The 213,904-nt window shown below is 50.7% G+C and overlaps 2 protein-coding genes and 1 non-coding gene across 20 annotated transcripts; 1 reads left to right on the top strand and 2 right to left on the bottom strand.

Moving 5' to 3' along the window:
* Positions 1–11,540: 11,540 nt before the first annotated feature.
* Positions 11,541–144,062, top strand: ADGRB1 (adhesion G protein-coupled receptor B1). 12 transcript variants are annotated; one of them, XM_038759999.1, is made up of 33 exons: positions 11,541–12,095; positions 39,034–39,930; positions 59,713–59,871; positions 60,486–60,593; positions 61,289–61,441; positions 62,063–62,227; positions 64,227–64,400; positions 64,821–64,985; positions 65,159–65,260; positions 66,151–66,257; positions 66,576–66,770; positions 66,887–66,955; positions 67,968–68,076; positions 68,350–68,493; positions 69,189–69,264; positions 70,248–70,350; positions 72,463–72,506; positions 93,430–93,571; positions 108,951–109,054; positions 109,741–109,845; positions 111,402–111,504; positions 114,213–114,363; positions 116,730–116,799; positions 118,579–118,645; positions 121,709–121,794; positions 124,800–124,898; positions 129,774–129,945; positions 131,418–131,546; positions 135,299–135,353; positions 136,927–137,642; positions 138,286–138,321; positions 139,255–139,359; positions 141,658–144,062. In XM_038759999.1, exons 2-33 carry the CDS (start codon positions 39,207–39,209, stop codon positions 141,853–141,855), a joined length of 4,935 nt encoding a protein of 1,644 aa, XP_038615927.1. In that variant the 5' UTR covers positions 11,541–12,095; positions 39,034–39,206; the 3' UTR covers positions 141,856–144,062. The 12 variants fall into 12 exon arrangements, with proteins under 12 accessions (XP_038615927.1, XP_038615926.1, XP_038615930.1 ...); XM_038759998.1 differs by having other exon boundaries at positions 61,277–61,441; positions 64,236–64,400; XM_038760002.1 differs by having other exon boundaries at positions 61,277–61,441; positions 131,451–131,546; positions 135,299–135,338.
* Positions 99,247–99,384, bottom strand: LOC119940530. Its single transcript, XR_005455003.1, has one exon. It is a non-coding gene; the product is annotated as a small nucleolar RNA SNORA7 (small nucleolar RNA).
* Positions 144,063–164,358: 20,296 nt separating the features above from the next.
* Positions 164,359–180,854, bottom strand: LOC119940299 (maestro heat-like repeat family member 5). Of its 7 annotated transcripts, none has more exons than XM_038760487.1 (20): positions 180,732–180,854; positions 178,836–178,915; positions 177,958–178,075; positions 177,603–177,698; positions 176,082–176,186; positions 174,136–174,274; positions 173,620–173,720; positions 173,166–173,315; positions 172,117–172,271; positions 171,003–171,153; positions 170,235–170,422; positions 169,231–169,368; positions 169,005–169,116; positions 168,012–168,155; positions 167,589–167,765; positions 167,301–167,456; positions 166,755–166,877; positions 165,289–165,391; positions 164,828–164,902; positions 164,359–164,534 (listed from the first exon to the last, which is right to left on the bottom strand). In XM_038760487.1, the coding sequence occupies exons 1-20, from the start codon at positions 180,816–180,818 to the stop codon at positions 164,437–164,439; spliced, it is 2,496 nt and encodes an 831-aa protein (XP_038616415.1). In that variant the 5' UTR covers positions 180,819–180,854; the 3' UTR covers positions 164,359–164,436. The 7 variants fall into 7 exon arrangements, with proteins under 7 accessions (XP_038616415.1, XP_038616416.1, XP_038616420.1 ...); XM_038760488.1 differs by having other exon boundaries at positions 177,603–177,683; XM_038760492.1 differs by having other exon boundaries at positions 177,958–177,995; positions 180,732–180,814.
* Between the last annotated feature and the right edge of the window lie 33,050 nt (positions 180,855–213,904).

Here is a 213,904-nt window from a genome sequence, read left to right as displayed (position 1 = left end):
CCAGAATTGAGTTGTTGGAGAGGAGGAAGGCAGAGGAGAGGGTGGGAGGGGCTTGTGAGTAGAGAGCTGCTCTGGGCTCTGACAGAAACTGAGGGAAGCCCCAGCTCTCCCCTCCCCAGCAACGCTCCCCGCCCCCAACCCCAGGGAAGTGAGGGCCCAGAATGGCCCGAGGGGATGGCGTGGGAGCCCAGAGGAGCCGGGCACTGCTCATTCTTCTCTGCTGCCTCCTACCAGACATGACTTTACCCAGGGAGCTGTTGGGGCTGGAGAGAAGAGAGAAGGCAACAAATCCAGAAACAACAACCAAGAAGAAGAACAGACAGGGTGGGGGCTGGAACAGAGAGTGGATCCTAAACTCTGGGGATTCCCAGACCCCACAGACGGCCCTCTTTACTACCTCAGTCAGATCCTACTCGAGAAGAAGCAAGTTAATCCTGTAAACTTCCTGGGCCAGGAAGTGGGGTTTGGAGGGCAGGGGGGGAGGGGGTGTCAGGGGATTGTGGGGAGAGACTAGCCAAGGGGAGAGGATCCTGGGGACACTCCCAGCCTGGTGGGGGGGAGGTGGGGAGAGGGGATCATTTGGGTGTGGCGCCACTTAGCAAGTTTAATAAATAAGTGGATCAGATCTGGTTCTGTGTGGCTGAGGAATTACTTGAGGGCAGTCATGCACTTAACGCCCCTAACAGGTTGGCTGGGCTTTTTATGGGAATCAATAAAACTTAAAAGGTAGAACAACTGGATTTGCCGGGTCCTTTTTCAGGAGGTTTAATCTGCCACTCCTGAGTTTTATCCCTCAGGGCCTCCCTGCCCTGCTGTGAGGATGGGTTTGGGGTGAGACCACCTGGCCCAGCTCAAGACCCACAGGGCTCTGACCTCGGGGATAACGACTGAAGCGCCATAGAGGCAGTATGGCCAAGAACATAGGACTGGGATGCAGGAAACCTGGGTTCTAGTCCCAGTTCTGCCACTGCCCCGCTGTGTGGGCTGGGACAACTCCCTGCACCTAAGTTTCTCCTTCTGTAAAATGGGGATAAAACACAAGGTGCCCTCCCCTTACTTAGGCTGTAAGCACCACGTGGGTAAGGGACTGTGTCTGATCTGATTGTCTAGTACCTTCCCCAGTGAATACTTAATCAGTGTTATTATTATTAATGAACTCTGACAGTGCAGTCAGGAAGAACCACCTAAATCCTAGCCTATGGTTCCTGGGCTTCCCCTGAACACAGTAAGCCTCTCTGGCTCTAACCATTGAGCATCAGTGGATGCAATACTGGTCTGACTGGCAGGAAAAGCAGTCAGCATGGCCTAGTAGATAGAGCACCTGCCTGGGAGTCAGGAGACCTGGGTTTAATCCCTCCTCTGTTATTTGTCTGCTGTGTGACCTTGGGCTAGTCACTTCTCTGTGTCTCAGTTACGTCATCTGTAAAATAGGGATTACGACTGTCAGCCCCATGTGGTACCCAGCCTGTGTCCAACCTGATTAGCTTGTAGCTACCCTGGCACTTAGTACAGTACTTAGTACAGCACATAGTAGACGCTTAACAGATACTGTAAAAAGACTCCCAAAAAACAAAAAAACAAGTCAATCAGTGACTCAGGCAGTGCAGAGCGCAGTGGGGCTGGGGCAGAGTCATAGGCTGGTTCCCCACATCAGTGGTCACAGCTGCCGCCCAAGTGGAAGCCAGGACTAAGGGCCCTTAGTCATGTCCTGGTGGCCAGAGAGAAGGTAGATATTTGGCCTCTTTTTTCAGGGGACTGACCGCTGAGTCTCGGGCTTGTTCCGAACTTCATCCCCTAGTGGTGTCACACCGGGTGCCTCCAACCCCCAGAAATTTAGCCCCTGGAACTTCCATCCAGGGCTGGCAGTGCCGGAAGTTGTCCAGGGTGGGGCAGAGGAAATCTCACCCTGGTGGTGTGCTCTTGGTTTGGGGGGAGGTCATTTTCCATTCCCCTCCCCACCCCCTACCTTCGCATTCCCATTCCCCAGCAACTACTGCTACCGCTGTGGTCCTGGGCTCAGAGCTCCAGGAGTTCAAGTTGAGGCTCTCTGGCAGTGATTGTGCCTACACACGCAAATTAACCAGGTCACACATCTCCCCAACACAATTTGGCCTCAAGTCTGCAGGTAAATTGCAGATGTAGACACCTGCTCAGGGTCTGGAGAGGCTGACCTCGGGTTTCTAGGTCCATGGACTTCCCCCCGCCGCCCCCGTCCGTGGCCCTTGCAGGCCCCTCCCTCCCCCAGCTTCTCAGAGTTGGGACTCCAAGCCGCTAGGGTTGTAATTCCTTGCTATTTTGAGCGCACCAATTTCTCAGTATTCCGAGTCAGAAAACAGTGCCATCCATGGGTTTTCCTAAGTCCCAGTAGAGCTCAGGGCAAAGAGTCTGTACAGGGCAGGGAGGGGACAGATGTTTTAATGGCCCCTGCTCCAGAACTGCCCTATAGTTCTGGTCCTCCACCCTTCTGTTCTCCTTCCTGCTGAGGGGCTGGCCTACAAGGCACGGTTCCTCTTCGCACCCCTTCCTACCTTTCTCATCCTCCTCTTCCCCTCGCCATCCCCTATTTCACCTCCCCCCTCCTTTTTCTCCTCCTCCTCTCTCTCTTCCTCCTCCTGCCCCCTCTTTCTCTTTGTCCTTCTTCTCACTCTTCCTTTCTCCACTTCCTTCCTTCATGAAAAATGAGAAATCAATTAATCATTCATTCATTCAATCACATTTTTGAGCACTTACTGTGTGCAGAGCACTGTACTAAACACTTGGAAGAGTACAATAGTAAACAGACACATTCCCTGCCCCAACGAGCCTACAGTCTAGAGCTGGGGAGACAGACGTTAATATTTACAAAATTACAGATGTAGGCAGAAAGTGGACAAGGGCTGAATGAAGCTGGGTCCATTCAGGCGGAGGATTCTAATTCCCATAGGAGCAACAGGTTGTTTGAGGAACAGTGATGGTTGTCCTTTGGGAATCCAACCTAATAGCTACAGCTGTACATATCTAACTTTCACCCTGGATCCATCCATCAGTTGAATTTACTGAGCACCTATTGTGTGCAGAGCACTGCATTACATACTTGGGAGAGTATCCATCAATCGATCAATAGTATGTACTGAGTGTCTATTGTGTGCATAGCTCTGTGCACTTGGGAGAATCCAGTAGTTAGTAGATATGATCCCTACGCTCAAGGGGCTTGTTGTCAACCATGTGCAAACTGTATTAAGTGTTTGGGAGAATATAGTAGAGGAAGTAAAAATGATCCCTGTTCTTAAAGAGCATACAGCCCATTGTGTACAGAGAGCAACTGGGGGAGAACAAAACTGACACAGTGCCTGTCCTCAAGGATTTTACAGTCTGTGGTGTGCAAAGCATTGAACCGATCACTTGGGAGAGTGTAACAGGATCAATAGGGAGAGGAAGAGGGACAGAGGGAGAGGGAGAGAGACAGAAACAGAAAGACAGAGAATGAATGGGGAATAGAAGGGTTGGGAGAGGGGAGAAGGGGAGGAGGAAGGGAGATGACCCTGGAGAATGCAGGTCTTTTCCAGCCACCCCAGCTGGGCTCTTTTTGATAGGTCTGTTTAGAGTTCATCCCTGATCCTTTGCTCTATGTACTGGCTGAGAAACTAATTACCCCATGTTGCATACACAATTAATTAACATGCATGTGAATCAGCTAATTACTCACTTGCTTCTTCCCCTTTTCTGGGAGCAGTTCATGGCCTGCCCGAGGAGGGGCCAGGGCACTAGGGAGAGAGAGAGAGAGAGAGAGAGAGAGAGAGAGAGAGAGAGAGAGAGAGAGAGAGAGAGAGAGAGAAAGACTTCCCTGCACTCCTCACCACCACCTCCCAGCCCTGTGGCCAGCTCCTGGCAGGGAGGGAGAGGGACAAGGGCAGACAGGTTGCCTCTCCTTGTGAACCCAGGGAATCCCAAACTCCACCACTGCTGAGTGGGCCCTCCCGTATCTGCCCATGAGGAATAATAATAATGATAATAATAATTATGGAATTTGTTAAGCACTTATTATATGCCAGGCACTGAGCACTAGGGTGGATACAAGCCAATCAGGTTGGGCACAGTACCTGCCCATGAGGGGCTCAAAATCTCAATCCCTATTTTACAAATGAGGTAACTGAGGCACAGAGAAATGAAATGATTTGCCCAAGATCACAGAGCAGACAAGTGGAGGAGCCAAGATTAGAACTCATGACCTTCTGATTCCCTAATAATAATGATAATGGTATTTGTCAAGCACTGACTGTATATCAAGTAGTATACTAAGTGTTGGGGTAAATACAAGTTAATCAGGTTGGACACAGTCCCTATCCCATAGGGGGCTCATGGTTGAAGTAGAAGGGAGAACAGTCATTTAATCCCATTTTACAGGTGAGGAAATTGGAGCACAGATGAGTTAAGTGACTTGCCCTAGGTCACACAGCAGATGAGTGGTGGAGCCAGGATTAGAACCAAGGTCCTCTGTGCAAGCACTGGGGTACATACAAGCTAATCAAGCTGAACACAGTTCATGACCCCCTTGGGGCTCACAGTATTAATCCTCATTTTACAGATAAGGTAGCTGAGGCCCAGAGAAGTTGAGGGACTTGCCCGAATATCACACAGTATAAAAAGTGGCAGAGTTGGGATTAGAACCCAGGTCCTCTGACTCCAAGGCCCAGATTCTTCCTCCTAGGCCACGCTGCTTGAAGATCCAGGGAAGAACTTGGATCTTGGGGGCTGTGGGAAGAGGCAGTAGGCCATTCAGGCACTTCCAGGGGTAATGAGGAAGTGGGTGAATTTTCCCAGAGTGAGAGAACCTTGTCCCTGTCCCTGTCACTGGGAGCCAGGAGAGCGGGTGGGAAAGAGGCAGCAGATCCTGGATCTGGAGTTCCGGGCCTGGTTCTAGCTCTGTCTCTGACCAGCCGGCTGTCTGTGCAGGTCATCCAATCTCTCCGGGCTCAGCGGTCCCAGGAGGACATGGGAGGCTTTCTGCTTGTCCCCCCACCCTCCCACCCTGGGAATGAGGACAGACGGTTGGAGCAATTGGGAAGAAAGAAGTGCTCCGGATCCCAGGGGCTGACACTGTTCCACCCTCCTGGGAGTGGAGGTTCCGGAGGGGAGAGGCAGGCCCTGTAGGCACCCCCAGGATCTGACACCGTATGAGCTGTGAGACCCCAGGCCAGGCTAACCCTCTCTGGGCCTCTGGCTTGCCAGCCATAAAAGAAGTTGACAGCTCCGGATGCCCCCCTCCCTCAGCCACCAAACTGGGTAGGGCAGCTATATGTAAGCATTCAAGGAGGATTGAGAAGCAGCATGGCTCAGTGGAAAGAGTCAGAGGTCATAAATTCTAATCCCGGCTCCGCCACATGTCTGCTGTGTGACCTTGGGCAAGTCACTTAACTTCTCTGAGCCTCAGTTCCCTCATCTGTAAAATGGGGATTAAGACTCTGAGCCCCATGTGGGACAAGCTGATTACCTTGTATTCCCCCCAGTGCTTAGAACAGTGCTTGGCTCATAGTAAGCACTTAACAAATGCCATCGTTATTCATTCAATCGTTTTTATTGAGCGCTTCCTGTGTGCAGAGCACTGTACTAAGCGCTTGAGAAGTACAATGTGGCAACGTATAGAAACATATAATAATAAGATATGACATGACATATAAATATAAAAATATATAATATAATATAAAAGTATATGTTACAATAAAATATAATATAATATAATATAATAATATAAAATAAAATAATATAATACAGCATAGCATAATATAAAATATAATAGAATAGAATAGAATAGAATAGAATATATAATATAATATAATAATATAAAATATATTATGGCATAATATGATATTATATGATATAATGTAATATAATAGAATATAATATAATGTAATATAATGTAATATAAAGTAATATAATACAATATAATATAATACAATATAATATAATATAATGATATAAAATAATATGATATAATATGATGATATAAAATAATATGATATAATATGATGATATAAAATAATATGATATAATATAATATAAATATAAATATAATATAATATAACGTAATGTAATGTAATATAATTATTATTATTACTATTATTATTGAGGGGCAGGAGGGATTTAGGGGGACTTTTGGAAGAACGTCTTGATGGTCAGGAGAGGGAGACTCCGGAATACATTTCCAAGGGGTGGGGGGCTCTTTCCCTGATCATTTTTGAGACCAGAGCAGACAGCTGTCCCCTGGGTTGTGTTGGGAACAGTTAGGCCCAGAGGCAGTGGATGGGACCAATTGACCCCCGGATCTCCCTCAGGAGCTTGGATGCGTCGGCTCCAGGGGGACTTGGAAGCAGATCCTACTCACCAAGAGTGGTGTGGGCTGGATTTAGGGAGACGGGAGAGGTTGGAGCAGGTGATAAAGGAGCCTGGAAATATCTGCCAGTACGGGGGACTGCCGCGCCGGCCGCCGAGCGCGATGTGTACGGCCCCCTGGTGGCCGCTGCCAGCTAGCGCAGCCTGCCCACGGGGGCCCGGCTCCAGCCTTCCTCTTCCTCCTTTTCCCCTTCCTTCCCCCGCTATCTCCTCCCCGATCCCACGCCCATTTTTCCCGGAGGAAACTGGGAATAATAACAATTATCATCATCATCAATCGTATTTATTGAGCGCTTACTGTGTGCGGAGCACTGTACTAAGCGCTTGGGAAGTACAAGTTGGCAACATATAGAGACGGTCCCTATGGTTTTTGGTAAGCGCTTACTATGGGCCAGGCGCTGTTCTAAACACTGGGGTGGATACGTTCATTCATTCAAGCGTATTTATTGAGCGCTTGCTGTGTGCAGGGCACTGTACTAAGCGCTTGGGAAGTCCAAGTCGGCCACATAGAGAGACGGTCCCTACAAGCAAATTGGGTTGGACGCAGTGCCTTTCCCAGGTGGGGCTACCAGTCTCAAATCCCCATGAGAAGCGGCGTGGCTCAGTGGAAAGAACACGGGCTTTGGAGTCAGAGGTCATGGGTTCGAATCCTGGCTCCGCCACACGTCTGCTGTGTGACCTTGGGCAAGTCACTTAACTTCTCTGAGCCTCAGTTACCTCATCTGTAAAATGGGGATTAACACTGTGAGCCCCACGTGGGACAACCTGATCACCTTGTATCCCCCCAGCGCTTAGAACAGGGCTTTGCACATAGTAAGCGCTTAACAAATGCCATTATTCTTATTCTTATTCTTATTATTGTACAGGCCCAGATAAGTGAAGTGACTTACCCAAGTCACACAGCAGACAAGTGGTGGAGTCGGGATTAGAATCCATGACCTTCTTACTCCCAGGCCCGTGCTCCATCCACTAAAGGGGGAAACTAAGGGAGGGAGGGCGGGGGCAGGGAGTGAAGGAGGGACACCCCTGGTATCTGTCAGGACAGTGGGATTAAGGGGAAGGGAAGGACAGAGAGACTTCTATACTGGATACCTCGAGTCCCTTTCTAGAAGATCCAATCCTGAGACCCCCTCCATTGCCCCCTCTGACCAGCAAACAAATACTAGACTCTAGACCGTAAGCCCATTGTGGGCAGGGAATGTGTCTTTTGTATTGTACTCTCCCAACCATTTGATACAATGCTCTGCACACAGGAATTACTCAATAAATATGACTGATTAACTGATTAATAATAACAATAATAATGGTATTTGTTAAGAGCTTGCTATGTGCCAAGCACTGTTCTAAGAGCTGGGGTGGATACAAGGTAATCAGGTTGTCCCACCTGGGGCTCACAGTCTTAATCCCCATTTTACAGATGAAGTCACTGAGGCACAGAGAAGTTAAATGACTTGCCCAAAGTTGTTCTCAGCTAGCACCTGTGCTAGGATAGTATGGGCAGAGGCTAACTGCTCCCTGACCTCCCCCCCCAAAAAAAAAATAAAAACTTAATAAGGCATTGTACCTGCTGTGAGGTACAAAATGGTGGGGCAACTAGCTCCATTTTACAGATGGGTAAACTGAGGCCCAGAGGAGGGAAGCATCTTGCCAAGATCACCCAACAAGTGGAGGGTGAGGTCAGGAGCCCAGGGGTCCTGTTTCTCAGACCGACCCTCGGCTGAGGTCTCTCTAGCCTCACACCCATTTTCCTGGGAGGAATCCAGGTCTCCTTTTGGGGAGGGGGGTGGAGCAGCAGAAGGAGCAACAGTTGGCTGGCCCAACTGTGTGCACAGCCCCATACTAGAACATGGAGAGCACACAGTAGAGATGGAACACATGATCCCTACCCTTGAGGAGCTTGCAATCCAATGGTGGAGATGAGCATCATGTGGTGAGCAAAAGCAATAGCAAACACAAATATGCAATAATAATAATGGCATCTATTAAGCGCTTACTATGTGCAAAGCACTGTTCTAAGCACTGGGGAGGTTACAAGGTGATCAGGTTGTCCCACGGAGGGCTCACAGTCTTAATCCCCATTTTACAGATGAAGTAACTGAGGTCCAGAGAAGTTAAGTGACATGCCCAAAGTCACACAGCTGACAATTGTTGGAGCCGGAATTTGAACCCAGGACCTCTGACTCCAGAGCCCGTGCTCTTTGCACTGAGCCACGCTGCTTCTGGGACGTTAAGGTCACCTAATGGGATGACATGTCCAGCAGGGAGTGAAGATGGAAAAGACATCTCTCCGGAAGGTCTTGGAAGGTCGGTGGATTGGATTGTCAGCTCTTTGAGGAGAGGGACTGTGATTATTCTGCTCTGTTATATTGTACTCTCCTAAGCGCTGGGCACTCTGCTCTGCACACAGTAAGCATTCAATAAATACCATTGATTGATTCATTTTGTGTGGGGGGTGGGGGTGAGGGGAGGTCCAGGGAAAGCCAGGGACAATGGTTCAGCTGGGGAGGGAGATGTGGGTCTCCAAATCTCTGAAGGACCTTGAGGTACTAGGGAGGACAGAACAAGAGGAAATTGGCTAAGCTGCAGCAAGAGGGATTTAGGGTAGACTAAAGAACTTTGCAAAAGGCGGGTGGTTGGAGTGAATCTCCAGCCAAAGAACCACTGTACACAGGAGAAATTCTCATCTTTCTGGGATCACCTGCCACTGTATGGGTCACAATCGAGCCATCAACCAATAGAATGTATTGAGCACCTACTACATGCAGAGGAGCACTGTAATAAATTCTTGGAAGAGCACACTAGAGTCTGAAGATATGTGGAGAAGCCTCAACTTCAGCATCTAGAAACTGGTTACTATTGGCTCAGTTCCAGCCTGGGCATGGTCTTATCCATGACCACCCCTCCACCCCACCTGGCCACTGCCCATGTCTCTGTTTGGCAGTCCCATCTTAGCTCCCCTGTCCAGTCTGTCTGTTACTTGCATTTCCCTCTTTTATCTCTTGGCCCCCTCCCACGACCACTCCCCAGCTGGTGCAGCCCAGGGAAGGAGAATGGAAAGATAAAGGTCAGCGAGACATCCCTCCTCCATAACTTCCTTGGGCTCATGGGCATCTTTTAATTAAGAAGAAAAAATCTCTCTGGACTGAGAAGGCCAGGCGAGGGGAGGGGTGAGGGGTTGCTAGGAAACAGGGGGTGGGGGGTGGGTAATGAATGTAGTGGGGACCGCCACCCCCATTCTCCCTTTCCTCATCATCTCCATCCCAGGTAGTGTCACCAATGGGGGCCAGGGAAAGGGAAGGGATTGGGAGAGGAGGGAAACTGAGCCACCCAGAGATGGGCCAGAGGGGAGCAAGGGGGAGGCAGATGGGTGGAGTGAGGTCGGGTGGCAGAATGATCGGGGTACAGAGGAAGCTTGAAGGAGGCGGGGAGGCAGGGTGCTGCCTCCGGAGATACCGATAATGAACAGTTGGCAAAGTCTGCTGGATTCCAGATTAAGTGGGCTGAGTCTCTGGGAGCAGGCCGTCCCTCCTCCCCGGCCCCCAACCTGGTGCCCCCACTTCCTCTGGCAGGCAGGCTCAGCTGAGGGGGCTGAGCCCTTTTGGGGCAGGGGCTGAACGGTCCCGGTGGTCAGGGCCTGGGACAGAATAGCCTTCATAGAAAAGAGGGGAGGACAGGGCTCAGCTCTGACTGCAAATGGCTTCAAGAAACAGGAGAGAAGTGGGTTGGGTGTCGGGAGGGGCGGGTGGATTGGAGTGTGCTGGAAGCTCTCTTCCCCAAACCTGCCCCCTTCTTCTTCACCCCCTGACCCCTTCCAGATGTCTTCTGAGCCGGCACCAGATCCGTTCCGCCCTCTCCCCCTCTGGGCTCCCCTCCTCACCTCCACATCGCTCTCCACTCCCCAAATCCCCTCATTTCCTTCCTTTCCGCCCCCAACCCCCAGCAGCCTGGGCCCGGGGAAGCTGCAGAGTGGCAGACGGGCAATGGGTATTTCTAGGTGGGTGGGAGAACAAGGAGGAGGCAAAGAGGGAAGGTTCCAGGGGGGAAGCAAGGAGGGGAGGGGGGTCGGGAGCTGTGGGCACCACGGCAGTCCCACAGCCAACAACTGTGGGCATCGAGGACCCGGCAGAGATCCGGGGGTCCCAGGCACCCGGTCTGTCTGCCCGGCACTGGGCCGCAGCCTCCAACTCTTGGGCCTGGGGCGAGGCGGGAGAAGGGGGAAGGAGGGATAAGGGAGGAGAGCTGAGAAGGAGGAAGGGAGGGGGAGCAGGAGCAGGAGCAGGGGGAAGGAGAATAGAGACGGTCAAGGATCTTCTGGAGGGCTGCCACCCGTCCATCATCCTCTGTGCCCCCCCAGACCCATCCAGACACCCCCCTCCCCCAAAACGGGCCGGCTATCGCCAGGCAGGCCCTCAAGCCAGGCCCAGGTCCTTGGGGAGGCACTCCAGCTCCGGGGGGGGGGGGTCGGCTCCCGGGAGAAAAGCCCCCCTTCCGCCAGGTCGGGAGGGATGCGACCCCCCGGCGGGGGGAGATGGGTATCCTGGAGCATTATACCTCTCTCCAGTCCTGCCCCTTACCCTCCCCAAGAACCAACTTCTCCAGGGCTGAAACCAGACTCAGCCTCCTCTTCCTCCTCTCTCCCTCCGACTCAGGGGCTCCTGGAGGATGGCGGGGGGGGCGGGGGGGGGGGGGCGGAGAGAGAAAGAGACAGAAAGAGAGAGAGAAAGAGCGAAAGAGAGAGAGAGAGAGAGAGAGAGGGAGGATGCGCGCGCGAGTGTTTGTGCGTGTGTATGTGTATTGTGAATGTGCGTGCGGATGTGCGTTCTCTCCCCCTCTATTTCTGTGTGTCGTACTCGCTCTGTCTCTGTGTCTCTCCGCCTCCGTCTCTCTCTCCATCTCTGTGTCTCTGTGTCCCCCCCCCCACCCCCCACCCCCCGTCTAATGTGTGATCTGGAAGACTTGGGGAAAAGAAGCCTGATGTAATCCTTAATGCAGCTTCTGGCTAGGAGCGCTGGATCCCTTTTCTGGGGAGCGAGATCTGGGAGCGACAGGAGGGAGCGCGAAGGCGAAACCCTCCTCCCCCTCCGCAGCCCCCCCTTCCCCCACCGCCCCCTCCGAGAGAGAGAGAGAGAGAGAGAGAGAGAGAGAGGGAGGGAGGGAGCCCGGATCAGGATCCTGCTGGAGGAGCCGCCACCGCCGCCGGAGCGGGAGGATTGTCCAGGGGAGGACGGCCCGTCCAGGGGAGGATCGTCCTGGGGAGGACCGTCTGAGAGAGCGGTGAAAGCCGGACTCCGCGGACCCGGGCCGAAGAGAGCGAGCATCTTCCCGCCGGGGATCTCCCCCTGGATCTACCCGCCGGCCGGCCGGCTTTCCCGGGATTGCTAGTGCCGTCCTTCCTCACCCTGTGTTTGGGAATCTCTTCTTGGAAGAAGGGGTGCACACATCCCCCACCCCAACCCGGAGACACACACACACACACACACACAGACACACACACACGTAGGGGTTGGCCTCCCCCCGCCCTCTGCGGGGGTGCTGGGCGCCCCCTCCCCCCGAATCTCTCCGCTGGGTCCGCCGGGGCGGAGGGGAGCGGGGGAGAGGGGAGGAGCGGGCGAGCAGAGCCCGGGCGGGCGGCTGGACGCCTGCACGGTGGGATCCCACTGGATTGGGGGATGGTTCCGGCGAGCCAACGCTAAACCTCCCGGCGGAGCGGGCGAGGCCGGCGGCAGGTAGGATATGCTGGGCTTCCTCGGGGAGCGGGCGGGGGGCGGCGGGGACGGGAGGAGGGGGACCAGGGGGCTCTCTCTGACTCTCAACTTAGCCGGCTGCCCCTCACCGAGCGTCTCCCTCGTTCTCTGCGAATGCCGAGGAGACGCCGAGCCCCCTCCCACCCCTTTTACAACGCGGTTTCTCTCCCCCGCTCTCCTGCGCCCTAGATCTTCCAGACTGCGAGCCCGTTGCTGGGTAGGGATTATCTCCATCTGTTGCCGGATTGTACTTTCCAAGCGCTTAGCCCAGTGCCCTGCACACAGTAAGCGCTCAATAAATACGATTGAATGAATGAATGAATAGATCCCCCCCCCACACACACACACACACCTCTCCTTCTACCCCAAGGCAAGGTTTCAGTCCCCCAGATTTCAGGTTGCAACTTCTGGCTGTTCTCTCTCCTTCCCGAGCCGAGCCGGGCTGGGAAGGAGGGGACGCCTGGCTCCCCAAGCCCCGGTGACAGGGAAGGGAAAGAGCTCCGGTCCTTCTATCCTGCGAGGGGGCGGAGAGGGGGCGCAGAGGGGGCGCCAGCCAGGAGGTGTTGCGGGAGGGAGGGAAAGGGTGGGGGGTAGTGGGTGGGGGGTGCTGTCGGGGGTCGCCGCAGGGAGTTGCTGAGGACCCCGGCCCGGCTGGGGGTTACGGAGACGGTGGCAGGAGAGGAGGGAACAGAGATGGAATCACAGCCCCCGGTCGCGCCCCCTCCTCTATCTACCTGCCCCCCTCTCCCTTCCCACCGAGCCCCGGTCGGGTGGGGATGAGAAGGGACCCCCACGCTAGGCCTCGCAAGTTTCTCCTCCTGACTTCGCCCTCCCCGGCAGGTGCTCCCTGTCACCTCCAGGCTGGGCCGAGCCAGCCCTGGTCACGCACTAGGGAGGAGGAGGAGGAGGAAGAGGAGGAGGAGCGAGAGAGCGTATAAGAAAAAAAAAAAAGGACCAGGAATTGTGGCATGGCCAACGGGGAAGGGAAATGGGGAGAGGTCCGGATCCCCCTCGGATTCCTGCTCTTCCCCCGGGGGCCTGGAGTAAAAACTTTATCCTCCCCTTTCCCCAGCTCCCCAGTAGCTCCCAGCCTTAGAGGAGAGGTGGAGGGTGGGGGTGAGAAAAGGGAGAGCTTGACCCTTGCAGTCCAGCCTAGAGGCCCAGCGAGAAGCGGTGCTGAACCTGTCTGCAGAGGCCGGGGTCCAGTGACTAGCGGGGGGGGGGAGAAGGGGGGAGGGGAGGTGTGTGGGAGGGAATGGCTTTAAACTCCCGCCCCCACCCCCTACCCAGAACCAGGCTTTAGGGCTAGTGCGCAAGCTGGGCGAGGGGGCAGTGGGGCCGGGCGGAGAGGATGGGGAAGGGAGAGAGGTCTGTGCCGGTGTCCATCCCTGCCCCCTTGCCCGCGGGGACCGCACCGGCTGGGAATATCGGCCCTGAATACCAGGACAAGGTCAAGAACGCTTGCGGGGCGGGCAGGCCTGGGCCTGGGCCGGGACCAGAGCTGGGACGGGCGGGAGCGATGCCCGCCCGGTTAGAGAGGATGCGGGAGAGACGCGCAGCATCCCTGCTGCCAGTCGGCGCCGGCGGCTCCACACCACCTGAACCGCGGGCGGATCATTTTGGAGGGGGTCGTCATCAGCAAGATGGGGGGGTGGGTGGGAGTGGGAGTGGGGTACATCTCCGAGCCCCTGGAACAAAACCCCCTCTGTACGGCTGATGCCCGCCTCCCCTCGCCCGGCTCCCGCTCTCTCTCGTTTCAGTGGAAAACCTGTTGACTCCTGATTTTTGCGGTGTTTCAACCGAGTCCCGCCGGGGAGAAGGCCTCTCCCGCACGGGGGGTGGAGGGGTGCTAGGTGGTTTGGGAGAGCCCCCCCTCCCTCTTCCTTCCCTGGGGGTGGGGGTGGGGGGTGGGGGGGAGAGATGTTCTCTCTGGCTCTCGGATGACGGCGGGGAAGCTGGCGGCGGCGAATGGTGCCAATTCCTCAGCCCGCCTTGTGTCCGTGGGAGCGTTCCTACTGCCCGCTGGGCCCACGCTCCCCTCGGGCCGCCTGTTGGGACGAAACCCTTCAGGGGAGGGGCGGGTCCTCCGGGGTCACCGCTCCGTCGCCCCTTCCCTGTCCCCTTGGGCGCCTCCGGCCCCCGTGCCCCCGATTTTCCCGGAGGCGGTCCCGCCTCCCGCTCGCCTGGGCCCAGAGAGGGACAGGGCCCCGCGCAAGGTCACCCAGCCAGCGGGTCCCGAGGGAAAGGGGAGTGGAGGGCCCGGCCGGAGCGGAACAGGCCGGGGACAGGCGACCGACCTCTGCAGGGGGCGGGCGGCGGAGAGCGGGGGATGCGGCCCTGCCCTGGCCCCGGCACCGGGGCACCAAATCCTTGGCACCTGCTTCTGCTTGGGCTGGTCCTCCCCCCGGGGGACAGTTCCCCGACTGTCCCCCGCCCCGCTCCCGCGTCTGGGCCCTCCGGCCCCCCAGCAGGGCTGTCCGGCCGTTTCGGTGCGGGGTTTTCCCTCTCCATCCCTCCCTCCCTCCATCCCTCCCTCCATCCCTCCATCCCTCCATCCCTCCATCCCTCCATGCATCCATGCATCCATGCATCCATGCATCCACCCATCCCCTTGGCCTCTCCCGAGCTGCAGTGCCCCGGCCCTCTCCGCACCAGACTGCAGAGAGATGGCGCCCGCCGCCCAATTTCGGCTCCAAGCCGCCCCCTCCCCAGCGCCCTCCTCTCGCCCCCCTCCCCAGCGCCCTCCTCCCGCTCCCCCTCCCCGGCCCGTCCTCCCGCTCCCCCGGACCTCCGCGCTTCCCAATTAACGCCTCCACCTCGGGTGGCCCCGAAAACCAGCCCCTCGCCCCTCCCTGCCTCAGTTTCCCCCGGCCTCGCCCCCTCCCCTAGCCAGGACCGGAAGGCCAGGTGTGTGTGTGTGTCTGTGTGTTTGTGCGCAAAGTTGGGGGTGGTGGTGGGGGGATGCGCGGGGCTGATAAATAATAATAATGATGACATTTTTTTCATTCATTCATTCAATCGTATTTATTGAGCGCTTACTGGGTGCAGAGCACCGTACCAAGCGCTTGGGAAGTACAAGTCGGCAACATATAGAGACGGTCCCTACCCAACAGCGGGAAGCGCATACTATGTGCGAAGCACTGTTCTAAGCGCTCGGGCGGCGGGGGATACATGGTGATCAGGTTGTCGTCCCACGTGGGGCTCACAGTCTTAATCCCCATTTTCCTGATGAGGGAACTGAGGCTCAGAGAAGTGAGGTGACCTGCCGAAAGTCACACAGATAGTGGCGGAGCCAGGATTAGAACCCACAACCTCTGACTCCCAAGCCCGGGCTCTTTCCACTATGCCATGCTGCTTACACGTGAACAGCATGAGAAGCAGCGTGGCTCAGCAGCAAGAGCGCGGGCTTGGGAGTCGGAGGTCGTGGGTTCTAATCCCGGCTCCGCCACATGTCTGCTGTGTGACCTTGGACAAGTCACTTCACTTCTCTGAGCCTCAGTTACCTCATCTGGAAAATGGGGATTAAGACTGTGAGCCCCCCGGGGGACAACCTGATCACCCTGTAACCCACCCAGCGCTTAGAACAGTGCTTTGCACATAGTAAGCGCTTAATAAATGCCATCATCATTATTGTTATCATTATTTTATTATTGTTTTTCCCTCCACCACCAGGGAGCTCAGGAGCCTCTCTGGGAAGGAAGGGCAGCTCGGAGCGGGAGACTGTAAACTCCTTGTGGGCAGCTGACCTGCCTATCAACTCTGTTATATAGTTGTATTGCACTCTCCCGAGCGCTTAGTACAGTGCTCTGCGCACAGTAAGCACTCAATAAATCCCATTAATTGACTGACGGCTTAGACCGGGCTGGGCAGGGCATGTCCCCATTGTGACCCAGGGCTGGCAAGGGGCTGGGGGATCCTAAGGAGGGGCGGGGTGGGGACCTGGAGTCCCCCCACTCCCTGCCTGTTGCTGAAAGTGTCACCCAGGATTGTGCCACCAAAATGTAAACTCCTCGCAGGCAGGGGTTATGCTATGTCCACTCGCTCTAGCGTCCTCACACAAGTGCTCAGTTCAGGGTCCTGCACCCAGTAAGTACTCCATAAGTACCACTGATTGATTGATTGATTGACTAATTGATAGATCAACTGACTTCCTGCCCCCCTTCCCAGTCCCTGTGTTTGGTTTCCCTGGGGAATCTGGCATCCAGAGCTGAAGACCCACAGTCCCTGGGCCACACAAAAAGGGAGACAGAGGAGAGAGGGCAGAAAAGCCTTAGGGCTGAGAGCAAGAACGAGGACTGCAAAGCATGGGAAGGAGAGAGGCCAGAGGTCCTTGTTCTTGGCTTCTCCTCAAGAGATTCCAGAATCCCCCCCCGCTGGATGGCTATCCTATCCAATCACCTGCTTCCCATCAGGGACATACCCAAACCATCTTCGGTCACCTGTTTCCATGTTTTGTTCTCTCTGAGAGCCAGAAAGTTCTTCCTTATGTCCAACTGAAATCCCTCCTGCTGCAGCTGGAGCTCTGGCCAGGGAAACCCTTCCTAGACTTGCAAACGGTGATTCAGTCTCCCCACCCTGCTGCCTCTTAGCCCTCTCTTCTTCAAACTGAACACCCCCACTTTTCTACTCCTTCCTTCATTTTTGTGACCGCTTTAGTTGAGCTGGGTGACACTCAGAGATGCTGTAGCCCTTTCTCCTGGCCCAGGGCACGCTTCTTGGGTAGACCTCACAGCAAGGCAGGAGGAAGGAGGAAGCCAGAGTTTTGAGCTTCTCCCTGGAAGGCTGGAGTTGGATTTGCTCAGCATCCCCACAGGATAGGGGCGGGGTGAGGAGGGGTGGCAGCGGCGTGGCAGAGGGCTAGCTCAGGGTCCTCCTGTTGCCTAAACCCCATGGGAGGAAGTTGAAGGGCATCTAAGTGCGAGCAGGGAATGTGTCCACTAATTCTGTGGTATTGTACTGTCCCAAGCATTCAGTACAGTGCTCTGCACATAGTAAATGCTCAGTAAATACCACTGATCGATTGATTAATTGATTAATGAATCTAAGTGAGCTGCTCTTTGCTTCATGGCAGAGGTCTGAGTTCCTGGCTCTGCTCTGAGGCAGCCTGCTCTCTCCGGAGGCCCTCTCCCAAAGGCTACCATTTTCCTGGGAAGAGACCAGGTGAAAGAAGGAACTGGTGGAAAGACAGTTGTTTGGTTATCCTTCAGCTCACAATAATCAATCAGTAATATTTACCAAGCACTTCCTGGGGACAGACACTATACTAGGCACCTTCCCCTCTAGATCTTAACCTCGCTGGGGTCAGAGAATGTGTCCATCAATTTTGCTGTCCTCTCTCTAGTGTTTACTATAGTGTTCTGCACACAGTAAGCACTCAATAAATACGATTGACTGTTTGATCGGGGGAGTACAATACAATAAAGTTAGCAAACACGATCCCTGCCCTTAAGGAGCATACAGTCTGAGGGGCGGTGGGGGGGAGTCCAACACTTATGTGAATTACCGTTGGGGAAGCAGCCAAGTATAGAGACGCGAAATTGAGGGCTACCCTGCCCAAGTGCTCAAGCGATGTGGAAGTGCCGAATGGGGGGTAGTGAGGAAATCGGGTGGGGAGATGGGAGGTTTTCTTATAGTATCTAAGTGCTTCCTATGTGCCAACCACTGTACTAAGCATTGGGAAAGATACAAAGCTTCTAGGTTAGACACAGTCCTTGTCCTGCATAGGGCTCACGTTATTAATCCCCATTTTACAGGTGAAGTAACTGAGGCACAGAGCAGTTAAGTGACCAACCAAGGTCACACAGCAGACAATTGATCAGGGAAGACCTCCTGGTTAAGAGGAGAGAGAAAGACGTCTCCTAGAGGGTTGTTCTACTCAGGGGGATGGGTGGCTGGCCGGGGGTTAACACCTCCATCCGAAGACTGGTTCGAAGGGAGAGAAAGGGTGGATTCCTGGACTCCCCAGGATTGCCTGGTGGCACGAGCTGGTCTCTGTGGGAGATCTGAAACCAGAGATGATGCTTATAACAGGAAATAATTCCGGGACTTCTTAGAAAGGCAGAGGGAGCCAGTCCCTGCTGCTCTTGGTTTGAACCGCTTCCTGTCCAGGAGCAGACTCAGTGAGTGAATCAGTCATCTTGCCTTTCCACAGTGCTTTGCACATAGTAAGCGCTTAATAAATGCCATAATTGTTATTATTATTTCCATCCCCAATCCACCCTGAGCTGCTGCTGCTGCCCAGCCAACATGATCTAGTGGATAGAGCACAGGCCAGGGAGCCAGAAGGACCTGGGTTCTAATGCCGACTCTGCCACTTGTCTGCTGTGTGACCTTGGGCAAGTCAATTCACTTCTCCGTGCCTCAGTTCCCTCACCTGTAAAATGGGGATTTAGACTGTCAGCCCCATGTGGCTGACATTATCTCTGCACAGAGTAGTCGCTCAGTAAATATGATTGGACAAATGAATGAATGAATATGGTACTTGGACTGGGTCTAACCTGATTAGCTTGAATCTACCCCAGGGCTTAGAATTGCCTCTGGTAATAACAATAATTTTGGTATTTGTTAAGTGCTTACTATGTGCCAAGCACTGTTCTAAGCGCTGGGGGAGATACCAGGTAATCAGGTTGTCCCACATGGGGCTCACAGTCTTAATCCCCTTTTTCCAGATGAGGTAACTGAGGCACAGAGAAGTTAAGTGACTTGCCCAAAGCCACCCAGCTGATAAGTGGTGGAGCTGGGATTGGAACCCATGACCTCTGACTTCCAAGCCTGTGCTCTTTCCACTGAGCCATGCTGCTTCTCTGGTACATATTAAGTGCTTAACAAATACCATTAAAAAAGACAGATGCTGAGGGGAGAGGCAGAGGAAGGAGTAGACACAGCCTGATGAGGGAATCAGGGTAGATGCAGATGCATGGATAGACCCTGCTCTGGACACGGGGGGAGTTGGCAAAGAGAAGAAGTCCTGGTCAATCAATCAATCAATCAATGGTATTTACTGAACACATTTTGGGTGCAGAGCACTGTACTGAACACTTGAGAAATACAATGGAGCTGATAGACATGTTCCCTGTCCTCAGCAAGCTTACAGTCTCCCTGTTACCAAGGAGAAGACAGTTTAATGAGCGAGTCAGCACAGACAGACTTCTATAGTGGTATTAAGCTCTGCTGGAGAAGCAGTGTGGCCTGCAGGAAAGACCACGGGCCTGGACTGTGAGCCCACTGTTGGGTAGGGACCGTCTCTATATGTTGCCAACTTGTACTTCCCAAGTGCTTAGTACAGTGCTCTGCACACAGTAAGCACTCAATAAATACGATTGATTGATTGATTGATTGATTGATTGGAAGGCAGAAGCCCTGGGTTCTATATTCTGGCTTCACTACTTGCCTGCTGTGGAACTTTGAGCAAGTCTCCTAACTTCTTGCTGCCTCAGTTTCCTCATCAGCAAAATGGGGAGGCAACACCTATTCTCCCACCTACTTAGACTGTGAGCTCCATGTGAGACAGGAACTGGGTCTGGCCTGATTATCCTGCATCTATCCCATTGCTTAGTATACTGCTTAGCACTTAGTAAGCCCTCAATACCATAGGATCACAGCTCTGTGGAAATATATATAAATATAAACGGTGGAGGGGCGGGTGGGGGGGCTACCTCTTGGGGTCCCCCGTGACCTCCAATACCCAGATAGTATGAAGGTGGAGTACTGAGAAGGGATTGTGCCAGGGCTGTGGAACTATTTGTCCTTTAAGGACAGATGAGGCTGACTCATGAAGATGAAGCCCCCCCCCCTCCTCTCATCCCCCACCATAACTCCTCGGTGCTGGCCTTTTCCAGGGGAACTGGCCTGCATTTCTCCTGCCTGTTATATCAGGACTGCTGGACTCCCTAGCACTCTTTCATCACATCCACTGTCCTCTCTTCCAGTCCCCTCAATAATAGTGGTGGTCAGATATTTGTCAAGTGCTTACTATGTGTCAAGCACTGTGCTAAGCACTGCAGTAGATAAAGATAATCAGGCCAGACACAGTCCCTGTCCCACTTGGGGTTCATAATCTATGTAGGAGGGAGAACAGATGGCTCAGTAGAGAGAGCACAGGCTTTGGAGTCAGAGGTCATGGGTTCGAATCCCAACTCCACCACATGTCTGCTGTGTGACCTTGGGCAAGTCACTTAACTTCTCTGAGCCTGTTACCTCATCTGTAAAATGGGGATTTAGACTGTGAGCCCCACATGGGACAACCTGATCACCTTGTATCCCCGCCAGCACTTAGAACAGTGCTCTGCACATAGTAAGCGCTTAACAAATGCCATCATCATTATTATTATTAATAACAGATATTGAATCCTCATTCTTGCAGTTGAAGAAACTGAGGCAAAGAAGTGAAGTGACTTGTCCAAGGTCTCACAGCAGCCAACTGCCCAAGTTAGAATTAGAACCCAGGGCTTTTGACTCCCAAGCCTGTGCTCTTTCCCCTAGGCCCCACTGCCTCTCCTGCAGTGCTTTCATACCCCTATAGCTTCTCCAGCCCATCCAAGTGTCCATCCGTCTGGGGTTTACCCAATCCCTTATCAATCCGGCTCTGTTTCCTTCCCATCCACCTCATCGTGGTCTTTGCAAGATCTGTCCTGAGCCAACTGAATCACTCTCTGTCTGCCTAATTACTGATCTGTTCATCTGATTAATCTATGCTTCCTTCCCCCTCTTTCTGTTTTCTCTCTCACTGTTCACCCCCGTTTCCTATCTTTCTGTTCTCTCCCCCCTTCTCTTCCTCTCCAGTCCTCCCTCTCTCCCCCTTCCTTTCACGCTCTCTCTCTCTCTCTGTATGAGATAATCACCCCCACGGAGCAAGTCCAAGGCACATGAGAGAGGAGATTTTTTTTTTTACCAAGGTTCCCTTCCTACTTCTACCACTCAGGGCTATAACCAGCGGCCCATAGGTCATCAGATGAGAGACACATTTTCATCCAAGGCGAAGGCCACCTTGGCATCGGGAGTCATGGCTCATGATGGCACAGGATGGATTTATGAGGCTCTTGGACTTGATCAAAAAGGAATCATGCTGTGATGTGAGGCCTTGGAGCTTGGGACCGAGATTGATTTTACTTCCGATCTGCTGAGTCAGGGAGATGCCACAGAGCCATCTCATCTGCTTGAGATAAGTTAGCTGCAGTCCGGTCCGGAGACAGGGGTTCGGTTGTTATGACCCTTCTGGATCAAGAAGTCAGTCAATCATATTTATTGAGCACTTAATCTGTGCAGAGCACTGTACTAAGCCCTTGGGAGAGGACAGTATAACAATATATATGACACATTCCCTTCCCACAGCAAGCTTATAGCCTAGAGGGGAAGACAGGCATTAATGTAAAAAAAAATAAGTTACAGATATTTACCTACATTCATTCACTCAATCATATTTATTGAACGCTTACTGCGTGCAGAACACTGTACTAAGCGCTTGTGAAGTACAAGTCGGCAACATATAGAGATGGTCCCTACCCAACAACGGGCTCACAGTCTAGACCCTAAATGCTGTGAGGGAGGATGAAGTTCATTGTCCTCTTTTCACAGACACAAACAGACATGCGTGGGGCAGGGAGAGGTGATAAAATGAGAAAGAAATGAAGGGTGATGTCTCTATCAGTACCAATAGTATTGACTCTGTGTCTTCTAAGCACAGGGCACTGAAAACTGTAGGACAATGTACTATTTTTAACCTGCAGAAGTAAAGGCGTGATCCCTGCCCTTGACGGGAGACTGTAAACATACAGCCATGAATATGTAGTAGTTCAAAGAGTGAGCAAATCAATAAGAATAATAATAGATTACAGTGAGGTGCTGTGGTGGTGAGGGGAAAATTCATTCATTCACTTGTATTTATTGAGCGCTTACTGTGTGCAGAGCACTGTACTAAGCTCTTGGGAAGTACAAGTCGGCTACATATAGAGGCGGTCCCTACCCAACAACGGGCTCACAGTCTAGAAGGGGGAGACATACAGCAAAACAAAACCTATAGACAGGTGGGAAGGGGGACGTGGGAAGGGAACGGGTCTGTCAAGTCCGTTGTCGTTTACTCTCTCAAGCACTTAGTACAGTGCTGTGCACACAGTAACACTCAGATACTACTGTTTGATTGATAGATTGATTGGACTGAGGAGGGAAGTGGATTGGGAGGCTAGGGAAGATGGCAAAGGCTGATTATTAAGTGGACTGGAAAAGAAGGAAGGAGGGCGGGAGAGAGGGAGAGAGGGGAGAGTGGAGGCTGATATTCATGGCTGCCCAGTCAGTACAATAAAAATCATTCCAAGACCAGGTCAGTCTGGGCTCTTGGGAAGTACAAGTCGGCAACATATAGAGACGGTCCCTACCCAACAATGGGCTCACAGTCTAGAAGGGGGAGACAGACAGCAAAACAAAGCATATAGACAGGTGGGAAGGGGTACGTGGGAAAGGAACGGGTCTGTCAAGTCCGTTGTCGTTTACTCTCCCAAGCACTTAGTACAGTGCTGTGCACACAGTAACACTCAATAGATACTACTGTTTGATTGATAGATTGATTGGACTGAGGAGGGAAGTGGATCGGGAGGCTAGGGAAGATGGCAAAGGCTGATTATTAAGTGGACTGGAAAAGAAGGAAGGAGGGCGGGAGAGAGGGAGAGAGGGGAGAGTGGAGGCTGATATTCATGGCTGCCCAGTCAGTACAATAAAAATCATTCCAAGACCAGGTCAGTCTGGGCTCTTGGGAAGTACAAGTCGGCAACATATAGAGACGGTCCCTACCCAACAATGGGCTCACAGTCTAGAAGGGGGAGACAGACAGCAAAACAAAGCATATAGACAGGTGGGAAGGGGTACGTGGGAAAGGAACGGGTCTGTCAAGTCCGTTGTCGTTTACTCTCCCAAGCACTTAGTACAGTGCTGTGCACACAGTAACACTCAATAGATACTACTGTTTGATTGATAGATTGATTGGACTGAGGAGGGAAGTGGATCGGGAGGCTAGGGAAGATGGCAAAGGCTGATTATTAAGTGGACTGGAAAAGAAGGAAGGAGGGCGGGAGAGAGGGAGAGAGGGGAGAGTGGAGGCTGATATTCATGGCTGCCCAGTCAGTACAATAAAAATCATTCCAAGACCAGGTCAGTCTGGGCTTCCTGGGCAATAGGGATTTTCAATTTTTTTACTGAACTGCCATTGGGGAAGAAAGAGACATTTAAAACAGTGGAAAGTCAGGGTGGTCACTGGACACTGCTCACTTCCTCACTCCTTGCTTGGACGGGGACAAGACGAGCCATGCAGTAGGTTTCTCTGTTTTCTGAAAGTGCCAACACATGTACGGTGTTGAAGAGATCATTTATTATCCGTATTGACAGGCAGCGTAGCCCTAGTGAAAAGAACACAGTGCTGAAAATGGGGGGACCCAGTTTCTAAGGTCGGATCTTCCACTGGCTTGCAGTATGATCTTGTGCAAGCCTCTTACCCTTTCTGTGCCTCAGTTCCCATAACTGTAAAATGATTATAAGATGACTATTCTTCCTGCCTTTTAGACTGGCAGTGCAATGTGCTGTGTCTGACTTAATTTCCTTGTATCCTCCCCAGCACTTAGTTCAGTGCTGGGCACCTCGTGTGGGCTTAATAAATATGATCATAGTGATGATGATGATGATGATGATGATGATGACGATGAGAGGAGGGCAGGCAAGCCCTGCTGTTGTAAAAGTCCGCTAAATATGGAAAGTAAATTGTACTAACAGATAAGCTCAGAGAAACTCTGCTTCTTTAAATTTGGAATGCTATTTCTTTAATTCCTAAGCATTTAAACAACTTAATTTGCGAGAGAAAAGACCAATGGTTCCTTAGCTGAATTGTTGATTTTATTTTCCCAAAGGTAGGGTTGCTAGCTTAACTACTCTCAGTGCATCCACTTTCTCAGTGGAGACTGCTTATATCTTTGTCAAAAACCGTAGGATAATGTAGTATATTTAAATAACTTACTTTATCGTTCCTGGTTAATGCAGCCTCTGTGCCCAGTCTCTAGGAGCTGAGAATGGAACTGTCTTGCATCTATCCATTTAGCCACTCTCTTCTGTCCAGGGGATTTTGCTCCATTCTGTGGATTATCCAGTTCTCTTTGATCCTCTATACCTCCTCCTTCTCCTCTATTCCCTTCTCCTCCTCCTTCATTTCTCCTCCTCCTCCATTCCTCTTCCTCCTCCTCATTTCCTACTCTTAAAACCCTACCCCAGGGAGAGGGCAGAGTCAGAAAAAGAATGTAAGTGGTTTTCCAACCTTCTTGGTCATACCAACACACGAATTTCCTCCACATTTCTCATGTCACCTGGTGCTCTAGGACAGCAGGCACTTAGCAGATGCTTTTGTGATGATATTGGCGGTGGTGACAATTTTGAGCATGATGACCACGATTATGATCATCTGTGTATTGGATATTGATTTATTTATCTCCTCGTCCCTATTATTCCTAGTGATTCTCTCACTCTCAACTCTGAGTTTGTCATCAGTTCATATTCTCCATCTCCACTGTTAGATTGTAAGAACTTTGAGGACAGGCATGGATTTCATCTCTTCAACGCCTTCAACTTGATGGGGTCAATCCAAGTGGACTTCAGAGAGGTGGTGGGGGTTTTGCCAGGTTAGAAAAAGGGAAAGGTTTGGTGAAGAGATAGTGAGAGGGGAACCAGCCTGTCAGTGGGTGCAGTAAGTGAGGTGGGCAGCAGGAAGTTTGTCGAGTTGGAGTGTAAGACCTAGGACCTGGCTTTACTGATCGGGGCATGGGGACAATCAGCCCCTAACATCCAGATCCTCAAGAGAAGATGCCCGGGGCCTGAGGAGGAAGAGTCGCAGAAGGCGAAATGATGGCGATTATTAAATGTCTTGTACAGATCAGCACGGACTGTCACTGAATGATAAAAAATCATATTTGCTCAACAAATAATAAAAAATAAATAGTACAGGAATAAAGCCTGAGGCATGAGGAGTCTTTGCAATTCATAGCCTCAGCAGAGTAACTACAGATGCCATTTCTCTTTCTATAAATACCGCATCCCTTCTTGGTGCATCAGGCTGAGAGATTTACCTCAGTGATCTCCAACAACAAGAAGTGTCTCTGTGGCTGCCATTGTGCCTCAGTAGGAAATGACCTCATGGTCACCATCGTATCTCATCTCTATTTTGCGTCTTGCTCAGAGAAACAGGCAGGGTGGATAGGGCACTCTTGCCTTCACCAAATTGCCACAGAAGTGAGAGGGGGAATCAGCTTATTGAATGTCCAGATTGGAAACTAAGGCACAGGGGAGAAGAGACCTCTTGAGGCCTTGGAAAACTTGCTGCTCCTTCAAGCTGTGAGGATTCACTTCCTTGGAAGTTACAGGGCAATGACATCACCCAGCTGTTCCCCTGCCAGGCAGTCAGATAGGAAGTCATCACCAGCCTGTCCCAGAGGCTAGGTACTCACAACCTCATCTGATGCTTAAGTCCTTCTCTTTATACTCAATTATTCCCTACCTGGAATTTAGTCTAGTGTCTGTCTCCCCAGACAGATTGTAAGTTCCCCAAGGGCAGGGATCATGTCAAACTACTGCAGTCTCCCAAGTAAATAATCATAATGATGGTATTTGCTAAGTGCTTACTATATACCAGGCCCAAGTGCTTAGTGCAGTCCTCTGCACACAGTAGACTCTCAATGAATACAAGAAACAGATGAACTAGAACTCCCAGCTGGGTGATGGAGAAGAAAAATGGAGGGAGGCAAGAGATAGTCCCTGTTCTTGAAGGTCCAACTGTCTGATGGGAAAGACAGGACACTAGGACACATACATACACTTACTTTGTACTGGATGATACCAGGAGGGATAAGGAAAGAGAAGAAGGCACAGTCCTGGCCCTCAAGGGAATAGCAGTTCATCTACTATGCATCCTTACCCCTCACCCTGCTGCTGGGAGGTTTCCCAATCCTTCTCATCCAGGCCTGGATTGGCCTCAGATACAACCAGGTCAGCCCCATCCCCCACCCCCCTCTCTGAAATACCCTTGTAAAGTGATCAACGACCTTACCTGTTTGGCCTCCCACTGAGGACAAGTCTCTAAATTCAGAGTTCCTTTTAAGATGGGTGATTGCAGTGGGGCTCACTGTGGTGAGAGGATTAATGGCTGTTTTCCAGTTGTTTCGAAGGGATACTGGAGGAGGACCCCAGCTCTGCCCCACCTGTGGTCAAGCAGTAAGAACACAGCATTGTGGGAACTGTAGTCCCTATGTCCCTCACAGCATGTCTCCTTGCCTCAAACAGAGCTTCTGGCCTGCCCATAGATGTCTGTTGGGAACTCAGCCCCTGCGCTACCCTCTCCTCCACCCTGGTCTCAGGGAGCAGAGTCAAATGTGGCCCTCCTCCAGTGCTCTGGCAGACCTGGGAGGGAAGCTCCACAGCTGTGGAACAATTTGGTTTGGTGAGGTGTCGGGGCTCCCCTTGGGAAAACCCTTTAGATGTGGCGGGTGGGAGTGAGAGAGGGGGTTCAGATGGACTTCTGCAATACCGTATATGTGATGTTATTGTGTGATGTTGTGAGCCCTCAGTAGCACATGTGATGGCACAGGCTCTGGGTGTCTGACATCTGCAAGGGACATAAGTGGCCCAGAATCCTTTGCCTCTAGCCAGAAGAGCATCCTAGGTAGTTTGATATGAGGTAAAAGTTCAGGGCTGGGAGCCAGGAAATCTCATGCTACATGACTTCTGGGACAAGTCATTCAATCCTTCTGGGTCTCAACTTCCCCGACTCTGTAGACTGGGGAGAACTGCAACATCAGCTTCTGCTCAGCTTGAGGGAGGGTAGATTGAGAACACGTGAGATAACTTATATTAAAAACAAATTGAAAAGTTTGGAGGAAAACCGCTACCCAAATCCCAAGACTCACTGTTCTTCATTCCTTCTCTTTTCCTCCTCTTCCTTTTTTATCCTTCTTTTCCCCTTTCTTCTTCTCCTGATCACTATCTCCTCCATTCAAAGTCCCAGTATCAGATCCATTTTTAGCTCCAAACATTAAAGAGCCACAGAGTGCCAAAACAGCCTTGCTCTTTCTACCTGGGGGCGAGGGGGTGGGTGCCTCTGTTTATCTTGGAGCACCTCTTCTTGCTCTGCTCTAACACTGTGAAGGCCCAGAGGCCACAGAGTTGGGGCTAGGATGTCTCTGTTGCTGGAGGGCCAGCAGAAGTTGGAGACATAGAGGAGAGAGAGGGGGGCTTTAGTGACAGCAGGAGAAAAGGGGGACCAGGAGCCCCCAGTCTGTTCTCTGCTCAGAAAGCCTTCCTCAAGGAGGTGGGGAGAGTGAATAGGGGGCAGAAATGTGCTTTGCCTCAGGGGAACAAGAGAGGAGGCCAGCTGAGGCTGGACAAGCTGGTCAGCCCTGGAAGCAGGGTGTCGGGGTGGGGGTGGGGGTGAGGGGACAGAGCCATGACTGTGAAGGTTAGGAGGTCAGGAGATCAGGAGAAGAGGCCAGCTGGGGCTGGACAGCCGGCCTGTCCTGGCAGCCAGGAAGGAACAGAGCGGTGACTGTGAAGGTCAGGGAAGAGCAGAAGCTGGGTCAGCAGGGGAGGTGGACAACGCGGACACTGAGCTGTCCCTGAGGACAGGTGGGAGCAGGGAGGGAGAAGGAGAAGCAGAACTGTAACAGAGGATGGGGGGCTGTGGGGGAGCAGCTGCTCCAGCCCCTGCCAAAGGACAGGGAAGACAGGGGTCAGTCCAGGGCTTCTAGCCCAGCCTGGGCTGAATGCTGGGACAGAGCCCTCTGCCATAGTGGGTGTCAGTGGTCTTCCTATTCCCTGTCACAATCGGCATTCTGCAGACCAGGAGAGCCCGGTCTCCTGCCACAATAATAATAATAATAATGATACTAATAATAAATAATTATGGTACTTGTTAGACACTTACCACGTTGCCAAGCATTGCTCTAAGTACTGGGGTAGATACAAGTTAATCTGGTTGGACGCAATCCCTGTCCCACAAGGGGATCACAGTCTTAATCCCCATTTTATAGATGAGGTAACTGAGTCACAGAGAAGATAGTTGACTTGCCCAAGGTCACACAACAGACAAGTGGTGGAGCTGGGATTAGAACCTTCGTCCTTCTGACTCCCAGTCCCATGATCTAGCCACTCAGCCACACTACTCCTGCCACGACCCTGGTGACTTGGAAGTGGGCACATCTCAGGAGAGGTGCCATCCCTTTTTTAGGAATCTAGTGACCCCTGGGCAGCACCCCCTCCCCGCCACCACCCAGGACTTTAGTCCAGGGAGAAAGGTGCCACGGGCGATACTTTCTCATTTCCAGAGCTTTGGGGTTCCAACATCCAGCCCGCTCAGGTCATCTCTGCTCTGCGAGCCCTCTCCACTGGGTGAGGGCTGCACTGCACTACGGCAGCAATCTCATAACTGTCTCCTCGGCAGCTTTGGGGGAATCAGAGGAACCCACAAGCAGGCCTGCTGTTAAGTGTGGGTTGGACAGGCCTGCATTAATGGAAATGATAAGGATTTTACACCACCTGGAGGAAACAAAGAGGATTTTTCCCTTTTGATAAGCAACTAAGAAATCTTGCCGAGCAGCATGTGAATTAAGGTAGGAATCATGCCCAGCAGGTTGCTCACATGTCTTACCCTGCATACTCTTTCCCTGTCTCTCCATCTCACTCCCCACTGTCTCCGTGTCCCTCGCCATCTCTCCCACCCAGCTCTCTCTCTTTCTCAGAGGAAGACCGCTGAAGGGTTTCCCTTCCTGATACAGTGAGTCTTCACCCCACTCCTCTATGGGAAGGAACCACTGGAAATTTGGCTTTGGTCCCTGGGGAGAATCTGGCAAAGTCATATCTCTGAGACAAGATTATTGGAACAGGGATGAATTGATCTGGAGAGGAGAAGGCTGGGGGAGAGATCTGAACAATGGCTTCCAAGCATCTGAAGGACTCCTCTTCCTCCTCCTCTCATCATCTTCATGATCATCATCAAGAGCGCTTAATGTGTGCAAAGCTCTGTACTAAACATTTGGGAGAGGACAATCCAACAGAGTTGGTAGACATGTTCCCAGCCCACAGTGAGCCTTGGAAGTCATTTCATCCATCCCCCTGCACCGAGGCAGGGCAGCACCATAGCCATCGTGATCAGATGGTGAATTCTTCCTCCAGGAAACGGACTCCATATCATCCCTCAGGGGCCTGTTCTGGAGTCCTGTCCTTTGAAGTCTAACTTTAGTCCCTCTGGCTGCAGCAGTGGTAGCCCAGTTCCTCCTGTTCCATCCGTGAGGAAACAGAGGATGGCTGCCCAACCCACCTGCCATTCCTCCTCTGAGACCAGAGAACTCCATTGCCCAGAGAGCCTGGGTCCCAAGGGATTCTGGGTCCCAGATGACTCTTGGCATTATAAATAATAATAATAATAATCATAGTATCTGTTGAGCACTTACTATATGCCAGACACTCTTCTAAGTGCTGGGGTAGATACAAGGTAATCAGGTTGTCCCACGTGGGACCCACAGTCTTAATCCCCATTTTCCAGATGAGGTAACTGAGGCCCAGAGAAGTGAAGAGACTTGCCCAGAGCACACAGCTGACAAGTGGCAGCGTTGCAATTAGAAACCGCGACCTCTGACTCCCAAGCTTAGGCTCTTTCCACCAAGCCACGCTGCTTCCATTATGTTGGGAGCCAGTTCAGGTTATCCCTTCTGTTTTCCCACCCATCCCGGTCCACTCTCTATCAGGACTACCCTCTGACCTTGGGTAGTGCCAGGGCAGGAAGAAGGCTCCAGCCCAACTCTGCTCCTCACCAAGAGCGGCACAGCCCAGTTATCTAGTGGAGAGGCTCAGCCGGGAAGGGACGCCTGCTCTCTGCGATCTTGAACCCGTAATGTTTCTTTCCTCCTCATCGGCATCTCTCTCTGTTCCCTGCCCCCTCCTGCCTCCGAGCCCTGCCTTTCAGACTCTACACAAGATGGCTCTGTTTGCCAGCCTCCAATCAACACGGGGCTATTCAGGCCGTCTGGGGCCGGGTGACAGAGCTGCTTTTGTCTCCGTCTGTTGGGATGTGATTGGCGGTCAGGGTGGTCTGGAGAACGGGCTGAGACCCCGAGACTGAGGCCTTGACAGTCGCGGAGAAGAGGAGGTGGAATGTTAGGGTTTTCCCAGAGGGGAAAAGTTGCCGAGACTCTGGGTGGGTGCTTGGGGCTGTGAGTGTTTTGGGGTGAGTCTCCAGGTCAAGGATTTTATGTTTGAGCAAAACTGAGAGCTGCTGGTAGGCCTGTGTGTGTGTGTGTGTGTGTGTGTGTGTGTGTGTGTGTGTGTGTGTGTGTGTGTGCGCGCGCGTGTGTGTGTGTGTGTGTGTGTGTGTGTGTGTGCTCGTGTGTGTGCCTATACATCGGGTTAAAGAGGTGTAGGAGTGAGACCGTGATGTGAGTTGCATGAATCTGAGTGTACCCGTGCTTTTCTTTAATGGTATTTTGTTAAGTGTTTCCTATGTGCTAGGCACTGTATTAAATGCTAGCGTCGGGAACAAGCTTGGACACAGTCCATGTCCTACATGGGGCTCCCAGTCTTAATTCCCATTTTACAGATAACTGAGGCACAGAGAAGTTAAGTGACTTACCCAAAGTCACACAGCAGACAAGTGGCAGAGCCAAGATGAAAACCCAGGTCTTCTGACTCCCAGGCCTGTGCTCTTTCCAACAGGCTACATTTAATAATAATGTTGGTATTTGTTAAGCGCTTACTATGTGCAAAGCACTGTTCTAAGCGCTGGGGTAGATACAAGGTAATCAGGTTGTCCCATAAGGGGCTCACAGTCTTCATCCCCATTTGACAGATGAGGGAACTGAGGCCCAGAGAAGCGAAGTGACTTGCCCAAAGTCACACAGCTGACAGTTGGCGGAGCCAGGTTTCGAACCCACGACCTCTGACTCCAAAGCCCGGGCTCTTTCCACTGAGCCACGCTACTTCCCCATTTGAGTTTGTATGAGGTGTGGGCCTTTGTGTGTTATGTGTGTTTGTTCATACTTGGGTTTGTAAGTGGCAAGCAAAAGTGTATCAGAGATAGGAGTATGGAAGCATTCCTCCCCTAAACAGGTCAGCTTAAACACACACTTGAGGGAAGGTGTGGAGTTTCCGCTCCTAGAAACCTTTAAGGAAAAATCAGACACCCATCTCTCCTGGCTGGGAAAGTCATTCACCAGCCTGGAAGCAGGGGGCTGGGCAAGATGACCTCTTGAAGTCCCTTCCAGCTCTGAAAATCTAGGATCCGGTGAAGATTGGAGCTGAGAAGCTGATAGGAGAACAGAGGGTGAGCCATTAAGGAGAGAGCAGAAGAGTGACAGTGACAGTGGCCTAGTGCTGTAAGGATAATAATAATGATGATGGTATCTGTTAAGTGCTTACTATGTGCCAAGCACTGTTCTAAGCACTGGGGTAGATACAAGGTAATCAGGTTGTCCCACGTGGGGCTCACAGTCTTAATCCCCATTTTACAGATGAGGTAACTGAAGCACAGAGAAGTTAAGTGACTTACCCAAGGTCACATAGCAGACAAGGGGTGGAGCCAGTATTAGAACCCACATCCTCTGACTCCCAAGCCTGGGCTCTCTCCACTAAGCCATGCTACTTCTCCGAGACCCCTCCTGCAGCCCCCTCTTGCCTACCTATCAGTGCTTTCTGTGTCTACAAATGTCCAGAAGGTGAGCCCTGTTGCGAGCAGAGCATTAGTTGGGAATATAATATTCATTCATTCATTCACTCATTCAATCATATTTATTGAATGCTTACTGTGTGCAGAGCACTGTACTAAGCACTTGGGAAGTACAAGTTTGCAACATATAGAGATGGTCCCTACCCAACAGCGGGCTCACAGTCTAGAAGGGGGAGACAGACAACAAAACAAAACGTATAAACAAAATAAAATAAATAGAATAAATATATGCAAGTAAAATAAATAGAGTAAGAAATATGTACAAACATATATACATATATACAGGTGCTGTGGGGAGGGGAAGGAGATAAGGCAGGGGGGATGGGGAGGGGGAGGAGGGGGAGAGGAAGGAGGGGGCTCAGTCTGGGAAGGCCTCCCGGAGGAGGTGAGCTCTCAGTAGGGCTTTGAAGGGAGGAAAAGAGCTAGCTTGGCAGATGTGCGGAGGGAGGGCATTCCAGGCCAGGGGGAGGACGGGGGCCGGGGGTCGACGGCAGGACAGGCGAGAACGAGATACAGGGAGGAGATTAGCGGCAGAGGAGCGGAGGGTGTGGGATTATCAGAGTATCAGAGTATCTCACCCTTGACCCACCTCTGGGCCTGAAGTCTGTGGAGAACAGACCCCCAATTCTTGTTTCAAACTTGAATCATCGCAATTGCCACCAATACCTCTATCATCGTCATCACTGTCAAGACCCTCATCCCCTGCACCATCAACACTGTCATCATTATAGAAGCAGCGTGGCTCAGTGGAAAGAGCCTGGGCTTGGGAGTCAGAGGTCGTGGGTTCTAATCCCCTCTCTGGCGCTTGTCAGCTGTATGACCTTGGGCAAATCACTTAACTTCTCTGTGCCTCAGTTACCTCATCTATAAAATGGGGATTTTTTTTTTAAGACTGTGAGCCCCACGTGGGACAACCTGATTACCTTGTATCCCCCCCAACACTTAGAACAGTGCTTGGAACATAGCAAGCGCTTAACAAATACCAACATTATTATTATTGTTATTATTTTCATTATCATTATCGTCATCACCATCCAGACCACCAGCAGCATCATAATCATCATCTCAACCATCATAATCCTCATCACCGCCATCCCCATCATAACAATAATAATAATAATGGTACTTGTTAAGCACTTACTCTGTGCCAAGCTCTGTTCTAAGTGCTGGGGTAGATACAAGGTAATCGGGTTGCCCCACGTGGGGCTCACGGTCTTCATCCCCGTTTTACAGATGAGGTAACTGAGGCACAGAGAGGTAAAGTGACTTGCCCCATGTCACACAGCTGACAAATGGAGGAGGTCTGATTAGAACCCATGACCTCTGACTCCCAAGTCTGTGCTCTTGCCACTAAGCCATGCTACTTCCCATTATCATCACCACCATCATCAGGACCAACACCACCATCATATTCATCTTTATCATCATCATATTCATCATCATCAATATCACCTTCACCACCACAACTATTCTCATCACAATGATCATCTTAGGCATTCTCACCCCCCCACCTATCTACCATCATTATCCTCATCATCACCGCCACCATCTCCACTATCATCATTACTTCACCCCTTTATCACTATTCCTTGAATTTCTACTACTATCTCTCAAGATCTCAAAAGAGTCACCTCCTTCTGTTTTCCCACCACATTCATCCATCAGGGATGAGAAAATTGAGGTCCAGAAAGGTTAAATGACTTACCCAGAGCCATCCAGCAAGTCAACAGAGGAGCCAGGATGATCTTCCAGGTCTCCTGACTCCCAGCCCAGGATGATACTAAGTTAGAAGGTAGAGCCAGTTGTCCTAGGGTCACTGGAATAATTTCAGCCAGCTGGATGAGGGCTGAGAAAAGCGAGGATCACTGAAACCCTCCGATAATCTAATACCTCAGTTTAGAATTCTGTTTCTTCTTGCCCGCCCCCACAAAAGCTCTGACGGGGACTGTTCACAAGGACCCAGATGGATTCATTTCACTTTCCCCTTTTCTCCCATTTCTCACCCACACGGAGCAGAGCAAGGTGGGTCTGGAGAAGGAGAAGAAGGAAAGGACTTGGATAACCCACTTTTGGAGGATCTGCCCTGGATAATGAAGAGAAGGGTACATTTCATCTTTGAGGAAAGGGAGGGAGCTGCCTGGATAGCCCTGAACCCCCAGATCGCTGCCCAGGCCCTGGCAGGAATTGAGTCGGGTTTCCTTGTTAGCCCAGCTTGGGGACTGTGGTTTTGCCTGGGATTGCGATGGTAATTACTCTTCGTTCCTGAAACCAATTACTCTGCAACCCGCACTGTGGTTAGATGACAGACATGATCACAGAGTTACCCAGTGAAGACGGTAATTGGCGGGTAATTAAATGGTGAAGCTGGGGAAAGAGTAAACAATGGCTCCCCGCCAGCCTTCCCCTCTCCATTTGGCCCTCTAGGCCACTTCTGGGAGAATCCTGTCAAGGTCTCACGATCTCCAAGCACTCTGATCCGATGGTATAGATAAAATTGTCCCAGTGGTGCTCTCTTGCCCCCACACTTCCCCCAAATCACTCTGAGCCCTGGGGCTCCTGTGCTGCTCTGGTTTGCCCATTTTCCCACTCCCCTCCCTGTCCCTTCAGGCTTGGCAATGACCTTATGTGGAATGCCAGGGACAGAGCATCTCCTTCTTGCTTGCTCTGACTCTGACTCCCAAGCCTGGGCTCTCTCCACTAAGCCACGCTACTTCTCCGAGGCCCCTCCTGCAATCCCCTCTTGCCTACTCATCAGTGCTCTCTGGGTCTACAAATGTCCTGAGGGTGAGCCCCATTGGCTAGCCCGGGTGAGACCACCTTACTGGTATTGCCCACACTACGGGCTTGGCTGTGTCCTGAACAGGGACAAAGAAAAGACAAGCTTGGAGCAGGCTGAGGACTTTAGGGATAAAGTTGTCCATCTCTGTCCATTAGCCAAGTAACCACCATCACTGGGTTCATTTGTGTGCTTCCTGTTGTTTCGGTTTGTTTGGTTGGGTGCTTTGGGGTTTTTTTTTAATGGCATTTGTTAAATTCCAGACAATGTTCTAAGCACTGGGGTAGATACTAGGTAATCAAGTTGGACACGGTCCCTGCCCCCATTGTGGCTCACAGTCTTAATCCCCATTTTATGGATGAGGTTACTGAGGCTCAGAGAAGTTAAGTGACTTGCCTAAGATTTCCCGGCAGGCAGGTGGTGGAGCCGGGTTTAGAACCCAGGTCCTTCAGAGTCCCAGGCCCATGCTTTTTCCACTAGGCCACACTGCTGTTGCTGGTTTTGAACCTTACACCTCAAATTCCAATGCGGTCCTTCTAGGTTGTAAACTCACTGTGGACAGGGAACCTCTCTACTAACTCTGTTATACTGCACAATCCCAAGCACTTAGTACAGTGCTCTGCCTGCAGTAAGTACTGAATAAACATGATTCATTGAATGTGTCCATTTTGCTCCCACCCTCCCTGGGCTCTGTATATTTCCACATTGTTGGCCCTCCACCTCCATCTTTCCTTGAGTCCTAATCTTTTCGGTCTCCTCTTCCGGAAGCTACTCCGGATGGTGGCAGCTGAAAGAGAAGCTCATTCCAGACAAGGGAACCTGGGGAGACTTGCTCCTGAAGCCCAGTGTGGTCTGAGATCCCCCACTATGCTTCTAAGCTTCTAAGCATGGGAAGCAGTGTTGCTCAGTGGAAAGAGCAGGGGCTTGGGAGTCAGAGGTCATGGGTTCTAATCCCGGCTTCGCCACATGTCTGCTGTGTGAGCTTGGGCAAGTCACTTAACTTCTCTGAGCCTCAGTTCCCTCATCTGTAAAATGGGGATTAAGACTGTGAGCCCCACGTGGGACAACCTGATCACCTTGCATCCCCCCCCCAGTGCTTAGAAGAGTGCTTTGCACATAGTAAGCGCTTAGCAAATGCCATCATCATTACTATTATTCTAACCGGGGGTCCCTGGGCCCCAGGAAGGAGAGCTGAGTTCAAGACAGGGGACAGGCCGGTTCATCTTAGCCACATCTTGTTCCCCAGGATCCGGAGCAGGGGTGGAGCCTAGAGCCGGGGGAGGGGTCACTCCAGCCAGAGTGCCGTCACTGCCCCCACCCCAGAGGAGGCCACGGGAGGCTGTTTCCGGGGCTGTCCGTGTCCCCAGCTCACACGGCTCCAGCCCAGGGCTCTGGCAGTGCGGGGCGGGCTCTGATGAATGCAGGTCCAGCTGGCGGCACACACAGCCTGCCCTCTCCCCGGCTTTGGCAGGGGGACACAGGCCGGTTGTGTTCCCCACCCCAGCCCTGGGCCCAGGCAGGCCAGGCCCACGGTTGGCACTGGGCGGGGAAGAGTGGATGGGGAAGAGTGGATGGGGTTGTTGGGGGCTGGGAACTGGGAGTGATGGGCATGCAGAAGAGGCAGCGGGAGGGTGGGTGAGGTGATGAGGAGAGGAGTTGGACAAGTCTAGTAGGCATCTCTCACCTCCGCCAGGAGGAGCCTCGCAACTAAATCTGAAAGAGTTACCAAAGGGGCTGTGGGGAGTCATCCAGGCTATCCCCCTGCCTCCACGGAGACTATCGTAAACTACCACAGAGAGTCTTCGGTTCTGGGATGCCTCAGGAGAGGATCCCGGTAGTAGGCGCCTGAAGTTCCTGTTGGAGAACACACTGGACATTGCCCTCAGAGAGCAGCCAGACTGCTAGGGGACACAAAGCCAACAGGCAGAGACAAAACCAGTCGAAACTGGCAAAACTAGAGCTGCAGTGATGACAGGAAGGAATTAAGGGAGCGGGCTGGCAATGAGCTGGGCTGGCAGAGTGGAGAGTGAATCGGGGAAGACTTCTTGGAGGAAGTGGCCCCAAACTGCTGCAGAGAATCGAGGGTGGGAAGAAGGAAGCAGGTTGTAAATTCCATCTCTCCCCCACCCACCCTCTAGAATGTAAACTCTTGAGGGCAGGGACTGTGTCCACTACTTTTATTGCACTCTCCCAAGTGCTTAGTACAGTGCTCTGCACAGAGTAGAACCTCAATAAATGCCATTGATTGATCGATTTAGCAGGGCAACTGTTCTAGGTGGAAGACCTGATAGGAAGGGAAGGGATAAGGGAGAGGGAGGACAGTCCAGACTGCAAGCAAGCCATATGTGCTGGAGTGGAACAGGCAGTGTGAAGTAGAACAGAGCAGAGAGCAGGAGGGACTCCTGGCAGAGAGCCGAAAAGGCTCAGGGAGCAGCATAGGTTGCGCCCCAGTGGGAGGCAGGAAACCACAGGAGGGATGCAAGCAGCAGGGAGGGAACCCAGGTTTTCGAGTTCATCTTCTGAGGAATGTTCACCCTGACCCGCGGCACAGGTTGAATGGCCCATGGTCCCTTCCTCCCAGCAGAAAAGCAACAGGGAGCAGGTGGGTGGCCCAAAATGGAGAATTAAAAGAGCATTTAGAGGGACAAAGCCATTGTGAAAAGTGCATTACCATCTTCTTTGAAAGAAGACACCCCCCGCCCGCCCCCCGGCCCCAAACATGGATCTCCAGCCAAAGGATCACCCTCTAGACTATAAGGTCCTTGTGGGCAAGGATCAGGTCTCCCAACTTTACTTACCCAAGTGCTTAGTTCAGGTCTCTGCATGCTCAATAAATACAATTAATAGGTTGAGTTTCCCTTCTGGCAGCAATCAACCAACGGTATTTATTGAGCACTTAATATGTGCAGAGCAATGTATTAACTTCTTGGGAAAATACAATATAGTTAGTAGGTATGATCATGTCTTTGAGGCACTTATAGTGGGAATCCTGGAGGGGTTCCCCATGGTGGTTTCTGTCTGGCTGCTGGTTGCCCCGGACTCTGCCCATTTTTGAGGTGGGATTTTAGCTAGACATCGGCTCACTGTTCTCAAAGGAACCTGAGGGAAAGGGTTCAGTGTGTGTGGCTGAAAGCTGGTGGAGGCAGAAGGATGAAGGGGTGGAGAGGGACTTCTGAATCGGGAGCAGGGAAGAGAGAAAAATTGTGAAATCCCCTTCTTGGGGATGGAAGAATAATGAAAGTAAGTGTGGGTTTTGTTAAAAGCTTACTTTGAGCCAAGCACTGTGCTAAACCCTGGAGAAGATACAAGACAATCAGATCAGACACAGTTCCTGCCCAGCATGAAGCTCACAGTCTAAGAGGCATGGTAAGCAGAAAGCCTCACTTTACAGAGGAGAAAACTGGGGCCCAGAGAGGCTAAGTGACTTGTCCAAGGTCAAGCAGCAGGCAAGTGGCAATGCATTCCACCTGCTTACCCCCTGCTGGGCAAAGGTCCACCCCTCAAAATCTAAAGAGGGTCCCTCATCCTGATGGAGTGGAAATTGGGGAACAATCAGATTCCGGTGTCTGCCCCTGTTCACCTTCAAGGACTTGGACCAGGAAGGATGATCGGTTCTCCTCAACCACCATCCTTCCACACCAAAGAGCCCTACCTAGGTTTTTCATTGTGTCCTGTGTAGAAAAGCGTTCCCCACCTTGCTCTTCACTCATCCTAGTTGCCTTTGTCCGCTCCAGCTCCTGCTCCATCTTCCAGAGCCACAGCCAGGCCACTTGGCAACCTCCAAGGGAGGCTTCGGTGTCTGCCTGGGCCCCCAATCCTGGCCCCGTCCCTCCTCTGCTCCCCCACCCCCACAGCTGGAAGGAGAGACAGGACAGAGCAGGGCAACCCCAGGCCGTGGTGACCGTGTGGGCGAGCCGCCCACATTGGGCATGTGAGGGAGACGCCCACGTGCTGATGGCCCTGTTGACACTGGATCCCTGCCCTCCGAGTTCTAAGATTGGTTAATTTTGTGAGCCCTATGTGGGACAGGGACTGTGTCCAACCCAATTATCTTGTACCTACTCTAGCGATTAGAATAGTGCCTGGCACGTAGAAAGCACTTAACAAATACCATAACAATTAGGCTTAGTGGAAAGAGCACGGGCTTGGGAATCAGAGAACGTGGGTTCTAATTCCTGCTCCTCCACTTGTCTGCTGCATGACCTTGGGCAAGGCACTTAAATTCTCCGTGCCTCAGTTGCCTCATCTGGAAAATGGAGATTAAGACTGTGAACCCCATGTGGGACAACCTGATTACCTTGTATGTACCCCAGCACTTAGAACAGTGCTTGGCACATTGTAAGCGCTTAAGAAATACCATAAATGTTATTATTATTAACCTCATCTTCTCTCTGTTCTCTGTGCCCTTCCAGGAGCCGTGGTGGTGGCCAAGGGGGCGCCCATCTGCAATGGCTTTGGGGAGGGCTGTGGCTTGAGCCTCCTGCACCCCTGGCCCCAGGCCCGCCCCCTCGCTGGCCCCTGTTATGTCCAGGATCTGCTCGCTGCCTGACGATCTCTTGGAATCCCAGAGGACCAGAGACCTAGGATGAGGAATGTCGCCTTCGCCCTCAGCCTGCTTAGGGTGTCTCCTTTGCTCTCCCTGGCCTGGACAGCGGCGGGCTCCCCGGACCCCGGGCCGGACCCGTGCGCCGCCCTGGTCCAGGGTAAGTTCTTCGGCTACTTCTCCTCATTGGCCGTGTTTCCCCTGAACGCATCTCGCTGCTCCTGGACCCTGCAGAACCCGGACCCGCGGCGCTACACCCTGTACCTGAAGGTGGTGAAGCCGGGCGGCCCGTGTGGGCCTCCTCCCGTGCGCACCTTCCAGTACGACTCGTTCCTGGAGTCCACACGTACCTACCTGGGCATGGAGAGCTTCGATGAGGCGCTGAGGCTGTGCGACCCGTCCACGCGCGTCGCCTTCCTGCAGGCCGGAAAGCAGTTCCTGCAGATGAAGCAGCAAGGCCCGGGGCCTGGGCGTCCCGGAGAACGGGCCAGACCGCAGGGGCGAGACTTCTCGGTGGAGTACCTGGTGGTGGGCAACCGCGGGCCCAGCCGAGCGGCCTGCCAGATGCTGTGCAAGTGGCTGGACTCGTGCCTGGATGGCAGCCACAGCTCGCACCCCTGTGGGATCATGCAGACACCCTGCTCCTGCTCTGGGGCTGATGCGCCTGGGCCCCCCGGCCGGGACGGGGACTGCCCGAAGGATGGAGTGGCCCCCGAGAACTGTCTCACCAGCCTGACCAGGGATCGGGATGGAGACCGCCTGCCTGGTGAGTCCCACCTCCCGGGAGGGGGGCCTGGGTCAGACCAAGGGACTGGGGATGGCCAGGAAGTGCTCCTGGGGGTGACCCCCTTGCTGGTGAGGACAAGGATCCTCACCAGAAACCATCGGGCAGGGTTGGGGTGAAGCCCACAGGGATGACCTGAGCGGAGGGGTGGGGAGGAGGTGGCTGGTTCTGCTCTTGCCCCTCTCATCGCCCCCCACCCCAGGGTACAGGGCAGTAAGGAGCATCCATCCTGGTGGGGCCAGAAGGAGGAGCCCCACTGGGGGTAGGGGAGGGAAAGCCTGGATCCCTGACCTCTGGATTAACTTGGTGGAGATGGGGAGTGATCTTGTGGTGGGGACGGGGGTGGGTGGGAGTACAGGCCTGGATCAGGGAGGGAGGGACCATCTTGGGGCAGGTGGGCAGTAAACACAGAGACCCCAGGTTGCTGAGAGGGTTGAGCCCCAGAGCTCAGGAGGAAGACTGCATGGCAGAATCCCCAGGAGGGCCAGGAATGGGGCAGGAGTGGGGAGATCTTGTAATCAGAGCAATAGGGTGGGGATGGAAGGAAATCCCGGGATCAAGGTGATGGTGGAGGGTAATCAAAGGATCAGAGCAAAGGGCAGGGGGGTTCCTGGGATCAGAGGGACAGTGGTTGGGGGGATCCTGGGATAAGAGCCATGGAGAGAGGGATTCTGAGTGCAGAATAATGAGGGGGGATATTGGGATCAGAGTGATGGTGGAGAGGAATCCTGGGATCAGAGCAATGGTAGAGGTAGGAGGGGTAAATCCTGGGACCAGGGTGATGGTGGAGGGGGATACTGAGATCAGGTTAATGGGGTGGTCGGGGGGCTTCTGGGATCAGAGGGATGCTGGGAGGATCCTGGGATCAGAGAGAATGGAAGGAGAAAAGGAGAGACTGGTGCAGGTGGGGTCGGAGACAAACCCCCTCCCAAACCACAAGGGGTCATAAAGCCTGGCCTTGGCCCTAGAGCAGGGTGGGGGTGGGGGGTCAACTGCCAGAGTGGTGGCGGGGGTGGGGGGGCGGCCGAGTAAGCTCAAACTAACAGCAGATTTGGCCAGACCAGGAAAAGGGGGAGGCAGGGGAGGAGGTTGGCCAGTTCTCTGAGGCTTGTTCCAGCTTCCAGCCGTGTCCTAGAGGCTCAGGGATGAGATGAGCAAGGGAAGCCTGGGATAGATTGACTGACTGGCTTCAACTCCCACCACTGTGCTTACTGGGCTCCACTCAGAGTGACCAAACCTGGTAGCTGCCCATGGGCATCAAGACCATGGGATGGGGCAGGAGACCCCTTGGGGCAGTCATGTTTCCACACTTATTCTCTGTTGAGTGGACCAGGGTTTTGCTTGTTGATCGGGCTGCAGCCAGAAGTGATGGGGAAGGTGCAGATAACTGAATGAATCAAAGCATTTATTGCGTGCTAATTGTGTGCCAAACATTGAAACCCACAGATAATCCAAACCCTCTTTCAGTAGCTGGTCAGTATAACAAAGGGCCTTTGCCTGGGAATGGAGGAGCTGGTGAACCTCCAGAAGGGAGGAGCAGCATGGCCTAGTGGATAGAGCACGGGCCCGGGAGTCAGAAGGAACTGGGTTCTAATTCTGGCTCTGCCACATCTGCTATATGACTTTGGGCAAGTCACTTCATTTCTCTGTTCCTCAGTTACCTCATTGTAAAATGGGGATTAAAAGTGTGAGCCCCATGTGGAACAGGGTCTGTGTCTAACCTAATTAACTTCTGCCTATCCCAGTGCTTAGAACAGTGTTTGGCACATAGTAAGTGCTTAACAAGTGCCATAATTTATAACTATTATTAAGGGGCTTGTAGCGGGCAAGAGGACACACCCCTAGGCTAGGGAAGCTCAGTGGAGGGAAAACCCAAACTCCACCCATGCTGGGACTTTTTTTTTTTTTTGAGAAACAATGTGCTGGATCTAAGTTCTTCCTCCCCAGAGCTTTTCCTGAGTTACCGATGGTAACATAACAGGTTGTTGCCAGCTGCTCCTCCTCCTTCCCTGGCTTCTGATGAGGCTAACAAAGAAGTTCTTCAACAGATGGGCAGCAGAGGGACAGCCCAGGTATTCTAAATAGAGGATCTCTTGCTCTTGGAATATGGGGATTCTGTATCTGGGAGGGAGGAAGGGGAGGCTGAATGCTGGGATAGGGGTTTATCTAGTCTTGTCCAGGGAGTGAAACATTTGGCTCTTTGGCCCAAGAGATTTTATCTGAGCCCAAGAGACATTTCCATGAGTAAAAGATAGTGAAAGACTAAACTGGCAGAGAAACAAGTCTCCATGGTGCCCAGGCACATCTAGAGCGGGAGAGTTAGTGGGGTCTGCAATTGGATTATGTGGGTTTACATCCAAATACCAACAACGAAGATATAAACCTAAGCACACCCCACTGCAACTGCATGGGAACCTTGGGAAGTGCCACGGGGATTGGTGGAAAGACTGGAGTCAGGTGGAAGTAATCTAGAAAGGTTTACTGGAGGCGGGACCTCAGTGGCTTCTGAAGGGAGGGAGGAATGTGATTCAGTGTAGAAGAGAAGTAGGGAGGGCGTTCCAGAAGGTAGGTAATGGGGTGGGGGGGGGGAGGGGGGTCCGGGGTCCGGCATAGGTTGTGTTTTGAGGGAGCAGATAGCCTGGGCCAAGGGAGTGGGGAGAGAAAAGGGGGGTGTTGGGGTCAAGCGGAGGCAGGACCCGATGGCTGAGGAGTTTTTGGGTGGTCCATGCAACCAGGAATTTCAGCTGGAGGCTGAGGGACCCTGAATCCAGGGGGCTCATGGCCAAGACTCTGTATGAAGGGGAAGGATACCTGTCCCAAGTTGGGGACCTTAGGGGTTTGGAACAGGAGGTGAGTGGTCAAAAATGGGGCAGATTTTAGTCTGCAAGGCAGACATGGGCTCCCCTTCATGTGATAAATGTGTGGGGCTTTTCTGGCTATGAGAGCAGGTGGGAAGGGGTGTGTCTAGGTGTGTGTGTGTCATGTGTGCCTGTGGATTTGTGTGTATTGGTGACAGCAAATACATTTCTTCCCTTGGGTCTTGTCCTCTCGCCCTCCCCATCAGAGAAGCCCCTGGTTGTTTTAGCATGCCATAGTGGGGAGATTGGTTCACTGGCTTGGGAAACGAAGGGGGACGAGTGTGAGTGGATGATGAGCACCCTCAGGAGGAAAGTGACAGACTCTCAAGAGCCAACACCCTAACCCAGCCTGAAAAGTGCTTGTCAAACAGCACTACACCTGTCAGCTGCCTCCTGCCCCCAGATTGCCTCGGGCCACCCCATTCTCCTGGAAGTGCAGGGCCTAGGCAATAAAGACAAAAGTGTCTCATGAGCCCTACAGCCTGATTTCTCTGGGGGCCAATGTTTATTCTCACTGCTCCGGTCCACGTGAGCTGATCCCTTTCCCTCATAAAAGCACCAGTGTCCTGCCTGGGGACCCGAATCTCTGACTCCAGGCACAGCTGCTGAGCTTTGCAGCTGGACAATCCCTGATTTTCAGCTTTGTCTCACAACTGGCCATGCTGTAGGTTAGCTTTATTCTCAGGACCAGAGAGGGAAAGCACCTGTCCCAAAGTCACACAGCAAGCCAATGATAGAGGCTAGATTTTGACTCTTAACCTGCAGGGTTGCTGAATTAATCTCCTTTTCTAACTTTCATAATAATAATGATGATGATATTAAGGGCTTACTCTATGCCAAGCACCAGGATTGATAGAAGATAATCCCCAGTCCTGGTCCCATATACACTCAGTCTAAAAGGGAGGAAGAACTGAAATTGAATCCCCATTTTATAGATGAGGAGACAGACCCAGAGAAGTTGTGAGTTGCCCGAGGTCACACAGTTGGCAAATGGAGAGTCTGGATTAGAAGCCAATTCTCTTGACTCCCAAGCCTGGCTCTTTCCACCGGAAATTTTTCCTCCCTTTTACACTGGAGTGGGCATCCAGAAGTCATGGTTCTCCATCCGCGGAGGGGATAAATACTGCTACTCACAATGAGCAAATGGTGGTCCAGAGAGGTTAAGTGCCTCTGCACAGCAAGTTGAAGCTGAGAAGAGAGTAGGAGCCAGAGTCCTTAAAGGGGCTGTCTGCTTCTCAGCTCATTGAGTCCTGGGGCCCATCCTGGAAGAGGGAAAATGCCCTCCTGTGAAGCAATGTGGCCTCGTGGAGAAAGCACAGGCCTGGGAGTCAGAGGATCTGGGTTCTAATCCTGACTCTGCCAATTCCTATGTGACTTGGGTAAGTCACTTAACTTCTCTGTTCCTCAGTTTCCTCATCTGTGAAATGGGGATTCAATCCCTCTCCCCATCCTACTTAGACTGCGAGCCCCATGTGGGACAGGGATGGTGACCAACCTGATGGTAAACTTCTATCTACCCCAGATCTTAGAACAGTGCTCGACACATAGTATGTGCTTAACAAATACCATTAAAAAGAAAAAAAGACCATCCATCCATCCAGGGACATCCGGGCAGACTCTGGGAATCACTTAGCAGTTCTAATAATAATGATGATGATGATAATGGTATTTATTAAGTGCTTACTATGTGCCAAGCACTTTTTTAAGCGCTGGGGTAGATTCGAGGTAATCAGGTTGTCCCACGTGGGGCTCACAGTCTTAATCCCCATTTTCCAGATGAGGTAACTGAGTCACAGAGAAGTTAAGTGGCTTGCCCAAGGTCACACAGCAGGCAAGTGGCGGATCCAGGATTGAAACCCACATCCTCTGATTCCCTAGCCTAGCCTCTTTCCACTGAGCCACGTTTCTTCTCTACTTAAACTTCTGCCTCCTTCCGAGGCTGTTGAGGCCCATTTCCTCCTCCTCCCCGGGAGGCAAACAATATATCTCTGGGGGATGCTCACTCTTTGGGAAGCATAATGGAAAGTTCAAGGCTCTATCAGGCTGGCTTGGGGCAGTATCTGCTGATTAGCGATTTGTGTGAGCCTCCAATAGTGGGGGGTGGGGAGAGAGACCCCAGAGAGTGTTGAGGTGGGAGGGGTTCTCACGTCTCTGTTGGGGGGAAGAACCATTGAGGAAGAGAATCGGGCTAGAGAGGAGGTGGTGTGTGAGCTGTGGAGCTGGGGGAGAAGGAAGCTGGAAGGGAGAAGAAAGCCATATTCTCTTCCCAGCTGTACCACTGATTTGCTGTGTGACCCTGGGAAAGTCACTAAAGTGGTGTGGCCTAGTAGAAAGATTGTGGACCTTGGGTGTTGGGGGTCTAGACCTGGGTTACAATCCTGTCTCTACCCTTGCCTGGTTTGTAACCTTTGGTAATTCACTTCTCGGTGCCTCAGTTTTCTCATTGGTAAATGGGGAAAAAATACCTGTAGTCCTGTCCTCTTCAGCTCCGTAAGCCCCATGTGGGAGAGTGACTATGTCTGACCTGATCATCTTATGTCTACCCTAGCACAGCGCTGGGCAAACAGTAAGCACTTAACAAATACCACCATTAATATCATCACCATCACCACCATCATTATTATTTAATGAAAACATGCACACGCAAGCGGAGACACAAACCCATGGGCATGACTCTGTCTGTAGAGGGACTCATGTTCTAACAGCCACAGCAGACAGCCAGCCCAAATCACTATCCAATTTTAATTAAAGCTTTAATCATCTTTACGTCCCTATCCCCATTTCCCCCATCATCCCCTGCAAGTGGCATCCGATGTCAGCGGGGGAAAAGCCACTCTTTCCACAATTAAATCACTGATGGCTAGTCAGCCCAAACATACCCATTCTGTTGTCTTAAGTTTTGCTGCTTCAAGGGGTTTGGTTCTTGGGTTTCTTATTTATTTTTTTCTTTGTTTCTCTATCTCTCTCTTCCTGCTCTGTTTGCTTCCCTGCATCTGGTGAGAGAGGGTTGCCACTCTTGTGAATCATTTTAAATATTCATGTTTTAATTAAAGAACTTTATTGCATGAACTGTATGTAGGATAATAAGAAAGCCAGCCCTGGGGTGTGGAGTACTGTGTGTGTGTGTGTGTGTGTGTGTGTGTTTGCACTCTTGCACACGCTCATGTTTACTTTTCTAAGGGTTTGTAAAGTTGAACCTGATGAGTTGCTTTTGTGAACCTGGGCTGGAGGGGAGGCCGATATTGGAAAGAGAACTCCAAATGCTCGGAGGGCTGGTTTTGGAGTAGGGGGAGACCCCAGGGCCAGATTATGGTTCATAGATAATGATGGATGGGGGTTGTGTGTATGTGTGTGTGCAGGGAGTGGCACTGTGGGTCACCGAAAGTAGCCAATCTAGTCTTCCTTCATTGCTTGTCTCCCTTCCAACCAGCTGTCTAAGCCCAGATTCTCTGGGGGTTGGTTCAGCCCCTGAGTGGGGTGTCCTGGCACTCTGAGTATCACACATTATTACTACTACTAATAAACATCTCTTGAAGGCCAGGTAATAACACTCCAACTATGTAGGGAGTTGTAATTTTTCCGCTGCACTTTCTCATCAGTTATCCTCTTCTCCCTTCTCAACGCCTCTGTGAGACAGGCAGAGGCTCATTATTCACCCCATTTTACAGAGGGGGAACAGAGAGGTGAAGTGAACCGTTGAAGGTCACCCAGCAAGCTAGGGCCAGAGCTGGCACTCGAACCCAGACCTCTTGATTCCCTGACCTGGGCTTCTTCCATCCCTTCTCCAGCCGGTGACCTCAGAGTCCCCGAGCATCCGGCCAGCAGCACAGGACACGACACAAAATACGTGGTGCAAATCATTGCCTGCTTGGCTTGGTTTGGCTTGGCTTGGCTTGGCTCTGGAGCTGTGGGTACCAAGAAGGTTGCTTGCCTGTGTTCCAACTCTCAGGCTCTCCACTACCTACCATCTCCTTCTTGGTCAAGTAGTTGTAGCAATAGCATTTATGTAGTGGCCACTTAGTGTAGTGTTCAGTGCTAGGTGCTTAGGTAGTATGGAATAATCAAGCAATGGTATTTACCAGCTGCTTATATTGTATTCTCCCAAGCACTTAATAATAATAATAATAATAATAATAATAATAATGGTATCTGTTAAGCGCTTACTATGTGCAAAGCACTGTTCAAAGCGCTGGGGGATACAAGGTGATCACGTTGTCCCACGTGGGGCTCACAGTCTTAATCCCCATTTTACAGATGAGGTAACTGAGGCACAGAGAAGTTAAGTGACTTGCCCAAAGTTACACAGCTAACAATTGACAGAGCCGGGATTTGAACCCATGACCTCTGACTCTAAAGCCCGGGCTCTTTCTGCTGAGCCACGCAGCTTCTCTAAATGCAGAGTAAATAGAGTAAGTATTTTCTAAATACTTAATGCAGAATACACCATCAGTACTCAATAAATACAATTAACTTGATTGCTTTCTGTGTGCAGAGCACTGTACTGTGCGCTTGGGTAAGTACAATTTAGTAAAGATGGATTCAGGGAGGTTACAGTCCAGTGAGGAAGAACGACATAAAAATATTTACTCCTCCTTCTTCTCCTCCTCCTCCCATTTGCAGGCCTCAGGGACAGAAGCTGACTAAACTAAGGGACTCTGGGCTGAGACTCTGGATATTGAGAAGCAGCATAGCCTAGTGGAATGAGCATAGGCCACGGAATCAGAGAACCTGGTTCCTATTCCCGGCTCCACCACTTGTCTGCCGTGTGACCTTGGGCAGGTCACTTCACTTCTTGGTCCCTCAGTTTCCTCATCTGTTTTCCCTCCCACTAAGGCTGCCAGTCCCGTGTGGTGCCGGGACTGTGCCCGACCTGATGACCCTGTATCTACCTCAGCCTTAGTACAGTGCTTGGCTGTACTAAGTGCTTAACAAACACCACAGATGATGATTCTTATTCTTATTATTACTGACCCTGCACTTTCCCATCACTGCCTCTTGCAGCCACATCAGGCAGACAGTGCTTGGCACAGAGTAAGCACAACAAATACTGTAATTGTATCCAGATCCACTTGGAGAGAACTCAGGTGACAGCAAGGGGAGTTTAGGTCAAACCGAAGGAAGAATCCCTCTTGAAAGCCAAAATGGCAGTCCCAGAGATACTGTGGAGGCTCCTTCTCTCCATGCCAGTCCATTTGGGAGAGAGGCGCTGGCCTGGCCCGGAGGATTGAGGGAGGAATCTTGCTGGAGGTGGGCAAATAGACTCCAGTTCAGTGAGCCTCAGGTGTCCTCTGGAGCTCCTTGCTGGTCGCCTTGGGGTTGGCACAGTCCATCTCCTTCCCAGCACTCCTGACTTCCCTCATCCATCCAACTCTTGTAGACACTGTGGGGAAAAGGAACGAAGGAAGAGGGTGGTAGGATTCCCACTCCCCACCCGGAGCCTCCCATCAGCCTCTGCTCTCAAGTTTTTTTGGGGAGGGGCAAGGCAGAAGAATTCTTCCTGCTCTTTCCTTTCGACCTGTGTTGACGGTGGGTCTCGTTAATTGACTCTTTTCATTCCCTTAATTAGATGCAAATGAGGCCAGAGTACAGAGGGGTGATTGAGCGGAGCCGGAAAATGCCAGCTTCATCTCTGAATGCCTCTCGGCCTGGCCGGGTCGGCTGACGGTGGTGAGAGACCCACCGGGCGCAGGCTCATAGTCATTGGGGCCGGGAGGACTGGGTTAGGAAGGAGGAGAGCGGAGCCCCGGGCTGGCCTATACCACTGTGAGAGGACTGGTCCCATTGAGGCTGATCTCCAAGACTCAGCGGCGAGCAACGTTCTCTTCTCTCTGAGTCATGCGGTCTTTCTAACCATGACTGAAGAACAATATCTAGAACACCCCTGTGCTCACAACGATCGTGACAGGCCGGCCAGCTTCCCTGGGGAAAAGAGGCCTGGAGGAAGATGTTTCACACACAGATGATGCAGTCCAACGGGGCAGTTTGAGGCCATCTGGTTCTGCCTCTACAGCTTGGGCAGTCTGTGTTGTTTCTGTATCCAGAACGAACATTGTATCAGTTCATTAGCATTGTGATGTGCAACGGCTTAAAGTTCACTGTTTCCAGTTGGTAACAGTGAGCTTTAGTTCCCACTGCAGTACTAATAAATTGATACAGAGAAGCAGTAAGGGCCAGTAGAAAGAGCCCAGGCTAAGAGTCAGATGTCCTAGGTTCTAAATCCAGCTTCATCAGTTGCCTGTGGTGCGACCTTGGGCAAGTTATTTAAATTTCTCTGTGCCTCAGTTTCCTTAAATGTAAAATGGGGATTTGATATCTGTTCTCCCTTCCAATAAGGCTGTGAGCCTTATGTAGGACAGGAACCGTATCCAACCCAATTATTTTGTATCTACCCCTGTGGTGACTAAGGTGCTTGGCACATAGTAAGTGCTAAACAAATACCCTAATTTATCATATCATGTCTCTGATACTGAAACCCAATGTGAGTTTGCCTGAAGGTGATCCTGCATGGAGCCTTGTCCCATTTAGGCCATTTTGGCACTGGGCTCCCCACATCTTCCCCCACATTCTGTCCTAGCCATGCACTTAGCAGCCTAATTGTGCAAAAAAGGTTGCCCCTTTCTAGCGCCCTCCCCCTCCCCACCCCCGTTTGAGTTTAGGGCAGGGTATGTCTTTTTTTTGATAGCATTTATTAAGCACTTACTATGTGCAAAGCACTGTTCTAAGCGCTGGGGGATTACAAGGTGATCAGGTTGTCCCACGGGGGGCTCACAGTCTTCATCCCCATTTTACAGATGAGGGAACTGAGGACCAGAGAAGTTAAGTGACTTGCCCAAAGTCACACAGCTGACAGTTGGCGGAGCCGGGATTTGAACCCATGACCTCTGACTCCAAAGCCTGGGCTCTTTCCACTGAGCCACGCTGCTTCTCTATTATAGCAAAGCGTTTCCTGCATGTGCTCATTGGGATCTGCTGGCCACAAGGGCAGCTTCTTCTAGACTGTGAGCCCACTGTTGGGTAGGGACCGTCTCTATATGTTGCGAACTTGTACTTCCCAAGCGCTTAGTACAGTGCTCTGCACACAGTAAGCGCTCAATAAATATGATTGATTGATTGATTGATTGAGCTTCCTGTCAGAGGGATCCCAGATCTCACCTCACTGTGGGGGCGAAGGCCCAGAGGTCCTGACACTGCCAGGGCCCCACCTTAGCCAGGAGTGGTTTTTATTGAGAGCTTACTTGATGCAGAACATTGTGCTAGGCACTTGGGAGAGTACAATACAATAGACCAACCACCAGGTCCTGGCTCAGTCCCCACTTTCTGGGTGAGTTTTGTCAAGAGATGGACACTAAAATAAATTACAGAAAGAAGGAAAAGGAAAAATGGATAGATGGCTATATAGATAAGTTCTCCAATGGTAACCTGTCATTCATTCATTCAGTCATATTTATTGAGCGCTTACTGTGTGCAGAGCACTGTGCTAAGCGCTTGGAAAGTACAATTCGGCAACAGATAGAGACAATCCCTACCCAACAACAGGATCACAGTCTAGAAGCCCTCGGGTATTGAGATGGATTGTAAACTTGTATAGAGCAGGAACTGTGGCTTTTTATTCTGTCGCCAGGTGCCTTGTTCATTGCAGAGGGGTCTGCACAGAGTAGACATTCAAATAATGCCATGGCCTGGGACTCAAAAGGGCATGGGTTCTAATCCCAGCTCTGCCACTTGTCTGCTTTGTGACCTTAGGCAAGTCCCTTGACTTCTCTGTGCCTGTTCCTCCATTTGTAAAATGTGGATTAAGACTGTGAGCCCTACATCGAATAGGGACTGTGTCCAACCAATTTGCTTGTACCACTCCAGCACTTAATACAGTTCCTGGCACATAGTAAGCACTTACATACCACAATAATAATAATAATAACAATTATTATTAATATTAATGAGCTTACCCTATAATAGAGGAGGCAGACAGCAAAATGTTTACAGATAGTCATGAGAATAAATAATTGAATAAGTATGTCTACCTAGGTGCCAAAGCAGAGTATAAATAAATGACTAAAGGACATTGGGTGGTTTTCATGCAGAGGCGCTCTAGCACCCAAAGTTTGCTCTGCTCCTTTAAGTGCTGTTTCAGTTTCTCCATCCTCTGCCATTGGACTGCTCCCTAGCCCTGCACCCAATCCCCAAACCTGCCCGTGTCTCTGTGTTTGCCAAGGAGCCTGGCTGGGGACTTGGAGCTCTGAGGAGGAGCTGCTGGCACCCTAGACCTCTCGTTCCCGGGAGTGACATCTGCCCCTGCCCACTCTGTCATCTTCCCAGACACCTGCGTCGTCAAGGTGACCAGCCCCCAAATAGTGTGGCTTTTGACAGCTGGGGCCCAACCTGAGTTTATTCCGAGATGATGCTGTCACCGGAGCCGTTGCCATGGGAACCGGAGAGGTAGCCTATGATTAGGTTTGGCTTTGACATCGTCTCTCTCCCAAGCCCACTCAAAATTGTTTTCTCATCCTAAGCTCAGCAATGATCGGGTCCCTCCAACTGGAGTCCCAGGGACGAGAAGGTGGGGTGAGGAGGACTGGGTTCCAATTCTCTGATGGCTTGTGTCCCCAAGGTTGGCCTCTGTTTCTCTCTGAGCTTCCACCCTCACCACTGTCAGTCAGGACTCAAAGCCCCCTGCCTCCTGGTTCTCCCTGAGATGAGTCCAGGAGAAGTAAATGTTGTGATTTGTGCACTCAAGGTGCTCACAGTCTTTTGAGGGTCTTGAAGAACCAAGGCACTGGGATGGTTCTGGACAGGGGTGTGTGGATGGTGGGGTATAGACGAGATGACCTCTGGAGCATCTTTCCAGCCAGAGGAGTCTGTGATTTCTTTGTCAGAAGTAACCAACAAGGGCTTGGGGTATGGCATGGGTTCCTGAGCCGAGGGCTCACTGAGCCAGCTTAATGCCCCTCATGTTGGTGGTACTAGGCCCTCAGTCTGCCACAGGATGAGCAGAAAAAGCTGTCCTGCCGATCCAGAAGATGACCCATGGTGGGCACAGGCGGTACCGATGGGTTTGGGGGGGTGCTACTTGCAGTCTGTTTTGGGTGCACTGGGCCCATGGGATCAGGGTGGTGTTTATAGGTGGTGCCACAGCTTTGAAATTCTAGGAACTGATTGTTCTGAGGGCCAAACTCAGAGCCGTCAAAAGGGAAAGTTTTGTGCTTATCAGGAATGGAAAAATCAGGGCCATTTGTGTCAACCGTGTATAGGAACGCACTACCAAGAGGACTGGCCTTGCCAGCATGAGCTCTGCATGAGAGGGTTTTACAGAAATAATGATGATGATGATCACAAGAATGATGGTTCTTATTAAGCACTTCCCATGTGCTAAGCGCTGGAATAGGTAGAAGATAATCAGATTGGACAGAATTTCTGTCCCACACAAGTTTGCAGAGCAGGTATTTAATCTCTATTTTACAGTTGAGGAAACTGAGGCGTAGAGAAGTGAAGGGACTTGTCCCAGGTCATGAAGCAGGCATGGCATAGTGGATAGAGCATGGGACTGAAAGTCAGAAGGTCATGGGTTCTAATCCCAGCTCTGCCAATTGTCTGCTATGTGGCCTTGGGCAAGTCACTTAACTTCTCAGTATCTCAGATACCTCATCTGTAAAATGGGGATTCAGAATGTGAGCCCCATGTGGGACAGGGACTACGTACAACCTGATTTGCTTGTATCAACTCTAGTGTTTTGTACAGTGCCTGGCACATAGTAAGGGCTTAACAAATACCATTGTTGTTGTTATTATTATTATTATATGGGGATCTTGGTTTAGAACCCAGGTTGTCTGACTCCTGGGCCCATGTTCTTTCCTCTAAGCCATACTGCCTCCCTCTCCATCATCAGCCCTAGTCCCAGTAGCACTATTCTCTGGTGTTGTGGGCTACGTCGGGGGGTGTCGAGCCTGTATCAATGTAAAGGATGTGTCAATTGGGCTGTTCCCAGTGGGACAGAGGGCCCAGGTGGTTGGGAGGGGCAGAAGTTAAAGTGTGAGTGACATTTGACTCAAATTGACTGGCACTGGGTGGTGATGCACAGTTCCAAGAGAATCCTTCTCTCCAACTTTCTCCTCTGTCCAGAATCCCAGGCCCAGGGGCCACTAGCTCCTGGCTTGGGAACTCCAGAGAACTGTGTCCAAAAGGGTAGGGGAGGTGACTGGCTAATGGCTGCAACCTGCTGCAGACTGCTACGGCCTTTTTTTTTTTGTAATGGAATTATGTATCCAGCGCAGGGATAGATACAAGTTAATCAGGTTGGGCACAATCCCTGTCCCACACAGGGCTCACAGTCTTAATCCCCATTTTGCAGATGAGGTAACTGTGGTAGAGGGAAGTTAAGTGACTTGCCCAAGGTCATGCAGCAGAGATGTGGCAGAGCTGGGAAGAGAACCCAGGTCCTTCTGACTTCCAGATCCACCCTTATCCACTAGGTTATGCTGTGAAGTTGCAACAGATGTGTTGTAAAGCTGAAGCGGGTATGAAATTTAAAAATATTCCAAGGGCCGTTCATCTTGAGTCAGGGCCTGCCTGTTTTTCTTAATATTTGTCATGTATCCCCATTCATCCTAGCTATTTTCCGTATATCCAGTTTCCCTCAAAAGACTGTGAGCTCCTTCAGGTTTTGAATCACGTCCCTTATTTCTTCTACGTATCCTCAAACCCGGAGCTCTGCATCCAACAAAGACTCAAATCAGAACTGCGGCTGCAGGCACACAACCCACGCAGGCCGTGGAAAATGACACAGACCTGCTGGGCTATCCATAGGGAGGGCTCATGAGAGGCTCTGGCGAGTTGGGCCAAGGGCAATAAGGAGAGGGTGGAAGGAGGCAGTGTGGCCTAGTGGATTGTGCCCGGGTCTGGGAGTTGGAGGACCTGGGTTCTAATCCCACTCCACCACTTGTCTGCTGCATGACCTTGGGCAAGTCACTTAACTTCTCTCTGCCTCAGTTACCTCATCTATGAAATGGTGACTGACTTGGCATGACCTTGGGCAAGTCGCTTCATTGGGTGGCTTTTATTCATTCATTCATTCAATCGTATTTATTGAGCGCTTACTGTGTGCAGAGCACTGTACTAAGCGCTTGGGAAATCCAAGTTGGCAACATCTAGAGACGGTACCTACCCAACAGCGGGCTCACAGTCTAGAAGGGGGAGACGGACAGCAAAACAAAACATATTAACAAAATAAAATACATAGAATAGTCAATATGTACGAGTAAAATCAATCTGTACAAACATATATACAGGTGCTGTGGGGAGGGGAAGGAGGTAGGGCGGGGGGGATTCATTCATTCAATCGTATTTATTGAGCGCTTACTGTGTGCAGAGCACTGTACCAAGCGCTTGGGAAGTACAAGCGTTATTATTATTAGCATTATTATTATTATCCCCATTTTGCAGATGAGGGAACTGAGGCCCAGAGAAAGTGAGGTGACTTGCTCAAGGTCACAAATCTTCTAGACTGTGAGCCCGCTGTTGGGTAGGGACCGTCTCTATATGTTGCCAACTTGTACTTCCCAAGCACTTAGTACGGTGCTCTGCAGACAGTAAGTGCTCAATAAATACGATTGATAGTATTATTATCCCCATTTTGCAGATGAGGGAAATGGGGCCCAGAGAAAGTGAAGTGATTTGCCCAGTTGGGAGGGGCGAGGTGTGGTTGGAGGTGGTGAGATACCAGGAGGAAGAAGCATGAGGAAGCTGGGTAACTTGCCACAGGGCAGCTGCGGCCTGCCCAAGAGGCGAGAGGGTTTACCAGTAGCCGTTTCCTCCATCACTGCTGCTGCGCTGACTGGTGAAGCTGTAATGGCATCATTACACAGCACTGCATATGATTTCATCCACACTGAGGGTCAAATGAGGGAGGAGCCCTGTCCAACGGCCCAGCCCTGGGCCCGAGTGTCAATCACTGCAGCCCTGCCTGTCAGTCACCATCCGTCTGGCCATCCTCACTCTTCATCTTACCACAGTCTGCAATGGCCCAAGTGGGGATGCCCAAATAATCGATGTGGGGGCCTAGTGGGTGGCTATCTGAGGCTGACTGCCCCATCCCCTGGGATGGAGAGGAGGAGGAGGAATCCCACCTCCCCTCCCTGTCTCTCTATCCTAGAATGTGTCTATAGACTCTGCTCATGGCACAGGATCTATCTTCTTCTCCATCGCTGTTTGACTAGTTCTTGCCTACTTTCTCCCTTTCTCTCTGCCATTGCCTGGCTTCATCTCCCCCAATTCCCACCCTCACCACCTCTGTCCCCCAGCATGATTCCCAGCTCGGAGTGAGGGCAGTAACAGGTAGGGGGGCTGTCCACTCTCAAAGTCAGCCTCCTGCTCCTGGGCCTCGCCCCAGCCAGAAGGCAGGAATGTGGAAATTTCCTCGTTGGTCCCTCTCCCCTTCCCTGCTGCTCACCATCTCCTGCCCGGCCTCATCTTTCTTTGCCACCTTCCAGGGGCTGGGGGGGTGGGGAAGGTGAGGGGGGGGCGGTTGGTGACCGGGAGCCAGACTGTTCTACCAGCCTCCCCACTTAGGTCTATTTTTTTTTTAAAACTAACTCTGCCTCTGGTGAAGATTCTTTCCTTTCAGAGCCAATGAAAAAGTCAACATTTGCATTTAAATGGAGAATTTTTCTTCCCCAGTTCTGCCTCCCCTTCCAAACAGGAGCATGTTGTGGAATAGCTGCAAGGAGATAGACTCCTTAGCACAAACAACCTCAGTTAAGAAAAGATACACATGCACATACAAACAGCATGCACATGCACCTGCAGATACATGCTCCCACACGTGCATGCGTGCACACACAAGCACACACACACACACACACACACACACACACACACACACACACACTCACTCATGCATGCAGGCAGATGCACCCAGACCTTTGGAGATGCACACAGACACACTGAGGCATGTGTACAGATAACCAAAGACACACACCCACATGCAGAAACATAGCTGAACAAGACACACACCCACACAGACAACCATGTACTCACACTCCAAACACATGCACACAGATCCTTAGACTCACACATGTACATTCCCCCAAAAGTAGTCTTCTGGGCACACACAGGGGTGGTGGAGCCCTGCCTCTCCTATCCCTCAGCTGATCGGGGATGGGCTCAAAAGAAGCGGCATTGCCTAGTGGACAGAGCCCAGGCTTGGGAGTCAGAGGATGTGGGTTCTAACCCCGGCTCTGCCACTTGTCTGCTGTGTGACCTTGGGCAATCCACTTCACTTCTCCGTGCCTCAGTTGCTTCAGCTGTAAAATGAGGATTGACTTTGAGACTCATGTGGTACAGGGACTGTGTCCAATATGGATTATTTTGTATCTACTCCAGCACATAGAACAGTGCCTGACACATAGTAAGCACTTAGCAAATACCATTAAATATAAAAAATGGGGAAGGAAAGTTCCAGGGGCCAGGTCTTTGGGCCCTCAGCCTCCTTGCTCTGCCACAGCTCTGCTTCACCAGGTCATAAGAGAAACAGTGGGGTCTAGTGAATTGGGCATGGGCCTGGGTAATAATCCTATTTCTAGGACTTGCCTAATGTGTGACTTTGAGCAAGTCACTTAACTTCTCTATGTCTCAGTTTTCTCAACTGTAAAGTGGAGATTCAGTTACCTCTTCTCTCTCCCTCTTTGACTGCGAACCGCGTGTGGTAAAGGGTCTGTGTTCAACCTGATTACCTTGTATCTCTCCCAAAGCTTAGAATTTGTAAGCTCTTAACAAATACCGCAAATTATTTGTGATTGTAGTAGTAGCAATAGATTTAGTAAGTGTTTACTCTGGGTTTTTGTTGTTGCTGTTTCTTTCTTTTGTTTCTTAATTGTATTTAAGTGTTTCCTATGTACCAGGCACTATACTAAGCGCTGGAATAGATACAAGATAATTGATTTGGACCAAGTCCCTGTCCCACACAGGGCTCACAGTCTTAGATTCCATTTTACAGATGAGGCAACTGAGGCACAGAGAAGTTTAGTGACTGTGTGCAGAGTACTGCTCTAAGCACCGGGAAAGAGAACACAGGTGAAAGTTAGACATAGACCTAGTACCTCAGGGAGCTTACAACCTAAAAATATATCAGGCACCTGAGGAGAGATGAAACAAAACACTAAGATGACGTAAAGACCTGGACAAATTGGGCTATAGCTGGAGGTGGGAAGGTGGAGGGTCTGGGGACACCAGGGACAGGGTGTGGAAGGAAGGGACACCATCATCCCACCCCTGCTGCAGATGAACAGCATCAACAGCCCCTGCCTCACCCTGGCAGCAGGTCTCTGTTTGCTGGTGTTTTCTGAATGGCCCACGTGAGATGAAAGGATGATGACTATTCAGCAGAGAGATAACGCCCAGCCCTGGCAAAATGTCAACCAATCATTTTTGTTCAGAGCCTTCCCACCCCAAATGCTGGGTGGGTGATTAGCTCTGCCCTCTCCATCCTAGCACGAGGCCAGATTATTGACTGACTCTATGGTGGACAGGCCCAAGGAGATGGGTTCAAGTGACAGCCAGAGGGATCTGAGTTAGATTGTATGGAAAGGGCCACCACCCATAGAAGGGAAGGTGGTTGGCTCTGAATCCCAGGCAGGGACCGGTGGGGAGAGTCCCTGGATCAGCATCCCTGGAGGCGTGGGGCTAGATGTGATGGCGGGCCCCGGGGACTTGGTCTGAGTGGGGACCAGGCCCAGGTCGGTGACTTGGGAAATGAAGGTGAGTCTTGGGGGGCCACAGTATGCTCTGGGGAGATCACTGTGGTCAGGCGGCCCGGCGGCCCAGTAGCCCAAAGAAACAAGCCCGGCTGCCGTGTGAAGGCATCCAGAGGAAGGGGGCTGTCCAGCTGCTGGTTGCCCCAGAATCAGCTGCAGCCCAACTTTGGTCCAGCCCCTGGACATGCCACTCTCTACCCTCCCCTGCTCTGCCTCTACCTGCCCCTCACCCACCCACCCACCCAAGGAGGACAAGCTGGGGGCTCAGGAGAACATGGTTTGGGGCCCAGTTCAGCCCTGTGGGACTTGGACAAGGTACAACCTCTCAGGCCCTCAGCTCTCTCCCTCTCCCCTTATTTTCTTCCCTCCTCCCCTTTCCCTTTTCCGAACCCTCTTCTCCCCTTCCTTTCTCTATGTCCCACTCCATCTCTGCTCTGGGGCCCAGGACAAACATTCCTTTAGTCGGTAGCTGGTCCAAGCTCCTTGAAGGAGGGGGAATTGGGATCATCAGGCCTCAGAGGAGACCCAAGACTTAACGGCCGGCAGTGCCTCTCCTCCCTCCCCCTGACTGAAGACCACTCCCGCTGGCTGCCAAGGCCCCTGACCTGCTGGTAAAGGCCAGTGAATGTGGACCCAGCTCATTGAGATGCCACACCACAGATGCGGAGACATTTGCTTCAGGAAACGTTTTAATTGCCTGCTCCCTCTGCTGGCACAGACTTTTTCCTTTACTCCTTTTTTGATTTTTTTAATGGTATTTGTTAAAGCGCTTATTATATGTCAAGCATTGTTCTAAGTGCGGGGGCAGATATAAGTTAACTAGGTCAGACACAGTAGGAGGGAGAGCAGGTATTTAATCCTCATTTCACAGTGGAGGAAACTGAGGCACAGAGAGGTTAAGTGACTTGTCCAAAGTCAAACAGCCAGAATTAGAACCCGGACCCTCTGACTCCCAGTCCCATGCTCTTTCCACTAGGCCATGCTCCTCTGTGATTACAACTGGAGAATGTCCCTTGCCTCTCTCACCATTCTTCACTTCTTTCTACTTCTTCTACTCCTCCTCCTCTCCCTCTCCTTACTCTTTACCTTAGAATGAAGGGAACTTGAGAGGTCATTTCATCCATTCCCCTGCTTCCATGAACACATGCAAAGCGAACACACACCCACATACACGTGCACACAGGCAGGGAGTCATGTCACAATCTGGCCAGGCCCCCACCTCAGATCACGCCGGAAGGACATCGGTGGTCATCCTGGCAGAATGTCCTGGTCACTGAGTAGGCGGATGGGTAGATGATGCCCTTCCTCTCTGCCAGATGGAGGTAGCAGACCGCCTGTGCCTCTCCCTCCCTCGGGTATCAGGCTGGAGGGGGCGGAGGCCTGTGGAGCCTAAAGTCCAGAGAAGGGGGGGGAGTGACCCAGCTGGCCCTCGGAGTGGCATCTGTGGGGTGATTTTAAACCACTGAGGTCCATGCCCAAGTGTAGGCACCACCATCTCTTCTACATGTCTCTCCCGAGGTCATCTTTTCCATCCCCCTGCCTCAGGGGAGGTGTGCTGTTCACCAACCCATCCAGACAGGGTCTCGCTCTTAAGATACCCCAGGAGAAGGGTCCAGATTTTCTCTCAGCCATCCTCCCCAGGACCTCACCCCTTGTCTCTTGGAGAGTTTCCTTGGTTGTTGCCATGGCTTCTTGCATCGAGGCTCTGGAGCTAACCAGCTGCTCCTGGTAGGGTCACCTCCATCCCATCAGAGTCTCTGTCAGGTGCCAGGTCTGGAGCAGGTTCAGAGTCCCAGGGAAGGGCCGGGGAGGATGGGAGTGGGGTAATCTTCTGGCCCCATCAAGCAGCCTGCCACTAGTCTGGGTCATTGGCAGTATCACAACGTCTGGTGGCCCCTGTTGGCTGAGAGTTGGTTCCCCAGGACCCACAGTCTCACGATCGGAGTGGTGTCCAAGGGGCTTGGGGGAGAAAGTGCCTGCCTGGAAGAAGCCAGGCAGCAGGATGAAGAAATCAGCCAGGAAGGCCCAAAGGAAATGGTGTCGACTCTGCCTCGATCCCCAACTCTTTCATGAGGGCCCTTTCCCTCGCTGGCCTCACCCCTTGCCCTCTACGCCGTCCCCAGCCCTGGATTCTGACTCGTTTTTCTCTGGTTGTCCCCCAGGAGGATGGAACGCCTGGTCCCTGTGGGGCGAGTGTACGAGAGACTGTGGCGGGGGCCTGCAGACACGGGCTCGGACCTGCCGGCCCCTCCCGCACCGGGGCCAGGCCTGCGCGGGCGTGCTGGAGGAGGGCCGGCTCTGCAACAGCAGGGCCTGCAACAGTAAGTCGAGTAGCCATGGGTCTGGGGTGGTGCCCGGGGCCTTTCCCTGGAGCCCCTGAGCCCTGCCGTCCCTGTGGTTGGAGGTGACCCAGAGCCCCACTTCTCTGACACCTCACCCATCCTGCCGCGGTATGGAAGGGTCAGGCCGGGAGGGGTGGGGGGCCTTCCTGGGAGGGGGGCAAGGAGAAAGTTCCCTGAGCCGAGGCCAGACCCCGGTATTCAGACTTGGGGGACCCCAAGGAATCGGAAGACACTGCAGTGGGGTGGCAGGGTGGGGAGCGCGTCAATATCTGAGGGTTCTGGAAGGAGGTGGGGGCACTCGAGGAGGACAGGAGGATCCTATACATTTGGGGGTGTCACTGGCTTTCTGACGGTGGATAAGCAACTAAGCAGACCGGTGGTGGGCTCGGCAGGGCATAAACTGCCAGCGGCATTAGAATGGAGAGCGCAGGGCTTCGAAGTCCAGGGGGCTGAACGGGCAGTTTAGGGCGGAGGCAGGCGGTCCCTGGCTGACCAGGGTGAGCAGTGGTTCTCTCAGGCACCACAGCTGAGGCCTGACTGACATGGGTCCTCCCCACCCCACCCTTTCCCCCCACCCTATTGCCTCACCATAGCCAGTGGACGCTATAATTCCAGAAGTCAGTCCCTGAGGTCCACAGATAATCGCCGGAGGGGTGAGCCTGAGGACCTGCAGCAGTTCGGATACCCATCCTCTCAGACAGGTGAGCAATCTGGGCCTCACCCGGCCCTGGCCTGGGGAGAAAAATAACAGGTGGGGTGATGCCTGGAACAGGAGGTGCAGGGAAGGAGGAAAAAGCAGTGTGGCCTTGTGGAAAGAGCATGGACCTGGCAGAGGATCTGGGTTCTAATCCCAACTCTTTCACTTGACTGCTGGGTGACCTTGGGTTTCATCACTCCTGTGTGCCTACATTTGCTCATTGGTAAAATGGAGATCCAACACCCCTTGTTCCCTCTACCTCTGTCTGTTCTAGGGTGGGTGGGGTGGGGAGGTCCAGACAGTGGTTTCCATGTGTCCATAGGATTGGGTCTGGGGCAGCCCTGGGGTTTGGTCTTCTCTGGACCCCCATGGATCAGTCCAGCATGAACTTACTCTTAGAAGGGCTGTGCCTCACCCTGCTCTCTGAGAGAACTGAGTGACCACTGTGCCCTCTGTTGACCATCCCACCAGGCTGGCATCCAGAGACATGCCCTCTGGTCCATCCCCCCACCTCTGGCTGGACACATCCTCAAATGGCTGAGAGCCCAGGGGATCGAGGATTGCTAACCCCTCTCTCTTGCCCCTCTGGCACCCCATCCCCATCAGCATGCCATTGGTTTCCTCTCTCTCACGTTCACCTGTCACCCGGGATCTGCCCCCCGACCCGGCTCCCCCATCCCTTGGCAGGTGACCCTGCAGCAGAGGAATGGTCCCCATGGAGCGTCTGCTCGGCCACCTGCGGTGAGGGCTGGCAGACCCGCACCCGCTTCTGCGTCTCATCATCCTACAGCACCCAGTGTAGCGGGCCCCTCCGGGAGCAGCGACAGTGCAACAACTCTGCTGTCTGCCCAGGTATGTGGAGGCTGGGCCCGCCTTAGGTTGGGTTAAGTGCCATGGAGGAGGAGGAAGAGGAGGTAGCAGCAGCCATGGCCCCTTACCTCTGGACTCTGTGGCTGGTCCAGGCTGATGGCATGGCTCTGGCTTGCCGCTTCTCCTGGGGCAGGGGCCTATGTCTGGGAGGGAGGGAGGGAGGGAAATGGCTTGGTAGTGGGCATGGTCCCCCAGAGTGCCCAATGACCTGCCCCAGTGATCCTTTGGGCATATCTAGTGGCCAGGAGCCTGCCTCCAGCCACCTAACCCAGGAAGCGTTTGTGAGATGCCACCTGCTTCACCCCCACATCTCACCCCCAGAGCCTTCCTCAGCATCCTCGCTGGATTTGGCCTCCACTAAAGTGGGTCCTCCCTCTGGAATTCCTTGACCCATGCCCCTGGGTTCACCATTCTCTCCAGCCTGGGAAGGGGACAAGCTGCTCTCCCTGCTCTCTAGCTTGGAGTCACCAGCCCCCGCTGCACATCCTAGATCCGAATAACTCCAGGTTCCCCCAGTGACCTCTTTCAGGACTGTGGCCCCTGCATTGCCCCCCCCCCCCCCGGCCTCCTGACCATTCTGACCAGTCTCTCTCATCCTGGCAGTGCACGGGGCCTGGGATGAGTGGTCCCCCTGGAGCCTCTGCTCCTCCACCTGCGGGAGGGGCTTCAGGGACCGGACCCGCACCTGCAAGCCTCCTCAATTTGGGGGTAACCCCTGTGAGGGGCCTGAGAAGCAGACCAAATTCTGTAACATCGCCCTCTGCCCAGGTAAGGCAGAGGAAGAGGGAGCTGGGAGTGGTGGGTGGAGGTGCCAGACTTGGGGGTTGGACAGGAAGGGAGAGCTTCTCCACACTTCCTCTCCTTATTCTCGCGGCCTGAGGGGCCAGCTGGTCCTAAGTCCCTTCTGCCTCCCTCCCTGCCATCTCTTCCAGAAAGCCTCCCCACTTGATCCTGCTTGAATCCAATTTCTTCAGTAACCCCCTCCGCCCTCAGAAATGTTTTTCTCATGTTCTTTATAAACTCAGATTCCGGTCAGATTTCTTTCACATTTTGTGGGAGAGTTAGAGGAAGATAAAGCCATCCAGCCTGTGCTGTGGAGGGATTGACAGTCTGATGGGGGAGGTGGGACCACTCCATCACCTTCACACATGCCAAGATGTGCAAGCGCACACACCCATACCCACCCATCCACCTACTCTCTTTCTCTCTCTCACTCCCTGTACCCTGGGAGAAGGAAGGGATGAAGGTAGGAGGGGACAGAGAAGACATAGTCTCCAAAGAGCTGAGTGTTTGAAGGTGCAAGCAGGCCAGATGTAGACACAGACTGCACTGGGATGTAGGGAGAGGAAGACGGAGAGGGAAAGAGGAAGGGGAGAAGGAAGGGAGAAACACAGAGAGAGTCTCTCTGTGTCTGTGTGTTTATATCTGACTGTCTCTGACATGGGGGATTGGGCTTGGGAGAGGAATGTTAGGGGTGGAAATCATGGCTTTTCTAAATGTATATGGTCATTTTATCTACCTGGATTCTGCTCTCTTCTTCCCTTTCCATCTCGACCCCACCCCCCAACCCCCTGGGCCAATTTTTGGGCTGAGAAGAAACCATGAGAGATGGAGACAGGCAGCTCTTATTGACCCAGAAATCACTTTGATAGTAGCCCGCACTTTGAGGAAGTGTCTGGCTTTGTACAGAAAATTGCTCTTGTATAAATGCTTTCTCCCTCCCGACCTCACCTCCTTCCCCACACTTTGGACTCCATGAACATTGTTTCTTTTCTTTCTCTCTCCTTTGCCTCTCCTTTCTCTCTCTCTTCCTCTCAATTTCTGTCTCTCTCCTCTGTGTGTGTGTGTGTCTTTCTCTCTTTCTCCCCTCATTCTTCTCCTCTTTCTCCCTCCTCTGTGCCCCAGTGGCTGGTGGGTGTGGGTCTCTATCCTTCCCAGGAGGGCTTCCAACCATTGATCTAGGGCAATTTTTAGTCTTTGCCCAGTTGGTATTTACTTCCCAGTGGCTGATACAGTTCATCTGTCTGCCTTCAGCCCCATCTGTCCCAGGGGCAGAGCTGTCTGCTAGGCCTAGCTGATGATGGGTCAGCCCAGCCTCACGCGCTAGGTGGAAAATCATCTTTCCACCCAGGAGAAGGATGCCCTGCCTACCTCAGCTCCCCACAGACTCCAGTCACACTTCTGCCATGTGCAGCTGATGCCTTGGAGACCCCTGGTGAGGGGAGCCCAAGATGGAGACTGTATTTGGGAGCCTCATGACTTAGGGGTCTTTTCCCTAAGGAAACATCTGACTTCCCTGGGAACTACCTCCCCAGCCCAAATGAATACTTCCTTATCCTGTTCACTGGCAGCTCCTCGAGGACAGGGACTGTGTCTTCTCCTGCCTGCTCCCCCCACAGGGGTCAGTAGAGTGTGTGTGTGTGTGTGTGTGTGTGTGTGTGTGTGTGTGTGTGTGTGTGTGTGTGTGCCTGTTCTGTATCTCCCACCAGACGATCATCCCCTCAAGGGCAGGGCAGGGACCATGTCTAATCATCCCTCCTCTCCTCCCTTCAAGTGACCAGCTTTGGACTATGTCAGGATGGGCCTGTCCAGCAGATTGTTGCTGGACTGATGGACTGACCAACCGACTGAATATCGGTGGGGAAGCCCAGAGTGGGCCTGCCCAGATAGGGGTGGGGGTTGGTGTGGAGGGGCTGGGGGCAGCGGGGGGAGGCCTGGGACTGGGCGGCGTGTTCACGCTCTCTGTGTCCGTCTGCTCCCCCCCCGGGCCGGGCAGTGGACGGAAACTGGAACGAGTGGTCGGGCTGGGGCTCGTGCTCCGCCAGCTGCTCCAACGGCACCCAGCAGCGCACACGGGAGTGCAACGGGCCTTCCTACGGTGGGGCCGAATGCCAGGGCCCATGGGCCGAAACCAGAGACTGCTTCCTCCAACAGTGTCCAGGTCAGTGCCACGGGCACAGCCCCTGCTGCCGGAGGGGCAGGAGAGCTCTGAGGCAGGGGGGCAGGGCTTAGGGGGTGCCCAGGATGGGGTAGGGCTGGGAGTGGGACTGGAGGTCTGATGGCATGGGGCTTAGAGTTGGGTCACAGTCAGGTCGGGAGACTGGGGCTGGTGGGACGTTAAGACTGACTGGCGGGGACCTCAGGCCTGGTATATTTAACACAACCCAGACTCCACCCATTGAAACGGGCCCACTGTAGCCACAAGCCCAGAGTGGATTCTCTGTCACGTGAACCAGGATCCCGAGTGCAGCGCCCGGCCCCAGTGCCCACGTTGCCCATGCAGCAGCAGCCAGTCCAGGGGCCGGGAGTTCACTATATTGCGCTCTGCTCTCTTTGTGTCTCTGTGTCTCATCTGCCCCAGTGAACGGGAAGTGGCAGACTTGGGGTGCCTGGGGCAGCTGCACCACCACATGCGGAGGGGGGACCCAGAAGCGTGACCGCCTCTGCTATGGACCTTTTTTCGGGGGTGTGGCCTGCCAGGGCCCCAAGGAGGAGTACAAGCAGTGCAACGAGAGGAGATGCCCAGGTCAGTATCCTGGAGCTGCCGTGAGCAGCAGGCAAGACTTCTGAGGTGAAGACGAGACATTCAGGGAACAAAAACGACACAGAAAGCCAATGTGCTCTTGCTATTAGTAGTTAAAGTAGTGATCGCAGTGGTCATAACCAAGAGCCTCTGGTGCCCTTCTGTGCCCTTCGCAGAGCCCCACGAGATCTGTGACGAAGACCCCTTTGGCTCTGTGGTCTGGAAGGAGACCCCCGCGGGGGAGATAGCAGCTGCCCGGTGTCCCCGCAATGCCACGGGTAAGTGTCTTGCCCCGGGAACCAGCTTCCTTCTGGGTCTGGAGCCAGCTCTGCCCACTTTTCTTAGACTGGGAGCCCTTGTGGGGGCCAGGGATTGGGTCTCATTCTCACCCATAGGGCACAGAGAAGTTAAATGACTTGCCCAAGGTCACACAGCACAAATGTGGGAAATTAGATCTCAGGTTCTTCTGACTCCCAGGTCTGTTTTCTACCCACTAGGCCATGCTGCTTCTCTCGGCACTACCACCACCACCACTGCATCTACAGGGAGATTTCTACCCCTGTACTATGCTGGGTGACATGGGCATGCTACTATCCCCAGTGGGCCTCAGTTTCTCCATCGTTAAAATGGAAAAAAGTCCTGCTTGGCCCTTCCTGCCTCATAAAACCAAAATAAGGACACAGGAATTCCTTAAATGAAAAAATCTCTTTAGGGTAATGAAAGTGCCATGGAAATCTAAAGTGGTGGGGTTGTTATATTATTATTTCCATCATTATCAGTCTAAGTGGACTCTCCTTAATCCCCATTTCACCACAAAAGAACCCACCTATCCTCATAGAGGAACATGTGATGAGTTGGGATTAGCTGATGGACGAGTTGATTTTCAAGGCCACGATGAGTTAGTGTACAGCATGTAATCTCCCAGGTCAAAGAAGGAGGGGGTGGACTCGGGCTGCAGCAAGAGAGATTGAGGTTGGACCCAGAGAAGGACTGCCTCGCCAGGGTACTAGAGTGGGTGGCAGTGGGGGATGGATGGATGGATGGATGGTTGATGGATGGTGAAGCCCACACCCTCCCCTTCCCTGGAGGCTGGGGGAGAGACTTCTGTCAGGGTGGGGTGGGGCTGGGCCGGCCAGGCCAGAGCTCTTCCCGCCCCTCTGTCCCCCAGGCCTCATCCTCAGGAGGTGCGTCTTGGATGAGGAAGGAATTGCATTCTGGGAATCCCCCACGTACATCAAGTGTGTCTCCATCGACTACAGGAATGTCCAGATGATGGTGAGAGGCTCTCCTGACTGCACCGGCCCATCACCACCCTCTCGATGGCTCTGTCCCCCACTCCTTGAATGGGCCCCTGAGTGAGGTCTGCCATAGAGTGGGTCAGTCTGTGGGAGTGTCCATCCCTGGGGCAACAGGCCCAAGGATGCCAGGCAAAGGGTGGGTTCTGGGTGCTACCCCTAACTGCTCCCCCCTACCCCAGGCCACAGAGCTGGGCTCAGTTCAGAAACTCACAGACTCCTGCCTCAAGCTATCCAGGGTCTCCCGTCCCCTTGAGTACAAGACCCCCTCATCGCTCACTCCCCTTCTGGCCATCAGATGCGGGAGCACCTGGCCAAGGCCCAGCGGGGACTGGTGGGCCAGGGTGTCTCGGACGTGATCCTGAACCTGGTGGAGATCACGCAGGATGGGGCCAGCTACAGCGGGGACGTGCTGTCCACCCTGGACGTACTGAGGAACCTGACGGAGATCTTCCGGAGAGCCTACCACAGCCCCGGCCCTGGGGACGTGCAGGTGAGCAGAAGCCCAAAGGGCAGGGAGCAGAACTGTGGGAGGAACTGGTCTGAAGGACTGGGCAGGCAGGATCTCCTCACCTGCTCCTGACCACTCTCTCCCTATCTCCTTTCCAGAACTTCGTCCAGATCCTCAGCAACCTGCTGTCAGAGGAGAGCAGAGAAAAGTGGCAGGAGGCTCAGCTGGTACCGTAGGGGTAGTTGGACTGGCAATGAGCCAGGGGAGGGAGTCAGGGAATTCTCTCCACAGGAGATGGAAGAAGAGTGGGGGCATATTCCCAGGTTCAAGATCACCACCTGACAGTCCAAATCTAAAGTGCTGTCCTGAGGAGATTCAATGTTGGAGCTGCTGACCCTCTTTTTAAAATTTATGGTATTTGTTCAGCATTTACTCTATGTCAAACACTGCTATAACCACTGGGTAGATACAAATTAATTGGGTAGGACACAGTTCCTGTCCTGCATGAGGATAACAGTCTAGGAGGGAGGACAGGAATTTAATTCCCATTATACAGTTGAGGAAATGGAGGCACAGAGAAATTAAGCTACTTGCCCAAGATCACGCAACGAGCATTTGGCAGAGTCAGGATTAGAACCTAGATCTTCTGACTCCGAGGCCAGTGCTCTTTCTACTAGGCCACACTTTTCTCTCCACCCCCCTTCCCTAGCTCAATCTTCAACCCCCCTCCCTAACTCATTCCCCTTTTCCCCTTCCTAACTATTTTAGCTCAGTCTGGATGGGGTGGAGGAGTCCACCTTGGTCCCTCACTGCTCTTCCTGTGGTTGCAGCTGCTCCCGGAAGGCTCCATTTCTCCATGGAAGTAGTTCTTCCTTGGAAACCCATTTCAAGTCCAGTTTCTGGGCGGGGAGCAGATGCAGGAATGGAGGCTTCAGGGTTGGTCTCCATCTTTGGTGGGCCTCCACGTGGCTTGGCATTTGAAAACTTGAGTCACCGAGCAAGTGACCAACTGAACAAGGAGTCCCTGCCCCCAATTTACTTCTCCTCTCTTTCCTTCACCTCCTCCTTCAGGAGGGTCAGAGATGGCCAAAGATGGTGGTAATCGGGAAGGCGTCTGCCCAAGCCCAGAGCTATCCCCACCTCTTCGAAAGCCTACCCTCTCTCACCTGACACCTCCTTGGGCCCCGAGGTCTCTCTTGGCACCCCCTCGGACCCTGAGAGCCTGCTTGCCTATCACAGGTGGGTCCAAACGCCAAGGAACTCTTCCGCCTCGTGGAGGATTTCGTCGACGTCATTGGCTTCCGCATGAAGGGTTTCCGGGATGCCTACCAAGTGACTGACAATCTGGGTGAGTCTCCTCAGTGATCGGTTTGCCCCCTGATCCAGCTGCAGGGTGGGAAGGGTGGGTAAGCTGGGCACCCATCGGGAGGGTTGTCCCGGGCAAGGGGAGATGGGGAAGTGTGACCCGGGCTTTGGTCAGATGGAGTCGGACGGTCCTGTTTCCCATGGTGGGGCTTGGGGTAAGGGTCTTGGGGCACCCTAAGGCCATCTGCTTTAGAAATATGAGCGGCTCTTCTCCTGACTGAGAGAGACGTGGCCTCTCTCTCCTCTCCCCACCAAGTTCTTAGCATCCACAAGCTGCCAGCCAGTGGGGCCCCGGACATAAGCTTCCCCATGAAGGGGCGGCAGGGGCCAGCAGATTGGGCCAGAGTCTCCGAGGACAAGGTCACGGTCTCCAAGAGTGTCTTCTCCACCGGCATAGCAGGTGAGGGAGTCCCCCGTGGACTGACCTGGGGATGCCAGCCAGACATGCCACCCTTCTGGGGTCAGAATCAGTGGTGGTAGTAATAATAGTATGGAGTGCCTACTGTGTGGCCAGGACTGGGGGCCCTGCATTGGTCTTTTGGGCCACACGTGCTCAAAGATGAACTTCACTGACGGTGGGGGTTTTTTCCAACATAGATAATAATAATAATAATAATGGTATTTAAGTGCTTACTATGTGCCAAGCACTGTTCTAAGCACTGGGGTAGATATAAGGTAATCAGCTTGTCCCACGTGGGGCTCACATTCTTAAGCCCCATTTTACAGATGAGATAACTGAGGCAAAGAAGTTAAGCGACTTGCCCAAAGTCTCACGGCCGATTAGTGGCAGAGCTGGGATTAGAACCCACGACCTCTGACTCCCAAGCCCCACTCTTTCCGTTAAGCCACGCTGCTTCTCATGCTGCTGCCACTACTATATGGCTTTGGAAAAGTCACTTCAGTGCTCTGAGCTACAGTTGTGGGCAGTGAATGTTTCTGTTGTATTATTATATTGCACTTGCCCAGTGCTTAGTACAGTACTCTGTACACTGAAAGCACTCAATAAATACGATTGACTGACACTGGGCCATTGGGCATGCCCCGTTGGCTCTCTCCCAGCTCACCGCCCCCGTCTTCTGGTTTGATGTTTTCCAGAGGCTGACGACTCGTCCGTGTTTGTAATCGGCACCGTGCTGTATCGCAATCTGGGCAGCATCCTTGCCCTGCAGAGGTGAGACCTCTTGGCACCGCCCTACCCACCCCCTCCTGCCTCCTGCCACTCGGCATCCCTCCGGTGGGGCCCAGAAGGTCAGAGGGAGCGTCACCCCAGTCCCAGCCTTCCCCCAGCTTCTGGCCAGCTGGGCACTGGCTGGTTCAGATGCCATCTGATCACCTTAGAAGTGGTTTGTCCATCTGTCCATTTGCACGTCTGTCCTGAATGCCCCCAGGTCAGAGAGCCCTGGACCTTCTGGGGTCTCTCTAAAAGAATAGACCCACCCCTGCCCTCAGAGAGCTCCCAGTCTGCTGGAGGTAAGAGGACAGACTCTCAACGCTCCCCACATGTCACATCTATATGTTGCCAACTTGTACTTCCCAAGCTCTTAGTACAGTGCGCTGCACACAGTAAGCGCTCAATAAATACGATTGAATGAATGAACATCCTGAGATTCGGCTTGGAGACAGGGCTCCTGCTCCTATTCCCCCTGTCTGCAGTCTGGAGGTGGAAATTCAGGTTTCTCAAACTGCCCTTGGTTTGCAGAGCACGTCACGATGACTTGCCTTCAGTTGGCACTTTGGAAGTCCCTGCCGAGTTGCTCTCTCCATCTTCTGAGCCCCCCTAGAATCCCACCTCCTCCAGAAATCCTTCCCCGGTGGTTTATTCCAATCTTTAGCATTCATGTACACAGGTATATTATTATTTACTTATGCAGTATCTGTCTGGACAGTCAGTGCTTTATCCAGCTCTCTGTCTGGTACTGATAGGTTCTCCTGCCTCCTGTTTTATCCTCATACTTTCCTCTGGCTCTCATTAGCCATAAATCAAATTTTTTCTTGTCTTCCCGTGAGAGTGCAAGCTCCCAAAAGGTGGGGAACATGAGTCTTGCTTCATTTGAACCGTCTTGGACATTTAATACAGTGCCTAGCATTCAGGAGACACTCATTCATTATCGTCGTATGATTGATGGACTGATTGATGGACTGTCCTCTTTACAGGAACACCACCGTGCTCAACTCCAAGGTCATCTCGGTGATAGTGAAGCCTCCCCCTCGCTCACTCCTTGTTCCTCTGGAGATCGAGTTTTCCCACCTGTACAATGTGAGTCATTTGCCCAACACCATCACATCACTCCTTCCTCCTCCCAGAGCTCCTCCTCTTCCCTGGGCCCTCAGCCTCCCCACCACTGGCCTGAAGACTCCCTTCTGCCCCAACCTTATCACTGCCTGGCAGCCCACATTGATATTGCCCACAGGGTCACAAGGTTGGGTCTGTCCCAGGCACCGCTGCTGCCATGACTGGGGACAGCTAACCTAGGGCGAGCAGGGCTGGGGAGGGAAGAGCTTTGACCCTGTTGATGTAACTCTCTTCCCCTTGAGGGCCAATCGAAATTAGTATTGGATTCAAGGACCGGTCCCTTTTCTCTAACTGTACTCGCCCAATTAATCAGCGTGGCTCAGAGGAAAGAGCACAGTCTTGGGAGTCAGAGGTCATGGGTTCAAATCCTGGCTCCGTGAATTGTCAGCTGTGTGACTTTGGGCAAGCCACTTAACTTCTCTGTGCCTCAGTTACCGCATCTGTAAAATGGGGATTAAGACTGTGAGCCCCACGTGGGACAACTTGATCACCTTGTATCCTCCCCAGTGCTTAGAACAGTGCTTTGCACATAGTAAGCACTTAACAAATGCCATCATCATCATCGGTTTTTGTTGAGTGCTTACTATGTGCAAAACATTGTACTAAGCACTTGGAAGAATACAATAGAATTAGTGGACAAGTTCCCCACCCATAATAATCTTACAGACTAGCGATTACAGTCCCAAATGTTTTAGTACAGTTCTTTGCATACAGTAGGTGCTCAATAGATGCTGATTGGTAAATTGAATATTATTTATTGAACATCTAATGTGGGCAGCCCTGGGTTCTGGGAGCTTGAGAGAGTGCTGTGGAAGTCTTTCTGCTCTCAAGGAGCTTGCCATCTTTTGGATTTCAGTCAGAAATGGGCCAACCTGGAGCCTGTAAACTTCCCTCCCTTCTCCTGAGCCAAGTCACTCTCTCAGTCAGGAAAGGCAGGGTGGTCTAGTGGTACTTTTTATGGTATTTATTAATCCCTCACTATGTGTCATACAGTGTTCTAAGCACCAGCGTAGGTACAAGTTAATTAGGTCAGACACAATCCCTGTCCAGCACAGGGCTCACAGTCTAGGTAGGAGGAAGAATATGTTTTTTAGACTTTTAGACTGTGAGTCCCTTTTAGACTGTGAGCCCACTGTTGGGTAGTGACTGTCTCTATATGTTGCCAACTTGTACTTCCCAAGCGCTTAGTACAGTGCTCTGCACACAGTAAGTGCTCAATAAAGATGATTGATTGATTGATTAATTTTACAGTTAAGGAAACTGAGGCACAGAGAATTTAAGTAACTTGCCCAAGGTGGGACAACCTGATCACCTTGTATCCTCCCCAGTGTTTAGAACAGTGCTTTGCACATAGCAAGCGCTTAACAAATGCTTAACAGCAAGCAATTGGCCGAGCCAGGATTAGAACCCAGGTCCTCGGATACCCAGGCCTGTGCTCTTTCCACTAGACCATGCTGCCTCTCATCCATCAGCTATGCTGGGGGGACTTTGGGAAAGCTGATTGGCCACTCCGGGTTCCCTTTTCCCAGCTGGAATGGATTATTCCTGCCCATCTCTTCTGAGGATGGAGGGAGGAGGCAGGTTCTTCGGAGGCCGGAGATGCTCCCTAGGGAAGCGGCATTCCTTCCTTTAAACCACTAGGGGGCAACCCGGGGCCCTGAAGTGGCAACTTGTCGACTCCAGCCTGTTGTCCATGGCCAGAGGCTGCTCCTCCAGGCTGCGGATTATCCGGGCCCCCAGGCCCTTCTCTTCTCCTTCTCTCCAGCTCCCTGTCTCACCGGATAGCCATTCCTCTCCTCTGGAGCTCCTTCCCTGGGAAAGGGCAGGGGGAGGTTGGCAATTGTTCCACTACTGGTCTGGTGGTCTGATGAGAGGCTGGGTGGGGAGGACAGTGAAGTCCTTGAGCTTTGGACTAGCTGTAGATTTTAATTCCCCAGTCTCCTCGGGTTCCCACAAGCCTAGGGAATGGCCAGTTGGGTGTGGGATCCTACTGCCCCCCCCCCCCCAAATTAGGTGACTGCCCAAGGTCACACGAAGGTCGCTGATTTCCCCTTCCTTTCTGCCTCCATCTTCCAGGGCACGACAAACCAGACCTGCATCCTTTGGGACGAGGCTGACGTGTAAGTTCAACCAGGGGGTCGGGGGTCTTCACCTTCTCGGCAGCTCATCAACCCCCTGCCTCTGGCCCTCTGCCTTCCCGCCGTTCGTGCTGCTCCTGCCCCGGCTGCCAAGGGGCCCCTCCCTGGGGGCTCGTGGGGCCAGTGGTTAAACCTGGTTCTCAGCTAGTGGGGTTGAGGTTTGGCTGTGAATGCCATGCTGACCTCGAGCCGCTGGTGGCGGAGAGAAATGGGAGCGTATCCGACTTCCACCTCTTCCCCACCTGTGGCTCTGAGAGGGAAGGAGTGGTGCCCTGTGTTCCCCACGGCTGGGCTCGAGGTCCGTGACCCTGTACCTCTGGGTGGCAGGCCCATTTTCTGGGGCGTTGTGTCTGCAAGGTCCCGGGCCTGAGCAACAGGCCTTGGCCTTTCTCCAGCCACTATCATGCGTTTGAGCTCTCTGGGCCTATTTTGTAGCACCCGGGCTTCCTGAGCTGCTGGGGACTCTCTACCTTGGGCCTAGTCCCCAAGGAAAATAGGATGGGGGGGGCAGCCGGGGGTGGAGGAGATGAGGGGAGGGCGCCTGAGGTCAGAGGGGCTTTCTTAAGATGAGACTAAAGAAGCTAGAACTCTTCAGCCTGGAAAACTTCGGTCTGAGGGGGGATCCAGGTGACCCAAGTCATGAAGGGGCTGGACAAACGCGGTCTGATCAGGAGGAGTTTTGGAGGCATTCCCGCTAACCCACTTAGGGAAAAATTGCAAAACAGAGGGAATTCTCCTAGCCCAGGCTGTGGGCAAAATTTGTCAGGGAGGAGGGTCAACCTGTGGAAATGGTTCTCACCGGAAGTTGTGCCAGCAGAACATACCCTCCCATCTGGCAGGGAGGCGGCGGTGGTGGAGGTGATGGGGGAGGGAGGGAGGGCGGGTGTGGAAATTCCTGGAGCAGTGGCCCATGCTGGTTCCAGAGAGCATGTTAGGGGGTGGGGGCGAAAGTTGAGGGAGAAGGGGAACATGGTCTGACCCATTATGATGTGGGGGTTTTAATTTACCAGAAAACAGCCAGGGCCAGGATGGACTGGGGTTGGGCTAAGGTGGTAATAATAATAATAATAACAACAGTAATAATAATTCACTCATTCTGTCGTATTTATTAAACTCTTACTGGGTGTAGAGCACTGTACTAAGCACTTGAAAAGTACTATTCAGCAACAGAGACAATCCCTGCCCACACAGGGCTTACAGTCTAGAAGGGGGAGAATAAATAATAACAATAATAAATAGTGAGGTTTGTTAAGTGCTGGGTATGTGCTGAGCACTGTCCTAAGCACTGGAAGAGATTTCCTCATCTGTAAAAATGGGGATTCAATACCTGCCTTCCATCCTATTTACACTGTGAACCACATGTGGCACAGGGGCTCTGTCGAAAGCGACCAACTTGTATCTACCCCAGCGCTTAGATCAGTGCTTGACACATAGTAAGTGCTTAACAAATACCATTATTATTATTATTCAAGATAATCATTCATTCATTCAATTATAGTTATTGAGCACTTACTGTGCGCAAAGCACTGTACTAAGCATGTGGGAGAGCATAGTATAACAATAACCAGACACATTCCCTGTGCACAATGTACTTGTAGTCTAGGGGGGGAGACATAATCCCTGTTCCACATGGGGCTCACAATCTAATGGGGAGGGATTGTCTTACAGATGATGCAACTGAGGCTCAGAGAAGTGAAGTCATTTGCCCAAGGTCACACAGGAGAGAAATGAGAATTAGAACCCAGGTCCCCTGACTCCCAGCCCATGTTCTTTCCCCTGGGCCACACTGCTTCTCACTGTGCTTCATCCCAAATTTCAGGCATCCTTTGACCCCCTGCTGAGAGTTGGGGTCCCAGGGGAGGGGTGCTGAGGAAGATGGCAAGGTCCTGAGCTTTGAGCTGGGCTTTGAGCTCTGGTGGGGACCCTCCTGTTTCTGTCTGTCTCAGCCTCTGCCCTACCCCTCTGACCCCTTACCCCATCTCATTGAAGCAAGCAAGATGGCTTCAGTGTACCCAGAGTGGAGGAGGATTTGACGTACCACTGTTCCATAAACCTTTAAGTCTGGGGGTATTGTCACCATGTCCATCAGCTACCTGACAAGGTACCTGGAGATGGAGTTTCTGCAGCTCCATGCCCACTCCTTCCCTTTTGCTCTGAAGCTCCCTATGGGTGGCAAACAGGTGTGCCTCCTGGGCACTCCATACAGTGCACAGCACTCAGGAGGTGCTCAGGAAATATCATTACCTGAGAGAGGCAGAACTAACCTAACTCTGGAGAGGCCCCCAGAGAAAGAGACAGTGGCTGTACACCAGAAGCAGGGAGAGACAGACACAGAGAAAAAGTCAAAAACAGGCAGATACATTGAGACACAAGGAAAATGTGGAGGAAGAAGAGAGGGCCCCTGGTGGAGTGGGGTTGAGAGGTGCGAGGATGTGATGGGGAAGGGAGTAAAGGAGGTGGAGGGGTAAATGTGGACAGAAGAGAGGGAAAAGGAGGGAGGGGAAGGAGAGAGAAAGAAAGAAGATTGCAGAAGAAAAGGGAAGAGGGCCAAGACGGGAAAGGGGACAGTGGAGGCATTGAGAGGTGAAGGAAGGAGACAGGAAGCAAAGGGTGAGGAAACTAAGGACAGGGAAAGAGGTGGAGAACAGGGGCAGGAGAACAGAAGGGAGAAGTACTTGAGAGGAGGGCAAATGGAGATCTGAGCACGGAGGAGGGAGGGTAAGGCGTGGCTTGGCCCAGGAGGGGCCTGCTAGGGCTGGGATGAGGTGTGGACAAGAATGGACGCCTGAACAGCGTGTTTGCCGGAGGAATCCTGAGCAGTCCAGCAGCCCCTGCCCTGGTTAGACTGAAGAGCATTCTCCTCCTCTCTCTCCCCCTCCCCCCCTCCCTCCTTCTAACGCTCTCTCCTCATCCTTCTCTCCCCCTCCCTCTGCTTTGTGACAGTCTCAGCGGCTTGAATGGGGTTATCTTGGCTTCCACTCAACAGCTCTGGGTCTGAAGGGGATTCACTTTTTTTTTTCTCTTCCCTCCCCGCCCCCCCTTCCTTCTCTTCGTCGTCATCCTCCCCCTCTTGCCTTTCTCCTTCCTCCTTTTTGTCATTCTCCTCATCCTTCCTCCCCTCTCATTTCTCCTTGTAGCCCTCCCTCTCTTCCCTGCCCTCCCCCTTGATGCTCACTTTCTTCCCAGCCTAAGGGGCACAGTGACACCTGCTGAGGAAACCCAGCATTGCTGGAGCCCTGAAGGGTTTGGAGAGGTGGGAGCCACGGCTCGGGGTGCCCAGTGGACCCAGGGTGAATAATTAATAATAATAATAATAATAATAATAATAATAATAATAACAACAACAATAATAATAATAATAGCATTTATTAAGCGCTTACTATGTGCAAAGCACTGTTCCAAGCTCTGGGGAGGTTACAAAGTGATAAGGTTGTCCCAAGGGGCTCACAGTCTTAATCCCCATTTTACAGATGAGATAACTGAGGCCCAGAGAAGTTAAGTGACATGCCCAAAGTCACAATGAGGGCTGGGGACACTACGGTAGCCCCGGAACTGACTGTGAGCCCACTGTTGGGTTGGCACCGTCTCTATATGTTGCCAACTTGTACTTCCCAAGCGCTTAGTACAGTGCCCTGCACACAGTAAGCGCTCAATAAATACTATTGATTGATTGATTGATTGACTTCTGAGGCCCAGGGCAGCCACCCTGCCTCTTGAACATCTCTGCTTCTCTCATTCGTGCATTCATTCATTCAATCGTATTTATTGAGTGCTTACTGTGGGCAGAGCACTGTACCAAGCGCTTGGGAAGTCCAGGTTGGCAACACCCTACCCAACAGTGGGCTCCCAGCCTAGAAGGGGGAGACAGAGAACAAAACAAAACATATTAACAAGATAAAATAAATAGAATAAATATGTACAAATAAAATAAATAGAGTAATAAATACATACAAACATATATACATATATATAGGTGCTGTGGGGAGGGGAAGGAGGTAAGGCAGGGGGAACGGGGAGGGGGAGGAGGGGGAGAGGAAGGAGGGAGCTCAGTCTGGGAAGGCCTCCTAGAGGAGGTGAGCTCTCCGTAGGGCTTTGAAGGGCTTTCTCTCTTCTTTCCCTAGAGGGAAGCAGCCTGGCGTAGTGTCTAGAGCACTGGCCTGAAAGTCAGAAGGTCATGGGTTCTAATCCCGGCTCTACCCCTTGTCTGCTGTGTGGCCTTGAGCAAGTCATTTAACTTCTCTGTGCCTCAGTTCCTTCATCTGTAAAATGGGGAATAAAACTGGGAGCCCTTTGTGGGACGGAACCAACTTGCTTGTATCCACCGCAGTGCTCAATACAGTGCCTGGCACATAGTAAGCGCTTAACAGATACCATAATTATAGAGAAGCCTCATGACTTAATAGAAAGAGCATGGGCTTGGGAGTCAGAGGACGTGGGTTCTAATTCCAGCTCCACCATTTGTCTGCTATTCATTCATTCATTCAATCGTATTTATTGAGCGCTTACTGTGTGCAGAGCACTGTACTAAGCGCTTGGGAAGTACAAGTTGGCAACATATAGAGATGGTCCCTAACCAACAGCAGACTCACAGTCTAGAAGGGGGAGACAGACAACAAAACAAAACATATGAACGAAATAAAATAAATACAATAGTAAATATGCACGAGTAAAATAGAGTAATAAATCTGTACAAACATATATACAGGTGCTGTGGGGAGGGGAAGGAGGTAAGGCGGGGGAGATGGGGAGGAGGAAGAGGGGGAGAGCTATGTGACCTTGGGCAAGCCAATTCTCTTCTCTGTGCCTCAGTTGTAAAATGTGGATTAAGACTGTGAGCCCCATGTGGTTCAACCTGATTACCTTGTATCTACCTCAGCGATTAGAACACGCTTGGCACATAGTAAGCACTTAATAAATACCATCATCATTATTGTTATTATTATTATCCCTCCTCCTCCTCCTCCTCTTTCCCTCCCCTTCCTGCCCAAAACCCTTCACTGTGAACGAATCTTGAATTTGAGTGTGGGGACCCTAGGTTTAGGAGGAGACAGATGGAAGATGTGATTGCAGTCTTGAAGTAAAGAAAGGGAGACTGTGTGGCCTAGTGGAAAGGGCTGGGGTCCAGGAGTAAGGAAACCTGGGTTCTAATCTCATCTTTGCCTCGTCTCTCTTGTGTGACATGGGGAAGTCTCTTACCCTCTCTGGGCCTCAGGTTCCTCATAATATCTGCCCTCCCTCTGCCTTAGACTGTTAGCCCGACAGTGGGGATTATGCTGGATCCGACTGTACAATAATAATAATAATAATGGCATTTATTGAGCGCTTACTATGTGCAAAGCACTATGCTAAGCGCTGGGGAGGTTACAAAGTGATCAGGTTGTCCCACGGGGGGCTCACAGTCTTCATCCCCATTTTTACAGATGAGGTCACTGACGCCCAGAGAAGTTAAGTGACTTGCCCAAAGTCACACAGCTGACAAATGTGTGACTTACCTCCTTCCCCTCCCCACAGCACCTGTACATATGTATATATGTTTGTACTTATTTATTACTCTATTTATTTATTTATTTTGCTTGTACATATTTATTCTACTTATTTTATTTTGTTAATACGTTTGGTTTTGTGCTCTGTCTCCCCCTTCTAGACTGTGAACCCACTGTTGGGTAGGGACCATCTCTATATGTTGCCAACTTGTACTTCCCAAGCGCTTAGTACAGTGCTCTGCACACAGTAAGTGCTCAATAAATACGATTGAAAACGAAAAGTGGGGAGCTCGGATCTGAGCCCATCACCTCTGACTCCAAAGCCCGGGCTCTTTCCACTGAGCCACACTGCTCTATCTACAGCATAGTGGATAGAGCAAGGGCCTTAGAGTCCGAAGGTCATGAGTTCTAATCCCAGTTCTGCCACTTGTCTGCTGAGTGGCCTAGGGCACTTCACTTCTCTCTGCCTCAGGTACCTCATCTGTAAAATGGGGATTGAGACTGTGAGCCCAGTGTGGGACAGGGACTATGTCCAACCCAATTTCTTGTATCCATCCTAGCACTTAGAACAGTGCCTCATACATAGAAAGTGCTTAACAAATACCAGAATTATTATTACCCCTGTGCTGACCACAGTGCTTGGTGCATAATAAGTGCTTAACAAATACGACTAATAATGATGGCTGTGGGCCCAGGGAACCGAAAGCCATCTCTCCTGAGGACAAAATAAAAAGGAACATTTCCAGTAGCAGTTGAGAGAGGGGTGGGTCAGGGGCAGGGAAAACTCACCATGCCTGCAGTGTGACCCAGGTGGTGGGTCTCGGGGGAGGCTGAGACCCCTCAGCAGAGGCTCGGAGCCCCCAGTGCAGGCTCAGGACCCCTGATGACTAATCAATTCCATTCAGGGCTTGCATTTTCCACCCCCCCAACCGATGCTGGAGTTGGAGGGGTGGTCACGGGCTCTGAGGATTATGGGGTGGGCCGGCAGGGGCAAGGGAGGGGGCCAGAGTGGGGCAGACTGTCTAGGTTTCTTTTCCCACCACAAAGAAATCTACTGTCTCCACTGAGCACTCTCTCTTCCCCCACCCCTCCTCCTCACCCCCCTCCTTCCTTCTCCCTCCCATCCCCCTCCATGCATCTCTCTGTCTCTGTCTTTCTCATCTCTTGCCCCCTCTTCTTCAGCCCCCACCCATCCTCGGGTGGAAATGGCTATTTTTACACAGTTCTTGACCATCAGCCAGAATCCGGCACTCCTCTCTCTCCAGACCAGCCAAATGGAGCTAGTAGAGGAGTGTTGTGTGTCTCCTGAGTGGCACAGATCTGGGTGTGTCTGTTGGGGGTCACTGGGGGAGCAGGGAAGGACAGTCAGGGGGACAAGTCAACTCTTCCTCATAATAATAATAATAATGGCATTTGTTAAGCTCTTACTATGTGCCAAGCACTGTTCTAAGCTCTGGGGAGGATACAAGGTAATCAGGTTGGCCCACACGGGGCTCACAGTCTTAATCCCCATTCTACAGATGAGGTAACTGAGGCACAGAGAAGTTAAGTGACTTGCACAAAGTCACACAGCTGACAAGTGATGGAGCCAGGATTTGAACCCATGGCCATGGGTTCGAATCCTCCTGCTCCCTGAAGTCTGGATCCTTTAACTCCATTTCTCTCCTTTCTCCTTCCTGCATCGCCAACACACTTGGACATATGCCCTCTAAGCACTTAATATTCAGCCCCACGGGGCTTATGTTCCTGTCTGTAATTTATTTTCAGGTTTGTTTCCTCCTCTAGACTGTAAGCTCCCTGTGGGCAGAGAATGAGTCTACCAACTCTGTTGCATTGTAGTCTCCCACATGCTTAGTTCAGTGCTCTACACACAACAAGCACTCAATAAATAACATCGATTAATCGATTGGGGGAGTTGGGGGTGAGTGCTGTGTGCCGCTCTATGCGGGGAGGCAATTCCAGTGGAGTTGCACTATGCCGGTGTCCTGCAGCCCTGTCCCTTCCTCGGCCTCTGTCTGGAAGCTTCTCCAACCCCCTGGTCATCCTGGTTTATGTGCCTGTTCCTGAGCCAGTTCTATCCTGCCCTGCCAAAGATGTGGAGAGCAGAGCGACATAGACCTGGGCCAGAAAGACAGCCTGAAGCACTGGCTGGTGGGACTCAGCTCATTTTTGTCACGTGGAGGTCTCCGGGGACATGAAGGACCTAGAACACAGACCCAGACTCAGGCAGGGGCATCCCCAGGGAAACTGAGGCGGCGGCAGAGTCTCTGCCTTCTCGAGATCAGGGATTGGTCCCGGAATCGTAGGTTCCTTGTGGATCTACTGCACTTCTCAGATTGTGACCTCCTTGGGTTCAGGCACCACAAACGATTCTCAGTCAGGCATTGTTCCCGGGTTTGGTCCAATGCTCTGCTCAATCAATCATTTATATTTATTGAGCACATACTGTGTGCAGAGTACTGTACTAAGCGCTTGGGAGTATAACAGAGTTGGTAGTCACGTTCTCTGTCTACGACGAGTTCAAAGTCCAGAGGTGTAATCAGTGCTATTGCTGCAACTACTAAGTGAAGGGGTGTTGGGTCGCAAGGAGTATCCAAAAGGACACCTGTGCAAGGCGGGATGGTGAGCCCCCGAACCTTCTCACAGAGGGGACCCTGCCCCACGTAGCCCCCCTCAGCCAGGGTTCAGGACAAGAAGACAGGCACCTGGTGAGCGGGCTCTGAGGCTGAAAAGTAATGACCAGGGCGTAGGTCAGTCAAGGAGGTTGAGGGGTTAGTCCTGAAGGGACAGCTCCCTGCCACCCAGCCACCCCCAGGACAACAATAATCATCCATTCAATCCTATTTATTAGGCGCTTACTATGTGCAAAGCACTGTATTAAGCGCTTGGGAAAGTACAGAACAACAATAAAGAGTGACAATCCCTGTCCACCACAAGCTCACAGTCTAGAGGACTTGAGCCCGTTGTTGGGTAGGGACCGTCTCTATATGTTGCCGACTTGTACTTCCCAAGCGCTTAGTTCAGTGTTCTGCACACAGTAAGCGCTCAATAAATACGACTGAATGAATGAATGGATAAAGGCCATCAGTGGCTCGAGGACTCCGGGTGGTGCGAACGCAGCGGGGGAGGTTTTCTGGAGGAATCGAGATTTCAGTAGGGCTTGCAGCCTCATGGATTTGAAGGGCAAGGGAGGCCCAGCCAGGGGTTTGCCATGAGCCAGTGATCTAAGGCGAGGGGAGACAGGCAGACAGACAGACTCGTATGCTGTGTCAGGGAGGACCAAAAGGGTCTAGTTAGGGAGTATTGGGTGAAGAGAGGGAGGAAGAGGGCAGAAGGCAAAAGGAAAGAAGCTTCTTCTTGAAGAGGAGTGAAATGGATGGCCATTGGAGGTTGTGAAGGAGTGGAGAGTTAACTTTCTGGGCAGCGGTGTGGAGCGTGGTCTGCCGGGGAAGGATAATGGCATTTATTAAGTGCTTACTGTGTGCAAAGCACTGTTCTAAGCGCTGGAGAGGTTACAAGATGATCAGGTTGTCCCACACGGGGGCTCACAGTCTTCATCCCCATTTTACAGATGAGGTAACTGAGGCCCAGAGAAGTTAAGTGACTTGCCCAAAGTCACACAGCTAATTGGCAGAACCGGCATTTGAACCCATGACCTCTGACTCCAAAGCCCGTGCTCTTTCCCACTGAGCCACGCTGCTTGGGAGACCAGTGAGAGGCTTGTCTCTTTGTCTGATTATGAGATGATGAGAACCTGGGTCAGGGGTTTGGTTGGAGGGTGGGAGCCGATCTGGGAAATGTTGTGGAGGGAAAGCCAGCAGGATGTAGTGATAGACTGATGGGGAGAGCAAGAAAGACAGCGAGCCATTAAACTTGGCACCATTTGCTTTCACTGAAGTCAGGGAGCCATTAAAGATGGCACCAAGTTTGTGGACTTCTGAGTCCGGGAGGGTGGTGGTGTCAGTGTCGGAGGTGGGGAAAGTCGAGGGAGAAGTGGGTTTAGGTGGAAATCAAACCCCAGAGATGCATGGCCATGGACATCGCAAACATTTCCACAGTTAACATGCCAGATCTTCCAGAGCACTGAGAGGGTCTCGGAGCAGTCAGAACGCCTGGAGCTAGGTGGGGCTTAATCTGGAAAGGCTTCCTGGGAGAGGCAGCTTTTCCTTCTCATTTTCCTGTCATCCATTCCCACTCATCCTGGCCCCAAAGACTCCTGGCTTGCCAGCTCTTCCTCTCACCGTGCCCAGCCAATGGTGGTGGCTAATGTTTCCAGGAATGCAGGCTGCCATAGAAACCAGCCCCACAAAAGGCAGGAAAAGTTGCATTGCCACGGTTACATGGGAAAGGCGAATCTGGAGATGGGGGCCCCGGGGCAGTGCAGAAGGGCTCTCACCCTGCTGCTTTCCGTGCCAGAGACACAATGCCCCACAGAAAAGTGGAAGAGAGTGCTGGCCAATTGGAGTCGCGGGTCACGCCTGCTGAGAAAAAATCTGGCTGGTGGGGGGGCCGTGGGAGAGTCGGCCCTCTCCCGCCCTGCCCCCCGCCTCTTCCCATGGAAGGGGGGAACGGAAACAAGAACTGGCAGAGAGTGTGAAGGGCCCTGGCCAATGGTAGCAGCCACCAGCTCTCAGCTGAGACCCAGTTTTCCCACCCCTAGCCCGGGATCAGGCCCCCACCACCCTAACAAGGGTGAGCCAAGCGTGGATAAAGAGTAGGTTGGGTAAACAGCAAAATTCTAGTGCATGGAGCCACAGGTCTTTTCTGCTCTCTGGGAGGCATGGGAGAGGAAAGGCACCTTCTCTCAGAGTGAAGCACAACTCATAGGGGCTCAGTGCTCAGAACACTGCCCAACCCTTAGAACAGCGCCTGGCACATAGTAACCACTTAACAAATATCATGAAAAAGAATTGTGATGGATTAAATATCATCCAGCTAGCTGCCCCAGGACCAAGAGTCATCAGTTCTGTCAGTCATTCAGCAGTATTTATTGAACACTTATACTGGGCAGAGCACTGTACTAAGTGCTTGGAAGAGCACAAAACAACAGAGTTGGAAGATATTCATTCATTCAATCATATGTTGCCAATTGTACTTCCCAAGCGCTTAGTACAGTGCTCTGCACACAGTAAGTGCTCAATAAATATGCTTGATGATGATGATATTTATTGAGCACTTACTGTGTGCAGAGCACTGTACTAAGCACTTGGGAAGTACAAGTCAGCAGCATATAGAGATGGTCACTACCCAACAGTGGGCTCACGGTCTAGAAGGGGGAGACAGACAACAAAACAAAACATGTAGACAGGTGTCAAAATCGTCAGAAAAAAATAGAATTTTAGCTATGTGCACATCATTAACAAAATAAATAGAATAGTAAATATGTGCAAGTAAAATAGAGTAATAAATCTGTACAAATATATGCGAGTGCTGTGGGGAGGGGAAGGGGGTAGGGCGTGGGGGGATGGGGAGGAGGAGAGGAAAAAGGGGGATCAGTCAGGGAAGGCCTCTTGGAGGAGGTAAGCCCTCGGTAGGGCTTTGAAGGGAGGAAGAGAGCTAGCTTGGTGGATATGTGGAGAGAGGGCATTCCAGGCCAGGGGAAGGATGTGGGCCGGGGATCGATGACGGGACAGGCGAGAATGAGGCACAGTGAGGAGGTTAGCGGCAGAGGAGCGGAGGGTGTGGGTTGGGCCGTAGAAGGAGAGAAGGGAGGTGAGGTAGGAGGGGGCGAGGTGACGGAGAGCCTTGAAGCCGAGAGTGAGGAGTTTTTGCTTGACACATGGGTTGACAGGCAACCACTGGAGATTTTTGAGGAAGGGAGTGACATGCCCAGAGCGTTTCTATACAAAGATAATGCACAGAGTGAAGTATAGACTGAAGCGGGGAGAGACAGGAGGATGGGAGATCAGAGAGGAGGCTGATGCAGTAATCCAGTCGGGATAGGATGAGAGATTGAACCAGCAAGGTAGCAGTTTGGATGGAGAGGAAAGGGAGGATCTAGGTGATGTTGCGGAGGTGAGACCGGCAGGTTTTGGTGATGGATTGGATGTGTGGGTGAACGAGAGAGCAGAGTCAAGGATGACACCAAGGTTGCGGACTTGTGAGATGGGAAGGATGGTAGTGCTGTCTATAGTGATGGGAAAGGCAGGGAGAGGACAGGGTTTGGGAGGGAAGATAAGGAGTTCAGTCTTGGAAATATTGAGTTTTAGATGGTGGGCAGACATTCACTTGGAGATGTCTTGAAGGCAGGAGGAGATACGAGCCTGGAGGGAGGGAGAGAGAGCAGGGGCAGAGGTGTAGATTTGGGTGTCATCAGCGTAGAGATGATAGTTGAAGCCGTGGGAGTGAATGAGTTCACCAAGGGAGTGAGTGTAGATAGAGAACAGAAAGGGACCAAGAACTGATCCTTGAGGAACCCCTACAGTAAGGGGATGGGAGGGGGAGGAGGAGCTCGCAAAGGGGACTGAGAATGAATGGCTGGAGAGATGAGGAGAACCAGGAGAGGATGGAGTCTGTGAAGCCAAGGTTGGATAGCATGTTGAGGAGAAAGGGGTGATCCACAGTGTCAAAGGCAGCTGAGAGGTCGAGGAGGATTAGGATAGAGTAGGAGCCATTGGCAGATATATTTCCTGCCCACAACAAGTTCACAGTCTAGAGAGGGAGACATAAATATCAATAAATAAATTACAGATGTGTACATAAGTGTTGTGGGGCTGAGGGTAGTATGAATACCAAGTGGCCAAAAGGCACTAAGTCTGACCTGATTACTTTCAGGGCTTAGTACAGTGCTTGGCACATAGTAAGTGGTAACTGATGCCACTATTGTTATTCTTCTTATTATTATAACTTTCTGGGCCTCAGTCTCCTCATCTGTAAAATGGAGATTAGATTGTGAATCCAGTGTGGGACAAGACTGTGTCCCATCCCCTAGCCTTGTTCCTACTCCAGCACTTAGCACATAGTAAGTCTTTAATAAATGCCCTGGGGATAATGATTTGATTATTATTATTGCTATTATTATCATCATTATTATCCTTTGCAGCCTTTCAAATGGCTCTCTCTCCAGTCAGGGCTCCTCAGGTACCCCATTTCAAGTACTGTTCCTGTACTTCAAACGTTTCCCCTTGTACCTGTCTGGGTATACAGCAGAGCCAGGGAGAAAGGGAGTGGTCCCAATCCACTGTTACCAGGGAGAGAATCCGGATCAAATACCAGGTCTGGAGGCATGTTAGTGGTTGGGGGAATGTGTTTCCTTTGGAGAGCCCCCTCATTGGATCTCCTTAGAGGCAAGAGGTTGGATGCAATGAACTGTCAAACTTCCCTGTTCCCTGTGGATTCTGAGAAATCATTTCCCCGCTCTATGTCTTGATTGCTCCTCTGAAACTGAAGGTGTGAATCGCCAGCCCCTCCTTCTTTCCTTCCTTCCTTTCCTCTCCTCTTTCTCCCCGCTTCTCTCTTTCCCTAGGATGGAGTTGGAATGAGAGGGGCTTTATTTGTATGTGTACAGAGTTTACCGCCCTCTCCTCCAGGGAGATGTGCTCTATAAATACGCGGTCCGAGAACTGTTTGGAAGTTAACGTTTGGTCAGATGATTTTTAAAGGAGCCAAAGTCTTCGAGACTTGTCTCTCACAGCTGGGAACTCTTCAGCTGAAAACTTACACCGACTGCAGGCCACTTTACTGCTTTGTCTGGATTGGTGCTGAGTGGGGAGAGTCTGGGTAGGTTGATGCAGGTGTATTGAGGTTTGTATGTGTGTGACTGGGGGCTTGTGTGGCTGGAAGAGTTCTAGTTGCAAGTATGTGGTTTTGGATGGGTGCTTCTGTGTGCATTTGTTTCTATCCTTGGACTGTATGATCCTCAGGGATGGTGAGTGGGAAATGACTTAGAGCTCTTTGTCAGCAGGGGCCAGAGAACTACTGGCTTTTGCTGTTGTTTCCTCACCTTCCTTCTGGCTGGTATGGGGCAGGCCCTCTGCTCATCCCCACCCATCACTTCACTCCTGACTGGAGCAGATACTCTCCCATGCCTAACAATGTCACCCTCCTGGGCAGATCTGGCTAATAGTGTAGTGGATGACTGAGTGGCCATTTCAGTGAATGTTTTGCAGGCAGGTGATCCAGCAGTGGGGTGAGGGGAATGGAGCAGCGGATAGCTTAAGGGGAGAGGAGTATTTATTGACAGCTTACTGGGTGCAGAGCACTGGAGTAAGCTCGTGGGAGAGTATTGTTCAACAGAGTTAATAGGCATGATCCCTGCCCACAAGGAGATTACAGGAAAAGACAGAGCTTAAAGTAGATGACAGATAAGGAGAACGGCGGAGTGTAGGGCTGTGTACAGTAGCCCCTTGGGAGATAATGGGGCCCAATGGGAAGGGTACGGGCTAGGCGTCACTAGACCCGGCTCATATTCAGCTCTGCCACTGGCCTGCTGTGGGACCTTGGCCAAGTCACTTGACCATGCTGTGCCTCAGTTTTCTCATCTGCAAAACTGGCCTATGATAGCTGCTCTCCCTCCCTCTTAGACTGTGAGCCCCAAGTGAGACAAAGATCAGGGCTGATCTGATTATCTTGTATCTACCATAAACTTGTTGTGGGCAGGAGTTGTGTCTGTTTATTATTGTACTCTCCCAAGCACTTAGTATAGTGCTCTGCACCTAGTAAGCGCTCAATAACTATGATTGACTGACTGATGGACTAAAACCCTTGATACATACCATAACGAATGGGAGAGTCAGTAGACATAAATAAGCCGTTATACCCTAGGTAAGAGTAAGAAAATAGATATGAATAGCAGATTAAAGGAAATAAATAAATGGCAGGTGAAGACCTTGGGTTCTGAGGTGACAGAATGTCCAGAAAGATGGTGGGACTAATCAGAGAAGACTTCCCAGAGGAGGTGGTTTTTAGGAGGGCTTTGGAGGAGGGGGAGGGCCGTGGTTTGACAGGGCTTGCTGAGGGGGTCCCAGAGGGGGTCCCAGGTGTGGGGGCTGAGTGAGAGCAGAGAGTCAGAGAAAGAGAATTCTGATGGAGGTTGGCTTGGGAAGGGCAAGGAGCAGACACCTGTCTGCACTGGGGGGAAGAGAGCCGTCGGCAGGGAACAGAGCGGGAAGGGCAAAGCGCCAGTGGCTGGATAGCCTAGTGGCCAATGGTCAGGAGTTTGTGTTTTATGGGAGGGGAGGTTGGAGGCTCTGGAAGTGGAGAAAGCAGGGAGAGAAATCAACACATTCACCAAGATTAGGAAGTGAGATTTGTTTCCCCTTTTAAAAAATGACACTTAATTGCGGGTCTCCGTGGAGAGAACAATACTTCATCAGAACGTGACTTCCCAGCGGGATACCGAGTTCCCAAGCTTTGGGGGGACTCTGGGTGTGGAAGAGGTGGGGAAACAGCTGTTCCCATCCTTCAGCGAGGGCAGGAGGAGAGGAACAAGCTTTAGCTGCAGGAGGAGGAACAGGAAAGAGATCCTGGCTCTGAAGTGGGCCTTGGAATGGGTGTCTGAGGGAGCTCAGCCCTCTGCCCCCCGGTCTTCTGCTCCCCCCGCCCCCAGCCCTCTGCCTATCCTAGCCCTCTGCCCAAGCCAGTCTTTTCCCAGGCCTCCCAACTGGAGAACAGCCCCGAGGAGGATTGCCAGATTGCTGGGCGAGAGCCAGCTTGCCAGTGCCGCAGCCCCAGCTCCGGGAGTTGTTGCTCGCTAGGGATTCCAGCCCGGAGCAGAGCGGAGAGAGCAAGGGGGGAGTGCTGCAGGGAGGTGGCCCCGGGGGGGAGCCGGGATCCCTGAGATGAGCCAACCTCCTCCCTGCCACTCCTCCCCACCATTCCTCCTGCCCTCTGCATTCCTTCTGCCCTCTGCATTCCTCCTCTGCTCTGCCACTCCCATCCCCCCATCCTCTCCAGAGGTCTTCCAATCCATCCCTCTGCCTTGGAGCAGACCGAGGGACCTCGGATGGGCAGAATCTCTAAGGGAGTCACATAGCCCCAGGCTGACAGGGACTTCTCAGCTGAAGTGTTGGCCTCCTGGCCGTTGCCGAGACTGAGGACATCATTGACCACCCTCTCCCCCGCCCACACACACCCCCAGAACAGGGCCCAGGTCAGAACCTTATTCTCCCCAAGGGCCAAAGAATCTGGTGTCAGCAAGGGGAGGCGATCCTGGACCCTGGGCTCTGAAAAACTTCATGGAGTTGGGGCAGATGGCTCCCAGACTTTTGCCCCAGAGGACTACAGTCCTGGTTGGGGAAGGCCTCGACAGGTGGGGCTTAACATCAGACTTCCTGAGGATTTCCAACTCAGCTAGTATCTCAACTGCCATATGGTTGGCGTGGGGGCAGGGGACTGCTCAAGATGACCTCTGGAGTCCTTCCAAGCCAAGGACTCCGGGATTCTTGGGTGGAATTTCTATGTGTTGGGGATGGTGGTGTGTCCAAATGCATGCCTGTACAATCTTAAACCCATCAAATCATGGAATCAGAATGCTGGAAGCAACTGCAGGAGGTTATCTGGTCCCTCCCCCTGCCTTCAGGTTGGTGCATAATTAAATGGCCTGGGAAAGGTGGATGACCGGGGTTTCTACGATCAGAGATTTCCCCAACCTCCCTCAATAGCTTTTCAGGTGTTTTATCAACCTGATGGGCAGGAAGTTCTTCTTTAAGTCCAACTGAAATCTCTCTTGCTTTAATGAAGGTTGTTTGTTGGTTCTTTGCTAACCCCCCATTAGAGTGGCAGCTTCCTGTGGGCAGGGAATGAGTCTTGTGGTTCTGTGGACTTTCTCAAGTACTTAGTACCATGTGTGGCACCAAGTGAACATTTAATAAATACCATTACTTCTGCAACTCATTGGTAGCCAGGAAGAACACTGATCAGGACCTCTGCCTTCAAAACCTCCAGAGACCTGAAGAAGATGATTCAGGGTCCCCTGTGCTTTCCCTTCTCCGATGGTGAGAAGCAGCATGGCTTAGTGGAAAGAGCACGGTCTTGGTAATCAGAGGACGTGGGTTCTAATCCCGGCTCTGTCACTTGTCAGCTGTGTGACTTGGACAAGTCACTTAACTTCTCTGTGCCTTAGTTACCTCATCTGTAAAATGGGGATCAAGACTGTCAGCCCCAAGTGGGACAACCTAATAACCTTACAGAGTACAGTGCTCTGCACATAGTAAGCGCTCAATAAATACGATTGATGATGATGATGATAACCTTGTACCTATCCCAGTGCTTAGAACAGTGCTTGGCACATAGTAAGTGCTTAACAAATACCAACATTATTAAACAGCTCACAGACTCCTTCCACCTGTCTTACTGTGACAGATTTTGCACCCTTTTAATCATTACTGTGGATCTCCTCCTGACCTTCTCCAGCTTCACCCCATCCAGTTTTTGAAGATAAATGACTAAAGTTGGGTCCAGGGTTCTAATAAGGGGCTGGCCAGAGCCAAGGAGAGCAGAAATATATGTTAGCCCTCAATTCTTCCCTGCTGTTATGTTGATCCATCCCTAGACTAAGTTGCCTTTTTTAATGTTAGCCAGTGTGACTGGAGGAGAGGACCTAGGCTTGGGAGTCTAAAGACATGGTTCCTAATCTTAGCTCAGCCACTGGCCTGCTGTGTGACCTTGGGCAAGTCACTTCTAACTTCTCTGTGACTTGGTTTCCTCTTCTGTAAAATAGAAATATGATACCCTTTCTATGGTATTTGAGTGCTTACTATGTACCAGGAACTCTAGTAGGTGCTGGTATAAAATACAAGCTCATCTAGTTTGGACACAATCCATGTCTTAATCACCATTTTACAGATGAGGCAACTGAGGCACAGAGAAGATAAGTGACTTGCCCAAGGTCACACAGCAGACAAGTGGCAGAGCTGGGATTAGAACTCAGGTTCTCTGACTCCCAGTCCTGTGCTCTTTCCACTAGGCCATGCTGCTTCCTGCTCCCTCTACCTCTTAAACTGGCAACCCCGACTGGAAAAAGACTGTGTCCAATCCGATCATCCTGCATCTGCCGCAGGGCTTAACTCTGTTTAAATATCATTACTAGCTAACATTAAAAATCGACATTTGGCATCTCCAATCCTCTGCTCCTCAGCCATCTGGGGCAGTAAGGCTCAATCAACCTCACTTTAGAAACAACTGATTGGATTACACACCGACTTCTTTAACCAAATACTCATCAGTGAATCCAATTCTGTCTTCAATATATAAATTAATCCATGTCCTTCTCCCTTGCTAGACTGTCAGCTTCTTGAGGGCAGAGATTGTGTCTTCTAACTCTATCATACTCTTCCAAGCACTAAGTCTAATCCTCTGAACTCAGGAGCACTCAATCAATAAATACCACCAAGAACAGTGCTTTGCACATAGTAAGTGCTTAATAAATGCCATTATTATTATTATTATTATTGACTGATTGATGGATCCCAAGAGCTTAGTACAGTGCTCTGCACAGAGGTAGCATTCAATAAATTGTGGTGGGTTGTTTGATGGATCTTTCTCTTCAAGAAGCCTAGTTGGCATGATTCCTCTCAGTCATCAGAAGCTCACTCTCTGGGATGAGTGTCTGGAATTCACATCTTACCTTTCTCCCTCCTGCAACAACTGTTTGCTTCCCCAGGGTGAGCAGGAATCTCACCAAGACAGTCTGAAAGTCTCCTCCCCTCAGATAAAATCTTTCTGTGTCCTCTTGCCAATCAGGCAGGCAGTAGGATGGGATGTTCCACTATTTTATGGTATGTGTTAAGCACTTACTATGTGCTGGGCACTGTACTAAGCACTGGGGTAGATGTAAGTTAAGGCTGGACACTGTCCATGTCCCACGTAGGGCTCACAATCTTAATCTTCATTTTACATATGCGTTAATTGAGGCACAGAGAAGTTAAGTGGCTTGTCCAAGGTCACACAGCAGACAAGTGGTGGAGCCAGGGTTAGAATGCAGGTCTTCTGAGTTCATGACCCATGCTCTATCCACTAGGCCCTGCTGCCTATCAATTGATGTCAGCCCTAATCTTTCTTACTGTAATCCCACCCTTTTCCCTCCTGTTCTGCTTTTGAGCTGTCCTTCATATCAACATTTCAGGGGCTTTTGCCCTATGGAATCAGTCAATCAATCAATAGTATTTGAGTGCCTGCTATGTTCACAGCACTGTACTAAGCACTTGGAGAATACTACAGAATTAGCAGACACGTTCCCTGCCCACAAGGAATTTACAATCTTGAGGAGGAGGTTACAGTCTGTAAGCTTCTTGAGAGCAGGGATCACGATCACGCCTTCCCTAGCGTTTAGTAACATGTCCTGGATCCAGGAGATGCTCCGTCAATACTCTTGCTTGTTTGTCTCCCCAGTTTTGCTCACTCCTCCCCACTGGGTTGCTCCCAGCCTCCAGAGCTGGGGTGATACTTTCTCTGCACAGAGCCCTGGGCTCTGTCCCCACCTGTGTGGTCTCTGGGTAGCGCTTTCCCACTCTGGGACCACTGCATTCATTCATTCACTCAACTGTATTTATTGAGTGCTTATTGTGCGCAGAGCACTGTACTAAGCCCTTGGGAAGTACAAGTCGGCAACATATAGAGACAGTCCCTACCCAACAACGGGCTCACAGTCCCAGAGAGATCAAAACACCTGTCTCCTGGCAGGCACAAAGTGGTTCTCTGCTGTTTGCAAACTTCTGTTTGGGGCCACCTATCTGGGAGTCTGGGAGGGGAAGGGTTTTGTTGTGTTTCGTCTGCTCCACAATTTATAATATCTTTCTCCTCGCCCTCCACCTCCCCTGCGGATCAAGTAATCCACTTCTAGGCTTAGACTCTGAGAGTTCTCTGGCTTCAGTTTGTCAGGGGTTCCTTGCTAATTGCAGTTAGAGGAATGTGTGATTCTAATGATGGCAAATGTTCTCCCACCCCGCAACCCCACTGAAGCCTTTCTTCCCTTCCAATGTGTCCTTGGACCTCTGAGCTCTTCCATCCTGTCAGTTTTCCTTTCCCTTCCTGCTCCTCCAATCCACCCAGAACTCATTTCCACCTGGGTCCTCTTCTTTTGGAGGGGGAAGGCCCCGGGCAGAAGGCTGGGGCAGGGTCAGCCCTCAGCCCAGGACTCCCGGCAAAGGCAGAAGCAGTGAGAACTGCTGAGAGGCTGGAGGTTGCTTCAGGGCTCTGGGTGCAGGAATGGGTGGAAGTGAGGGAAGGTTCCCCCTTTCACAGTCTTGGTGCTGAGGGGAAGGGAAGGCCTGAGTTGGACTAGTTAATCCCACCCTGCTCTGGACTGCCTGCCCCTTCTAACATACCTGCGTAGTCTTGGTGCTGAGGAGAGGAAGGACTGAAGTTGGCTAATTAACCCCTCGCCACCCCCACACCAACACCCACTCTTTATCTCTCTCCCCAGAGCCTTCCCCACCTCCACTGCCAAGGCCCTCTCTCCCAAGACCCACCTCCCTCTCCTTCAATGCGCTCCTGCAACATGACAGCTGCCAAAGTCTCCACCACCACCCAGTCCTCCTCCACCTCTTCCTCCCAGCCCAAAAACTGTACTGCAAAAGACAAAAACAATTAGTCAGCCCCAGTTCCCCAATCCCTCCACCCCACCCCAGAGACCAGCCAGGCTATTCTGATTGACTTCACGCACACACACATATGCGCACACACACACACACACATACACTTTACTCTCCCTTTTCTCAGGCCCCATTGACTGTTCCAGGTCGGGGGTTGGGGGTATCTTTCTGCACCAGTCCCCTCTCCCTGTCCAGGGGAGTGACCCCAACACGTGGCGGTCTGGGGAGGCGGTGTTTGGCTGCGCTGTCTACTTTCTGGCCAGCCCACACATCTCTCAGAGCATCTTTCCTTCTTTTAGCTACCCTGGGTAGGCGATACGCTCTTCTCTCTCTTTTCCTCTCCCTCTCTCACCGCCCCCCCCCCCACCAATTCCATTCCCCTCCATGTCCCCCGCTCCATCTCCTGCTCTCCCTCCTCCTCCCCCCCCTTCCCTTCCCCTCCCATCCCTCCTCCCCCCTCCCTGCTCTCACCACCACCGCCGCCGCGGTGTCTGAGAGCGGCTGCCTGAGCCAGGGGATAGAGATGGGGGACGCGAGATGGGGGAGAGGCAGAGTCGTGTGGTCCTCGGCGGCAGCGGCGGGGTGTGTGTGCAGAGGTGATGGCCTGTGGTGGGGGAAGGATGGAGAGGGATTGGGATTGGGGGGGGTGGGGGGCTGACCCTTGGGAGGGGGGGAGGGACAGGCTGGAGTGGCCACTGTGAATTTTCCCTATATTTTGTCAGTCTGTTGGATATGGGATTTTATTTCCCCTTTTGCCTCTGCTGCTTCTCACGCTGTGTGTTTTCTCTCCTGCGTGTCTTTCTCTTTCTCTCCCCCTCCACCCCCTCTCCCCCTCCCATCCTCTCCCTCCACTCCCACCTCCCCCCCAACCACTACCACCTCCCCTTCCAGACCCTCCTCCTCCTCCTCCTCCCAGCTCGGGCCCTGGTCCTGGCGCAGCTGCCGATCGGTCTCGCTCGATTCTTTCCGAACTAAATGTCTCTGTGACCAGCTCTCCACCTTCGCCATCTTAGCCCAGCTCAGTTCAGACATGGTAAGTCCCAAAGAAACAGAAGAGGAGAGGAAAAAAAAAAAAACCTCAATGACATTGAAACTAATAAAGCCAACATGTCAGCTGACAAAGGAGCAGATCCGCCCCGCACCCCATCCCAGCCCAGGCCTGGAGGTCTGGCCGGCAGGGTTGGGGGCAGGGAGAGGGGTGGGAGTAGGGAAGTGGGGGGATGGGGCAGAGGCACCATCGGTGGTCCTCCGGGACAGCCGGGCCTCTTCTCCACTGGGCTTGGATCTCAGGACCCAAGGGAACAGACCATTCATTGGAAATGGCAGAGCTACAGAAAGCTCAGAGCATTTGTGGGGTGCATTTTGTTTGTGGGCTCCCGACGTATTCCAGTGCTCCATGCCCACCCCCTCGCTGTCTTCGCGTTGTGCCAATTGCAGCTCACAAACCTGCCGTGGCAGGCAAAGGGGTGGGGGAGGGGGAGGGAAGAGAGGGGATGGTGGCCGCGACTGCCGATAATAGTCGAGGTGCGTTAGTTGTTAGTTGTCTCCTGCTCCCACTCACACCCCTTCTCCCCCGTCCCCCTTCCCAAATTTCTCAAGCTGGATTGCAGAAGAGGGTGCATGCCCCTGCCCGCCCCCACCTTGGCTTCTGTTAGCGTCTGCCTGAGCTGCCTGCAGAGGGAATCTTCCCAGAATGTGTTTCCCAGGCCGGGAAGACCCTCTCCCTTCTGGTGGGGAGGGGAGGGGAGGGGAGGTGGTAGTATCTGAAAGGGGATGGTAGCGGGTACCAGGTGGCATCCTGCTTGCCAGGTAAGACCGCTGAGAGCTGGGCAGAGGCTGGGCAGTGGACAGTGGTCACTGGAGGTTGGCTGCTCAGAGATGATATCTGGGGAATTGGGATGGGGAAAGGAGCTGGAGTCTGTCCAGGAAAATTCCCTTTCCATACCACCATCAGTGGGGCTATGGACCCCTTTAGGAAAGGGGAAAAATGAGGAGTTGGAGGTGGAGGAGGAAAGGAGGAATTCCTGGAAAATGTTTCCGCTGTTCTTCCTGAACTTGATTTGTACTTTCTACCAAGACGCTGGGTCGGCATAAGTGAGAGCTACCCCGAAGGTCCTTCACTGGTCGGTCTGGGGCCCAGCTCCCTCAGAGTGGGGAGGCCGAGGCTGCCTAGGGCCTGGAGCCTGGGAAGGCCCTCTTCAGAGGAACTTTACCCCCTCTGCCCCGAACCTGCCTCTCTCCCAGATTCCCACCAACCCTCTGGAGCCAAGGCCAGCCGCGATCCTTGCCGAACGCAGCCCGGCACTGGGAAGGCTGTGGCTTGGGATCCAGGAAAGGGGTTAAATGGGAGAGATGGGAAGAGCATTTCTGGAGACGGAGGTTGGGTTTATTATTAGCAACACTAATGTCATTGGTCCACTGGTTACCATGGGAACAACATCTGCACCCCAGTTCCTGGGAAGATGCAGGCATAGAGGCTGAGGCCTAGGCACGGGCCCCAGTTGGGGGGTTCCAGGGCCACCTGGGCAGCTCCCAAAGTCAAGCTAGAGGGTCCCTTTCCCTCCTACCCCCTCTGAGGCGTTCCTCGATGGGACTGATGGCTGGGTTATCACTGTATCCATCTCCCATGAGAAAGCCAGTCAGAGAGCTGGTCTTGGCTCACCCTTGGAAAGTGCTAAAATGGGGCTCAAGGTTTGGCTAAGGGACCTCTCCTTGTCTGTCCCACAGAGGAGAGAAAGAGAGCCCAGAGATGGGGCCTCCAGGAGAGAAAAAGCCCCGGCACCAAAAACAGGGTTATTCTTGTGGGTTTCGTACCCATCAAGTCAGCCAGCCTTGATAACCCAGGCAGAGAAGAATGTTCTTCTTGGGTCCAGTACCAACTGATGTCACTTTGCCCTTTGGGTACCTCAGTTTACCTCTTTGGACTGTGACTCCCTCCCTGGCAACTTGGAGAAATTGTCCAACCTCTCTCAGAGTCTAGGAGGATCTCGGAGGGCCCGGGAGGGCCCAGCAGGCCACAGTCACAGCTCCTGCCGCTGAAGCAGAGGCTAGAGCAGGCAATGTTGATCAAACACTGCAGGGAGAGGTTATGGCAACTGGATTCATTGCAGTTCGAAATGCATTTATTGCATTGCTGGCTCCTCTGCTGGCTTTGAGTCTAAGGAAGCTGAGGACCAGGCAGCCAGAGATCAACTATTCTCCAGGTTCACGAAAGACAGAACTAGAGGGAAGAAGGCTTCAGTGGCAGCAAGGAAGAGTTAGGATAGACCAAAGGAAGACATCTGGGAGTGTAAGGTGAGGGAAACACTGGAAAATATGATGAGAGGTAAGAAAATCCTATCCTTTCCATGCTTTAAGGATGTCAGTAGAAGGTTTTGGGTGGGGGTTCTCCTGCCTGGAGGCAGGGGGATGGATTAGAAGACCTCTCAGTTTACATCACAGACCTTTTAAAGGGGAGCAGACAAGAAGCTGGGGCAAGCTCTGAGTGGTGTAATTGTGGTTTACATTTCTAAGCTGGCTACTGGATTTCAATTGCAGCAGGAGGGATTCAAGTAACTGATAAGGAGAAATTTGTGGCTGGGAATGGTTGTAAGCTCCTTGTACTCTCCCAAGTGCTTAGTACAGTGCTCTGCTTACTGGAATTGCTTAATAAATACCATTGATAGAATGGGTGTTTTCAAGCACTAGAATAGGACCCTGAGAAAGTTGTCAAGATCAGAAAGTGAGCCATCTCTCTGCAATGGTTTAGGATCATTGCCAGCAAGTTGTGTTGCCAACTTGTACTCCCCAAGCGCTTAGTACAGTGCTCTGCACACAGTAAGTGCTCAATAAATATGATTGATTGATTGACTGATCAGTCATCCTCATAGACCGATTTTTGGGGTTCTGGTTTCTGGCTCTGGAAGACTGCTGTGTGGCTTCAGGCAAGTCACTTGACCTCTCTGGACCTGTTTCCCAGTCTGAGAGTGGGTGTGACCAACATTTCCCCTAGACCTCTTTAGCAGGGTTGTTGCGAGCCCCTGGGACAATATGTGACAAAACTTTGAACTCTGGGAAGTGAAGAGTGACATGTTTTTGTTTCCACGTTTCCCTGCAGAATTACTCCTTTAATTTCCCAGGCACCCCCTTCACCAACCACCACCCCCCTTGCCTCTCCTCTGCCTGGTCTTGGACAAGGGACATAGGAAGCATTGGCCCTCAGTAACTGACCTCAACATCTTTCTGAGGGTCAGGGAGATGAAACTTATGAACAAAGGGTGAGGAGGGCTGTGAAAATAATACAGAATCCCCACTTTCTGGGGTAGTGTAGTCATTCCAGCATCCAGGAGGCAGGGGGTGGGCTGGATGGAGCCTCCCTCTGCTCCCATCCATTTCCGTGAATCCTGTGTCTTGTTCCCTCTGCCAGTTTCTCCCCCTGATTCCATCCAGCTCTGGGAATCTCGTGTCTCATTCCCTCAGCCAGTTTCTTCTCCTGATCCAGTCCAGCTCTGGGAATCCTGTGTCCCGTTCCCTCTGCCGGCTTCTCCCCCTTCTCCCGGAGGGCCCCGGTGGGGCTCTGTCTGGAGAAAGAGAGGGAGGCAGACACCCGTGCTGACCTGCGAAGGCCCCATCAGCCCGAGGTATCTTGGCATTGGCGATCCTGAGATGGCCCGGAGTGGTGACTGTGGGCAGAACTGGGGATCTCCACTGCTCATCTCTCCCTCCCCAAGGGAGTCCCACACAACATCTCTCCCCTCCATCCCCTAGTGTCTCTGTTGGGCCTGGGCAGAGCAGGGATCCTGTCCCCAACCCAGCCTTCCCCAAGGTCACATGCCACTCAGTGCAAGGTCATCTAGCCCCAGCCTGACACCCCGGCTGATGGGGAGAAAGGCCTGAACCAGAGAGCTGCAGAGCATGTGAGAGAGGGGCCACTCAGTGGAGTGGGAAGCAAGTTCTGTCCTTCTTGGACACTGGGGACTGGACAAGATGAACTCTGCTTGTCCCTTCCTTCTCTGGCTCTATAAACCCCAGGGACTGTTCCCGGTGGGATGAGGTGGGTTTAGACAGGTCCCCCATTTCTTACTTGGCTCTGTGGTTTGGCTTCTACATTCCTAGGGCCTGGAGGCTTCTAGACTGTGAGCCCGTTGTTGGGTAGGGACCGTCTCTGTATGTTGCCGACTTGTACTTCCCAAGCGCTTAGTACAGTGCTCTGCACACAGTAAGTGCTCAATAAATATGATTGAATGAATAAATGCAATGGGTGAAGAACACTCAGAGACTTAGCCCCACCTTGACCCCAGCTCCTTTCACCAAGAAGCAAGAGCCTGGGCTCAGCTGATCTGCTGAGCGAGGGGAATTCTGTGAGAGGGAGGGAGAGAGAGAGCCTGAGGCTGCAGCCTCAACGAGGATCCGGCCTTTTCTCCTGAAGGCACACAGCCCTGCTGTGATGGGCAGAGTTGCAGACTTCCAGAGGTCACCAAGTCCAGCCCCCAGGTCCTGGAAAGGTTGCCTCCCAAAACCTACCCTGTCAGCCTCAGCCTGGTGGAGGCGACCAGGACCCAGAAGAGTGTGGATTTGGGCTGGTGTGGGTGGTGCAGTGTGGGCATAGCCTGGGCACAGATGGCCACTCTACCAGCCAGGTCTGGGACTAGAGCCTGCTCCCGGGTGGCTCTGTCTCACACCTCACACTCCAGATGAGACAGGTGCTGTAATCCCAGCTCCCACTGATGACAGCCCCTGCTTTTCCCATCCCTCCCCTGGGTTGGGGGCAAGGGGCAGGGAAGGGCAAGCTGCTCCCCCATCCCTCAGTCCAGGCCTCCCTTTTCCCAGCCATTCCCTATTTCATGTCCCTGCCTATGGTAAATGTAAACAATTGCTGCACCATCTGATTTTCCCAAGTCCTGCAGTCTGATTTGGGGTGGGGTGGGGCATATGGGTCAGTCCTGACTATCCTGAGCCCCAGGACATAATAATAATAACAATAATAATAATAATAATAATAATAATGTCATTTATTAAGCACTTACTATGTGCAAAGCACTGTTCTAAGCACTGTGGAGGTTACAAGGTGATCAGGTTGTCCCACGGGAGGCTCACAGTCTTCGTCCCCATTTTACAGATGAGGTAACTGAGGCCCAGAGAAGTGAAGTGATTTGCCCAAAGTCACACAGCTGACAAGTGGCAGAGCCGGAATTTGAACCCATTAACTCTGACTCCAAAGCTCTTGCTCTTTCCACTGAGCCACATTGCTTCTCAACACAGATTGGGGATGGGAGCCTTTCTTCTGTGGGAGATGGCCAAGTGCCAGAAGTTTGCCCCAAGCAGGAAGCAGAAGGTGGATGGGTGGATGTGGGTTTTCCCCATGGCACCATCCAAGGCCAATCCTCCCAGCTCCCCACCACCATATTTAAAGGAACCCAAGTACTCCGCAGCTGGCCAGTGTCCAGTCTGCCTGGCAAATCAGGATGGACTCAGCCTGCCTGCCCTCAGGTTTAGAATAATAGTCTTGTCTTGTCTTATGCTGTCAAGTCGTTTCCGACCCATAACGGCACCATGGGCACATCTTTCCCAGAACGCCCCACCTCCATCTTCGTTCTTGTAGTGTATCCATAGAGTTTTCTTGGTAAAAATACGGAGGTGGTTTACCATTGCCTCCTTCCAAGCAGACAACTTGAGTCTATGCCCTCGACTCTCTCCCATGCCACTGCTGCCCAGCACTGGGGGGTCTTGAAATGTAGCAGATTGCCTTCCACTCACTAGCCACTGCCCGAGCTAGGGATGGAATGGGAATGCCTCTGCTTGACTCTCCCTCCCTTAGTCAAAACTGGTAGAGTACTGGAAACTCTCCAGCTGAAAATCTGAGAGGGTGAGGAATAATAGTAGTAATAGTAATTAAAATAACAATAATAACAATTAATGATATTAATGGTATCTGTGAAGCATTTACTAAGTGCCAAGAACGGTGATAAGCTCTAGTAAAGGAGATATATAATGACTGGACACTCTCCCTGTCCCATATGGGGCTCACGGTCCAAGAGAGTGTGGCGTCCAAAAAAGATTGCATTAAGAGGCAGCAGCATGGCTTAGTGGATAGAGCACAGGCCTTGGGCAAGTCACCTCATTTCTCTGTGCCTCAGCTCAGTTGTAATATGGGGATAAAATACATGTTCTGTCTCCCTCTTAGACTGTGAGCTCCATGGGACAAGAACTGTTCCTGACCTGATTATCTTGTATCTTCCCCAGTAGTTGGCAGATTGCAAATGCTAAACAGACTGAATTATTGTTGCTATTTTTATTGTTGTTGTTGAGATTTTCATACTCAAGTGGCTGTTTTCATTCTCTCTCCCAAAATGAGGTGGTGACCCAAGGTACAGTGGCCCGGCTGGGCCACTGGAAGGGTGGATGGCCTGGCCCAGTCAGCATGACCTCAGGTGAAGCCGATCAAGAGTCAGCAAACAGTGAGCAGGGGAGGCAAGCAAACAGTGAGCAGGGGAGGCGAGCAAACCGTGAGCAGGGGAGGCAAAAGTCTCCATGTCCCAGGCTGGGCTCTGGGTTTATTGCCAGGAAGACTGAAGGTCTTGAGTCCTGCCACCACAGTCAGTCCCAGCTTCCGCCCATCTGTCCAAGCTGCATGATGCTTAGAGGAACAGTACAGTGGTCCCCTGCTGGACACCCATCCTCGGGAACAGGGAGCAATCAATCAACCAGTGGAATTTCTGGAACACTTACACTGAACACTGTGATGAGTTGTTGGGAGAGTACAATAATTTAATTTAATAATGGCATTTGTTAAGCGCTTACTATGTGCAGAGCACTGTTCTAAGCACTGGGGGGGAATACAAGGTGATCAAGTTGTCCCAGGTGGGGCTCACAGTCTTAGTCCCCATTTTCCAGATGAGGTAACTGAGGCTCAGAGAATCGAAGTGACTTGCCCAAGGTCACACAGCAGACATGTGGTGGAGCTGGGATTCGAACCCATGACCTCTGACTCCAAAGCCTGTGCTCTTTCCACTGAGGCACGCTGCTTCTCTAATAGTGTTAGAGAGTAACAATAGTGTTACATTACACCATCCCTGCCCTCAAGGAGCTGACAGTCTAGCAGGGGAGAATGCACCACTTAGGTGAGGGATGTACCATCAAAAAGTGGGCAGTTTGGGGAAGATTTTTCCATCCTGGATCCACCCTGAGACCCCAAGAAGGTCCTATCTTCCTAGCACTATTTCACCAAGAAAGATACGGGCACAGGTAGAGAAGGGGGAAGTGAAAGAATGATCAATCAAACAATCATATTTACTTTCTGGGCGTGAAGTACTGTACTAAGCGCTTGGGAGAGTATAATATGCCAGAGTTGATAGACGTGTTCCCTGCCCACAAGGAGCTTACAGTGTAGAAGGGAGACAGACATTGCAATAAATTCCAGATAGGTACATAAGTATTGTGGGGCTGGGGGTTGGATAAATAAAGCCTTCAGATCCAAGGGCAAAATGCCGCAGAGGGGAGAGGGTGTAGGAGAAATGAGGACTTGATCAGGGATGGCCTCATGGAGGAGATGTGATTTTTAATAAGACTTGGAAGGACAGGGAGAGTGATCGTCTGTAGAGAGCAAATTTTGCTGTTCATTTCATCCAAGGAAGGCTGCCAGCAGGGAATGGGTGGGAAGTGAGGGGATAGGGGATAGGGACAACAACGGGGGTGTGATGATGAGGTTGTGGGTGGGTGGGTGGGGGCAGCAACTGCCCAGAGCTGTCCAGAGCCTGGCAAATCCCCTCTCCATCTCCACACCCCTCCAGCACCACTTCCATGGTTGGAGAAATATGGATTAGACCTCACTCAGCTACTGGTCTAGGACTCAGCCCCAGCCTTATTGGTGATTTGCTGTGTGCCTTTAGGTGGTCGCTTAACCTCTCTGGGCCCATTCTGGTGAAGCCCACATTATTTGTTGTCAATTCCCTTCGTCCAGGAAATTTCGGGGGAATTCAGTGCAGGACAGCAGTAAAGCCACAGAGCACCTTGAGAAGCAGAGGCTGCTTGAATAATAATAATGGTATTTGTTAAGTGCTTACCATATGTCAGACACTGTTCTAAGTGCTTGGGGAGATACCAGATAATCAGGTAGAACACAGTCTCTGTCCCACATAGGGCTCACAGTCTTTATCCCCATTTAACAGATGAGGGAACTGAGGCACAGAGAATTGAATTGATTTGCCCATGGTCACACAGCAGATAAGTGGTGGAGCTGGGATAGGAGCAAGTCTGTCTCCTCTGTCTCATTTTCTCCGGGGAGTTGAACAGCCCAGCTGTTGCTTGCAAAGTGTTGCTGGACAGTGACCCATTGGAGCAGAGAGAGTGGAAGAGGGCTGTCCACCCCGCTGCCTCACTGCACCTCTCTCTGGTCAGCAGCAGACAGCCGGCCAAGAGCAAAGAGCCTGATTTGCTGCTAATAAATAGCAGTACAATAAGATGTTCCTCGGAGATTTTATTTGCAGCCATTATGGGAAATTACCATTTAGGAAGTGGCTCACTTATGTGACACGTTGTGGAGCAAGCTTGGGTCCCTATGCAGACTTAGCCACTTCCATTTTCCCAGCAGCCTTAGGGGAGGGGGTGGGAAAAAGAGTGGGTGAGCCTCAGACCAGAGAAGGGCAGGGCCTGGATCAGGATCACACAGTACTTACAGAAGAGTCCTCAAGCCTCCTGGCTTTTATCCCAGCCGAGGCTCTTTGCTCCTCCCCTTCCCAATGTCTGGGGTGTAAGGGTCAGAGGTCTAAGGAGGTAAGTTTTTCTACCCACGGTATCTGTGGGTAGCAAAGCTGGCTAGAGAGGACTTGAACAGTGAGCAAGAGCCAATGGAAAGGGTTCTTGAGATTGGTTTGCAAGAGCGATGGGCATGGGGCAGATGGCAGGAAAGGGCAGAACCGACAGCCCAGTTCCCATCCATGTGTCCACTCCCAAACAGATGCTACCAGATCAAGACAGATGGAGTTATAGGTTGTCCTGTAGGGTTGAAGGATGGATGGAGTGAGTCAGGGAAGGTTTCCTGGAAGAGATGGTCTTGAAGGGCAGCAGGTGGGCTGGTAAATGGGAGTGGGCAGGCCAACAAGGCAGCTTAGACAAAGAAATCACTGGTTCAAGACCCGTTTTTCTTTAAGGGGAAGGTGATGGGGGGAGGGAGCGATGATGTCACCTCACTCCTAACCTGGGTCAGTAATAATAATAATGGCATTTATTAAGCGCTTACTATGTGCAAAGCACTGTTCTAAGCACCGGGGAGGTTACAAGGTGATCAGGTTGTCCCACGGGGGGTGCACAGTCTTAATCCCCATTTTACAGATGAGGTAACTGAGTCACAGAGAAGTGAAGTGACTTGTCCAAAGTCACACAGCTGACAAGTGGCGAAGCTGGGATTTGAACCCATGACCTCTGACTCCAAAGCCCGGGCTCTTTCCACTGAGCCACGCTGCTTCTCTAGCCATGCTGCTTCTCTAAGTACTTAGGACAAGAGGCCAGGCAGGGAGGTGGAGGAATGGAAGGAAGCGGAGGGGAAGGAAAATGAAAGAAATATTGCAACTGGGAAGGAAAAATGGGTGAAGGGGAGGTAGAGTGGAAGTCCAAAATGAATGAGTCAATCAGTCAATGCATGCTTAGAGAAGAAAGAGGGGCAGATGGAGAAGGAGAACGACTGGTGCGGGAAGAGAAACAGGAAGGTAGCCAGCAGAAATCAGAGCCTCGGCCCCAATAGCACCGTCCCTCCATCATCCTCATCGCCCCTTCTCTCCTCCCCCTTCTGCCTGGCCTTTTCCTTCCTGTCCCAGGCTCCGTGGGCACCAGGAGGTTTGAAGAGAAGGAGATTGGGCACTGAGGTGGCCTCAGGCCATAGCAGTCATTATTTCCAGCCTAGCTGATCTCTCCGATCAAAAGACTCAATTCCCTCCCTCCCTGCCACCTTCCCCCCTGCCAGTCTACGTATCGGAGACACGGCCAGCTTTTCCACGTCTCATAAGCCCAGACTCTCCCCCCGCACCCTCCCTGTGGTCAATCGGAGGAGGGGAATGGAGGGGAAAGGGGCAGAGCTCAGAAATGCTCGCTCCCCAGGCCCAAGCCAGGATGGCCCCTCAGAGGGCTGGGCATCATACTCTAAAGTGGTTCTGTCTCACATGCTCACTCCAGGACTCCGACCTCCTTCCATCCTTCCCCCCCTCCCCCCCTTGCATTTCTCCTTCCATCCCTCAGTTTCTCCCTCGGTCCCTCAGTGCTCTTCTCCGGAACCATCCCGGCTGTCTTCTGCCCCTTACTTCGAGGACCCCACGAGCTCAATCTCTCGCTTGCCCTTTCCACATCTCCCAGGTGTCTCTTGGGAGTGTCTTTGTGCTCCTTGCCACCAGGCTCTCACTGCATCCTTGGCCATCCACCAGGCACTTTCAACAACAAGAGAAAATGGGGCTCCCCCCCTCCCCCAACATCTCTTGACCTCGGAGGAAGAAGGGCCACTCAGAGCCAGCCCAGGTCCAAACCTAGCAGCTGGTTTCCCGATGCCCAGTTACTTTCCCCGATGCTCCATTCTGGCAGAGGAGCAGGCTCATATCGTGCACAAATCACGAATCACAATGCACAAATCACTAAGAAAAGAGGTCTCACGGAAAGAGTGTGGTCCTAGAAGTCAGAGGACCTAGGTTCTAATCCCTGTTCTGCCAACTGTTTGCTGTGTGACCTTGGGCAAGTCACTTAGCTTCTCTGTGCCTCTGTTACCTCATCTCTAAAATGACAAATCCGCTTCCCTCCAACTTAGTGAGCCCCATGTGGGGCAGGGACTGTGTCCAAGCTAATTAACTTGTATCTACCCTAGTACTTAGAACAGCGCTTGACACATAGCTCACTCCCTATAGCCATTATTGCAGTAGGCTCCCTCACCTTTTATCTAGACTGTGAGCTGGAGAGCTGAGGGAAGTGGGAAGAGGTGTCTTGTTGAGGGGGGTGGGGAGGAATATTTGGGGATGTGGAAGTGGTTTCTACCTCTTATGAAAACACTCCCAAGTGTTTGCTTTAGTGCTCTGCCCACAGTAAGTGCTCAATAAATATGATTGATTGAAAACACAATTGATTAGGATAGTGCTCTGGGAATGCTGACCCATGGCTAAATCCCTGTGGAAGGGCCAATGGATTTAGCCCCTAAGGGAAGAGGCCCCTCCCCAACCCCTCCTTCCCTTACCACACAGCCTAGCACTTTCCACTTCAGGAGGGTCCCACCGATGACCCTCCTGGACCAGGCACAGCTGGAAAGGGAGCTGGGCAGAGCCCATCCTGGCACTGAGATACCTTTGGACCCACTGGGCAATGATCAGCATCAGAGGGTTGGCAAGGGGCCTTAGGTAAGCCTCTCGTGGCTCCCTTGCCCCCTCCCCTCATCTCCCACAGCAGCTCTTAGCTTGGGCACAGGACCCTGCAGCTAGGCTGGCAAAGGGGCACCGAGAGTTATGAAAGGAGCCGATCGGAGAAATGAGATGATGATGATAAACAGGAAACATGCTTGGAAGGAGGGGCGATATTAGCTTTGCTGTTCTGGAGTACTCAAGGGTCATTCAATTAAGGAGACTGCTGAGTGGGATTTCATTTTCCTGCTTTTTAAGCTCCCTTCAATGATGACTGAATATGTGTTTTAACTGTCTAAGTGTTGAAAGTGTATAGTGTGCCTTGAGGCCAGCTGAAAGAGTGCCAGTGTGAATAGGAGAGAGACAGGAAAGCAAAGGAAGGAAGACAGGAAGGAAGAGAAGAGGCTGGGGGAAGGGTATGGTACATTTTCTAGGTCACTGATGGAGTCGGGGGGCTCAGAGAGGGAGGGTCAGGTGACTCTCAGAGAGTTAAGGGATTCAGCCCGACCCCCTCCTCCCCACCGTTGCCCTTCCTGTCGTCCAAATCCATCGGGGCGGAGCTGTACTGGACCGGCAGTGCTGGGCTAAGTCCATCCATCTGGTCAGCTGGGTCTCTGATGCAGTGTGATCCCAAGGGAGAGCTGGGGGGGAAGCTGGGAGGCCAGGTTGGGAAGGGAGAGGAGTGGGAGACTGTGAGCAGGAGGAACTGTATTTATCTTCCAGTCAACGTTGGCTGATGTTGACCATGTCCTTCGCCCCCCAGGGAAGGCTGTTTGGAGACCCCTAGGGTGGAGGAGAGACTGGACCCTCCAGCCCCGTGGGGCCCTGGGCTGCCCTTCCATGGTATATTTCTGCCAGCCCTGCGCTCTGTCCGTGGAGCATAGGCCAGGTATCAGGCCTAGCCCCCTTCAGAACCATCCACTCCCTGTCAGTCAGTCAGTCAATCAATTGTATTTACTGAGCGCTAACTATGTGCACTGCACTATACTGGGGTTTGGGAGGGTACAGTTTCACAATAAAACAGACACATTCCCTCTCCACAACGAGCTTATGGTCTAGAGGGGAGACAGATGTTAATGTAAATAAAATTACTCCCTCACTCTGCATCTTCCCTTCTGCCCAGCAGCAATGCACCTCTCAGCCCTTCTTACTGATCCCCCCACCCACTGCCCCAACCAACTATTCCAGACCTATAACCCCTCCTGAGTCCCCAGGGCTCCCACCTTCTCCATCTTTCCCTAAGACCCCCGCCAGCTACTTTGTTGAACAATGAGGTGTGACTTCCCCAAAGTTTCCCCCTGAGCTCCACAGCTCCCACCCACTCTCCTGTCCTCTTCTCTTTCCCAGCTGTATCTCCAGAAGAGATCTCTCTCCTGTTTTCAAAATCCACCCCCTTCGCAGCGCCTCCATTCTCCATCCATCCTCACCTCCCAAAATCATTTAATCTCACTCTTCCCGCCCTCCCTGACTGCCATCTGCAACTGCTCACTCTCTGATGCCTCTTTCTCCTCTGCCTCCAGATACATTCACGCCTCCTCGTTCTTAAAAAAAAACCCTTCATGGATCTCCCTGCTCCCTTCAGCTACCACTCCATCTCACTCTTCCCCATCCTGTCCGGACTCTATGAATGGGTCATACATACTCTCCGCCTCCACTTCCTCTGCTCCAACTCCCTTTTTGACCCTTCTACAAACCAGTGTGGGCCCCTTCCACTCCTCTCTCCAACAACACCAATGAGCTCCTTATTACCAAATCCAACAGAATGAATTCTATCCTAATCACCTCTGCTCTTTCCTCAGCCTTTTACATCAGACCACTCCCTTCTCCTGGAAACCCTAGGTCACCTTGATTTTTCTAGGCCAGTTCTCTCCTTGCTCTCCTTCCACCTGTCCGGCTGATCTTTCTCCAACTATTTGGCTGGTTCTTCCTCTGCCTCCCATCCCACAGAATCTCCTTCCCTTCTCATTTTACACTTACTCCCTGGAGCTCACCCACTCCCACGGCGTAACTGCCACCACCAAGTGGATGGCTTCCAAATCTACCACAGTAGCCTCTGCCTCTTTCCTTCGCTGCAATTTTGCATCTCCTCCCGCCACCAAGGCGTCTCTACAAGGCTGTCCCACCAACACCTCCAACTCAGCATGTCCAAAACTGAACTCCTCATCTTTCCACCTAAATCCTTCCTCCTCCTAACTTTCCCATGATAGTTAACACCACCACCACCCTTCCCATATCTGAATCCCACAATGTTGGAATTACCCCAGACTTCTTCCTCTCTTTCGACCCCATATTCATCCTGTCACCACATCCCATCTTTTTTTCTTCCACAACATCTCCAGGATCCACCCCTTCCTCCCCATCCTAACAACTACCAAGCTGGTCCAAATACTTCTTATATCTCAACTCAAATACTGCATCAACTTCCTCACTGACCTCTCAGTCTCCAGTCTCTCCTTTCTCCAGTTCATGCTCCACTCTGTCTCCCAGATCATCTTTCTAAAACACCACTCCCCACTCTCCAAAAACCTCCATTGGCTGTCCATTCCTCTCCACATCAAGCAGAAACCCCTGAGGAACAGCTTTAAGGCACTCAATCGGCTCTCTTCCTCCTATTTGTCTTCTCTTTTCACCCACTACACCCCATTTCGCAGTCCTCGTTCTTCTCCAATTCACCTACTCACTGTGCTTTGGTCTCCTCTCTCTCTCTCACCACTGACCTCTTGCTGTTACGCTCTCTCCTAGCTGAAACTCCCTCATCCTTCATATCAAGCCGCCCTCCCTCTCTTCAAAGCTCTTCTGAAATCACATCTCCTCCAGGAGGCCTTCCCCGATCAATTTCTCATCTTCCTGCCTTACATCCTCACACCACTTCAACACTTCCACACCACAAAAGTAATAATAATAATAATAATTGTGGTATTTGTTAAGCACTTACTATGTGCCAGGCACTGTACTAAGTGCTGGGGTGAGTACAAGCAAATTGGGTTGGGCAACTTGGCACTCTTGCTCACAATTTTGTGTACCACTGAGTACAAGTCTTATATACTCTGACACTTCTTTCTCACCATAATTCATTTTAGTGATTGTCCCCCCAATTAGACTATAAACTCACAGCCTACACACTTCTTCCCCACTTACATGCATATTTTTATAATTTACCTATAATTTAGTGCCCATTTCCCCCTCTAGTCTGTAAGCTCCTCGACGGTGGCGATTGTGTCTATGAACTCTCTTGTCCTCTCCTAACCACTCAGTACAGTGCTCTGCAAACAGTGGACTGTAACCTTTTTGAGGGTAAGACTTGTATCTAATAACTCTAATGTCCTCCCCTAAGCTTTAAGTCCACTGCTTTGCACCCAGTAAATACTCAATGAATGCCATTGATTGATTGATTGCTTGAAGATTCCCCAAGCTCTTTGCTATCTGCAGTGCTGTCTTGGGGTCTGTGGTATAGATAATGGGTAAATCTCAGAGAACAAGAAGGTGTCAAGGGATGAGACCTGGGCACCCCCTGTTTCTGACCTGTCACCTCTGACCTTGGGGCTGGGGGAGGGGCAGGGGAGAACCTTTCACTGATGACACCCTCTGCGGCTGAGATGTGACTAGGCTACAAGATCAGCCCCCCGATGTCTTATCTCCCTCCTGCCTGGCAGCCAGCATCTAGGATGATGGTGAGTCTTTTAAAATCTGCCCAGGCTGGGTGCTAGGTGACCTGTGTTCACATTCTGACTCTGCCCCACGGCCTAGTTGCTTTCAGTCCCTCAGCCTCGATTTTGCTGGCTATTTAATGAGAAGACAGTTCCTTGCTTCTTCTTGTATCTCTGGGCAAACCAGAGGTTTGATCTGGAGGTCAAAATTTGAGCTTCTGTGTTGTTATTTGCTGGGAGTGAGAGGTGGGGGTGGGGGGGGTCTCACACTGTTGGGGCTTTTTTCTCTTCCTCTGTTCCCCAAAGGCTAAGATTTGTCGGCCTGGCTGGTGGTAACTTTCAACCATCTCTCGCTCGAGAAGTCAGACTGATCTCCCTCTCTCTCTCTGTCTCTCTTCCCCCCTCCCCGTCTCCCTCTCAGAATATGGAAAAGGTGGCCGTCCCATCAGTCACCCTCATCGTGGGCTGTGGCGTGTCCTCCCTGACCCTGCTTCTCCTCATCATCATCTATGTGTCTGTCTGGAGGTAGGACACCCTCCCCTGCTGAGACCCCTCAGATTTGAGGATTCTGGGTAGAGAAGGGATGAGAACAGGGAGTGGCCCAGGCCCACAGCTGGCTACTGATGGGGCTGGGTCCCACGGCCTCATTGAGCTGACATCTCATTTTCTTCCCAGTCCAGTGGTCCTCTCCAAGATTTAGGTGTATGTGGGTCCCTGGCTGCAGGCTCAGGAGGAATTCTGGGAAAGCACAGTGTAGAGCCAGAGAGGCCCATGAGAGGTCCAGCCTCCCACTACCCAGGTCCAGAACCAATCTGTCTCTATATGTTGCCAACTTGTACTTCCCAAGTGCTTAGTACAGTGCTCTGCATACAGTAAGCGCTAAATAAATACGATTGAATGAATGAATGAATGAACCCCCCTGACCCCCCTGCCCAGATCTCCAGGAATGGAGGCTCAGCAGTCTCCCTGGGCAGTCTGCCACAGTACTGAATCTCCCCTGGCAGTCAGGAAGTTCTTCCTGAGGACTAACCACTCTCTCCTGCTGAAGCCCTTTAAGGAAATATAAAGGGACCCAGTGAACAGAGAGCTTGGTCACAGGCACAAATGAAGCAGTTCATTCCCAGTGGAAAAGCCAAGGGTGGGATCCTAAAAGCAAGAGTCAGGCCATCTGGGAAGAGTCAATCACATAAGCCACAACTCCATCTCCCCAGGGCCTCTCCCCTTCTCCCTGTCTTCTCGCCCGGAAAGAATGTCTGCAGTGCATCCAGGAGGAAGGAGGAGGAGGAAGACACAGACCCCTTCCCAGAGAAGAATGAGTGAGGCTGCCCCCCAGAAGAAGGAAGCAGGACCCTGGGAGAGGCAGATATATATTCACTAGATTGAGCTCAATGAAGAGCTCATTTCTCCATAAAGCTGTGTGGTCTAGTGGAAAGGACACAGGACTGGGAGTCAGGAGGCCTGGATTCTATTCCTGACTCCACCATTTGCGTTCTGTGTGACCTTGGGCAAGCTACTTAACTTGTCTGTTGCCTTAGCTTCCTCATTTTTTTAAATGGAGATGAAATACTTGTTCTCCCTACCCCTTAGATTGTACTCACCCCAATGCTTGGCACAAAAAAGATTCTTGCCAATTCCCACAATTCTTATTACTAATTTGAAAGTGCTCATCATATGCTCTTGATCCAAGCCTGAGCCCATTGTTGGGTAGGGACCGTCTCTATATGTTGCCAACTTGTACTTCCCAAGTACAGTGCTATGCACACAGTAAGTGCTTAATAAATACGATTGAATGAATGAATGAATGACCACTGTCCAGGGCTAAGGCTGTGACAATTCACTGCAGCTCACCAGCAACACACCAGTGGCTCACTAGGGACCCTTCAGGGACCACTGAGGGCTGAGCCTATGGCAGCAGGGTCTACAAGGGGGAGAAGGGGACAAGGGCATTTCTGGAGCAGGGAGGAGGGGGGCAGGGTTTTTAGGAAGGGCCAAGGACATAAGGGCAGAGACACCTCAGAGACATTGTTTCCATAGTCACAGAGCAAAGCAGCCCGGACTCATAACCCTGAACCCCAGATTCCGCCGCTGCCATCGGCCACCCTCTGACCCCGGGTCTTTGGGGCCATCTTTGCCCAACCAGGGTGATTAGCAAATCTCATGGAGTGACACCAGGCAGCCCTCAGAACGAGCCCTGGCCTGGATGGACCAGGCCTCAGAGAGTCAGGCAGTGGGCCTAATGAAAGCCAGGCTGTGAGCTAAAAGAAATTGAATGTACCCTGTCTTGCCTTTCTGTTCCATCTGCACTTGATTTTCAGGGGTCTCTTGGCCATGGTGTGTGTGGTGGTGGTGGCGGGGGGGGGGGGGGGAGCTGGTGGAGTTCCCTGGTTCTGTGAGGTCTGAGCTCAATGGGGTGCAGGAGGCATGAGGGCGGGGAGATAGGAAGGATTAAGAATTTGTGAAAATATGAAGAGGCGTCTGCCTTCTGGCCATATTTCCTGGTGTGGCAGGAGGAGCAGCAGAGACTGTGGCCTTGAATTGCTTCACTGGGCAGGGCTCCTAGCTGCCTGCTCATAGTTCACAGAGATTCAAACCAAGTTCTTATCCTGATGGAACTTCCTGTCTGCAAGCCTGCTGACAGTGAGCCTGGAGAAGGAAAAGTTCTAGTGTCCAGTCAGGATGGGATAGAAGGGGACGCAGCTGGGGCTGGGATGGGCCAGAGGGCCAGAGAGAGATAATGCCATGCTCCCCATCTGGTGAAAGGGGAAGACAGGGCAGACACAGACACCTGGGCAGACAGAAGGGCCTCGTGGGATGGGGGTGGACCCGGCATATGAGATGACCAAGCTGGCGGCTCCTCTGCCTCTCTCCTCAGATACATCCGCTCCGAGCGCTCTGTCATCCTCATCAACTTCTGCCTCTCCATCATCTCTTCAAATGCCCTCATCCTCATCGGGCAGACCCAAACCCGGAACAAGGTAGGAGGTGATCAGGTGCCTGCCCTGTGTCCCCAGATAGATCCCCCTTCCCTCCTCACTGCTCCCTCCCTTGCTTCTGCCACTGCCCCTTCTCTATACTCCTCTCCCAGTCGGCCACCCAGTCTCAGAGCAGGGACACTGAAGTGGGGCAGTATCTCTGGGTGCATTTGGGAGCTGTTCTGCCTTTGTGCAGGGAGCTGGAGAAGATGACTTTTGGAGTCCCTTCTTTCCTGGAAGAGGCTTGGTGGGTGGGAAAGCTGAGGGAGGCCTCCCTTGATCATCAGAGAACCTGGGCATTTTCCCATCTGCCTTCTTTAAAGTAGGAAAAGATCCGAGGGCCATATTTTCCTCTGCTTTCTCCCCCCAGGGCAAAAGGAAGCTTTTTTGATTGTTAACCTGAAACCTAAGGTCCCAGCTGGGATGAGGGGTTGGAGGCCCATGGGAGCCCTCACGGAGCCCCAAGTCTGATAGAAGAGGTTAGGCAGGCACAAGCACAAAGACAGCTCCCCACCCTTGGCTCCTTTGCAGACAGTAACCTGAAAAATTATTTGAAAGGGGAAGAATGGGTCACAGTGATCCTGGCAGTTGGAGAGTAGGCGGGGTGAATCTCGGAAGGCTTCCTGGATGAAGAAGAGTGCGGTCAGCCCAACTCTTTTTGAGGGGGAGGAGGAGAACTGTGGAGTCATCCTCCCAACACCTTTATCACTTTTCTCCAACTCCCCCCTTTTCCGGACAGTGAGACTCTCTGGAAGCCAGGACAGCACCATCAGGAATAAAGCCAGGTGTTCTGACTGCCTCACCACACTGTGGTGTTTGGCAGGGCAGACCTGTCTGGGTTGAGTCCTGGAGGAAGATGGAGAGAATAGCTGACTGCAGCCACCATCCCCGCGATCTCAGGGAATAAGCCGTTCTGGTCCTTTAACAAGCCCACTGAGCCAAGGTCTCTCCTCACGGGGCCTCCGCTCCCTGTGCCCACTCTGAAGTTGGCCACTAAATAGTCCCTCTCCTCCTGAAGGCTATTCAGGGTGGTCATTAGCAGTCTGAGAGTGTGAGGGATGGAGCAACCATGTGGGAGGGAGTAGGGATGTTAGGCATGAAAGGAAGAATCAAAATTCTAAAGACATCATCTGACCCTGGGATCTCCAATTCCTCATCTCCCCCCCTCCCCAGCCTGGCTGCCCTGGGCCCTCTGTGTCCTCTTGCTGTCTCTCCCAGGGCCCTAGGAGCTGGGAGGGAGAGTCAGCCGTGCCCAGCCAGTGGCTAGCAGGAGGCAGAGAAACCTAGTGCATCCATGGGTCCGGGGCAGTGGCCTGGGGGAGGGGAGACACTGACCCAAGGGTCTGATTCTTACCCAGCCCCAACCAGCTGTCCACTGGCTTCTCAGATGGAGGACAGGGGGATGTGGAGGGAGAAAATTCTCCACAGTGTCTAAGGACCTCCTTGGAGGGGATATGCTGTGTTTCTGGAAAGTAATTTCTGGTGGAGGAGTCTCTGGCCCTATCTCTCTTCCCAGACCCCACCCCTAGCCCCCTCTGAGCTCCTCCATCCCCAGTGTAGACTGGGTGCCCACTAAGGGTAGACTTCATCCTGGGAACAGCAGTGGGGATAAAGGGAAGGAGAAGACTCCCGGGCCCTGCCCTTGAGGAGCTGACAGTCTTACAGAGAGGCAGGATGCAGACATATGTATACACACACATGCACGCACACACTCATGGTGACAACAAGGCATAAAGCCCAGGCGATGGAGCCAGGTGGTTTAGAAAGCCTTCCAGAAGCATCTCCATACCATTCCTAGAGCCAGTCACCAACTCCAGGCACTGGCCCCAGGATGATTTGGGGTGGCAGGGAGGGAGGGGCTCTCAGAGTAAAACTGTTTATTTCAGGATTTGTCTCCCCAGCTAGACTCCCAGCTCCTGGAGGTCAGGAATCTCATCTTCTCTTTGTACTCTTCCAAGTGAGTGCTTAGTAAGTGCTTTCTCTGCCCACGGTAGATGCTCAGTAAATGCTGTTGATGATGATGGTGTTTCTGAGCTCAGATCAGGGCAGGGTTACCGAGAACCAACCCACTTCTCACCCTCCCTGTCTCTTGGAAGGTCCCCAGAAAATATCCAGGCCGAAAGGAAACCAGGCAGTCAACGGGACTGAAAGGAATGGGCTCTCCTTTCTGCCCCCAGGGGAGTGGGGTTTCCACAGGACACCATCTGGCAGGGCTCCACAGATGTTGACTAGGACCAACACAATCTTCTTGCATTTATCCTAGAGCTTAGCACATTTTTGGCACACAATAAGTGCTTAACAAGCATCCACAAGAGTATGATTATTATTCATGTCTCTGGTCCCAAGGTGTTGAGTGGCAGGAGGAGAAGGAAGGGGAGATTAGTGGGGGAGGAGGCAGCAGAAAAAGCAGGTAGGGCCATGATGCCTGTTGAATGCTTCTGGTCAGATGGTTTTGCAACGACAATTGCAGTGCTGGTCAGGTGACCTTTCGAGGTCCTCCTAACTGGAGAAAAACTTTGATTAGCGACTTCCCAGGGCAACCTGAGAGATGAGCAAGCTGGAAGAGTTGTAGAGGCCAAGAGAGGCCAAGAGCTGTGTTCCAGATCACAAAGTGACCAGGCCTTGGAAGCCCGTCGGCTCCTGGACCCTGAAGCTCAGGTCTGAGTGCGAATCCAGCCCCATCCTGGATCTTTTTCTGTCTGCTTTCCCAGGTGATCTGCACTCTGGTGGCTGCCTTCCTGCATTTCTTCTTCCTGTCCTCCTTCTGCTGGGTGCTGACCGAAGCCTGGCAGTCCTACATGGCCGTGACTGGGCGCCTCCGGAACCGCATCATCCGCAAGCGTTTCCTCTGCCTTGGCTGGGGTCAGGGAGCCTGCCATCTCGTTGGCCCCTCTCCCCCCCAAGCCCTACCCCTCTGCCCTAGTGTTCTATTCCCCTGTCCTGCCCCCTGTCCTGTCCCCTGCCCCACCCAGCTCTCACAGGGGACCGGGTCTCAGGTGAACAGGCCACCTGCTCAGAGAGGGAAAGGTGTACTTCCCAAGTGCTTAGTACAGTGCTCTGCACACAGTAAGCGCTCAATAAATACAATTGAATGAATGGAGGTCTAGCAAAAGGCAAAGAGGGCTGTTCCAGTTGACTTCTCTTTCTCCTGACCTATATATTCTCCATCCCTTCTCCTCTTTGGCTTCTCTCTCAGAAATCTGGTTCCCAGACTCTTGCCCTTTCTTCTCTGTTTCTCTCCCTCCTCTCACCCCTGAAGCTCTCCTCTTCCATCTCTCTTACCTCACTCTTCACTCTCTCTCTCTCTCCGCATACCACAGGCACCATGCTTCCTCTTCTCTCTCCACCCCCCCGCCCCCCCCCCCCCGCTTCTTATTCTTTCCCTTCTCTGCAACTAATTTCATCTTCCCGCTCCTCTCTCCCACCTCTGCTTCCTGGAGCTTCTTCTTCTTCTCTCTCTCTCTGTCTCGCTCTCTCTTCCCCTTCCCACCCCCGCAACTCTTCCTCTCTGCTTTCATCAGAGCAGAGCTCAGAGAGACGTCAGACCCTCCACCTCCCTCCTACTTGCCCTTTCCTTGAAGAAGTAGCTTTGTGGGTCCAGATAGATGCTGCTCAACTGGTCTTGCTACCCTATTTAATTTATTCTCAGAACGAATCACTGTGTGAGAGAAAACAAATGAAAACTGTGACAGCAATGCTCTGAGGTGTTCCCCATCACTTCTAAAAACCGGACATGCAGGAATACAGGCTGGCTAGATGTCAGAAGACACCTGAGCCCTGCTCCTCCAGCATACACACAAACACACACAGACTCACACTCACATTTACACAATATCCTTTGTGCTCATGCTATCCCAGCTTTGTGTGTGCCATCTCACCCCTACTCCCACAGCCCACCCCCCTACACACCACCTCTCCCTGGTCAGCCATCACCAAGGGGTCACATTCGATCAATCAGTTGTATTTATTCAGTGCTTACAGTCTGTATTCAGAGCACTGTACTAAGCACTTGGGGAAGTACAATACAACAGAGTTGGCACATCTCCACTTATAGGAGCACACAGCAACCCCAGCACAGACAGATGATGCCAGGTAAATGCTTCTGACATTTTCTCGGGACTGGCCCGAGTTCACACTGGGACACACGTCCTCCCCTTCTGGAGGAACACGTGCTGGAAAGTGACCCATTTATGCCTACCTATGGTTTGCATAACACACAAACACACACAAACATACATACATACATATGTATAAATATACATATATATGAATATATACATATATTCAGACCCAGCCAGGCAACACTCTCACCAAGACACTATTTGATGTGCCATACAAGCTTTTTTCATTTCTCAACCCAACATAAAACCATCCGAGGAGCCTCAGGGGTCTATTTCTGTGGCTTTCCAAAGAGCATGGATTTTTTTCCACAGGAGGCACATTAAGGATCAGCTGTGTGTCAGCCCTTTCTCATCTGAGTCTGGCATCCTACCCACCCCCACTGATCCTCCTGGGCCTGGCTTGTTTTCCCAAGTCTGGATCACCCCCGAGACTCTGGAGTCTGTTAATTGAAGACTTCCATTGGTTACAGTGTCAGTGGAGATGCTGAGCCCCGGGGGACTGAGTGATCATCATTTCAGCTCTGGTTCTGCTCCCTGCAGCCGCCCCCCGAGATTCACTAGTCTGCACCAGCAAAGGAGTGGGAAAATTCAGCCCCCGCTGAGAAAAGTGTGGGGTTCACTTGACCTGAATGATCCAGGCTGGATGTCTATACTGCTTGAATTCATCAGATAAAGCTCCCCCCTCCATTTCTTGTGGCCTGGGTAGCCCTGGCCCTTAGAGGTCTCAGTTTCCTCCCCTGGAAGCTGCCCCACCCCTTCACAGGGCTACAGAATAAGCCTCTGACCATATTGGTCATTGTGAACAACTTCTCACCAACCCTATCGGGGGCGGGGTGTTTCATTCCCCAGGTCAGCTCCGCCTCTGGGGAGACATCAGGGCTGCAACATCCCATCTGCCCACCCAGAGACTGGAGAGAACCCCCACCCTTGGGATCCAAAAGTTTCAGCCACCCCTTCTTCGGGCTCCCACATTGCTAAGATTCTGAGGAGACCACACTCTCGGGGACCCAAGTCTTCAGGTTGGGGAGGGCAGTGGCTCTCAGGGGAGCCAGGGAGGGTCAAGGGACCCCAAAATGACCCACTTTCTCTTTGTTCTCCTTCCTCTAGGGCTTCCTGCTCTGGTGGTGGCGATTTCGGTGGGATTTACAAAAGCCCGGGGGTACGGCACTGTCAACTAGTGAGTAATGGGGGGACTCCTCTCCCTCTCTCCTTCCTTGCCACTACCCTCTCCACCCTTGTACATTATGGTGGGACTTACCAAAGCCTGGGGGTACAGCACTGTCCACCAACGAGTAATGGGGGATTCTTCTCCCCTGGTCCCTTCCCCCAACCCATGATGCTAAATGGGGAATGTCTCAGCAGCACCAGCACCCTACTCCCCAGATGCTAGGCTAGGGCCAGCCTGAGCTTATTATGGACCAGGCACTGTGCTTAGCGCTAGGATGAATCCAAGAGAACAAGTTCTGACCTGGTCCCCATCCTGTCCTCATCTTCCATGGAGCTCCCAGTCTCGGCAGGGGGACCCAAACACCCAGAAGAAGGATAACAATGTCAGGTCCTGGGGACATTTAACAAAACACAAATAAAAGGTGGTGGTAAAACAGAGAAATGAAATGTGCCAGGAGGAAGCAGGCATGATGCTGTTCCAGGAGGGAGGGTCTCCAGGAGCCCCATGATTAGGATTGTATCCAATCTGATTGTATTTTTTCAACCCCGAGCTTGGCATGTATCAAGCACTTTACAAATACCACAATTATTGTTATTCAGCATAATGCCCTAGCCCTGCTCCTCACTTAGGAAGGGCTTAGCTTCCAGCCCTCCTCCGCCTCTTCCTCCTCCTCCTTCTCCCTCTCCTCCTCCATCTCTTCCTCCCTCTTCCCCTCCCTGAAGAGAAGCATAACAGAAGAGATCCAAGAGAAACGAGGACCCAGCCATCCAGAGGGGGTCACAGCTCAGTGGCTTGGACTTGTGCCACTGGCCTGGTGGCCTGTAGCCAGGGGCAGGAGAACCAGCCTTGATGTCCGGTTTGGGCAGGCAGAGGGGCAGCAGAGGGACTTTTCTGGCCCAGATGGGGCCCTAGAGGAGAAGGGAACCTCTGAGGAGAGAGGCCAGCTGGTGAAATAGGCTCTGGCCTAGTAACCTGCCTCTGGCCCCTTTGGCCCCTTCATGACTCCAGAGGGCCAAAGTGGACAAGGGACCGGTGCTCCAAACCAGCCTGAGTGGCCCAGCTCCTCCCCCAGTGAGCCTCACTGACATTCTCCAAAGGAACCAGAGACTAACAAGCCCTGTGGGAAGCAGTCTTTAATGGCCAGAATGAATGTGCTGCAAAGGAGAAACAAGAATTAGCAAAGGAGCTGGAAGGTGGGCATCTGAATAAGAATCCTGAGGCAGGTGGAGTTCCAGGAACTCTGGGCACAGAGGAGACACAGAGGGCTGGAGGGTCTGGTGGGGATCCCTCAAGGCTCCATTCTGGATCTCCTTCTCTTTTCCCTTTACATCCACTTCCTCCGTGGATGGCTCCCAAATCTACCCCACTAGCCCCAACCTCCCTCCTCCTTTGCAGTTTCATGTTTCCTTCTGCCTTTATACATTTCGACATGGATGTCCAAAGTTGAAATCCTCATCTTCCCCCAAAATCTTCTTCCTTCTAAATTGCCTGTCCTAGTGGATATCACCACCATCTCCCCTCTCTGAAACTCACAACTGTGCCTTTACCCTTGACTCCTCCTTCTCTCTCAACATCCCTGATCAGTGGATGGCCAAATTATTTCTCCACAAAATTTCTGGTTCTGCTTCCTCCAGGTCCCCTCAGGTGGCCCTGGCATTATTTTTCAGGTCTTGGGTCCCAGATTTCCAATATCCCAGGAGGGCAGCATCCAGGCTCAGAGGATCAAGGAGGGCAGGTGGGCATTGGCACTGACTCAGCCCTTTGCCTCTTCTTCCATTTCTCTTCCAGCTGCTGGTTGTCCTTGGAAGGGGGTCTGCTGTATGCCTTCGTCGGTCCAGCTGCTGCTGTGGTTCTGGTATTTGATTTCTTTTGTCGCTTCCTGGGCCCCATCCTCCCCTGAATCCTCAAGCTCCTGGGGGTAGGGCACAGGGCCACAGGGGTGTGGGGAAAGAGCATGGTGACTTAGGAATGCTGGGGGGTGGCAGCAGCTTGGAAGTCCCTCCAAGAGAATTGTCCCTAATGTCCCTTCCCCATCTTCCACCTCCCACTCCGCTGAGCATGCTGAACACTGGCATCATAGGTTAGTCCATAGAGGTGTCAGCTTTGGCCCTCCCTGCCATCCCAGGAGGCCCCAGCACCTGTCATGGCACCGGGATGAATCAATCCCAACCCATGAGGCAGAGACAAGGGGCCCAGAAAGGGAGGGGAGTCCTGGCCCCCGGCTCTGCTTCCAGCTCCCATAGGTAACCTGGCCCCATTTCAGTTTGAATCCTGGCTCTTCTGAGGGGTTCTCCCAAACTAGACTCTGCAGCAGGAAAATATTCCTTTTGTCAAGCAGGGTTCGCTGGGAGGCTGCAAAGTAGGGCATTTTCTCCCAGCATCCTTAGCAGCCACCTCCCCTGTATACTGAACTGTCAGCAAGGGAGAAAAGTGGGAGACTATCTGCGCCTAAACAGAGGGAATAAGGAGAAGGGAGGAGGGTGAAAGAGAGAGGGGGGTTTGGAAAGAGAGAGAGTGAGAGTATGTGTGTGTGTGTGTGCACATGTGTGTGTGCTTGTGCATGCACATGCCCCAGGAGCAAACCAGAAGCCTGAGAGGAGATCATACAGCTGGGGTCTGAAATGGCCAGTCTTACTGGGACTTTTAAAAGAGCCAAGTCCCTGGATCTTAGGTCACCCATTAGCACTTTGCATCATGGTCTTTTTCCTCTAGCAATGCTGTCCCTGAAAAACCTGGGCCCACATGGCTGGCCAACCCAACATGAGACCTGAGGAACCTCTCCTCATGACTCCCAAGGCCCAGTTGCCCTCTGGTGGACATGGACCTTGGTCGTGGTCTCCTCTTCTCTTCGAAGACTGCTTCCCACGTTGTCACACTGAGGGGACAGCACTGACCGGCTGTTCATCACCTCCAAAGGGGACCAGCTAAAGGGACGGAATTAAATTGCAGCAAGAGAGAGTTCAGTTAGACCTGAGGGAGAAATTCCTGGCTGCCAGGAGGATCTAATGCTAGAGCAAGCCATTAGGCGAGGTTATGGGGCCCTCCCCTTGTAGATATCCTGAAAGAAGGGTGGGTGCCAATCTGTCTAGGAGGTTCAAGATGGCGACTCTCCAGTGTCAGGGCTGCCCTGGATTGCCACCCTCGGTGGCTCTCAATTCTCGGGGGATAGGGGAAGAATTTGGAAGAGTGGCATCATTTGAATCTCCAGGACTGATGACCTAGAGAATCCAAGAGAGAGAGGGTGAGGGAGAGAGGGAGCGAGGGAGAGAGAGAGAAAGAGGGAAAGAGAGGTACCACAGCAGTGAACCCAGAGTCATCCCTTGGGGGTGGCCATTTCCAGCTCCTCTCTATGTCCATCCCAGGCTGAGACCCACAGCCCTGGACATTGCCAAGAGAGCAGGGGGACCAGGCTGGGGTCCAGGCCAAGTTGTTTCTCTCTAGAGCACGGTTTCACTCTGCTCTGTCCCCACCTGCTCAGCAGACCCCAGAGGCAGTGAAGCTTCTGGTCACCAGACCTGCCACTCCCCAACCCTGCTAGCTAAAATAATCAGCCTGCTCCCCGGTGTCAGACCTGCATCCAAAGGCTCATGTCCAGGCTCTGTAGGGCCCTGGGCTCTGAAGGCTGAAGTTGTGGGGAGGGTTGCTTTCAACCCTCAGACCTGCCTCTCCGTGGATCCTGCCTGGAGACTGTTCTTGTCACAGTGGTTCCTGTTCCAACCCGCCCACCCTTCCTGCTCCCTCTGCCCTTTTCCACACCAAGGGTACCTGTGGATTTCAATGCCCACTGTCCTCAGGACATCTGTAGGCCACAAACCCCAGGGGACTGGGAAAATGGACTGCCTGGAGGTGAGGCCAGAGGTGAGGGAGAGAAGGCAGTTAGGTAGGTAGAGTGCAGCAGGAAGAGCTATGAGAGTCGGGCTCACCCTGGAGTCTGTTCTCTTGGGTGCTACTGGCATCCAGGTAGGGCTGGTCAGTGGGCAGGCGGGGAGTAGAAATACAGATGGGTTCTGGCCATTCCCCTTACTCGAGCCTTGAACCCCCAAACGCTGTGGGGCTCTGGAGAGGTGCTCCTAGCAGTTGGAAGTCCCAGTGTTCATCAAGTAGAGCAGCAATAACATATCTCATACACAAATTGAGGAGTGTGTGTGGGTGTGTGTGTATGCGTGTGCCTATAGGCAGGTGTTCTGAGGGGAGAAGGGCAGTGAGTTGCAGGAGCACACACAACGTCAGGCAGCCTCTCAGAACAAAGGTGTGTCCTCCTTCACCATGCAACCCAGGCCTGCAGTTCTGCTTCCCAGAAGACCAGGGATTGCTGGGTTGGCCACGGGGCTGTGGGTGAGAAGGCACCATTATTTATTCTGGATAGAAGTGCCCAGAAGCTTCCCAGCCCCTTTCTCTTCCACATTCCTTGGAGCATCCTGATCCAGGCCCTTCCCACCCATTGGGCTGGGCTGGGCTGGAAGTTAAGTCACTGACCTTGCCCAGAGTCCACTCTGAGCCCCTTGGTGGTTGGCAGCAGGGACCCCCATTGTCAGCCCAGCTGAGGAGGCCACCACAGCTCCAAGCCCCTTCTCATCTCTGAGTCCAGGCTGGTTTTTAGGATGGGTCCTTTGGGACTGTTTGGGTTCATTCCACACATTGAGGTGGGGGAGAGAAATTGAATTTGATGCCCGTGGTCTTCCCTGGCCACCCAAGAGACTCAGCTGTGCTCCAGCCCCACCTCCAGCCTCGGGGAGAGAAGAGAGGGAGGGTCAGCTTGATGCCCTGGGACAACCCATGTGGATATCTGCAGTGCTGGGGCCAACTTGCCATCTGGGGTTGTGCTGCTTGTCTGGGACTCGGGCATTACTCGCACGCGGGGCAGATGGGCCAACTAGCTGAAAACATGCCAACTCGTTCTTGTTTCTTGTTTCCACAGGTGAACATGGTTATCGGGATTTTGGTTTTTAACAAACTTGTGTCCAAAGATGGAATAACAGATAAGAAACTGAAGGAACGGGCAGGGTAGGCCATACCAATACATCTAAGAAATTCCCTCCACAAAGCCCCGATCCATAACCAGATGGCCCACAGGGCACCGCACCCCAGGTGGAAGCTTGAGACTCTCACGAGGTCCCAAAACCAGCACCAGGCCTGGGGCCCAGGGGAAGCAGCACTGTCGAGTCACTGGGACATTGGGAGTCAGGAGGTTGGATGGAGTTGGGTGGCCCACCTGGGGAGCCCCCAAAGAATCACTGTCCTGGGGCAACAGCACAGAGTCTCCCTCTCCCAGGGAACAGGTTTCCAGATTTTTTTCTCCTCGTTCCCAAATCCTCCCAGGGGAACCAGCTATCATACCCCCCATTTCACCTGTAGTGAAGCCCAAGAAACCCTCCCACTCCCACCAGCAGCATTTAAGCCAACCATTAGAGCCCTGCTGCTAGAGCCTTATTGGAGATACTGCTTTGAAATGCTTTCAGAGAATGCTGGCTCTCTTGACCTCTTCCAATTCCTTTGAATATTCCCACATCCCACCACCCACAGTCCTCCCCATGAATGGAGAGACCACAACCACCCCCCCATCACATCCTCCTCAAGAACCTGGCACAGTGCCCCAGCACTCTGCCCTGGGGGGCAGTCTCGGGAGCTGGGTCGGGCTAACCCCAAGCGTAAACAACTCCTACTCGGGGTCACTGGGACCTGAGATTTACCACGTTCCCATGTCTCCTCTCCCCCAGAGGCCCAGCTCTCCAAGGAGAGCGGTGAGCTGAAACGGGAACGTCTAAGATTCCGGAGAGGCTTCTGTGGGAGCTGGGGACTCTGGGGCTGTCTGGCCACATAGAGAATGCCTCCCGCTTTTGTACATACTGCTTTACATCATAAGAAAAAGAGTCTAAGAGAAGAGAAAGAAATGAGGAAGATGAAGCGTTCTCAGTTGTTCTCACCTCTGGATGGGAGAGATGACATTAATAATGCAGAGTAGCAGATACTGCCGCTTGAGGGTGGCAGCTTGGGTCCTAAGTAGACCAAGGGGAAGGTGGGTCTCTGGCACCCACTTAGGCTACGTAGGACAGCAATCCTTGTGCCCAGAACCTAGTGAAAGCCACCTTTTAGGACTACCCGTGCTGCAAGGGGTGGAGAAGGTAAGAGAGAAAGAAAGAGGGCACCCAGCAAATAAGAGGTTAGAAATCTCCTGTGGATAATGCACAAAGTGGAAAACCCACATTCTTCCTTCCACTTGTAGAGTAGGTTCTCCCAGGAAGTAGCCCACCCTTCTGGAGCCAAGGGATAGGTAGAGTAGACCCCCAGGGTGCGTGGCTCCCCCCCCCCCCAACTCCCCACCCTGTGCTGACCGCCTTGAGTCCTGGCCAGAAGGAGAGAGAGTGGTGGTCAGGATCCTCTGACCAGCCCAGACTGAAAACTCCCCAAGCTGCCGGCTGTGTCCACAGCCAATGGGTGGGGCAGCCCCTCCCCGCTGAGGGCCCTGTATTGCTCTTAATTACAGAGGTCAACCTATAGAAGGAGTCGGCTGGTTATCGATTGCATCTGATGCTTCTTGGTAACCTCCAGAACAAGCCTTGTATTCCTGCATTGATTTTTCTGCCGCTCTCTGTTTCTCTGTTTGTCTGTCTGGAACGGTCTCCGGCGTGCTCTGTGTTAACGGTTTTGCCAATTCTGTGCCCCTTTGGAAATGTGCCCCCCACCCTGTCTTCCCTCTGCATCCCTCCTCCCTCTCCTTCCTCCCCATCTCCCAACCCCGCCCCCAGCAACGCTGCAGGAGTCCCTCAAAAGTGTGATGACCTTGGCCTTTCATTTTCCCCATCTAGGCCAGGCCCATGAACTAGCCGCTTCCTCCTTGGGCCTAGGAGTCAGGTCAGAAGGCAGTTGGGCAGAGTCCTGGAGGAAGATTGGTCCATGAGCAACACAGGCTTAGGGTCAAGAAGTCTGGTCCCTGCCCAGTGCACAGATCAGTGGGCTCCATTCCCAGCCATCACCAGGACTTAATTAGTCAGGAATTAGGCCCCAGGGACCCAGGGGGCAGCTTGTTTGACATCTGTAATGTGTACGGGCTTTGAATGCGTAGCAAGTGATTCAGTCGTGGTGACGGAGGTAGGAATTCAGTGCAGAGAGACATCAGGCAGGCAGACAGAAAGCCAGTCAGGACAGGTTGGTCTGAAAGAGTCCTGTGTGACTCTGTTGCTAGATGCTTACAACATCTAAGAGGTTGGCAAGTTGAAAATTTAGGTTTCATGTGTACTGTAGAACTTAACCTGGCAAAACCAGCAGGGAGGGACTATGAACTGCCAATTTCCAAGGAGCCAGGCAGGCTGAGTCCCGGAAATGTCTGACACCTATGTAGCACACTCTGCCTCCGAGGCTCCCACCCACCTGTCCCCAGCCTACGCTTCTCCCCCACGACCTCTGGGCACTAACACCCCAGGCCCCTGTCCCCCGGGCATTGAGTACTCTCACGACTGGGCACTCTCATACCAGGGCACAGGACACTAGACACTGTCACCACCAAACACTCCCATCCCCACAAATGAACACTGGGCATTCTCATCCTTAGGCATGGGTACTCATCTTTGGGCACTCTCACCTCAAGCCTCTGGGCACTGAGTACAGACATTCACTCCCAGCCCCTGAGCATTTGACACTCACCCCTGGGCACTGAGCACTTTCTCTCCAGACTGTAGTGGGGGCTTCCAGACCCCCAGAGCCACCCCCTCCAAATCCCAGGAGCAGGGGATGGTAGGGAAGCAGGCACCTCCGCCCCCCGAAAAGAAGGGTGAGAGTCTCTGGGTCTGTATTCCCTCTCAGACCCGCCGCAGAGGCTCTGGTCGGGGCTAGGGTTGGGGGCGGGTGCATGGATGGATCCTTGCTCTGGACCTTTTCATTTTTGCTCCTGCCTCTCCCTCCCTCACCCCTTTTGCCCCCCTACTCCCCACTCTTATTTTTTCCTTTTCTCTTTTTTGTGTTTCACAAGCAAAGTATTTTGTTTTGTTTCAGTCTTTTAATTTCACTTGCAGTCAGATGACAATACCCCTTTACGGAGTGACGCTCAAATGCTCAAAGTGTGGAATAATTTCTTCAGCTGAAGTAACAGCCACAGCCACCAGTAATGCCATGTTAGTTCCTCTCAATTCAACTTCTTTTCTTTCTTTCTTCCAGCTTTGAGTTTGCGTTTCCTCCTTCATTCCCCGTCCCCTTCTCCCCATCCCCTCCCCCTGGCCCCCTTCACCTAGTTCCCACCCTCCTTGTTGGTTTTCTTGCCCCCTTATCCTGTCTCCTCTCCCCACTTCTCTCCTCCCCAACCCAACCTTCTCTTGTCTTCTCACCTCCTTCCAGAAGTATTGGTTTCCTGGTGGGAGTGGCATGAAGGTCTTGGGGAGAGGATCATTTTTGTCTTGTTGAAGTAGTATTAGCTAGTAATAGCAGTAGTAATGGTAGTAGTAGTAGTAGTAGCTGCAGCAGCAGTAATAGTAGTGGTAGTAGTAGTAGTAGTAATAGCAGTAGTAGTAGCATTTATTGAGCTCCCACTTGGTGTGGTGCACTGTATTAACCAGGTGGGAAAGACAGAATAACAGTTGCTTTCCCAAGCAAGGATACTGCTGGTGTGTCTCCCCATTGTAAATTATGAAGTGAACTGCTCTTAATGTGGTTTTAGGGGACAGAAACCCTGGAGGGGTACTACTGCAAACAAGCTTCCTTCATGGGGTGCGCGTTAGGTGGAGCAGAGGGAAGAGAGGTGGGGGAGGGGGCTGCAGTTGAAGGGGAGGGAAGCAGCCTGGGGAACTTGGGGGAAGGAGGCCCAAAGGCAGATCAGTGGGTGAGGAATGGGGAAAGGGCTGGGTGGGGCTTCAGCAAAGGGAGGTTGGCGGTGTTGACCTGTCTTCTTGCTGGGCCCTGGCCCTGCTCCTTCCAGCCCCAAGGAAATGAGGAAAACCTTCATGTCCCTTTCTCACAGATGCTCTTTTAGTCTGCTGCCTGCCTGTTGGTTCTCTGCATCTGCTGGGCTGGTCCGGGGACCACCAAGCTGGCCCAAGTGGCGGGAGTAGGAATGGGCTTTGGACTAAGAGAATACTCTGTGGAGTCAGAGGGTCAGAGACCCCCAAAATGATGCCTCCTTTTGGACCAGATTTTTCTAGTTGGGCCCCAGCCTGGGATGTGGCGATGCCTTCTGAAGTTGAAGACAAATAGACTCAGCCATTTCTGGGTTATCCAAAGGTGAAATACATCCCCATTTGGAGTGGAGAGGGCAGCGGGAAGAGCTATTGGTTTGCAGGCAGTAATTCAGGCTTGGCAGAAGGGGAAAAAATGAAATTTCCTGAGTGATATGTCCTCTCAGAGAATGAGTCTCTGGGGCCTTTCTGAAAATGAAAATGGAAAAAGAATTACCATTTTAAGTGATCGAAGATTGCGTTTCTGGACACAGAAGCCCATTTCCAAACTCTTTTTTTGTCTACTCAGCCAGGCCTGGGCCCACTCATCATAGTGATTTAGTCCAGTTCCTTGCTCTGTGGCTGGGGAAACTGAGGCTCCAGGGAGACAATTGAGTTCCCTGGGGTCAAATTGGCATCGTCAGGGATTGAAATCGATATTTCCTGGCTCCCAGCCAGATGGAGACTCCCAACCAAACTGTTTTTTTTGTGATTCCTCTCAGAAAAAGGCTTCCCCTGAGACCTGTAGTCACATCACAAGTCACTGTGCCTGGCAAAATCTATTTGCTGCATGCTAAAGCTCTCAGTACAGCACTGTGCTGAGTGCTGTTCAGTTAGCTGAAACAATCTCTGCCCACAAGGAACTTATAACCTAGTGGAGGAGACAGACATTTAAATACATAGCAAGGTGGAGGAAACAGTAGAGTATTAAGCTGTGGACATTAATTGCAAAGACTCGGTTGGGAATGAGGACCCCAAGTGTTTAGGTGATGGGGAAACACTGAAGCAGAAGCTGGGGGAGTGTTGGGGGCATAGGGAGGAGAATTCTGAGAAAATGGGGAGTGGGATTGTCCCACAGACTGACAGGTCAAAAGGGGCTAACTTGTCATCCCCCCGCCGCCCTCCAACCTCTTGTGTCTCCTGGGGCTGCTTGGGTGGGGGATGGGGAAGGGAGGGGAGAAAGAGTTGGGGGACACACCCAGAGTGGGGAAACAGGGGATTTCCCTCCTCTGACTTTTGCTTCTGGTGTCAGTGGCCATCTTTGGAATACCACCAGGAATAGGAATGGCCTCCATTTGGAAATGACTCTGTGACCTGCCCAGCTCAAATTGGAGGTAGTGAGGAGTGTGTGTCTGCAACTTGGCTTATTGGAGTTGAAAGGACACATGAGGAGCCAGGGGTAAGAATCCATGCTGAGTGTCTCAGCTTCATGGTGCACCCTTGGGTTTATTGCAAACCCCCCATTATGGGTGGGGATCCCCTGGGGGTGTCCCTTCTCCTAGGCATTTTCCTAGCTATGTATCCCCAAATGTGGGGTGTCCCTGGGAGTAGCAGGGGCAGCAAGCACAGCTGCAGCAAGCCTTTTCTCTGGGAGGTGGGGGGTGGGGGCGGTGGGAAGGCAGCTCTGTGCACGTAGAGGTCCCTCCGGCCACCAAGCAGCTGCCGGCAGTGGCCAGACCTCTGGAGCAACCCATTTACCTTCAGTTGCAGCTGATTTGCAGTGTTGTCAGCTGACCACTCCCTGAGCTTAAAGGGCAGAATAGTGGAGGACATCTAGGGCCATGGAATTGCGCACGCTGCTTTGTGGGATCTTTGATTGGGGCTTTTGGGGTGGCCAGACTCAGCCTCCTTATCTGATGATGGGTCATTGCTTAGGAATTGGCTTCAGTCTCCCCATTAGAGTCCCTTCGCAGTGGGTTGGGACAGCCACCGTATGTGAAGTTCATCAGGAGCCTCCAGCTTTCTATTCTTCAGATCCTTTCTCAGCAGTCTGAATCTTTTCAGGCTCTTCTTTTCTTTCTTCTCTGACCCACCTCCAACTCAAAGATCTCCCTGAACCCCCGGGGACAGTGGAGTCCAGAACTGGACTCAGGAGTCCTGCCAGGGTTGGACCAGGATACAGTCTAAGGAGAGGAAACCCACTTGATTCCTCCCTGCAGCCGTGCATTTCCTGCATCCCAAACTACGTTGGACAGTCTGACCTCCAGAACTTACTGAGAGCTGCAGACTGATTCCCCTCCTGCTTTCCCCCTCTCCCCTGGTTCCTGAGTCTTCTCAGACATTAGTTCTCCTGCTCCCCAGCCCCTGTATCCCCCAGTCCCTCACCCCTCACCCTGTGACCTCCCAACCCCACACATAGTCATCCCTCCAACCCAGCTTCTCTGTTGCTTCCGTTTTGTTCTCCCCCACCCTCCTCCTGCAACCCCACCCCCTCAACCTCACTTGGTCTGTGTTCTCAAATCAGCTTTATCAGTGTTGTGTTGTCTCCCTTCAGGGATGACTGGGGCCATGGTTTGGGGTGTGAAGTTTCCTGATCTGAGGTTGTTGGTCAGTGGTTGTGGGGGTTGAGAGGGATTAGGAGGCTATTCTCCATCCAAGGCTCAGGCCACTGGCTGGGCATGGGCCACAGACCAGAGCTGACTCTGGGGAGGCTGAGCTCCGGTCGGAGCCCTAGGAGGGCAGACCCTTGGCCACAGAAACCAAGTGAATTCCAAAGAGCGAGCCCTGAGGAGGGCTCAGAACGAGCTGGCCTCAAGTACCAGTCTGCATGACTCTAAGCTGCACCAGTGCCCACCCCCACAGACCTATGCTCCCTTAGGGTGGGAAAAGCAGGGCCCAGGGTGCCACCCTAGGTGGGGAGGTACACGGGTGTACTCACTCTCTGTCTCTGTCGTTGTCTCTTTCTCCGTCCTGTCTCTCCCTGGCTCTTTCTGCATCTGAACCTTTTCTCTGAGTTGTTGATGAGAAAAGGCTAGGTGGGAGGGAGCAGGGGAGAAGACGACGACTGCACTGCCAGGATGCCCACAGTGAAGGCCCAGCCCAGGCTGGCATTCCCAACATCCTGGCTTGGAGAGTACAAGAGCTGGGGACTTGGGGTGGGAGGGCATACTTGGAGTACCAGGCGGTGTTTCTGAGACTGACTCTCAGAAGCCGTTGCTTGAATTCCAAGCCGTTGAGCCTGCTCAGAGTCTGTAACCACTCCTGCCTCTCCAGGATATTGGCCAGGAAAGACCAAAGAAGGGATGGAGGGTTTCTGAGACTTCATTTTGATTCCTGTTCCGACAGGGCAGAGCAACCAACGCCTCTCCCCGGTGGAGTCTCAGCACACGCTCCTGGATTGGGAAGCTGGGGTGTGGTGCTTAGAGCTTGTCATCCTTGGGAGAGGCTCCATTCCTCCTGCCCTAGCCCCAAACCTCGGGAGAGCGGATTCCCTCATCCCTGTTAGATCCTGCTTCCCCAGCCCCCTGCCCCAACCCAGGCCTGAGAGCCGAGCCGCCAGTCCAGGCTCAGAGCAACGAGGAGCAGGGGCCCCGGACAGGGGAGAGGTGGACCGTGAGGCCAGTGAGTGTGGCGGTGCCCAGTTTCACTATGGGCATCCACTGAGGGGAGGGGCCATTCATCAGGAGACCCCCAAGATGGCGACCACTCCATCTTTCTGTCCAAAGCATCTGGGGCTGGCTCTCACCTCCCAAAGCTTGCCTCAAAGGAGCCGCCATTTCCAACTCTGAGGGCAGGGCAGGTCCCCGGGGCCCGGCTGAGCTTCCAGCTGCCACTGCAGCTGCAGACAGGGTGGAACCTCTGCCACGGACCCTCTACCAGGTTCAGATCTGGGAAAGGAGGGAGGTGGGTGTGGGGAGGGCACCTGGAGGGCCAGGGCTGGTTCTATGCCAGGCCCTCAGCTCTCCCACTGGCTGTGTTCCCTCCCCTCACTGCTCCAGGTGAGGTCTGACCCGTTCCCATATGAGTCCACTGGCACTGGTGGGCTCTGACCAAGCCTGGGGTGGCCCTCCCCCAGCCCAGGGAGGGACTGCCGCTGACCCTCTCCTGTCTCCTTGCCCCCAGGGCTTCCCTCTGGAGCTCCTGTGTGGTCCTGCCCCTCCTGGCTCTCACCTGGATGTCTGCCGTGCTGGCCATCACGGACCGGCGCTCAGCCCTCTTCCAGATTCTCTTTGCCGTCTTCGACTCCCTGGAAGGCTTCGTCATCGTCATGGTCCACTGCATCCTCAGGCGGGAGGTGGGCAGGGCCATGGGTGGGGCGGGGCAGGGAAGGGGTGGGGCCAGGGGAGGGGCCGCGGGAGGGGCAGGAGAGGAGGGAGGATGTAGGGTGGGGAACTGGAGCATTAGGTTAGGGGTCACAGCTCATGTGACCTCTCCCACTGCTGGCCACAGGGGCCATACCTTGTCCATAGTCCAACCTCTCCCCCATCCCAGGGGCCACATCCCTCTCTGTACACCATCTGTCCAAATGATAGCCTAGAGCCCCTAGACTGAGATAAGAAATGATCATAAGGGGCTCACGTCCCATGAATAAGCGCAAACAACTTCATCCTTAAGACAGGAAGGTGTGCGCCCTCCTCTACAGGAAAGGCTGAGGAAGCTTCTTTCCCAAGTTAGGGACCGTTTCCCAAGCCACGATAAGGGAGCAGAGCTCCATGTTCATTTCACTATATGCTGGATCTTAAGAGGTCATGGAGTCAATCCTCCTGCCTCCAGGTAGGTCCCCCCAGGAACAGCACACTGACTTTCCAGGGAAGGAGGAAGAGGAGATTTATGCCCATAAAAATCCTGCCAGGCCCTTTGAGCAAGCTGAGACAGAAAGGAATTGAGAATGAATCTGAGGAGCTGAGCCCTGGGAGAAGGGAGAGTCTGCAGGGATGTTGACAGGGTTTGTGAGAAGACCTCTGATTCCAGTCCTGTCTCCACCACACACCACCCTGGGCCTCAGTTTCTGTTAAATAGGCACACTGACTCCCATCCCAGTGCTCTTTCCAACAAGCCACAGGCCACTGGAACCCCTGAGCGTCCACTGAATGGGCCCCAGCAAGATGGTTACTCAGTATGTGGGAACCACAGACAAAATTCCTGCTGGCTGGCTAATTTGAAACCCATCAGCAAGGAGAGCTCTTAGGCCATGTGGTTTGAGTGGGGTAGGGCAGATCCCAGGCCTGTCACTGACAAACCACCAATTAACCATGGTGGTATTTGTTGAGCATTTTCTGGTGCTGAACCCAACACTGAGCACTAGAGCGGAGAACGGGTGAGACAATCCACCCCATGTTCTCTAAAAAAAAAATTAAAAAATAAAAGTATTTGTTAAGTGCTTACTACGTGCCAAGCACTGTTCTAAGCACTTATGGCAGGGGGAGGGGGGATCACAAGGTAATCAGGTTGTCCCACGTGGGGCTCATAGTCTTAATCCCCATTTTATAGATGAGGTAATTGAGGCACAGAGAAGTTAAGTGACTTGCCCAAAGTCACACAGCTAAGTGGCAGAGCTGGGATTAGAACCCATGACCTCTGACTCCCAAGCCCAGGCTCGTTCCACTGAGCCACACTGCTTCTGCTCTAGTGAGGGTTTAGGGTGTGGCGGCAGCAGGGCCCAAGATCTGGGGTGGCCCTGCCCGCACTGGGGTATATCTGGTGAGGAAAGAGGGGTTGGCTCGGCACATGAGGACTGAGCAGCCCAGCTTTGGCCTCTGCCTGCAGGTGCCAGCGGGCTTCCTCTCCCGTTCCCGTCAGGTCCAGGATGCCGTGAAATGCCGGGTGGTGGATCGCCAGGAGGAGGGCAACGGAGACTCAGGAGGCTCCTTCCAGAATGGCCACGCCCAGCTCATGGTAGGAACAAGAAATTTGTGCCGTTCAGTCTAACCGGGGGCAACAGAGCCTGTTGGCGCTCCCTGCGCATGATGGCTAGCCACAACCCCAATCATCATCATCATCCACATCATCATCCTCATCATTGTAATCATCTTCACCATCTTCATCCTCAATGTCACTGTCATCATCATAATTGTCACTAGCACAGAACTCCAGCTGGAGGGAACCTCAGAGGTCAACTAGCCCAGCCCCCTGCCTCCAGACAGGTGGATGATCCTGCTGGGGTCAGGATCTTTCTTAGGGGCTCCAGGGACGGGTTCTCCACAGTGTCCATTGGCCAGCCGGATCCAGGGTTCTCTCCACCATGAAGTCAGGAAATTCCTCCTGAGGTTGAATTTAGAAGTCTTTCAAATCAACATAATCCCCCTTCCCTCCTGTTGGTTCCAACCATCAGAACCATCACCACTACCACCACTGCCACCACTGAGGATGTATCTCCACCTTGCTTTGGGTCTGGTACAAAGCAAATTGAACAGCTAGTCGCTGTCCTCTGGAGACTACCAGCCTAAGGCAAATGGCATGAATCCAGAAAGGGATCTTCTCCCCTTGACACAGCTCAAAATCTAGACTCAGAAGCAACTGGACCAGGTAGGGACCTCCCCAGGTCACCTGGTCCCCAACCTTGGCACGAGGCAGGTCTGAAGCTAGTCCAGCTCAGAAAGATTGGCAGAGATTCCTCAGCCACTGTGGGCAGGGAATGTGTCTGTTATATTGTACTCTCCAAAAGGCTTAGTACAGTGCACTGCACACACTAAGCACTCAATAAATACCATTGATTGATAAATGACAACCTGCCCTTCAAGAAGTTCTTCCTGAGATCAATCAGTGGTATTTATTGTTTACTATGTGCAGAGCACTGTAGTAAGTGTTTGGGGGAGTACAATATAACAGAATTAGCAGACATATTCCCTGCCCATAATGAACTTACAGTCTAGAGAGGGGAGACAGACATTAACATATAAGCAATTTATAATCTAGAATTTAAAGAAATGTACCCAAGTGCTTTGGGGTTGGGGGATGGGGCAAATATCAAATGTCCAAAGGTTACAGATCCAAGTAGAAGGGACAAAGCAGAAGGGAGAGCAAGCTGGGGAAAAGAGGGCTTAATTGGGGAAGACCTCTTGGAGATGTGGCCTTAATTCTTTGGAGGTGGAGTGAGTTGTGTTCTGGCATATGTGAGCGATCCACCCTAAATCTTACTTGCTGCAGTAAAAGCCCATTTCCTCTTCTGGGGTCCTCAGTGAGAGAAGAAACAGCTTCCAGCATCTTTCAGGCCAGCCTTCTCAGGCTTTTGCCTTATTCATCCCATCTCACCACCAGTATCTCCCTGCCCCGGCTCAGAGGCCCAAACCGCCCTCAGTTCTAGAAGGTAGAAACCCAGGGAGGCTAGTCTTGGTATTCGGTAAGAAAAGATCCAGCTGTTCTGGGGCAAATGAGGCCTTGTCATCTTCCCTCTGCCAAGCTCTCACCTTTGCATCCAGAAGTTTGGACAAGTCATTAACTCAATCCCTCCTGCTACATTGGCATCCTATCCTTCCAATCTGGAATTTCTAGAGATGACAGGGAACTATGGAAACAGTATTCATTCATTCGATTGCATTTATTGAGTGCTTACTGTGTGCAGAGCATTATACTAAGCACTTGGAAAGTACAATTCAGCAGTAGAGTCAGTCCTTGCCCACAACGGGCTTACAGCCTAGAAGGGGGGAGACAGACATCAAAACAAGTAAACAGGCATCAATTGCATCAATATAAATAAATAGAATTATAGATATATACACATAATAATAATAATGACATTTATTAAGCGCTATGTGCAAAGCACTGTTCTAAGCTCTAGGGAGGTTACAAGGTGATCAGGTTGTCCCATGGAGGGCTCACAGTCTTAAACCCCATTTTACAGATGAGGTAACTGAGGCACAGAGAAGTTAAATGACTTGCCCAAAGTCACACAGCTGACAATTGGCAGAGCTGGGATTTGAACCCATGACCTCTGACTCCAAAGCCTGTGCTCTTTCCACTGAGCCACGCTTCTTCAAAATAAGCAAACAGGCGTTAATGTAAATAAATAGAATGATAGATATGTACATATATATACAAGTGCTGTGGGGCCGGGGGCGGGGTGTAGTGCAAAGGGAGCGAGTTGGGGTGATGGGAAGGGGAGGGGAGACAGCACTCCTGTCTGGTGATACTTCAGATTCGCCCCTTGGTGCCTGTCCTCAGTTCTCCCTTGAGGACTCTGGGATCATTATTCTGGGTCAATTTTCACGGCCATGTCCAGCCCAGGAAGAGACTGATTTAAGGCAGAGCTTTCCCTACAAACTGGGAGAGATTATTGACCACATAGCTGAGAGCATATGACCCAAGGCTGTGCCTTAGGGAGTCAGATGAGTGGTCTGTCCAGCCTAGTATCCTCACTCTGATAGGGACAACAAGCACTTGCAGGAACTGTGACCTCCTGGACTTCTGCCTCATGGTAACAAATCGGACGTTTAAACCCCCTGACTTTCCCTCGAGTGTACAGGGCAGGGGGCCTCCCCAGAAGCCCTTCCCATGCCCAACCTCTGCTTCCAGATCAGGCCATTGGAGGGACGAGAAAGCCAAAGAGGAGAAAAATTCACAACCTCAAAGTCAGTAATGGTTTGTCTTACTTGCCACCCTGCTGTTTCCTGGTCTGGGCCTAGTGCTCCATCACTAGTAACCCGCCATTGACCCTCGAATTTGTCCAAAGCCCTCTTTAAACTACTGCTCTTCCACCTGCACAGCCTCCCACAGGGCGGAGCAGTATTTCCTTTTAGTTTTCTTCGGACCTGTAACCTCCCAATTGCTCCAGTAGGAGCTTCTCATCACCCCTGGGGGCTGCAGGTTTGGGGAACAGCACTTCTGCCCCATTGTCTCCCTTGAGAGGAAGCATGGTCTCCCATCCTCCTCCATGCCAGGCCCCCGTGGGCCCCTCACCCTGTACCCTGTTCTGGCTGATGAAACAGACTCCAGTGTTGTATTCTGGAAGCATTGGCACAGTGAGACCCACTCGCCCATTCTGTCCCCATGGCAAAGGAACCCATCTGCCTTGGGAGTGGTTGGCTGGGGGACTTGAGCCTGAGCGTCTGGGGTCCCGAGGCCCTGCTTCCCCGCCGAGGCATCAGTGAGCTTGCGGCAGCCCTGACAGAGATCGAGACACCGGTGTCCAGGAGTCATCAGCAGATGGTGAAGGATGCCTCTTCGAGTTGCGGGTGCAGATCTCATGGGCTGCTGCACAACTGGCCTTGCTGTTGCCCCCCCAGCATCCAGGTCTGAGAGAATCCTTGAGGCCTTCACGACCCACAGCCAAGCACTTAGTACAGTGCTCTGCTCACAGTAAGCGCTCAATAAATACGATTGAATGAATGTCTATCTGGCAGTGAAGGCTCCACCTATACCTTCTCGACTGGGAAGTTCTACCCAGTGTCTAACTGAAATCCCTCCTGCTGTGCCTAGGCTCAATCTGGTAGTGGCAGCCAAACTTTAGGCCACCAGTGTTTGCCCCTTGGTTCCAACTTTCTCTTCCCATGTGTCCGGGCTGTTCAGTCACTCAGCTCTCCTCTGCTTTCTCGGTGTCTCAACCTCCTCACTGTCAGGGAAGGTAAGTGAAGGTGTCCTGTTCTCTTCTCTTTCCTCACACTTGGCCTCTTGTCCCATTGATCCGGATCTCTGCTCTTTCTGTCTTTCAGACCGATTTTGAGAAAGATGTGGATATGGCATGTAGATCAGGTGAGCACCTGACAGGTGAGAAATCAACAAGGGACCTATGCTGGGGGTCCATCTTGGCTATTTCTCTTTATTCTGTGTTGTGTCTTTGTGGGGAGGGGGAGGGTGTTGTGTGTGTGTCTCCCCCCCACTGTCCCAGCTCTTTGTCTCCATCCTAATAGCCAGACCACAAGCCCCCACCTGTCCCGGTGCTGCCTGCCTGATTCCGTGCTCTGAGATGTTAGTTATGTCTCTGGGCAGAAGCCATTTCTGTGTCATTTCTTATCTGAACTAATCACCGGCATCAGAGTCCACTCACCTGTGTCCTTCTGACCAGCTCCTGCCAGCTCCTGCCCATCATGGGTGACTTGAGGGCCTGGCAAGTGGCCATTGTCCCAGTCTAGCTCACTGGTGAGCTCTCAGTGATATCCAGGCAGACCTTGGACTCCCCACAGAATCTGACTCCTCCCTAGTTCTCCATCCCTGACCTGACCCTAAATCACTGACCCCTCCCTGGGCACGTCCCTATGACATTTTTATGTCCTCTGACTCTGGTCCTGCCCCTGCCCATTCCAGACTGTTGGCCTTACCCTCAGGCAATGACCTCCCCCACACCATGCTCCCCAGTATTCCCACCCATTAAATAGGCCTTTCCCTGATCCAGCCCCTGGTCCCCTCCCACAATGCAAGCTCAGTTCCCCCAATCTGTCCTCCCTTCCTCTCCATTTCTCTCCCTTTCCCTTCCCTCCTTGGGATTGTGCTGTCTGCTGTCTCTTGTCCTAGTGGTTTATTTTTCACAGGTCCACCCTACTCATATGACTCTGCAGAATCCTGACCCTTGAGGCTGACTTTTGACCTTGACCCTAATCTAGAATGCATTCTGCCTCCACCCCACCTTCTCCAGCCCCTGGGGTTCGTTTCCTTTTCCCAAGCCAGGCTTTCCTAGCCTGGAACTACATGGGCTCCAGGGAATCTCAGAATTCTGTGGAGAGACCCCATCCTCTGCCTTTTTCAGTGCCTGACTCTCTCTAAGCCTCTGACTGTCTCTGTGTGTCAGTCCCTGGCTCTTTCTGTGTCTCCATAAGGCTGACTCTCTGTGTTTGTCTAAGTCTGTTTCTCTCTTTCTCTCTCTCTCCTTCTCTCCCCCAATCCCTTCATGCTGTTACGTGATGGTGCAATTACCTTGTTTTCAGATTCCAGCCCCCTTCATGTCCCATGCTCAAACCCCCAGTGGTCCTTCTCTCTATAGCTGAGGTGCTGAGGAAGTAAGCCTTGGCAAGGCCTCCCCTATTCCTCTCCGGCACTCTTGTGATGTGAATGTCCTCTCCACCCACTCTCCTACCAGCTCTCCTGGTCCCCCCCCGCCCGCTGCCTGCCACCTGCCCGCCCTCCCGTCCATGTCAACAGAGCAGGCCCATGGCAGGGGAGTAACCTTCCCAGGGCCTAGAGCAGAGGAAGCCACGGTTCCAATCTGACCCTCCCAAATGAGCCCCCTCTGACACCAATCCACCCTCTGGCCCTCGAGGACCAGGTGGGCCCATGGTGGCTGGGGTACTTGCCCAGAAGCCACCACCGGGGGTTGCTACTGAAGCCTTGCTATTTTCTCTTCCAGTGCTCAATAAGGACATCTCGGCCTGCAGGGCCTCCACCATCACAGGCACGCTCAAGCGCCCGTCGCTTCAGGACGAGGAGAAGCTCAAGCTCCACCCCGTCAAGGGCCCTTCCAACTTCAACAGTCTTCCAGCCAACGTGTCCAAGGCTCACCTGCAGAGCTCACCCCATTACCTGACCGGGGTCAGCCTCAGCGAGTTTGCCAACCACACCCTCACCTTGAAGAAGGACAAGGGCCCCAAGTCGATCTACATCTGCGACGGGGACATCTTCAAGAAGTTGGACTCGGAGCTGAGCCGGGCCCAGGAGAAAGCCCATGACAGCAGCTACGTCATCCTGCCCACGGGCACTGCCCCGGCACGGGCCAAGCCACCCAAGGAAGAGGGCAGGTACAGCATCAACATCGACCAGATGCCTCAGACGCGCCTCATCCACCTGAGCATGACCGACCCACCGGGCTTCACTGTTAAGAGCCCGCCCCGGGAGCACCCGGCCCGAGCCGAGGCCAAGAGCTCTCCCGTGACGCAACAGCAGCAGCATCCACCACCGCAGCCACCGCACCCGCCGCCGCCTCACCCGCCACTGCCCCCGCCCCCCCAGACCCTCTCCGTCGAGCCAGCACACGCCAACACTCTTGGCGAGCCGGGGGACCCCGGTCACTCGGCCCCAGTGTCCAAAGGCGAGGCGGTCTCCACGCTCTCCATGAGCTCTTTGGAGGTGAGCCTCTCTGGCCTCCCTCTCCCCGGGGTGGTAGGGTTGGTTGCCTCAGGGATGAGGAGTTGTAGCAGTTGGACCCCTCTAAGTGGGGGTGGGTTTTATGAGGGAGTCTAGACAAAGCGCACTTTAAGCAGGGTCCCCGGGACCCGTGTTGGCCCTGAGAGTGCCAAGCTCTGGCCAGGGAGGGCTGGATCCTGCTGAGTGGGGTTTCTTGGGTGGTTCACCTCCCTTGTGGAGGTGACTGGAAGAGACATGGTGCGATGGAGGCATGGAAGGGAGTAGAGGCAATGGGGGAAGCCAGTGGGCCAGCCTGAAGACATGCAGAAGGACACAATCTCCCTTGTCTGCCAGCCGTGCCGCCCTGGGCCTTTCAGCTCCCAGAGCTGAATTGTAGAAATGGACACACAGAGTGGGCCCGGTGAGTGGGGGCTTGGGAGTCGGGCTGGCATCAAACCCATTGCCTCTTTCCCACCGTCGCGGGACTTCCCCAGGCACACTGGCCACCGATGGAGCTGGCCGTGAGAGTCTGGCAGCTTGGGGGCCGGACAACCAGGGGGCCCCATCAGCTGGGCCTGGGGAATATTCCTGCCAACGCCTCCTAGGGCGATGGCCATCTAACCCCTCTCCCTCTTTGGCTTTGCAGAGGAGGAAATCCCGGTATGCGGAGCTGGATTTTGAGGTGAGTCCCTCTCCTGGTTGCCAAGTGGGTGAGTTCCTCTTCTGGTTGCCAAGTGGCCTTCTGGGCAAGACCCAGAATCCTCAACACCTCCACACTGCTGTGTCAGCCAAAGACCCACAGGAACCGGTGTCTCCTGGGGCAGGGCGATCCTGAACTAGAATGAGAAGAAGAATGACCCACTGGAGAGAATACGAGCCTGGGAGTCAGAGGACCTGGGTTCTACTCCCAGCTCTGCTAATTACTTGCTGTGTGACCTTGGGAAAGTCACTTAACCTCTCTGTGCCTCAATTTCCTCATTTGTAAAATATGGATTCAATACCTGTCCTCTCTCCTACCTAGACTGTGAGCCCCATGCAGGATAGGGACTGTGTCTGACCTAATTAACTTGTACCTACCCCAGTGCTTAGAACAGTGTTTGACACATAATAAGCGCTTGATAAATACCATTAAAAATACCCTGTTGGCTGTGTGACTCTGGGAAAGTAGCTTAGTCTCTCTGGGCTTCCCTTCCTCCATTTCAACCAAGGAAATCTAAATCTCCTTCACAGAGATCTTGATGGGAGGGCACTGCAGAGGTGTCTCCACTTCTTCCAGCACACTTTGTGGGGGCAAAAGACTTTGGGGGAAAGGTGGGTCCCTGCCTGACAGGTGGGGCTTGGGGTCGAGTTTGGATTTAAATGAAAACTTAAACCTAATCAAGTTGGCCATGTGTTACCCAGGGGAGTCTGGAAATAGAGAGAGGCTAAGCAACTTACCCCAAGTCACACAGCAAGGCAGCTTGGTCTCCATGCCAGCCCAGAAAAGCCTGGGGAAAATAGAACAGCCAATGAAGCGATGTCAATACCTCTTTCTCTGTCTCTCTCTGTCTCTCTCTCTACCCCTGCCCCCAGACCCCAAACATGCTCAGACTTTTTTTTTCCCTTTCCATTCTAGAAAATCATGCACACAAGGAAGCGTCACCAGGACATGTTCCAGGACCTGAATCGGAAGCTGCAGCATGCAGAGAAGGAGAAAGAGCTGCCGCCCACAGAGAGCAAGGTCAGTCCCTTTACCGAACACCCCCAAGCCTCACACAACAAGGAGCCAAAAGGGGGCTGACCCGGGGGGCTGACTTCCTCCTTGAAAGGGGTAGTGGCGAATTGGACAGTGCCAAGACTCCTGTGCCAGGAACCTCCTGGGGACTCAGAGGATCCAAGCTTCAGTGCCCCTGGCAGCAGGTGTCACCTCCCTCAGCTGGGCTAGCAGCCCTTGGTTTGGGGAGCAGCAGCAGAGCAGGGTTCTATTGGAGGCTGAGGGGTTGTAGGGGGTGTATATGGGCTCCAGGCTGGAGAAAAGGAAGACAAGGAGACACTTCTGAATATATTAAATTTGTAAGCTCCTGGAGAGCCAGGGCTTGTCAGCTACTCACTTGTGGTCTCCCTGAGCATTTAGTATAGTGCTCTGCACACAGTAGTCACTCAGTAAGACCCACAGATGGGGTGTGAGCCACGAATCAGATCCAGCATGTTGGAGATCTCTTTCTCTTTTGGAAAACCTGCAGAGAAGGAGAGTGCACAATCTCACCCAATCCCCCATCCCAATGCCATAGAAACTTCCTTGGGTCTCATTTAAATCCTTCCTGCAGCTGAGGTTTTTTCTTCATTTCTTCACCTTGGCCTCAGAGAGAGGGAGATCACGTTTCACAACATCACCCCCTCCACCATATTTTCTTCAATATTGCTGGAGCCCACCACTTCCAGGAAGTCTTCCTAGATTAGACCTGCCTGGCTAGGATCACTCTGAATACTCTCAGTTTGCAGGACCATCTTTGCGTTGCATGCACGTGTGTAGTTCCATTTAAATTCTTGGCTTACTTAATCACTTGGTATTTGTTTTAAATAGTATTTGTTAAGCACTTGACTGTAAAGCTCGTCCTCAGAACTTTGAGCTCATCATGGGTAGGGAATGTGTCTACCAACTGTGTTATATTTTACTCTCCAAAGCTCTTGATTTGTCCGTTGATTGCTTGATAGGTGTCAAACACTGTTCCGAGCACTAGGGTAGATGCAAGTTTATCGGTCTGGACTCAGTCCCTGTCCCACATGGGGATCCCAGTCTAGGTAGGTAGGAGAACAGCTATTTGTGTTTTTAAGTTCTATTTGCTTGTGTTTCACGAGGCTTCATGTCTAAGGCTGCAACTGGCCCTTGTCTCCTGGGGAAAGTGAGGGAGGATTGTGATTTCTCCTCTCCATGTCTGTCTGTCTGCCTTGTTGTCTCCCAGTCAGACTGTCAATTCCCTGAGGCAGGGACCATGTCTTCTCCCTCCACGTCCCCAGAATGTGGTGCAGCACTCTGTACACCATTAGATTTTAAGCTCCTCCACTAAGGAGTGAAGCTCCCTGAGGGAGGGGATCTCATCTTCCTCTATTATATTCTTCTAAGTGTTTGGTACAGCACCCTGAACATAGCGTGTGCTCAATCAATGCTTTTGATCATTTAACGGTATCTTCACCATTTTCAGGGTCAAAGAGCATTAATTAAGTGATGTGGGGGTTGGGGGGGGGGAGCAGGTGCCACATCGGCAACTTTCAAAGCTCTCCCCATCCTGATTGAGAGACTGCAGCAAAACAGGATTCTGGACCAGAATGAGCTTCTCAAGGTTATTGGCTCCTGTCAGGAAAGAAGTGACTCTCCAATATTTTCTATCCATAATCCTCACTCGCAGAGGATCCCTCCCATCCAGTGCCCTCCAATGCTCCCCTCCCCAGCTGGACTTCAAATCTCCTGAGATTTGCTGCCATTTAGCTACATTTTTGCTCTGATATGATGATAATAATGATGGCATTTGTTAAGTGCTTACTATGTGTGAAGCACTTTTCTAAGCGCTGGGGAGGATACAAGGGGATCAGGTTGTCCTATATGGGGCTCACAGTCTTAATCCCCAATTTACAGATGAGGTAACTGAGGTACAGAGAAGTGAAGTGACTTGCCCAAAATCACACAGCTGACAAGTGGCAGAGCCGGGATTAGAACCCATGACCTCTGACTCCCAAGCCCGGGATCTTTCCACTGAGCCACGCTGCTTCTCATGCTACAACATGAGTTGGTACTGGGGGAGTGCGGAAACTTTGGCTGGCTGGTATGCATTCCTGCAGGCTAGTAGGTCTGAACCTAACAGCAACGGTGGAATACTGCATTACCGTTGTTGGGCTAACAATGTTTCTGTCTTTCTCTCTCCCTCTCTTTCTCTCTCCCCCTCTCTCTTTCTCTCCCCCCTACCCCCTGCCCCCTGCCCCCATCTTTCTCTGTTTCTCTCTCCCTGGTCTTCTTGTTTTCCCTGCTCTCTGCCTTCCACAGCCAGAGAAGCAGCAGACACCAAACAAAAGACCGTGGGAAAGCAGCAGGAAAGTTCACTCGCCCCCTTCGTGGGTGAAAAAGGACCTGGAGCCCCTCGCCCCATCTCCTTTGGAACTCAAAACGGTGGAATGGGAGAAAACAGGCGCCACAATACCCCTAGTGGGGCAAGACATAATCGACCTCCAGACTGAGGTCTGAGAGCAGGGGACAGGGCAGGCAGGAAGAGAGACTCACTGCCCCCCTTCCCCCAACCCCAGAAGACAAAAATTCAATAGACACCCACGACAACACGCGATTCAGTTCACAGCGGAACCGAGGAAGAACGGGGCAGAGCAGGAGAGAGCTTGGGAAGGACACCAGTTTGGTGGTGGAACCTTTCTGATGAAGCAGGGATCTTTGGGACAGCTCAAGGGGGGTGGAAGAGGGCACGGGATGCGGTGGAAGAGGGGAGGGGTGAGGATGGAGACTCCATGGACACTCAAGGATGACAAGCCTCTCTCTCCGGAGCTGGGAACCCCAGGAGGGGAGCCCCTGGACCATCAGGACAAGAGGCCCCCCTGTCATACTCTCCCTGTGAGATTTCTCTCAAAGACATAGGACATGGCATCCAGACTGGGGCAAGGGGATGGTCCCCAACCCCCCTCCCCGCATCGTCCTGCTCAGACTTCCCTCCTCAGGCCTGGCCCAGCCGACCCCAGAAGGAAGGTGGTCACCTGCCTCTCAAGGCCCCAGGGCACCAGAGACTGCTCTTCCCCATGGCAGAAAGAGCAAGAGAAGAGGCATCTGTCTCCCCCACAGCAGGGAGACCCCCAGATCGGGAGAGTTGGTGGGGAGTGAGGCAGGACGTGGAGAGATTCATCCTCCCTATAGCCTGGGCACAGGCACTTGACTGGCCTCGGGGGAGGACGCTCCCACACCAGGCCTCAGTTCTTTCTTTTTTTTAAAGACTCAACCTGACACCCCCTTGGTATCCCCAGGCGTGAGCCAGCTGGTCCCTGCTCAACCCATCCCCAGAGGGTGAAGCAGGCAGACTAGCTTGCTCTCCCCAGCCCACCCTGGCCTGCTCCTGCCAGTCTCCAGGACCTGTATGGAGAAAATGGCCACCTCACCCTTGCCTCCCAAGACACCAAGATGGGGGACAAAATGGCTGATCACTAACACCCTCTTGGGGAAAAAAAATCTATTTTTTTCTCTCTCCTTTTCTTTTCTTCAATAAAAAGAGAACTTGAAACCCGAGCACTTTCTTTTCTTGGCATTTGTCATCTCGAGACCCGCTCTCCTCCCCGCTTCACTTCCCATCAATCTGGTCCACCCAGAAGGCCAGTGCCCCCGAGTCCAGTGCAGATTGCCACCCCTTACCCCCACTGCTGCCCCTCACCCCCACTTCATGTACATGGATTTGGGGAGGGGTAGGAAAGAGATGTTCTGTTCCCGGGGGTAGAGAAAGAGGGATAAGGCCTGGGTCCAGTGCTGTGTTTTCATGTTTCTGAGTCACACCCTCTACGCCTTGTCCGGGCCAGCCCTGGGGACTCACAGTCCCTCTCTTTCTCCCCATCAACTTGCCCCCCCCCCAATCCCCTAGACACCCCCTTCCTCACCAAGAGAATAAAGGTCAGGAGAGGGGCCCAGAGGAACCAAACACCGGGTCAGCTCAGAACATCTCCAGACCAGAGCCTGGTTGAATTGCTGTACTTTCTGTTGCTGTAGATTTCTTTCTAATCACCCCCTAGCCCACACGGTGGCTCCAAACTGGCCAGTTATCTGACCCCTCCCTCCCCACACCCGGAAAGAAGCTGCTTGATATGCAAGCATTTTTGTGCCATTTTTAAAGAAGCAAAGAACTATATATGACATTTATCTTGTCATTAGCTGTACCATATTAAAAAAAAAACAAATTCAATAATTTTTTTTAATTCAAATAGTGAAACAGTTAAGAGGACTTGGAGAAATACTTTAAAACTGTGATGTAATTGTCAGATTTTAGATTATATATGTTGAGGAAAGCACAAAGGCCTTAGCAGCCGTGATGTATAATATTGTAATTATTATAATTACACTTAATGAATTTTAGCATACAGATATCTTTCTACTGTGTTTTCATTATTTTTCTCCCTCCTTCCTCACCCCTTCTCTCTTCTCATCGATGCCTTGTCTGCCCTTTCCCTCTGCCTTGGTCAACTGACAGGACATTAACCATGTGATGTAATTAAGGAAATAAATGTTTTAATAACTGTTGAGATTCTACTCTTTCGCTCCGTTTCTCCGGTTTATTTTGTTATATTTTCCCACCTCCCCCCACCCTTCCTCCACCTCCTCCTCTTCAGTCTCCTTGTCTATCACTTTTTTCTGTACAGTTTTCAGAGCACAAATGACTGTGTCTTATTTCTAATAAAAGCAAAATGTCAACGCGAGCGCCGTCCCCTTTGTGGTGGTCTCTCCTCTTTGCCCAGCAGTGGGTAGTGTGACAGAGGCTGGCTGAACTGATCCCTGTCCAGAGGTGGTCAGTCCGAGGTGGTCAGACCTAGGTTGTCAGCCCTTGGCGGGGCTTCGCGGAAAAAACCCTCTGGGTCCGGCGAGGTCCAACTGTTTGGTTGAGAACCCCAGCACACCCCCAACTTAAAAAAAAATGGTATTTGTTAAATGCTTACTACGCACCAGGCACTATACTGAGCTGGAACTCGACCTCAGGGAAGACTTCAGGTTGTCCCTGGACATGCTGGAGACTGGGGACCCCTGCTCTGAGCCCCTCTGAGCTCCATCTGGGCTTATGGCCGTACAGATGACCATGCCATGTTGGTGCCTTGACTGGACACTAAGGCCATTAGCCATCAGCATATACATTGGTCCATGAAGCAGTGAGTGGAGGAGCCCAGCGGGAGAGAAGAGCCCTGCCTCCCTCATTCCATCCCAGGAGTCTTCTAAGAGTTGCCTCTCTCCCAGCCAGGCAGGGCTGGGAGAGTGCACTTGGGTCTACTTATGTGTGTGCATCTGTATGTGGGATTACCAGCATGGCTTAGTGAAAAGAGCACGGGCTTGGGCGTCAGAGGACATGAGTTCTAATGCCGGCTCCACCACTTGTCTGCTGTGTGACCTTGGGTAAGCCACTTAACTTCTCTGTGCCTCAGTTACCTCATCTGGGAAATGGAGATTAAGACTGTGAGACCCACGTGGGACAGCTTGATTACCTTGAATCTACCCAGCACTTAGAACACATAGTAAGTGCTTAATAAATACCATTATTAGTAGTAGTAGTAGTATCATTATCTCTTGGCTGACTTCTCACCCACATCCTGCCTCTGCCCTGAAATGCCCTCCCTCCCATATCCCATGGACAATTACTCTCCCCTGCCTTCAAAGCCTTGCCTGACTAAGCCTTCCTTTCCTTTTCTTCCACTCGCTTCTGCATTGCAGTGACTAGCTCCTTTTATTCATTCCTTCCAAGCTCCACAGCACTTATGCACAAATCTGTAATTTATTTCTTTATATTAAGGTCTGCCTCCCACTCTAATAATAATAATAATAATGATTACTATGCACCAAATACTGTTCTAAGTACTGGGGTAGATACAAGGTAATCAGGTTGCCCCACGTGGGGCTCACATTCTTAATCCCCATTTTCCAAATGAGGTAACTAAGGCACAGAGAAGTGAAGTGGCTTGCCCAAGGTCACACAGCAGACAAGTGGTGGAGCTGGGATTAGCACCCACATCCTCTGACTCCCACACCCGTGCTCTTTCCACTAAGCCACCCTGCTTTTCCAATAATTGTGGTATTTGTTAAGCGCTTACCATGTGCCAAGTACTGGGAAGCAGCGTGGCTCAGTGGAAAGAGCACGGGCTTTGGAGTCAGAGTTCATGGGTTCGAATCCTGGCTCCGCCAATTGTCAGCTGTGTGATTTTGAGCAAGTCACTTAACTTCTCTGTGCCTCAGTTACCTCATCTTTAAAATGGGGATTAAGATTGTGAGCCCCCGTGGGACAACCTGATCACCTTGTAACCTCCGCAGCGCTTAGAACAGTGCTTTGCACATAGTAAGTGCTTAATAAATGCCATTATTATTATTATTACTGTTCTAAGTGCTGGGTTAGATACAAGTTAATCAGGTTGGACACAGTCCATGTCCCTCATAGGGCTCACAGTTTTGATCCCCATTTTACAGATGAGGTAACTGAGGACCAGAGAAGTGAAATGACTTGCCCAAAGTCACACAGCAGACATATGGCAGAGCCGGGATTAGAACTCACAACCTTTGACTCCCAGGCCCATGCTTTTCCCACTAGGCCATGCTGCTTCTCTACTATAAACTCATTGTGGGAAGGGTACGTGTCTGTTTATTGTTATATTGTATTTTCCTAAGCGCTTAGTACAGTGCTCTGCACAGAGTAAGTGCTCAATAAATATGGATGACTAACTGTGAATGCCATGTGTGAGTATGTACATTTGCACGGGTGTGCCTGCCTGCATGTAATAATAATAATAATAATGGCATTTATTAAGCTCTTACTATGTGCAAAGCACTGTTCTAAGCACTGGGGAGGTTACAAGGTGATCAGGTTGTCCCACGGGGGGGCTCACAGTCTTAATCCCCATTTGACAGATGAAGGAACTGTGGCACACAGTCACACAGCTGGCAATTGGCGGAGCCGGGATTTGAACCCATGACCTCTGACTCCAAAGCCCCTGCTCTTTCCACTGAGCCACGCTGCTTCTCTGTGTGACCTTGTACATGCCTGCCCAATGGCGATTGGTCCCAGGGCACGCTCCTTCCCAAAGCAGAGGCTGCAGCCCCTAGTGAGTCCGGGGAGGCCAAGCCCTTCTGTCTCTGGGATCCCTGAAAGCCGGCAGGCAGATCCTTCAGGCAGATCCTTCCAGGAGGCCTCAGAGAGAGCCCGTGGGTCTCGGAAGCCCTGGGAGCCCTCTCTGCTACTCAAAGCGCTGGGATGGAAAATCTGTTCTCCCGGCCACTGTGGGAATTGGGGCTGGGAGAAATAGGGAGACTTCTCCTCTCTCCTCCAGCTCCCTGCTTCTAGCTCCAAACTGGAGGTTTTCAAGGTTCAGAGCCAGAGGGAGCCAGAGATAACTGATGGAAGGGAGGAGGGGCTGAAGGGATCATTTCATCCATTGCCCTGTCTCGGGGACAAACATCTACACTATTGCAGGAGAATTTATACCCACAGCCAGAGAAACTTAGGTCAGACACCAGAAGGACTTCCTGGGATGAGTTAAGAAGGAAGGTGAGGAAACTGCCTGGGTGTTGGAGGCCAGGGGATTGATTGATTGATTGATTTTTTTTAATGGTATTTGTTAAGCACTTAGTATGTGCCAGGCACTGTATTAAGCACTGAAGGAGATATGAGACAATCAGGCTGGACAAAGTCCCTGTCCCACACAGTATTCACAGTCTTAATCCCTATTTTACAGATGAGGTAACTGAGGCACAGAAAAGTTAATGATTTGCCCAATGTCATGCAACAGACAAGTGGTGGAGGCAGGATTAGAACCCAGGTCCTCTGACTCCGAGGCCCATACTCTTTCCACTAGGCCACGCTGATTCTGATTGATTGATTGACTGAACGCTGAGAGCCACAGCCCCTTCTCTCTTTTCCTTTGAAGCTCTCTATCAGGAAGGATTTTAGGGCCTCAATTTCTGGTACTTTATAGCCTTGAGGCACTGCAGGGGAAAGGATGATTATGTCAAGGACCTTGCCTAGTAAAGAGCCCTCAGTGGGGGGCTCTGAGAACAGGGCTTTAAGGGAAAGAGGCTCTAAATCTTAGGACTGGGGCAATGACCCAGGTATAAATAAAAACAAGGGCCCTGATTAAGGGCTCTCCCAGGTTCAGTGACTCTCCTGCCTCCATTCTGCATATTCTCCCCCCCCCCCCCCCCCCCGCCCAACGCTGGAGCTTGGAACCCCTGGGGTGGAGGTGGGATTAAGTCCATCTTCCCTGTCATCTTTGGCAGCACCTCCTCCTCCATGCTCCTCCTCAGAGCCAGTGGCCCCACAGTTCTGCTCCAGGATCGAGGTAAGTCTCGTTGGTTAAGACATGCCCCCTGCCCTTGAGGTTCAGAGGAGATAGTTTGACCAGAGTAACCATGCTCACACCCATACACTCATTCATTCAATTGTATTTATTGAGCACTTACTATGTGCAGAGCACTGTACTAGGCGCTTGGGAAGTACGAACTGGCAACATATAGAGACGGTCCCTACCCAACGGCGGGCTCACAGTCTAAATGGGGGAAATACAGAAACTCACTCACTCACTCACATACAGAAATGCACACACACTCAAACATGCACACACACACCCTCATAAACCTATTCACACACACATTCACACGTGCTCATTAGCTTGGTGACCCACATTTGCAGATTTGTGGCAGCTGTGGGAAGGCCCATGAAAATGTCCATTGCTGGAGGTGAGGTGAGTAATCATCATCATATCGTATCTATTGAGCGCTTACTGTGTGCAGAGCACTGTACTAAGCACTTGGGAAGTACAAGTTGGCAACATATAGAGACAGTCCCTACCCAACAGTGGGCTCAGTAATCTCTTGGAAATAATAATACTAGTAATGGTGGTATTTGTTTAATGGTATTTGTTAAGCACTTACTATGTGCCAGGCACTGTATTAAGAACTAGGGTAGATACAAGCTAATCAGGTTGGATACAGTTTGTGTCCCACGTGGGGCTCACAGTCTTAACTCCCATTTTACAGATAAGGTTACTGTGTGTTAAACGCTGAGGTTGATGCAGGGCAGGGGCGGTTGGTGGGAACTGAAGAGGCCTCTGCTGGGGCCCCAAATCCCAGGTGAAGTGGTTTCCCATTATTTCAGAACCAACTCTCCCTCCCTCCCTCTCTGCCCCCATCCCTCTCCCCACTCCCTTTCTCTCTCTTCCCTTCTTACATTTGTTAGTCTACAGAAACAGTTTGGAACACCAACTATCAAAGACTCATTCTAGCACAATTACTGTACACTATGTCCCACCGTTTGCATGGAAACAACTCATTATTCCATTGAATCTGTGCCAAATTTCCTCCTCCTTCATATTTCCCGGGGATACCTTCTGCAGATGGTGCTGGGCTCTCCGGGGAAATAGATCAGCTATCCAGCATGATATAAATAAAATGCATGGATAATGTGGGAGGAGCCATTCCCAACAAGCAGTAGGAAGCAGGGGGAGTTAGTGATCATGTGTGGGGGAGAACAGACACCTCTGCAGCCAACCGGGGAGTCCTAGATACCCAACAGACAATCAATCAATCACCCAATCAGTCAGTATCCAGTGAGTACCTATTGTGTGCTGAGCGCTGTACTAAACCCTGGAGAGAGTACAATAGAAATCGTGGTCCCTGCCTGCCCTGGATGATTATAACCTTTCTTTTTCCAGGTCAGAGGAGATATGGGACTTCACAGTCAATTTCCCATAGTGGCTTAGAGAGTGGGGATTGGTGGGGTGGGGCTGGGGGAGATGATAGGAGGGTCCCTGGGAATGTTGGGGAGGAGTAACGGGGCCTCAGACCAGATTGGCATTCTTCCCAGAATAGTGTAAATTGGGTGGGAGGGAGGGGGGAAGAAGAGAGAGAAAGAGAGAGGAGAACTTTCCCTTTCAAGCTCGCTAGAGCCCAGCTACAGGGAGCATGTGTGGCACAGGGCATGGGGCATGGCATGAGACACAGCATGAAGAATGGTGTATGGCACAGCACACAACATGGCATGCAGCATGACCCATGGCATGGTGCACCAGATGGCACACAGCCTGGCACACAGTTTGACTTACAGCATGGCATGGCTCAGCAGAGACCTGTTTCCCAGGACCATCCAGGAGCGAATGGGATGGAAGGTAGAGGCAGAGTGGTCCCTGCTTAGGTCCCAACAAACAGCCTTGGGGACCATAGATAGTAGTCACCTTGGGTGCTGGATGAAAATCAGAAGGGAGGGAAATCATAGAAAACACATTTCTTCGGTCTGCTACCGTCTCGGCTAACAGTGGAACATGTATAGTTGCTCCTAGAGAAAATGATGAGGAGGTTGTAAGCCATAATTGCCAGGTTGTAGGGGAGGAAAAACAAGGAGTCTCTCAGCTGAGTATAAACCTTCCCTCGGGGAACTGTTCTTCAAGAAACACAGCTCAGCTGTGTGCTGGGTACCAACCTTTGCTGATGCGGTGTACTGACTTGTATGCCTTCTCTCCCAAAGCCCACGAACCCTGAAATCCAGCATTGCAAGCAGTTTTCCAAATGATCTGACCTTGTAGACCACTCCTGAAGCCTCCTCTTCCTCTCCCTACCTCCTTACCCTGGGCCATGGAACTCCATCAACCAACCTTGCACTTAATCAATCAATTGATGGCATTTATTCATTCATTCAATTGTATTTATTGAGCACTTACTGTGTGCAGAGCACTATACTAAGCACTTGGGAAGTACAAATCAGGAACATACAGAGACAGTCCCTACCCAACAACGGGCTCATAGTTTAGAAGGGGGAGACGGACAACAAAACAAAACAAGTAGACAGGTGTCAATACCATCAGAATAAATAGAATTATAGTTATATACATATAATTAATAAAATAGAGTAATAAATATGTACAAATATACACAAGTGCTGTGGGGAGGGGAAGAGTGTAGGACAGAGGGAGGGAGTGGGGGTGATGGGGAGGAGAGGAGGAGCCGAGGAAAAGGGGGGGGGCTCAGTGTGGGAAGGATTCCTGGATGAGGAGAGCTCTCAGTAAGGTTTTGAAGGGAAGAAGAAAGCTAGTTTGGCTAAGCACTTTATGAGCACTTCCTGTGAGCAAGGCACTATATTAACAGCTGGGAGAGCGCTATACAATAATAGTAGACACAATCCCGTCATCAAGGAGTTTACACTCTAGTAAGCATATTTACCTCCTCCTCAACACACATGTATAAATATGAACTCAGTTATTTATTTTGACCACATCTAGTTGTAAAGATTTTTGTTTGTCTCCAGAGCAGAAGTTCTTTCTGGGCAGGGGAGGTGTCACTTTATTCTGTACTTCCCAAGGGTTAAGTAGAGTGCACCCCACCAAGTGGTTGCCCAGTAAATATTACTACTACTTCATTCAATTGTATTTATTGAGCACTTACTGTGTGCAGAGCACTGTACTGCAACTACTACTACTACTTCTACTGCAGCTGCTACTGCTACTGTTACTGCTTCTACTACTCCTGCTATTAGTGCTATTCCATCTCCTGCTGCTGCTACTTCCACTACTGCTGCTACTGCTACTAGTTCTACTATTACGACTATTGCTGCCACTGCTACCTAAACTTACTACTACTAGTATTACTACTACTACTCCCTCCCCCACCCCAACTCCCTGCCTAAAAGAACATCAGTATCTATCTGGAGACCATTCCTTCAGAATTCCCTCCAGTCAATGACTTCTCATCAAGCCCAACACCCAGGGAAGAGAAAGGACAGATTCGGTATTCAGTTTCTTTCGGATTCTGATTTACTTTAGACCCATCCTGGTTACTTTCAATTTCTAGGTAGACTATATTCCAGGACTTCGTAAGTCATTATCTTGCTCAAAGGCAGGAAACTTGTTGAAATGTCCAAGCACCTACAGAAGGATGGTGTCAATCAATCTGACAGAATCTGCATTACATAGGTATATTTTTTATTGGGTTTTTATCTTGGACACCCAGAGACAGCATCTCCATTAGGTATGTGCATTTTTTACTGGATTTTTATTTTGAAAAAAATCTAGATTTCAGCTGACTCCATACAGTACAGAGCATAAAAGGCAATGGAAATCATGTAATGTCAGTCTTGTCCAAATTTAAACTGTGGTTACCATATTTCATTTATTTTTCTTGGTATTTGTTAAGCTTTTGCACTGTACTGAGCACTGGGGTGGATACAAGTGAATCAGGTTGGACACAGTTCCTGTCCCACACAGGACTCATAGTCTTAATCTCCCCTTTTCAGATGAGGTAACTGAGGTACAGAGAAGTGAAGTTACTTGCCCAAGATCACACAGCAGACAAGTGGCAGAGCCGGAATTAGAACCCAGGTCCTTCTGAACTCCCAGGCCCATGCTCTTACCACTAGACCACGCTGCTTCTCCCTACAGTACAGAGCACCTGAGTATAACAGAGTTCGTAGACATGTCCCCGGCCCACAGTAAGCTTACAGTCTAGAAGGGAAGACAGTTTAATAGGAATAAATTATGGATATGGGTATAAGGGCTGTAGGGCTGAGGGAGGGTTGGATAAAGGGTGCAAATCCAAGTGCAAGGGTGGCACAGAAGGAAGTGGGAGGAGAGAAAATGAGGGCTTAGTCAGTCCTCGGCCAAGCCCATCAAAACCCAGATAATGAAGGAAAACCACCATACAGGGAATCGGCTTTATATTTCCTCAGCACAAGACAATCACAAGATTTTGTCGCCTTGCTGACAACAGAGAGGCAGAGTGGCTCAGTGGAAAGAGCATGGGCTTTGGAGTCAGAGGTCATGGGTTCAAACCCCAGCTCCGCCAATTGTCAACTGTGTGACTTTGGGCAAGTCACTTCACTTCTCTGTGCCTCAGTTACCTCATCTGTCAAATGGGGATGAAGACTGTGAGCCTCCCGTGGGACAAACTGATCACCTTGTAACCACCCCAGCATTTAGAACAGTGCTTTGCTCGTAGCAAGCGCTTAATAAATGCCATCATTATTATTATTAACAGAGATATGAATGAAACAAGTGTCTCCAGTGAGGTGAGACTCCACCCAATGTCTGCTGCCAACTGGCTCAGAAATATTAATTGCCAAGCTGTTACAGCATTTAGGACGCGGCTGAGCTGCAGCTGATTTTCGCGGCTCCATAAACAGCTCAAGCCAGAGTTTGTTTAACACCAATTTCTCCCGTTCATTGATAAACGTCAGTGACTTTCTCTGTCTTGCACCTCTCTCCTTTTCCTCGAGCAGCTGGAACCAGGTACATTTTGGGATAAATGGCCATTGAGCCCTCTAGACTGTAAGCTTGCTGTGGGCAGGGAATATGTCTGATAACTCAGTTGCAGTGTATTCTCCCAAGTGCTTAGTACAGTGCTGTGTTCATAGTAAGCACTCAATAAATATGATTGATTGATTACCAACCTAGGGGCCTGGTAATGGCCATGACACCAGCTGGGCAGATCCAGAGAGGATGGGAGCTGTGCCGCACAAAGAAGCCTGGACCGATGGATCTGGTGTCATTGCATTTCTCAGTGCCGGTCTTTGTCTATTGCCACCCTCCATCTCATGTACCATACCCCATGACCGCAAACCCTCTTCTCTTGATCAATCCGCCCCCTTTCCTGCCTCTAAAATGCTACACAAAGCCCCCTCCTCGTTCATTCATTTGTAGTTATTGAGGACTTACTGTGTGCAGAACACTGTACTAAGCACTTGGGAAGTACAAGTTGGTAACGTATAGAGACGGTCCCTACCCAACAGCGTGCTCACAGTCTAGAAGTCCTCCTTCTTCTCTTAAGTACCCTTTGGGTCCATTTGTCTGCAACAGTGTGACTGGCCTGCTCAGAGACCCAGAGACCACCAACCATGGAGGGGGTTGACTTAGAGAAGGGCTCACAGTCCAAGCAATTCCGGCAAATGCAGACAAGCCAGTCTCTTCCCACACCACTGCTGCCTGAATCAGCCGTGGGCAGATGGTTTAAAGCCCACCTGAAGAGACAGCAGCCTGTTAGTCTGGGCCACCTCTTTCATAAGGAAAGGACCAGGCTCTCAGACTCTGTGCCAGAGCCATGAGGAGACCCAAGGCACCCTTTCCAAGAATCCCTCCCATCGGGCCCAGTCCCCTGCCTTCAAACAGCATGGATTTAGTCTGGAATCTCGAAGGGTTGTTTGGAGACCAGTCCCTTGTCCCCAGCCCAACTTCCAATTGCAGTGCTGGCAATCTCAGAGGGGCAGCAAGGTGGGAGGGATTGGCAGGGAACTCCAGGAAATTTAAAATTGCTTTCCAAAGTTGTCTCCAGAGGAACTGTAGAGCCAGTGTCTTTATTATTGGCCTTAAAACACTCAATCACCTTGCCTTCCCCTGCCTCACCCTGCCACTTTCCTACTACAACCCAGCCCACCCACTTTACTTCTCTAATTCCAACCTACTCCCTCTACCTCGATCTCTCCCAGTGGAGACACTGACCTCTCACCGACATCCTGCCTCTGGCCTTGGCATGCCCTCCCTCTTCGTATTCGACAGGCAATCACTTTCCCCACCTTCAAAGCCTTATTGGAGGCACATCTCCTCCAAGAAGCCTTCCCTGACTAAGCCCTCATTTCCTCTTCTCTCACTCATTTCTGCACAGACCTTGCACCTGGATTTACACCCTTTACTGACCCCTCCTTCAGCCCTACAGCACTTATGTATACATACGTAATTTATTTATTTATATTAATGTCTGTCTGCCCCTCTAGACTGTAAGCCCATTGTGGACATCAGTGTGTCTACCAACTCTGTTGTACTGTACTCTCCCAGGTGCTTAGGACAGTGCTCTGCCCACAGTAAGTGTTCTGTAAATATGATTGAGTGATTGCCAGTGAAAATGTGTGGATTGGCTTTGGGAAAGGTCCAGGCATAATATATGGCATGAAAATGGGCATGGACATTCTGGACATGGGCAGGCCAGGGGGCAAGACCAAGGGTGAAATGTAAGAAGCGACGGATTTAAATTCCTCTTTTAACACCCCCGCCCCCCCGACCACCCTGACGTCTGCCTGCCTGCCGCCTTATTATTTCACTGGGGTTCCGCTCTGCCTGGGCTCAGTCTGGGCTCAGCGAGTTTCCGGAATCGAAAACTATTTCAGAGTATTGGGGGCACCCTGAAATAGACTTCTCCTCTGCTGAGCTGTGGAAATGGAGCCTGTGCCCGTCTTGGTTGGGCTATACATAGACCCAACAGCCTATTCTTATCCTCTTATGTAAGCAGGCTCTTGCAGGGAATCTCGAATCGTCTTCGTCTCTGCTTCCAGGGGAAATCAGGCATCATCAAAGTCTCTGGCAGAACATTTCCAGGGAAGGGTGACAGTTCACTGCTTCTTCTCCTTCCCCCTCCCACCCTCCCTGCTCCGTGCCCCCTAATTCTTTCCCATTCTCCTAAGTCTCCTTCTCTTCCTCCTCCTTCTCCTCCACCTTCTCTCCCCATCCTTTTCTTCCTCTTCCTCCCAGTCCTTCCCCTATTTCCTCTTCTCCTCCCTGTCTCCACTAAAGTTGGCTGAGCCACTACTGAGGGTGGGCTCTAGTCTGATTGGGTCAGGACTGTGGGCAGCTTTAGGGTTTATAGTTCTGCTGAGACTAGGGATCTGAGGGTCTGCTCTCCTGGCACCATGTGAGCATAACTCAGAGGAAGTGGGTGGGGACAGGGGCTAACAAACAGAGGCTCATAGGTCTTTGTGCAAGGAACAGATAAAATGTGCCCCATGCCCAAGAGACTCTGGGTCCCTTAGGGTGGTACTATTGGGTCAAGGCAACAGAACCCAGGAAAGTGGGCACCTGGGCCAGCTGACCACCTGCCCACATTTGCTGGTTTGAAGGGTCTTCTGCAGATAATGTGAGCATGGAGAGCCCTGCCCAGGGTAGCAGCATGGTCTAGTAGAAAGAACGCAGGTCTGGGAGTCGAAAGGGCCTGGGTTCTAATCCCATCTCTGCCAGTTGCTTGCTGTGTGACCTTGGGCAAGTCACTTAATTTCTCTGTGCCTCAGTTTCCTCAACAGTAAAATGTAAAATACCTGTTCTCCCTCCTACTTGGACTGTGAACCCCAGGCAGGACAGGGGACTGTGTCCAACCTCATTAACCACACCTAACCTAACACTTAGAACAGTGATGACAAATAGTAAGTGCTTAACAACTACCATAAAAAGTCCATCTGGGTAGCAGGGGAACTCTGCTTTGCCCATCCCTGGGATTATAGACTGTGAGCCCGTTGTTGAGTAGGGACCATCTCTATATGTTGCCAACTTGTACTTTCCAAGCACTTAGCACAGTGCTCTGCACACAGTAACTGCTCAATAAATATACGAATGAATGAATGAATTATAGAGTGGGGACAGGAGACTGGGGGAGGGGTCCCGGAACCCGCTGAGTGGCAGCATGGGCAGCTGGTTAGCTAGCCTTGAGAGGGAAGGAAGGAGACCAGCTGTTGCTGTTTCTCTTCAGTCTCCCAATCCCCAATCAGGGTTTTTCCACACCCCAGTGCATGCACAGGTGCTGACATTCTCAGAGCTAACTGAAATCCCTCCTGCTGCAAAAAGAAACAGTTTTCTGTTTGGATCCTCACCACTCTTCCCCAGCGGCTCACCCCTTCTTACAGGATTTGCAGTTTCCAAGCTGAGAAAAAAGTAGCCTTCCCTAACCTCTCATTTCCTCTTCTTCCATTCCCTTCTGCGTTGCCCGGATTTGTTCCCTTTATTCACCCCTCCTTCAGCACTTATGTATACTTTGGACCAGGAAGCAAAATGGGGCTCTGTTTGTTTTTGGCAAAAAGAGAGAAGTAAATGTCACATGTTTTACTGTAAAAAAATCTAATTTCCCATTGCCCACAGAAGAGTGACCTGGCTTCAGTAGATGGCAGGAAAAAGAACAGACTGATGTTTGAAGAGTGATGTATCTCTGAAGACTTTCAAAAATGGATTTGAAACTTTAGATTCCTCACCAGGGTCGAAACAGTTCAAAGGCTTCCATGGGTTGTACAAATTATAGACGTGATAATGCAGCCAAGTCAATCCTTAAGGGGTAGAAAGGGGATTTCAGTGTCTATTCATTTCAGATAGGGTGGAACCCCCCTCCTTCCTCTCCCCCTCCTCATCCCCCCGCCTTACCTCCTTCCCCTCCCCACAGCACCTGTATATATGTTTGTACATATTTATTACTCTATTTATTTGTACATATTTATTCTATTTATTTTATTTTGTTAATATGTTTTGTTGTCCGTCTCCCCTTTCTAGACTGTTAGCCCGCTGTTGGGTAGGGACATGTTGCCAACGTGGATTTCCCAAGAGCTTAGTACAGTGCTCTGCACAGAGTAAGCACTCAATAAATACGATTGAATGAATGAATGTATACCTCTCCTCCTCTAGTCTGTAAGCTTGCTGTGGGAAGGGAATGTGTCTACCGATTCTGTTATTGTATTGTACTCTCTCAAGCACTTAGTGCAGTGCTCTGCACACAGTAAGCGCTCAATAAGACTGATTGATTGATAGGGATTACTCAGCGTGGACCGCCCCCGAGATGTTTCTGACGAGGAGCTAATGCGTGTGTGGAAAAGGAGGAGGGGAGGGGCACTGCGTTGTCACAGTTTCGCTGTCGGGGGGCAGGGGAGGGACCCTGGAAATCCCGCCCCCCAGGATCTCCTCCACTGAGGCTGCCGGTTTAGAATGGCAGCGCAGACAGATGGAGGGAGGATAATCCCTTTCCGGGCAGGCCTGCTCCCCTGAGCCCAGAAAGAAGCTGCCCATTTACCTTCTTTCCTTCCAACCGGATTAGTTTGTATCTACCCCAGCGCTTAATTCAGTGTCTGGCATGTAGTAAGCGCTAACAAATATATATATAAAAAGTGAAAGGACATAAGGTAGCATGACTGCAGGGTCTGTTTGGGATATCAAGGCAGGTTTGGGGTATCTGCATTCTGGGGCTGCTCTGAGCCTCTCATGGTGGCTGGGCTGTTGAGGGTCAAGGCTGGGTTGGTGGGCACATCATAAGTCCTGTGAGGGACGGAGTCATCTCGACCACAGCCCCAATCAAGGAGACCAGTACTGCAGTTGCCAAATTAGGGGGAAGGACAAAATTGGCCCCTTGAAGTTGTCACCCATGTCCCAACCCTGGCCACCATTAAAACCATGCAAGAGCCCACCTCTGCCATGAAGCCTTCTCAGAGTGACATCACCGAGCTCTGATCTCACGGGACACACTTCGCCGTCCGCGCAGATCACGGTAAGTGATGTTTCTGCGTCTGTGGTTCGGGAGGTTGCCAGATTACATTTGTCACCTATGCAATTTTATATGTGCCCTTTAAGCACTTGACTTTCACCTCAACACTTCAGCACTTATTTACACATCTGTAATTTATTTTCATGTCTGTCTCCTCCTCTCAAATATAAGCTCCTCATGGGCAGGGAACTGTTTATCAACTGTTACATTGTACTCTCCCAAGCGCTTAGTCCAGAGCTCTTCACCTGGTAAATGCTCAATTAATACCATTGGTTGGTGTGTCTAATCTTTAACTGTTTGTGCTGAATGTCTACTGTTATTCATTTATTTAATCATACTTATTAAGTACTTACTGTGTGCAGAGCACTGTACTAAGCACTTGGGACAGTACAGTACAACAATGAACAGGGACATTGCCTTTCCACAATGAGCTCACACTAAAGCGGGGGAAATAGGCATCAATACAAATAAAAATTACAGATATGTACATAAGTGCTGTGAGACTGGTGGGAGAGGAGGGGAAAGAGCAAAGGGTGAAAGGGGAGAGTGGGAGAAGAGGAAAAGTGGGGCTTAGTCTGGGAAGGCCTCTTGGAGGAGATGTGCCTTCAATAAGGCTTTGAAGAGGGGCAGAGTAATTGTCGGATTTGCAAAGGGAGGAAATTCCACGCTAGAGGTAGGATTTGGGCTAGGGATCGGCAATGAGACAGGTGAGAAGGGGGCACAGTGAGAAGGTTAGCACTAAAGGGGTGAAGTATGCTGGCTGGGTTGTATGAGGAGAGAAGTGAGGTGAAGAAGGAAGGTTCAAGGTGATGGACTGCTTTAAGGTCAATGGTGAACAGTTTTTGATCCGGAGGTGGATGGACAACCACTGGAGATTTTTGAGGGTTTTGATTTTGTTTTGATTTGACTTGCATTTGAGTGCCTCTGGATGAGGTCTTTCCCCGCTCAGGCCATCAACCCCTCAAGGACTTGGACAGTGTCCTCTCTATCTCTGCCCCGTCCCGAGTGCCAGCCCGGGCTCTGCCTAAGGCGGGTGCTTCAGGGAGGGTTGACAGGCCGCCTTCCTGTCTGTAAACGAGAAGGTAGGGAACTTGATGTTTGCAGCTCGGAATCCCTGGTGACGTTCGCTCAGCAGTCGTCAGCACCAAGGGAGAGGGGGCGGCTGATGACAAGGAGAGAGCTGAAACTGGAAGTTTCTGAATCAGCAAGGCTGGGGATGGCAGGGGGTGGGTGGATGGATAAGGGAGTGGCTTTTAATTGAAGTTGGACTTGCCTCCATTCACTTTGCTTTCTGTAATCCACCTGTGATGGCCCATGGGCTTGACCAGTTTGTGGTTTAGTGGAAAGAGCACGGATTTGGGAGTCAGAAGTCATGGGTTCTAATCCCAGCTCTGCCACTTGTCAGCTGTGTGACTTTGGGCAAGTCACTGTACTCTGGGCCTCAGATACCTCATCTGTAAAATGAGGATGAAGACTGTGAGCCCCACCTGGGACAACTTGATTACCTTGTATCTACCCCAGCACTTAGCACAGTGCTTGGCACATAGTAAGCACTTAACAAATACCAACATTAATATTATTATTATTATTGGCCCTACTGAGAGCTCACCTACTCCAGGAGGCCTTCCCAGACTGAGCCCCTTCCTTCCTCTCCCCCTCGTCCCCCTCTCCATCCCCCCCATCTTACCTCCTTCCCTTCCCCACAGCACCTTTATATATGTATATATGTTTGTACATATTTGTTACTCTATTTTACTTGTACATATCTATTCTATTTATTTTATTTTGTTAATATGTTTGGTTTTGTTCTCTGTCTCCCCCTTTTAGACTGTGAGCCCACTGTTCGGTAGGGACTGTCTCTATATGTTGCCAACTTGTACTTCCCAAGCGCTTAGTACAGTGCTCTGCACACAGTAAGCGCTCAATAAATACGATTGATGATGATGATTATTATTATTATTATCTTCCCAAAAATGCATCTTCCCAGCAAGGTGTCCCACCTGGGACAACCTGATTACCTTGTATCTACCCTAGCACTTAACACAGTGCCTGGCACATAGTAAGTGCTTAACAAATACCAACATTAATATTATTATTGTTATTATTATTATCTTCCCAAAAATGCATCTTCCCAGCAAGGGTGGGAATTACCTCTCATGAGATTCCTTCAAATAGGACTTGATTTTCTCCCAGGGCACTGACCCAAATGGAAAGTGACTCAGGGGCCTTTGGAAACCCATCTAAGCAGATCTTTATTATCTGGAAGAGCAGAGTAGGGGCCTGAGGAGGGAGGGAGAGGAAGACACCTGGTGTTGGAAAGGGAGGAGTTAAGCAGGGGCTCACAATCAATCAATCAATCAATCATATTGTTTATAGGGTGCAGAGCTCTGTACTATGAGCTTGGTAGTGTACAATAGAGTGAATAGGCAGGAAGACACAGTTTCTGTTGCAGGGGGAGGGGCTGAGGTTTGATGGGCTGGAGACAGTGGAGACATTCTCTCAGGAAGTAGTAACTGGCCAAAAATGTTGTTGGATTGACCTTTGGATAAATAGATGGCTGAGTCTTTCATTATAGGTCATTCTTCCCTACATATTATTCCCCAGCCCTTAGTCCAGTGCTCAGCACACAGTAAGTGCTCAATAAATACCATTCCTACAAGAGGGAAACACTAGGGTTATAAAAGTGAAATATTAGCACTATGAGGAGGTTGAGGAAGGGTTTGGATAAATTCCACCATTGAATTTATCCAAGTTCCCTATAAAGTAAGCTCCTTGTGGGCAGGGAATGTTTCTATTTACTCTGTTACATTGTACTCTCCCAAGATTTTTAGTGCTGTGCTCTGCACACAGTAAGTGCTCAATAAATGTGATTGATTAGAAGGGTCCTAGATAGGATCTGGCCTTGTAGGGAAGGTTCGGGGTGTTGGATGGCTCATTCTTTACCACAAAAATAGGATTAATTGATTGTGTATTCCCCCAAGCATCCCATGGTCACCGCCTGCCCCATGATGACATTGCTGAAAGATCTGACCAACTTTTTTCAGGGGCCTCTGCTTGATTTACATTGTTCGTCCTGACAGATTTGGATTAGCCGATCTATGAATGATATGCCAAACACTTACACAACGCAAAACTCTCAGAGACACCTATTATTACATATTGACAGAGAATGTTTAAATTTACCCTCTATATACCATTCACTCATGTTGCCATTCTTTTTTAGTAAACTAAAAAGTAGTAGGGGAAAATAACCCTTTGTTCATATGCTCCATTTTAATGTAGTCTTCAAGCTGACTCGTCTTGTCAATCTTTTCTTTAAATATCCTGAATTTCATCTGTGCCACGCTGTGCTAATAGCACACTTATTTCCTGCATATTCGTCTTCCCCACCTTAGGTATTCATGTACATACCCTCTTTACTTCATCCTCTTATGTGTCCTTTACTTTAATATCTGTCTCCCTGCAAACTTACTAGACTGTAGTTAGCTCCTTGAGGGCCAGGCTCAAATCCACGAGGTCTGCTGTTCTCTCCAGAGTGTTTAATCCAGGACTCTGCACGCAGCCAGAGATCACTGATTGTGTCTTAGTCCAGGAGGGAAAGTTAGTTCATGGAGGTGTGGGACTTCATCTTTAGTGTGGATGAATCCATCCCAAGTGTCCAGGGAGAAGTGAGTTGGGCTTCCTCTCTTCCCCATCCTGGATCCCCAAGAACTTGAGAGGTTGAGTTAAATATTCAATCAATCAATGGTATTTATTGAGCCCTGAATGTGTGCAGAACACTCTACCAAGCGCTTGGGAGAGTACAATAAAACAGAGCTGGTAGAACTGTTCCCAGCCCAAAATAAATTTACAGTTTAGACCAGAGAGACAGACATTAACTAAATAAATTATAATGATGACATTTATTAAGCACTTACTATGTGCAAAGCACTGTTCTAAGCACGAGGGAGGTTACAAGGTGATCAGGTTGTCCCATAGGGGGCTCACAGTCTTAATCCCCATTTCACAGATGAGGTAACTGAGGCACAGAGAAGTTAAGTGACTTGCCCAGTGTCACACAGCTGACAATTGGCAGAGCCGGGATCAGCGCTTAGAACAGTGCTTTGCGCATAGTAAGCGCTTAATAAATGCCATTATTATTATTATTATTTGAACCCATAACCTCTGACTCCAAAGCCCTCTTTCCACTGAGCCACGCTGCTTCTCTATTGTTGTGATGTTGTAAATGTGTTGTGATGTGTGATGTAAATTGTTGTGATGTTACACATATCATAATTACACTAAGTTGTAATGTTCCGCCATTACAGCTGGAGTAATGGAGGCGCAGAGAGGTAGTGAATTTTCTGAGGTCACACAGCAGATCACTGCTAGAGCCAGGACTGGCTCCCGCGGCTCCTGACACTCCTGGCTCCCCTACCCTTCCCCTTCAACCCGCCCTGCAGTCAGGAAGCCGTAGGGCTGCTAATCCTGAAGACCCTTTTAAAACGATTGTTATTTTTAGCAAAGTGGGAGAGTGTGAATAAAGGCCAGGCTAGTTTCCGTTTGAAGACTCATTTCCTAATGGCTTGGTGACCCCTTAAGGCCCCCGGGGAGAGCGATTTTAGTCTCCTGTTTGGAGATGTTAATACAACTGGCATTGCACAAGGCAGGCCTGGCATTTAATTTCCTTATGGGCTACCATGGAATTCAGCCGTTATTGGATTCAGCATCTGTCCCAAGCCCAGGCACGGTCCTTGCTGCCCGTGAAGGGGCCATCCCAGGGTGGGTTTATTTGAACGGGGATCTCACGGGGCTCCCGGCCGGCACTCAGGCCTCGCTCCAAACCCCCAAACAAAGACGGTTTCCCCCTGAGAGCCCTCCCCCTTCAGCCCCGAGATCCTGACAGGTTCCCTGCAACTCCCTGCTAGGTCCCCATCTCTCCAGGTCTCTCCATCCCTTAGATGGGACGAAGGCAGCTTCATAATAGCAATAATAATTATGGTATTTGTTAAGAGCTTACTCTGTGCCATGCACTGTTCTAAGCAATGGGGTAAATGCAAGGTAATCAGGTTGTCCCAGGTGGGTCTCGCAGTCTTAATCCCCATTTTCCAGATGAGGTAACTGAGGCACAGAGAAGTTAAGTGTCTTGCCCAAAGTCACACAGCAGACAAGTGGTGAAGAAAGGGTTGGAACCCAAGTCCTCTGACTCCCAGGCCCGAGGTTTTTCCACTAAGCCATGCTGTTTTTCATACCTAGTGAAGCTAAGAAACCTTCTGTCCATAATCCAGAAAGTAGATCGTCAAGAGTTAGTTGACTGCGCTCTTCAGTCTGTTCCCACAAGATAGTCACCCTACCTCCAGCCCCACAGAACTTCAGCACATATCTTCTTGTAATTTCACGTTTGTCTCCCTCTCTATGCTGCAAACTCCTTGCGGGCAGGGATCATGTCTGCCAGCTCTATTGCGCTGGGATATCCCAAGCTCTTAGTAAGGTGCTCTGCATGAAGTAGGTGCTCAATAAATACCATGGATCTACTGACTGTGTTTCTAGAGGAATTTAGGGAGAAGGCTTGAGGACTCCAAAGTGGCAGGCTATTCTCTCACTCTGCTGAGGGCAAGGCAAGGAGAAAATTGAACCAGTAAGGGCTTAGGTAGACAGGAAGAACTTTCTGTGGCATGGTGCAGCATAGCCTAGTGGGAAGAGTACAGGCCTGGAAGCCGGAAGTCCTGGGTTCTAATCCTGCTCCGCCATTTACCTGCTGTGTGATCTTGGGCAAGTCCTTTAACTTCTCTGCCTCTGTTCCCTCATCCGCAAAACAGGGATTCAACACTTGGTCTCTCACCTACCTAATCTGTGAGCCCCATGTGGGACCTGATTATCCTGTTATCTGCCCCAATGTTCAGTACAGCACTTGGCATATAGTAAGCATTTAACAAGTACTACTATCATCATCCCTGAGTTCTTCAAAGCTCAAAGCTGCTGGGGGTGGGGGTGAGGGACAGGAGCTGCGCTAGTGCTGGGTACCCATGTGGACTATATTTGAAAGCCCCAGGGACTGGGCAGAGTAAGGCCTGGAGGAAAATAGTTCCCGGTCCTTTGCTGTTTCCACCTCAGCCCCAAAGAATGTTCTCCATGGGCTAATGGGAGTCAAGATTCAGACAAAGGTGGGCAAAAGCTAGAAGAGGCAGCAGAGTGGCTGGGGCCTGTCTCTAAAGAGATTATGGGACTTCAGGTGAGTACCGCTCACCTGAAGGCGGCTGAGTGTTTAACATGCCATGCCCTCTCACCAGCCTGGGAGGAAGGGTTTAAGGATGCTGTCATTGCAGGATGCCCGGATGATTGTCTCCCGGTTTCAGATGCAGAAGCTGAGGCCTAGAGAAGCAGAATGGTGTAGTGGATAGAGCACGGGCCTGGGAGTGAGAAGGACCTGGGTTCTAATCCTGGCTCCACTACTTTTCTGCTGGGTGACTTTGGAAAAGTCCCTTAACTTCTCTGGGCCTCAATTACCTCGTATGTAAAATGGGAACTAAGACTAGTGAGCCCCATGTGGGATATGGACTGTGTCCAACCTGATTATCTAACCCAGTGCTTAGCTCAGTGCCTGGCATGTACCATTAAAAAAAGTCACATGATTTATCCCAGCTTACCCAGAAACAGACGGCAGAATTCCATCCATTGCCAAACTCACTTGCTGCCCCATTCCTATGAGCTACTGCTAAGGCTTGGTAAGAAAAGAAGGAAACCACAGAAACAAGGGAGGAGGGGGGAATATGAGACAGGATGTGGTTTATTGCCCTTTCATTGTCATTTAATTAATAGCAGAGACAACCAGAGTCCATCCAGGCAGCACCTGAGGCTTCAGGGCATCAGCCTGGCTATCTCCTGCAGGCATTCCCAATAAATGAAAGCAAACCTTCGCAAATGAGCATCGCCGTCCTGTTTCAGTTCTTCAAAGCCTACGGCAAGGAGGGTCAGTGGGTCAGAACACAGGAGTGTATCCTTCCCACTATCCCCACATTCTCTCCCCTACTTTATGGAGCGGGGTTAGGGCAAGTAGTGTTTCTGGGACAGTGGAGACAAGGAAATACATGCCTAGCAGCCTCCAGCATCCTGAACCTGGGGAGTCAAAGCCATTTCTATACCCGCATTTCCCCCCTGTGAGGGATCCAATGGGAAAAGCTTTGGGGTTTCAAACTCTGGGGGCGTTACCGTTCTGGTTATCCCTAGCACCTCTGATCCCTCGACTTACATCGCTTCAGGATAGTCAAGTCTTCTTTCGTCAGGTAGAAGCAGAGTTCGGAGAAATACTCCTGGATGATGACTCCTGGGATCAAATCAAAAGGGGGACATGGGTCCACATCGACGGACATTGAACAAAAACGTCTCATATGCAAATCTGGGAGAATGCTCTGTCTTTCCTACAAGCTTAGTGGGGCTGGCTTGGGGTGGGAGGAAGGGGTGGGTAGGGGTGGGGTCGGGGGGTGGGGGGGTCTTTAAATGGTGCGCTCAGTGAGGGCCCCTGCAGGAGGGAGGGCTGGGAAGGTCATGGGGCAGAACAGGCTGATCCATCTGGGAGACCTGGTGACAATGGCCAGGCAGAGGGACATGGGACACGGGATTTTGCCACCGGTATTTTCAACACAAACCCCAGTTCTAACCAGGCCAGATGACAATAGTTAGTAAAGGTGGTGGAAGGTTTGCAGAGTCTACCAATGAACTTAATGGCAGCGTTTTTCATATTTTTCTGGGAGCTTTTCAGGTAACTCATGGCCTGCAGGAGGAACAGGTGATGATTTCCAGAATTGTTCTCCATCTAGGAAGGGAAGAGGAGACTGGTATGAACTTCCAACCACAGAGGACATGCAGGACTCAGCAGGCCCCACACAGCCTCCCGGAGGTGTCTTGTTAGTTTGGGGGTGGAGGGATATCCATCTGGACTTAGCCCAGGAACCTGGACGGCCCTGCAAAGGTGGAGGGGGGTTCCAGCTGCACTCCAGTCTCTGGCCCTCTGCTTCCTCCTCAGCTTCTCCTCTTCTTCTTCCCCTCCTCTGCTTCCACTTCTGCTTCTCCTCTTCCACTTTTTCTCTGCTTCCCCCTCTCCTTCTCTTTTGCCTCTCCTCTGTTTCTCTTCTTCCTCCTCTGCTTCTCCCCTCAAAAATCCCAGAGTTGGGCCAGTCTTCACCATCTTTCTCATCATCAGGGAACAGTAACTGTTTCACCTACTGTCCCTCCCTGTCTTTCCTTCTCTCCCTCCCTGTTCTCTCCCTCCAGGAGGGATACCAGATTCTGCTACTTCCAGATAGCTCGGCTTCTTCAGCCCACAGGCTCCGGTCTGTGTTCCCCTTTCCACCCCACCATAGGAGTGAAGGACGAAGAGCTGCTCTAGAGGCTTTGGGGAGCACTCTGCAGTCCTCTCCCAGTCCCACAGCACCCCATAACACCCCCACCTGGCCGGAGCAGGCTCTCCTCTTGGGTGCTTGTGCCCAGCTGGCTAGAAGCCCACTTGGGGGAGATTTCCTAGTAATGAGGCAGATAGTGGGGGCCTAGAGGAAAGAGTGTGGTAGTGGGAATCGGAGGACCTGGATTCAAGTCCTAGCAGTGCCACAGGCCTGCTGTGTGGCTTGATCAAATCATTTTCTGGGCCTCAGTTTCCTCATCAGTAAAATGACTATAACAATTCCTGTTCTCCCTTCCCATTTAAACTGTGAGCCCCATGTGGGACAAGGACTGTGTCTGACCTACTTATCTTTTCTCTACCCCAGTGTTTAGTAAAGCACTTGGCACACAGTAAATGCTTAACAAACACCATTATTATTATCATTATTTTTATGAATACCTACCTCTCCCTACCATATAGGGAACGTTGGAAGGATACAGTGAGATAGGTTATCTGGAAGTGCTTTGGGAAAGTAAAATCAAGATACCAGTTGGAGGTATTCTATGATACTCTTCTTCCCCCTAAGGCTCTCAGGGTTGTGGGGCACTGCAGGACCCGGGAGGTATGACGAGACAGTGTTCAACTCCCAGTGGAATCCCCATCTCCCGAAGGAGATGACCCAGGGCCCAACCCCCGGCTTCACCCGCACTGCCCCAAATGCTGTCGGTCCATGGCCTCTGGCCCCAGGCTTTGGCATCGGGGGGAACGCTCTGGGGAGCCACCGGGGTCGGTCCCTTACCAGGTAAAGAAACACGGCGCGCTGGGCGCTCAGGCCGTGGCCCCAGGCCAGCTGGCTGAACAGCTCCTTCCCAAACTCCCACTTGAGGAGGATGGCGCATCTCATGAAGGTGGACTTGGTGATCTGCAGGTAGAGCAGGGTGGGGGAACGGGAGCCCAGATATTGGGACCCTCTTGTCTGGGAGGTGAGTGGTGAGAAAGTCCAGAGACCAGGAGGCCACAGATGGTGTACAGTGACCCCTGGCCTTGCTCCCAGCTCACCTGGGTAATTGGGGAGAATGACAGCGGCGTGGCCCGAGCAGGAGGCTCAGCCAACAGCCTGTTGGCAGTTTTGTAACCCATCTCCACTTCACCCCATGGCGCCCCTCCTTGCCTAGCCAACCCTCTACCCTCCCGGGAGGAGCTGCAGGAACTGGGGTGTGATGGGGTTGGCGGGCAGGGTGGGGAAGCCAGGACTCCGGCTGGTGAGAGTTTGGAGAAGTGCAGGCCGGCTTTGGAAGGAGGGGAGGCATCCCAGCCCCGCACCACCTTGCTACTGGGCTCTTACCTTTACCACCTCCAGGTTTCGGTCAACCAGATGGAAGAGGAGGGGGATGAGACTTCTGAATGCCTGGCTCTTCATGGTCTTTCTGTACCTCTGGCCCCCATTGTAGATGACATCTCCAAAGAGGAGAATGGCTGCCCTGCGCACCTGGTCTCTCTCCTGGGGAAGACACACCCCAGGAGCTGGTTGGAGCCCCGTGGGTCAGGCTCCTCCTTCCCCGTCGGCAGGCTCATCCGTTGGCTGCGTACCCAGCCTCGGCCTCTCTAGATTCACTGGGCACCACGCACTCACATCCTCAAAGAACAGCTGCAGCTGGGAAGCCACCTTGATGATGATGGACCCAGCTCCCTGCAGCTCCAGACGGGAGAGGATCTCTGCCATTACGCTCATCGCACCCAACACAGCCTGCTCGCTGTCCTCCAGGATGTGGGCCAGTAGAGGGACCAGCTGGGCTCGGAGGAGTTCACCCTAGAGGAAGGAAGGAAGAAAAGAGGAGGAGAAGGAGGAGGGAGAGACCACCACAGGAAGGTCACTCAGGACCTTCAGGATATCAATTCAGGTCTGCCTGGGAGGCACTAGATAGTGCCTCCAGCCTCGCCTGCACATACGGAGAGTTATTCCCCATTGCCGCCCCTGGAAGTTGGGGAGCTTCATTGGGGGACTTGGGTGGGATGCGATGCTTGGGGTGGGCTGAGGGAGGCCTGGGTACCTGACCTTCTCTGGCTGCAGTGCCAGGCTGCTCAGGCCCTGCAGACTGACCCCCCGCACCAAGGGGTCAGCATCATGGCCAGCAGCATTCAGGAAGCTCAGGATGGCACGTCGGGACAGCTTTTCCACTGTGGTCTTGTTCTGCAGAAACTGGAAAGGGGTTGTCATGGACCCCCACCCGTCCCTTTCCTCATCACATGACATGCCAAACATGGGCTGTACCTTCACACCAAGCTTCACTCCTTGACTCTGGCCACCACTCTCCCGACCCCTGCTTCTGGATTCATTTGGCAGTCACACAGACAGTTGACCCGGGCCTGCCTTAAGCTCTGGGATTGGGCTAGCCTGTCACAGGGCTGCCTTGGAGCAGCTGGCCTCAGGGTTCTGAGACAGAAGTTGAGCAGGCTGGGCAGAAACTGGTAACCCTGAGCTGCTCTAACAACTTCTGGGATCCTACTGAACACCAGAGCTCTCTGGTTGGGACCCAGACCTGAGTGGTCTCTCTGGAGCTGTCAGTTCTGGAATCTGCTGGAGCTGGATGACACCCCCACCCCACCCCTAGTCCCCTGTCAATGACAGTGGTTCTTTAAGGGCTGACCAGAATGCAAGGGGTTTTTTTAAGGGCTGACCAGAATGCAAGGGGAATAGGCAGAATCAGCCCCGTGTTCAGGAAGGGGAAACTGCCACCAGGAGCCTCTCATTTGGCCCATTCCATGTTCCTGGAACCCAGCCTTCTGCCATGACCAGTGACCTCTGGCAGAGAGAAGATGCCCTGGTATCACAAAACAGCAGAGTGGGTGAATGAGGTCATCACCTTCTTCCCCTCCCTCTACACTATTTGACCACCCCACAAAGGTCGCTCTTGGCTCACTTCTTGGCAGCCTCCAGAGGAGAGCCCACAGTCTCCCCCGATCCGCTGACCTCCCCCTTGCAATCTGGGGCTGCCCTTGCTTGGAGGTGGTGGGTCACTCCAGCCTAGGCCAAGGTCTCACTTCTTACTTCTGTGAAGATGAGGATCCCCACCAAATGGTTCCGCTCTTCGGAGCTTCTCAAGCCCTCGGCGGCCTGGTCCAAGATGCCCTTGATCTCGCAGTCATAGTGACTCATGGCCCTGGTGGTAATCCAGAAGTCTCCGACTCACCTCGTGGAAGGATTGGGAGGAGGGCTGAGGGGCCTGATTGGGTGTGGACAGGGAGGGGAGCCATAGGCCAAGCTCTTTCTGTACCTTGCAAGCACAGTCACCCCCTGGGAATAGGTCTCCACTTTTCCAAACAAGTCCCAGCCCTGCTGTAGCTTGACAAAGGAGAATACCTCCCAGTAGTCTGTGGTCCAGATGAGGCCTTTCAGAGCCTCCAGGCATGTCCTGCAGGCAAGAAGGGCAAGAAGCAGAGGGCCATTCCCTGCTGATACCTGGTTTGCCCTCCCTCTTCCTCAAAACTCTCCTAAAACCCCACCTCCTCCAAAAATCCTTCCCAGACTAATCTTGCCTAGTGCTCACTGCCCCAATAACCCCAGGAATCCTCTGGCATTGTGTATGTCAGGGTTTCTATATTTCTGTCACTGGGGCTTCTCTTTTCCTCTTTGGTGCTCTCCGTGCCAAGATTCTCCCATCGGACTGCCAGCTCTCCCTCTTCTGACCCTGAAGGAGGGGATTGCTGGAGAGGCACTAGGGAACCAGGGAAGTGACATGGCAAAGTGGCAGAGTGCTTGTCTAGGAGCTGGAGGACATGGGATCGAGCCTCAGCTGGGCCACTAACCTGCCGTGTGACCTTGGGTGAGTCACTTAACTTCTCTGTACCTCAGTTTCCTTATCTGCGAAGTGGGGATATTAATGCCTGCCTTCTCTACCTATCTCACAGGGTTGTTGTGAGTGCTGAAGTGAACTAATTTAATGTGAGAGTGCTTTGGAAATAAAGCGCTATAGAAAACCGGAGAAGCAGTGTGGCCTAACGGAAAGAGCCCAGGCCTGGAAGTCAGAGGACCTCTGTCATTTGTCTTCTGTGTGACCTTGGACAAGTCATTTAACTTCTCTGGCCTCAGTTACCTCATCTGTAAATTGGGGATTTAGACTATGAGCCCCATGTGGGATAGGGACTATGTCCAACCTGAATAGCCGGTATCTATCCCAATTCTTAGTACAGTGCGTGGCGTATAGTAAGCAGTTAACAAATACCATAAAACAAATAAACAAAACAAACAAAAAAAAACCAGCCTGGCAGAGGGAATTACCTCCATGGGCTGTGGAACTTGACCTCAAGGGTTTCCTCAGAGATGCTGCCTGTGTTGCCCTCAACAATGCCCAGCTCGAACAGGTACCGGAACTCAGTCAGGAGACCCAGGAGGAGACCGGGAAAGGCAGAGCAAATTGTCGACCGGAACTCTCGGATGTAAAGAAGTTCATAAATGGTATTCAGGGCCTACAGCAAAGGAAGAAGGGAAAGACACCCTGTTGTGAAGAAGGCTTTTCATCTTCCCATCTCCATGGAGCTCTTCCTGTCCAAAGGAGGAAAGGACTGGACTCCTGCATCAGGAGAAGGGGGACATCCCTCAACAACCCCACCTCGCCCTGGGCACACCTTGGGGGCCCTGAATTCTTGCTGATTGCGTTCAAGTTACTGAGCTGCCTTTCTGAACAAAACAAATGAGAGATCTTGATTCTGGACCGCTCCCTGAACTAGCAATTCAGTCCAGTCTGCCAACCCCCGGTTTTCAGGATGTGATATGGATGGGTCCCCACTGAAGAACTGGGGGATATTTTCCTATCAGTAAGCAAGATGGTCAGTGGGGTCAGCGTCAGTCAAGCCAGGAGTATTAAAAGTGATTTCTCCTTAATGGATGGCTTGCTAAAAGGCCCAAGCCCCATCTTGTCAGAGGTCAGAATTTTGCCTTATAGAAAATCTCCCTGCTGGGAGATGAAGCTCTCAAGAATATTTAAAATTTCTTGTCCTGCCTTGCAAGGGGGAAGAAGGAAGTCTAAAAGGTTCCTGGGCTACTCACGGCCAGAGTTCCCAACTGGGTCTTTTCCTGCTGAGCTTTCTCAATGTCATTGCAGGAAGGCCGGTCCCTCAGTTCCAAGGACAGTATTGTGATCACCCTATGGGCCATCTTCTCCTCAGCTCCCAAGGCTTTCCACATGTTGATGGCCTGACTGGGAACGGAAGCAGGCATGAGGCCCATGGTCAGAGGTCCCCGCCAGAGTCTGAGGTCCTTGCCTCCTTGGGGGCACAGAAACGTGACTTGCCTAAGGTCACACAGCAGGCAAGTAGTAGAGCCAGGATTAGAACCCAGATCCTCTGACTCCTAAACCCGTGAACTTTCCACTAGGCAGTGCTGCTTCTCTTGCTCTCTCTTGCCTTTCTCCCTGGGCCAGAGGGAACTTTGAGTAGCTGGGAGGCAGAGCTGGCTTGGGAATCCATGCAATGGCATTTTCCGAAGCCGGAACCAGGACTAAAACCCAAGCTGCCTCCTCAATGAATCAGTCACATTCACTGAGTGCTTACTGTGTACAGAGCACTGAACTAAACCCTTGGAGAATACAATATAACAGAGTTGATAGGCAGTTTTCTGCCCACAAGGAACTTACAGTCAAGAGAGGAGCTTACTTACAGTCTAGCCTCCTGTTCCTGTCCTCTCTGTGCTTTTCTTTGACTTGACTTCCCTTTCTCCTCCTTGATTCCTTTAGTCTCACCTCATCTCTCTTCACAGGCCCACCACTTTTCCAGAAGCCCAGAACCCAACTGAGAGCCAAGGGACCCTCTGGGAACCACCGGGTCCCAGAGAGCTCTCCTGACCCAGACACTTCATTCATTTCCATTAAGGCCTTGCAGTCCAGGCTCCCAGGCTCCCCCTGGCTCTCCTGTTGACCCTGCTTCCTCCCTGGCCTCTTGCTGCCCTTATTAAATCTCAAAAGCCAGCCAAGCTTTGGGCTCCTCTGGGCCCTCATGTCAGGCAGGGCATGCTCAGTAGCCAGGAGCGGGATGACGATGCCTCATGACTCTAAAATACAGGGGTTTCTGATCTGATCTGATCTGCCATCTGTCTCCTCCCCTCAGACCCGACCCCTGGGGCCCTGGTTGCCTCGCTCTCCTTCTGACCCTGGGCACCCCAATACCTTTGGAATGGCAGGGAGAAGGTGAGCAGAGCCTGGACCACCTTTCTGGGGTGCTGCTTTCCCAGAAGGCTCAGTGCCAGCTGTATGTCCCTCTGGACGTCTACATAACCGATGGAGGAGATCTCCTTGTATAGGTTCTTGACGAGGGTTCCCACCTGGAGAGGAGCAGAGCTGTTAGCCCCCGGACTATTGGGACTAGAGAGCAAGATAGGAGGGAAAGCATGAGTCTGAGCTGGAACTTTGGGGTGGGTGACACTCCTGAGACTACTGGGGGAACAACTCCCCACTCCCATCCCCAGGGCTGTGCCCTCCCCCACAAAGAAAGGGAAGACTTGGGGGTCGAGGGATTATGTGCAATTAATGAACTATCCCAAATGAAAAAAAAATACCTTCTTCCACCACCTCTGGCCTAGGTATGAATTCAGGGACTAAAGGAATTCAGGCTAAGACTTAAGGAAGTCAGGTTAGGCCTTGGCTTAGGTTGGGTAGGGACTGTCTGTATATGTTGCCAGCTTGTACTTCCCAAGTGCTCAGTACAGTGCTCTGCACACAGTAAGCGCTCAATAAATACGATTGATTGACTGATTGGCCCAAAGAGCAAGGGCTGATTCTCTGCTCTCCCTTAGGCTGTGGTTGGCTGGGTTTCCCTGGGACACCGTGTCTAGAAGTGGGAGCTCTGCCATCCCCCATTCTTGTCCCAGAGGACCCCGCAGGCTTTGTCTGAGGGAAGCTGAGTCCAAGAGGGTCAGAAAGATTGCTGAAGAAATGGTGAGGATAGAACAGAGTGCTCTGCCTTGGCTAGGCCAGGACCTCAGCCCACACCCAGAGCCTGAGGATTCATTCAGTCATTCAGTGTATTTATTGAGCACTTACTGTGTGCAGAGCACTGTACTAAGGCTTGGGAGAATACAAAGCAACAATAAACAGGCATAGTCCCTGCCCACAGTGAGCTTACAGGCTTACAGTCTAAAGGAGCTCAACCGGAGCCCCCAGGCATCTGTCCCCTGCACCCAGTCCCTGCCCCGTCATCTCTCCCATGAGCCTCTTACCTGCTGCATCCTGGGCCCATACATCTCTAGCACGACCAGCAACATTTCAGATGCCACCTCCCGGCGGCTGAGGTTGGGGATCCTCAATGCTTCCAGCACTGTGCTGATCAGGTCGCTGAACTCAGAGTCTGAGAAGTACATGCCGAAGGCCTGCAGACAACCGTGCCACCCCCTTCAGAGGAGGTGATGCCGTCCTGCCGGAAGGCAGCGGAAGAGAAGAGCTGACCCCTCCAGCCCTTGCACAGCCCACAGTTTCCATTTCTGTCTGGCAGCCCTGGCACAAGGGCCAAAGGACGCGGTACCACGGCCCTCCTTCCTGACATGCCACTTCCTACCACCCAACCCAGGGGAGCACCCATCATAGGGCCCAGGTCCCAAGAGTGGAGTGTCCTTCCACAGACTGGAGAGAGTGGCGTGTGGGCACCCCCTGGGTTTCAGTCCAGCACCAAGTTACCTTGATCAGCTGGGAATTGGAGATGATCTGGTCACTGAAGTCCGGAAACTGGCAGTTCTTACATCGGGCCTGGCACCTGGCTGAGGAACCCTTCCCTGATACTGTCAGCGAGAGGCACACAGTGATCACTCTACAGGCAGCAGCCTTGGACACAATAAAGCCAACTCTCTTATCGTTAGGGCTCACGGGGGCAGGGAGAGAGAGCCAGGATAACTGAAGCCCACCCATCACCACCCAAGAAGCTCCAGGTCGATAATAGCTGCAACCTTGGACTTGAGCCAACAAGGAGACCCTTGGGATGGGTCTGAAATATCTGGGATTTTCCATGGCTCTCTGGGGGGCAGGGGGAGAGGAGGTGGGAGAAGGGACCCCAGCCAGCCGATGGGAGGAGAGGAGGGAGGAATGGACAGCCAGTCAGTAACCACTGCAGTGGATAACTGAGGGCATTAGGATAGCCAAGCTTCCTCTGGGGCTAGAGAGAAAAGTGAGATCTTGCCATAGCATGGCTTTTCTTACCCTTCTGCTGCAGAAGCAGGAGCTGGTGGAGGAGGGCAAGACCTTGTTGGGCATTCTGCTGGATATCTTCCACAGGGTCTCTCAAGAGAAGACCCAGAAACCCCACCAAATGCCCCATCCTAAGCACAGGTAAGCTGGGCTAGGAAGAGATGAAACCCCTGCATCAGGAGGTTTGTTTCTGCTGGGGAGGGCAAGGTGGGGATCCCCAGGCTGGGATTCATAGACTGGCTCCCCATTAGCTTTGCTGAGGGGAGTTATAAATCAACCAACTGGTGGTATTTGTTGAACGCTTACTGTGGGCAGAGCACTGTAGTGAGAGCTTGGGCTTGGGAAGAGAATAATAGAGATCTGAGCCAACAGTCTGGATAGCTTGGGCCCAAGTCAGGTTAGGTGATGGGATGTCAAGCTTGCCCCTGGAGGAAATTAAACTAAACAGGGGTCCCTCCTGAAAAATCCAATTAGGAGAAAAACATAATGGCTTTAGGGCAGAGAAACAAACCTGTTCTGAGAGCCCACAAAGCACAGGGGAGGACAATCGAGCAATCATCAATCAATTAATGGTATTTATTGAGCACTTACTGGGTGCAGAGCATTTTACAAGCACTTGGGAAAGTACAATACCATACAGTTGGTGGACATCAATCAATCAATCGTATTTATTGAGCGCTTACTGTGTGCAGAGCACTGTACTAAGCGCTTGGGAAGTACAAGTTGGCAACATATAGAGACGGTCCCTACCCAACAATGGGCTCACAGTCTAGAAGGGGGAGACAGAGAACAAAACCAAACATATCAATAAAATAAATAGAATAGATATGTACAAGTAAAATAAATAAATAGAGTAATAAATATGTACAAACATATATACATATATATATGTCTCTTCCTCCCTTCAAGGCCCTACTGAGAGCTCACCTCCTCCAGGAGGCCTTCCCAGACTGAGCCCCTTCCTTCCTTTCCCCCTCGTCCCCCTCTCCATCCCCCCCGTCTTACCTCCTTCCCTTCCCCACAGCTCCTGTATATATGTATATATGTTTGTAATATGACAAGCTCTGCCTGCAAGGAGTTAATTCATTCATTCATTCAATCATATTTATTGAGCACTTACTGCATGCAGAGCACTGTACTACTACTACTAATAATAATAATAATGGTGGCATTTATTAAGCGCTTACTATGTGCAAAGCACTGTTCTAAGTGCTGGGGAGGTTAAACAGTGATCAGGTTGTCTCATGTGGGGCTCACAGTCTTAATCCCCATTTTACAGATGAGGTAACTGAGGCACAGAGAAGTTAAGTACTTGGGAAAGTACAATACAACAATGAACAGTGACATTCTCTGTCCACAACAAGCTCACAGTCTAGAGTCAAGAAGACAAACATCAATACAAATAAAGAAAATGACTGATATGTATGTAAGTGTTTTAGGGCTGGGAGAGGGGAAGAGCAAAGGGATAAATACAATTTCAGACATGTACATAAGTGCTTTGGGGCTGGGAGCGGGGAAAAGCAAAGGGAGAGCCAAGATTAAAATAAGATAGAGAGAGGGAAACTAGTAGAGTAAAAGGATATGTATGTCAGGGATGTGGAGTTGGAGTGAGTATCAGAAGGCTTAAGGGGTACACCGCCAAGTGCGTAGTCAGGGAGGGGAAATGAGGGCTTGGTCAGGGAGGGGAAATGAGGGCTTGGTCAGGGAAGGTCTCTTGGAGCCCTATCCTTGGGGAGCTCCACTTGGAAGTGGGGAGAAAGGATGGCCCTCTCACCAATCTACATGCCTCTTCCACTTCAATCCAGGGTCATGTGAGAACGGGCTGAAGAGTAGGTGGAAAAATCCGGGAAACTGCAGGACTCAGCCTGCCCTGGTGATCATGAACATGCTGCACCCAGAAGGAGGGTGACCACCAAATGTGGAGCCAGTGGGGTCCTCGCCGGGCTGCGGGTACTCACATTGAGACTGAGCCGTTCCACCGTTTCCTTGAGGAGTAGGATGCTACTCCTCATGGCCCTCTGGCGCTCATGGGCTCGGTCGGACTGCAGCCAGGTCTCCAGGTGCTGTTGTGGAACAGGAAACCCAGTGGTGAGAGGTACAGCATCTTATCTCCCAGCCAGCCTAACCCAGCTCACTTTCCCTCCAGAGTATTCGTGCTCGAAAGGGTTGGGTTTGGGCCGGGGGCAGCCAGGGGGGAATAGTGGCGGAGTGTGCAGTCTTGCAGTTCTACCCTCCCAACTGCCTCAGATTGGAAACGGAGAGATAGCAGCAGGAATCATCTTTCCCTAGGTCATCCTGTTCTTTTATTCACCTTTTCAGGTCTAGTGTTACTCCCAGGTGTCACAAATCAAACTCTCCACCACTGGCCCCTCCTTGCCTGTCTGCCTCATTTCTTTTCCCCGTCCATCCCCACCCTCTGACCTCAGGCTCTCCTTCGCAGGTTAGCTAACCTCATCACCAGTGCTCCACTTGTCAATCCTGACCATTGGGCTCTTCCTCAACCTTAAATGCTTTCCCACATCTTCCCAGTCCTCTATATCTCATCCTCTTTGCTCCTTCAGAACTCTGCTAAGACTAACTGACTCCTTGATGCCCTCCTAGATTAACCCCTGTGCCTGGCATTCTGGTGATTCCAATTCCCAGGATTTATTTAATTCTGGAAATTAGGCTCTAAGCCAATGAGGTTGCTGAACTGATGTGCCCCCCGGTTATGGTACTTGTTAAGCACTTACTATATGCCAAGCACTGTTCTAAGCTCTGGAATAGATGCAAGAGAATTAGATTGAACCCAGTCCCTGTCCCATGTGTGGCTCAAGCTCTTAATCCCCATTTTACGGATGAGAAAACTGAGACACAGAGAAGTCAAGTGACTTCCCAAGATCATATAGCAGACAAGTGTCAGAGCCAGGATTAGAATCCAGGTCCTTCCGACTCCCAGGCCCCTGCTCGACACACTAAGCCAAACTGCTACAGAAATCCAGGGCCGAAGGGGCATGGGCCCACAAATCTTGCAGTGATGGAAGAAGACTGAATCAACCCTATAATGTTCTATTTAATCCAATAAGACCATGGAGAGTAAGGATGCTTGAATTGTTGGTACAGCCGGGAATTGTCATTGCACCAGAATAGTTTGGCATAAAACAGCTACCAGAACAGTTCTTCTAGCAGCCTAAGCCAAGTTTCAACTACTGCAATTTCAATCCATCTTTTTCAAATCCTTTTCAGGTAGGAAGAAGCAGTGATCAATCACTTCCCTTCAGCTAGAATCCCTGATCACCTGAATGTCATGCCTAAATCTCCTCCTCACTCCTTTGTCCCCAAACCTTCAATCCATCAATGGTATTTATTGAGCCTTTACTGTGTGCAGGGCACTGTACTAAGCACTTGGGAAAGTACAATACAACAGAGTTAGTAGGCGTGATCCCTGCCCACACGGAGTTTATAATCTAGATGTGGGGGGACTTCCCCAGAGCACTCACCTGGATTAAGAACTGCAGTGAACCACTACTGGGATTCTCTGCTATAAAGCTCTGAAGGAGCTGGTCCGGGGCTTGCACAGTCTGGGTGAACAGAGTCTGGTTGGGAGGAGAAGCCACAGTCCACAGGTAGGAAGCACCATCTGCTTGATGAGTTTCCCAGTTGTTGGTGGCTCTGCTGGCTAGGAATTTGCAGGGAAGAGGGGACTCCTAGCAGAACCCCCGGTGGACCACCCCTTCCCTCCCACCACACAACATATGCACACACGCACACACACACACATGCACGTGTGCACACACGCACATACACACGCACGCCAGGCTGAGACTAGTGAACTGACAGACAAGGCCGCATCACCTGGCTACTGGGGGGTTGACTCTCCAACATCTCTGTTGCTGGGAGGGTGAAGACGGCATGGAGGCAAGTGATGAGCATATTAGATTCCCTCTCCTTAGCAAGGATTGGCCGGAAGTTGCTGGCCCGAGAGAGACAGGAGTCATGGCCAAGCTCTGACCAGAGGTGACCCGGAATCTGGGGGTAGCTTGGTGTGGCAAGAAACCCTGGGGCCGGGGTTGGGGGTGTGGGGGTTTGGAAAGAGAAGTCTTCCAGTGGCTGGACTTTGGCTGACCTGCCTTCAGGGAGGTCAATCTACGTCTAACCCTTTCCCCACAGATAAAAGTCTTGTCCATCTCCAAGAAGAAAATTCCCTTAAGTGTTCACCCATTTCAATTCCCAACAGACCTTCCTGCCCCAGAAGTTCTTTCTCAGATCCAACCTACACCCCTTGCGCTGATTTCAGTGAAGCTGGCGATGAGCGGCTCCATCACCTCCGTGTTACAAACCTTCAGGGCCACCAGCCCTTTCCCTTTCAGTCAGAATACTCCCAGTTAATCTTTCCCTCAGGAGTTTTAGTCTTTATAGCCACATGGCAGACTCTCCTCTGACTTCTCTCCAAGTATTCGTATTTTACCCAAATGTGGTCAAAATAGTCTAGTAGGAGCCTGACCAGTGCTGAATAGATGGGAAAGATTTTGAAAGACTTTAGGGGCAACTATTTTTGTTGGAGAATCTTGTCTTCTTCCTGGGCCCCTGGACGTGAACCTGAGCTCCAGGCTCACCTCCTGGGCCTACAGAAGGAGGGAGAATGAACAGACCCAAGGGCACAAGGAACGGCCTATGATGTCTGAGCGTTCAGGGCCTGAGCTGTAGTGTTGGGCTGGGCCTTGGGGGAATACCTGAATCCAGCAATGGCCAGGAGGGCCTGCTGCCTGAAAGTGGTGGAGAAGGAATCCGGGGGCTCATTTTGAATCAGCACCTGAGAATCCCAGAGACATAAGAAAAGCAGTGAGCCGGAGGCAGCAGCCCTGTCTTCCTTTGGAACACACGGAGAAAGAAAGCTTCACCGAAGATCTGGGCCTGGGGATGGCATCCCTTCAGGGATTTGGAACAAATTATTTCCAAATGAGACTTTGCAGGTTATTTCTAAATTTTGAAGGGGGGAGGGACTCTGTCCTTCAGTTACCTCAATTGTAAAAATGGGGATTAAGACTGTGAGCCCCATGTAGGACATGGACTGTGTCCAACCTGATTAGCTTGTATCTACTACAGTGCTTAGTACAGTGCCTGGCACATAATAAGCGCTTAACAAATACCATAAAAAGAGGGGGAGAAGATCAGTGTACTCTCCTCAGTCAGACTTGAAGCACTCTCTCATCATCAACCTTCAAACTCCACCTAACCCACTGACCCTCTAACTGCCCCATCCTCTCCAACAAACGGAACTTCCAACGGTCCTCATCATTCAACAAACTGAATTTCCCACCATTCTATCTCCTTGGCTAACGGAACCTCCGACTGTCCCTGCAACCAACTGAACTACCAACCCATCCCAACTTCCCAGCCAACTGAACCTTCAGTGACTCCTATAATAATAATAATAATTTTGGTATTTTTTAAGTGCTTACTATGTGCCAAGCACTGTTCTAAGCGCCGGGGAGGATACAAAGTGATCAGGTTGTCCCATGTGGGGTTCACCATCAATCCCCATTTTACAGATGAGGTAACTGAGGCACAGAGAAGTGAAGTGACGTGCCCAAAGTCACACAGCTGACAAGCAGCGGAGCCGGGATTTGAACCCATGACCTCTGACTCCAAAGCCTGGGCTCTTTCCACTGAGCCACGCTGCTTCCCAGTCCCTCAATCAGCTAAAACAACTCCCCTCCATCCTATCAACTGACCATACCCAGTGATCCATCTACCCAATTGTGTATCCTACCAGGCCACACCGTGGGAATCTCAACCGCCCCTCAGTTATAGTTAGAGAAGCAGTGTAGCTCAGTGGAAAGAGCACGGGATTGGGAGCCAGAGGTCATGGGTTCCCATCCCGGCTCCGCCACTTGTCAGCTGTGTGACTTTGGGCAAGTCACTTAACTTCTCTGTGCCTCAGTTACCTCATCTGTAAAATGGGATTAAGACTGTGAGCCCCACGTGGGACAACCTGATCACTTTGTATCCCCCCCAGCGCTTAGAACAGTGCTTTGCACATAGTGCTTAACAAATGCCATCACTATAGCTCACTAAAGAAATCCTCCAGATTTTGTTAAAAGGGAAACAGATTCCAAATGACCCTTGGTAGGACAGAGGCAACACTCTTCATATACGACATACCACCACTCTGCCCACCTTGAAAGCCTTATTAAAATCACATCTCCCTCCAAGAGACCTTTCTGGACTGAACTGTCATTTTCCCTAACTCCCCATGGCTTCTGCATCTTCTACACACTTGGATATGTACCCTTTAAGCACTTGATATTCAGCCCACCCTCAGCCCCAGGGCACTTATATACAGATCCATAATTTATTTTAAAGTCTGTCTCCCCCTCTAGACTGTGATTTCCTAGTGGGCAAGGAATGTGTCTACCGACTCTGTTATTTTATACATTTCTAAGCGCTTAGTACAGTGCTCTGCACCCAGTAAGTGCTTAATAAATACCATTGATCGATTGATGGAGTGAAACACTCGGGGTCCCCCTAATGCTAGTTTTGTCTGGCCATGACCCCTCCCTCAGCAATCCCCTGAAGCACCCTTCCTGTTGGTAAGGGCTTTGAAACAAGGATGTGAGCTCACTCACCACAAGACATTCAATCAGTTCGGGGATCTGGCCGAATTTGTGGCTCTGGGCTCCAGTGCCCCTCTGCAGTGCCTCAGAGAGCATCATCACGGCCCTCAGTAAGCTGCCTTTCAGGACGTCATCCTAAACCAATCGGGAATGAAGCACACAAGGCCTCCAGCTGAATTTCCCTGACAAACCTATGACCCAGAAGGAGAGAGAAGAATGCACTTCCACCGTCTTCCGACATCTCTCCCCTCCAATCTGACAGAGGGGCCTCCTAGGCAGAAGGTAGAACCACCGCCCCTTCATCCTGTCTGGCTGGTCCTCAGCTCGGGGGCCCCTACCCACCCAGGTATGGACAGGCTCTTCAGAATCCCTTGCCCATTTAAAGGGAAGGCAGGGGTGGTTCTACCCCCCAGCCCACTCCCCTGGGCTGACTCAGGGGAGAAAAGATGGGGAATCAGCCCCAAGGTGGAAGAGATTCAGTTTCAATCCCTGCCCTTCAAGTTTCACCTCACACTGGATTCCACCTTCCTTCTTCAAGCTCGTTATGGGCAGAAATCATGTCTACCAAATCTGTTATATTGCACTATCCCAAGTGTTTAGAACAGTGCTCTGCACCTCGTAAGTGCTCAATAAATATAATAGATTGACTGATTTATTCAAGGATTGAGAGCATCCTAGGTAGTTGAGTGTCTCTCTAACATTTCCACAAACAGGAGCCTAGTCTCAGAAGCCAGTTTATCTGACTGACTATCATTTGCTGTCTGAATTCCTGCATTAATGGAGGCAGCTGAAGCAGAGACCTCTTCACCCTAAGCAAATGGCAGGAGCTAAAGCAGCTGTAAGGGGAAGGGAAAGGAAGTTTAAGTGAACGACATTTCAGGCCAGTTTGGAATAATAATCAAACACTTATTATACTCCTGTAAGAGATGAGGAGAAATAGCCCTGCCACTACTTATCACCCACTGGAGTGTGTCTCGCCCATCACCAAGGCAGGGGAATTCACCATTCTTCTGGCCCAGCCATAAATTAATATTCATTCCCTAGGAGTCTTTTCCTCTAGCTTGTGAATTACCCAGCATTTATGGAGCCCCCATTGGGAGTTTGCAGGGTCCTGTACTTGGGAGTCACAGAGAAAGAAGAAGACACCCAATCTGCTCTGGGGAAGCTGGGAGTCTTCAGGAGAAAGCAGGACACACAGCTCAGCCCACAGCATCTCGGGCAAACATACAAATGCATGGTAACCGGTGTTGGGGGATGATGACAGAGGGCTAGAGAAGGCATAATCCCATCTCAAAGGCCTGAAAGTCTAATGAGAGAGAGATGAGTCAAAAACAGCACACTTTATGCTGCCTACTGGGAAACTAAGACATTAGTCCCTGCTCTCTTAAGCCTGATTCAGGCACGGACACGCCCGGCAGGCAGAGGCAAAGGCACTCACACATATATAAGGAAACATGAGAATGGCTGGCTCAGAAGGGGGTGGTCTTCATACCCAATAGCTGCTCCAGAAGTAGTACACCATCTGGGAAGTGATGTTGTCCACCCACGGGAGAAGCTGTTCCTTGGCTTTGGCTGCCATTTGGCCATAGACCAGCAGGGTGGTACTGGACGCCCATCTCCAGTGCTCATTTTCAATGACCTGGGAAGGAGGGAAAAGACAACAGGCCTCATTGCACAATCTTCCTTGGGCTTCTTCCACTGAACAATCCACCTGGTCCCTTCACTGCAGCCAACCCTCTCCCTACCGGGAGGGAATGTAGCAAATCGTGTTCCCCTTTTGGCCTCTGGATCAGTCTCCTCCTGGGAGAGAAGGGGAGGTTGTGGGAGTCCTGCCTACCCCGCTGAAATTGGGGGAACACTGGGGTGGACCACAGCAGTCTGTAATCCCTTAACAAAACAGAGAGGCAAACTCAGTCTTCTCCTTCTCATTCATTCATTCCTTCAATCACATTTATTAAGTGCTTCTGTGGAGCCACCCAGTCGGGCAGCTGCAGGAGAGTTGAAGAGCGCCCTTTCAGCGATTCCATCCCAATGCACAGCCCAGCCAATTGGAGTGGTACATGTTGGTGTGCCAGATGGGGGAAAGGAGGAACCACAGTTCTACTCTCTCTTCAAGCCAGAGCCTGTAAGGCTAACCGAACTTCCATGCCAACTCCCATCACAGGCAGCACACAAATCTCAGATCCCAGGTTTCTTTCCTTCCACTGTCTTCCAGACTGGAAAAGTGTCAAAGTGGGGAAGGGTCTGCAAATGCTCCTTCCCTGGATCCCTTATAGGTAGTCAGCTGAGCAGGGGCTAGGGGGGATTAACTAGGTGACATTAGAGAGTCTCCCTCCAGTTGAAGATTGTCCCAGGGACCCTTTGGGGCAAAGCTGCTCTTCTGTAAATCTCTTCATTCATTCATTAAATCATATTAATTGAGTGCTTACTGTGTGCAGAGCACTGTACTAAGTGCTTGGGAAAGTGCAATACAGCAATAGAGACAATCCCCGCCCACAGTGAGTTCACAGTCTAGAGACGGGGGAAACAGACATCAGTACAAGTAAACAGGCATCAAGGCATCAATGCAAGTAAACAGACATCAATATAAATAAATAAAATTACAGATTTATACATAAGTGCTGTGGGGCAGGGAGGGTGGGAAGAGCAAAGGGAGCAAGTCTGGGCCACACAGAAGGGAGAGAGGGAAGAGGAAAAGTGGGGCTTAGTCTGGGAGGGCCTCATCACTGACTAGCAATGTGGTGTATGGACATCTGCCGGTGCCCTCTTTGGGCATCCAGGTACCTTGCTATTGGACTGTGCAGCCATTCTCAATATTCTTGTTCTGCCAAATTCCTCCATGACATCCCAAACATCGTCAAAGTGGCAAGTTGCTACCAGGCCAATTGTCAGTGCAATGCCCTGAGAGGATGGAAACTCAGATTAGCCTGACTCCCTCTGCTCCCTGAACCCCCTATTATCTTGGGGTGTTCCAGCCCTCTCTCTGATAGCCCCTGAATCCAAGACTTTCCCAGGAAGAAGAACCAGTGTTGCCTAATGGATAGTGCATGGGCCTTGGAGTCTGAAGGGCCTGGGTTCTAATCCTGATTCCACCACTTGTCTGCTGTGCAGCCCGGGAAAGTTGCTTCACTTCTCTGAACCTCAGTTATTTCATCTGTAAAATGGGGATTAAGACTGTGAGCCCTATGTGCGACATGTATTGCGTCCAACCTGATTAACTTCCCATGCATCAGCAGGACACGTACCTATGAATAAATGGCTACTCACATCTCTTTGGAGAGAGGTTTGATGAGACAAATCAAGAAGGGAGGTCAGGTGATTCCGCACAAGGTCACGGTTATTAGATTCTCTTAGGACCAATCCATAATACACAAAGAAGAAAATCTAAATATCCACAGTGCAGATGAAGTGAAGAGAAGACATCCATTAGCAGGCTGCTGGAGGACATTCTTCAAAGTCCTCTGCCAAACCCCATCCCTACTTCTGCCATTTATCCACTGCCCTCATCTCCCTCAGGTCCCCATTCCTACTTTCTGCCCCAGCTAGGAAAACCATCTTACTCCCCTCAAGTCTGCCTCCTTTGAGTCAGTACGGTCATATTCCCCCTTCCTGGATCACCCTCCTTCTTCTTCATCGGATCTTGTCCCTTTTTTCCTTCAAAACTGTTAATCCTCTTACTTGGTCCAAAAAAAGCATCCTGGTGGACCTTCTCTATCTCCAGGCACACGAATTGCCTCATAGCACTTACACAGATCTCCGTACACTCTAAGTTTACAGTGTGATCTCATGATTCGTTTCTATGTACAGGTTCAGCAGAGCCCTATGACCTGGTTACTGGCCTTGCAAGAGTACTGGAAGGAGTTTTAATTAAGGCCACCAACTTCTAGCCCAGAGCTAACTTGTTTCCAAGGCAGTCTCCTTCCCACCCAAACCTGCTACAGCTAAATCAGGAGAGTCTTTTTCTTGAACCCAGCCTTCCATGAGGGTGTGAGTTTTCATTTCCGGTCCTTTGCCACCCCCTCCCATTCACCAAATGAGCAGTAATGCTGACCCACTGGACTCAGGAGGCCTCCCAACCTCCCCAACTGAACTTCTATTGGAGAAGCCCCGGTTCCAAGACCACAGGGGTCAGTTGCTGGGTGTAGCTGCTCATGACATTGGAGTGGAGGGGCCATTCCATTAACTGTTGACACAGACACCTTCCCATGAGAGGCCCAACTTCTGGGAGTCTGGAGGTTGGGCTCTGTTCTTGCTCTCTACTTTTCCAATTTAAGCCTCCCAATAATCAACCCTTCCTTCCACAAAAGAAGGACAAATTTCTCCTTCTGAAGGGTCACCTAAGGAATGTTCATGGGAATTGAAGTGAGATTTAACCATTAGATTGGAAAGACCTCCAGGATAGAAATTATCCTTTTCTTCTGTCTTTGGAATTCCCTTCAATGCTTACACCAGGGTTCTGCAGGAAGCAAGCATTGGGGAATCAATCGATCAAGCCAATCAATCTGTAGCATTTATGCAGCACCTGCAGTGTGCACAGCACTGTACTAAGCACTTTAGAGAATCAGCATATCCTAGTGGATAGAACACGGGCCGGGGATTCAGAAAGACCTGGATTCTAATTCCAGCTCTGTCACTTGTCTGTGTGACCTTGGTCAGGTTACTTCACTTCTCTGTACCTTAGTTACCTCATCTGTAAAATGGGGATTAGACTGTAAGCCCCATGTGGGACAGGGACTATGTCCCACCTGATTTGCTTGTATCTACCCCAGCACTTAGTACAGTGCCTGGCACATAGTAAGCGGTTAACAAGTACCACAATTATTATTATCACTGTAATTATTTGGAGAGTCCAATACACATGATCTCTACCCTCAGGGAGCTTACAATTTAGTGTGGGAGATCTACTAAAATGATTGACCCCAGGAAGAAATATCAGTTCCCTATGGTCAGGGGCCAGGTTAACTATGTGCTTTGTTCAGGCCTGATATTGCCTTTGGAGAATTGTATCAGGATTTGATGGCAGAAAAGAGCCCTCTGGAGACCAGCTTCCTTGCCCCTGCTTTGATTTGAGACCTCCTTCCTACCTCAGGATTCTCCTTCAGGCAGCAGTGGATGGTCTCAATCACCAGCCTTTTCTCATCCTGAGTCATAGACTGGATTTCCTGGATGATCATATTCTCCCACACAGTTTCAGTTACACCAGGATCTTGAAAAAGCTTCTCCCTGCTGGCTGCAGAAATCATTGGGAAGCAAGAGGCCAGTCAGTCCTAGCCACATCACCAGTGTTTGATCACCTCCCAAGCACTAACAGGGTTGAGGAGAGGGTGCCCCAAACAGCTCCAACAAAAATGTCTATCTAAACAGCTGAGAGACCCAGAAAAGACAAGAGAGACCCTGGGGAATAGGCAGCATCAACTTGTTCAAGAGCTGGAGCTCAGGTGAGCTGATGTCCCTGTTTTGCTGGGATGGTCACTCAGAAAGGGAAATGAGGCCAAGTACAAAGGAAATCAGCCACTGGGGAAGCTGATAGCCTCTTCTGAACTTTATTGTGTGGATGATCTCTATCTTATTCTCTGAACATAAATACAGTAAATATCATTGCTAATGTAGAACTATTTAATTCAGGCCTTAATAATAATAATAATGATGGCATTTAAATTCACAATTCTTGATCATTCCACCCGGTACCTACCTCTTACTTCCTCTTGTGACTCATTCTGTGGTGGCTAAAGGAATGCAAATATTCATCTAAGGAAGGGTGCTTTGGATCCACACTGTGGCTAACAAAACATTACAAGTAGGAGGCTCTGTAGCGCCAGGATGAGGTGGAACCCATCTGGGAAAGGCAGAGAACCAGCGCTTTCTTGTCAATCTAGCTGCCCTTCAGGCATATTGAAACTAGTACAGGCTAAGTTCAGTAAGCGAGCACTCTTACAGATAGCACACACAAATACCAAGAGACAGGCATAAAGTACTGGGATAAACCAGCCTTAAAAACTGCTTCTACAATTCAGATTTTTCTCTAATTTGGTCAGTTCTTTTTCTATGCCATTAATTCAAATTAACTAAGTTTTATGATATTTTTGAGTGCTTATTATATTTACTGCATGCCTCGGGATCCCCAACCTCAAGGAGGTAACAAGTTGATGGCAGAAATAAACAAATACAGAAAGGCAAATGAAAATTACGTGCAATAATAAGGATGCATAAAAATAATAGATATACATCTATTAGGAAATGGATACTGACATGAATACTAAGGGGGCTAAAGGGTGGCATGGTTGAAGTCATGGCAGGGATTAACTGGGACAATTATGTACATGTCCATACTACGGTGCTCAGCTCACAGCAAGCACTCAGTAGATATGATTGATTGATCCATAATTTATTAATTTATATTAATGTCTGTCTCCCCCTCTAGACTGTAAACTCCTTGTGGGCTGGGAACATATCTACCAACTCTGTTGTACTGTACTCTCCCAAGTGCTTGGTACAGTGCTCTGCACACCGTAAATGCTCAATAAATACAATTGATTGATTGAGTGAAGGAGCTTTGAAGTTAGTGGTCCAGAACTTCCTCTATAAAGGAGACAATAAGGTGGTCTCATAAAATGGGACCTGATGAGGTCTCTGTTCACCTTACTGAGGCTTCCACTCAGGTGCGGAAGACCTCTGCCTAATTCTCTGTGAGCTGAGCTTCCTTCATCGGATCTGGAAAAACTGCAAATTCCCCTCAGCAGCTGACTCTTATTGAGGGATGTCTCTCCTGTCCCCAGAATAGGTTTCTTCTGACAAAAAGACAATAAATATCCTGTAATAAAAATCCAGGAGGAAGAGGAACCTGAGAGATGGATTAGAGTTTTTCCCTTTCTCCAAGGGCAGTGTAGATCTCTTAGAGGTGAAACAGTAACTCCAACAGTACAAGGCGGGAAGTGACTGGCTGAGGATTAGTATGGTCAGAAAGCATCTATCACTGAAGCAATGATATTTAAAGAGCACTGACTGCCTGCAGATCACTGTACTAAAAGCTTAGGAGAGTACTATACAATAGAGTGGGTAAGCCCTTTCTCTGTCCTCAAGGAGTTTACAATCTAGCTGGGGAGTCAGACAAAACAAATTACAAATAGGAGTAGCAGTAGAGAGAAAGCAAGGTATGGACAGAAGTGTGGGGTGAGTATTAAAGTGCTGATGGGGGATAGACCCAAGTGCATAGGCAATATAGAAATAAGGGTGAATAATAATAATAATAATAATATTTGTTAAATGCTTAAAATGTCCCACACACTGTGGTAGAGACAAACTAATCAGGTTGGGCATGGTCTCTGACCCTCCTGGAGCTTACAGTCTAAGTATGGATTGCAATGGGGAAATGAAAAGTTAGAGAAGGCTTCTTGAAGGAGATATGATTTGCATTTGATTTGAATTTGATTTTATTTTAGGATCTGGGATCAGAGTGGACCTCAAAGATGACAATGAGTCAGCACTGAAGCACCAATTGAGCACCACCAAGACAGAAGAATATGTAAAAAGGTACAATAATAATTGTGATAAACTCTGGGGTTGGTACAAGGTAATCGGATCAGACACAATCCCTGTCCCACATGGGGCTCAAGGTCTAAAGATAAAAACTCTGGGGCCCATTTCCCATTATTCATTGCACTGGTTGGGCTGCTATTTAGGAATTGAGCTCAGTTGGACCTCCAGAAGTTAAAAATGAGGTCTGGCTCTTGGGAAAAGGTTCCAAGGAGAGCCACAAAGACAATTTATAAGTTGGGATGAGAAAAATAGGGATTGTTTAGTCTGGAACAGAGAAGGCTTCAGGGTCACTCAACAGTCTTTGCTCCTCTAAAGATTTATTGGACTGAAGGTAGTGATGAGGTGAACTCCATCTGCACTGTGGCTGAAACTAAGGAAAATGAACTTAGGCTGGTGCAGTGGGAATCTAAGTTACCTACAGGAATCTCCTGAACAGTAAAAGATGTTATTCGGTGAAATGAGTTAGAGAAGGGAGGTTGTAGCATCCTTAGAGATTTGTAGATCTTGAGTGGTATATCTAACTCTCTAGCTTGGTTCAATAGCATTCTGTGAAAAGGCAGTGGGATGGAGTGATTGACTTCTATAGTTCCTTTCCAGCTCTAAGAACCCAAAGGGAAAAAAAATGCTTAAACTTTGGTGAGCTGAGGAGACTCATGAGCCTGAGTCCTGCCACATGAGAGTCTTTATCTCTGTTTCTTTCAAATATATCTGCCTGATGTGGAAATGTGAGCATGTTCTGAGGAGGAGGAGGAGGTGGACTTTAAATGGGTGCAGTGTTGGACTTGGGAAAGAAAACAGAATCAATTCCCCATTGTGTTACCAAACCTCCCTCCATCTCAGAAAACCTGCCAGTGGGCAAGCCGTTTCCCTTAAGCTATGGTCTGTGAGTTCATTTCATAGTTTTCTTTCATTTACATAGATTTCAAAGGGAAATGACCCCCAGCTATTAAAGTATTCAAAAAACTATCCTCCCTTCAAGTCCACTTGTGTAAATTGTCAGACCAGTGCTCAGAACCCCTGAATATAGGTCTGGCTAGTGCTGCCCCCGAACCTGCTTGTTCAAACTCTGGAGCTTCTCCCTCTATGTCTCTCTAGATTTTCCTTCCTTTTTTTCCTGAGATATTTTCTCCTACACAGAGGAGAATAGCTGTCAAGCCAGAGAGCTACCTATTATTCAGTTTCCCTGAAAACTGGGGACTCAACAGTGTCATCCTTTGGGCTTGGATTCGTTTGTGTAGGGCTTATTCAAATCTTGATTTTCTGAGGAAAATCTTTGGTCCCCACATTGGCCTAAATATATCAATTGAGATCCATCGGTTGGAGAAATTGTAACTGGAAATCAAGACAGTCTGGAGAGCCATCTTTGTGCACTAGACTTTTGACTAAGCGGATCAGGGTGGGGCTGTGGGCTCCTTTCGTGGTGGGGGGGGCAAAATCTTAGGGTCTGTGGACATTTATCCCTTCCCCTCTTCCCCATTCTGTTGGCCAGAGAAGATCAGTCACCCAAGTCTGATATTTGTGAAAGGGAAAGTTAGTGCCAAGAAGGCAGCCTCCTTCACACAGAGAGGTAGCCATTTCCTAGGGGTGTCTCACCCTAAGGTGGAGGATTAAAACCAGGACCAAAACCAATGGAGATACAAGGAGAGCTTCCTTCTGAGGAAACTGTTTGGCCTGGGAGTGTCTCTAGACCTCCATTCAGCTCTTGGCCACACTCCGTCTCTGAGTGAAGGTTGCCCATTAGTGAGAGTTCAGGACCACTCTGAGTGCCAGAGAATTGAGACCAATAAAGAACAGAAATAGTGGGTCCACCTGTAATCCACATGGGAAAGATCCAGGGAAAGTGTGGCTTCAGATATTTGGCCACCCAAGATGGGAAAATATTTTCTACACCATCCCACTCTGTATGAAGATATCACATTTTGCTGTGAGAGTATGCAACGTAAGCAGTGGTGTCATGTCGAATAATAATTATTATTATGTTATTTGTTAAGCACTTCTTATGTGCCAAATATTGTTCTAAGTGCTGGGGCAGATGCAAGTTAATGAGGTTGGACACAGTCCCTATCCTGCATGGCACTCACAGTCTTAATCGCTATTTTACAGGTGAGGTCACTGAGGTACAGAGAATTGAAGTGACTTGCCCAAGGCCACACTGCAGACATGTGGCAGAGCTGGAATTAGAACTGAGGCCAGGCCCGTGCTCTTTCTACTGGGCAACACTGCTTCATAGAAGAGTCTGTTCAACCCCTGAACCTAAAGCATTAACTCAGGAGACCTCTGACCCAGTCCCAGTGCTCCACAGCCCTTGCATTCTCCCTGTTCTCACAGGAACCACCTCTGATTCACGTTGGGGACTTTCCCATTCCTAACCCCCACTTCCTGCACTGGTACCTCCACTGTACCCCACCTGGAGTTACCTTGTGCACTGTCTGAAGCCAGACCTGAACATATAGGGCTTTGGCAGGTGAAGGACTCAAACATGGAGGTGACCAAGGAACTGGAGAGAGGTGGAGCATCAATAACTCCAGCCAAGCAAAGAAGTAAGCAGGGAATTGCCAGACTGTCAGGCTGAGGAGAAAGTCCGTCAGTCAGTCAGTCAGGCTGAGGAGAAAGCTTGTTAGTCAGCCAGTCAGCTAGTCAATCCGTTAGTCTGGTGGGCAGGCAGTGAGTCATTCAGTTGGTAGTTCAGTCAGTTAGAAAGTCACTCAGGCTGAGGCGAAAGTCTGTCAGTCAGACAGGCTGAAGAGAAAAGCTGTTGGGCTGAGGAGAAAGGCCATTAGTGAGTCAGTCGGGCTGAAGGGAAAGGGGAGAGCCATTGAGTCAGTAAGGCTGAGGCAATCAGGTCATCTATCAGACAGTTAACAGCTTTCAGACAGTTAACAGTTCTTACTGCCAGCCCATGCTATGGACACGGTATATTCTCTGAGGTGGTAGAACTGTTGAGGGAGAGGGAGGGGACTAATGGAAAACAGACTGCGTCATTTCTCTCCGTCCCTCACTGCTCTCCTCAGAGGAACCATTTCCCAGATGCACACAACCCCATAGAGTCCTATGTTTAAAAATGTTTAAGATCCTTCCTGATTTAAATCCTGTTTCTCTCTGTTCGACAAACTCAAAGGTATTCTAGGTTGCCTCTTGCCTCTGAGATACACCTTAAATTTGATACTGGGGCATATTGAGAATTGCCACATTTCCTTTGCAAATCACCATGGCTAGCTACGGGAACCATGTTCTCAGAGCCCCCGGCTTAAAGGGGGTGAAACCCAGACTTTCCCCGGGTCACCGGCCTTACATCAGAAACTCAGTGAAAGAGGAAGCAATCAGCCAGGGAACTGCTGCTGTTTCGGAGGGCCAACTGCTCAGGAACACACAATGGGACAGGCAGGAGGAAGACTAAGTCAGAAGGCCTTGCAGTGCTCTACTGCCCCCATTCCGTTTTTTGGACTCTTGTTGTAGCAGGCTCTTTGTGAGCCCTGGGATAGGACACAATAAATCCACCCTTAATGGGGAAAAAAAAAGGGAGAGAGCAGCAGAATGAGACTAATAAATAAGCCCAACTGAATGCTACGGCAAGCCAATAAATGTTATAAAAAGCCATGAGAAATACCATGTGTTTCATGCTTTGTGATTGCAGAGAGTGAAGGAACAGCTATAAGATATAAAACCCAATATTGCCATTTTCATATAATAAAATGCCTTGGATTTCCACAGCACTTTTCTTTTGAAGACTGCAAAACATTTTCATGGTCTAGACTCTGCTACATGTCTGCTGTGTGACCGTGGGTAAGTCACTTAACTTCTCTGTGCCTCAGTTCCCTCATCTGTAAAATGGAGATTAAGACTGTGAGCCCCCTGTGGGACAACCTGATCATCTTGTAACCTCCCCAGGGCTTTGAACAGTGCTTTGCACATAGTAAGCACTTAATAAATGCCACTATTATTAATCAATAAAGCCTCCTTTCAACCATCTCAAATTAACCTTACCTGGTCCTAGGCACTCCAGTGACCCATTTACTACTCAGCATGAACAAAAACACCTATGTTTTTGTGTCTCTTCTGTGTTCTCTGAGAACCGTAAGCTCCTAGAAGTCAGGAACTGTGTCTTATTTCCTCTGTAGCTCTTTCTTGTGCTTAGGTCAGGCTAGTTGACTGACCACAAGTATGTGTGCTCAAATGAAATATCTGTCATTTATAAAAAAAATTTCTGGGAACTATCAATCAATGGCATTTATTGAGCCTTACTCTGTGCAAAGCACTGTACTAAGCACTTGGGAGAATACAAGACAACGAAGTTAGTAGACATGTTCCCTGCCTACAAGGAGCATGTTTGAAAACAGTGGAAAAGAAAGACTTGGAAAATGAACAGTTGATGGTGGTCAGGGAGAGAAGAAGGGAAGGGGGAGGTGTTTTGATAAGGTGCAAAGGGGTAGGATTAGAGATGCAAGTAGAGGAGGTAGATTTTGAGAGAAGATGTCCCAACATCTCTTGGGATAATGCTGAGGAAGATGGAAGAGTCCTTAATTAAAATTCATGCTCAATAACTATTTTGGATTCTGAAATCTACATAAATTAAATACACATATTAATACAACATCCATCCATCATGAAATAATTCTTTCATTTATAAATATTTCCTCTCTACATCCTCCAGAGGACTTCCCACTGACAGAGGAGGAAACTGAGGCTGTTAGAGGTGAAGTGATTTGCCCAAAGTTCCATACTAGGTCAGTAGCAGAGATGGGATAATAAAATAACCAATGATATTTGAGCATCTACTGAATGCTAAGCAGTTTATAGATGCACAGCAGAGTTACCCAGTAGCAAGGCTCATTTTCCCTACCCTCAAGCTTACAATCTAATGGGGAGATCGATTAAGGTGATTTGAAGAGAGTGAAAGGTAGCAGAAGAACAAGGATAAAGCAGAAGCAGAGTACACACATATCAGGACAAAACATTTGAAAAAATATTGAATATATGGATAAGCATATCAATAATAGCTAAGTAAATTGAAAAGTGATAAAAATCTGCTAAATATCCTAAATCCTAGATTTCCTGTTATACTGCCTTTCCGTAGGCCACACTGACTCTTTAACTCTTTAAAAAACATCGTGACTTAGTGGAAAGAGCCTGGGCTTGGGAGCCAGAGGTCGTGGGTTCTAATTCCGGCTCTGCCACTTGTCAGCTGTGTGATTTTGGGCAAGTCACTTAACTTCTCTGTGCCTCAGTTACCTCATCTCTAAAATGGGGATGAAGACTGTGAGCCCCACGTGGGACAACCTGATTACCCTGTACCAGTGCTTAGAACAGTGCTTGGCACATAGTAAGTGCTTAACAAAAACCATTATTATTGTTGTTATTATTATTATTATTGTTTAACCATGATCCGATTCTCTTTCTTTGGAGTTTGGGAAATTCAGTCCCTTTTCCAAATAAGAGGATTTGAATATTTTCCAAATAAGATGAGTTTCATTCTGCAGCAAGATGAATTTAATTAATTGATTAATGATGGTATTTGTTAAGCGCTTACTATGTGCGAAGCACTGTTCTAAGTGCTGGGGTTGATACAAGGGTAATCAGGTTGTCCCACGTGGGGCTCACAGTCTTAATCCACATTTTACAGATGAGGTAACTGAGGCACAGAGAAGTTAAGTGACCTGCCCAAAATCATACAGCTGGTAAGTTGCGAAGCCAGGATTAGAACCCATGACCTCTGACACCCAAGCCCATGCTATTTCCACTAAGCCTGCTCTCTAATAGTGTGAGTCACAAAGTGTGAGAAACAGCATTGCTTATTGGATAAAGTTAGGCTTGGGAGTCAGAAAGACCTGGATTCTAATCTCAACTCTGCCACTTGTCTGCAGTGTGACCTTTGGGAAGTCACTCCACTTCTCTGGACTCAATTACCTCATCTGTAAAATGTGAATTAAGATTGTGAGTCCTATTTGGGACATAGACTGTTTCCAACTTGATTATCTTGTATCTGCCCTAGTGCTCAGTATGGTGTCTGGTACATAGTAAGTGCTTAACAAATACCATAAAATAGTATTGGGATAAATGACTAGAGAAGATTAGAGTTTCCTTCTCTGGAGGTTTTCAAAACCAGTTATATTCTCCTATCCCTATGATGGAATAGATTGCTATCCCTATCCCTAGGGATAGATATCCCTGGAATTAGGGAGACAGACTGGGTGACCTCTTTGAGATTCCTGCCAAACTTATGTTTCTCCAGCTTTAAGGGGAGGAAAGTTGATCTATCCTCAATCAATCAATCAATCAGTTGTATTTATTGAGCACTTACTGTGTGCAGAGCACTGTACTAAGCGCTTGGGAAGTACAAGTTGGCAACATATAGAGACAGTCCCTACCCAACAGTGGGCTCACAGTCTAGATGGGGGAGACAGAGAACAAAACCAAACATATTAATAAAATAAAATAAATAGAATAGATATGTACAAGTAAAATAAATAAATAAATAGAGTAATAAATATGTACAAACATATATACATATATACAGGTGCTGTGGGGAAGGGAAGGAGGTAAGACGGGAGGATGGAGGGGGTGGCGAGGGGGCTGGCTCTCCAGGACACAAATTCAATACCAAACTCAATAAACAAACAAGTAAATGGAAAAACAAATTGGAAAGAAATCAACTGATGAATGCCAGTAATTCTGACTTTTCGAGAAGCTACGTGCTGTACATGCCATGAATACATACAAATGTTAATGTTAAATTACTTAATAAATATCAATACAGTATTCTAACTGCATCTGGTTCACTTTCAAGGGATTGACTAAGAATAACAAGGACATTTTTATGAGCACAAAGGATGTGATGGAATTTGTGTTTCTGCGAGGTAAGAGGGACAGCATTACAGCTGGCCTTCACCTCCTCCCCTCAGCTCAGCTTTCAGAACTTTGCTGCTGTAGTTTAAGGGCATTTTCTGTCACTCTCCGTGTTGTAGAAATAGAAAGCAGCTATTATTTCTTCCCAAATAATAATCTTTTATAGACTTGAAAATTGTTGGCAAGTCCTCTCTAGGTCTTCCTTTGAAGGTGGTAAAGGTATTTATTTAGCATCCACTGAGTGCAATGCATTGTATTAAATGATTGGGAAAGTAATACAAAAGCACAAGACGCGTTCCCTGCCCACAAGGAGCTTCCACAGGAGGCACAAAGTATTTACCATGAGAGTAATCAAAGTACAATCATTGACAGTTACAATTGATTTCCAGTTCCTCTCATCTTCCCCCACTTTTTGCCCACTGAACCACTTTTGTTGCTCTCCAAATTCTCCATTGCCATCAACAACTTGGGTACAGTAGTCACAGTCCACTAGTTTAGTTCTGACAAGCTGAGTGTCCTCAAACTGCTATGTCATGGAGAACTAACATGGAACTCGTACCTGGAGGGTAGTCAGGGAAAAAAAAAACCATTTTAAAGCCCTTATGGAACAGTTTGAAACAATGTGGAATAACAACAGACCTCTGGGACTTGAGCACTTAACTTCCCTTGGCCTCAGTTTTCTTCATCTGTAAAATGGGGGTCAATACCTGTTCTCCATTAGACTGTGAGTCCCAGGTGGAACAGGGACTATGTCTGAGCTGATTATCTTTTATTACCTCAGCACTTAGTGCAACTTGGCACATAGTAGGTGCTTAACAAATACCATCATAACTACAATTATAATAATGCCAATGGATAAGCCAGGATAATCTGTGAAGAGAACCTCAAGCAGAGGCTTTGGGAAGATCTGGAAACCCTGGGTGGATTCAAAAGTAGTGACATTTGCTGCATGTGGCAATCACATCAGCAGGTCAAGGACAGCCTCTGTATGCCCACACAGGTGGCAATCACAGGTTAGAGTGGATTGCCCAGTACCACCACAAGTGACTCTACTTTGCTCTGATTTGAACTGGACTGCCAGTCATACACAGCTCTTTTCAGCAACACCTTCACTGACTTTTTTTTTAAATGGCATTTGTTAAGCTGTTATTATGCTCCAGGCACTGAGCTAAGAGCTGGAGTAGTTACAGGCTAATCAGGTTGGACCCAGTCCATGTCCCACAAGGGGCTCACATTCTTAATTCCCATTTTACAGATGAGACAACTGAGGTACATAGAAATGAAATAGCTTCCCCAGGATCACACAGCAGACAATTGGCAGAGCTGGGCTTAGAACCCAGATCCTTCTGACTCCCCGGACCGTGATCTGTCCCCAGGCCACTCTGCTTGGGTTGAATCTCACCGTCAAAAGTGTTGTCTTTTAATTCAAAAGGTAGCTATAGCATTAAAGAATCCAAACTGCCTTAACAGTGGAAAGAAAAGAACCAGGACAAAAGAGCTATCGGAATAACCATGAACACCTGGGAATTCCAGGGGGTCTCATGGGGAACTAACCTCATCTTCAGAGATGAAGGCTGGTATTTGGTCTTTGAGCTTCTCAGATCAAAGCCGAGCTGTTCCAAATCATTTCTGTGATTTTTCTCGTGCCATCCAGTCTTCCGCTAAAGTCAGGAAACAGCCGCAGCTATATTTTACACTAATAGACACTCTCATCTTTTCGCGTTGTCATCAGCTCATCCGCATTCATGTGTAATGAATACATTTACATCTGTTGCACACTAGAGACAGGGCTTTTAGGCTTTTGCTGGGACCATGGTGGCCATTACATAAATGAATGACTGAATTAATTGCTTCCTACACTTCCTGCTGTACCCTTGGGATGGCAAAGCACAAGATGAGTGTGAGAAAATAGAGATCAGAGGCCCAATAGACTCCAGATCTCCAAATTCTGACCCTGGTTGACTCACGACATGATTGCCCACTTCTTTCCAAGTGTTTTCTACTATGCTCCCATTTGGGTTTCCTCCTACATTCCAGGAATCTCTTTTCTGGCAACTGACTCCACTTGGAGGTCCTCCATCAATGTTTGTCCCTCAACTTTCCCACCGCACAACTGCTAGCCCTTTCCTGAGCTGGATATTCTCCATGTCCCAGACCTTTTCATAACCTTTTGGGTGGGCGTATAGTGGCTATTGATGCCATCTGGTGGGTTTTTTTAATGATACTTGTTAAGCACTTACTTTGTGTCATTCACTGAACCAGGTTGGACACAGTTCCTGTCCCACATTGGACTTACAGTCTAATTAAAAGAGAGTAAGATTTAATACCCAGTTTACCGTTGAGGAAACTGAGACTGAGAGCAGTTAAAAGTGACTTGCTCAAGGTCAAAAAGCAAATGACAGATCCAGGACTAGAACCCAGCTCCTCTAACTCCCAGGCCCATGCTCTTTCCACTAGGCTACCCTGCTTCCCGTGTTGAGAAAATCTTCCCAGGGAACATTAAATGGTGTTAGAGGGCACCACTCCTCATCAAGCACTTAGTATAGTGTTCTGCACACAGTAAGTGCTCAGTAAATATGATTGAATGAAAGAATGAATGAATCACCACTTCTTTTTATGCCGTTTATTAAGTATTTATCATGTACCAGGCAAAATACTAAGCACTGGGGTAGATACAAGCTAATCAAGTTGGACCAGTCCATGTCCCATAGGGGAATCACAGCCTTAATCCCCATTTTACAAATGAGGTAACTGAGTCACAGAGAAGTGAAGTGACTTGTCCAAGGTCACACAGCAGACAAATGGCAAAACCAGGTTTAAAATCCAGGTCCTCTGGAGCTCCCAGCCTCACGGAGCTAAATGGGAAATGGAACACATCATCCTTTCCTTCTTACCCGGGTCTCCATAGCAATACTGGAGATTTGGGAGCAAACTCTCAGGGATACTCAGTCTGCTCCCAGAGCTACTTTCAAGGGCTCACTCAGCACCACAACAACTCAGCATCCAGACCAAGTCCTGTAGGGACTCCTCCCGACCACGAGGGATTCTCCTTGGGTCAAGCACTCACCTTTTGATCCACCTGTGCCAAGTCAAGACATTTTTAACTTCTCCTCTTCTCTCATCCCCAAATTCCTTCCAGCCCTTTACCCTTCCATGTCAAATATCCTTTTTATTTGTATTCTGAGTCACTGACTTGGTCTCTGTCTTTGTCTCTGTCTCTCTCTTTCTCTCCATCCTATGCCTCAGCAAGAATGGGTCTTTGCCTGGTTAAAGCAGTCTTGGAGCAGCCTCCAGGTGACACCCCCTCAGACCATGACCAAGTTTGGTGGTGCTTCCAACAACTATGATGCCTCATGACAATGTAGTCCAGACACTGAAGGTCACAACCTCAAGCCTCCAGGGCAGTAAGGTAATACCAGACCTGATTGGGCCTCCTGACATTAGCTGGGGCAAACAATTCCAATCCTGCCCCGGGGCAGACAAGTCATGAAGCCTCCTCGGCCTGCTATTCCCCTGTCTGAAATGGAGGCCAAAGCAAAATTCACCCATGGAGAATTACTCATGCCAATTATGGTATAGTGCTCCACAACCATCATCCACAACCATCAATGAAAACAGCAGAGAAATGTAGGTTCACAATAAGAAAGCCATAAATAACACTTTAAGAATCTCCTCGGACTGTCAGCCTGGGAGATATAGGGTTAGGGCTTTCAGAGTTGGACAATAAAGATGAGTGTTCAGGCTATATGTGGAGTGATTGAATAATGATACTGATTAACTGGAAACATGATAGTGTGAGGGAGCTCTCTGCCTGGGGGTCTCTTTCTCTCCAGAACAACCCCCACAGCCCCCAACTCCCTTTCATGTGATAAGCATCAGATGCGGGTGTTTGGAATCTGGAAAACAAATTGATATATCCCCATGTGATTTCCAAATTGCCAATGCAACAAAAGGTTTATGGAGGCTGGATGAAAAGGATTCTTATGGCAGAACAACTGTTCACAGTCAGCTGATCAGAGACATAAGACAAACAGTCCTGTTAGAGAAGACATTCAGAAATGATTTTGCATAGATACAGCTTAATTATCCCCACAAGTTTAGTGCCAGTGTTTTTCAAGCTGAAATCTCCCCAGACGGAGATGAAGAAGGAAAAACTGTTGCACTTTGCAGCCTGCTGAAGGGTCCTGCTAGGCACAGAGACTAGAGACTAGGGCAAACACCCCCCTGCCAGTAGACAGAGGTCTGTGATCCAGGGAAAGTCCAGAGAGGGAAACTGAGGCCCAGGAAGGTTGAGCCACTTAAAAACTGAAGAACCTAAGCTCTGGTCCACCCAGCTTCCACCCAGGCCAGTATTCTCTCTCCAACAAGGATGCCAAAGGATTCTTGGAGGAATGGTTGCCTTTCTGGACATTCATTCTCAGTGTGAGGGATGTAAAAGAATCCCTAACTTTTCCCGCTGACTTTCTTACCTATGAACCTTGCCCATGGGAGGCAAGGTGTGGTAATGGAAAGAGCATGGAGAGAGCATGAGTCAGGAAGGGTAGGAGACCTGGGTTCTTGCCCTCACTCTGCCACTGGCTTGGTGGGTGGTCTTGAGTAAGTCACTTAACCTCTCTGGACACCAGTTTCCTTATCTGTAAAATGGGAATAATAATACCTACCTCTTCCTAGCTTACCAAGACGTTTTGTGGAAAAAGCTGTGTGGGGAAAGGCAAACCCATTTAAACCCTTCCTGAGCCTTTTAACATTCATCAGTTTTCCTCATGAACTTTCAATCCATCCGTGTAGCTAAGCTTCTCTTGAAAATACTGAGCCCGCTCTTCTAGACTGTGAGCCCGCTTTTGGGTAGGGACCATCTCTATATGTTGCCAACTTGTACTTCCCAAGTGCTTAGTACAGTGCTCTGCACACAGTAAGCACTCAATAAATACGAATGAATGAATGAATGAATGAATGAATGTTTTCAACCTGCCCTACTTCTTAGGGTAATGCCGTCTTTTTATTTATCACTCACTGGATGAAGTGTTTTCCTTTTGTTATCTTGAAGCTTCACCTTTCAAACTGCATTGGGTTCCCCCCACCTCCATCTTGCCCAGGGACATACTGCAAATCAATGGCAGAGCAGGGCTCAGAACACCAGACTCCTGGCAACTGGACCATGACACGGTGATATTGTCTGGAAAATGTATGAAATCACACTGAAGGCATCTGAAAGTTAAAATACCTCAGAGATGAACAGGCTATACTATACTCTCCCAAGTGCTTAGTACAGTACTGTCCACCGAGCAAGCACTCAACGCATACCACTGATTGACTGATTGATTACCCTTGGGAAAAGTAATGGAGACGGGTCTGGGGAGAGAGGTCAACACTTCAGCAAGGTAGAGTTGCTAGCTATTTCTATTTCTAATTTGAGTAATTCTTAGATGGGTGGGCTTTGGACTTTGCTCCTGCAGCCCATGATTAGTTGATCTTCATTTTTTAAAAAATGCATTTCGACTCTGATTAAAGATGCAAAAAAAATCATTCATCATGGGAGTATGTGATGGAGACGATCTATTCTCTTTTCTTTCCTCTGCCTGGGCAGTACCATTCTCCCTGGTACATTTTCCAGTGATTTAATAATCACACTTTGTACTCATTAGCAAACGCTTCATCTGAGCAGCACAAAGTTCCATACAAACATGAACTCATTAAAATTTCTCCTAATGCCCCTGCTCGGGTAGGTGCTGTGATTATCCCCATTGATCACTAGGAAGATCTGGTCATTGTCACTGGGGGTGTGAAGACCTGGGTCTCAGGATCCCTCCGACTCTGACCGTGGGAGGGACAGACCGTCATCTCTGATTAGTAAAAACTACCTGCTTGCTGCTTCCCCTCCCTAGTTTAGCTGGCTTCCCTGATGCTGTCTTCCATAACCCCCCATCCTTTCCCTCCCTATCCACCCAAGCTCAATACCACCACCCACGGGAAGCTTTCCCTGATTTGTCCCAGCCAATCACCAACATTATCCAGACTCGGTCCTCTGCAAACTTACTCCTGAAATTGCTCCATCTGTCTGAGCAGGCCCGTGTGTCTGTCCTGTCCCTCTATTATACTTGAACTCCATGAGGCCAAGGTGGGGTGTCTGTCCAGTAACAGGGACCCCCAGATGCATAATACAGGATACTTTCCTGAGGGAACTCCTGTGTTTTATATTCCATTACTTCCTATCTGTATTTTATTTCAGTGTCCGTCTCATCTGTTAAACTGTAAACTCTCTGAAGGCAGGGATCTTGTCTACTATTTCTATTGTACTTTTCCAAGTGCTCAGTACGGTCCTTTGCACCTATAAGTTGCTCAATCACTACTGTCAATTAATTGCTTGGCTGACTGACAGATCTCCCTTCCCTATTTAGAGTCTCCTCTGAAAACAGCTCAGAGAAAGTTCAAAGGAGAGCAGGGAAAATGATGAAGTAGATGCAAAGCTGATCTTGTGAGAGAAGGGTGGAGGAAATGGGTTAATTTAGCCAAAGAAATGGCAGTTCAAAAGCAATTTAATTAGCCCAACTCTGCCTTGCTGAAGTGTTGACCTTTCTCCCCAGACCTGTCTCCATTACTTTTCCCAAGGGTAATCAATCAGTCAATCAGTGGTATGCGTTGAGTGCTTGCTGGGTGGAGAGCACTGTACTAAGCACTTGGGAGAGTATAGTACAACAGAGTTGGTCTACCCTGATGCATCCCCTGTCCACAGCTAGCTAACCCTCTAGAGTGGGAGACAATCATGAATATCTACGTAAGTACTCTGGGACTGGGAGAGAGGTGAATAATAATAATAATAATAATAATAATAATAATGGCATTTATTAAGCGCTTAATATGCACCAATCACTGTTCTAAGCACTGGAGAGGTTACAAGGTGATCAGGTTTTCCCACGGGGAGCTCACGGTCTTAATCCCCATTTTACAGATGAGGTAACTGAGGCACAGAGAAGTGAAGTGACTTGCCCAAAGTCACTGACAATGGGTGGAGCCGGGATTTGAACCCGTGAACTCTGACTCCAAAGTCCGGGCTCTTTCCACTGAGCCACACTGCTTCTCTATAATAATAATAATTCATTCATTCATTCAATAGTATTTTTTGAGCACTTACTGTGTGCACAGCACTGTACTAAGTGCTTGGGACGTACAAGTTGGCAACATATAGAGACGGTCCCTACCCAACAACGGGCTCACAGTCTAGAATGGCGAGACAGACAACAAAACATGTAGATAGGTAAGCTTTTAATAAGGCTTTGAAGGTGGGGAGAAAGTAGTCCCACACTTCCCTAGGGCACTTCACAAATTTCCATTTTTAATGCATCGTGAAGAGTTTCTAATCCTACTCCCTCAGCTATTTGCCTGATGTGTGACCCTGGGTAAATCACTTAACTTTTCTATGTCTTAATTACTTCATCTGTAAAATGGGGGTTAAATACCTGTTCTCCTTCCTACTTAGGCTGTGAGTCCCTTGTGGGAAAGGGACTATGTCCAATCTGCTTACCGCAGTTATCATCGTTATAATTATTATTAAGTGAGGACCTACTCAAATTCTGAGTTCAGGAGAGAATCTCATCTCTTCACCATCGTCCTTAGCATCATCTTCATTTCTATCATCTGTACCATTCATGGTATCTATTGAGAACCTTCTTCTGGTAAGACCCTAACAAGGTGGTACTTGCTAAACTCTTACTCTGTGCCAAGAACTGTACTAAGCACTAGGGGAGACACAAGACAATCAAGTTGGACACAGTCCCTGTCCTACACTGGTCTCACAGTCTAAATAGGAGGGAGTAGGATTTAATCCACATTTTACAGATGAGGAAACTGAGGCACAGAGAAGTTAAGTGACTTGTCTAAGGTTGCACAACAGCAAGTGGCAGAGTCAGGATTAGAACCCAGATCCTCCGACTTCCAGGCCTGTACTCTTTCCACTAGGCCATGCTGCTGAAGAAATATGTTTTAATCTCTCTTTTCACCTGTTGGGTACAGGATAAAATGGGGGAACTGAGGCAAAGTGGCACAGAGAGGAGGTTTGGGGACATTTCTAATGTTCAGAGCCTTCGAGGGCAGAGAATAGGAGACCCAAGTCTTCGGAGATGAGGTGGATTGTCCCCTCTGTGGCTCAACCCAGTGGGTTGTGCATTACAGTCCCTGGTTGTTTGTACTTTCCAGAGATTTCCCTCTCTTGGGGAAAACTGGGTGTTTCCCCAGAAGGAGACCCTAGCTGAGGAAATGGGCCATAGTGACACTCATTTCTCTAGCCCCGCAGCCCAAGTCTGGCGAAGAACAGAAGGAAAAGCAGTGAATCAGAGATGATCAGAGTAGGTTTAGTGAATAAAGCATGGGCCAGGGTGCCAGAAGGGCCTGGATTCTAATCCCGGTTCTGCCCATGTCTTTTGTGTGACCTTGGGCAAGTCACTTAGCGTCTCTGTGCCTCAGTTACCTCATCCGTTAAATGGGGATTAAGAGATTAGCCCCATGTGGAACAGGGACTGTGTCCAACCTGATTAATTTATGTCTATCCCAGCGTATAGAACAGTGCTGAGCATATAGTAAGAACTTAATAAGTACCATAATTATCATTATCATTATTAGTAGTAGACCTAGGGCTGAACGAGTGTCAGGTTCTGCGTTCTTATTCAGGATCTGCCCCCAATCCTGAGTGGCACAAGTGGCCTATTTGAAGAGGGACCGAATTGATGATTTGCTCCAAATTGGGTCAGACAGCTCTGCCTTTTTCTGGGACAGGACAGCTGTCTGGACAGGAGTTTTCTGGCAGCACTTAGCCAGCAGAAATGTCCGGGAAAGCCGTTTTGCAGCCAACTCCCAATTATCTGCCTACTGCAGGGGAGGTATGGCACGGAAGATACCAAACAACAGATTCTCCCAAATGGGGGTGAGCTGTGGAGTCCTGGCAAGGCAGTGGCAGGAAGAGACTCTGGGTTGCTGAGGGCCTTGGACAAACCCTTGTTGAGACTGTGGGTGCTGAGCATTAAGGAGGGTGGATTAGAGCTGGAGGGATTTTCCAGATCTGCTGCGGAAAACCCCCAAAGCGGATAGTCAACTCGTGGATCTTTGAGAGTGGTCAGTGATTTGAAATATAGAATGCAGACAGAAAGAGAAACTGGAGTTAAAGAGGTTGAAGCAAGGGCAATGACGTCAGTCCCCCAGTGCAACTTCTAGCAAAGAAAGTTTGGGTTTTTTTGTTCTTTTTATGGTATTTGTTAAGTGTTTACTATGTGCCAGTCACTGTACTAAGTGCTGGGATAGATATGAACTAGTCAGATTGGACCTAGTCCAGATCCCACATGAGGCTCATCGTCTTAATCCCCATTTTGCAGATAGGGTACCTGAGGCCCAGAGAAGTTAAATGATTTACCCAAGGTCACACAGCACACACGTGGCAGAGCAGGGATTAGAATCCAGGTCCTTTGGACTCCCAGGCCTGTGCTCATTCCACTAGACTGCACTGCTACTCTAGAAGCAGAGTGGCTCAGTGGAAAGAGCCCGGGCTTGGGAGTCAGAAGTCATGGGTTCTAATCCTGGCTCCACCACTATCTGTGTGACTTTCGGCAGGTCACTTCACTTCTCTGAGCCCCAGTTACCTCATCTGGAAAATGGGGATTAAGACTGTGAGCACCATGTGAGACAACCTGATCACCTTGTATCCGCTCCCGGTGCTTAGAACAGTGCTTGGCACATAGTAAGCACTTAACAAATGCCAACATTATTATTATTATTACTCATTCTGCCCATTGTTCTACCCATGCCACCCTGTGCTGTTCACACTGCTGTGGAAGCTGATGGTACCAAGGCCTGGAATAGGGTGCCCTGGCAAGGGCATGGAATTCCCTTACCTCGAGACCTTCCAGAACAAGGTGAATCCCTGACCCTTGGACCTAGAGGAATTATTTTCTGAAGACAGGGGGCTGACCAAATGACTTTGGGTGAGCCTTTCCAGTTTTATCATTCAGCCAAAGGCTCCCCATGTTCTCATTTAACACCCTTGGGCTCTATCAATCAATCAATCTATGTTATTTATTGAACTTTTACTGCATGTAGAGCACCACTCTAAGTGCTTAGGAGAGTACACTAGAATTAATAGGCACAATCACAGTCTACTGTGTGCAGAGCACTGTACTGAACTGAAATATAGAATGCAGACAAAAAGAGAAACTGGAGTTAAACAGGTTGAAGCAGGACAGTGATGTCAGTCCCCCAGTGCAACTTCCAACAAAGAAAGGTTGGGTTTTTTTGTTGCTTTTATGGTATTTGTTAAGCATTTACTATGTGCCAGTCACTGTACTAAGTGCTGGGGTAGATAAGAGCTAGTCAGATTGGACCTAGTCCAGATCCCACATGGGGCTCACTGTCTTAATCCCCATTTTATAGATAAGGTAACTGAGGCCCAGAGAAGTTAAGTGAGAGTACAGTAGAGAGAGAGAGTATAGTAGAGATGGTAGACACAATTACAGTCCACTGCGTGCAGAGTACTGTACCGAACTCATGGGAGAGTACAGTAAAGATGGTAGACACAAACCATACCCTCAACGAGCTTCAGTCTACTGTGTGCAGAACTGAGCTCTTGAGAGTGTACACTAGAATTAGTAGACATGATCCCTGCTCTCTGGGTTGGCCTATTCCAGAAGCTGCAGTCACCCAGAATAATACAGTAAAGACTTGAACCCGCAGAAGGAGGAGGAAGAAAAGCCAGACAACTGGCACTTCACTGGCAAAATGCTCGTTTCTGGCCCTGTCTGTCTGAGCCGGATCGTCCTTTGATTTCCCTCCTCTTGCTCCCCTCAGTGCTCCCTGCTTCTTCCAGAAAGCTTTCAATCTGTCAAGACGCACGGGTGGCTGGCTGCAGCTGCATAATTCCTAGTGGCAGAGCTGTCAGAGGGCTGTTAGGGAACCCTTGTTAGCATAGCTTCAGATTTATTTATACCTGCCCACAGTGGCTGCGGCAGTGCAGGTTGTGGTGGAAGTTGGGCCGTTCAGATCTGCTTAAAAGGAAATTCTGGGCTCAGGGAACCACAGTGCCCTTCCCCGGCCTGGGAGGAGCTGGGTCAAAGCAGGGGAGAGAGAGAGCCCTGGCATTTAGAAAGGATGAGGGGAGTGGATATTCAGCCTTGGGGTTCTCGTTCATCAAGTATTCCCAAAGTAATGCCCCCCGTCCATTCAGAAAATGCAGGAAGCACATTAATAATGATAATCTGTGGTATTTGTAGTATTTGTTAAGTGTTTACTATGTGCCAAACACTGTACTAGGTACTGGAGTAGATACAAGATAATCCCTTTCATTAGGTAGTTCCAAAGAAATGCCTACCTCTCAATTCAGAAAATGCAGGGAGCGTGGCGATAATAATAATTATAGTGTGGTCTAGTGGAAAGAGCATTGGATGGGAGTCGGAAAGACCAGGGTTCTAATCCCTGCTCTGCCACTTGTCTGTTGTGTGAACTTGGGCAACTCATTTCACTTCTCTGTGTCTCAGTTGCCTCATCTGTCAAATGGGGATTAAGACTGTGAGCCCCCTATGGGGCAGGGAGTGTGTCCAATCTGATTAACTTGTATCTACTCCAGTGCTTAGTATGGTGGTTGGCACATAGTAAGCACTTAACAAGTACCATAATTATTAATTATTATAATTGTGGTATAGAAGAGAAGCAGCGCGGCTCAGTGGAAAGAGCACAGGTTTTGGAGTCAGAGGCCATGGGTTTGAATTCCGACTCTGCCACATGTCTGCTGTGTGACCTTGGGCAAGTCACTTAACTTCTCTGAGCCTCAGTTCCCTCCTCTGTAAAATGGGGATTAAGACTGTGAGCCCCACGTGGGACAACCTGATCACCTTGTATCCTCCCCAGTGCTTAGAACAGTGCTCTGCACATAGTAAGCGCTTAACAAATGCCATCATTATTATTATTATTATTATTATTTGTGGGATTGTTTACTAGGTGTCAAGCACTGTACTAAGCACTGGAGTAGATGCAAGATAATCAGGTAGGACACAGTCCCTGTCCTTCAGATGCTCCCAGGTGTTGGGGAATGAACCACTTGGAGGAGGAGGATCTGTAAGCCCACTGTTGGGTAGGGACCGTCTCTATACGTTGCCAACTTGTACCTCCCAAGGGCTTAGTATAGTGCTCTGCACACAGTAAACGCTCAATAAATACGATTGATTGATTGATTGAGGAGCTCCTCAGATCTTGCCCCTTTCTCCAAGGCTTAGACTGTGAGCACAGACACAAGGCACAGACTTTTAGACTGTGAGCCCACTGTTGGGTAGGGACTGTCTCTATATGTTGCCAACTTGTACATCCCAGGAGCTTAGTACAGTGCTCTGCACACGGTAAGCGCTCAATAAATACGATTCATTGATTGATTGATTGATTGATTGATTGATTAAACCGCAAGGTTTGGGTAGAAAATGTGCGAGCGAGGACGCTGCAGGTGCTCGTCCGGCCACTAGATGGCAGAGGGCCCCGTGGCGGGCCTGCCGGGTCCTGGGAAGAGCCTGGTCCAGGCAGGAATCAATCAATCAATCAATCAATCAATCAATCAATCGTATTGATTGAGCGCTTACTGTGTGCAGAGCACTGTACTAAGCCCTTGGGAAGTACAAGCTGGCAACATATAGAGACAGTCCCTACCCAACAGTGGGCTCACAGTCTAAAAGGAAAGGAAAGGAAAGGACGGAATGAATGAATCCCTGGCTTGGAGATGCCAGAATCCAAAGGTCTTCACTCCCGATCCCCCGGTGCTCAGCCGTGACCTCCTTGGCCGTTGCAGAAGTCCAGCCCTACGCTCTCTCTTGTTGCCCCATTCAGCGGGACAGCTGGAGATGAGGGATGGTGGGACTGGGGTGCTGGGAAAAGGGTGATCCAAGACCCGGCTAGTTGTCCTTGGACTAGAGACCCTGGGGAGGGTTGTCCAGTCAGGGGAGGATTGGGGGAATAGTCGGTGAGGGATAATAATAATAATTATGGTATTTGTTAAGCGCTTACTATGTGCCAAACACTGTTCTAAGCACTGAGGCAGATACAAGGTAATCAGGTTGTCCCATGTGGTGCTCACAGTTTTAATCCCCATTTTACAGATGAGGTGACTGGGGCACAGAGAAGTTAAATGGCTTGCCCGAGATCACACAGCAGATAGAACCCACATCCTCTGACTCCCAAATTCAGTCATTCAGTTGTATTTATTGAGTGCTTACTGTGTGCGGAGCACTGTAGTAAGCGCTTGGGAAGTACAAGTTGGCAACATATAGAGACGGTCCCCTACCCAACAGCGGGCTCACAGTCTAGAAGGGGGAGACAGACAACAAAACAAAACATATTAACAAAATAAAATAAATAGAATAAATATATACAAATAAAATAAATAGATAAATAGAGTAATAAATGCGTACATACATATATACATATATACAGGTGCTGTCGGGAGGGGAAGGAGGTAAGGAGGGGATGGGGGGGAGGAGGAGGAGGAGGTTCAAACACAGATTCAACACAGATTGAACACAGATTCAAAGCTGTGTTCTTTCCACTAAGCCACAATGGGAAGAGGATGTCACCAATGCCCCTCTGGTCACACAGATGACCACAGACCCTCCTTCTGTGCCACTGCTACTGGGGAGACAGGGGGTGAGGATGGACTTGGGTTGTGGGGGTGCAGCTGAGTTAACTGGGGAGCAGGACCCACTGTCCATCAGCACTCCCTCCCCTCCCCCACCAGGATGCTCTCTATCCTTTCATTCATTCATTCATTCACTCATATCCTGGACCACTGCAATTACAATGCCTGGATCCTACTGTGCTCTGTGACACCTGGGACTCATTCCAGGGAGATTACCTGACTCTAAACCCAGGGTTCAACCCAGTAGATACTTCTTCCCAGGACCTCCCTACCCCCATGGTGGACTTCTCCTGGGAACCCCCACCCTTCTCTTAGCCCCACACCCCAAGATACTTGACACCATCAGATCCCAGCTACTCAGACCAGAGTTCTTCCCATGACCCACTCAGTCCAGGATTCAATTTTTGACAGCAGCCATAAAGGAGTTCACCCAGGTTCTCTGACGGGAGACAAAATCTCTCATAATGATAATAAAAATTATGGTATTTGTTAAGCACTTATTATGTGCCAGGCACTGTTCTAAGCACTGGGGTGGATACAACTTGAGTGGGACAACTTTATTACCTTGTATCTATCCTAGTGCTTAGAATGATGCTTGGCACATAGTAAGCACTTAACAAATACCATAATTATTTATTATTTATTATTACAAGGAAATCAGGTTGGACACAGTCCATGTCCCACATGGGGCTCACAGTCTAAATCCCCATTTTACAGATGAAGTAACTGAGGCACGGGGAAGTTAAGCGGCTTGCCCAAGGCCACAGCAGACAAGTGGAAGAGTCAGGATTAGAACCCATGACCTTCTGACTCCCAGGCCCGTGCTCTAGCCGCTAAACCATGTTGCTTACTGCTCTGGTCCCCTGGGAAAAAGCTAAAGTCTCTCCTGAAGAAAGAAAGGGGATAATTTTTTTTTCCACAATTCAGGAGGATTCCAGACATCAGACCAGACTTTGGTTGGAAAAAAAGAAGTGACATCAAATGGCCCAAAAGGAAGCTCAGGCCAGGTTAGCATGCCCTCTAGTTTCCACCCTGCAGCTGCCATAATGAGTTCCAAGTGGGGCCCCTTAGGCCCATGTCACTCTGCAAGGCTGCCTAGTGCCCAATTCAACAGAATTGCTTACTGCAGTTAGTTTTGCAGGGGAGATGCAGCAGCAAGGGGAGTAGTGACTGAAGTCCAGGAGACGTTGGATCAGTCCCCTACTGTCTCTGTGCTTCTGATCTCCTGCATTTAATCATAGGCAACAACACCACACTTCTCCAGGCCTGCAGGAGGAGGAGTGAGATTTCGTGCCCGTCTGCTGAGTACCTCAAAGCAAGGTGCTGACGGATTTCTACAAATCTGCCTGACATCCTCTCACAGTTGCTTCTCCTGCCTCAACAAATGTGTCCCTCAAAGACGAACCCAATTGGCCCTTCCCCACCCCAGGAAGATAATGCAGGAAGTATTGCTTTGTCCCCAGCTACTCTCTCAAACCTGGCAGGAACATTCTGCCTGGTTGGAGTTAGCCAGGTTGAGGTTGGCAGCCTAGGCCAGGTTGGCCATTTGACTGCTGCTATGCTTGTTTCTAAATCCGGATGCAGGGTGAAGTGCCTCTCAGTGGGACAGCTCGAGGTCTCTGGGGGTCTTCCTCACATTTCGCTCATTCCTGAGGCCAAAAAAAGGCAATTTCTGTCTGGAAAGAGGCTGCTGGAGAGGAGGCTTCATTCCCTGGAGGGGCCAGAAGAAATTAGACTGGTCGAAAAAAAGGTAGACTTCAGGTAATAATGTTAATAAAAAGAGAAAAGATTATCCCTGGCACTGGTCCTGTACTATTGAAGGCTCTGTCTGCTGCCATCATCTGGGCTCCCCCTCCAGGATGTCAGTGGCAGGATATAGACAGTTGGCAGGTTGGTGAGATGGGCAGCCAGCTGGTAGGTGACTCCACCTGCGAGGATGAGATAAGCAAAGTGGAAAAGACAACAGCCTGGCAGTGCCCAATGCTGAGCCCAGTTCCCATGTCCTCCTCCCAGCAGGTGGGCAGAGCCCTGGCATCCTGGCATGGGAGTGGGGGAGATCTGGCCAGGGCTCTTGACCCTCTCAAGTCACGTCTACTTCCTGGGCAAATCAGTAGGATGGAGCCTTTTGGGGGGCAGTTCACCCCCAGGTCCTGGGAAAAGGTCTCAGAAAACCTGAACAACTCAGACACACCTGCTATCCCACCCTGACCCCAGCCAGCAGACCCCTATCCCGGACTCTTCCAGGCTCCAGGGTTTGCTAGGGAGGTCAGGTAGCCAGGTGGAAAATGCATGGGCTTGGAAGCCAGATGACCGAGGTTCTTGACCCTGCTTGGCCTCTTGCTTACTATGTGACCTTGGACAAGTCACTTAACCTCTCTGGACCTCAGTTCCTCCTCTATAGAATGAGGCCAAAGTACCTGCTCTCCCTCTTAGAATGTGACCCCTGGGCACATAGAAAATACTTAGTAAGTACTATTTGTAGGACTGGAGGCAACAGCACAACCATGGAGAGTGGAAGGAAGACCCAAAGAGAAGATGCTGGGCAGCAGAGAAAGCAGCTGCCTTCCTCTCTAGGGTTGGTAAGCAAGCAGCAGCACCACCAGAGCCTGGTTGGGGAGCTGCCATGGTGCTCGAAGTTGGTGCAGCGGTGGGGAGGAAGGAGGGCAGCAGGCTGAGAGTTGGGGAAGGATGGGACATACCCCCTCCCAACCCCACTGTTCTCAGCCCCCTAGCCCCTAGCCAATGTTCCCCAAGTCTGGAGGCAAGCATAGAGTCGGTGTTCGCTGCCCACAAGGAGTTTACAGCGTAGAGGAGACTGACTCTTTGGCCCTCTGTGTGTTAGGTGGTGAGGGGCAAGTGGGTGACTGAAAACAAGGGGAACCTAGGAAATGATCTGAAGTGTCAGCAGAGCCAAAGACCCAGGGTAGAGCAGTTTAACAGGCAGACCAGTGTGGCACTCCTGCCAACAACAAAGCAGCCATTCTGTGGGGCCGGGAGCTTAAAGGAGGTCAGGAGACAAGGAAGCCAGACAGAAAATAGCAGGTGCCCAAACCTCAAACACAGCAGCTCAACAAAAAACAGTCTGTGTGATGTGGTGCGGTAAGGGGTGACACTGACTTTTCACCCCCCAGTGCACCCTTTGGTGGATTTCTTCATTAAAGGTCTGTCCTTTAAATTACTATTATTATCAAGTGCCATAGAGTCATTTTCAATTCATAGCGATTCTATGGTTATATTTTCTCCAGAATGTCCTGTCTTCTGCCATAGTCTTTTCAATAGGAAGGAGATAGTCCTACATACATGCATGAATAAAAAGAGTCCTTCTTCATCTGCACAGATGTGTGTATATGATTGTGACAGTGACGATAATGAAGGTAATATTCAGTAATTAAGACATTTGTGAGCAACCACCAACTCAAAACTACCTGTAACCCTTCTGTAAAAACTGATTTCTGAAACCTACAGTTGGAGCACTTGAATATTCACCTACCCACCATTTTTTATGGTATTTATTGAGCAGTTACTCTGTGACAGGCACTGTGCTAAGTGCTTGGGTAGATACAAGCTAATCGGGTTGGCTCATAATCAGAATCCCCATTTTCACATGAGGTACTGAGGCCCAGGGAAGTTGAGTTGCCCAAAGTAACGCAGGAGACAAGAGGCAGGGACAGAATAAGAACCCAAGTCCGCTACCAGGCCTGTGCTCTTCCCACTACTTCTTACCTTCCCTTTCTCTTTTTCCTCCTGCAAATATTTGTATCCACCTTCACTGTTGGATTATAAACTATTGAGGGTGGAAACTGTGACTTCACTTCCATTGTATCTCCCCAAGTGCTCTGCACCTAGTAGATTCCCAGTAATCATGATTGGTTGATTGAGAAGATGAGAGTTACCCTAATGATGACGATAGTCATGATGAAGATTGTGTCAGTGCTGATGATTGTGGTGAAAGTGATGAGGAAGACAAGGATGAGAATGACAGTGGTGATGACCACAAAGACAGTGCTGGTAACAATCATGAAGATGACTGACGCTGACAGCCAAGGTGATTTTCAACATTTTCATCTTTTTCACCCTTTGTAGCTTACACGTTGACATCAATGAAGAGCCGATTTTTTGAGTTTGTTGCTTTGCTGTGTCTCTTTAAAACAAAGATGATGTTTACTTTCCACATTTCTTTAATGAGTGCCTTATGCCAACCTAATAAAGAAATGGAAGAAGAAAGTCGGTCACTTAAGAAGAGAAGAGGTAATTTACTTGCTATTTTCACACTCCCAGTAATTACTTTTAAGATCCCTGGGAGTTGGGAAAGTGGTTATTTCGTGGCCTGACTTTCCTTCCCTCAGCTCCCAAACCACTGTTTTCTCCTCACCAGTTATTGGCTGTAGTTATGAGCCAAAGCGCCTCCTCCCTCCACTGCTGGTTCCTGCCCACAGGGCAGGAGAAGTAAGGACCATACTTGGTAATGGACCTAGACAATATTGGACACCCCTTAGGCAACCCAAAAGCAAAAGACACTTTTTTGGTTTTGATGATGGTGATGATGATGATGGTATTTGGTAAGCACTTACTATGTGTTTGGTAAGCACTGTTCTAAGTGCTGGGGTAGGTACAAGGTAATTAGGTTGTCCCATGTGGGTCTCATAGTCTAAATCCCCATTTTACAGATGAGGTAACTGAGGCACAGAGAAGTTAAGTGACTTGCCCAAAGCTACACAGCTGACAAGTGGTGGAGCCGGGATTAGAACCCACTACCTCTGATTCCCAAGCCCGTGCTCTTTCCACTATGTTACACTGCTTCTCCTAATACCATTTTGTTTTATGGTATTTGTTAAGCGCTAAGCACTTTTTCAGGCACTGTTCTAAGCACTGGGATGCCTTTTGGACATGTGGCTCACATCTTAATCCTTATTTTACAGATGAGGGAACTGAGGCACAGAGAAGTTGTCGCACATCAGACAAGTGGCAGAGCTGGGATTAGAACCCAGGTCCTTCTGACTCCCAGGCGTGTGCTGTATCCACTAGGCCACACTGCTTCTCTGTTTCATTGCTAACAGGAGACCCCCATTAGTGACACATTTTGGGAAACCCTGTAACACCTACAGAATGTCATCAGTGGGGTGAGGAAGGTCAACAAGCATTCCCCATCCTCCCA

The sequence above is a fragment of the Tachyglossus aculeatus genome, chromosome 18, assembly GCF_015852505.1.
Source record: "Tachyglossus aculeatus isolate mTacAcu1 chromosome 18, mTacAcu1.pri, whole genome shotgun sequence".
In the NCBI taxonomy this organism is placed as follows: domain Eukaryota; kingdom Metazoa; phylum Chordata; class Mammalia; order Monotremata; family Tachyglossidae; genus Tachyglossus; species Tachyglossus aculeatus.
The sequence above is the reverse complement of the archived record's forward strand: the minus strand, read 5'-3'. Positions and strand labels throughout refer to the sequence as shown.

Coding starts and splice junctions, on each gene's coding strand:
- LOC119940299 (XM_038760487.1), bottom strand. CDS start 180,818: ATGATGCTCTCTGAGGCACTGCAGAGGGGCACTGGAGCCCAGAGCCAC. Junction 177,699..177,957: donor GTCAACCCCCCAGTAGCCAG/GTGATGCGGCCT, acceptor CCTCCCAACCAG/ACTCTGTTCACCCAGACTGT. Junction 174,275..176,081: donor TGGAACGGCTCAGTCTCAAT/GTGAGTACCCGC, acceptor ATCTCTTCCTAG/CCCAGCTTACCTGTGCTTAG.
- ADGRB1 (XM_038759997.1), top strand. CDS start 39,207: ATGAGGAATGTCGCCTTCGCCCTCAGCCTGCTTAGGGTGTCTCCTTTG. Junction 70,351..72,462: donor AGTTTTCCCACCTGTACAAT/GTGAGTCATTTG, acceptor TCCATCTTCCAG/GGCACGACAAACCAGACCTG. Junction 111,505..114,212: donor AGACCCAAACCCGGAACAAG/GTAGGAGGTGAT, acceptor CTGCTTTCCCAG/GTGATCTGCACTCTGGTGGC.